Source organism: Diadema antillarum, unplaced genomic scaffold, assembly GCF_040938485.1.
Source record: "Diadema antillarum isolate AM-2024a unplaced genomic scaffold, OU_Dant_1.0 seq00001400_RagTag, whole genome shotgun sequence".
NCBI classification, from domain to species: domain Eukaryota; kingdom Metazoa; phylum Echinodermata; class Echinoidea; order Diadematoida; family Diadematidae; genus Diadema; species Diadema antillarum.
Window position 1 is genome coordinate 599,467 of NW_027272155.1, and position 235,534 is coordinate 835,000.

The window sequence follows — 235,534 nt, forward strand, 5'->3', positions numbered from 1 at the left end:
CACCCCCTCCCACCCCCTCCCCACGCCCCTCGCTCGCTTGCTCCGCTCGGGTTCAGTCGCGTCCATGATATTCAGTGAACAGAATTAATACAAGAAGTGTATTTAAAATTATACCATTTTATAGGCAAATTGTTCAACAACAATTTAATCTACACTAAAATATACTGCTACCTTAAACAAGTGGGACTGCTTCACGTCGATAAAACGCGCAAAAACATGCATCAAATTGCACCATTTGCAACATCAAAATGCAAAAAGTTCTTACCGTGGGAGGGGGACACCCTCCTCCCACACCCTCCCCTCGCCCCTCGCTCGCTCCGCTCGCTCGGGTTCAGTCGCGTTCATGGTATTCAGTGAACAGAATTAATACAAGAAGTGTATTTAAATTATACCATTTTATAGGCAAATTGTTCAATAATAATCTACACTAAAATATACTGCTACCTTAAACAAGTGGGACTGTTTCACGTCGATAAAACGCGCAAAAACATGCATCAAACTGCACCATTTGCAACATCAAAATCCAAAAAGTTCTTACTGTGGGAGGGGGGACACCCCCCTCCCATACCACGCCCTCCCCTATATCCCCCACGCTCGCTCCGCTCGCTCGGGTTCAGTCGCGTTCATAATATTCAGTAAAAAGAATTAATACAAGAAGTGTATCTAAATTATACCATTTTATAGGCAAATTATTCAATAGTAATCTACATCAAAATAAACTGCTACCATAAACAAGTGAGACTGTTTCACGTCGATAAAACGCACAAAAACATGCATCAAATTGCACCATTTACAACATCAAAATGCAAAAAGTTCTTACTGTGGGAGGGGGGACACCCCCCCTCCCACACCCTCCCCTACCCCCTCGCTCGCTCCACTCGCTCGGGTTCAGTCGCGTTCATGATATTCAGTGAACAGAATTAATACAAGAAGTGTATCTAAATTACACCATTTTATAAGCAAATTGTTCAATAATAATCTACATCAAAATAAACTGCTACCACAAACAAGTGGGACTGTTCGACGTCGATAAAACGCGCAAAAACATGCATCAAATTGCACCATTTACAACATCCAAATGCAAAAAGTTCTTACCGTGGGAGGGGGGAAACCCCCCTCCCACACCCTCCCCCCCTCGCTCGCTCCGCTCGCTCGGGCTCGGTCGCTTCGCTCCCTCGCAGACTAACCGCCCCCCCTAAGATGAAATCCTGGCTACGCCGTTGGCCTCCCCCCTCGCTTGTTCCTCTCGCTCGGGTTCAGTCGTGTTCATGATATTCAGTGAACAGAATTAATACAAGAAGTGTATTTTAATTATACCATTTTATAGGCAAATTGTTCAATAATAATCTACACTAAAATATACTGCTACCTTAAACAAGTGGGACTGTTTCACGTCGATAAAACGCGCAAAAACATGCATCAAATTGCACCATTTGCAACATCAAAATGCAAAAAGTTCTTCCCGTGGGAGGGGGACACCCCCTCCCACCCCCTCCCCTCGCCCCTCGCTCGCTTGCTCCGCTCGGGTTCAGTCGCGTCCATGATATTCAGTGAACAGAATTAATACAAGAAGTGTATTTAAATTATACCATTTTATAGGCAAATTGTTCAATAATAATCTACACTAAAATATACTGCTACCTTAAACAAGTGGGACTGTTTCACGTCGATAAAACGCGCAAAAACATGCATCAAACTGCACCATTTGCAACATCAAAATCCAAAAAGTTCTTACTGTGGGAGGGGGGACACCCCCCTCCCATACCACGCCCTCGCCCCTCGCTCGCTTGCTCCGCTCGGGTTCAGTCGCGTCCATGATATTCAGTAAAAAGAATTAATACAAGAAGTGTATCTAAATTATACCATTTTATAGGCAAATTGTTCAATAGTAATCTACATCAAAATAAACTGCTACCATAAACAAGTGAGACTGTTTCACGTCGATAAAACGCACAAAAACATGCATCAAATTGCACCATTTGCAACATCAAAATGCAAAAAGTTCTTACCGTGGGAGGGGGACACCCTCCTCCCACACCCTCCCCTCGCCCCTCGCTCGCTCCGCTCGCTCGGGTTCAGTCGCGTTCATGGTATTCAGTGAACAGAATTAATACAAGAAGTGTATTTAAATTATACCATTTTATAGGCAAATTGTTCAATAATAATCTACACTAAAATATACTGCTACCTTAAACAAGTGGGACTGTTTCACGTCGATAAAACGCGCAAAAACATGCATCAAACTGCACCATTTGCAACATCAAAATCCAAAAAGTTCTTACTGTGGGAGGGGGGACACCCCCCTCCCATACCACGCCCTCCCCTATATCCCCCACGCTCGCTCCGCTCGCTCGGGTTCAGTCGCGTTCATAATATTCAGTAAAAAGAATTAATACAAGAAGTGTATCTAAATTATACCATTTTATAGGCAAATTGTTCAATAGTAATCTACATCAAAATAAACTGCTACCATAAACAAGTGAGACTGTTTCACGTCGATAAAACGCACAAAAACATGCATCAAATTGCACCATTTACAACATCAAAATGCAAAAAGTTCTTACTGTGGGAGGGGGGACACCCCCCCTCCCACACCCTCCCCTACCCCCTCGCTCGCTCCACTCGCTCGGGTTCAGTCGCGTTCATGATATTCAGTGAACAGAATTAATACAAGAAGTGTATCTAAATTACACCATTTTATAAGCAAATTGTTCAATAATAATCTACATCAAAATAAACTGCTACCACAAACAAGTGGGACTGTTCGACGTCGATAAAACGCGCAAAAACATGCATCAAATTGCACCATTTACAACATCCAAATGCAAAAAGTTCTTACCGTGGGAGGGGGGACACCCCCCTCCCACACCCTCCCCCCCTCGCTCGCTCCGCTCGCTCGGGCTCGGTCGCTTCGCTCCCTCGCAGACTAACCGCCCCCCCTAAGATGAAATCCTGGCTACGCCGTTGGCCTCCCCCCTCGCTTGTTCCTCTCGCTCGGGTTCAGTCGTGTTCATGATATTCAGTGAACAGAATTAATACAAGAAGTGTATTTTAATTATACCATTTTATAGGCAAATTGTTCAATAACAATTTAATCTACACTAAAATATACTGCTACCTTAAACAAGTGGGACTGTTTCACGTCGATAAAACGCGCAAAAACATGCATCAAATTGCACCATTTGCAACATCAAAATGCAAAAAGTTCTTACCGTGGAAGGGGGACACCCCCTCCCACCCCCTCCCCTCGCCCCTCGCTCGCTTGCTCCGCTCGGGTTCAGTCGCGTCCATGATATTCAGTGAACAGAATTAATACCAGAAGTGTATTTAAAATTATACCATTTTATAGGCAAATTGTTCAATAACAATTTAATCTACACTAAAATATACTGCTACCTTAAACAAGTGGGACTGTTTCACGTCGATAAAACGCGCAAAAACATGCATCAAATTGCACCATTTGCAACATCAAAATGCAAAAAGTTCTTACCGTGGGAGCGGGACACCCCCTCCCACCCCCTCCCCTCGCCCCTCGCTCGCTTGCTCCGCTCGGGTTCAGTCGCGTCCATGATATTCAGTGAACAGAATTAATACAAGAAGTGTATTTAAAATTATACCATTTTATAGGCAAATTGTTCAACAACAATTTAATCTACACTAAAATATACTGCTACCTTAAACAAGTGGGACTGTTTCACGTCGATAAAACGCGCAAAAACATGCATCAAATTGCACCATTTGCAACATCAAAATGCAAAAAGTTCTTACCGTGGGAGGGGGACACCCTCCTCCCACACCCTCCCCTCGCCCCTCGCTCGCTCCGCTCGCTCGGGTTCAGTCGCGTTCATGGTATTCAGTGAACAGAATTAATACAAGAAGTGTATTTAAATTATACCATTTTATAGGCAAATTGTTCAATAATAATCTACACTAAAATATACTGCTACCTTAAACAAGTGGGACTGTTTCACGTCGATAAAACGCGCAAAAACATGCATCATCCCTGTGGGAGGGGGGACACCCCCCCTCCCACACCCTCCCCTACCCCCTCGCTCGCTCCACTCGCTCGGGTTCAGTCGCGTTCATGATATTCAGTGAACAGAATTAATACAAGAAGTGTATCTAAATTACACCATTTTATAAGCAAATTGTTCAATAATAATCTACATCAAAATAAACTGCTACCACAAACAAGTGGGACTGTTCGACGTCGATAAAACGCGCAAAAACATGCATCAAATTGCACCATTTACAACATCCAAATGCAAAAAGTTCTTACCGTGGGAGGGGGGACACCCCCCTCCCACACCCTCCCCCCCTCGCTCGCTCCGCTCGCTCGGGCTCGGTCGCTTCGCTCCCTCGCAGACTAACCGCCCCCCCTAAGATGAAATCCTGGCTACGCCGTTGGCCTCCCCCCTCGCTTGTTCCTCTCGCTCGGGTTCAGTCGTGTTCATGATATTCAGTGAACAGAATTAATACAAGAAGTGTATTTAAATTATACCATTTTATAGGTAAATTGTTCAATAATAATCTACACTAAAATATACTGCTACCTTAAACAAGTGGGACTGTTTCACGTCGATAAAACGCGCAAAAACATGCATCAAACTGCACCATTTGCAACATCAAAATCCAAAAAGTTCTTACTGTGGGAGGGGGGACACCCCCCTCCCATACCACGCCCTCCCCTATATCCCCCACGCTCGCTCCGCTCGCTCGGGTTCAGTCGCGTTCATAATATTCAGTAAAAAGAATTAATACAAGAAGTGTATCTAAATTATACCATTTTATAGGCAAATTATTCAATAGTAATCTACATCAAAATAAACTGCTACCATAAACAAGTGAGACTGTTTCACGTCGATAAAACGCACAAAAACATGCATCAAATTGCACCATTTACAACATCAAAATGCAAAAAGTTCTTACTGTGGGAGGGGGGACACCCCCCCTCCCACACCCTCCCCTACCCCCTCGCTCGCTCCACTCGCTCGGGTTCAGTCGCGTTCATGATATTCAGTGAACAGAATTAATACAAGAAGTGTATCTAAATTACACCATTTTATAAGCAAATTGTTCAATAATAATCTACATCAAAATAAACTGCTACCACAAACAAGTGGGACTGTTCGACGTCGATAAAACGCGCAAAAACATGCATCAAATTGCACCATTTACAACATCCAAATGCAAAAAGTTCTTACCGTGGGAGGGAGGACACCCCCCTCCCACACCCTCCCCCCCTCGCTCGCTCCGCTCGCTCGGGCTCGGTCGCTTCGCTCCCTCGCAGACTAACCGCCCCCCCTAAGATGAAATCCTGGCTACGCCGTTGGCCTCCCCCCTCGCTTGTTCCTCTCGCTCGGGTTCAGTCGTGTTCATGATATTCAGTGAACAGAATTAATACAAGAAGTGTATTTAAATTATACCATTTTATAGGTAAATTGTTCAATAATAATCTACACTAAAATATACTGCTACCTTAAACAAGTGGGACTGTTTCACGTCGATAAAACGCGCAAAAACATGCATCAAACTGCACCATTTGCAACATCAAAATCCAAAAAGTTCTTACTGTGGGAGGGGGGACACCCCCCTCCCATACCACGCCCTCCCCTATATCCCCCACGCTCGCTCCGCTCGCTCGGGTTCAGTCGCGTTCATAATATTCAGTAAGAAGAATTAATACAAGAAGTGTATCTAAATTATACCATTTTATAGGCAAATTATTCAATAGTAATCTACATCAAAATAAACTGCTACCATAAACAAGTGAGACTGTTTCACGTCGATAAAACGCACAAAAACATGCATCAAATTGCACCATTTACAACATCAAAATGCAAAAAGTTCTTACTGTGGGAGGGGGGACACCCCCCCTCCCACACCCTCCCCTACCCCCTCGCTCGCTCCACTCGCTCGGGTTCAGTCGCGTTCATGATATTCAGTGAACAGAATTAATACAAGAAGTGTATCTAAATTACACCATTTTATAAGCAAATTGTTCAATAATAATCTACATCAAAATAAACTGCTACCACAAACAAGTGGGACTGTTCGACGTCGATAAAACGCGCAAAAACATGCATCAAATTGCACCATTTACAACATCCAAATGCAAAAAGTTCTTACCGTGGGAGGGGGGACACCCCCCTCCCACACCCTCCCCCCCTCGCTCGCTCCGCTCGCTCGGGCTCGGTCGCTTCGCTCCCTCGCAGACTAACCGCCCCCCCTAAGATGAAATCCTGGCTACGCCGTTGGCCTCCCCCCTCGCTTGTTCCTCTCGCTCGGGTTCAGTCGTGTTCATGATATTCAGTGAACAGAATTAATACAAGAAGTGTATTTTAATTATACCATTTTATAGGCAAATTGTTCAATAATAATCTACACTAAAATATACTGCTACCTTAAACAAGTGGGACTGTTTCACGTCGATAAAACGCGCAAAAACATGCATCAAATTGCACCATTTGCAACATCAAAATGCAAAAAGTTCTTCCCGTGGGAGGGGGACACCCCCTCCCCTCGCCCCTCGCTCGCTTGCTCCGCTCGGGTTCAGTCGCGTCCATGATATTCAGTGAACAGAATTAATACCAGAAGTGTATTTAAAATTATACCATTTTATAGGCAAATTGTTCAATAACAATTTAATCTACACTAAAATATACTGCTACCTTAAACAAGTGGGACTGTTTCACGTCGATAAAACGCGCAAAAACATGCATCAAATTGCACCATTTGCAACATCAAAATGCAAAAAGTTCTTACCGTGGGAGCGGGACACCCCCTCCCACCCCCTCCCCTCGCCCCTCGCTCGCTTGCTCCGCTCGGGTTCAGTCGCGTCCATGATATTCAGTGAACAGAATTAATACAAGAAGTGTATTTAAAATTATACCATTTTATAGGCAAATTGTTCAACAACAATTTAATCTACACTAAAATATACTGCTACCTTAAACAAGTGGGACTGTTTCACGTCGATAAAACGCGCAAAAACATGCATCAAATTGCACCATTTGCAACATCAAAATGCAAAAAGTTCTTCCCGTGGGAGGGGGACACCCCCTCCCCTCGCCCCTCGCTCGCTTGCTCCGCTCGGGTTCAGTCGCGTCCATGATATTCAGTGAACAGAATTAATACAAGAAGTGTATTTAAATTATACCATTTTATAGGCAAATTGTTCAATAATAATCTACACTAAAATATACTGCTACCTTAAACAAGTGGGACTGTTTCACGTCGATAAAACGCGCAAAAACATGCATCAAACTGCACCATTTGCAACATCAAAATCCAAAAAGTTCTTACTGTGGGAGGGGGGACACCCCCCTCCCATACCACGCCCTCCCCTATATCCCCCACGCTCGCTCCGCTCGCTCGGGTTCAGTCGCGTTCATAATATTCAGTAAAAAGAATTAATACAAGAAGTGTATCTAAATTATACCATTTTATAGGCAAATTGTTCAATAGTAATCTACATCAAAATAAACTGCTACCATAAACAAGTGAGACTGTTTCACGTCGATAAAACGCACAAAAACATGCATCAAATTGCACCATTTACAACATCAAAATGCAAAAAGTTCTTACTGTGGGAGGGGGGACACCCCCCCTCCCACACCCTCCCCTACCCCCTCGCTCGCTCCACTCGCTCGGGTTCAGTCGCGTTCATGATATTCAGTGAACAGAATTAATACAAGAAGTGTATCTAAATTACACCATTTTATAAGCAAATTGTTCAATAATAATCTACATCAAAATAAACTGCTACCACAAACAAGTGGGACTGTTCGACGTCGATAAAACGCGCAAAAACATGCATCAAATTGCACCATTTACAACATCCAAATGCAAAAAGTTCTTACCGTCGGAGGGGGGACACCCCCCTCCCACACCCTCCCCCCCCCCCCCCTCGCTCGCTCCGCTCGCTCGGGCTCGGTCGCTTCGCTCCCTCGCAGACTAACCGCCCCCCTAAGATGAAATCCTGGCTACGCCGTTGGCTACGTGTCCCGTGAAACTATATTTCCCTCATTTCATTGTACATTTTTTAATGAATGTACATTTCTTTGTATCTGCTGCATGCAATTTTTATTGCTTAGAAGAATATGTATAGATATCATTTGTTTGTTTGTTTGTTTTTTTCATAATAAGATTCCCGTACTTATGTCATTGAACAATGTCATTCACCAACACTCACACACATGCATGCCGAATGTATCAAACAGATTACCGGTTCCAGGGAGGATTGGTAAAAAGACTGCAACATTTGACATTCATATAGATGCAATTCTTTTTTTTTAAATTAGTTTACATCTTTTTGCTAAATACATGCGCTTCTTGTAATGTGAAAACATCGATTCAAAATTCATATACAGATTAAACTAGGTTTTGTTTTTGTACAGATCACATATATATTCACAAGTAATACCCTTTCAGACTTTATACACGAAATATTTATGTACGGCTAATGAGAACAAAATTGCTGGAAATCTGTATGAACAATAATAAACTTGATACAATAACCGATATAAAATTACGCCTCTGTTATACTATCATTATGGGATACTTTGCAGTTGTGTTTTGATCGATGTGTTTATATATAATACAAGTTATTTACTCGTTTTAAAAATTCTGTCTGACAACTGCAAAAAAAGAAGAAATTGAAAATAAAAACGAACACGTTAACATTTCTTACTTACAAAAAAAAAAGCACGGTGCCAAAAACAATGCAGTTTCACCAATGACAAATTGACAACTAAACTAAAAGTCACCCGTCTTGAGAATGAATACAATCGAAAACACTTTTAATGATAGGTTTCCTCTTATATAGAATGTTGGATGTCTCTACATCTATTCGTCTGATGAGATACTTTGCCATTTGCATTTCCAGTGCTTTGGCTGAAGGAACGCTGCCAAGCTTGGTGCATCTCACGTATAAAAATATAAACTTTTTTGCAAATATATAGTCTGTGAATGTTGTAAAACCCTTCTCTGCTAATTCACGGCAATGAAAAATAAGTGACTATAAGTTCGTATCAACAGTCGATGCAACTACTTTGGAATAGATTTAAATCATATACTAGTATATCACGACACTGGATAGGTTGGTCTCATTGTGTTTCCCTCTAAAGCATAATGGATTGGCACATTTTTGTTTGTAGATTCTTTGGCGCACTATGCTGTTTCGAAACAAATCAAAGTAAAACACAACAACAAACGAACAAATAAAATACCAGCAAACAAACAACAATAAAAAGAGAGTAAGATATACGATAGTTTTTTTTCTTAGTTTGATCTAACGGATATCCAATACATTGTAATATCAATGAGCATAATCTTGTTCACGAGTCGAATTAGAGTTAATTTGTGTTTCTCGCATTCATTATATTTTGTCTTTTGTTTTTAGTTATATAAATCGTCATAGAATAGTTATATAAATCGTCATAGAAATGCTAGACTTTACGAAAACAGCCCCTGCTGCACATATCATTGTAAAGATGAGTGAAAATTATAGATCAGTACCTATCTCGATATCTACAGACTTGTACACGGCAAAAAGATTGTTTAATGAGTTACTTGTTTCATACAAAATCTTGTCAGTTCAAGAACAAAAAGAAAGCACAAACTTCTTAGTAGCGTAATGATCAGTACGAGACATCACACTATGCAAATAAGCGTGCTGTGACCATCCTGCATTGTTGTTTTTTTCTTACGTTGTTTCCAACTGCTCGATTTTAGCTGTTTTTGGGGTTTTTTTTTTTTTCTGGCGAGGATATCCAAGGTTAATCAAATATACAACAAGCGTCAAATAGTCGTATATACAGCGGAAGGCCTAGATTAACTCAAAATTTGTTTGCTTCCTTGTTTGTAAAAAAAAAAAAAAAAAAAAAAAAAAAAAACCCACTCAATTGTCATGTTACAAAATATAGGCCGACCTACAATTCCTTTGTATCATTTGATTGTTGATGTCAAGAACAATGCTGCGATACATTTGCTACAGTTAGCTGAGCAAATGGGCTTTTAATTATATAATAACTAATAATTAAATAATAATTAAATAATAACACATGATAAATACTGCACCCATTTTCAGGACGTCGCGAATAGCCTGACTTGATGCCAGTTATCGACGTTCCTCCACACATCGATCCTGATAGCTGCGCCGCCCAGGTGTGGTGGATTGATATCCGATACAGACGGTCGTTTGGCAGAGCTCATCAATTCTATAATTTTCATCTACCAACTTTAAACAATGATGATAATAATGCAGCAGGGCTGTTTTCGTATACTCTAGTTTAGCATTTTCTATTTTTATTCTTTAGTGCATACTACTGCCTAAAATATCTACAAAAAATGATAACCATTTGAAATTCATTGATTATCCCACAGATTGGTAGCCATTATCTTCACAGGTGTAATCAATAACTACATTTATTTTTTTTTTAATTCTAGATGATAACTTCTCCATTACCCCTTCAATAAAGTTGTTGTTTATAGTTAATAACTTCTCCATTACCCCTTCGATAAAGTTGTTGTTCATCGATCATGTACTTACTCTTTGCTTGGCTTCCTTGTTGTTCAGGTGTTCGCTTTTTGGATGCTTTTGGAAGAGTCCGGTGTTGATAGGAATCCAGATGTTTCATAAATTTCTCACGTTGGTAATATGTCCGTCCATATGTATGACACAAATAGGTATCTCTCTGGCGATGTGTTTTCACGTGTTCATCAAGATGCTTCTGTTCTACGAATTGTGCATCACACTGTAAGCAAGTTAGACGCCGGTCTTCATCATCCGTTTTCATGTTTTTCGGATTTTGGTGGGTTTTCATGTGTCGTTTGAGACTATCGGGCCGACTGAAAGCTTTTCCACACAAATCACACACATGAAATACGAATTGTGCATCACACTGTAAGCAAGTTAGACGCCGGTCTTCATCATCCGTTTTCATGTTTTTCGGATTTTGGTGGGTTTTCATGTGTCGTTTGAGACTATCGGGCCGACTGAAAGCTTTTCCACACAAATCACACACATGAAATACTCTCTGTTCTACGAATTGTGCATCACACTGTAAGCAAGTTAGACGCCGGTCTTCATCATCCGTTTTCATGTTTTTCGGATTTTGGTGGGTTTTCATGTGTCGTTTGAGACTATCGGGCCGACTGAAAGCTTTTCCACACAAATCACACACATGCAATACTCTCTGTTCTTGATGAAGTACACGATGGTGGCGTAACCAATTCTTTTTCTCCGTGAAATTTGCGCTGCAAAATTCGCAGCTAAATTTCCGACGGACGTCTTCCATGCTTGTCTCTGTAAGAATACAGGTTGGTGTAATCAACAAAGATGGCACAAAATGGGTATTATTTTATAAACACGCTTCTTTCTTGAACACTTAGAGGTCCGTGCTCCACAACTGCCAAAGGCTGAATGAACCTGAACCCGAGTAAAGGAGGGATATAACTCCCACCCATATCATGCGAAGCGGTCATTTCCTACGGTTACGTAATACTTGTCACGCTCGAATGATTCCTGGCAACTGCACACAGATCTGCCATAGCACAAAGCATATAGTTTAATATGCAATTCCAGACACTCACCTCCATTACTGCACAAGCTTGTATATATATACATGGCCAAACAAGATACACTGTAGACAGTTATGAAAAGTACTGGTAGTCTTGCTCACTTATATGATATTCATGTCCACTTAACTTGATAGCCTCATGCACACTCAAGTAAATACTGTAAGATGTGAATGCACAAAACTTTTCCACAACATACGAGCTTCAACAGTCCTGCGTTTTAAGACTATCAAATTAATGTAAAGCTTAATGTACAAAAATTATTAAAGTGAAGCACTAACAAATACTAAATTAAAAGCAGGTTCGAAAAAAAAATGTTGGTCGGTCAACAAACAAGCCTATTCTAAATTGTTAAGGCCTTATTTCTTATGTATACATGTAACAGAAGTGTATAGTTAAGTTGATTTCTTTTGTTTATGTCATTGATCTGTAATTGTGTGAATCATGTTACTACAAATGCATTTATTGTTTTATTTTGTGTATATATATATAAGGCCCCATTGTAAAGCATTTAGCAAACTGAATGTGCCTACCGTGTATTATTCTTAAAAGAAAACATGAATAATAGTAAAAAAGAATAATAATAACAAGCTCAAACTTGCTAATGAGATTAAGCGAAAAAACAAATACAACGAAAAAAATGCGAAACTGAAAAAAAAAAACAACTGAAGGATAAATGACCACAACACCACACATTTTATAACGATTTCAATAACTAAAAACAAAAAAATACGAATGAATGCGAGAAATATAAATTAACTCTAATTCGACTCGTGAACAAGATATATACTCATCGATATTTCGATGTATATAAGATATCCGTTAGATCAAAGTAAGAAAAAAAAAACTATCGTATATCTTACTCTCTTTTTATTGTTGTTTGTTTATTGGCATTTTATTTGTTCGTTACTTTAGATTGTTTCGAAACAGCATACTGCGCCAAAGAATCTACAAACATCGACCAACATCATCACTCAGCAACTATCGCAACAACAAAATGCACCAATCCAATATGCTTTATAGGGAAACACAATGAGACCGACCTATCCAGTGTCGTGATATATATTATTCAAACCTACTCCAAAGTAGAAAGTAGCGGCCATGTGCTGTCATCTACTAATTCAGCGTGCTACGATACAATGAACAATTTTTCTTTAGCTGGGATTTTTTTTTTTTTTTTTTGGATATTCAAATTCATTGGAAAATTCAATTTCATCTTCGTGTTGAAATTGTTCACCTAGAATATCTGCGGGGTAATGCAGGCGATACGCTCCACAACCACCAAAGGCCGGATAAACCTCAACCCAAGTACAGGGAGTTAAAATTCACCGCCCCACTTCAAGGAAAGCGGTCATTTATTCCTGCAATTACGTAATACCATAACGCGTAAATGATTTCTGGCCCCAACTTCTTGTGAATATCTGCGGTTAATGCAAGCTAAATGCTCCACAACCATGTAAAGGCGGAATGAGCCTGACTTGGAGTAAAGGAAGGATAAATTTCCCTCTCCACTCCATAGAGACCAGTCATTCCCTACGGGTTACATAATACCATCGACCTTTCAAGCCACTGTACCAAAGATACCCCTGCACAAGGTTGCACAAGCAAGCTCGCACAATCAAAGGTTGATCAAAACACGCATCATTATCAAAAAAATACTGGTAGTCTAGTTCACGTGGTGTTCGCGTTCAATTTAGTTATGTGATTGTCACGCATAATCGAGTGAAATACTCAAATAAAGTCATGGATTCATATTCAACAGCATATAACGAACTATGGTTGAAATAGTGTTAGTGATGCATTGACGTATTTTGAAGGGAAAAAAAAAAACCTCTGGGTCCTTTTGTATAGATACTTGATTTGTAATTTGAATAGCTATACATACTGCGTATACATATTAAATCAATTGATGCTGTAGATTTTGTCTTTCTTTCTTCCTTTTTTTTTCTTTTTTTCTCTCCATGTTTTTTTTTTTATGTATGTAGGCCGAATCGAACGCAATAGATTCGAGTCATTTAAAACTTCCTAGTATTTTTCTATTTTATTATTGAGGCTATACATCATGATCCGTTACGCCCTCAAAATGTTGTTAGGTATGCAGTATATCCTATCCGTTGCACCATATGAACGATCGATAATAAAGATCACTTTGCTTCACGATACTTCATACGAGGCTCCAGGCAAGAACTTCATGGATTGTGGGTTACATCTACTTTCACGAAAAAAACAAAAACAAAACAAAACAAGAAAACAAGGAAAAAAAAAAGATTGTCTGCAGCACATACATGTATATTCATGCATATACAGCTCCACATACGCCCACCCTTTCTCAAAAAACAACAGCAGCAACAACGACAAAATGTAGGGCTCCACATCTCATAGTCAAATCGCTTGCAAAGGCCCTACCCTCATCTTCCTGAAAAGAAAAAGATAACAGCAAATGTGCCGCTCCACATATCCGATAGCTTAATTGTAGAGGCTCCATCCACCCTCACCTGTCTACATTTAATGCAGTAACAAACGTGGCGCTCCACATCTCCCATAGCTTGTAAAGGCTCTACCCTCACCTTCCTAATAAAAGACAACAACAACAAATATAGCGCTCCACATTTATCAGAGCTTGTAAAAGCCCTTTTGCCTTACCCTCCTAAATTTAAAAAAAAAATGACAACACTAATAACAAATATAGTGCGCACATCTCATGTGATAGCCACAGCGCTTGTTAAGGCTCCACGCTCACCTTCCTAATATTAAAGGAAAGATAACAACAACAACAACCACAGATGTAACCCTCCACATCTATGGTCGCATCGCTTAACAAGGCTCCATGCCACAAGACAATTAGTATTCAGATTCGTGATACGCTAATTTGCATATTATTTACGAATACAGCATCGGCGATACTACGGTTTCATGCATATTCGTAAGGCTCCACAGCTAGATCTCTCTCCTTTCCTCTAAGAACAAAATAATCGTAACGCTCCACAGCGCATGGTCACAGCGCTAAAGGCTCCGCACTTAACTTCCTAAAATAAAGAAACAAACAAACAAAAAGTAAGTGCAGCGCTGAGTCCACATCTGATAGTCACATCACCGTCTTGTCAAGGCTCCACGAAACATGGATTGATGTTCGTGGAAAGCTAATTTGCATATTCACTGATAAATCATCACTACGACCTCATGCATATGCATCAGGCTCCACAGTTAGAACTCTCACCTTTCCTCTAAGAAACGAAAATAAATGTAGCGCTCCACATGTCATAGTCACAACACTCAAGGCTCTACGCTCAACTTCCTAAACAAGCAAATAAATAAACACACAAACAAAAGGTAAGTGTAGCGCTCCACATCGTCACCGCGCTTGTCAAGGGTCCACGAACGATGGATTTGCGTTCATGGAAAGCTACTTTGCATATTCACTGATAATCATCGGCGATATGACGGTCTCATGCATATGCATCAGGCTCCACAGCCAGAACTCTCACCTTCCCCTCTAAGAATCGAAATAGATGTTACGCTCCACATGTCGGAGTCACAACCCTGAAGGCTCCACACTCACTTTCCTTTAAAAAGTCAACAACAACAATAACAACAGCAAAGGTAGCCCTCCACATCGCATGGTCGCATCGCTTGCCGAGGCTCCACGCAACTAATTCACGTTCATGGTACGCTGATTTACATATTCGCGAATGAATCGAGATTTTTAACCTCAAGCATATTCTTTTGGCTCCACACAACGCTCACCCTTCCTAAAAAAAAAAAAAAAAAAAAAAAAAAAAAAAAAAAAAAAAAAAAAAAAAAAAAAACCCGAATAACACATCGCTTGCCATACGCAAGGCTCCACGCTTACATTCACGTTCTTGGCAAGCTGATTTACATCATCCAGAACGTATCCGGGCAATTACCCCGAGAGGGCAATTACCCCCCGGCTAAATACTGGTTAGTGGTAAGCTTAGAGTAACGATTAGGGTTAGGGTTAGGGTTAGGGTTGGGAGTTTGAGTTAGGGATAGGATTAGGTTCAGGATTAGGATTAGGATTAGGGCCAGGGGAAGGGTGCGGGGTAATTGCCCAGGGGGTAATTGCCCTAGACCCCATCCATAATTAATCATCGCGACATCATCAACATCGTACGTATTCACAGCTCCTGACCGCTCCACAACACCGTCAAGCTTTCACAATCTTGTCGGAAGGATTCCCTCACTCATTTCCCCCTTATTAACGCTATCTAATCCTACCAGGAAATAACGACATCATATAATATTCATGTCTGATGTCATCTCATGCATATTCATCGTATGACGTCGTCATCTCATGCATATCTATCGCCTTTATGACGTCAAGGTGGAGCTCCACCGGCTCTACCGGCTCCACCGGCTCCACCGGCTCCACCGGGGCCAATTATCCCGCTAATTGATGAACTAGCGCAAGATTTCTTGGGATTAGCATCGCGATGCTTATCCCGATAATTATCGGGTGCGCTGTCTGTCCACACGTGCAAAAAACTCGAGATACCGATCGCGATGCAAATCTCGAGATTTGTATCCCGCTAATTGGGGTACGTGTGAAAACCCCCCTAATAGCCGGGTTCACACGTACACCAATTAGCGGGATACAAATCTCGAGATTTGCATCGCGATCGTCATCCCGAGTTTTTTGCACGTGTGGACAGAAAAACCCGAAAATTAGTGGGATAAGCATCGCGATGCTAATCCCAAGAAATCTTGCGCTGGTTCGTCAATTAGCGGGATAATTGGCCCTGCGCTGGTACGTGTGAACGGTCGGGATTAGAATCTCGAGTTTTTATATCCCATCATGCAATGCGCACATCACAACAGCGAGGCCTCTGCGAAGGACAAAGGGAAGTGCGCGCAGGTAGTGGTAGAGAAGGGCGCTGTGTGACCCAGTTTGCAGGCTTTGCTGTTAGGCCCTATCTCTATCGGCAATTAGCGGGATAATTCGGTACGTGTGGACGCGCTCGCAAAATTAGCGGGATACCGATCGCGATCGTTATTCTGCTAATTTGGTACGTGTGGACGCTCGCAAAAAAAAAAAAAAAAACGCGATATGGAGAGCGATCGTCATCCCGCTATTTTGTACGTGTGAACCCGGCTAATATGTTAAATAATTAACATGATGGAATTTCACATACGCTTCAAAACAATATAGTAGGGCAGATATGTAGCAAAACTTGGTCGAAATGCTCACATCCGGCGGAAAGTATGAAATTTTGCATATAGGGGTATTATTGGGGGCGCTGATTTCAAATATTGCCGGATCCAAGAGATCTGACCACGGGGTCGGCCGCCATTTTGAATTCCAATACGGCCGCCATCACAAAACAAATTCAAAGATCCCTATCTTCAGTTCTGAATGACCTGTGGCACCAAAATTTGGTACACATGAGCGTTTCGACACATTGAATTTGATGACAGATTGATTTGGAGTGTCTGACAAACATCGAATGGCCGCCAATTCGAATTCCAATATGGCCGCCTCGACGAAATATTCAAAATCCCTATCTCGATGTCTATGTGGTGAGTGACCCTGAAATTAGGTGTAAACAAGTATTTTAACATACTGAGTTAAAATATTAACTGATGTAATGTGTCTGACAAACGCAATGCCTGCTATTTTGAATTCCAATGTGGCTACGAAGACAACATCATGACTAACATTCACGGGCATGTCAAAAAGTGCAGCAAAAAGGAAGCATAATGCACCTTTCACTGACGTCACAATGTAAATACAGCAGCGCGCACTCTATCAGTTACAAACGCGCGCTCAATTAGGTAGCCTAATTTACAAACCCGAGATAGAGATTTTCAACACTCCAACATGGCAAATATGTATAAAAATTCAAATTGGCTGCCGTGCAGTTTGTCAGACATATCAAATAAGTCTGTTGTTGAAGTCATCATATGACCATGCTTTTATATATCAAATTCCGATGGCTAATGTCATTCAGAACTGAAGATAGGGATCTTTGACGGCGGCCATATTGGACTTCAAAATGGCGGCCGACCCCGTGGCCAGATCTCTTGGATCCGGCAAAGTTTGAAATCAGCGCCTCAAAATACGCCTATAGGCAAAATTTTATACTTTCCGCCGGATGTGAGCATCTTTTTCACATATCTGCCCCACTATAGTTTGGAATGGTCGGCAAAAAAATAACAATCATGACCGTGACCGACTTCAACCCGACGATCGCATCAATTGGGTTATTACATCATCCCAAACTGCTGCTCCTTGCTCCTTGCCCCACCAGGCTGCCCCGCTTTCAGGAGCAGGTGGATGACTCATCGCGAAATGGGCGTGGGTCCGGCTGATTGACCAATCAGAGGCCAGGATCAGGAGCCGTCCTCTCGATTGCGCAACCTTTTTTTTCTGCTCCTGAATTCTGCCCCGCAATCCGCCCTCAAATGCAGTGTTGCCAGATGGTGATTTCGGGAACCAAAAAGGGTGAAATTTGGTGATTTTTGAAGTTGTTTGGTGACAAAATTTTAGCCTGGTAACCAAATCAAAATTTGGTGATTTTTGGTAACTTTTTGGTGATTTTTAGACCAATGAAAAATAATCAAACTAATTGAAAACGAAAATGCATTTTGCCCAAAGTTTTCCCCTTAATTCCTGCAGAAACGTACAATGTGCCCCTTTTTTGTCACTCGACACACACAAACACTCATAGTCCATCCATACCAAAGAGTATAGAAGCGCACGCGCTCTGTACTCTTTGATCCATACACATCGTACTGCACATTTTGCATTTATAGTGTGTGTGACTATACGGCGCGCCGAAAATTGCACCGAGACTAGCGCAGAATATTTCCAAATTTGGTGATTTTTGAAGGCTTTTGGTGATTTTTTACAAGCCTTTTGGTGATTTTGCGCTGTTGGGACCTGGCAACGCTGCTCAAATGTCGCATATCATACTACATGTGGGAGGATGGCAAGATACCCCTCCCGTATGCGAGGGAGCGTTTTCTTTTTATTGTTATTATTTTAGAAACGAAATTCAACTTAGGCACTTTTCTGTTGGAAATATCTGGAAAATTTTCAATTCGAGAAGTGCAAGTCTGTAGAAGAAGACATAGCTGGAGAATGTGGGAGGGGATAAGCCAGGGCTATTTCCCCACCTACATGAGGGAGATTCTATATTTTCCCATTGCAGTTAAACGTTTTGGTGCACACATTTTGCGCCTTATATTTGGAGAACTCAAAGTAAAGTCATTGTCTACTTGTATGCACAGGGCGGGGGGCAAACAGGGAGAAAGCGTTAGAGAATGCTATCCCCACCCTTCCCGTACGAGGGAGCTGTTGCCTTTTTAAAGTTGAAATTGAGATATCTCGTATAAGCATATTTGATGGAATATTCGGGAAATTATTCCCAAAAAAAATTATCGGGGGAACTGAGAGAGGTAAGGGTTGATTAAAAGGGGATATTCTCCTTGTACATGAGGGAATTATTGATTAATTTTTCGGAATGTTTATAAGTGGCGCTTAGACCGGAACTTTATGTAAGGGCGGAATCCGAAATTCAAATTTGAGTGGGCGTTGTGATCCCCCTTTTTTTTCAGGAACCAAAAGTGTTGGGGGGGGGGGGGGGCTACAGCCCCCAGCCCCCCGTTCCGCGGCCCCTGTTCCGCGGCCCCTGTTGTGTGTATGTCCCAAGGTTTATGTGCATTGGTGAGTTGTGGGTGTCTTCACTGCGTAATTTATTATCCCATTTTTGAAATAACACCATATTTTGTCACTAAATTTCATATTCAGAATTACAGTACATTGTATAATTATATGAACCTCCGAAAACAGACCTTCCTTTTTCGGAAATAAAGTGAACCACCGGAATGAAATCATAAAGCACCTTATTTCTTTTTTCGGATTAATGAACATTTGGAATAACAAACCTTTCTTTTCAATTACGGATCCAGTAAAAACAAACAAACAAACAAATCTTCGGAGTAACGATCCATAATACTTTCATTTCAGATTAACAAACCTTTGAAAATAAAGACCTCATTCTATTGTCAGATCAAACCTTCGGAATAAAGAATGTTACCCATTTTGCCAGTACATCAGCAAAATTACCCAAGCTCCTCCCCCCCCCCCAAAAAAAAAAAAAAAATAAATAAAAAATAAAAATAAAAATAATATATATATATATATACATATAATCTCAAATCATAAAAAATGTATAGGTATGTGCTCATGTAATTTTCTTTTCCCAAAACTTTTCTGTTTGTGCACAATTGTTATGGAATCGGTATTGTTTAATAGGTTTGTTTGATGTTGTAGAATAGTACAGTTGTATTTGTTTTAGTCATGTTGAAGATATCTTTTCCGTTCAAATTTAGAGCTCAAATTTAGATTTTGTCTTACAGCAAGAGTAAAGGAAAAGCAAACATCTGCAAGAACTTGTAACTAATTTTTTTTTTTCATTCGACTGCTGAGTGAAGCCCACCTTTGAGAAAAAAATACAATAATTTTCTGCCTTTATGTTAATGATAATACTACAATGTACACACACACAGACACACATACAAATACACATGCACACACTTATTACAATATCACAATTATCATTTTGTGAAGTTCCAAGTTTACCTATTCACTATACTGTATTTCACTTATCATGCAAATCTTTGTGGCGAGAAGATTCTAAAAATCCTATTTTTGCTTTTGAACGTAACCATTCAACAAAAAAAATGTTGAGAATATGAGTAATGAAAAAACGAAAACAATAACAGATAACCACGGCAAGCTTCTTGAGTCCAACATCGGCATTTCATGAGCATTGGTTTTGAAAAGATTATGTGACAAACAATTACATTAAAATGCAAACATTTTCCAGGAAACGTCTAATCATAATTATAATGCTGATTCAATACCATTGCCCCTCCCCCCCCTCCCAAAAAAAAAGGGACCAATGAGGTAACACAACTAGCCTTGCAAGCTTCCTCTTAATCATTACAAAATTTGACAAATACGTGTACTACCTTCTTTTTTGTGAATCATTTCATTTCTGATACCATAACAACACTCTGCTACCAAATATTGTATTCTGTTCAGGAAATAAAGAAAAAATTGGTGTTTTTTTTTCACAATAACAAACAATAGGTGGGCGGTATTGACAAACTCCTTAGAAAAGCGTTAAAAACATTATTTATTTGAATTCCTTTATTGTTTACAAACATACAATTTCTGTAATCTTATCAGTACTCTGAGCCTCATGTATAGATAGCAAAAATAAGTTTCTGTTCCCTTGTATCTCTTAAAATCCTAAAATTAAAATAAGGTGGGGAAACGGAATCTGAAAATACAAATTTCCTGTCGGCTCAAACTTTAAATGACATAGGAAGTAAGCCGCAAAGGTGATGAAATGAACATTTTTTTTTTTAATTTCATTCTCTTAATTCAGGAATTTAACAATCTATGAGACAAATTCAAGAACTAAATACTACAATTAATATTCTTAATTTGAAATAACATTTCAAATTTCTATGATTTTTGTTACTGTGGCTTCTTTTTTTCATTTGAATATGGATTTGACTAAAGATTTTTCATTTTCCTCCATTATTTTTTGCCCTTAATTATCTTTGGGGGCTACAAAGACATTACAGAGATAATAAGTTGAGTTTTACAAGTTAATTAGTTTTTCTTCATGTGTTAAATTTGTCTTTGTTCTCATTGTTACATGGAAGAGCACATACGCATGAATGACAACTTGCCTATTTTTGCAAGTTTTACTTTTGTGCTTTGGAAGAGGAGAAGGAATGTGTTCACTCATGCATTAAGTTTTTTTTTTTATTATTATTAACCTACCAGGTTGATAGCTAATTAAAATACCTTTAACATGGTATATAAAACATTAATGTTAACCAAATAATCTATGAGAAATATGAACTTGAAAAAGCATTTACTTTTTTATTTATGAGTAGTATTCAATTGTATTGCATTGTATTTTGTAACACCCTCATTGACATTGGAGAAAGAATGGTTTAGGATAAAAACAACAAAAGCAACCATCACCACAGTGAACCTTCAGTCATGAGAAAAGGACAACAACAAAAAAAATAATTGTTTCTTTATATGTTTATAAGATAGCATCATCAGATCAACAAATTTCAACCAAAGTCAATACAATTGTAATCTTGACTTGATCCAAAATACAAGCACATGCTTAACCTGTTGATGATGAGTCCCGAGTATACTCGGGCAAGGGTCTATTGGAAATGTGTCTTGTAGCAAAATATGCCCATCCTCAACAGGTTAATCAAATCCTAGACTAAGTTATTTCACAGCAAGAATAAACTGCGAAGTACAAATTATGAACATATTACAAGGAAAAATTATCAATAGAGTGTGACCAACAAATATTCTGATAAACAGATGATTAGTATACATTATGCAGTGCTTCGACATTCTTTGTTTTTCAAAATATGTTCTTGAGTGTTACAACTTTTCATTAAAAAAAAAATGAAGGAAGAAGCATGACGATTAGTCCAGTTAAGTCTTGATGAGTTCAGTGATGCGGACAATGTCATCTCTGCATCTGTATCAAGTGTCCTCTGAATGTTGCCATGGCAGCCAGCAGAGATAAACCAATCATCAGATAGATCATGCTTCCCCAGCCAAAAAGATCTGCCACTAAACCAATGACAGGGCCCTCGGCCACTGTGCCAAGGGTCCCTATTCCTGCAAAAACAGAAAGCACATGCACACAGATGTTACCCCATTGAGGATGATTCCCGAGAATACTTGGGCAAGTTTCTGTGGGAAATTATGGTCTTGAGACTTTCACATCTTTCCAACAATTACATTTGCCCAAAAACACAGCCGTTGCAGAAAATTCTACATGACTGAGGACTCATTGGTCATTTAAACCACTTCTAACTTTTTATCATGTTGATAGAAAAAAAAAACACATTATGTCCTCTCTGTTCCACCATTAAAAGTTGAGCAAAGTTTCTCTAATTTGATTGCAAAGTGGAATATGAAATTAAAAGAAAAATAACAAATAGAAAAAAATATGCCTGAGGGGGAAAAAATCATTGAAAAAAAATCATTGAAAAACTTGCCAATTCATGAAGTTTTGAGACTAGAAATGACAAGAAGCTCAATTATATCATAAGTTATGTGAACATGAAATGCAGGCTTCTTTCATCTGTGTTGATGCAGTGAATTGAATACCATTGAGGGTTACACAAATTCTATGGTCTAGTCTCTGACAACATTTAAATTTCTCTTTGAACTACTTTTACACCAGTATCCTATCTTTCATTTTTCTATCCCATATTACGACACAAATGTTTTGAAGAAGACAGAACAAAACATATTCTTTTTATGTACTTAATATCTCAGACATATACAGTACTCTTGCTCAGGGAGGGCTCAAATATTGTTACGTGTAATTCTTTTCTTCTGATAAACACAAACAGGTACATGAAGAGGAAAACCTTTGACTCATATGAAAACAAACAAACAAACAAACATGAATGTTTACATGCTGACTATTCCCTTGTATGGGATATGGATACCAACTGATAAATGTTTGAACACACTGCATTCCTACCATTGATGAGACCAGCCACAGAGGCTTGGGCATCCATGCCCCCAAGGGCCCCAATATGGGCCGGGATGGAGCCCGTCAGAATGGGGTCCACCCCGCAGCTGAAGGCTCCCGCCAGTGCCATGAAGAACTGATTCAACAGCACGCTTTGATGAGTCGTGATGTAGAACCCCAAGAAGCTCAGTGCGCTCATCAAGATTCCCAGGCTTAAACCTTTGAAGGTCTTGTCTCGCAAGTACCTAGATTTTATGCAAGATTTCCAGTGAAAAGACATCTTAAACATCTATAATTAGCGATGAGATTAACATGACATACAAAGTGTGCCTGAAGGGTTACCAATAAATGCACATGTTTCAGAAAAGACAAGATAAAGCATTTACATCTAAAATTATCTCAATCATTCAACGAAAGAGTGAAAACATTAAAACAGTCTTAGCTTTTTCAAATTCATGAAATTCTTCCGTCGAGATGTTTTCATTGCACCTGATTGACAACTTGCCCTACATCGACGTAAGTCTTAGCTTTGACAATTAATCTATCTAACTGATAAAAGGATTCATATTTTATGATAAATCTCAACAGAATTAAACTTTGCAATTTTTTTTTTCAGTAACAAGCCTTCAGAAGAATTCATGAAAAAAAATCCATTCGACTTTTAAATTGACTAAAATAAAACAAACAAACATGAAGTTGAAACAAAAATAAGAAAGCAAATAAAAAACAAACAACAAATTGGGAAATGATGAAAAGAAAACATTTGTCAAGTGCATTTCTTTTACACACTTATGCTTGATTCTAGTCCTCTCACATGTTAAATTTGACATGCGAGTGGGGTCTTGCTATACATCATCCCCGCCATCTTGTTACCTTGTAATCATATATCCCAGCAACGCACTTCCAAACACTCCACCAATCTCAAATATAGTGGAGAAGAGTCCTGCCTCTACCCGACTGTAGCTCAGCTGCGGATGCCAAATATTGAACATGTCAAGACTTCATCAATAACAAACATCAACATTTTGTGAAAGAAAGAGTATAAAAATTCAATAATCATATTGCCATTCAGTTCCCTGAGTACAACATATGATGGTGATGTATGTATTGGAACAAGGCAGGCAGCACCCACACACAGATACGTTTGAGCAGATACACACTGTGGACAAATCACAACTTCACACATCAGCATGCCAATGCAGCCCCCAATATCTTTTCCCCATTTCAGATAATCTGTAACCAATTTATTCCTTCATGACAGCTCGAATAACATGTCTTTTCCATAGGATATTTCAGTCACTTTACAGTTGTATTTTGACAAATATCTAGCTTGAATGCATCTCAGATGTATATTTTTTGGATTTGCAAAAATGAAGAATAGAGGTATATGTAATTCCTATATTCCTGTATAACAATCAAACAGTACAAGGAACTCCCATACATAATGATATCAACAATCATTGCTTGTATTTGAATTTCATGATGAACGTGTACAGAGTTATCAGATATTTCTACATACAAAATTACATGTAAGCTGGCAAAGACTCACCTCTTGGTGTAGGTAAAGTGGAAGCCACATGAACATGCAGTACCTCACAATTTTGACACAGAATGTTGCAAGAGCAGCCTCCTTTACCATCCTAAAATATTGGGGGCAGAGCAAACCAAATGCCCAGAGTCAGAAGTAGAACATTAGTGAGCCAGCCATAGGCTTGGTAGTACTTACATCACTTTCCGACTGATGGTAAGTCCTTGTTTCAGGTGTACTGTGCTGAGCAAAGTCTTTCATAACAGTGTATCATTATTAAAAACAAACCAACAAAGACTACATCTTAAGGATTTGGCACAATCTTTTCAAAAGGAGGTACATAATACATTTCACACAAGGTTAATCTTCAACAGGGACTGTGAAAAACTTTTACTTCATTAACATTAACTGTAGTGCGCACTGATGAGCAAACCTCAAATATGTACGGTTTGAATTCTCAAGATCATTGACCCATGTGTCAAAAGATTTAAAAAAATCCACTAATATCAATAAAATTCCTGGATTACTACCGAAATTCAATAATCTGTTCCTTGTGTCAGCATCAACTTTTTGTGTAAGTTTCATTCAAATCCATTCACAACTTTTTTTAATTATTCAGCACACAGGAAAAAAAAACACAAACAAGCAAACCAACATAGATGAAAACATAACCACCTTCCATGGTGAGGGTAATTAAAAGTAAGCTGCATTTCAGACAAACCTACGGAGTAAGCACTAGCTGGATCCAGGTTGGAGAGCTAGGGTGAGTCGCAGTACCGGTATGTGACCCAGTTGGTAATGCTTCTATGAATATTGAGAATCACACCAAAAGTAGAATACAAAGAGAAAGGTGAATCAATCCTGTGCTAATCCTGTTTGTGTAACCTATGCATCCAGCAGTAACTTGCCATGCCATTCTCATGCACTGGGTTGACTCTACTCAGTTTGGCTGTAATATATGGGTGATGCAAACCCACTCAGAAATCAGAGAGAAAAGGATCCACACAAATATATATCATTGAGAAGAATAAGATTAAAGAGAACATATGTCAGTATGAATTATTTTAGTTCATGTTTACCGACAGTTTCAAAAATTAATATTATCCATAAGGTTTAACTCTGATAACAGAAGCCACTGAAATATATAGTAAGTGCTATCATTATTGTCATTACTATCATTTTTATCACTGTTCCATCATCATTAGAGTTATTTTCAATATCTTATCATCATTTTCATCATCACTGCTATTTACTTCAAAGCTGTTGCAGAAGAGGACAAGAGAATTGATGCCATGCAGCATACAGTTTGTTTCAGCAAAGCAGATGAGAGTAGTTTCCATTCCTACTTGCTACACAAATATTCAAGTACCCTGAGACTCGCATTTCACAGGTGTGCATTGTACCGTATATGCTATTATTTTCATGTACAAATATTTTCGCAAATGAGGTCATAGACATTTTTGCAAGATGTTATTTTTGCTGACGTTAATGTTTATGCACTAATACAGGGTAGACGTTTTCGCATGCTGTTGAATTCCCAATCAAACTGTGATTTGCGATATTCGCCAAAATTAAACCCTCATGAAAATAACAACTTGTACAGTAATAGCTGCACACTTGCCTCCCCGTCTACAATGGAGACATAACTCAGAAAAGACTGGCGTGGTATCATTTCTCTCACCCTCTGCCAGGTCGGCAACCGGAAGGCCCAATGGAGGTTCCCTCAGTCTCACAAGGATGATGACACCAATCACACCCTAGGAATCAAGAGAGGGAAGTTGCTGTCGGTGACAATGCACCCATGGGGTCATACAAGACAGAATCATGGAAATATTCCCATCTTCTCTGGCTCATTCATTTTATCTTATCTTATTTTTATCTTCATTTATATGTTCTTATCTGTATGTGCAAGATATTGTACAAAGCACAATGTAAACTACTACTCTTTGTGCATGTAGACATCCTTCTCTGCATAACATATGGAAACTGATGCAAACATTCTATTATGCAATCTGGTAATAAAAATCATATATAAATACATGTGTATTTACATTAACATACTATATGAACATTACAACTTGAAGCCCTTTTAAAGCACCATAAACAAAGGTAAAAACACTTCAAGTTATCATAAAAGATTACAGGCTTCAGTTATAATCATAATATATGAACATTTTATATGAAAAAAGGATCAAATCATGATGGCAATCTTACCACAAATAGAGATGGAACAAAGAAAGCCATTTGCCAGCCATAGTTTGTCTGTACATATACCTACAGCAAGAGTGGAAAGACATGAAGAGCAGGCTTTTCTTGCATTAAAAAAAATATATGCTTGATACAAACATATGCCACTTGATGGAGGCAAACAAGCTACATCTAAGTACAATACTAATATTCAGTTTCCTACCTCGCACATACATCTATACTTCTGTGAAAGAGAGGATAGCTGAGGACAAGGTGTGTTGGTCAATGTACTCAAGTGCTGTGGTAGGGCTTGAACACTCGACCCTTCTGTCTTCAGACGGTGTAGTTGAAATCTCCCACTTTGCTAGAACATAGGAATACTGTGTTCATGGCATCTGTTTGATTTCAGCCTAGATAGCCCTTTCAAATTGGATATCATGAACTTACAACATTCATTCCCTGAAATTTTGCAAATAGCAAAAAGAATGCAAAGAAGACTGTGTACATATTGAACATTCACAAGCCTATAAAATGGGGAAAAACTGATAAAGTCACTAGAAATTTCTGACAAGGTGCAACCACAACTACAACAACAAGGTCTCATGATTTGAATTTGATTTATCACTTACTGCTAAAGCTGTTCCCATGATGCCACCAGCAAAAGTGCAAGTCCCCCAGATTCCAAAGAGACTGTCTCTTTCCCCTGGTCTTAGACACTGTCCCAGGATCTTGGTGCAGCTAGGCCAGGCCTGGGACTGGGAGAATGATGTAAGATAATGAATTTTGTTCTGACACATACCAGTAGGTCATCATAAAAATATACACCGTGACTGCTGGAAGTGGGAATGCACAAAATGTTCCATCTAACAGGTTTTCAGCACTTTTAAGGGAAATTTGCATCAACATAGTAACATTAACAGTAATATTTTGTATTTTTCTTCTCTATCTTTTTTTTTTTTTTTTTTTTGGGGGGGGGGGGGGGGCAATAAATTTGAATTGTGAGGTAAGCTCAATGAACTGAGCTTGATACAAAGACTTCAATTTCAGATCAATAAAATGATTTGCCAAACTAAGGGGGAATCACATGCAAGAGGGGCGGAAGTACATTAGATTTTCTATGTTAACATACAGAAACTGACAAACAAAAGAGTGTACATGTACTTACTTCCATAATCATAAATATCAAATCAAATCTGTTCACATTTCATCAGATTATTGAATACAAATGATTTCTCACAATTGACATATGAAAGAGGTAATGCTTAAAAATAATACTGAAATGATTGCATAAGACAGAAAAGGGTTGAAACATGATTTTGGTATCACTTCTGCATATGAGATATAAAAATGATAAATAGAAAAGTCGAAGAATGAAAGCTGCAAAGTCTGCTATTGAAAAAAAACAACAACAACTGTTTTAATAACAAAGGAACATGGCTTAGTGCAAAGGGATAATATATCACACAACCAGTCAAAACATGTTCAATAATCTCTTCTATTACCAAATGTCATGTGATGCTCATCCTGTTTGTATGATTACATATTCCCCCATCTAATACATGCTCCAAAGTGCATTTTACCTGAGCAGCACCATTGATGAATAAATGTAGGCACAGCATGTAGAAACTTGGTATGTATCCAAAACAGACCTGGAAAGCATATAACAAGAAAAGTATAAACTGGAAAAAGTTTTAATTTTCCATGACATTTTCCACATAATGTAGAATACTAAGTACTCTCCATCACATAGAACACACAAGTGTACATTCACAGACAAGAAAACTGTCTTAAAATCTTAACTTTTAACTTCTGCCTTTCAACTTTCAACAATATGATGTAAAAAGTGCAAACAAAATGATTTTCTTATTCAATTTATCTGCCTTATCTTTCAACAACAACAACAACAAAAAAGCAGTTTCGTCATGCAATATATTTATCTATGCGATGTTGATTCTTCCAGGGAATACAATTACATAATGATGTAACAGCAGCTCTGATGATGAGAGAATACACATTTCATGTGCATGAACATTTATTATTCAAGAGATTACAGAAAAAAAAGGCAAAAAACAAAACAAAACAAGAAATCATATTCTCTTCCCTGCATAAGAATAATCATAAAGAGTTGCATTTATCGTCGTGCGCATGGCAGATTGTCGTTAGCGCGCTTCCGTGCGCATGGCAGATTGTTGTTAGAGCACTTCCTTGCGCATGGCAGAATGTTGTTAACCCTATGCGCACTCCCACACCCTAACGACAATCTGCCATGCGCACTCCCACACTGTAACGACAATCTGCCAGGCGCAGGGAAGCGCGCTAACGACAATCTGCCATGCGCACGACGTTATAAGCAAATGTGGCCACATTCCCCTATAATTGCAATTCAATGATTACAGAGAAGACATTACACGAAGACATTGAAAGATTGACAATCCATTTCTGATAAGTCTCTGACATCCCCACATACCACACACTGTCAGCTTCCAGTACATGAAGGACTGTCACTTACCATTGATAAGGCTGAGAGGATAAGACAACATCCAAGAGTTCTTTGAGCACCGAATCTATCTCCGACAGACCCAAGGATAATCTGACAAGAATCAAAGAAAAAAGGGGGTGGAGAGGATTCAGTAACAATTATTTTTCTTTTCCACTCAACCTCAATGCAGTGATCATTGAAGTCTTGATTCTACAAAACAACCCCTTCATATTACAAATATTGAAATAGGCTTCATAGGTTTGCTACAACTGGAGCCATAATGGTTCATTGGATAGGAGCTCAGACAGACTCTAGATTGCAAGATTCTTGGTTCAAGTCCTCAGGAAGCAGTGGTGGTTGTAACATTGGGGAAAAACACAATCTCCTCATTGCCTAGAACTTAAGAGGAGACTTAGAGTCATTGGTCCCCTTGTAGCTTGCTCATAATAAGCAGAATGCATCTAAAACAACTACACAAAGCATGTTCCATGACACACTTTTTTGGGGTAAGAAATTTAGACCTTTGCAATTGGACTACCAGGGAAGTGAGACAAAAACCTGTCTCACCTCCCTGATTTAACTGACTGGGGTATTGATTACAAAACAAACACATGAAAGATTGTTGGTACCTTCATTTTATGTGGGGGAACACATACACAGAAATTCAATCATTGGAAAATTTATTGGTCATCATATTATGTCAAATATACCTGGCCTGTCGCATAGGGCAGCAGCAGCGCCGTATCCAGCCAACCAAGCTGTGACTTGGTGAGAGACAGGTCCACACTTAGGTCTGCCTTCACCTACAATAACAAACATGGATAGCCAAAAATACACCAAAATAACAACAATAAAAAAAAACCTACATATATAACACAAAACAAGAAACACACACACACACACACACACACAAACACATATCATAATTACAATGAATTTGTGTGGCATATTATGCAGTACCTGTCTTGTGTATTATCACTACTTCTAACGTTCTAAGGCACACTCCACACTTTGGTGGCTTTATCTTGTTTGCAAGTTATGTATTCCAGAATATGTCATTATCTGTATACCATTGCCCGTGGCATTCCATTAATTGGCATTATGTATCACTAAAAGACATGATTTTACACTTCTGGAAGTTCCAGGGTTTGTAGACTGCAGAATTTTTATGCATGTTAAATAGAGACCAATTACCATTAATTTAAATTACTACACTCCCTGACCTTTTTGTTTCAAACCACTGAAAATAGAAGAAACTTGCAGATTCCATACCTATCAATTGATTCAAATGTTGCTGTTATGGGATTTTTGCACGTGTTTTTCCCTAAAAATGATTCAGTAAAACACCACCAACGTACTCACCACTCCTAAAGGTTTGCGGAGCAGGTACGTTGAAGCGTAGGCTACCCATGTCAGAATGAAAACCACAGCTTTCTGACTGTCCCCTAGCATGGTCTTTTTCTCCTGGCCTCCTGCTCCTCTCACGCCCAGTCACACGTTTTTGTACAAGTAGATCTAAGTCTAGTTCGCATTTAGATCTTCGTTCCATCTACACTAAATTTGCACAAGGGCAAGGAGGAAGTAGTAATCTGCCCGATCCTCTTTTATAAAGCGATGCTGGCAGCTGGCTGACTGACAATAACTGGAGGTGGGCTGCCGGCCGGCTGGGCATGCAGTGGCCAGCTAGTGCCCCCGCCCCGGGCAGTATGACTATGATGAGGCGTACACGAGCTGATCAGTGCAGTCGCGATCGCGATCGCGCGCGAAGGTCTAAAAAACTCGAGAAATCATCATTTTTGCAAGAAGAGGAAATGATGATGCTGGAACATACTTGTTCTAGAAACTTTCTTCGAGATCGAACCAGTAGTGCTATCAAGATGTCGTCTAACTAGCAGAACGTAGCTGAGCTCCGGTCGCAGTGACAAGACATCTCATTGTTTCGTCGTACATAAAAGTGTACAAGTTGAAGTACAGTAGCTCTAGAGCAAAAAGCCATCTGTCACGTGATGAGTGCGATAGAAGCTATACGTATCAGGTGATCACACAACTTCTATCACATGACTGATTTTGCCTCATGAAGAGGGGGTAGTTTTTGCATTTTGCCTCTGGATGTGATTTTGGTGCAACCGGGTTGGTGCAAACAGGGGCGTCGTTTGAGGGGGGGGGGGGGGGGGGGAGGGGAGGTGACATTTGCCCCCCCCCCCGCATAATTCCCGAGATGTGGACAAAAAAGACTTTTCGAGCTTTTTTTTGACAGCAAACTGCCCACCAGCCTTCACCCAAAGTGTGTGCTACCGGATCACTAAACTTCATTCTGAAAGTGCAAATTCTTCATTGCGTTGAAGGGTGATACCCCTTCCACACTCTCCCGCGCTCAGTCCTTTCCCATAAACGTATTGCACTTTTAGATTGACAGATTTCTGTGTATTTGATCAAAAAAGTGCACCAGATCTATCACTACAGTTTCCAAAAAATTGCAAAAGTTCCCTCGTGTGAGAGGGGATATCTTCACTTAAAACTTTCCCCGCTTGGTTCCTCTCCACAGAATAATTTATGCACTTTTGGAATTGACAATTTCCCAAATATATATATATATATATATATATATATATATATATATATATATATATATATATATATATATATATATATATATACATATATATATATATAAACATTTCGAGATATCTTCATTTCAATTCTAAAAATACAAAAAAGATCCATCGTATGTTATGCAGGGGCGTCGATCATGGAGGGTGTATAATGGGAGCAGTTGCCCCCCCCCCCCATTATTATTTCAATGTTAAATTGTAAACAAATACTTCCTCGTATCAAATGATTTCCGATATCACATTTTTATTGTCGATACAAGTTCAAGGACAACAAAACGTACAATGCAATATCATCCTCCCCTACATGCATTGATTACGGCTACACTTTGGGGATTGATAATTTTCCAAATATTCCACCAAAAGTGGGCACCAGATCCTTGAATTTGAATTCTACTTTAATGCAAAAGCTCCCTCGAATAGGAGAGGCATACACCACCCCTACGACCCTCTCCTTGCTCAGTTCCCCTCCATATAGACTGAGATAGAAAATTATGCTAGCAAACAAAGCAAATCATCCAGAATTAAAGTTATCAGCAACATTTCTGTAGAAGACATTCACGACGTCTTTTACAAGACATCCTCCCGCACGTCAAAGCCTTAGTATGCATGTATTAATGATACAATTAATTCAAATCTGAATGCTTCATCCATGTCAGGCATGAACAACAGCTCGCATTTCTCTGTGTTTTTTTTTCACCTGGGATAAATAACAACATGCAAAAGTGCACGTATATCTGATTACGTCATGGCATTCCATTTATCAGCTAGTTGTTGGTAGGCGAGGTTGGCGGCCTGTAACTTTTTTTTTGGGGGGGGGGGGATGGAGTGGCCTTATCAGTATCACAGTTATGTAACTATTTCGGCGATTTTGGTATACACTCATGACTCTTCACATATCATGCATTCATGACCGTCGGTGGGAAAAACCTTCCCTGGTAAATCATTGATGCATTTGCATGTTGTCATGCCCCAGGAATCATTAGGCTGCGTTCACATAGAAGTATACTATTCGGGTATTCGGGGCTCGTTTTCGAGGGCACGCGAAAAGCTTGAATCGAACGATAGGATTTCCTCACACCGGTTCACATAAGAGGGCACTATTCGAAAGTACCGAATAGCTGCGAATAGTATAGCAAAGTGGGAATCGAGCTTGTTCGATTTTCTTGCAGCGTATACCGTCTCTCGTTTATGAAATAATAACAATTTTGGTCTGGATTTGCCCTTTAGCAAAAATAGGCATGTAGACTGACATTCTGATGCAGTTTAGAAATTGTTAATAAGATTTGCTGGGATGTAGGACTAGGAGGAAGAAATCCTCACTGCATGGGATGGTGAGTTGACGGTGCGGGTGATGGTGTACTCGGTGCTCGAATAGCGCATGGCGAATAGCGAATAGCGAATACTTCTATGTGAACGCAGCCTTACGCTATTCATCTGCTCAAATTGCAAATATCCATACATTTGAATACATTATAATATACTGACGCGATGAGGATTAAACCAGGCTCGAGTCGCGTCACCTCCTGATTGGCGTAGCGAGAGATAGGCGACGAGACTGATATTGGTTGGTGTTGCGTGGTGTGTCTGAGAAAGAGTTCTTCCTGTCAAAGCTATTCTTGGCGAATCGAATTCAAGCTGTCAAGAAAGGGGAAAAAGGTGAGAATATCTGGGTTTGTCTATCCTGTTATGCTAAAAGATAGCAACTTTTTGCAGCGCTGTTGTCATTTTCCTTTTTTTTTACAGCACGAGTGCGAGGATAGGTTACATGACTCAACTTGTTGAGTTTAGAGCGATGAAATTCTCCGTCGTCTTTGCAGGTGAATGTTACTCTTTAGGAAATGGAAGTAAAGGCTAACCATGTCTTCACGTTGGTCGCAACAATAAAGGCGGATAATTTTCTGTGATAACATGATAAAAGTAAGTTAAACGCAGCCCTCCCCCTCCCCCCCCCTCATAAAAAAAAAAAATAATAAATTCTTGCCGAATCAATGGGTTCCTCCATTTTTCTCGTTCAAGGGGAAACGTAAACTAATAAGCTCTAGGGGGCCGAGACCTCTAGACTAGTAAAAGTAACAATAATATGAAGCTGAAGGGCTATGAAGAATTGCAGGCATTTCAGTTCTCTAATATCGAGATCTAGGCTCGAATATGCTTTGTGTAAGTTTACATTGTGAAAAGAGAGTAAATTGAATGTAAATATAGCTCTAGAATTAACTTTTGCGCGCTTTTTATTTTTCTATGTTAATATTAAATAAGATTTGGATCTTGCCGGTCACAATCGGTGGCCTATAGGCGCGTCATAAGGCCTCTGGTTTTATCAGGGTTAAATTAGAGTTATAATTTAAATTTATATCCGTTCACGTAAGGTCCTAACCAATTCGGTGGTCAAATCGGAGTTTCAACCATCACGTTTTACCTGGCTAATCTGTGTACAACGTCGATGGAAAGGAAAGGGATACTTCAGAGCGTTATTTGCATCTGGAGATGCAAAGGCCGAATATTTTGTATGGCCAAGAAGTTTACCAGACATTATCGCTTTTTAAGGTGTTAATTTATATCAAACCTTGTTTGGCATGCTGGAGAAGACTCGCCGTACACGTTGCGTACATAACTCGAGTGAATGAAAGCTGGGTGTGGCACTTGGTAACCTGTGTTCACGTTTATCCGACGAGTTTATTCAAGCAAACAGAATTGCTAAAGTTTCGCTATCCATACACTCGGGTTAAAAAAAAAAAGAATATCCTTATGATTTTTTTTAATCCTGGGATCAACAACTGATCAATGAAGCGCCACTAACACATTCCTTTGTAGAATTTCGAAAACCGAAAAACGAGTTTTGTTTTTGTTTTTTCAATTTATCTCGAAACATCAAACCACTGTTTCACAGGTTGATATAAGGGTCAAAGGGGAAAATATGGCGCACAGGCTAAAATGGGCATAACCATGATAACCACATAATTATGCCTCAGAAGTACACTAATTGTAATTACAGTTTCTCATACTATTACACGGTATGGGCTCATTATGAAACTGTTGATATACCATTTTGTTCGTCTGATTTCACTGCATTTCATTAATGTTAAAGCCAAATTGAACATGGTGTTGAATTACGTGTTTTCTGATTTCAATCCTTGACCCTGCGTCATATACCTTGCAAATACACATATATTTTGTTTTTATTTAATTATTTATCTATTATTATGATCATTTTTTTTTTTAGTAAAGTTAGCTACTGACTCTCGATTGATGTCTGATCATAGTAAATCGCAGATTATCATTGCAATAATGCAGTTCGGAGGTAGGTTTCTCGTGATTATATAAGCTGCTGCCTTATTCACTTTGAAGAGACTTTTTATTTTCTGCAGTGCTCATGATGTCGAGAATCGTCATCCTGATCGTAGCGACAATGATTGCCTCTTTTGAAAGCTCAGCAGCGTCATCGCAATTTCGCAACGACGCATCTTTCAGCATCGTCGATAACGAGCTAAATGCGACAATGGATTATACTTATATGATGCCGACATCGACGGTGACGTCTGAAAGCACTTTTTCGTCCTCTTCTACATCCCCAACGACAAGTGTGTCTCCATCGACGAGCATCTCGTCTTCGACTTCAATGAGCTCTACATCAACCATGTCATCCACTACTGTATCCTCATCATCCACTGCCTCCTCATCATCCACAGCTTCATCAACGTCTACTCCCACGATCTCGTCAACGTCGGCTTCATCATCGACAACTTTTTCATCCTCCTCGACTTTTTCGACTCCAACGTCATCCCCTATGACCCCAACCACATTATCGACTACGGTCACCACTCCCTTCACCATACCAATGTGGTTCGAGTCGTTCAACCCACTATCGGGCTTCGACGAGCCTCCTCCAGTGTTGCTGAGGGGTGACGATGGTTTAAACGCGACATCGGGAATCTTCCACATAGTGGACGACGGTTTCTACGTCTTCATGATCCATCGAGGAGGCGTAAATGGAGACAACTCCTCGGTCGATTTGGTACTCCTGGATGACCACGACTTGTCCAATACAACGCTCGCCACTGTGGAGGACAACGGTGAAGGAACTGTCTTCTCCGCTCACGTTGCCGTCGAGTTGCGACGAGATGACTACCTACTCATCGCCAACCCGACATATTCCGACGTTGAGGGCGATATGGACAATCCATTCATCTATAACGCCTTTCTCCTTTATCGTAAGTATAATAGTGCGGGGTGTTGAATGATTTCAAAACGCGCATAATAGTCCTTTGCTCATTCCGAGAAAATTGAATGGCACAAAACAGTATGCTGATTTTGCTCCCTTTTCTTCCTAATCACATGACATTTTTGGTTCAGTTTTGTCTGCAGGATCTTATTACTCTCTATTTACACACAATAACCAGTCAAAATAAAATTTTAGATAACTGTGACGTGTAGAATACGTCAAGAGAAGGAAAATCAACAATTAATTATGTTAAAGGGGAATTGCACGTCATGCAATATATAAATCGACAGCTCCGTGTACGGATTTGTGGAATTATTATGGTCTTTGAGCATTGCTGAGCAGAGAAACAAATACCATGAAAAACACAAAACAAGTTAACACTTTACAAGGATAATGACATAGGAGGCTCACATATTTCAGAAATGTGGCATTGTAATTCTATTACCGCTTGCTTAACAAGTTCACTTGTGTTGTGGTGTGTAGAATTTATGCATTCTTCTTCAATGAGCGATATATGGTTGTTTTTTCGGACAACCCATAAACATATCCAAGGTTTATTAGCCCTCCTTAATGCAATGACATTTCATACCATAGCAATCTATCTGGTTAAGTGTTGACATTGAACAATTCGTTGGATTGGAATATATATATATGAAGGGTTTGTTTGCAAAAACCGATAAGTCCATTTTTGAAGATTTTGAAGTACGATCTTTGTCATAAAGTACTAAATGATACCTTTTAAATGATATATTGGTCACTACATATAAAGGTATATTTTTAAAGTTATGGTCAAAAGAAGCAAAAATGTTCTTATTATTCTCTTTATTTTTCTTGACCTTTAATCGCAAATATCTCCATTTGGCAAATATGGACTTATCGGTTTTTGCAAACAAACTCTTCATATATATATATATATATATATATATATATATATTAAACTTGTTAGAAAATGTCGATTTAATCTTTTCCCCATAATACTCGCCGTAAAGGAACTCTGTCAATGTCATGGATTTAATTAACCAGCAGTTGAATATCATGACGATTTCCAAGATAAGAATAAATGTCTTAAAAGAATATGACATGGGCGTCACGGGGGGGGGGGGGGGGGGCGTTGGTGCGAACGCACCCCCCCCCCCCCTTCAGACCCTTTAAAAAAGTTTTACTTACCGTATTACTTATGCACGCACAATTTAAATCTCCATGGTCTCGGAGGTGGGACACCCCTCATCCAGACCCTCCCCGCTCGCTCCTTATGGGCTCGGTCACTTCGCTACGTCCCATGCGCGCGGGTAAGAGGCCTTAATTCTTTTTCACTTGTTAGCTGAAGAAACCCGGAAGTGGAACCAGAAATAAAATATAAACGCATCCCCCCTCCCTTAAAAAAAGCTGGTGACGTCCCTGTATGATGACAGTCTCGTCATATCATCTAACTCGACAAGATTTATTGCGGGCAAAGACGGGGGGGGGGGGGGAAGGGATGGTCCTGGATGTTTAGGTATAATATGAATAATTTGTGATGATGTAGGGGTAGAACTAGCTTTCTGCTGAGGGGGGAGGGGGGGTGAGGGAACAACCTAAACCACAAAACAAAACCAAGAAAAACACTTTAAAAAGGGAGCTCAAGGAGGTTTAAACCACCTAACACCTACCCCCCCTCCACCCCCGTATATCCGCCACTGTGATGTAAGATACACACTAGTTGTCGATTTCATCTGTCTTTGAAGTTACTGCATGCAAAATGTTACGCCGAGAAGTGCTAATGAAAGTGACAGGCTTGATGACAAACTTTAAATTTGCAACAATGGAAGAAAGAGAAGATGGAAAAGTACATCTAGATTACTACGACTGCAATTATGCAGAGGTAGAATAACGGAAGGAAAGGAACATTAAACATTTAGTCCATGCGCCCCTGAGTACCGTTATCACTGAGTTAAGAAGAAAACGAATTGCTGAAATCTTTGGCAAATTGGACACATGCTGTCTTATCTGTTTTGCCCCCTTTTCAGTGATAACATGACGAAGATGTGTACTTTATGTCTGTTGTGCCCCCGTCATGATCTCCAGTGGTGTGTGTGCTTGGTCTTACGACAAATGCAGGGGATTGTCCCCAATTCTAACCGCCCTTTAATTCCATTGTCTTTTGTCGGCTCTTTTTTCAGACAAACCCCTCTCGTCCTTCCCGCGCGTTCGTCAAAGTGCATTCACGGTCACAGTTGCGGGAAACCTCACCTTGGCTGACGAACCCTTGACTAACTACAACTCTCCTATCGTCGATATTAACGGCGATTTCAACATCGACAGTGGCACGTTTGTGGTCCCTATGAGGGGCATCTACATCTTTCACCTCGACGTCACTTTCGTGTCGCCTTCGTTGGACGTGCGCGCAGCCTTGGCCATCACCGTCAACGACGCGATACGCGCTCGCGTGCAGGCGCGCTTCGAGAGTCCTCAGCTGCGCAAAAACGCGGCAGTGACGATTGCGCAATCTCTACAGCAGGGCAATTCGGTGCAGCTCCTGAACTTGCTGTCTACCCCGGACATAGACTGCAACGTTGTCCTGACAGGATATTTGTTGTCCTAGGATCCATCGTCCCACAGGCAAGCCTGTCCAGCGGGTTAAGTACAAAACAGTACACCTACAACAGAGATTGTTCGAGTCGTGCAAGTAATTTCAGGCTCAATATTTTGTTCTGTGTAATCTTGGTAATCTGTAGTTAAATATTTCTAATACAAAAATTATGAATCGCTGGAAATAGAAACAAACGAATGGGAAAATGTACTTAAACTGTATCACATGATTTATGCATGGGTGAATGGAAAATTCCACTTGTACAGTTGTTGTTTGAACTGCAGACGTGCATGATATGTTATGATATGATAATAGCTTGTTTATCATTAAGTATTTCTTCTCAGTAAAGCACTAAGAACGAAAAAAATGTGTTAAGTTTTAGTGAGTATTACTCTGTTTTTCAGCACATTGTAAAAGTCCCTTTATAAGAATTATCTTTGATACAATGCTGGCTGACGAAAGCCAGAGACTCCAACCCCAAGCACCTTCTGATCTGGAGATTCTCCCGCCTAAGACCCCTAGCAAGCGGAAGACGCCAACTTAATGTGCTCGAAGCGCGAAGTTCCTTGTTGCCGGGGTCCAGCTCTAGGGTTCTAGATGTTATCTCATGCTATCTGAGGCTTATTTTTCAACATACGATGACACTGTGCAAGAAATGAAATCATTTCAAGCGGGAGAAATTGACTCTCAAGCGGGAGAACAGGAGACTTTGCAAAAATGGGCTGTCGGCGGGAGATCTCCCGTCTAAAGCGGGAGGGTTGGAGTCTCTGGAAAGCGCTGTATTGTCAGGTCATGATGTATCTTTCTCTCTCTCTCTTTCTTTCTCTCTCTGATTTATAACTTTCACAGTGATTTTAAGCAAATAGGTTTATTACTCTCGGGGACCCGAAGTTTGTAAATCTTAGACTCTTATTTTTTTTTACATATATACTGTTTAAACTAGTGAATGGATGATTCGTAGTCTTATCACAATATTATAATTGCAGTGAAGATTGATAGTTGAGGAGTGCGGTTCATTTTTTTCCCTATACGTATCTACACAATACACCTCATTCCATGAAGTGGCAAACGAATCGATATGGATTTATTCAATAAAAAAGTTGAGCACAAATTCTGTAGATTACTATATATATATATATATATATATATATATATATATATATATATATATATATTAATGATAATAATGATTAAACAAATCCGAGTGTCAACTACCAAAAGTATTATGCTAATCATAATACATGCCAAAACCAAAAAAATAAAGAAATAGCAAGTTTTTCATTCTTTCCTGTTGCATGATGAATTGTATTATTCTTATTTCCTGTCAGTTATTATGTGATAGCGACCATACTTACTGGTCTTTCAAGCTTTTACTTAGGTTTCTAAGCAATTTAGGAAAATGCCTGAGTGGAGTTTTCATTGCATTGGTAATAAAATGTAGTGCTGAATACATGTACCATGGGTCGTATTTCCTGCAAAGTATTGAGAATGAGCAACAGCAATTATTCTTTGTTTGATCGAGTCGTCGTCAAATTCATGCGAGTATGGATTGTGTGTGTGCGTGCGTATGTGTGTTTATACATTATATGCATGTACCTAATGTGTATGTGTGTGTGTGTGTGTGTGTGTGTGTGTGTGTGTGCGTATGTGTCATTTGTGTCTTCTCAACTACTGTATTGCAACTGCAAATATTTTCTAATTATTTATTTTGCAGTTTCTAATTGTTATTTTGATTTTGATCATAATTTGATTGATATTTTACTATCATCATTGAAGGCACTGTTTACCATTGGGAGCAGTGAATGTTCAAGTTATCACATTTTGATGCATATGTGTAGGTCAGTTGTATCACATAACATCAGTTGAAAAATAGCCTGAAAAGGAGTAAAATTGATTGTAAACACAACAATGAAAATTTGAACAGTTAATAATACAAAATATGTGCACATAGTGAAGTGATGATTACCATTCCCTTACAAATTGTTATTACAGTTTTAAATTGAGAAATTCCAGGATGTTTCGTTCAAATGCAATTAATATGCTCCCTCTCATTCTCAAATGCTGCATGTCTGACTGATTATTATGTTGAAGTTATTCAACAAGGAAAATGTTTTACACTTTAATTATACGAAAAACCCGATTTTATTTCTTTGTACACGTTAAATTTTTTTTTGCGAGCTGATGACATCATCAGCGCATTCATTTGCATCCATACACTGATGTAGTTTAAGAAGTGTTATGAAATATAGGGCTAATAACTTCCTAGCTTACTTTATATCCGATTTTGACCACATTAGTTGTGCTTGCCATATTTTGCTCTCTCTTCTCAGTCTAACTTTAAACAATCCTAGACATTCTTCTTAAATTATTGACAACTGAACAATCCAGTCACATTACTCCTCCTACATGAGCGAAGGCAGTCGAGGAAAATGAGAAAAGGCGGTATTATTATGATGTGAATGAGATGCATGTTTCTTATTGCCTTGTTTCCTTGTATTTGCTTCATTTTCCATCCGAGAAGATGGCTGGATAGCCCATATTCAACTGCACAAGCTGGTCTTCCGTTGGGTCCAGCTGGATGTGAAGCGGGACCACTTCACCGGGTTATGCACATGTTTTGCGAAGAGTGAATGAAACGGGATGTTTTATACTTGCGTGTGAATGTGTGCATGCGTTTAATGCCACAAAGTTTGATTTTTGCGTCATTTCTTTATTGTGTGTACGTGTATTTGCATATATAGGCCTCGAAAACACCCATGACTTACACAACTTTTTACCCTTGGGAGCAGTGATCTTAAAAACTTTCAAGATATCACATTTTGATGCATACAATAATTACGTGTAGATTATCTGTATCACAATAGATCATAAGAATAAGGTTATTTTGCAATAGAACCTAAAAACAAGGACATGTCAGTATTATTTTTTCTTAATAATCCGTAACTGTTGACGGTTTACCCTTGAAATATTGTTATTATACCCATTGTTCGTATTTTGTAAATTTGACAATAGTTAAAATTAAACTAATTCAAAATTTTACATTAATTGGTTGTTTCTATCCCTAACTCACATTTAAAGGACAAGTTCACCTTCATAGAAATGTGGGTTTAGTGAATGCAGCAATATTAGTAGAATTAACACATCAGTGAGAGTTTGAGGAAAATCGGACAATCCGTTCAAAAGTTATGAATTTTTGAAGTTTCTGCTGAGTCGCGATTGGATGAGAAGGCTACTATGACTTGTGATGTCACACGAGTACAACGATAGAAAGAAAGAATAAAGAAAATTCAACGTATTTCCATTTTTCTTGCATAACGAAAGAACACTTGACTTCTCTCTTTCAGAAGGCAGGGGGAATCATTACCCTTAACATACGTCAGTAACAAGATGAAGAAATGTGAACTTTAGTCAAAAAGTAAAGTTATGTGAAATTTTCTTTTTATTTTCCTCATATCGTTGTACGCATGTGACATCATACACAGTGTAGTCTTCTCATCCAGCAGGAACTGCGCAGATAATTCAAAAATTCATAACTTCTGAACGGATTGTCCCATTTTCCTCAAACTTTCACTGATGTGTTCTAATAATATTGCTGCATTCTCTCAATCCTTATAAGTGGACTTGTCCTTTAAGATCTATTTTGAAGCATTAATGTTGGGTTTTTGTTTCATCTGGAAATGGTAAATTATGCCTTGAGAATAGAAACATGTAACATAAAAAGGGGGAAAAAGAAGAGAAGAATAAGTCTGAAAACAAAACCCCAAACACATTAAAACACCAGTCCCATGACTACCTGTGTCTTACGTGCCTGTGCATATTCATTACAACATCCCATATATCACTTATGTTAGGTTGTGTGTGTAGTTACTGTAGTATATATATATTTATATATATATATTATATATATATATATATATATATATATATATATATGCGTGTGTGTGTGTGTGTGTGTGTGTGCTCCAGATTGCATGAATATAGCACCATAAACTACAAAGTGCAAAATGCCGGAGTCATTGAAAATCTAAAATGCGTTATAGTATGCTTACACTAAACACTTATTATTATACACCAAAGAGATTATAATCTCTTTGTTATACACACACACGCACACACTATAATTAAACGGTATTTTTTTGGTGGTAACAAAATACAGCACTAATTCGCACATACGCACAGAAAAAGAAGACGAAAATAAAAGAAAAGAAATGAGACAGTCAAAAAAAAAAAAAGAAAAAAAAAAAGTGGTGTCAGGAGTGGGATTCGAACCCACGCCTCCATATGGAGACCAGAACGCCCATTATCTCTCGCACTCGAGAGAAGGTTATGAACCTTGAGTCTGGCGCCTTAGACCGCTCGGCCATCCTGACTTCATGTCGGTGGAAGGTAACAAGGCTTTATATATTGTATAATTTTTTGATGCTCATATCACAGACACAGATATCAATTATATTGCGAGATATTATTTTTAATTATTACGTAATTCATTAGTATACGACTTTTTAGTACGGAAGATACAATTTTTACCGTGAAAATAGTTAAATTGGTAATTTCCCTTGGACCCCTCCATTAGCACAAAACGGTAACAAATTTCTCTAAAAAAAATATAAAATGAAATTACATCATTATGAAGCCATATTTTTGTAATAAAATGCTTTTGATTAATAGAAATAATATCATGTATATTCGCCACTCATTCTTGATGTAAAAAAATTCATAATAATATTAATTTAATGGAATACGATGTTTGATTGCCCCTGTTTTCATATGGTGAACTCCCCTCTGCAGTTGTAAACAAGCACAACACGTGAAACTCTGAGAATGAACATGATGAATGCTGCACTGAGTGCTTGAAAGGCAAAGAGGCTGGTTTTCCTACCCGCCGATAGCTGTAGAATTCCTATAAAAAAAGGTATGCTTTTATGTGTCAATACATATTCTGTGGGATACATACCAGGGAGTTTCTGACTTAAAAAGTAAACTCTCTCTCTAGCTCTCGCTCGCTCGCTCTGTTAGTAGTCTAGCTAGTAGCTCCCCGACAGCAGCGTAGCGACCGTGTCAAGCTTGCATTTTGTGGTCCCATGTACTCTTTTCTGCGTAAGAAATTTTGCGCTGGTCACAGGATTGCCATTCATGCCATGCCTTGAGACTGAGTTGGAAATAACTGACAGTGACACTGCACTGACAGTGACTTGTATTGACACTATTGTGAGTTAACATTTAACAACAGAATGGCGAATTCAATTCTTTGAATGAGTTAGACTAAGAGAATAAAACCCCCTCTTTAGATTTAAATGCTGGCGATGTCGTAAGTCATGATCAGACAGAATTGAATATAGTCCCAATGCAATATACAGGTTGTAATCATGAGTATGACAGCTGCACAATCCACAAAATAACTTTTTTTCCCCCTCTGTCTCTGTCATTCTCTCTCCGTGTGTGTCTTTGCTAGGACCTAGGTTCTTGGAGCTGATATAAGATTGAATTTGTGTAGTACCTTTCATAAGTTCTTGCTTGTACATTAAGTGTCACATTCATTTTGTGCATCTCATAAATATCCTGTAGGCTGTAAACTAAAATAATAGAATCTAGAACCTACTAATTTTTACTGTAAAAGTGGAAATTGTTGCGGTGTTGAAATTTTTGTGCAACCAGAAACTGGCGCGAAAATATAAGCACACAAATATTTTTGCTTGCCATATGTACTTACTGTCTTGATTCTGCGGAATTAAAAACATGCAAAACTCTTCTTACTGGGCCAAGCGCGAAAAATGAGTCGCGCAAAAATATCCACTTTTACAGAAGATCTAGATGCTCTAGGAATGCAGGATCTAATCCTGTGCAAAATGTTCAAATTCCAATTGATGGTTAAAGGGACGCAGTCCTCACGAAATTTAAAAAAATATGTTGTTGTTGGTACCTCCAATGAACTACTTTAATCAAAAACAAACTTTCAAATCACCAAATAAGCTCGTACATTTCGGTTAAAAAAGTGTGACTCTGCAAATGAGCAAGTCTTGGCGGAGAGTCATATGTCATCGATGCACAACTCTTTCCAGCGGTGTTCTGCTTGTCATCCCTAGTTATTTATAAATACATGTTTACTATTTATTTTTATATTAATTGTATTTATAAATAAGCTTGAAATATTTTGTTTGAAATAATAAAACTACATATTGTCACATTTTATGAAAAAATCAGATATGATCATTTTGAACACTTAAATTGGTTTTCTGAGGCACGGCTGTCAACTTGAGAGTAGGGCATCAATGACGTTGCACCTTTTGGCAGGCTCTTACAGGATCGCTTGCAGGAATTATTTTTTAAAAATCGCGTACGGAGACAATTTTTGATGTCCACGCGTATAAATTGGTGAAAGGTTATATTTCTTACTCTTCTTAATTATCAGTACGGTGAAAATCTCAGGACTGCTTCCCTTTAATGATTATGCAGAGAAGTTTGGTGATCGATGAGTTACGTCCATAACTAAGGTTTCAGTGCCTCATTGAAAAGTTTTATAAATTAAAATTTTTCCTCAATATGCACAACAATTGCAGCAGATTGTGGCACAGAGAGTTTCTACCTCCAAGAGGATGGCGGACTCCACATTGTTTCCTGGGAAGAGGGATGTAAAACAGTTGAATGATTCTGTAGATGAAGCTACAGCCCCATCAGGCTCTCCCCTCAGCAAGAGACGGAGAGAAACTCCTCATGAGGAGTCAGGGACTGAAGTGACTGATTCAAATGCTGCAGGTATTTGCGATGATACCGAGGATGCTGCAGGCCCATGTGAAGTTCCTACAGTGACCGTGGGAGCAGATGATGTAGCGTCCTCATCACCCGGTGTAGATGCTGTAGCAGAAGAAAGCACCGGTGGGATTGAGAGGAGTGATGGGGCAGAGAAACCCCACGCAGTTCCTGATTCCTGTCTGCATTCAGAGGGTGATGTAAAAACTGAGGGAAAGAGTTCGGGTGAGCCGGATTCCCAGTCGACACCGAGGAGCAGAGATGAAGCGATAGGTGCAGACAGCAGAGATGAAGAAATGGATGAAGAGGGGGGTGTGGAAGAAAGTGGTTCCTCTGCTGGAGTCAGTTCAACCAAGAGGAAGAAACAGGTGCTCGTTGGACTGAAGGAAACAGATGTTGGTATTCTGGAGTACAGGTCACATCATCCTGGTATCGCTGGGATTTTAAAGCAGAGGTAAGTCCAAATACAGTGTGTGATACCCATTTGTCTGCATTTGAGACAGTAGGGGTGGATCCTTGTAACTTAGATCAACTGTTCTTTGTGTCAGTCTCAACCTTTCCTGTAAGTTTCATCCAAATCCGTTCTCGACCTTTTTGAGTTATTTTGCACACGGACAAACAAACAAATGCCAATGAAAACATAACCTTCTCCCTTGGCAGAAGTAATAAAAAGTTATGATGGGGGATTTTAAAGCAAGTTTTTACATTATACACTGTATCTTTTTGTAACCTCATGACTAATTGGTAGGTGCGGATTTGATTATGTACAATGCCTTCCCACTTGTAGATTTATTTTTCTTTTATCTGTTGACACTGTGCAATTTAAATATCAACTTTTATTTCAGATACCGGGATTTTATGGTGAATGAAATTGATGTCGATGGCAAGATTGTTCATCTTACTGACATGAAATGCCCAGAGAAGAAATCTATTGTAAGTATTGTGTCTCTCTCATTAGATACCAAATCTTATATATTGGTATCAAATATTTCACAAAGTTGTCGTTGTTGTTGTTTTCTTTCTTTCTTTTTTTTGTAATGAAAAGCATGGTTTAAGTGATGGCTCAGCCTTTGTATCTCCTTGTGATAATGCCTGTTTTACCATGTTAGCAAACAATTTATATCCATAATTAACCACATTCATTGTAATGCTCTTGAGTCTTGGTGAAATGTACATTACAATAATAATATTTGTAGTTTTTGCTGTATTGCATGGGGTATATTCTTGGAATACCTGAGAAATTTTGACTGCATACATAGAGAGTCTATGCCTCATTCACATTACAGCAGATTTACAGTGGGAAAAATCATAGAATGCAGATGAATGAATTGATATCAACTTATATTTTGCCATGCAGTCAAAATCTTTACTAGGTTCTATGTTTTGTGTCACTATATTTATCAGGAATGGATTGATATTATCCTGTGTTTTGTAATACAATCAGATATGATAATTTGGGCTTGTTTTAATGGTATTATCCCCCAAATCTTCTGAGCACTCTGATTAAGATTAGGCTGATCTGGGAGTTGGTCATGTAGGTTCTGCTCATCTTTGGTCTCACGGATTGAATTGCAGTTGCCATTCGATGTGAATGAAGTCTTGACCGAGGAAGACCAGGAAAGACTCTCGGTGTTGGCCAAGAGTCAGGACAAGAGTGCAGAGTGTGTCATTGAGGTAAGAGATAATGTGTATGGCATAAAACAGTGAGGCAGAATCCTGTCCATACAATATTAGGAGTCTTACAAGCCATAGTCACACTGGCAAAACTTCTTGTACTTGTAGTTGAACTTGAAAACCCTTAGATCATATCAGTGTGCTTGTGCGTTCAAACTCGCTGCCAAACTTCTCAAAGTTCAAGTTCTCAAGTTTGGTCCACTTATGGGTATGCACAAAAAAGAAGAAAACATTCGCTGTCTGACAGCTATTGATTGATATGTGATCAGTGCACACACATATGCCCCAGTGAGCGTGTGCTTCTGAGGCACCACCACAAACAAGCAGTGGACTGGTCACTTGACAAACTTTGCAGAGTTTCAGTTGCGAGCGTCGGGACTGTTCAAACTTTAGGTGGATTTGCAGGGGTTTTGGCAATTTCAATAGTTTGACTGGTAAGTTTTCTGAAAAGTTTTGCGAGAATTTTTCAGAAACTTTGCAGTTACACCAGGAAAAAAAAGAAGAAAATCTGAGAACTTCAATAAACTTCAGTAATTTTGGCCAGTATGACCTTGGCTTCAGTCTATAAAGAGAATGGACAAAGTTGCTTTATCCATTCTGTCATGATACCTAAGGAATTTTGTGCATACATTTAGCTGGGTTTTTTGATCTGGTTTCTGGTCATGTGTTGGCGCCTGCATGCAGATTGTAGATAAGTCACTTAGATGACTGTAAGAATGAGAAATACAGTAAACCTCGCTTAAGTCGACATCGCATAAGTCGACAACTCACTTAAGTCGACACGATAAAAAAGTCCCGATTTTTGCCTTTGTTATTCCTTGAAAATTTCTTCGTCTTAGTCGACATTTATAAGTCGACAACTCGCGTAAGTCGACCTGATGAGTGCCAACTGAGCTGAAATACGTGTTAATTCCCTCGTCTAAGTCGACATTATTTTTTCGCTCAAAATCTTATCGCCATTCTCTGAAAAAGAATTGTTTTCCCGCTCCAATTCGCAGCATTTTTGCTCGGTAATTCGCTAGTGTTATACTGCGCGGTAGCGTTCGCGCCATCCGTCCATTGTCTTGTACGCCGGAATAGAAAGGGCATACACTCATTTACATTGGAGAATTACATGTAGTACCCAAAGCAGTTCACTTTCCCCCTTTTCTCCTTGTCGTTATTCTCAAAACGCACAAATTTTGCACACCTATAGGCCCTAGTAGAGAGTCATTATCAGAACATGAAATAGGTGTTTCCGTTTATTCTAATATTCTAATGTTAATTATTCCGAAGCGGTATTAGAAACCTGGGCCCGTTTTTAGAAAATTAATTAAAATGCAACTACATGTAATTAAATGCAACTAAAAATCAAATGCAGGTGTATCAAATCACGAGCACACTTTGCACATAAACGTAAGTGCGTTGCTTAAAAGGTTTGCGTTTGATAATCATATGAAACTAGAAAAGAGTTGTACGAACCTGAAACTCAATTGCATTTAAACGCAACTCCTTAATATCAAATGAAGTCCATGAAATCACGCGCAACGCTGTATTCAAACGCAAGAGCGTTGCAGACGAGAAGACGCGGTTTTCGTAAGAAACTAGAAACTGCGTTTAAAAGCATCTCTTAACATCTACGGAGGTGCGTTATTGTTGAAAAGTCATGCATGATTTTTTTTTATTTCGTACGAATAATTAAAAATTGAATGCAACTCTGAAAATCAAATGCAATTGCAAGTCCGCCATATCACATGGAACGCTGAAAAAGACTTGCGTTTGATAACCATACGAAACTAGAAAATTGCAGGGAACTTTTAAAAAAAAAACTCAATTGCGTTTAAACGCAATTCTAAAAATCAAATGAAGTCCATCAAATAACGCGCAACGCTGTATTCAAACGCAAGAGCGTTGCAGAGACGGCTTGCTGTTTTCGTAGGAAACTAAACTGCGTTTAAAAGCATTTCTTAACATATCTACGGAAGTGCGTTATTATTGAAAAGACTTGCGTTATTCTTTATCTCGTACGCAAAATTACAAATTAAACGCAACCCCGAAAATCAAGTGCACGTCCATCAAATCACGCGGAACGCTGAAAAGACTTGCATTTGATAATCATCCGAAACTAGAAAACTGTAAAAAACTTAAACTCAATTGCTCTTATGTGCAGTTTGTGCAGTTTAATGTTTCCAGGTAAGCGTCCCTGGTCAGTGACGGGGCATTAATCTGCACATTACTTGAATATGAGACCGTTCTGAAGCAAATAATTTTCACACAACAGCAGATATATAATGTACTCTTAAATGAATCCCACAAGGATTGGAACAATCATCCCTCAGCATTCCCACTGATTCCCACTGATCGGTTACTAGCCATCCCCTTTAAAGGACAAGTTCGCCTTCATAGACATATGGGTTGAGTGAATGCAGCAATATTAGTAGAACACATCAGTAAGAGTTTGAGGAAAATTGGTTAATCCGTTCAAAAGTTATGAATTTTTGAAGTTTCTGCTCAGTCACGGCTGGATGAAAAGACTACTATACCTTGTGATGTCACATGTGTACAACGATATAAAGAAAGAATAAAGAAAATTCAACGTATTTCCATTTTTCTCACATAACAAAAGAATATTCGACTTCTCTCTTTCAGAAGGCAGGGGGAATAATATTACCCTTAACATACGTCAGTAGCCAGTCGAAGAAATGTGTGCTTTATTCAAAAAGTAAAGTTTTGTGAAATTCTCTTTTTATTTTTCTTTTATCGTTGTACGCATGTGACATCATACACTGTAGTAGTCTTCTCATCCAGCAGTGACTACACAGATACTTAAAAAAATCATTACTTTTGAACGGATTGTCCGATTTCCCTCAAACTTTCACTGATGTGTTCTTCTAATATTGCTGCATTCCCTTAATCCTTATGTATATGAAGGTGGACTTGTCCTTTAAAGTCTCACAGCCAGGATACAGTGATGTAGGTCCCATGTGTGTGAGAGTCACAACCAATGCACATAATAGATCCTGCTTCATTCATTACTCGCAAGAGTAGGGTGCATAAACTGGTGAAGTGGTCAGCCCAAGTACCTTGTTCTCACAACTGGGCCCCGTGAAAGACCAGTTTGTGATGCTGAATATGATCTATCCATTTTGTCAGATGAAAAATGAAAACAAATTTATTTATCATGATGCTTCATGTTTGCTGATCGTCATGTGCGTAGTATCATTTTATTATGGCTTTAGATGTATGTTGATTTTTTTTTTACCCTATGAAATGTTAGCATTCATCATTCATCACCATCTTCATTTCCATTATTGTCATCATCATTTCTTCTGATCTTATTTAAAGCTCCATTGTATTTTGTTGGATGATAGATAATGCATTCGTGTATAAGCTGTAGCATTTTAGAAAGGTACTCTTTAAGATGTCGTACTTTGCCTCTAAGCACTGTCTCCTGTGGTACCAACTCAAAGGTCACGGAGGACAAGGAGAGGCGCACCAAGGTCCACCAGGCCATCCGACATCTCTTCCCCAAGCTTGAGAGCACAACATCAGAGGATGGGGGAAAAAAGACGATCAGAGTGAGGAAAAGTGGTGGAGGTAAGCCTTGTGGGTTGATGCAATCCTTTCTAATCATTCTAAATTTTAGTGAAAAGATCTGTCATCCTGGCCCATTTTCAATCCATGTGATAGAAGGTAGATCCCCTCCCTCTCACATAACAAAAATTAAATGCATTTTCATCAGTGCAAAATGTCATATTACTCAGAGTTTTCAACAAAACAGCATTTCTAAATTTTCTTTTTTTTTCTGTAGTTGAGTTGATATCTCTATGGAGATGACCATCAAGATAATTGAGCAAAAAGTGAAACACTGCTTGCACTGTATGCAGTCAAGTAATCTGTTTTTGTGTCTTTTGATGGAGAAATTAGATCTTTAGTATGATAGAGTCAGTGTGGTGGTGTGTGGTTTCAGGATACGCCATGAACTCTTTCGTGGATATGTGATTGTGGTCCTGTCAAGCACCTGCTCAACCTCAACATTTCAGTAATCATGCTGTTATCTTTCACAGGATGGTAACAACATGGTTCCCAAAATGCCAGCCACCATGCAAGCCTTCTGAGAATATGATTGTTTTGGTTTAACCCTTACTGTGCTTTGTTGCCACTTGGCACACATGTTACAGTGCTATCTTTGTCGATTGGCATGGATGTCTGGAAACTAAATTGCCATTGAATAGAGATTAACTAATCCCCGTAATCTCCATTGTGTCGCCATGGCCCTCCTGTTGGATTGAGGCAGATTGCTACACCTGTGTGGACTTGCTACACTTTACAGCTGGGTCAGCTTTGGATGGATATGCACTGAATGCAGATGAAAATCTGGCAAGGTTTGCCAAGTGCTTGAGTTCACAAAGGGTTATATTGCAAATCATGCCCCATCAAACATAGTGTTCCTTGTAAAAAAGAAGAAGAAGAAGAACCAAGATAACCAAGATAATGATCTGTTTTGTGTTCTCAGGTACTCTTTTTTTTTCTGATGTAGCACTCTTTGAGTGGGAAGACTAAGTGCTGTGCAAGAAAAAGACTTTATGAATGAAACACAATTGATAAAAGTATAAAGACCACTGCACCGTAGCAGGGACCCAAGGAGACAAATAAATCTAACAACTAGTGACAGTTTCTTAGTACAAACTTTTCAAGTATGTAATCAATAGAGAAAGACAAAATAAATTGTTCAGCAAGTGAAATACAAACAATAAAACAATAGATGATAAGAAAGTGTGCGATCTGTTAAAGTCACTACCCATGGATCGTGCCACGGGTCCGGACAACATACCGGCCAAACTACTGAGCTGCATTGCTTCCTTGATAGCTCCCCCGCTAACTATTCTAATAAACCTGTCAATACAAAAGGGCATAGTACCTGATGAATGGAAGGAGGCTCGTGTTACACCTGTATACAAGGGAGGAAGCAGGGATGATATCGGCAATTATAGACCTATTTCCGTTACCCCAATCTTTGCCAAGATCTTAGAGAAAGTCGCTTATGACCAACTTCAGGCTTATCTGACTGAAAACCACATTCTTACAAATAAACAGTTTGGCTTTCGTCCGAAGCACTCCACCCAAGATGCATTGTTAAATATAACAGAAAAATGGTTTGATGCCATTGACTCTGGTAATATGGTCGGGGTAGTCATGGTTGATTTAAAAAAGGCTTTCGACACTGTAAATCATTGTATTTTAACTAAAAAATTAAAAATGTATGGTTTTGATGAAAATGCTGTAAGATGGTTTGAAAATTATCTGTCGAACCGGACGCAATGTACATATGTGAATGGTTTTGTTTCAGATAAGGAAAGTATAAACTGTGGTGTACCACAGGGATCCCTGATTGGACCTGTCCTCTTTTCTTTGTATGTGAATGAATTGCCATCTGTTGTCAAGCATAGTGAATTGTCGCTTTACGCAGATGATACTTGTTTATTTTGTTCTGCTAGGAAACCTGATGAAATTATTAAACAGTTAAATGAGGATCTTGCTTCGGTATCGCACTGGTTATCGGATAACAAACTATTTGTGAATAAGAAGAAGTGTGAACTTATATTTCTTGGTACGCCATCACGCTTAAAGAAAATTGAATCAAATGCCAGGTTAATGAATGTGCTTATTGATGATTGTATAATTCAAAGGAAAAATACGTGTAAATATCGGGAATAGTGATAGATGAGAATCTGCATTGGAACGCTCATGTTGATTACCTTCATAAGAAAGTTGCCAAATATATATATCTTCTGAAGAGAGTACGCAATATGATTGATTTCCGTGTTGCGTTGTTATTTTATAGATCTATAATACAGTCACATTTTGACTACTGTAATGTAGTCTGGGGGAATACAGGAAAGCGTAACTGTGATAAATTGCAGGTTCTTCAAAACCGTTCCCTAAGAATTGTTTTGCAGGTTGACTCTATGTTTCCTTCGAACGATTTGTATGACACTTTACGTCTTGATTGTTTAAACGTTCGCAGGTCTAAACAATTAACTCACTCTCTCTTTAGAGCTGTGAGGCAGATTGGCCCCCCGTGCATCAGTGAACTCTTTATTCCTCGTGACGCTAGTTACAATACACGTTCTGGACATTCTCAGCTGAAGCTTCTTAGACCCAAAACTAATTATTGTAAGCGTAGGTTCGCATATAGAGGCACTAAACTGTGGAACAAAATTGAAAGATCAGTAACTCCGTCCATGTCATTGGAGGCATTTAAGCGTTATATAAATACACTGACTAAAGATGTTTTATCGCCTTGTAACTATGTTTGATTTATGGTATCTGTGTTTTATGACTGCCCCGTTGTTAAAGTGAAATTTGCTTTTATCGTTCTCTTCTATATGGTTTTATTTTTTTAAAACTCTATTTCAGTTTAGCATTCGCTTTTGAAAGTTTGTTTTCAGTTGTGCAATTTCTGTGTGATTTTTATTTAAATTTTTACTTGATGTATTTATAATCCATTTTTCTTTAATGATGTGCAGTATATTATATATTTTATTCATCTTAGGGACTGTAATGGAATTAACAGCTTTTACTGTTTCTTTTATGATGTATTTTTAATCCATTTTTTATGATATGCAGTATATTATATATTTTATTTATCTTAGGGACTATAATGGAATTAACAGTTTTTACTGTTTCTTTCATGATGTATCTATAATCCATTTTTAATGATGTGCAGTATATTATATATTTCATTCATCTTAGGGACTGTAATGGAATTAACAGTTTTTACTGTTTTTTTATTTTTATCAAGGTGTAACTGCCAAAAATTTGTTGCTACAGTTGTGTTACATGTATTTAACTTTTGAATCTAAGCTTGTTTATGTGTTTAGTATCGTTCTGTTTGTATTGTTGCGTGTACATGATTTTTGTTTTAATTCTAGATGTATGTATTCTTCGCTTTATACCATTATGTATGTATGTATGTGGACCCCTATGGAAACCAGCTCTGCTGATCAGGGTGTTCCACCCCATGAAGAGGAAATAAATTCAATTCAATTCAATTCAAGATGAATACAAAAGAGAACACATTCAAAAGGAATATGATAAGAAAGCTTTGTATAATATATACACTGTACATAGTAAAATGAAATGCAAAGACATAAATAGAATTGAGCACTTTATCTAGTACAATGTTGTACTTGACTACTCAGGGACATATCTGAAAACAGACTATACAGCACACTGTATCTTCACCCCCACTGTGAATCTATTTGAATGAAATGATGTATAGCTTAAGTTTATTTCAGCTTCATCCCTGTGCCATACTTGTTATTTCTCTCAAACATTCACACATTTTACAAACTATATTTACCAAAAATGTGGGAATGCCATTAGTATTTTTTAACAATAATAATTATTTCTGTGGAATGCTAGAATTGTACTCAATATCTCATAACTTAATTGTGACCTTTACATCACAATACCAACAAAATGGTCATTATGGCAGACCTGTATGAACTCTTTATGTGCCATGGTGTATGCCCACTGTCTGCCACATTATTCTGAGACTGCAAGGTAGTCATGCTTTTTTTTTTTTTTTTTGGGGGGGGGGGATCTGTTCTCAAATCTCTGTAACTTTTATAGGTTTTTAATCACCCTGGACATACCATGAGCAGGGTTGTAGAGTAATGCCAAGCTTTGCTTTGATGTAAATTGTGTGACAAACCTACGATCGTTTTTCTTTCAAAGGACCAGTAGCAAATATTATTGAAGGGGCATGACTTCTACACATAGACAGTGACAGAAACTTATCATTTACCTTACAAATCCAGTAGGGAACACTGCTTGATAGTCAATCACCTCATTAAATGCAACCTACATGTGACAGGAACAGAAGTGCTCCTGCAACAGACGAGACAAAATACGGTGTATTATTGGACAGCCAGTAACAACGGTAGCCTGTGGAGAATTAATACATTGGCCTATGCATTTCATTCAATACGCTCTCATATAAATGGTAAGAATTGAGCAGACAAGAATACGCAATTTTAATGCGCCGCTAAAATGTCATATATAGATGATAGTGCAAAATATTGATCGAATGTTAGATATGAATAGAGCGTGTGCTGAGTGCTGGCAATTTTTTTTGCTATACACTAGGCCTATATACATTGTAGATATGGGTACCCGAATGGGGTCACTGAAAGTCAAAATCTAGTGAGCTCAGCCTCTATTGCTACCTACACATCTTCATACGAGTTTTCCAGCAAAACAAGCACACAAAGTACAATAGAATATCTGTTGGAAAATTCAAATTACACCCACAATTCTGAGACAGGAAAAGAAAAGCCATTGATAACAAAAACTCTGATCTTTGGATAAAAGTTTTTTTTCCTACTTGATGTGATACAAATAAACATGAATTTAGACCACACATGCAGGCACATACCAGTCAGACCGCAGCACCTGATAATTCGCTCATATTTATTCAACTCGTATGCAAGCCTGCTCGAGGCTTGCATACGTAATGAGCTGTGAAAGGGGATTTTGTCCTTGGGCTTTCGGCAACAAAAATACACCTTATATTCACAAATTTGGTATCAAATTCAAGAAAAATATGTAAGCTATCGTCACATGTTACTCAAATTATTGTTAATGGAAAATATCATAGCGTAATTTGAGCTTGAATAATGATGAAAAAAGTCATTCGTGTAGTACATGTTCAAGACGTCAAAAGAATACCAAATTCACCTTGCGTCTATAAAATGAAAATGCATTATTTGGTAGTCCATCTCTTAATCTTTGTATCTATGTAAATATCTTGACAATTTGTTGCTTAATCCGGTCAGGAACCAGTAAAATATACATCGATGTCAGTGCTGGTCAGCTTGAAACCGTGCAATCTCAAGAGTGAGCTCTCTCATTGGACAGCGCTTGCATTCAGCGCTTGCATTACGTCATTACGCTGCTACGGTTTTATGCCACGTGTGTGCATAGCGTATGCTTGCATACAGGCACGCGTGTACTTCAAGCCAAGTTCAAGCGCTGAATGCAAGCACTGTCCAATGAGAGAGCTCTTTTGCGCCACTGTACACTTTGTGTGGAGCATACTTCCGGCTTAAGAGTGAATTTTACAAACATTTCAAAATGGAAAAACTAGTATAAATCATGCTTGCGTCTCCTTGACTCAAATATATGATGAGCATCTAAGTTTCCTCTCTACGAAAAAGCCAAAATCAGAAACAACAGTTTCTTAATCCGGTCAGGAACCAAAAACGAACTTTAGACCGCAAAATTTTCCGTGAAAAGCAGGCAAATTTTACACAAATTCAACTGATTATATCGTCATGATAAGAACTGATATTATAAGCAAATGTGGTATCAAAATAAAGATCAAAGTCTGGAGAACAATTTACCGTGACTTGTAGCCATGATTAATGTATGTACATGTCGCTACACTGTGAAAACCATAGCCCTGTCAAACTCTCGCAAAATCTCACATGTACAAGACACCTTTCAAACGCCAAGATCGTCAACGAGAGTGCTGAATAAATCTTGCCGGATTGGCTCATTAGCATACGTGCTGCGGTCTGACTGATACAGTGTACATGTACATAAATTGTATGTGTACCTTTTAGGAACCTGATGTACCCAGTTCCCGCCTATGAGTGGACACTTCAGGAACAGGTTAATAAAGTATGTATTATCATCGTAGTTGTACGTTTTGCTGAGTACATTGTATATGATTATAATCAGTCTCTTGTAGATATAACAGAGGATCATTTATGACAAAGTCAACAACTTTGCTTTCAGTTCTTGATTGGCACTATCTATGATAAAGACAGAATGATGGTTATGATAATAGCTGTACTAATTTCTTCGTCTCATCTTGTAGTTAAGCTTTAACCAGGGAGTCTCATTGCAATATGCAATTGTACAATGCTCTGTAGTACAGAAATGATAATCACCCCATTACTATTCTTTGCGTGTATTGATCACCCAGATCACCAAAGACCACTAAAAAGTTGTTGTGTTCAGATTGTTTTAAATCTAAAAGTTCATTTGAAAAAGTGGCATGATTCTGTCACCAGTAACTGAAATAAATATTAGTTTTTGCTCATTTTGGAATGAATGTAGTCTCAAAATAGATCCAGTAAAAAATAATGGTGAACTTTCAGCTGCATACTTTATCCATGGCAAAGACGAGTTTGTATTTGTAGGTAGTGTAATTCAAGGTTTGTGTTTCTGAACTTCCAAGTCAATGTTTTCCGCCTCGTCGATTTGGCTGGAGGCAGCAGCACTTGTTGATTGGCCGTTGCTACTCGTGCGCCTTGTGCTGGCTGCTGATTGCTTCCTACCGGGTCTCTTGGAAGAGAGGCAGCAACAGCAGAATCTCAACACCAGGCTCTTCAGACCGTCCCTGAAGGCCTTGTGAGAGATGCTGTAGATGATGCAGTTCAGGAAGCTGTTGCTGATGCCCAAGTAGAGGGCACTGTTGTAGAATGACGGGGAGATACTGGCCAGATTCAGGAAGCGGAGGAAGCTGGCAGCGACGTAGGGCAGCCACGTCACGTAGAAGGCGCTCATCACTGCCAGCCCAATCTTTGCCATTAGTCGCTCGTGCTGGCGCTCGGCGGGGGTCCCCGCACCTGACCTGAGCCACCGTTGCCTGGCAACCAGCATGAAGATGATGCGGATGTAGCAAGTTGCTGAGATGAGAAGGTTCGGCATGATGAAGATGGCAATGACGAAGAAGCCAAAGGAAATGTTGTAGCGCCAGAAGAGGGTGCAGCTGCCGTGGATATCCCAGGCCTTGCCCCAGTTGAAGAAAGCAGGCAGGAAGACAATCCCACTGGCAACCCAGAGGGCGATGACACAAAGGCGTGACCTGGTGTATGTCACCACGGTGCGATAGTGGAGTGGATTCTGGATGGCGGCGTAGCGCTCCAGACTGATGCATGTCAAACTCATGATGCTCACCAGGACGACGACGAGCAGCAGGTAGCCGACCAGCTTGCAGGTGACCAGACCGTAGGGCCAGCCACCAGCGTACGTCACTCCAATGTTGAGGGCGCAATTCACCCCCACCCAGAGATCCGCGTATGCCAGGGACTTGAGGAACACGCTCATGGGCACCTTGAGGGCAGGGGTGAAGTGATGGACGAGGAGCACCGTGATGTTGAAGACAATGATGAGTATTGCCATGATGACAAGGAAAGACACTTGGGAGGTGGAGATGACATACTGATAAGTGGAGTTCCCGCTTGGAGTAGTTGCATTTGGCAAGCTGTCGTACAGCAACTCAGTTGTAGCAAGGGTGTCTGGTGTTGTATCCCCCATCCTGTTGGCTTGGCACAATATCCTAATTACCACTTTTTGAAGCACACGACTCTATTTTCTTGTTTTATCTGCAGAAAGAAATAGAAAATGTGTGGTAATAATTGGATAAAAGTAGACTTCATTTCTGCAGGCATATTTGGTGAGTCAAGGTTAAGATGAAAGCAACATTTTATATTTGCAGATTAACATGACAGCAGTGCCCCAAAGTCGGAACTCGTGGGGTCTCTGAAATGGGCAGTGAGTGCCATGAAACTGAAAATACCTGTAGGATAGATTTTAGGTGTTAGGGTCATTAACCCATCGAGGATGAGTCCCGAGTATACTCGGGCAAGCGTCTAAGGGAAATAAGTGTTGAAGCACTCTTGAGATCAAACCGTCCTCAACGGGGTAAGATGAATTTTGTACTATTTGTACTATTTTGTACTATTCACTGCCTTTCCATTGATCATTGTTATGACAAAAGATCATAAACAAAATATTTGCATATTTTTGCAATTGAACCAATATGACATTGTTCAAAATGCAAGAAATAAAAATAATGAATAAATTGCTCATCCAATATATTCCTTCACAAACCCTATAGCTGCAGGTTCTAACAATACATTTTCGAACAGAGAAAGAAAATTGAGAAAGTTTCATTATAATATGACAAAAATAAGGAGTTTTAAGTCTTATTAATTTTAACTGTGTGTATTCAATGCAAAAAAACAGAAAAACTTATCAATTATTTACAAAAAAAAATACAATCAAAATGAAAGAAATTACAACCAGGCAGAGCACTTTGCTCACATGAAAAGTGTTTAATTTGAAGATGGAAAATATATGAGATTGCAAATTTGTGATATGCCTGTACTGCTAAACTGTGAATCAACCTTTAGCAGTATAAGTCCTGATTTGGAAATAAAATGCTTAAAAGTTATAATGAATGATGACTGAAACAAGAAAATATCATTGGTATCAATACATAACTTCAGCATGTTACATGTATGGGCCCTGGCCACAACAATGACTGTGTGGGGTGTTCTGTTTTCTTGTAGATATTTCTGTTATCGTTTCTAATCGATTTAACCATGGTAACACTGCAGCCTGCCATGTCCAATCATGTAAATCATCCATCCATCTTCAGACAGTGGGAGAAATAGTGATTCACAGCACCCTTACACATACTGTATTTATGAAAATGTATGTATCTAAAATAATACAGGCTCAGTGCAGTGAAACGTGGAAAAAACAATGAATACTGTTTCTTCATGTACTGTAAAACCCATTCTTAACATGAAGATGTTTTCCCCAATGCAAGAGCATTATGGACAGGGTATTGAAATTAGAACACAAAGGTTGGGAGGGGGGAGGAAATACCTTTTCTCCGGAAGATTTGTCATGTGATCCGAAAAAAAAAGATAGCCATAGTTTAAAATTGTTTTAGGTATTTCTATAGGGAAAACAAATGACTTTTGTCTTCCTCATTTTTTTTTTATCCAGTTAAGTTCATAAAGTCCAAGCCTTTAAGGTGAAGGAAATTCATATGCTTTTGATCAAAACAAATACTAGTACGCCACTTTGCTATAAGCCTAGCAGGGAATTCTAACTTTAAATTTGCATTAGACCTACAATTAGTCAAGGAGGTCTAAAAAGAACTTTTTGAGCAGTCATGCTGGTCAAAATATGTACTTGACTTACACTGTAGATTAAGAATGCAACTGCTGTGTACACCTTTGTAATTAAGATAAAAAATGGGGAATTAAATATCAGAATATAGAGCATGCTGGTATTTACATTCTGTGATTGAAATTTTAATGAATGCAGAATAGTGAAAAATTGGATACTCACCACTTGTGCCTGCTAAGCTGAGTGGATGCAGTGTTGTTGCAAAAGGCCAACCTCTTAGTAATTCCTGCAAGGAAAGGGTACAGGTTCATAAATGCCAGATCAGGAAATGGTGCAGAACTATATATACCAGATCAACTGTGATGCTTTTGGCCACTACCACTCCCGCTTTGACCTCAGTGCAGTTTTCTCTGTAATCAACCCAGCCGACTTATGGATCCGTGAGAGGAGATAATGACACATTTCGGCAATTTCCTTCCTGTGTCCTGAGGTTTGATGGTAGAGGTGAAGATATGGGTATGGAAGTAAATCAAAGCTATCCGTGATATAGAGTAGTTCCTCTGTCTGATAGGAAGAGTTGTGACACACCTTATTACCAGTCGGTCAACTACACTTACCAAGGATTTTTAGCTCAGATTGCGCAATCTAGCCAAACCCACTTTTAGGGGGGGGGGGGGGGGAGAGAGATTTTTGGAGATGCAGAAATTATTTTTGCTCTCTTTCTTGCCGCTAGATGTGAAAGCCTTGAGTAGCTGGGCAGATTTTGGAAATCTTTGGTAAATCTTGTGAGCTTTCAGTAATTAGTATGCATTGAAATTATTTAAAGCAAATTGTTATTTGTTACCTGCAGTACGTCCTATTTTCCTGCCATAATTTCCCTGTCTTTCTTTCTTTGATTTTCAAAATAAATGTGAAATCTCCAGAAGGAGCCCAGCCATACAATGGCCAATGGTCTCTGTTGGCTCCTCCATATTCTCTCTTGCCCAAATTTCTTTTTTTTTCTCTGGCTCTCTCTATGTGAGGCATCTAATTTTTTTTTTAGTAGAAATATCCCACATGATGTTATGTTCTCACCTTACCTTTGTTGTTGTTGTTGTTTTTTGATTTTTTTTTGCATTTTAATGAGAATTTGTAAATAAATGAAATGGAATGAAAAAAAAAACACCCTGCTGAATGTAAAATTATAATTTTACATATTTTCCCAACTTTGGGTATAGCAAGGTAATTTCCCCCAAAAAGTCGGAAAGTGTCCTACTAGGTGATAGACCACATGATGGAACTTTTCCGCTGTTTCCTTCCTGTATTATCACTGAGCATTGTGCAAGACGAGGATGTTCAAGTCCATTCTTAAGTTACATTGCAAATCTACTATTGGGCAAGAGGAAGGATGCATTTTAACACTTTGCAGATGTTTCATTCATATTGATCCAACTACCATAAATGGGCAAATCTTATGCGCCCTCATGAATACAGGAAACAAAGTAATAACCCAAGGTCCAAATATCGTGTTAGAATGCAATGTAAGTTGTTATGAAAAGAATGGTAATGATGGAAAAGGTCTTATGAATGATCTATCCTGAAAATAATGGTTTTCAGTACAGAGCTATATCATTATCAAAGTAGTTTCAGCCATGTTGGTCAATTTGAGTTGTGCATTCTATGTCTGGATGCCATGTATGTACACTATCGATCTCCTCTTCCTTTCACGCATACCTTGCATCCTGCCATTTTGTTGATGTCGTCCATTATTAAACTATTGAAGACTTGTCCGGAATATACCTGGGCAGGTGTCTATGGGAAAAGTGCACTATTGCATAATCAGCTCGTCCTCAACTGGATAGCATTTGGTTTGAACATAGTCAGGTCTACCAGCAATGATTCATTAACACACATTACCAATGATAATTTCAGATGGTGGTCTTAACTTAGAGGACAATAAGGAAAAAGAAAGAAAGAAAAAAAAGGCAACCGGCTTGCAAGGAAAGAAGGAAGGTTGATTTGAAGAAAAAAAGGAATTAAACTGAATTTGATTCTATTTGATTATCTTAATATTTCATTTGCTTTATATACAGATGTGCTGTCAGTACATGTTTGGTACACTTGCAGGTACCAATTGTAGATTTTTTTTTTCAGTGAAAAGAGAAAGTGCATATCGTCGCTGGGGTGACAAGACCTTATATCTGCAATTTTGGTGAAAATCACTTTTTTGGATTAATGGTCAAATAATGGGTTAAGTGATGTCCTGTCCAGATCCCAACTTTCTTACTCCAAAAATGAAGCCACCACGGCATGTCAAAGGAAAGGCTATCCCATTCGCCACAGTGCGTTGGCCGCCATGTTTTTTGGCTCTCCTGAACATTTGACATTTTGTAGATACGAGGTCTTGTCGCCCTAGCGACGATATATGAAATAGACAGGGGCAGCAACTCGATAAACTCTGTATGCCAAAATCAAATTCAAGTACTCACGTTTTGAAAGCTTATCAACGTTTTGATGGGCAGTTTGGCATGAAATTCTCTTGACACGTTTAGGTTCCCTTGCTGTCAACCATGATGGGTGTGTTGGAAAGGTGTGTTAATCAGGAATGTGGTTCAAAGGGGCTTCACCTGAAGACAAGAGACTCAAATGACATCATCTTTTACACAGGGATCTAATTTTCCAAGTGAAACAGTGATAGAATAGTTCCCTGTACCCCTCTCCTTGGTACTGCAGAGACATGATTGGTGTGTCTCTTCTTCCAGAAGACGGACAAACAGCCAATCAGATTGCTTGACACATGACCCAGGATATGTGGCGGGGTTGCCCCTGCAAAGACAAAGAAAGCCAATTGAAAGTAACCTGAGATGATGCTGGCATATTAAGTCCGGTGTTTATATCACTGATACCTCATTCATACGGGGCATTTAAAGCTCTCGCCACTGAACCCCTCTGAATTCTGTATTAACAGACAGTCTGGTCTTGGAGTGCTCTAAAGTTAGGCCCCACATGACCCTAGCTCTGGAGCTCTCTGAAGAACTTTAAACTCTCTACAGATGGTCACCAATATTTAGAGTGCTCCGGAAATGGGATGTAGTGAGCATCGTGCATTCAGTTTGTATGTTAAAAGTTCCTGCGCACTTGAAGTTCACCATGACAGTTATGCCTCTCTTGCAGCCACTTTGCATGTGGTCTCAGGGAGCAATGTTTCTCTGTATGAACAGAGGCAGAGGGGCATAAGTCAAACTGCTCCAGGAGTGCTCCTGGGCCTGACTTTGTGTATGAAAGGGTATGACCTGTGTTTAGCTGCAAGTTGTCTAGCCACTATCAAATTCATATTTCTTTGTGTGCACTACTGTGAAGTTTAACCATCTACCTCATGTTGGGGGCAGATATGTATTATGTTTCAGTGCTGTGGTACCATCACATCGTAAGTAATTTGTTTTGAATACAGTACTTTTTAAACCACTGACTTTCTAATATGATATTATTGGGAGGTGTGCAGAGATTGATGTTAACTATAAATTTGTAGTTGTGAATTATATTGGGGGATTGGATTGATCACCAAGAATTTACAATGTATGATTTATGGAGAAAATGCAGTCATCTTCTTTTCCAGATAAGAAAAAACAAGCAACAAGCAGAAACATCCATAAACAAGCATGTATATCTAGAAGCTGAATAATGTCCAGTACGAATGCAATTCATGACCAAACATTGTGTAACTAGTTCAGACTTCAAAAGATTTTCTTCTACTTCTATGCTTGTACACTTATGAAAACACTTATGCAACATTCCTTTAGTTTTATTTCAACAAATGAAGGCTATAGGGAAAAAATTCACACCAGAGTATGTATCTTGTAGCATATCCCAACCCCCTTATTTTTATATTAGCTTTTGAAGGCTCAGTCAATAATCCACAGTCACCAAAGTGTATACTGTTTAGCATACACAGGTCTATAAGTTTTGAATCTAGCACATTGGAATGTTCTGGCTAAAATCCCTGGATACCAAAGTGTACGCCATGTAACATACCATTTTTTTTTTTTCAAGAGAAACTGTTAAAGGCACTGGCAAAAGTCCACAAACACCAAAATTTACACCCCAAAGCACAGCTCTCTGATGTTTAGAGGAACTAGTAAAAGCACTGGCAAAAATCCACGAACACCAGAGTTTATACTGTGTAGCATACCACTTTTTAATATTTCCAGAGGACTACAAAAAGCACTTGCAAAAATCCAGACACCAAAGTTTACACCATGTAGCATATCAACTGTGCAGAAATTAGAGGCAATGCTGTCAAACAAAACTCCTGTCTGCTACTGATATGGGTGAAATTGGAGAGGCTGGCTGGCCGTGAAATCTTTTAACTGAAATCCAACCTTTGCTTTCATCTTGCTGGTTGGGTTGAATGTTACATATTGATCAACTTTCTGAGTATCTTATGCAGTTCAGAGGAATGTCCTCTCTGACAATCCCATTTCTGGAAATCTTTCCACTCTAGTCAAGTTGTTGTTGTTTTGAAAGCACATCTTGTTTGCGTTATCAATTTAAATCAGTCTTCCACAAAAGATGAGGTCATCATATATGTTTATGCATCAGAGCTCTTAGAAACAGGACTTCTGTTATTTTTATGATACTGCCCTTTAGATCTTTCCTGTGTCCCCCACCCCATCATCTGTGCTTGCATATGAAGCAGAAATATAGTTTGATAGCCGTTATATTTATTTGATAGATAGTGACCACTGTGGTGAGGCAACAGGAGAATTACAGAAAGAAAAGCAGATGATGCGTGAGATGTGCCATATTTCTCACAAAAGATTCATCTTGTGCTCATTTTCCTGGAGCAAGAGGTTCTGTGATGTTTGCATAATTATAAGTGCATCTTGTAATATAATAAAAGCAGCAACACACAAACAGACAAATAAGAAGTGTACATGTCATGCCTGCCAACTGTTCAGTTTTAATCTGAATATTCAGATTTTTCACAGAAAGAAAATGCATTAATTTCCGTGTGCTCTGATTTTTTGGAAGTATAAAAAGTATATGAAATTTATGAAAGTTCAGATTTTTAAATAAATTTTCTTTGTTTGTTTTAGTTTTATTAAGTCTCAGGGTTGGCAGGTATGACATGTTCGTCCATGTTTTTGTAGATTGAGTTGTACATGGAAGGTGATTGATCAGCTTTTGGAGATGTGGGGTGCAAAAAGGTAAGAAAGGATTGAGATAGAGAGAGAGAGAGAGAGATAAGGAAAGCAGAAGAAAAAGTGATAGATAGATTGGAACAGATAAAGGAAAGAGGAAGTGAGGGATGCATGTAAAGCAGAAATAGAAGAAAGGCAGGAAGAGGAAAGTTATTAGAAAAAATGGAGAGGGAGTTTTTCTACATTAATTCCTGCTTGTTTTTTTTGTCCCATTCATTGCACAGTGCGCAGGTTGGTGAGATTAATCTCTTGAATACATCTTAAACTTCAAAACCTCTCTTCTCAGTAAACACTTTCCTAGAGTGTGTACTTTCTTTCCATTATTTTAAAAGATTGGTTAGGAAAGTCCATTTGTGGTTTTTGTCATGCAGGGTCTCATCATTTGGTGTCTTTTTTTTTTTTTTTTTTTTTTTTTTTTTTTTTTTTTTGTGGTGGTTGCGCGCGCCCGGTGGCTGCCCGCCAGCAGAGCTCTTAATTCTTCGCTTATTTCTCCTGTTGTAAGTTTTTCATTGAGTGTGTATTGTATTCTATCTTTGAATGTTTGTCTTCAAGCACTTGCTGGACAAATTGTAGTGATTTCTGTACTGTTTTTGCGCATTTACAGTGGATTGATTTTTCAGTACAGCTACAGTGTATACAGTGCAGACAACCACAGCCATTTTATACCTGTTATAGCATAGGCTTCACTGCACTTGATTCTGTGTGGTTCACTCTCACTGACACAATGTTACCATTGGCATTGCATTCTTTTGTATTTGTTGCCCTTCTTTTGTGTAATAGCACTCAACTATCACAGACCTATTGTCGTATGTGTGCTACCCAGCCTGGTATGTCCCATGGCTCTGCTGTACAACCAAAGGGCAAGTACATTGGGAGCCCCATACTGTACTACTCCAATACTGTATCAACTTATCGTGTAAAGTTGCTTATGTGTGGGGACATTAACCCGAATCCAGGCCCTTCTGAAGATGTGTCTGATTCTATAACTTTTGGCACACGCAATTCTAGGGTTCGATATTCTAGTGAGCTTCTTCACTCATACAACTGTAGCAGTAAATCCCCAAAATGGCGTGAAGAAAACAAGGAAGTATGGAGGAGTATTCTGTCCCTGGGTATCGGTCGGAGGTCGAAGACACATCGAGGGAAAAGAGGAGGTTTTGACAAATTTAGTGATCATCTTAGATTCTGTACAATCAATGCCCGATCCCTTTGTAATAAGTCAACAATTTTTCAAGATTTTGTTGTTGATAACAAGTTTGATGTAGTTGCAGTGACTGAGACTTGGCTGACTCCATTAGATGATGCAGCCATCACAGATCTCACTCCACCCGGTTTTGTATTTCTGCACCAACCCCGAGCCTCCAGGCGTGGTGGAGGTGTTGGGTTCTTGTACAGGGACAATCTCTCTGTAGTTCTCAATCCATCAGATCACCATTTAAGTTTTGAATCTATGTCAGCCGTGGTCTCTAACAACACTACTAGTCTTGAGATTGTAGTTATGTACAGACCACCAGGATATCGTTCTTTTTCATCTTTTATTGATGAGTTCTCGGATTTGTTAGATGAAAAGTTGTATAAGTTATCTTCTCTCGTAATCACAGGAGATCTTAATATACACTTAGATAAGCTCTCATCCCAGTACACGCAGAAGTTCAACGACCTCGTCGATGGCCATGGACTCCGCCAGTTGGTGACTACACCTACACATGATCATGGCCATATTCTCGACGTCATCTTGATACGGCAATCTGACAGACTGCTATTTTCCAACACACGAGTTATTCCCGGCATCTCCGACCATTCCGCCGTAACCTGCTTGTTTCGTTTTAACAAGCCAGAGAGGAATGATGCTACGTTCTCATCTCGCAACATAAAAGGCATCAACAGGACTGATTTCGCCAACGACGTGTCTGACAGTAACATTTCGTCCTTGTCAACAGCCGACGTTGATGATGCTGTGAACCGCTACAATTCAGAACTTAGCAGGTTACTGGACATTCACGCACCAGCCAAGACTCGGAAAGTGAAGTCTCATCAGTACAGTCCCTGGTATGACTCTGGTATCTCTGAAGCAAAGAAAGAGCGGCGGCGACTTGAGAGGAGATGGCGCAACAATGGAAAGCTGCAGACAGACAGAAAGTTGTTCTGTGATCAGAGAGACCGAGTAAACTACCTTGTGTCCAGAGCCAAACGCATCTATCACACCAGACTCATCGAAAACTGCGGAGATGATCATAAGAAGCTTTTCAACGTCGCCGATCGACTTTTGAACCGCAAACAGTCATCTCCATTGCCTAAACATGTCGATGGCTGTGCCATGGCTGAAACTTTTAGTCAGTTTTTTCATTCGAAAGTTGAAAAAATCCGAGATAATTTCAGTTGTAATGTTGTACTATCTGAATCTGAACCTGTTACCTCTTCCACACTGGAAACCTTCCAACATACAACTACTGATGAAATACTTCTCCTTCTTCGTAAATTGCCTCCTAAATCCTGTCCATTGGATCCGGTTCCAACCATTCTCTTAAAGGACTGCGCACCCACGTTTGCCCCGATTATTTCTCAAATTGTTAACCTCAGTATCGAGCAAGCTACCGTACCCTTATCTTTAAAGAAAGCTCTGATCCGTCCTTTGCTGAAAAAACCTTCATTGGATAAGGAATCATTGACAAGTTATCGTCCTGTATGCAATCTTTCATTTTTGTTCAAGATTTTAGAGAGAGTTGTGTTCTCGAGACTCTCAGACTATATGCTGGAACATGGTCTATTCGATCCTTTACAGTCGGCTTATCGCCCTCACCATAGTGTGGAGACCCTTTTGATAAATGTTTCTAGTTATATTTTAAGGGAAATGGATTCCGGATCCGTCACAGCAATGGTTTTGTTGGATCTGTCTTCGGCCTTCGACACTGTAGATCACAGAATTCTTGTCAATACACTTAGAAGTTTGGGTATCCAGGGACAAGCTCTCGAATGGTTTAAATCATACCTATCACACCATTCACAGTCTGTTCTTTTGAATGGTGTCACATCGTCTTCAAAGCCATTAGGCTGTGGTGTACCTCAAGGCTCTGTTGGCGGGCCCACCCTTTTTTCTATCTATTTGATCGGTCTGCGGAAAATATTTCAAAGGCATTCTGTTCGGTATCATCTATATGCAGACGACATACAAGTTTTTGTATCTTTTCCACCACATCAAATCCAAGCATCTCATGCACTGCGCTGTCTAGAAAATTGCATCATTGATATTGATGCTTGGATGAGGTCTAACTCATTGTTTCTAAACCACAGCAAGTGTGAATTTATCCTTTTTGGTTCTAAATCTCACTTGAATAAGTTGGATATTAATTGTATTTCGATTGTAGGTAATGATATTCCTCTGTCAAAGTCATGTCGCAATCTGGGTGTTATGTTTGACTCTCACATGGCTATGTCCGATCAAATCACCAACATTTCTAAATCAGTCCGTTATCAATTGCGCAATATTGGTTTTATTCGCAAGTATTTGACTCGCTCTGCCACGGAAAAACTTGTTCATGCACTTATTTCTTCACGCCTTGATTTCGGTAATGGTTTGTTTTTCAATCTACCAAACTCGCAAATTGCCCAATTACAAAAGCTACAAAATGCCGCTGCACGTATTGTTTCTTTGTCAAGTGAACGCAGTCATATCACACCTATCCTGAAGAGTCTTCATTGGTTGCCTGTACAGGAGCGTATTCGGTTTAAGATACTTCTTTTGGTTTATCATGTTATTGAGGGAACAGCTCCTGATTACAATGTTTGTTTGTTTCGTCAATACCAACCTTCACGAACTCTTCGATCCTCAACTTCAGGTCTCTTACATATTCCGTTTTCTAGGAAATCTTGGGGGGAACGAGCTTTCGCTCACGCTGGACCAACACTGTGGAATTCACTTCCTCGTGAGCTGAAAGACTCGAGCTCTATAACATCTTTCAGGAGTAATTTAAAATCCTATCTGTTTAGCAGTGCATTTTGAAGACCAGTGTCTTTTGAAGACAGACTTTCATGTCTTTTTTTCTGCTTCTTCATCCTTCTTCTATTACTGTGATGTACTTGTATTTTCAATCTGTTTGCTTTGATGTACAATTGTAAAGCGCCTTGAGCATTTAATCAAAGTGGAGAACGGCGCTATAGAAATTGTATGTATTATTATTATTATTGGCTCAGGGGGTGGATCCAGGAATTCCAAAAGAGAGGGCACCTTTACAAAATTAAAGGTGGGGGGCACTCCCCCCCCCCCCCCATTTCGTTCTTTTTATTTCTTTTGTTTAAAAAAAAAATAAAGGGGAGGGCGCATGCCCGATACTCCCCCCCCCCCCCCCCCCCCATCCACCACTGGAGTTCCACCAATGATGGATGTGACGTCATGTAGTCTAAACATGCTCCCACCTCACACCCTTCAAAATGCACGTACAGGCAATAAAAAGCTGACATCTCAGGGCACCCTGGTCTCCCCCGGATGGCAACAAGATACGTCACGATCTTCTTTGGTGTCATTCTTTCTTGTAATCAGGTCAAGTGCAGCTGCCTACCTGACAGGATTATCCTTGGACAGTAACTATCCGTTTTTTGTGTTTTTTTGCAGGTTCCCTTTACATGGTTCTTTTTTGTTGTTTTTTTGGTAGCATACGCTAATACCTGCACGTGTCACCATGTGTCATACTATCACTGTCTGCAAAACATGTGCAATTACTTTAATATGTGTGTGTGTGTTCGTGTTAGATGATTACTTATAAAGTTTATGATGTAAAAAAGTACATTTTCCCTGGGAAGAACATGTTCTAAATGCCAGTTCATAATCATTGCTATCAATGATGAACAAATGTATTGAAAATGACTGTTACAATAGCTTTCAGTCAGAGAAAAAAAAAATCACTGAAAGTTTTGAATAAGATATACGATATCAGGTATATCAATAAAGCCATGCCTATTTGAATTTCAGTAAATCAATTGACAAGACATCCTGGAAAAAGAAGATATTTGTCCTATTTTTTCCTAGACTTCCACCAAGATTTTTGATGTGTTTGTACTCATAGACTTCTGTGGCAATTCTATCCCACAAAGCTGGCAATTCACTGAATGTGGCAGCTATCATATTCTCTTGAAATTAGGTATTACCCGTACTGTATTTCCAGTACCACTGTACAAGTATGTGTATGTAAGCCAGCTTGCTCACTCCCCATTGAAAGGTAACTCCATTCTATGTGCAAATTAGCAGGAGATGAAAGAAAACAGAACAGTAAAGGTTTTCATGTAAAATCATGCAAAAGATGAGGAAGTTATGAAATTCGAAAGTTTCCAAATAGTATTTAAGAAAGTAATGATACAGCTGCAGTCAAATTGATGCAAAGTAAATGAAGCAATGACATCATGGCTTTACAGATGCTACTTTAAATACATGTAGATTGATTTTAGTAGAAAAATTTATGAATGTTTCTTTCCTTTGATCCTAGTATTGATTTATTGATTATTGTATTGTATTACGTATTGATTATTTCCATTGACCTATTGTTGATGAATAAATTTCAATACTTGGGATTCACCATTCACATTTAGTTGTTGCTATGCTTGGCAAACTGTGAGCAGGCTTTCTGGCTGCAGGAACGACCTTCATGTAAAAAATAGTCATAGAATTTGAATGCGTTTAATAATAAAACTGGTATATTGGTGGTTAACAAATGCTGTTCAGTCTTTATTTTGCTTTTTACTGTCTTAGCAACTCTAATTCCTTTCCCTCTTAAAGTCATGATTCTCAGAATATAATTCTATTTTGTTTCTTTCTTTTCAGTGAAAGAAATTGAGTGACCCTTTAGACAGTGTGCAGGTCAATAGGATGAAGACAAGATGATGTCATCACCTCAAATATTTTTTGCATGATGACTGTAAACAATATCAATGTTTACCAAATAGATACTGTACTTAGAAAATGCCATAATATTCCTGTTCAGTCTGACTTTAATGGAGCCTTTGCTATTCCATTTACATGATTTTTCTTCTTGTTTAAGTAGAGTAAATGTTAAAATGGAATGGAGAGTTATTTGCAGGAATGAAACTTCTTCTACTCCTCTCTGTCCTCTGTCCAGGAAAGCATGGTCGATCTCGCTGGCCCAAGGACAAACCAAACTATTGCCGTTTTGTGCTGTACAAGGAGAACATGGATGTGTACGAAGCCCTGAACATCATTGCCAAGTATTTGCAGTAGGTCAAAAGGTGTTCAAGTTATTTTGTAGTTTTTGCATATTGTGGAACAGAGAAGTTTTTAGTGAGTTAATGTTGATACCCTTTGATCCGATGCATCATTCAGCAGTTGATGTTTTGGGATGAATATCATGCACCATTATCTACTACACTATACTTTATGAAGTTATGTCTGTAATAATTTCAATATTTAGTGAATTGGCAACATCATGTAGACTTTTTTTAGTTGATTTAGTATGTTTTTATTTTCCTGATTTATTGTTTAATACAAGTTTACCTAGGAATGCTCAATGATGCTGTACATTATTAGCAAGCCAGATGGGGGAAGGTCAAAATTGAAAGACGAAGGTCACTGAACTAGTAACTAGAAAAGCACTCTGAGAGCGCAGACCTCCGCCAAGAATGCAGCTCATTTCCACCACTGATCTTGTTCTTTTATTATTTCCACCCATACGTACTGCATTGTGTGCAGAGTCGCTCAAATCCCAATATAGAAGCCTTTGTTACGTCATCAACTCTCAGCTGCACGGCGCGCCTCGCCCTAACAGAAACTAGAGCACGCACCGGCACGTACTTTAGTGCGCACATGCAAACCTCAAATGCGCGCAGCCTGAACTCGCAAGTTCATTGACCCTACCTGCTAAAATATCAAAAATCCTTCATAAATTCCCAAAAAATTCTCGGATCACTACCAAAAGTTAATTGTTTGGTACTTGTGTCATTCTAAACCTTTCCTGCAAGTTTCATCCCAATCCGTTAACTACTTTTGAGTTATTTTGCGCACGGACAAACGAACGAACGAACGAACGAACGAACGAACAAACAAACAAACAAACAAACCAACAGTAACGAAAACATAACCTCCCCCCTTGGCGGAGGTAATAAGTGGTTGCCTAGCTACAGTTTCAACTAGGAATGCCTAGTGGTGACACACATATTTTGTACAGAAGGATACAAAAGGATAGAACTTAGAAGAGCTGAAAAAGAAGAGTTGAAAACAAAAAGATATGAATTTGGAAAATTCAAAGACCATGAGCAATCCTCTTGTCAAACGTGAATGAAGAGTCATGCTTGAGGCAAGAATAAAGTGACTGCATGTGTGGGCAGACTGAGAGATATCCTATTTGACTGTAAACTGGGCATGGCAATGTATTGCTGTTGAACAGCATTTGCAACAGCTGCAGTGATGCTCTGATAGGGTAGGAAAAGAAAACCTGCTCATCAAATAACAATACCAATAAATCACGATGTGATCCCTCCATAATATACCGTGTACATGCAGGATCTAGGCAAATTTTCTTGTTGTTGCGCAGCTGCAGGAGTGATGATCTTCTCCTAAATGCAGATCTTTCTGTCAACTTTCATAAGTGATTTAAGACTTTCTCTAAGGACGAACGTGTAAGGTTCTGTGAATATTTACACTGTTGTCATGGTAACATGCAGCCCTCCTTCTCTCATTAACTGAAAGATGAAAGATGGAAGCTGAAATAAGATAATCAGATAAACAACAATGTGTGATCCTGGTCATTTAAATGATGACGAGATCTTTTAAAATGTGTTGAATCAATGAAAAAAATGGTGGAGATTAATGTAAACAACTGAAACATTACTCACTGAATTTGTGATTTTGTTGTAACATTCACAACTAAAATGTGGTCTCTTGATCTTATTTGTGTCAAAGACATCAATAGCATTCAATGGATGTGTGGGGAAAACTTCAGAATGGATACTCATTTCCTTTTGCCAAAGCACTGAGTATGATGTGTTTTCATTTGTAATTTACCACTTGGCTACTACAGTAGTTTACTTCAAATGTTGGTCCATCTATCAAACTAATGTATCAGAGTTGCAGTCTGGTAAGTTAAAGGAGTGTCATATTTACTATTGTGTGAACAGTGGCCAAAGTGGCAAGTTCTTGTTTGCAGCCAGTTAATGTCAATGTCCTAAATGGATGTCTTAAGTTACCTGTTTTTATTTCTATCTTAGATTCACATTAAAGGGAGAATTCATTTTTTAAATATTGATTGCTCTGCAAATGTCCTGATATGCTTGTTACTGCAGCATTGGGCCTCATCATTTCCAGTACGCTGGGTCAAAGGACAAGCGAGGGGTCACCGTACAGGAAGTCACCATCCACAGGTAAGACATGAAGATCAGGTTGCCATAGGTGCCTTTCAAAATGTCTGAGTCACAGTAGAGCTCTTTTTTAAAGATGGATTATGATTCATGATGAAGCTGGTTCAATCACTGCATGCAGATGTATAACCCTTGAAGACCTGGGGGGATGTTTCACAAAGCTGTTCGTGAAATTACAAACGACTTACGAGCGACTGGTGATCAGTTCTTGTGCTGAATAACTGAAATTCTGATAAGTATAGCACATCAGAACTGCACTCATCAGTCATTCTTCAGTTGTTCGTAACTTTACGAACCGCTTTTTGAAGCACCTCCCTGGTAGTGTATGGATTCCATGGAGTGCATGGAAAGGCTGGTCCGGTACAGATATTTTAGAATCCCACTAATCAAATTGTGCACAGCTTTTACTATGATATCTGTGTAAGTACACACACAGCTGAAGCGTCTGGACTGGTGTTGGCCATACCTGATGAGCCTATGCCTCAATGCACAAACTCGCGGATTGGTGCTATACTGGTTTCCAGGGAAGGGGAGGGGGAAGAGGGGTGAAGTGGGAAGGGAGGGAGAGGGAGGGGAACATGGTACCTATGACCTTGATATATAAAAAAAATCAAAAAGAAAAGAAAGAAAGCAGATTTTCCAAACAACATGAAGCCACAAAGGTTAGTGACCTATCAAGATTACATGAGTTCCTCCACATGAAACGTTGATACCACTGAAATGCGATGCATTCGGGTTTGGTACTTGTAAACAGGCTTGAGTCATCCTACTTTGTGCTTCCTTTCAGCTAATCGGACCGTCAGAATTTAATTTCAATGTTTGTTCACTGGTGTGACAGTGTGAAATCTGAGCTTGGCCTGTATTGCGCTGCATTTTTCATCCACATCCTTCCAGTACAGTTTGCCGTACCTCACCTTTGCACGTAGCTGCTCATTAAAGGAGACCTCCAGATGATTTTTAGACTTTCAGATCTGAACTTATAGAATTGGACATACTGAGTACAGAATTTAAGAATTCATAAACCCAGTCCAAAATAAAAAGAGACTTTCCAAAACAGTCTACAAAAAAGCACTCGATTTTGGGAAAAATTTGTTACAAATTGATCCATCAATGTGCAAAAAATGGCTTTTGCTACTGAAAATGATGCTCCCAGTTCGCTTCGCTAGAGCGAACCTGGCGAACCCTGCCGCCTGAACCCTGCCAGGTTCGCCAAAAAGCGAACCTGGCTGCAAGGTTTGCCAGAAAGCGAACCTGCCGCCAGGTTCGCCAAAAAGCGAACCTGGGTTCGCCAAAAAGCGAACATGACAGCGCCAAAAAGCGAACCTGGTCACCAGGTTCGCCAAAAAGCGAACCTGGCTGCGCCAAAAAGCGAACTTGGCCACCAGGTTCGCCAAAAAGCGAACCTGGCTGCTAGGTTCGCCTAAAAGCGAACTTGGCCACCAGGTTCGCCAAAAAGCGAACCTGGCTGCAAGGTTCGCCAAAAAGCGAACTTGGCCGCCAGGTTCGTCAAAAAGCGAACCTGGCCGCCAGGTTCGCCAAAAAGCGAACCTGGCTGCAAGGTTTGCCAAAAAGCGAACCTGGCCGCAAGGTTCGCCAAAAAGCGAACTTGGCCGCCAGGTTCGCCAAAAAGCGAACCTGGCTGCAAGGTTCGCCAAAAAGCGAACTTGGCCGCCAGGTTCGCCAAAAAGCGAACCTGGCCGCAAGGTTCGCCAAAAAGCGAACCTGGCTGCAAGGTTCGCCAAAAAGCGAACCTGGCCGCCAGGTTCGCCAAAAAGCGAACCTGGCTGCCAGGTTCGCCAAAAAGCGAACCTGGCTGCAAGGTTTGCCAAAAAGCGAACCTGGCCGCCAGGTTCGCCAAAAAGCGAACCTTGCTGCCAGGTTCGCCAAAAAGCGAACCTGGCTGCAAGGTTCGCCAAAAAGCGAACCTGGCCGCCAGGTTCGCCAAAAAGCGAACCTGGCCGCCAGGTTTGCCAGAAAGCGAACCTGGCCGCCAGGTTTGCCAGAAAGCGAACCTGGCTGCCAGGTTTGCCAGAAAGTAAACTTTGCTGCCAGGTTTGCCAAAAAGTGAACCTGGCAAACATCACAAAATCCTTTTCAAAGAAGAAAAAATATTAGGTGCATTTTGATGAGCCTATCTAATTGCTATCTAATTGTTTTCATTATATTTTCCTTCAGTAAATGTGAAATTACCACTCTTGGTTTTGTGTATGAAGAGTTTAGATAAAGTGCACAAACATTTGTCAGTGACAATCAATTTTACCTGTGTAATTACTCTGTACCAATTGTTAATTTCAGCCCACTGGGCCATGTATGTCCGTAACAAAACAAAAAAAAAACATGTTTTTTTTTTTTTTAAAGTTTTACAAATTAAGCACTCAGTAAAGAAGAACATACTAATTGAATGCAAAGCAAGCTCATAACCCTCTTCCGAAACACTCATAAAGAAACTTCTGCTCTGTAATAATTAAGTAGTCAATTATTGTTAAAATGTGTACATCTGTAACAGACACATAGTGTGACTGTATGTGAGCTTTATAATTTCATGAGGATTGATTTGTTGATTTTATTTTCTGATGTTTATTTGTGATTTAATTGAAAGGTAGCATGGAACATCTCGATAACTATGATTAAGTTGGAATACTTGTTAATTAAACTAATTAGCAGTGTTTGTTTGTTTGTTTTGTTTTTTGTAGATTGCATTGCACACATATATTAAAAAACGACTTTTGATAGTGGGTGTGCAAGGAAATTAAGCCTTTTTGTAATTTTGTAATTCGCATGAAGATGATAAACGCAGCCTTTAGGCCTATGCTTCTCCTACATTTTCTACATCGCACTTGAGAACTGGATTGTATTCAGCTATTAGTATTGATAGATATAGCCCTGCATGTGGTGTGTGAGTGTGTGAACATACATACATGTAATTATCCATACATGCCAGGGCTGTCAACACGGGAAACTAGTTGAGAGTGAGACTCCCATAGGCCAATGTTATAATTTAGGAGTCAAAATGCGTGAGATCAATAGAAATGCATGGAAATGAAAAAAGTTTTAGATCGAGTGAGAAAGGACCTCAATGCATGAGAGTTGGCCGCCCTGACGTGCACATGTATGCAAAGTTTGTATGTGCTAGACTTTGCATTATGCCTAACATTACTAACAAGTTTGAATATTTTGCACACTACACAGCATACACATGAAGTGGAACATTATCATTAAATGCAATTTACGTGTAATGGTAAAGCAAGAACTGTAACTACCGGTATACACAATCAATGTAATATTTTGCAACAACATTCCCGCATGCATATTGATCAGAAGAAGTTTAAGCTATAGGGCCAGTACCAGGTATCGCACAAACATTTGATGAAGTCCAAATGTCAAATTGACAAACACAAGTAAGTCAAATGCTCACAACTCATAAAAGGATATACAGTAGTTCTGGACACTCAATCGAAATGTTTATTCACAGCTCCTAATCATTGCATGATCGCCATCCAGTGCACCACTGGCCACATCCTGTGAAGTAAACAGTTTACAAGAGAATATGGGATAGACTTACAGTTGTACAAACTACTATGATATCCGTTTAACAATATTTGTGAGTCAGGACACCGCTCTCTTATCACAGTCGTCATCTTATGGCGAGTGCACTTCTTCAAATGGCCATGTTCACGGTGAGCAACATATACATGCTGGTTTCAGAGGATTTATATTGTGGGGATGGAAAGTGTGGAACGATGTCTGGCCCATGTCCATCAGTGCAGGGGTCAGAAAAGGTCAAGACCTAGCCAACTGCCAAATCCGCAGAGGGTTCAGTGAGTGGAATGTGATAATTCAGACACACTAACACAGTGCCTGCACTACACGTAGCTATACAGTTCTCATGGCAGCGTGTGTGCAAACCAAGGTTATTGATAATGTTTTGGTGGGAAGCCACTTGTATGAGATGTATTAAACTAACAATCCCACCTCATCCCTGCTTGTGAATATATCATACACATGAACATTATAAAAGGGGATGGCTAGTACAGGGCTGCCATAATTGGAAACTAGTTGAGAGTGAGACTCCCATAGGCCAATGCTGTAGTTTAGGAGTCAAAATGAGTGATATCAATAGAAATGCATGCAAATGAAATAAAGTTTTAGAGTGAGAAAGGACCAAAATGAGTGCTAGCAACTGTTCAGTGGGAATGCTGGGGGATGATTGTTCCAATCCTTGTGGGATAGAGTACTTTATATACTGGTATCTATTGTTGTGTGAAAATTATTTGCTTGAGAATTAATGGTCTCGTATTTAATTATTATTCAAGTAATGTGCAGTTCAATGTTTCCAGGTTAGCATGCCTGACAGTGACGGGGCATATACTGCACATTACTTGAATATGAGATCATTCTGAGGCAAATAATTTTCATTCAACAATAGATATATAATATACTCATAAAAGAATCCCACAAGGATTGCAACAATTACCCCTCAGCATTCCCACTGATTCCCACTGATCAGTTTGGTAATACAGGCTATCCCCTGTAAGTATGCATTTCAGTTAATTGAAACAGGTTTGTTTAGTATTTGTTTGTTCATGTGTTTGCTTGTTTTGGTGATCATGGCGAACATGGAAATTTGACAGAACTCCACAGTAACATACCCAGTTTTATGTTGATTGTGAAGTTAAGGCAATTTAGATGATTTTGATAATTTACATGTGAATGCTGGAAGCTTAATAAGAATTATAGTGAGCTGCATGGTTTCTTTATTGTCCTAGAAGCTGCCTCTAAAAACCCGCTTCTTTCGTATAGACATACAAATATCAGGATACTCTTTTTCTCAGACGTATACTTAAGCTTAACAGTTGGGCCGTGGGTGTGTCATTCATGGTGCGGCAACTGATCTCTTATAAGATCAGTGATGCAGCTTGCTTGGAGCATACATAGCCCAAAAAAGCTGTATGGTGTCTTCAAGAAAGCACATTGAAACAGCATCCATATCCATGATTAATGGTAGTGCAACGATCGTATGGCATGTAGGCCTACACAGCAATAACACTGCTTTGGCAGTACCCTGTAGGCCTATGTTTTTGGTAAGAGATGATTTAATTCATCCGTTCAAAGAATAATGAGCGGGGTATTACGTAAACAGGAGAAATCAGAAATTCAAAAAAGGAATGGTGCAAAAGTATACTAGTGCATTAAGATAAGTACTCAATTAATGAATGAAAATTCATTAGCATTTGATGAGGACTATAAGATCACAAATGAAATTGGGACCCTTGTTCAAGCAACATACAGACTCATACATTTGCTATGGAGAGCAATTACCTTCAAATTGACATATGAAAATCATTACTCAAAGTGAACAGAGGGGCTACATTTCATCTGCAGACATTGATAACAGGAGGAAACCCATAGGCCCTACTTGATATTCATAATCTGTATTTTTTGACATCCTTTTTATAGCTCACTGAGCTGAAGGCTCAATTGAGTTATTGCGTGTGCTCTTTGTCCGGTGTGTGATGTGCGTCATGCGTTAATTTTGTACTTTCATTTTCTTCTTGAAAACCCCATGACTGATAGTTCACCAAACTTGGCAGGTAGCATCCATCCCAAGGGGAATAGAATCTCAATTTATGCAAATGGGCACCTTTTAAAAAAAAAAGTTATTTATGAAGTTTTCAGGTGGAGAGGCAGTCCTATACATTGATCCAAGTGTTTTCAATTTCTTTTAAGTTTTTTTTTTTTGTGTGTGTGTGTGTGTGTGTGTTTTGCGTTTGTGTTAAGAATTATTTAAACGAAAAGTGCAAAGATGATGGGATGTACCCATGATTTTTTTTTTCTTTTTTTATGTCTAGAACGTCTGGTATTATTTTATAGAAAGCTGTTTTTTTTTAAGTCACCTTGATTTGAGGTCCTCATCCTTTTCATCCAATTTAGCTATACTGCCATGTAATTGATTAATTGTAAGCCCTAGGGATATCACTAATCTGGCTGTGGTGACAGAACAATAATGTTTGTACAGGCCTATGCCAGAATGAATGTATTTGCAAAAGTTAAGGGTCCCTTTAAGACAACCAAACTTGGTGGCACACAGAGTGTATGGTGCACACAGCAAAGTGCAGATACAGTGGGCTAATGTTACTTTACTCTCCCCTGACCATGAGTCTGGTGAATGTTTTGGCCAAGTCTTATCAAGGTGACATTCTTTTTGACCCCTGAACTGTACAGGGGCAAAAGTTAAATACTTTCCCCACAATACAGCATACACTGGACACTCACAAAGTGAGACTTGAGCATTTAGGGTCTAGCTGTCTCACGATCTCACGCATGGCACCCATTTTTCTCAGGCATCTGGTGAAGTCTGCAATTTGGGCCAAAAATAAGGAGCATACATAGCTCAAAGGATTAAAGTGATAGTTGCAATTGAAGGTATATTTCCCTTTTGCCTTTCAAAATTAGTAAAAAATAGTCACTAAAGTATGCACCAGATCGCATCATTAAGAGCTAATAATTAAAAAAAAACTCCCTACCATGGGAGTGCCGGGACACCCTCCTCGTTCGCGTGTGCATGCGCGCGAGCGCCGAGACGCCGAGTCATAAAGATCTCACTCATAAAGTTTTTTGAACTTGGCATCTCTGCACTCATTGTGAACATACAACTTCCTGCATTGAGAAAGTATAGTGTCCAGGGCCCTTTTCATGAAACTTGTTATGAGTGCCAAATTACAATTATAGCTGTTGTAATGAAATCCTTACATGATTGGATTGGCGCAGAACAAATTTGTCACAGAAATGTGGTAGTTAATGTCACGGATAACAAGTTTTGACTTAGGACCCCTGATTAAGAATATTGTTAACAGGTTCCATACTTTAGTTGCTAAAATTTTTTCAGTTACCCCTTTTTCCTTTAATAGCAGAGTTCTAAATTAACTGTTTTGGCATTGTGATATTGTTATGCCCTAAAATTGAAATCAATATTTTCTTGATTTACCCTTGACTTCAACAAACCTCAATTATAAGGCTTTACATTGTTTCATTAGGCGATCATATTCGTGTCAGGTGGTCGCGTTACCTACTTTTCGTGAATAACATGACCTAATATACAAAGGGTTGGGTAAGCAGAGACTCCATACCCTCCCGTTTTCGACTGGAGATCTCCCGCTGAAAGCCCATTTTCGCAAAATCTCCCGTTCTCCCGATTGAGATTTGATTTCTCCCGCCCTGGCTCTGTGTCTCCCGGTGGAAAGGATGTCTTACTTATTGCTATCGTATGTTGAAAAAATAAGCCTTAGATAGCACCAGAGAACATCTAAAACCCTAGGAACTTCGCGCTTCGCACACATCAACTTGGAGTCTCCCGTTTGTTAGGGGTTTCGGGCGGGAGAATCTCCAGATCAGAAGGTGCTTAGGGTTGGAGTCTCTGGGTAAGGTCATCGGTCAAAGTATGCTGCTTCCGGCCACCCAAGAAAGGGTATGTGATTGCAGTCTGATTAGTAAAACTTTTTTTCTTTTTTTTTCAATGTTTTTATTGAAGAAAACACATGACATACAAACAAGAACAAAACACTACATGCATTATAATTTGATACAAAATATCAAACAAGGCCTGACATAAATGACCTAATAAAATGGTTTGGACATTTTTTTCTTAATGATGTAATAATATATGTTAAATTCTAAGTAATTCTATGGTCGTGCGGGGTTTTTTACTGTTCTGAATTTTGTTCTACATTTGTTAACATAATGGATGCAATTTCCTCGGTTTTGGAAAACTTTCTATACTTTGGCACTATCACTTCTAAATTGTGATGACGTCTAAGAACGGAGTCATCGATATTGATTATCTGGTTGATAGCCAGCGAGCTAGCAAGGCTATGCTAGCGCAGCGCAGCGACAGCCGGCCGGCGGCTAGCGCTGGTGGGGGAGCGAGCTAGCGAGCGCATAGCAGGCGCTGCACTATTGTCATTGGCCAAGCCTTTAGACAAAAAAATATTTAATGAATTGTATCAGATTGAATACTGCCAATAATACAGATTACAACTGTGGTACGCTTGGATATCCATAATTTTCGGCAAACTCGTGAAATAGGCCCCACCACTGCGTGTCTGTACTAATACTACGGCGACTCGCCTGTTTAAATACTCGTGAATTCAGCCCCACCGTGTGGCGTTCATCGGTAGGTAAGCAAGGCGGTGGGGCTGCCTTCCATAGTCAATACTCGTGACTGCGGCGAAAATGACTTCCTAATATGTCCCTCGACTAATTTTACGGCCAATTTAACCACAAATACAACCCTACCTAACCCTAAACCCTAGGACCTACCCTTTGCTTGCTATAAACACACGGGTACGGTGCACACGCACTGCGGTGGGGCCTATTTCACGATAGCCCCACCACCACTGCGTGTCTGTACTAATACTACGGCGACTCGCCTGCTTTATAGGCCTAAACCTACTCGTGAATTCAGCCCCACCATGGCGTTCATCGGAAATGAGCATGGCGGTGGGGCTTCCTTCCACAGTATGATTGTAGCATAAAACAAAAACTACTCGACCAAAATTGACGATCATTCTTGTTATCGTTTTTCTTTGAAAATGGCGCATCTAAATTACTGATAACAAATATTGCAGAAACTGACCATGGGAAACTGGTTAGGGCTTTTTTTCTTTTTTTTTTTGAGCCACGACCCACCCTGTACGAACATATCTTTCTAGAGTGTAACCTCTGTACTTCTCGTATTCCAAACAGGCTTTTGCTAAACAAGCAGATCACAGGTGCGGTGTGGCTAGCTGGGGCAAAATTAGCCCATAAAAGCTTTATACGTGTGTCTTCAAGGGGACTCATCAAAAAGAGCCCATATCACGGGATGAAAACCGTTCAAATTGATATACAGAGAGAAATAACACTTGACAAAGAATAAGAAGAGAAGATGATGGAATCATAAAGAGGGAAAATGATGATTGACATAGGATAAAAGGGGAGGAAAGATGGAAGATGAGATGAAATAAAACAATACTGTAAATAACATAAGGGGAGGAACAGTGGGAAAATATGACAAGATAATATAAAACATAATGAGACAGAATGACATATCATAGGGAAAAGGATAAAGATTAACAAGGTATAGCTCAAGGTGTATAACTCCGTGCAGACATTGCCGTAATTACCTTGAAGATATGATTGAAAAGAAAAATGAACTCTTGTCAGTAAGATAGAAAATTGGTGTGTTTATCTGTTTTTTTGAACAATTCCATTAAATGGTACCATTGATGACTATTATGTACAAAAAAACCAACAACTTCAGTCTCCAAATTGCTTCATCGAACTGAAATCAGAATCAACCTAAGATGAGATAGGAATGGACAAAGAAAATGATGGATAAGCTAAGATAGACAGCAAGGAAAGAAAAAGAAAGAGCTACATCCACACAGATTGGAAGCTCATCGCCCGAAAATAAAAACCAAGAAGAGCTTTTCATTTACTATGATTTTTTTTTTACACTGTAGACGTTCAAATTCTTGTTAACTATCAAATAATAACAAAGAATCAAGTCATTATGATATGCTATTAAATTTCAGTATCAAGAAAAATTGAAGTTGCAACAAACGGAGATGCTATAAGGAGTACAAACACACAACTTAGGAAAGCAGAATGGTGTTCAAAAGTAAAAGAAACACACGCACACACAAAAAAGTTAAGACTGCTGGATGTCAGAAAATACAGATTACGAATAAGTATAGGCCCACACGTACTGTAGGAATCTCCTCTTGTAAACAAAGCTTTCAGAAGCAATGTCTATAATGAATATTAGCCCCTCTGTCCACTTTGAATCATGATTTTTAGGTCAGCCTGAGGGTGAAAACATTAAATGTATCTCCATAACAGTTATTAGTCATTCATGAATTCCAATACGAATTGGATCTTGGACACGACACATCTTTGCTGCATTGTTTAAACAATTGCATGGGATCCCCATTTTGAATGCTAATGCCTTCATAATATTTGTGAATTCAGCACTCATTTTGTACTTTAGTAGTGTACAATTTGCACCATTCTCATAGTTCCAATTTATTCTCCTGTTAGTTACCCAAACCATTATTTTTTGAAATATCTAAATCATTTTTCACCAAAAGCATATTGCCCAAACAATGTTTTGATACAAGGCATATGTTTATTGCAGGCCGATAATGGATATGGATGCTGTTTTCAATTTGTTTCCTTGAAGACACCATACAGTATTCTGGGACTACTAATTTCGCCACAGCAAGCCGCACTGCGCCCGCGACCTGCCTGTTCAGTGAAAGCACACTGACATATGCATAAATGCAAGAGTATCCTCGATATTTGGAATAGAGTAACATCACAAGTGGGTTTAACCAGGTTTAAAAAGGACCAATTACTGGGAATTAAAGTTATATCTGCGACAGGACAATAGCAAAACCATGTTTATCTCTATGTAAAATATCAAAATCAAAATTGCCTTTATCTTCACAGTTATCCTTAAATTGGGTATGATTATGTAGTTCTGTCAAATATCCATGAATACAGGCCATCTCCAAAAACAAGCCCACAAAAAATAAACATGTTTCAGTTGTGTTTCATGACGGGTATAAATTTCTATGATTGCCATGATCACCAAAACAAGCAAACACATGAACTAACAAATACTAAACAAACCTGTTTTAATTAACTGAAATGCATACTTACAGGGGATGGCTACTCTTACCAAACTGATCAGTGGGAATCAGTGGGAATGCTGAGGGGTGATTGTTGCAATCCTTGATCATCCCCCAGCATTCCCACTGATTCCCACTGAACAGTTACTAGCCATCCCCTTTAATGTTCAAGTGTATGATACAGAACTGTATATCCACCAGCAGGGATGAGGTGGGATTGTTAGTTTGATATATTTCATACAAGTGGCTTTGTCCCACCAAAACATTGTCTATGGCCTTGGTTTGCAGACACACTGCAATGAGAACTGTACAGCTACAATGTAGTGCAGGCACTGTGCTAGTGTGTCTGAATTATCACATTCCACTTACTGAACCCTCGGCGGATTTGGCAGTTGGCTAGGTCTTGACCTTTTCTGACCCCTGCACTGATGGACATAGGCCAGATATCGTTCCACACTTTCTATCCCCACAATATAAATGCTCTGAAACCAGCATGTATATGTTGCTCATCGTGAACATGGCCATTTGAAGAAGAGCACTCGCCATAAGATGACGACTGTGATAAGAGAGCGGTGTCCTGACTCACAAATATTGTTAAACAGATTTCAGAGTAGTTTGTACAACTGTAAGTCTATCCAATATTCTCTTGTAAACTGTTTACTTCACAGGATGAGGCCAGTGGTGCACTGGATGGCGATCATGCAATGATTAGGAGCTGTGCATAAACATTTCGATAGAGTGTCCAGAACTATATCCTTTTATGAGTTGTGAGCATTTGACTTACTTGTGTTTGTCAATGACGTTATTTGGACTGTACGTATTAAATGTTTGTACAATACCTGGTACTGGCCCTATAACTTTATATAGCTTTCTTCTGATCAATATGCATGCGGGAATGTTGTTGCGAAATATTACATTGATTGTGTACAGGTAGTTACAGTTCTTTCTTTACCATTACACGTAAATTGCATTAAATGATAATGTTCCACTTCATGTGCATGCTGTGTAGTGTGCAAAATATTCAAACTTGTTTACGCATAATGCAAAGCCTAGCACATCAATACAAACTTTGCATGTGCAAGGCCATGTATGAATAATTACATGTATGTATGTTCACACACTCACACACACACCACAAGCACGGCTATTTATCAATAGCCGAATACAATCCAGTTCTCAGGTGCGATATAGAAAATATAGAAGAAGCATAGGCCTACAGGCTGCGTTTATCATCTTTCCGCAAATTACAAAAAGGCTTTCCATGCATACCCACTATCAAAAGTCGTTTCCAAAGCCCTGTGATAAACGTCTTCCAGAAAAGTTGCGTTTATTAATTCATAGCAAATAGTATACACATTGTAGCTAGGCTCAAGAGGGTGTATACTCTCGCCATTTCGCACAAAAATGGATGTAGTACGCCATGGGGCCTCACACGGAGCCCAACGGCGGCCATTTTAGTAATGAAACCGCAAGCTTCATAACACGTGAGCCTATGGAGGGAATCCTACCTTCCTTTCATTTTCTTCATTTTAAGGAGACACATCACAGCGGTAAAACTGCGTATCAGGCTTCAAAATATCAGCAGAAGTATATTTTCTGTTGATACATTAAAAAAAATTTGAAGTAATGTCACTACTTTTCAATCTGTAGTGCATCAAAGTTTGTGTTTGAGCTGAGAAATGCCATCTATCTCTTTCTCTCTTGTTTTCATTGTCTTTTACGGGCAATTCCATAATTATAAACGTATACATTTCCTTCACTTTAAAAAGCTCTAACAACTAGACTTGATTTCATTCACAAGATTTGATACTTTTAATTTCTAACATCCATCTCGAAGGTAAAGTGATCACAAAATTATATTCAATATGTGACCGTGCACCTCAAAACGAACATAAAGTCGCACACACTGATTTTGCGTGAGGACTGAAAATAAGTGAAATGGGTCAACCTAGCCGAACTTGACTTTTTCATATTTTCTGGAAGAGCGGGTCTTCTTTTACATTATGCTAAAATTTGGTATCATAAAACGGGCAGGAAAGTGTGTTTTTTTAGCAGTTTATCTCGTACATTTTTGGTAGAATAGTGTGATTAGGAGTGTCTTTAGAATCCCTTTTTCATCTCTGAAAAACCATGTCAACACTCTTCACTTTCAACTCTAATAACTTTTGAAAGGATAGTGCTACTGCGCTTTGAAAGTTGGCATTAATTATGGACAGAATGTGTTAATGAGGCATGCCTAATTTCAGTTTAATCCGATAATCTCTTCATTGTTGTTACTCTGGTGGTTTACTTCCTGTTTTTGTCCCATTCATCGCACAGCCAGCACGGTTTGGTAAAGATTAAGTTCTTGAATAGACACTGTACTTCAGAGCCTCTTTTCTCAGTTCACACTTTTCCTGAGTTTGTGCTTTCTTTCCAATATTTAGATAGGTTAGGAGAGTCCATTTGATTTGAGTTATACATCATTTTAAAGCTTAAAGTCTGTTCTTTCAGAATATGGTCTTAAATAAAAATTCATGTCTGGCGACTTTTTGTTTGTTTTGAGGTGCAGGGTCACATATGATCGATACTTTGACCTTGATATGATGAAAATAGGGCCGTTACAGACGTACTCGCATGAGTTGAAATTTCTGACATTGGAATGTAAAGTGGAAAACTCTGTGAATTGCGGGGTACTTTCCAGCAAATTCATTCTTTTCATTTCAATTAGATGTTTACAACCCAAAAGTGCAGAAATGAAGAATTATTTTTTTTGAAAATTAGCAATTAATTGCACCCTTTTTGTGTTACGGAAGTACAGTATTTTACAGACGTACAAAATTTCCGTTACAGACGTACGTTTTGAAATCGTTATTAATTTCATTATTTTGATGGATTTATTTTAAGATCCCTTTACCAGAATTCAGTGACTTCTCATGCTGTAGGGTCTTAATCTTAATAATTTGAGATGACAATTGCATTTTTTTACTGAAATCTGCAAAAACCTTCCCCAAATCATCACCTTGCATACAGTTCATGCTTCACTGAGCAACAGGATGATTACATTATCCAAAGAAATATCCTTTCATGGTAAATTAGCTTGTCAGTTGGTCATGTTGTAGCCTATTTCATTTTGACAAACACATTATTGTCTAGAATATTAATTTGTAGAAAAGAAATTAATTCAATATTGGAATCAGATTTAATTAATGCCACCATATAACTATCTAGGGATCCATTGCTCTTGTATGCAGTACACACAAAACAGTGCAGAAATGAAAAATTGATGGTGTAGGCCAACTATATTTTGCAAGCATTTCAAACAAAATCCTTTCAAACATATCTGAATTGTAGACTCTATACCTGATCAAAGTTTTGAAATAAATAAAAAAAAAGATACATTTGTACATAAAAACAAATTGACAGTAAACTATCATGATCACCAGAATAATAATCTTAATGTGGATTTTGAAAATGTGGATTTTGAAAACACGTCATGGTGTCCCTTGCTCTATGAATTGTGAGTATTCCAAAAATCTTCTATTTCTCAGCATGTTAAAAACAAAATTATACTGGTTTGTATGGTTAAAATTGAAGTAATAATTTCACTTTTTGGGGGGTATTAAAAATAGTGTAACATAGAATGATTGAGATATTAATGGATGAAGGACATAATTTACAGAGCAAAGAGTTTGAATGCGAGTCCCAGACTCCAGCTATGTGTAAACTGACCACGATTGCCATCAACTGTTTGTAGTGTGATTTTTCTGGCAGTGTTTTTTTGTGGTTTTTTTTTTTGTTTGTTTTTTTAAAGGAAAATATTTGATCTGGTGATCTGGTGACCACTTGCAGGATGCTTGACATTGATCCTGAGATTCCTGCCCTTAGTGCCCCTATTTAAAGAACCTCACCAGGAAATGTTTCCATGTGATATTCATCTAAAACACTAGCCTTTTGTCAAGGCCCTCTCGCTGTATGGTGAAGAGAGCCCAGCTGAGTGGGGTTGCGCGAGGCTTTTGTCAAGGCCCTCTCGCTGTATGGTGAAGAGAGCCCAGCTGAGTGGGGTTGCGCGAGGCTTTTGTCAAGGCCCTCTCGCTGTATGGTGAAGAGAGCCCAGCTGAGTTGGGTTGCGCGAGGGCCTTTTGAGATCTGCTTCGCATCCTTTTGTTAGCCCTTTGAATTACCGAGTTTTGCTCCCCGATTTCGGGAGCAAAAGTCGGACCAATCAGCGTGTCTGTCTGCTCGAACCCGATTTGAATGGAGCGAATGCACGCCGCAGACCACACAGAACTCTACACACACAGAGTGTGTAGAGTTCTGTGGCAGACCTCTGCGGGTGGTCAGTGATGCATGCGAACAGACATGACAACACGTCCAAGACTGAGGATTCGGGGAGCGCGCCATTCCATTGGTTGACCGGAACCCGATAAAATGAGTATTCAGAGGGTTCACATGTCATGAATAATAATGTGTGAAGCAGATCTCAAAAGGCCCTCGCGCTGGCGCGCTCAGCTGGGCTCGCTTCGCTCGCCCATTACAGCGAGAGGGCCTTGACAAAAGGCTACTAAAACACTAAATCCCCAACATTTACATCAAGTTTATCATTCACTGACGTGTCATCTTCAGGTTTCTCATCTAGACTGACAATGGAATCATAGATCTTAAACCTGTCTAATTGGACTTTCCTGTATTCTAAAGCATTCAATGGTACTTTTGATACTCGCATTATGCTCCTTATATACTAGTAGGCCTAAAGACTGTGTGAGCATTTGGTACAGGCACAGCTATTTGCAAATAGGGGTGCCTTTGAATCCAACTTCTCTCTCAGTTGATATCATTTCCTTTAGTAATCACATCTTTTGTGAGATTCTTAGTATTTCTACCTCATAGGTTGTTTGTGGGGTTGATGTAGCTGCCCGCCCATTTTACACATATGTCATGTATCTCCAAACTGCTCTTTTTTTTTTCTCTTTTTTTTTTTTTTTTTACAGTACTCACTATCTTGTCCATCCACTGAGAACACACTTTCGTTGTACACCCTTACCATGACAAAAAGCCACTTTATCATTATCTGCATTGATAGTTTCCTTCTACTTTTGTATCAAGGAAGACTTGGCTTGAACTGGGTATGGGTACATCTGAAACCACATGGATTGTGGGTTCTTAAAGGTATTTTTTGTTTAATCCTAATCAAGATATGCTCCATAATTATATAGATCTACATGTATAGATGTTTTGCTTGTGTTGTATAGCTCATCTGACACAGTAACAATGCTCTTTGTTTTACTCTGTGTCTCCTGATACACCGTGGCCAAAAGATGAGAGATCTATGCAATTTAGCATTTCCATATACTTTAGGTCTTTCTCGGAAATTTTGAATATGTGTGCAATACGATTTACAAAACAACAACAAACAAACAAACAAACAAAACAAACAAACAAACACTGCTAATTAGTTTGATTAACAAGTATTCCAACTTAATCGTAGTTATCAAGATGTTCCATGCTACCTTTCAATTAAATCACAAATAAACATCAGAAAATAAAATCAACAAATCAATCCTCATGAAATTGTAAAGCTCACATACAGTCACACTATATGTGTCTGTTACAGATATACACTTTTTAACAATAATTGACTACTTAATTATTACAGAGCAGAAGTTTCTTTATGAGTGTTTCAGAAGAGGGTTATGACCTTGCTTTGCATTTAATTAGTGTGTTCTTCTTTACTGAGTGCTTAATTTGTAAAACTTTAAAAAAAAAAAACATGTTTTTTTTTTGTTACGGACATACATGGCCCAATGGGCTGAAATTAACAATTGGTACAGAGTAATTACACAGGTAAAATTGATTGTCACTGACAAATGTTTGTTCACTTATCTAAACTCTTCATACACAAAACCAAGAGTGATAATTTCACATTTACTGAAGGAAAATATGATGAAAACAATTAGAATAGCCTTTTGGAGATCAAAATGCACCTAACATTTTCTCTTGTTTGAAAAGGATTTTGTGATGTATGCCAGTTTCACTTTTTGGCCAACCTTGCAGCCAGGTTCGCTTTTTGGCGAACCTAGCAGCCAGGTTCGCTTTTTGGCGAACCTTGCAGCCAGGTTTGCTTTTTGGCGAACCTGGCGGCCAGGTTTGCTTTTTGGCGAACCTGGCGGCCAGGTTAGCTTTTTGGCGAACCTGGTGGCCAGGTTCGCTTTTTGGCGAACCTGGCAGCCAGGTTCGCTTTTTGGCGAACCTGGCAGCCAGGTTCGCTTTTTGGCGAACCTTGCAGCCAGGTTCGCCTTTTGGCGAACCTGGCAGCCAGGTTTGCTTTTTGGCGAACCTAGCGGCCAGGTTCGCTTTTTGGCGAACCTTGCAGCCAGGTTTGCTTTTTGGCGAACCTGGCGGCCAGGTTAGGTTTTTGGCGAACCTGGTGGCCAGGTTCGCTTTTTGGCGAACCTGGCAGCCAGGTTCGCTTTTTGGCGAACCTGGCAGCCAGGTTCGCTTTTTGGCGAACCTGGCAGCCAGGTTCGCTTTTTGGCGAACCTTGCAGCCAGGTTCGCCTTTTGGCGAACCTGGCAGCCAGGTTTGCTTTTTGGCGAACCTAGCGGCCAGGTTCGCTTTTTGGCGAACCTTGCAGCCAGATTTGCTTTTTGGCGAACCTTGCGGCCAGGTTCGCTTTTTGGCGAATCTGGCGGCCAGGTTCGCTTTTTGGCAAACCTTGCAGCCAGGTTCGCTTTTTGGCGAACCTGGCGGCCAGGTTTGCTTTTTGGCGAACCTGGTGGCCAGGTTCGCTTTTTGGCGAACCTTGCAGCCAGGTTCGCTTTTTGGCGAACCTGGCGGCCAGGTTTGCTTTTTGGCGAACCTGGTTGCCAGGTTCGCTTTTTGGCGAACCTGGCGGCCAGGTTTGCTTTTTGGCGAACCTTGCAGCCAGGTTCGCTTTTTGGCGAACCTGGCGGCCAGGTTTGCTTTTTGGCGAACCTGGTTGCCAGGTTCGCTTTTTGGCGAACCTGGCAGCCAGGTTCGCTTTTTGGCGAACCTGGCGGCCAGGTTCACTTTTTGGCGAACCTTGCAGCCAGGTTCGCTTTTTGGTTCGCTTTTTGGCGAACCTTGCAGCCAGGTTCGCTTTTTGGCGAACCTTGCAGCCAGGTTCGCTTTTTGGCGAACCTGGCGGCCAGGTTCGCTTTTTGGCGAACCTGGCAGCCAGGTTCGCTTTTTGGCGAACCTGGCAGCCAGGTTCGCCTTTTGGCGAACCTGGCAGCCAGGTTTGCTTTTTGGCGAACCTAGCGGCCAGGTTCGCTTTTTGGCGAACCTTGCAGCCAGGTTTGCTTTTTGGCGAACCTTGCGGCCAGGTTCGCTTTTTGGCGAATCTGGCGGCCAGGTTCGCTTTTTGGCAAACCTTGCAGCCAGGTTCGCTTTTTGGCGAACCTGGCGGCCAGGTTTGCTTTTTGGCGAACCTGGTGGCCAGGTTCGCTTTTTGGCGAACCTTGCAGCCAGGTTCGCTTTTTGGCGAACCTTGCAGCCAGGTTCGCTTTTTGGCGAACCTGGCGGCCAGGTTTGCTTTTTGGCGAACCTGGTTGCCAGGTTCGCTTTTTGGCGAACCTGGCAGCCAGGTTCGCTTTTTGGCGAACCTGGCGGCCAGGTTCACTTTTTGGCGAACCTTGCAGCCAGGTTCGCTTTTTGGTTCGCTTTTTGGCGAACCTTGCAGCCAGGTTCGCTTTTTGGCGAACCTTGCAGCCAGGTTCGCTTTTTGGCGAACCTGGCGGCCAGGTTTGCTTTTTGGCGAACCTGGTGGCCAGGTTTGCTTTTTGGCAAACTTGGCGGCCAGGTTCGCTTTTTGGCAAACCCGGCAGCCAGGTTCGCTTTTTGGCGAACCTGGGAGCATCATTTTCAGTAGAAAATGCCATTTTTTGCACATTGATGGATCAATTTTTAACAAATTTTTCCCAAAATCGAGTGCTTTTTTGTAGACTGTTTCGGAAAGTCTCTTTTTATTTTGGACTGGGTTCATAGTGATTGGGATGAGGAATGAGACCCGTTTACAGTGCGAGGCTCAGCCGCGGCTCGGCCCAGCCCCGCTTCGGTATAAACGCGCAAAAGGCCAAATGCGAGGCCAAAATTGGCCTCGCATTTGGCCTCGCTCTTGAGGTGGTCTCGGCCGCGGCCGAGCCGTGGCCGAGCCCAGCCTTTTCTCAGTGTAAACGTAAACTGGGCCAAATGCGCGGCCAATTTTAGTCTGGCTTCCAAACCCTCTGCCTGTACTATTTCGCTGTTCAGGATATTAACCCCCTCAACGTCGAAAACTAGTATAGTTTAAGGTGGTTTTGTCCTGCAAAGGATTTTTTCCTTCGGCAAAGGCCTTTGCCCGAACGGCGACTTCGTCACTACAGAATTAATTTGGCAAAGGGTCTGAAAACCAGACAATACCAAATTGCATTTGTTTACAAGCAGAGCGCCACTATGACAACATATAGAAAGGTTTGAATCAAAAAGCGCGGCAGTGTAAACGGACAAAATTGCGGGGCCCGGCCTCGCAATTGAGGCTGGGCTCGGCCGCGGCTCGGCCCGTTCCCGCACTGTAAACGGGGTCCGAGAATGTTGTCAAAATTTGCAGCAAATTACAAGTGAGGATGATGTGTAGCAGCTTCACCATATTCCAGAATGCATTATGGAGTTCCCAAGGAAGCAGAACAAAAGACGAAATTTTACACAGGTGAACTTGTTATAAAGTAAAAGGTATTGTAATGGAATGACTTTGCCACATTGCTGGAGTATGTGAGTCTCCCATGCCATCCTTGTTCAATGCATTAATGTTTTGTTTGTGTATTTTTTTAAAAATCAGATTAATTATCTGGAATTACCCTTTGAATTTGCCATCCGCAGCATCCCAGTGTATATGAGTGAGCTCAAGAAGCTACTCAGAGTCAGCATTTACAAAATCGTTGATCTGATAGCTTGGATGTGTTGCTGCTGGATCATTGATTTTCCTGCAAAAAAAATGAATACAGTTCGACCTCGATTATCCGGCCTCCTTTTATCCGGAAATCTCTATTATCCAGACACGTTCACGCAGTGAAGGATTTTTTTTTTCATCCAAAAATTGAGAAAAAACAGTGACTTTAGCATCTTTTCATGGATTTATTTCACTAATTTCATAAGATGTGCATGATAGGTTTCTCAATATCTAATGAGGTAAAACATGTATGATTTTCACAGAAAGATATACTTTATTTTTGTGAAGAAGGGACTACAATTTTGCGCAGGCAGCATAGATTACACCACCATTGCAGGGTATGCTACCTGCCTAGCTGCCAGTGCACTGGGACGGCAGCTTGGACGGCAGCTATATACATTAACATTCTGTCTCCCATATCCGGCCAATTCAATCCGGATGAGCGCCGGTCCTGACATGGCCGGATAATCAAGGTGGAACTGTAAAAAGTTTTAAAAAAAAATTATTTATGAAGATATTCAGTGTATTAGTTCATTAAGATTATTTTGCAAAACAACAAGAAAAGCTTGAATCTTATGTGGTACATGTATAGCCCACAGCAAATTCAGTGGAAGAATCTCCAGAAAGCCAAATGGATTTAATATTTCAGGTCATTCAGAAAAGAAAATCTATGGGCATGAAGCATTATTAGTAGATATTGTAAATGACTTAGCAATTAAATGACCCATAAAGTTCTGCCCCATTACACTGCATGCAGATTTGAACTAAAAAAAACAAACATTCTTATGAATATCAGTTAAAGATAGTGATCAGTATTATGGCCTATCTGCTAATGAGTTTCTGCTGCCATCAAGCTGTCCACACAGAAGTCACAAGAGGGCAGCATTCTAGATACTAGTAGCTGCAGATTGTATTCCCAACATACTGTAATTGTGTTCACTGGAAACATCTCGGCATCTGAAGTTACTTTTCGTGCATTTGTATGTATATTGATAGGAGATACTTGTTAATGTGTTATCTTGTGTGAAAAAAGTTGCATAAATGTCATATTTTCCAAATAGAGTAAATCCTTTTCTCAATGATAAAAGAAACATAGTAATTAAACAAGAGAAACAGGAAAATTAGGAATTTTCTCCTCTTGTGGATGGGTTGAGATTATTTCTCTATTTTTCTTTTTGTCTGTCTTTAAAATCTTAAATGTTAAGATCAACTTAGAATTATGATAGGCTGTGTGTGACTTCATTAATATTCAAACTTTCCTACAATTTTGGAGACTTTTTCATACAGGCATCAATAAACAAAATAAAGTAAGGGACCAAAAAAAATTAAATTTTGCTAACAATTTGAAGTGGATTCTAAAAAACAGTAGATAAAAGTGAAACAAAAAACCAACAGCCTTTATTTTAGGTTGATCTTAACTTTTAAGTTCAACTTAAATTCTTTTCGAAACACCCCCTGATCTTTAACCCACTGAGGATGGGTCCAAAGTATACTCGGGCAAGTGTCTATAGGAAATGCGTGCTGGAGAAAAATCAGCCCGTCAACGGATTAACACATTAAATGTAGCTGCTTGCTTTACAAACAAAGGGAAATTACTCCGCAATTCAGGAGCCGCATACATGTACCTGAACACCCTGATGCCAAGTGTAGTTTTTTATTTCCCTGTAGGATATTTCAATGATGTATGATCTTGAGAACTTCAGAGGTGAAAAAAATGTTGGGAATGATGACTCCTAATTCCTGTATGCACACTGATTCTGTACCATGCATAGCTGTATATACCATTAACAAAAGTTTAGATAAAAGTTCAGGGTTTATTGGAGTTCATCAGCTCAGTCTCCATTGTGGACCCAAATAAGGGATTTTAGTCTCCATGGCAACTGCTATGAAGGGATTATAAGATAATCCTAAAACTTGGCATACTCTTTAAGCTCAATCTGCTGATGATCATTCCACTGTGTCAATACTATTGCTATCTTCTTTCAAAGTTTGTGTCACATTTTCTTGCACACATCAATCTGCCTTTCTGAGTGGACCATGGAGATTAAAAACACGTAAGACAGAAGAAATATAGGTCTTCAAAATAATACTCTGTTGGTATGACTAATTTCACTCTCTTTATCACCCAAAACTTTAGATTTAGATTGAAAATGGAGTTATCCTAAAAAAATACAAGCACTCAAACAAGCAATACAAAAAGGGAGAAAAAAACTTCTTTATTTAAAAAAAGAGGGGGGAAAAATTGTAATATAAGGCCTGCTTGAAAATTGTCCTGCATGAGTTTGAGATGCAAGGACACAGATTTCAGTGCATGATGTTTGCTACTTTTGGATAAGCAGTTTTCAGCTCCTTTTTTTTTTCTCTTAAAGCTGGTAGTGCTTTGTGTCTAAGTACACTGTAGTGCGCAAATACACGGTATATCCATATGTATATCCATATGCAGTGTAGTTTTAATAACATCTGCATTCCATCGTAATCAAATACGAAAAGGCCTGCTCACTTTCAAAATGGTATGAATTACTTTTGGGAAATATCTTTGTATTCATTTTTTAATTTTTTGTATTAGATTAAGGTCACTATAAGAATTCTACCATCAGTACCTTTTCCGTGCAGATTTGATTGTAATTGGATATCAGGAGCACAATAGAGTTGATAACAGCCCTCTATTCCATCTCAGAGAGTGTATTCAAGGCATGCCATGTGGCTGTTCAACTTGTGTTCCTTGTGACTCAGAAAGTTAGCAGATGTGACATCTTGAATGCATAGTTGGACACTCACTGTTCATCTTTAATAGACACTACCTTGTGACTCTGAATCAAAAGCATGCTGTTGAAGTATACACCATATATGTGTTTTAGAAACAATGACATTCACTGCCTGGGATTGTAAATATGGAACTGTAATTCTTCAAGCTGCTCTGCAGCAGAATGTTAAAACAGGCCACATTTTCTTGAAAATTATGAAAAGATGGATTTCAAGATTTTTGTCTTTCAGGAACAAGAGTGTTTAAAAGCAAGAATGTTGCTCTGAAAAAAAAAAACAACCCTGATATTTTGTTCTTTCACCATTGGAGTGTTATGTTAGCACATTATTGATATTGGATTTAGGCATTTCTGTCAAATAGGATGACAACCAGATAAATGCTGAACATGCACATTCTGATGGACATGGAGTCAGTTCCTAAGATGTACTGTGCAGCTCAAAAAGGAATTGTGACCTTTAAAAGTATGGTATGAATATCCAAGAGATGAACATAGCCCCATAGCCTTATTGTGCAGCATTAGAAATACCCCGCCCCTGTCAAGGTTAAGGAAAGTGTCTATTATTTACATGTAGTACTATTAGCATAATTTTCTCTTACATACACTGAACCAAAAAAATTAAGTTCCCCCTAGCATTTTTGGAAATATCTAAAAAAATATTTTACTGATTTTCATAATTCAAACATGAATGGATAGGGACTTTTATTACTCATAACATGAATGGCATACCATTGCCACAAGATATCATTATTGGTGTGAAAAAATGCATTTTATGTCAAAATGCATGGAAAAAAAGTTGCACTTAAGGTTATATGAAGCATATTGTGTACATTTCCTATGCAAGTTAGCTAATGACCTTTTTTAATTGTCATGTAATTCTCAGGAATTTCTTCAGGTACAATGTGCTTCCCTATTAAACATAATTATGTTATGCATACTTTTTAAACAATAGGCCTTTTCAATATGAAAATGTTGGTCGAAGCCATGTGCCTTTTAATTCAAATTTGGCTTGATCACATCAATGTGCTTATGGCCATTTGCATCATGCCTTGTCTGCAAATTTGTGAAAGAGGGAGAGCTACAGCTTTCCTTGAAGCTGGAGTTCAGTTAAGGAGGTGGCCAGGAGACTAGGGGTTTCGTCCAATGCCATAAGGAAACTTAGAACAAAGTTTCAGGAAACTGGAGAGGGCAAAGATCTGATTGTTTGATTATTTGTGTAAAAGTCAATGCAAATCACTGAAGTGCAACTTTTTTTTCCATGCATTTTGACATAAAATGCATTTTTTCACACCAATAATGATATCTGGTGGCAATGATATGCCATTCATGTTATGAGTAATAAAATTCCCTGTCCATTCCTGTTTGAATTATGAAAATCGGTAAAATACTTTTTGAGATATATATCCAAAAATACTAGGGGGGAACTTTAAATACTTTTTTGGTTGAGTGTATATTGTGAGGGAGTGTTAATACTGTGTGTGAAGGGCATCAAAGTGGAGAACCACAGCTTTTAGCAACTCTGCTTGGAAGAAGGGGGGGGGGGGGGTTAACGTTGGTGGATGTTGTAGTGTAGGGGCGTCAGTGTCTTGTGTTAGTACCGGTAACCCCTAGATGATTAGCTCTTAGAAGGTGTTTCAATACGCAATCTCTGCCCTATTTACCAACTTGATGTTTTCTCTGCAAAATGTATGGAATTACAGGCCCAGCGAGGAAGCCGCCGGGTTTTATTTTTAGCACCCGCAGCTTCCAGAACCAGGATGTTGTCTGCTTATTCACATTAGGGGTTTCTTCAGCGAATGTAATGAGGTGGATGTGCCGATCCCGAGCAGTTTGCGGTTGTTCTTGATTTCTTGCTGAAGAAGGCACAAATGTCGGTGAGGAAGGTAGTCAAGGAAGTCCATTTCAGTGTCATTATGTTGCGCTTTCTTTTTATCCCCCCTGTTTAATCCATCCACCCTCTCTCACGAATGTAGCAGGGACATTGTTGCCATAAGAAACATGCCTCACGGTTTATCAGCTACGCCTCATAGAAACTTAATACAGACAGCTTTGCACCATCTGAGCTCATGTGATGGAGTCTATAAAGCAAATTCTTCAAGAAAGTCTGTGCTAGAATAATGATGATTTGATATTTGGCCTGTTAGAACTTCAGACACAAAAAAAATCTACCAGTGTATAAAGTAAAAAGAATGAGCATATTGAATTGCCCACTGTGATATCCGACATGGTTTGTGACTTGTATTTTCTTTTTACTGTGCTCAAATGTGTCTTTCAAGCTACAAAAATAAAATAATGAAAATAAGCTTGATGATGAAATACCATCCATTGTAGGCCAACTGGTCTCTTCCGCATGAGGTACAAAGCTTTCCAAGCCAGATCCAGATGTACTCTGCATTCAGAAGAAGCTATAAGTTGTAAAAGTGACATTAATCAAGATGAAACTACTATCAGTGTCTAAGTGGTGCCGTTTGCATAAATGTCTTGTTCTTTTTGGCCGCGCCCATTTTGCACATTGGTAGAAATACCATTATGAATATGCCACAGTATTTTAGTGTGTGTAGAACTTTTTTTTTTTTTGGGAGGGGTTCACATTATGAAATGATCAGGCAAGTATCACTCAGTAAATGTAATGCAAGTGTGAATGCCTCCCCCCCCCCCCCCCCAAAAAAAAAAAGAGAAAAAGTTATTGAGCTCTGAAGTTTGATTTCTGAAGTTTGTGAATGTGAACAGGGCTTGATATATCATATGTCCCCCTAAATGGGTTATGGAAATTGCTAGGATATTTCCCCAACAATTGCAAGGATATTCTCCTATTAAACCTTTGTGGGATAGATACAATGTACTTATTGTCAGCGTGTACATGGTTTTCTAACAAAGCGAAGCAAAAAACATCAACAAAACCTAACAAACAAACCACATCAGACCAACTCCCCTCCCCCACAAAGGGGGGAAAATTCCAGAGAAGATGCATGGAACCATGGAGGCATATTGGTCTGTCTCCACTCCTTTGGCTACAAGTGGAAGCATCCAATTACCTTTGATCTGGAGTATGATTTTGATGGATCTATTTATAATCACTGAACAACGCCTCTGCTGTATTTTACCAGGTATACCACTGCATCGCCAAGTGGTCTTTTTTCATGCATTTCCCTCAAAGGCCACAAAACTTACTGTATGTTTAGGATTGCAGTCTCCCTAGAAAATCACAAATGGTTGAAAATATGTCGCGAGTGTGGTTTGTGAAACTGATTAAATTTTTGATAGATTAAAAGAAAGTTTCATGGTTGGGAATCAATGATCTCTGATAGATTTACATTCTTCATGTCTGTAATGTCAACTGCGTATGTTTAGAAGTGATATGTTTCAGTAGGAAGGGTAGTAATGAGTAGAGGTATGTTTTCTCTAGTAGATACAAACAAATCCCTGGAAGATATGAGAGATTGCTAAACTGTTGCGATATATTCCCCTAGTAATCTTCGAGATTCTCTCCCTCCAAAGCTTTGAGGCAATTTCTGCTTTATTATCAGAACAGTTTGTTGTTTCAACCTTTTTCTTCTTCTTTTTATGCCACTAGAGTTGAGTTCACAGAAAGACTTGTCAAACTAGTACGATACTCTCATGTAACTTCCGCAGCATACATGTAACTATAAAACAGCTTTTGAATGATGTGTAATTGCATTGGTATTTAATTTGTAGCTGTTGTATGGTAATTGCCACTTGTTCTAACACCATGTAAATGTATTCATCTATGAAACTGAAGGAGTTTTCCTTGTAGCCTACATGTACAATGTACCATGCGAAAGGGTAACATGAATATAGAGACGATCAAGTTTAACAGACAGACGGGCTTATATTATGTAATCATTGGTCACAAATCTGAGTCAGTTGAGTTTGCCCCCAAATGTAGGTGCCTCACCATTTTCATGCCAGAGCAGTAGCAAGCTACCCAAATCACATTATTGCAAGCCTGTTTTGATGCATGTGTGTGTATGCGCCCATGTGTATGTGACTGGAAGTGTGCATTGTTATTCTCTATGAAGGTCAAGAACTGTTTCGTTTCATTTCAGCATGTGTTGTGTGCCGGCTGAGTTTGATTTTTGCAAGGGAAATCGTGGCAGATGTTGAACTTAATGAAGAGTCATGCTGCAGTATAGTCTTTTTTAGCTGCCAAATGAGTGGAAACATGAAGAGCTGATCACCAGATTGTTGAGATGGACTATCCTGTGTCACATGGCATCGTCTGAAGCTCATTGATAAGAGTGTGGAATAGACAAGGAGTGAATTTCTGGTGTCAGGCTTCAACAACAATCAAAAATTTGTAGGCAAGACATTTGAGCCATCACCCTGATGAAATCCTGATCTTATTCAGTAGTCTAAGCTTGAATACAAGACCTGGAAGGATCTGAAAGACTCAAAAGGCCAATCTTTTAAAGGACAAGTTCACCCAAATATGTGTGTGGATGGGTTAATGCTGCAATACTAGAAGGACACATCAGTAAAAATTTGAGGAAAACTCAACAATCTGTTCATAAGCTGTGTATTTATAAAGTTTCATTGTCACTATCACTGAATGAGAGGACTAAAACATTTTGTGACATCACTGCAGGATAGATAGAAAGAAAATGTAAACAGAATTTAACATATTTTCATATTTCTAGCAAAATTAAAGAGCACTTGACTTAAATTTGTGCCTTTTTCAGAAAGCAGGAGGAACAATATTACTGTTAACATGTCAGTAACAAATTGTGGGAATGCATACTTTTTATTGAAAAATATGAAATTTTCTTTATTCTTTCTTTACATAGTTGCTCTGCAGTGATGTTACAAACTGTTGTAGTCTTCTTATTTAGCGATGGTGGCACGGAAACTTTACTTAAAGTTTTGAACAGATTGTCCAATTTTCCTTAAACTTCACCGATGTGTTTTACTAAATATATTGCTGCATTCACTAAATCCCCAGATGTATTTGGGTGAACTTATCCTTTAACTATTCGAAATGTCAGTGGGTGTGGACAGTCATTACGCCCTGTGCACCTGGAATTTTAGCGGCTTTCTTCTTCTTCTTCTCCTTCTTTTTCAAGTGACTTTTCGCAACTTTGGCTGAGAATTAAAGTTTTTCCCATGGGTCTACTTTGGCCTTTAGGCACAACCCCATATTCTGATCTGGGAGCTACAAAATGTGTCCAGCCCTGATGAAAAGTTTGAAGCTGATGACGATATCAAAATAAAACCAAAATAAAAACAGCTGAACAGCAGCTGAAAAAGGTAGGAGCTAGAAAATGGAAGGTACTAAAAGACTTCTCCACAGATTAATTTTGGTAAGTTGGGAAAAAAATTCTGCCTTAGAGCTATGAAAAATAAATGATATTTGATATTTGAAAGATACTGAATAATCATCATTATTAACACACAAGTAGGTCAAGTTTGTGTGCCTAAGCATATTGTGCAATGAAATTTCCCTTGTTTCAGGGCATAATGGTACACATTTTCACTAGGAAATAATTTGCATTGTGTTTGAGTAACCTGCTGGAATGCATTTTAATGTCCTCAGATCTACACTGTATAGACAGTATGTCTAGTGAGTTTTCTTTTTCATGGATCAGATTTCCTGACAATATGGCAAGTGGTTTATTTTTGTGATCATAGGCTACAACATAATAAATGTACAGGTACACGAGAATACCACATTCATGTCAGGATCGGTGTTCAAATTTTGGCATGTTGTTAACTTTGAAAATAGCACCCAACTCGTGAAAATCTAAAAAAATGAAAGCTTCACAAAACGTATGACATATACAGTAACTGACACTTTATCTGCATTTTCAATTAATTTAAACTTTGATGCGTTGTTTTATGATTGGATAACTACTTTATTCATGTTTTCTTTTTCCCGGGGGGGGGGGGGGGGGGGGGGGGAGGGAGGGAGGGAGAGAGGAGTAGAGGGGAGGCAGTTACAAGCTCCCCTTCAGTAAGGACATGAACAATGTTCCGCTGTGGCATTTCACAACCTGCAGTGACTTCAGAATAGGGGTGTGTTGGACAGTAGAACTGGTGAGCAGAAAAATTGTCGGCAGTTTGAACAGCTGCATCATTTGGGTTTTAGGTCAAATTGGGGATTCACCTGTGAGTGGTGTAGTGACCCAATTTTTATTCCCTCTTTTATTTTTATGAACTCTAAGAGGGTAGGGGGTGGGATCTCTGTGCTGAGTAATTATACATCACAGTCCAGGGTATAGACAAATGTCTCCCATGTGTTGCATATGTTGGCATGTGACCAGATTAACACGTGATTGCAGCTGTTATTTTATCTGGGTTTGTATAATCTTAATTGTGCTTGTAGCGCTATGTACAAGTTAATTTGTGTCGTGATTCTCTCCTTTTATATATATATATATATATATATATATTTTTTTTTTTTTTTTTTTTTTTTAAGAAGAGGAAGGTGTCATTCAAAATGTAAAAAAAAAAAAAAATCATAAGATTATGTTCTTCATTATTCCACATCACAGAAAAGAGGAGTTAGGATAAAGCCCTGTCCATCTGAGGCCTTGGGAAGCTGAAGAGAGACTTCAAAAGACCAAATGGAAATCTGTCTAATTGATGCTATTAATCACATCAACTTTAACTGCCTACTTGTGGAGTGTTTACTTATGAATGGTGATTTATGTTTGGGTTGTATTGTTTTGACTGTGGTGGAAGGAGCAATAATAAGAAGAGGTAGCCCATGAAGTGCTCTTAAAGGGTTACTAATTTGAGGATTTTTTTTTTTCAAGAGGAATGTATAAGTGTAATTTATGGTGTGATAAGGATATTTCCTGATCATGGAAGTGTTAGAGAGAAGGAGTGGAATCTCTTGCAATTTGTGCAAATTGATGCAAAAGTTATATAGCATGAAAATGGATTGCTTAGCTTTTTTTTTTTTTTTTGTGCTTTGATGTTTCATGCTTCAAGCTGCTCTTTGGCACAGTTAGAATGTGGAGACTTACAAGGAGATTCTTGATTTTAGGAAGCTGTATTTCAGAGGAAATTTTAAAATCATGTATGGAACTTGCTGGCTACTGATATGCAGAAAATCCTTTTAATTTTTCTTCAAATCCTCCTGTTATCAATACCTTAGGACTGAAAAAAAAAAAGGGATGATTTGTGCCTCGCAAAAAAAAAAAATAAGAATGTTCTATTAAATATATCATGACAGCTAACATTTGCAAATCTTTCCAGATATTTTTTACCTAATTTTGGAATGTTAAATCTTTCGGATAAATTAGTTGGCTAATGCATATTTGTGTGTGTTTAGCAGCATCTTACAGATAAAGAAGCTCAATCTTTTCCTGATTTTACTAAACATGTCCTGTTCTCTACACACAAAATAGTTGCTGACAAAAATAAAGAAAGGGGCAGCAAATTGCTGCTCACTACATAAGTTAAATGTGATTGAGGAACGACAAATACTCTGTAACAGAAGTGCTGTCTTTTGTCAAAGCTATCTATTAAAGCCTACGATAGAGTGCATTTTAAGTTCTTGGCGGCACGGAGCGTGGGTACAAGGGAGAGATTCTAGTTTCCTCTCTTTCTCTAACACCCCCCTGCTCTGATCATGATTTCTGTTGGGTGAGGTTGTTAATGTCCTGATTTGCAGCACCTTTTCAAAATAGTGTAAAGCTTCTCCCTACAGTGTTAAGCAACTGGTGGTGGATAATCTCTTCCATAAAGCCTGGCAATCCAGCAGCTGTGTTAGCCTCCTTACCTTTTCCTCTTCACTGCCCCTCAAAACTGTACCCCTTCCTTCTTCTTTACCCCCCCCCCCCCCATGCTTTTGTCTATTAACATGCACTCAGCCTTTGATTGCTGTCTTCCCCTATGTGTGTTTGTGACCCAGATACAGAGTGACTTTCATACTTAAAATCTTATTTATCCTGTCTCCATAACTTCAGGAAGTGATGTCTTCTGATTTATGTGACAGACTTAAGTACATGGACAGCTATTACACCTTGTTAGCACATTTGGAATCTCTTCATTGGATGCAAAAACTAGCCATGAGTCAATTTTGTATCAGTATCAAGTCCTTTATCTCAGCTTGATTCTTCTCACAAGGAATAGTTAATTTTCTCTTATTTTATCCGTTTACAGCAATGTTAAAAGCAAAATAGAAATGAACACTGTCAAACATTCAAACAATGGTTTTGACACCATTGAAAATCTGCAAACCTACAATTTCTCTAGTATTCTCAAGCAGTCATAATTGAAGATGAAAGGTGAAAATCATCAAACAGTTTTCATATGCCATACACATGCATCCAAAAACCTTAGGAGCTACACTCTTGTATGATTATTCAATCTTGAAATTAGTCTGAAGACTATATTTAACTCGCAGCTATGTGTAGCATGGTAACCATGTGAAACTCTATTCTATTAACAGCAAAACATGGAGTGCATGTTGTACTTAGACTTTGAAATCTCCCCCCCCCCCCCCCCCCCGAAAAAAAAGAATCGGTCAGTGACAACAATGATTTCACCCCGATTTTACTGGATGAACGCTGTGCTCCAAACTTTCCAAAGGGAATTAAGGGATCAAAATAAAACAATCAAGGAAGTCAACTGTTGAGATATATTTAGCTCCTGCGAAGCTACCTACATGAAGCAGAGGCTCAAACCTTCTTGGGAAAGACTCAAGGTGCAGCAATGTGTGGATGGAGGGCTGGGTTCCAGCACTTTTTGTGTCTCTCCAGATGAAGGTCAATTTCCATCTCTGATGTGAACATGGTCCAGCACAGTTTAATGTGTGTATTGACATTGCTTCTTTCTTCTGACACTTTAACCAGTTGAGGACGAGTCCCGAGTATACTCGGGCTAGTGTCTCTGGGAAATGTGTGTTGCAGCAAAATCAGCCCATCCTCAACAGGTTAAGCAACTGTGTCTACTACGTAGAGTCCAACATATACATTAATGTTTACATGTATCTAAAAAGGGGACCGCAAAGAGAGAGACACACTAGTTGGAATCAAATGGCACTTATGCATTAGTTTCTAATTTTTTCCTTTTTTAAAGCTGTGTAGTAAAGGAAGATCTGTTTTAAGCACATCCTAAGTAGGGATGGAAAGATTTGGATGATAGATATTGTCACTCAAAGAAAATTAATAATTTTGTTAGTTTTCCCTTGGTTCAAGTATATTGCTGTTTTTGGATGTTTTGCATCACAGTCAAAATATCTAACTATTTAGCAGGTAACTGCTGGCATAGAATACAGAGGCAATAAGAGGCCTCTTCACACTAGAAAAATAGGGTGAGCCAGTTAGCCACCCAGAGTAATACATGATAACATCCTGTGTGCCTGTAACAATTACCAGTTCATTTTGTGTGTTGGTACATATGGCTCTTGCTTTTTAAAATGATCTCCAAGAACCTCATTAGGGCCCCCCACATCCAATCGCCACTGGGGCCTCACTACGATGAGTCCATCCATTGCTCAGTGTGAACAGGTACGACACCTGTTCCCCACTTATATGTGGGGATAAACCAGCTCGGGTTCGTTCATACAAGATCCTGTTCCTTCCATATCTCATAACACCTCATAATAAAGGCAAACTAGTGTTTTCAAACTGGATTCCAGTCATTGACTTTGTTAGTACATTGGAAGTCATGAATAGTATTTGAAAACTAGTGCTTCCAAACTGGATTCCAATCACTAAATTTGTTACATAGGAAGTCATGATTTGTTAAGTGAAAAGTAGTGTTTTTAATGTGGATTCCAGTAATTGAATCTTTAGGAACTCAAAGATTGATGATGAAAACTAATATGTTCAAACTTCATCCCAGTCATTGTAATTTGTTAAATAGCAACTCATGAATAGTGTGGTATAGTGGAAATTGATGTTTTCAAATTGTATCTCAACCACTCATATTTGTTTAGTAGGAACTCATAAAGGGATATTTCACTTACAGGGTATTCAGGAAAAAGTATGCCCAAATCTTTGAACACTTATAATCCACCACATTCTTGCTATAACACAGTCATAAACATCTTGATGCACCATTACTTTTGTGTCTTACGGCAAGCTATTACCAATCTTATTACTACTTTGTGTGGCAAATGTGAATTAGTTGACAAACACACATCTTTGTTGCATTTTGCATCAGGGATGGTTTATTTGCACATGCTAGTATACAATATGCGCTGTGTTATCAAAAAAAGTACACAATTTAATTTTTTCTCTGATAAAAATGTTTATACTCTCATGCAAGGACAAAATTGCAGTCATGGTATCATAATCATCACATAATGTTCTCCGATATACACTTTAAATGAATGCATATAATACACAATAAACATCTGTACCCAATATACAGTCAAGTAGAGTATGTACACAGAAATATATCACATGTCTATTTTTTTCCCCCAACACACTGTAAGACAATAACAGCATTTGTAGAAATGTCTTGCTGCTCAGGACACACACTACCATAAATCTTTTCAAAGATGCCGAATAAAAGAAACACACTGTATATGCATTGAAACAATAGATTGTGCTTTCTTTGTAGATTTAAAAATAGGATGGTGCTATATATATTGTAATTCTTGTAGCCTTCATTTTACAAAGGGCAGTGGAACCTTGGTTGAATATAACAGAACCCTGTGGTAACAAGGTAATTTTGAGGATCCCAATTCTTTTCATTTCTTTGCTTTGTTCCCTGATATAGTAAGAAACCACATAAAACAAGTTGATTGTCATGGTGTTTAGATCCTCATCAAAACTTAGTTCCCCTGTCATAGATGGGATGGAAACTTTGGACCGGTTGATCAGGCTCATGCTGAAATTTCAATTCTGGTAATAAAACCAGACAGGAATTGTCATCGAATTTCTGCAGCAAGTGTATATGAATACTGTAAAACCAGGTTTAGGTTTAGGAATGTTTAAGGAGCAGTTAGGGATGAACTCCACAAATCTTTGCAAAGCCTTTAATAACATCATGAAGCTCCTCAGCTAGTAATAACAACAATAACATGGAAAATTTATGAAGTCCTCATATGTTCAGTTCAATGACCCATCAACAGTTATCTGCAATGTTTATACATTTTTAATGAGGTCAAAAAGTAGTTATTGAGTCAGTTATAATAGTTAGGATAGTGTAGGACAGATTTTTGATCATGACTGCTTGGGGAGACCCATCTCCAACTCACATTCATAGAGACATATCTGACATTTTGTGAATAATAAACATCGAACCTATTTAAGACTAACCTTTCAAATTTCTGCTAATTTTTCATATCAGAAGTATTCCCTAAATTGCAGTAAACATCACTGACTGATGAGCAGGAATGCTGTAATTTTGAATTACATTTATTTTGACAATATTCATGGGAGTTGTGATTCAAACATGATATTGCAAGTATGCTATGGACTAGTCCATTGGACTATTCCAGAGATAATGGTAAATTCCAAAATTCTGTTTGTCTGGACGAGCACTAATCCTAAGACTTAACACCTCTTGCAAAGGGCCTTTGGTCATTCTTGGGTATTTTTTTTTCATACTCATTTTGGTGATGCCAAGAAATTTCCCATTGCCTGTCCAGCTCTGGCAAGTAAGGAAATTAACTAGTGAGATCCATAGCCGCAGCATTGTCAATGAATCTTAGTCAGTACAAGATGCACTATTCCTCCTAGCTACTTTGTAGTAAGACAAACTGAAATAAAATGATTTCCCTTTGAACAGTGTTTGTGATACAACATATTGATTCATCAAATGGGATCTATGATTTCATTTCTGCAGGAACTTGAAAATACGTACATGTAATATGCCACTCTTCCAAATCATTGTTGGTTTTATACAACAAACTGGGAATGCTTCATGACAGAGTAGAAAACAATTCGTTCATGGACATACTGGATTAAATTTGTGGCTCTACTGTATTTTCTCTTTGAGCAATCAGAAACTACCATAATCCCTCAAAATCAAAGTGCAACACCATTCCACACATATCATAATGCGATGATCAAAGAAAGATTTGACATAGTTATGACACTGGTCTTGAATGCCTGCAGCACATGGCTAACATGAGGAACTTGGTGGCACATCAACAAAGGTATCTTCTGCTGGTTATCTGTCAAATCTACCTGCATCCCTGTTATATTTATAAAATTACAATGTACTGTACCTTTACCAACCCATTCCTCCTGCCCCTCCCGGTATCTACATCCCTTGAGGACTAGTTTCTCCTCCCACAAGAAGCTGTCTTGTTCCTCCCAGGGGATTGAAGAGGATGTTACCCAGGTGTGCTCTTACATGATCAATGTCAGGTGGTGTTAATAATTGATGTTAAATTTGTGATTTTTTTTTTAAATTCTTTAACTTGCCCCTTTCAGTGGGCCCCGTCTGAGTCAGAACTTGGACTATTTCAGTAATGTCATCTGACGTTAAGGCTGTGATGTTGAGTTCACATTGGATATGATCTTGTCAGCAGTTGTTCTAATTTGGATAAGTGAGCAATGACAACTACTTTGGTGAAATAGAAGTCCTTGTATACAGCTAAAATCGTTCTCCAGAGTATCTAGCTGCACCAAAAGATTTTTCACAATTTACCATCATTGTGCAAGTGATTCAACATGCTGCCTAAAAGCTGTGTAAAATACTGTAATTAGTTTGGTGCATCCATTGGAGTGGTACTGCAGAACATTGAAACTGCTGCATACATTTTGATTTCACAACACAAGTGAGCCACAACAAGTACATGATGCACAATTATACATTTTCCAATTCATCTACCATGGTTATGGCAATAATTAATCATACAAACAACACTTTCAGTGTGAGATCACAAAGGTAAAGTACAAGTATAAAAAAGATTTAAAGATAATATCTGCCCATCCTTTTTTTTTTCGTTAAATCACAACTCCTCTTCTCAGTAGTCATAATCATTCTGCTTTTTTCCAGCTCTACAGAAAATGCCCACCTGTGCATGTTAACTGTTTTGCAGCTGGATTGGTTAAAATTTCTGTACAAACTGTTCAAATGTTGCTTATGTTTTCAGCATGATATTCAAAAAGTCAGGTGTAAAGCCTGATAGGACTGTTGTGCACATCATAACACTGTATCTTCTTGGATGCGAAGAGTTCGTCTCTGACTGGGTTTGTTGAAAAATTTGCTCGTGTTGCAGTAAGTTGTACGCCGTGTCTCTAAGTCTTGCATCATGGCAGAATGCCTGGCATCGAATGGATTCATATACATCTGCCTGTTTGGCTGTGTTGTATTCATATCTATAAGCATTAGATCATCCATATTTGAGTAATAAGATGGCATAGGCCGCCGAAGACTCCTTCGGAAGACTTCGGCTGCTGCTGAGGCAGGTCTCTGCGATGGCCTTTGCACAACAACCGCTTCATCATAGCTATCCCTCTTCTTCTTTGTGCGCAAGTAGCAGTAAGCTACGATGAGGATGACGGCAAAAACAGACACAGCCCCACTGGCAATGGCTATGAACTGCATGCTGAAAATAGGGTTGCCTGATGGAGTTTGGATGGTTTCAGCCCATATGCAATTTTCCTCACCAATGGCACTCTCACCTCCTTGATTGAAAGCTATTACACAGATCCTATATGTTGAATCTTTCTGCAACTTGCTCATAGAGAAGAGATTGACATCTGGATGTATGGGAATACTCTTGACTACTGTGCGATCCCCAACAAGACTGTAGAAGACCCTGTAACCTGCAACCTCACCAATATCACTCTGTGACCAGCTAAGTGTGATGACATCTCTTGCAGACTCTACGACTGAGACCTTTGTCGGTGTTCCTGGCTTGCGATACTGACAAAGCGGACCACCGTATACCTTTGGGCAGGTGCAACGAACCTGCTTGCTGGGTGGGACTGCACTTGGCATCATTTTCAATTCGGATTGTGGCTTTCGTGCTCTGACAACGCTATTAAATGCAGCCAGAAGCTCCTTCTCAGAGCTGACATTTTCACTCTCAGACTCCTTACTCTCAACTGGTACACTGGTGCAGGTTCCACCATTTCTGCAGGGGTTAGGATTGCACTTCAAGTGAGGTACAATAGTTCCCAGTGGGGTTTCAGTAGATCCCCCAAAGATTGGTGGTAGAGCTGTTCCCCAAGGAATTTTGCGATTTGCAACTCTTGTCGTGAACGTTGAAAATGTTGGTACCAATGTTCTGTCTGCCATCTTTGGATGACCGGTCCGTTTGTTGGCAGTGAGAGGATGTAGTGTGGTCTTGACGCTCCCTTCTCCAGTTACAACTGGACCGGCAGTGGCTGTTGCTGTAGGGATAACAGTTGTTCCATTTGTGATAGCAGGCTTTGTTGGACGTGGGGGCTTTGCTGGAGTTGCCTTGGTTGGTGGCACACCTACAGTTGGTTTTCGAGGTTTGGGAATCATGGTAGTGTTCCCCTGGGCAGTAGACTCTACAGGTGGTATTTTAGGAAGTATTCCAGGTGCAGTTGGAGCATTAGCTGCCAGGATGGACACAGTGTAGGTTATATTGTCCATACCAATAGAATTTCTAGTTTTGCAGGTGTACTGCCCTGAGTCTTCACTACTTGCATTGTAGACAACCAGTGACCCATCACTGTTAACCTTCAGGTGACCAACAGGGTCATATGTTGCCTCATTGCGATATGATGGCACTGAGAGATCCGGTCGGTTTGGAAGGTGCCAGCCAATCCTTGCTGCAGCCTGGCTGGACAGTTCACACGGCAGGGTAAAAGTTGCCCCTATAGACACAGTCTTTTGCTGCCTCTTGGGTAGAGTTGTGATGGTTGGACGAACGCAGCGAAAAGGATTACGAGGGTTGGCCACCAGTCGCAACAAAGGCCTCCGTCTAACATTGGAAGGAGATGCACAGGTAATTTCAGTCGATGCATCCACCTTGTTGCGATTCCTCTGCAACCACTTTGCAAAATCTGACATGTGGCAGTCACAGATCAGCCTTTTGCTGTCCATGGTCATGTGAGACAGAGCAGGCATTCTCGTCAGCATGGCACCATCAATTCTCTCCAGAGGATTCTCAGCCAGTTGCAAGGTTCTAATAGCCGAGTTTTCAGGCAAGGCATCTGCTCTGATCTCCCTCAGAAAGTTGGCATCAAGCCTTAGTGTTCGAAGCTCAGCCATTCCAGTAAACACACCTCGAGAGACACCAGCAATGAGATTGTCCTGCAGGAAAAGCTCCTGAAGAGCAGATAATGTTCCAAAGGTTGTTTCGTTGAGTGCAGTGATCGCATTTGCTGACATGTCTATGGTCCTCAATTTTTTCATTGAGCTAAACACTCCTGGCTGGATGATTCCAATGCCATTATCAGAGAGTAGAAGTGTCTCTAAGTTGTGCAAGTTCTGGAACAGCCTCTCTGGGAGGGTGGGCATGTCACTTTCTGTGATTTCCAGTCGAGTGAGACTTGGTACAGCATTAAGAATGGTGGCAGGTATCTCATGAACCAGGTGAAATTTGACTGTCTGTAAAGATTGTAACCCCTGGAATAAGTTTGCCGGGAGAGGCTGGAGGAGATCATTTCCAGTGAATTCAATGGTGCGAAGCTTTCCTAGGCCTCTGAACAGAGTGGCAGGCACTCTGTGAATGTGATTCCCCAGTATGTCTATCTCCTCCAGTGTCCCTACACCCTGGAAGATTCCAGCTGGCAGAGCAGTCAGCTTATTGTTGTGGAGGTCTACATGCCGGATTTTGGGCAGATTGTGAAAGATGTTGGCAGGGATTAGTTCTATGTCATTCATTCCCAGGGATACATCGGCCAAGTTGTTCAGGCCTCTGAAGAGATTTTGAGGCAGCAGTTTCAGCTTGTTTGATGCCAGGTGCAGATTTACAAGTGATGATAACCCATTGAATGTGAGAGGTGCCACTGTTTCAATCTGGTTGCTTCGCAGATTTAAGAACTGTAAACGAGCAAGATTGCTAAAAGAGCTTTCATTTATGGTGACAATTTGATTTCGAGAAAGCTCCAAAAGGACCAGAGACACAAGATTATGGACTGCTTGAGGTACTTCAGTCAGTTGATTGGATGAAAGGAGAAGTCTTGATAGAGCACTCAGGGCATCAAATGCAGTGTTTGCTACAGTCACAATCTGATTCCATCCAAGATTTAACATCCTCAGGTCAATGTTGAATTTAAAAGTGTCCGCCCCTATTTCTGTGATGTAATTGTGAGACAAGTCCAGCTTTTTGAGACGGGGAACCTGTTCAAGTTCTGTTGGGGTGATAGTGTTGATGAAATTGTTTGCCAGTAGGAGCACTTGTGTATCTGCTGGGAGCCCTTGAGGTATGCTGAACAAGTTCCCATATCGACAGTCCACTTGCTTGTAAGACCCTGGTCCGAGACTGTAAGTCTGCTGAGGGCTTGAGTCCATGGAACAGCGGCATGGCCTGGGGCATGTTGTCTGCCATGTCTGGCTCTTTGTCAGTCTGAAGATGCCGATGGCAACACATGCAAACAGCAGCGATTTGTGCATTAATCCGTTCATGTTGAGGAGGTGACAAGAGACGATTCCATGTATGATCTTCTGCTTGTGGGGCACCTGTTGCAGGCAATGTCACGTAGCGGCGCTGGCTTTTGGCACCAATCCTTAGAGGCTCCACGAGGCTCCCTAGCACTTTGGGAGACTGCTGGGAAGTTGTCAGCCGCCTCCCGCTACTGCAATGCTAACCTCAGAGTCAGTCGGCCTGTGCAAGGGAGAAGAAGTAAAACACACAAAGGAAGAGATTACTTGGGTGTGGGAGGGCCACTAACGTCATTTTAGTCGTAAAGGATACAGAGGCATCGTGTCAAGAGGGAAGTGAAACTTATTGAGGAAATTACAGACCCCAAAGCCAATGTCATTTGCTGCATTGTCTCCTCTTCAGAGCATGAGTAAGTGAGTAGGTCAACTATGTTTCTAGTGGCAAAGTGGATGACAACTTTAACCATCCAGTACATGCCTGGATAGACATCAAATGTATGTCATTTCCCCCTCCTATCCCCCTACCATGCCCTTTATCAGATTTTCATTTTCAGAGTTCATGCATGACTTATCAAATGTTCCACAATTTTTATATCGTACATTTTTTTTATTAAGGTAGGGGATACTTGTACAGTGATACATGCCTCTGCAAGCAGTTTTCTTTATATTGTTATTTTTTTTCTAAGAGTGCTTTATAGCATAGTAATCAAACTGAAGTTATGAGGTATGTCTCTTCCATCTTCCAATCTTCTCCTGAGATTAAAATGCTGCCTAGTGCTTTATGTTCTCAAAATATGACAACATTTGGCTATGGGAGACTCTTGATGGTTGGTATGTATGGGCTTCAATTAGAGAGTGATATTAAGGCATGATGCAATGATGTCATGATGTAATACAGTCAACCTTGCCTATTAGTCTATGCTATTTGGACTGAAGAAATAGCTTGGACTTAGAGAAAATTCGACCTCTGAGGAGGAATTCAAATCAGTAGAATTCAAAGAGAAGAGGACTTAAAAAGACCTTCGACTTTGAAAGGCAATCATTCAACTTAGGTGATTATTAAGTCAAATTAAGCAAAGGTTGACTGTAATACGTGGGTAAACACAAAAATAACAAACACACACACAACTTTCAGAGTAGAGATTAATGATCAGAACCTCTTTCGATGACATGCTGACATGAATCTTGAATTCAGTTGTCAGAAGGACTTAAAAGTAGAGAGAGGCATGTCGCCCATTCTGGGAGATGTCAGTGTATGTCTGATGGTCAAAACCATGCAGGACCCCCCCCCCCCCCCCCCGACACACACACACACACACATATCATGCACACACACACACACACACACACACTTTATTGGGTAAAGGACATGGAGGACATGACACACCACTTCCTGGATCGCTCTGTCAGCTGCTGGTTAATGTAGGTGCTGATTGAAGCACCAGAAATAGCCAACCCTCGTCGTCTGGGCACACAGGATGCCTCTAAACGTGGTTGCCATGGTTTTCGCACTCGTTCACGGCACTGGTTCGGTGGGTAGGATATGAATTTCATGTGGCGCGATCCTTCACGGATGCTACGCCGAAAAGAAATGTTTGTATTCGCTGACAATGTGCGCTGAGATAAGCACGCTTGAGCACGTGTCACTTTGTGTGTTTTAGTGTGCAGTCATTCGTCTTAGCTAGATATAGAGGTAGATATTTGTATGGCATTTATTTATAGATTGCCTATGATGATGTCCCATATCACATCTGATTTATTTCTGGTTGTTAATAGATTGATTGTAGTAGGAAAGTGCTGAAAGTGCAGTCATTTTTTTTTTTTATAATTGATGACTTCCACATGTTGCTGTTGGATCTTACTTGAACTAGACAAACTGAAGTTTCCACTGTCAGGTTCATTCATGGGGTGACAACTAGCGAAAGCATTACCCCCTCCTATCACGGAAGTCATATTTTAGTGCTCATTTGTACAAATAGACGTTACATTTCTTCCGTTACTCTTTCCTCCAGCATTGAACAAAATGATTGAAAGTGTTGTTTAAATAGATCAATTAACCTGATCATCCCGTCTGCATCCACATCTGCATATTTGACAAAAAGAAATTGGCCTATTAATCAAAAGTTTGTATTTTTTGTTTGTTTCAAGTGCAGACATAGCTGGATGACCACTGTGACATCACATGTTGACTATGATATAAAGTAAACCCCCCCCCCCAAAAAAAAAAAAAAAATGCTACAAAATTTCATGCTTTATGAAAAGTACATATTCTGCTGATTTGTAAACAGACATATGTTAATTGCATTATACTTCTCCCTACTTCCTGATAGAGGTAAATTAAGTGTTCTTTCACTTTGCTAGAAAAGTGGAAATGTATTGACATTTTGTACATTTTCTTTGAATTATTGCTCATACATGTACATGAATTTGCAAAATGTGGTAGTCTTCTCATCCAGAGATGGCGGCACCAAAAGTTAAAAATTTAAATTGTTCATAACTTTTGAATGGATTGCCTGAATTTTTCTCAAACTTCTGTGATGTGATCGACTGATCATATATTGCTGCATTAATTTCCTCAGTCTACATTATACATTAGCTTTCATTCTCCTTATATTATGCCTGATTAGTTTAAAGAAAAGGAGGTCTCAAGTGTCAATATTGACTCAATACTTAAGAGTCAATATTGACTCAATACTCAAGAGTACTTACAACTATTGTCTCTTACTTTAAACCCCCATGCACATTACACATATTACATTGTCATCAATGTAGCCTCATATTAACTTAGTATAAGGATGCAGTAAATAATGTGCTTTCCATAAATTTGATTATCACAAAATTGTTAGGCGTGCTTTTATTTTCCTGCAATTAGGTATTCAGTGTATGAAATGAACCTCATTGTACTTTATGCATTGAAAAGACTACCTTTAAAATGCTCTAATGAGCTGCCAACACAATTTTGAGATTTTCATGCTTTCTCATGTTTGTTGAGGACAGTCAGGAAAGTCTCTGTTGCTTGATTTGTGTAAGATTCCATGTGTATGATTCATGTATAAGATATTCACAAGATGTGACTATACTTCAATATTAGCACTTTGAAGTGGTATAATCTTCATGCAGGGCTGCAAACTAAGTTTGCACTGTTGTCCAAGGGGTTGAACTAGATGATTTCCACACTTCCTGTGTGATATGCCCAAATGATATTTAAATATTCCAGGAGAAATAAATCACAGGCATATATGCAATTTCCTCGGTTGTCTATTCCACATTTAAGGATTTCTCTTGCACAAAGTTTATGACAGTTAATATCTACAAGCTGAATCATGCAATGTTTGCAAAGTATCGGTTTCTTGCTGTCGCCAGAAGAGGAAATATCCATGCAGGGATGATCAGTCATAATCAAGGAATGTATTTTTGTCATAATCCCTGTTATTTTGTACCCATCCTTCAAACAAGTGAATTTAGATTGCCCTTGGAATGCGAAAATTCTGATAAGCAATCATTGTGAGGAATCATGGTCTTCAAATGACAAAATTTCTGGTCTCTAAATCCATTCAAATCGCTCATAAGGCCCGGTCTTCTTCTCAAATATCATGGCTTTGCGGGATGACAAACATTATACGATTGTAGATTTTGAGTTTGACTCTTTCATAGATTTTCTCAACATCATGCAAAAACAAACCAGTGAAAAACTGAAGGGATAGTGAAATAAAGTTTCCCATGTTTCAGTTGTGCCACTTGATAGCTCTTTGATATATTTAGAGGAAGCCGTTGGAGCTACATGGGTGTAGAAATAAATAAATTATGCACATCATCAGTGGAATACAAGACTTTTAGTGTGAAATCAAATTGTTCTGATTGTCTGCATTTGTTTTGAAAGCATAGAGACCAACAAAACCTGTGGTGACACAATAGGGATTAATCAGATTAGGTAATCTCTATTCAATGGCAATTAGTTTGCAGGCATTAGTGCTAATTGGGGAAGACAGAAGACCAGCATGCATGCCACTGTGTGAACAAAGCACAATAAGGATAAATGAATTGATCTGAAGTTTTTCTTTGTTGAGATGACATTTTTTATCGATGGAATGTTTTTGAGACAACATACCAAAGATTTTGCCTAAAGTAGCAAGATGAGAAGACCAAGAGAGAAACGTCTTCAGAAAATTAGCACAATAGCACAATTCTTGTACTGTATATGCCCAATATTTTGCGAGTTTTTTATTTTCACGAATTTCACAAGTCAGCTGCTATTCGCAAAATTAAAAACACGTGAAAATATTGACTCTAATGCTGATATGAATGTGACTTATGCGGATACATTTCTCTGTTCAGTACAGGACTCCACGATTGCAAATTTAACCACTCGCGAAATTATCGGGAAGTTACCGATTCGCAAAAATTTAGACTCGCGAAATATATGGCGTATATAGTAGTAGTTTCTGAGAGAAAGGTTCCTTCTTCTCTTTTTCTTGATGCCAACAGGAGAACATGAGTGTCATGTTTTGCTTAGAATGTAACATGAAAATAATTGCTTAGAGTCGGAGGGCTATTCTGAGCCATGATTTGCATTGCTCATTAATTGCTGATGAATCAACCAAAAGGGCGATGAGAGGATAAAACACAGTTGTCAAGACATTGTGTACAACCTGCTTCTGTGTGGTCAACCAGTAACCAGTAAACAAATTAAATAATATAACAGAATATCCTCAATTTCTGGTTGAGAATTGGCCAGTGACGAGTTGGGAGATTCTCGCATGAGATCTGTCATGAGTCATTTTATTACATTGGTATTACTCATGTTGACCATGTGTGACATCTCATCAGGTTCATAACTTTTAAGATTGCATTGCAGCAGGTGTCTGTTACCTTTAATGTATCTACATTATCAGCTTCAGTTTGTTTAATCAATGACTGTCAATGCCATTTGAAACAGCATTTAGCCTTTTTATGTCATGTGTGAACAAATGTGGAAGAAAGAGGAAAAATGACCAATATTGTGTCTCTTGAGTGGTATTTTAAGAGATGACAGACTTTTTACGTTGTCTGCTTTAGACCTTGTGTGCCTCAAAGTGTTAGGCAAAGGCGTCATGGCAACTACATGTAGTAGAGGGAATAGGTAAAGCAAGATGGCAAACACTTAAGTTGTTTGCATCGAGAAGACATTCTTGATAATTTAATGAGTCCTAAATATTTCCTCTAGCATTATGTGAAGCACATGAAGCAGATGTACCAGTGGCATTCATAAATAGCTTGAACTCTTCACTGAAATACTAGCAGTGAGTAAGCAATGCCGTAGAGTCATAAACCTTCATGATAACTCTGGTTTTTACTCCTTGGTGTGCAGATAGAATGGAGTAGGGGCAAGTCCAAGCTATTTGATCACACAAGACTGAAAATTCAAAATGGGTCAATCTACATAAACTTGGTATCATTTTAAAGCTAAGAAGTTAAAATACATGAATTTCAAAAAGAAAAAGTAAAAATCTTTCTGCATAACCAGCAATAAATTAATTAATTTGCATAAATTAAAATTTAGAGTAACGCGTGGGACATTCAAAAATTCTGCATTTTAATATATATCTTTTAATTTTTACAAGTTTTTATGAAAATAAGTATGATGACCTTAAGTCTGACTAACAAGTTATCATGACTGTGATTTTCAGTTTCTCAACTGATTAAATATGCAAATGAGGGATGGGCCAAAATTAGCATGTCCCACGCGTTACTTTTTTAGGTCATTATTTCTCATTTGCATAAAAGTTAATGATTTCATTCACTTGAAACTTTCAAAAGACCAAATTCACAATGGACCTAATCATATCCAAGAGATTAAAAGTTAGTCTGATAAATCTCATACTTGCAATTTTTAATTAAATTTAGTAACGCATGGGACATTTTAGTAACGCGTGGGACGATTTATATACAAGTCAATGGAAGTGTACTAAATCTTAGTCTTCTATGGGAAATGTGTACATTATTGAGGGATTTTTTGTAAGTTTTTGAATTCTGACTTGAAATTTGGTGAAAAGTTCCACTTTGGATAAATAATTCACAAAAGATCATTACATGCTATTTTCAAGGTCACATTCAAAGTCAAATGTCAAAAAATAAAGGATAACACAGGCATTTCATATTTTTTATTATATCTATTGTTCTGGTGGGTCTAAATCATTGAAATGTGCAAGAATTTTTTAGAAATACATCTATTTAGAAAATTAGCACCACATATTAAAGTTTCTCTGAGCAAATGTGCAATTCACATCACAATATTCATAGTGACAAAAATGTCCCACGCGTTACTTGTCCCACGCGTTACTATACCTATCTTTCTATAATTGACCTTGAGAGAAAACAGTTTCATAATTTTTTTCTGAAATGTTTTGTTTCAGGTACAGTTAATGTTGTAGGAAAAGATGTTTGTAGTGATTTCATAGTATACCAAGTATTTTCACAATAATTGAGATAAAAGTAAAAGAGGAAGTAAAGGACAATCTTTGTGGTCCCACGCATTACTGGAGAATAAATTTGCATAACTTAAATACTGAACGCGTGATTCTCATTATTTCTATTGTTTTGAACGAAGATACCTACTAGCTATCAAAAGCAACCCAACATATGAAGTTTCAATCTTAACAGTGCAATATAGGGCTAAATCTTATTGTGATGTCCCACGCATTACTGGTGCAAAATAGCTTGGACTTGCCCAGTAGAGATCAGTGATAGAACACTGTTTAGTATATTGCTCCCTCTCTTTTTTTTTCTTTCGCACACACATTCACGATCCCTCCTTGATATGTTTGCACCAGATGTGATGAGAGAAATGCAAGGAAATGATTGAAACATGTTTTTAATGGCTTAATTTGGGTTAATTGGCAGTAATGGTTGAGTAATCTGCAATATGTAGAGAAAGATGTTTAACATCTGTGTTAGATAGCTTGGCATATATGCTACTGTAAGTGATACAGGAACAAATTGCATTGCCCTTTTTATTCCAAAAGGGCGAAAAAAAAAGAGGCTTGAAATTTTGAAGCTGCTAGTAGATAGGTCTGTGTCAAATACTGATAGCTGTTATCTCTCAGGTCTGGCTATGATCATTAACCCCCTCAGCACTGCCATTACAATACATGCAGCTGACATTGTTGAAGAGCAGGTTGCTTAATGGAAGTGACAGGGTGCAAGAGTAGAGAAAGGTGACACTGTCCTTGTCGTCCGGGGTTACTATAAGTTCATGTAACAGCCATGTTGCCAGACACATGCGATAATTAGATTAGAGATGGTGGGATGCGTGAAAGTCGCTCGATCTGCTAACTGTTTTATCCCCCCCCCCACACCTCTCTTTTTATACTGTTATGCGATCAATGTCCTCTTGTAAAGATTATACCCCATTCGAGGTCACTTGCCGCATTCACACACAGGAGTTATTGGTTTCTGCATTGCATTGCTAAAATCAGTATGATTTACTACTGTTCACACACTGCAAAATGAAATCACTTGGCTGCAAATGAATCTTCAGACTGCACACTCCTAAACAGTGACCATTGTAGGCCGACCCCAGGCACCCTGGTCAGCTGATCTATTGTGGCGAGTTGCATTGTGGGACTTAATCCGTTAAGGATGAGTCCCAAGTATACTCGGGCAGGTGTCTATGGGAAATGTGTTTTGTAGCAAAATCAGTCCATCCTCAATGGGTTAAAGAAGCATTACTCTTGTTGCACAAATCAATTTCAGAAGCTGTTAATTTTGGATGTTCAAGATTGTGGGTAATGTTGCAGTACAGTGGTCATCACTTAACCCGTTGAGGACGAGTCCCGAGTATACTCGGGCAGGTGTCTATGGGAGATGCGTGTTGTAGCAAAATCAGTCCGTCCTCAACGGGTTAATCAGGAAGGGTTGGGAGACGAGTTTTTCTCCTGTAAATCAAGCAGTGGCTGGTATTGGTCCATGCAAACCATGCACAGATAATACACCTTGTGATAATCACAGCAACAAGTATCATAGTACAAGTATTGACACCATGGTTATGAGTACAGCTTTATTGTTTCTGAGAAATGTCTGGGGAAACCGGTATGCAGCCTCTGAGAAATAATTTGAGATGTCTCTACTCATTCACTGGTGCATTTGATACATCAATCTTATTCCGTCTCAAATGCAAATACATTAATCTAACTCTTCGTAACTGCTACCGTTCAGTGAGATATTTTAGTACTTTGTCTGTGGATGTGTGTGCTTCATATATATACAGCAGTCATTACCAGATTGTGGCCAATGTGGGTAACAGTTAGGTTAGTGTCTGATTGTATTTGAGACCCGGTGATTTGTGAAGAAGGACAAATTAAGAGTGAATCCATCATCAAAGCTAAACTGGATTATGCACAAATCTGACGTAAATTCAGAACTCATTATTGAGGTATAGGGTACAATTACATGACCCTATTTGTGCATTATAAACAGTAATGGATTTTATCCAGACTTAATGCCAAGTCTCTCTTTTCAGGGCGTCATTGACAATGACTATATGATAGTTGTCATGACAACCTCCAAGGCAATGCTACACAAAAGTACTGATGTGGCCTGTCAGGCTGCTTGGTTCCCATATTCACTTGATGACTTTGGTTCAAAATGAAAACCCTGCTGTCAGAAGTAATGGGAGCAATTTTCTTTTCTGGAAAGAATTTGGAAGTGAGAGATGTCCCAGAGACATATCAAAATAAAAGAAATTTTTGTTTGTTTGTTTGTTTGTTTGTTTTTAAAACAATCCCTTCATACCTCTGTGAAAATTTATTGTTGATATGTTAAATGACAATTTTTCATGAGTGTTGCAATCGTTATCTTTCCCACTCAATGCTCTCTCTCATGCGCCAGTTACATGTTACATGTGTACATGTGTATTTCCTACAAGTTATCTTTTTCTGCCAGAGAATTTTGATCACAAGTTGCAGGCATCATACATGTAACTCATCACAACACAAAATAAAAGAAGGTTTTAGTGAAAGTGATAGGAATGTTTCTTAACCAGCATAATGCAGCAAATCTCCACAGTTCAGAACATATTCAATTATAAGAAGAAAAAGCTGTACACATTTTGTATCTCATTGTGAACTATAGTTGTAAACACAAAGCTTAGTAATTATATCTTATCCAGAAATGAAGGTTGAATTTGATCATTCCAAACTTCAAAACCCTTCTTCATCCATCTTGCTATACTTATTTCAGAATATATAAGTCAGGAATTGCCGTGCATAGTACCTTTTGATTATAGTGTAGAAATAAGATATACAATGACTCTTGGGATTTAATTTTTTTTTTTTAATAAGGTTTATGATTTAGCTAGTGTGTTTTCAACACCTTCCAATTTTTGCCAAAATCCATAGGAAGACAGCAAGTGTGTACAGGAATCAACTACTTTGAATTGTATGTAGAAGTAGGATTACCACATCATTAGGCATCTAAATTGAGAAGATACAGTATATTACTCAATTTCATAGTTTTGTCTTTTATCTTTGAACCCATTTGATGTCATTTATTTGTGGGAAAGAGACAAGAGAGGGAGAGAAAGGAAGAAGAAGAAGAAGAAGAAGAAGAAGAAGAAGAAGAAGAAGAAGAAGAAAAGAAGAAAAGAAGAAAAGAAGAAGAAGAAGAAGAAGAAGAAGAAGAAGAAGAAGAAGAAGAAGAAGAAGAAGAAGAAGAAGATCTGCCCCAATTGGGCAGTCATAAGTTTATACCATGAGTTTTATTTGGTGTCATACCTAGAACTAAACTGATATTGTAAAACTGGTACCGGCTATCTAGAGTTATTTCTTAAATTATTTTCTATACATCTCCCCAACCCTTTTCAAAAAATATCAAATCAAACATTGCCTTTTGAAGATAGAACATCTGCTTTGTCAGGTACTTTAGGTGCTATGTCATGACCAATATGTGAATGGCTTGCCATGTTTACCACACCTCAAAATGTTATATCTGTGATACATTTCATATTTGTGATGGAGACCTCCCATGAAGATTTGTGTTCCAGGGGTTACTCAACTCTCAGATATCGAGGAAAAACTGACATGAAAGCGAAGCCCTCATGATTTCCTTGGAAGCAAGCAATCTTGAGGCTCGATCCGAAATAAATTCCAACGATTGATCCCATCTCCAGGCATGCTTTTTCTCCTCGTGCCGCAGCCGGCGCGAGACGCCGCGACTGAAGGCGAATTACTGGGAGATTAGGATGCGGAGAACGTCCATAACGAGCGCGATTTTTATCTCGCAATTCTGTCGCCGAGATGAAGGGTACACAAGAATTAACTTCTCTTTGGTCCGTACATCCCTTGCAAGACATGAAGTGGCATATTTGGTGCGTACTTGACAGCATTAAAAGATTGAGGAAGATAAGACATGGAGAGGGATGCCGTTCATCCCATGTGATGCAAATCAGAGTTGACGAAGTGGGGGAGGGGGTGCTCTTTGAGAGCAGAACGGCAAGACACATTCGTGACCCCTCTGGGCGATCTTAAGGGGGTGACAACTTTTTGTCATGTCCGCAAAGTAGAGGTTCCGCTTTAGTCATTGTTAGTCCTGGCGATCAATGTAGAATCTAAGCTCAATACTCTGATGTTATGGGGGAGAGTTGTCTGGACCAGGCTGTTTGCAAGTGCTTTGTCAGTTTAGAAATCTATAGTGGAGGAGGCAACAAATTGTGGGGGTATTGCTCTCTCCTTCTTGACTGATGATAAATGAATTTGTGTCTGTTCCCTCGTATTTAAAGTTAAGATAAGATTACATATTCAAATAAAAATGTTGAATTTGGAATTCAAGTATTTTCGATTATGTAGGGAATTGTAGCTGAAAACTTCAATAAAGGGAAAAATGCTGTTGTTATTCTACATACCAAACACTTTATATTTATCCTATAGATGATGCCAAATTTGTCTCAGTTTGTTAAACAATGAATGGCGTACCTGTATCATACTGATGAAGAGTGCATTTCTTCTTCATTACAGGTGATACGTGCAGTACCACAGACAACAGCAATATTGTAACTACTAATGTATATATTATTGCAAAGTGAAACTGTTTACTGTTGTGCTTAATAATAAACATTTGATTGTACGAGTAATGCGCTTTGATCTTAATTTTGGTTAAAATGAAAAATCTTACTTTAGATAAGAGGAGAAGATGTTTCCCGTGTATTAAAAAATAAGGTCAAACTACATTTTCTTTTGGTTAAGTGGCCTGTGGACCCAACTCGCTCAAAGTACAAAGTAAGACTGCAACACCCTTGCAGGGTTAAGTGGAAATATTGCAGATATTTAATGCAGGTAATACCAGCATTGCCTTATTTACACAGAAAATGTTTACTTTTGTATAGAGCAGTTTTCTTATATTTATGCCAAACTTCAGTGAGTTTAAACCTAAATCTGATGGGTGCTTGAAATTGAATACTTGTTAAACACAGCGACTGGTCTTCCACAAATACTTCTAAAAGAAGAAGTCATAAATCAGGCTATTGTGAGTTACAGAAAACACATACCTGTTATACCAAGTATCTGAGCATATCTGTCTTGATGCAATGAACATAATTCACTCGATTGATAAAATGCTTGTGATTGTTAGGGTACAATTTCTTTCAATAGGCCAATTTTCGTCATTGAAAAGTGCAGATAAGAAGTGAAATGTGACTTTATCTATCATGCCATCAGCATTCTGATACGTCATGAAATATTAGAACCATGATTTAAAATTCTTTATAGATAAGTTATCATAATTTTATTAAGTATCATTTGAGATGCCCCATGTGAGTGGCAGATGAGGGAAGATAGACTGCAAAAGTCTCTAACCTCAATTCTCTTTTGCACAAGCCCCACCTTTAAAGGCTCTCTGATGACGATCGCAGCAAAGAGGAGGTTTCGGAATCGAGACCTTTAATCAGCCAGGACACATATCTTGATGGCCAGGAAGACTGTAAGGGAGCCACCTTGATTCCTTGAGCCTTAGGGCAAGCCTTTCCACTTTTATTTTTTTTTAAATGTCATATTTTTTCTTAGGAGTGGTCCTTGATCGAGGACGCTCTGGGCATGCCCTTACATCAGATGTGATTAACCCATTCACAGTGATACCAATAACAGACTGGCTACCAAATGGCAGCAAGTGTCTTGCTAAGTTCAGCTTCTGGGCTGCTATTTTTTTAGGCGATAAACTACATTTTAATTAAAAAAGAACTATGATTTTCACTTCACCATCAGTTGGTAGCAAGAATTAAGAGTAGTTAAGAGTGAAAAAGGGAAACTAAATATTTTCATGCATATCCAATGCATTTCTAATAATGTTACTACTAAGAAAGGCATGACAGTAACTATCAAATATTTCCACTCTGCAGTAAATATTGCAGTAAATATACATTTTATTTTTCATGACATTACCTCAGAGTTTTATTTTCATTACAGATAACTATCAATTACTGTAAAAGTGGTTATTTTTGCTTGAATAGTTTTTCGCGCTTGGCTGGGTTAGATGAATTTCGCATGTTTTTAATTCTGTGGAAGAAAGACATTTGGAAGTTGAACATACGGTGTGCAAAAATATTCACATGTTTTTATTTTTGCGCTGGTTTCTGGTCGCGCGAAATGCGCAAAAATTTCCACTTTTACAGTACTTTGAATCTGAATTGTTATTAGCTGGAGTATTGTTTGCAGTCGTGTAACGTATGATTCAAGAATGCTTTTTCTAACTCCAAACAGGAAGTGAAGGACTGGTGCATTGTTTGACCTTTGGCAATGTCAGTGCATTGTAGAGTGTTAACAGCATGAAAATTTCACCTTGGTTCTAGGGGATTAGATTGTGGCTTGGTCATATCTTGTTTCAGTCTGCCAGAAGCTCAAAATTAGCCCAAAATAAGATGTATGACTAACACCATCAGCTATAGATGTAGAAAAGGCAAAAAGTAAAGTAGTAGCATCACCTATATATGGGCTAGATGGGACACAGCAGGAGGCTCAAGATTGGATAATAAAACTTTGTTATATGAAGTATTGTGCTGTGAAAAAAAACAAACAAATTTGAAATTCAGTTTTAGTATGCACTAAGACACAGCACATAAAGTTTATGATATACGGTCAAACCTAGTGTAGCAATGACCCGTTAGATCATGTATGCATGATGCATAGACACATATCACATATATCAAGACTCAACACTACCTTTTTTTCTCTGGTGGCCCACTTACTATCTTTAATTTTCAAATTTTGGTGGCCTGAAAGAAAAATATTGGCCCAAAATGAAAGAATTCCACACAACAATCCATTTTTTATCTTTTAGTTGCTTGACTGGGCCACTAAAAGAGTACTTGTCTCATTTTCACAGGGTGCATTTTTTTTCCAGCGTTTATGTTTGGCACTGAACCACTGAATCAACTTGTAGCAAGGAAAAGCCTGATTTGGTGGTTGACAGATCTCATTTCAGATGCGGTTTGCCACCACCGCATGCACAGATGGAACTTTCACCCAGCCATCTTGAGTACACAGCCGCTGTGAAGCAGTTGTAGCGGTCCCCCTCCCCCCCCCCCCCCCCCCCCAAAAAAAGGTGTAGAATTGAATAACCATCACTAGGAAAACCAGAAACAAAGACCACTCAAAGGAGACACAAGAGAAATGGTCATCTTTTGCAAGTGGCCTTTACAGACAGGTTCATCATTATTTTCAATAAATGCTCTAAAGAAAATCCCAGTAGGTGATCTTACTGAATATGTGGTCTCAATGAAAAAGTGGGCTCTACAGACAGGTGGTTGATAGAGCAAGTTTGTCTGTAACTGTATACTTTCACGGGACATTTGTAATCGTAAAGATTAACTCAAAGTTTCAAACTTTGTTGATAATCTTGTAGTTTAGCACAGTGTGGACACACTCAAAGGTTAGCAGTCTTTAAGAAAAGCTAATTATTAGAACCACAAGACATCTTATGATTCACAATTTTACAGTTCTATTCACAACCTGTGGAGGGTCCAAACTTATAGTTTAACTTTGTGTGGACATGATAATTGATGAACTTGAACGTTAGCATGATGTCTTTGTGACCCTATTCCCCTTTTTACTAGCTTCTGGGTCAACCCCCAGTCGGTGTTGTACTCTACTGTATTGTCAGACATATTGGGTCCATCACGAGTGCTGCTTGTGTGTAATTTTTCTTCAAATTTTTGTGGTTTTATCATTGAGTGGGACTCTGGCTTGAAAGTTTGATCTTTAAGATGTAGGTGTCATGTGGAGCCGCATCATAGTTTAAAACTACAACCTAGTCATCGAGGTATAAAACTTTGATTAAAGTCAATCTTTAGAGTTAAGAAATGTCATGTGAACATGCTGTGGTAAGTTGCATACAGAAGTTCCTGGGTCTGAGTTTGTAACCTTAGTTCTTAAGTGCAGAGTGTGCTATAGAGTTAATATAATAATTATTCATATTGAGTAATTGCACCTCATAATTCAGAAGAAGTTATCATTAAAGGGCAAGTTCACCTTCATAGACATGTGGGTTGAGTGAATGCAGCAATATTAGTAGAACACATCAATCAGAGTTTGAGGAAAATTGGACGATCTGTTAAAAAGTTATGAATTTTTGAAGTTTCTGCTCAGTCACGGCTGGATGAAAAGACTACTACAGCTTGTGATGTCACATGAGTACAATGATATAAAGAAAGAATAAAGAAAATTCAACATATTTCCATTTTTCTCGCATAACAAAAGAACACTCGACTTCTCTCTTCAGAAGGCAGGGGGAATAATATTGCCCTTAACATACGTCAGTAGCAAGTCGAAGAAATGTGCACTTTATTCAAAAAGAAAAGTTTTGTGAAATTCTCTTTTTATTTTCCTTATTATAGTTGTACGCATGTGACATCATACTCTGTAGTAGTCTTCTCTTCCAGCAGTGACTGCGCAGGTACTTAAAATGTTCGTAACTTTTGAACGGATTATCCAATTTTCCTCAAACTTTCACTGATGTGTTCTACTAATATTGCTGCATTCTCTCAATCCTTATGTATATGAAGGTGGACTTGTCCTTTAATATCTTTAGATTTTGAGAAGGGTAGTCTACCAATATCCCAAATCCTTTGATTATGTCTATGTTTCTTTTACACTACTACTGCAACAACAACAACAACAACAACAACAACAACAACAACAACAACAACAACAACTACTACTACTACTACTACTACTACTACTATACTACTACTACTACTACTACTACTGCTGCTACTACTACTACTGTCATTACTATTATCATTTTTGTTATTGTCATTACTGTCATCATCATTATCATCATCATCATCATCATCATTATCATTTTTATCATTAAGATGATTTTAAGGTGTAAGGACCAAACTGCTGATGCCACCATGCTTTCATTGAGACACACCCTCCGCTTCGTAGACAGGAAGCTAGTGAAGCCCTCAGCGTAATTTCAGCATCCCAATTGGTTTACAGCGTCGTCTTGCAAGTCATGCTGGGAGACGGCCAATCCAATTACCTTTCCCTTGCTGTAGTCACACCTTTGTGAGATATTTTCCTTGACTTTCTTTTAATGGTGGTTATTTGTTTTAGAGGAATTGCGACTAAGTATTTTGATGGTCGCTTCATATTTCTTCAGCCATTCTGAATAAATTAGCTGACCACATGTACATCTGAAAATTTTCAGCCATCTGCTCTCTGTAGATCAGCCATCTGCTCTCTGTGTTCATGTTCGTTTCCTTGTTTTGTCTGTGTTTCATGTTTCTCTGTACGCATTTCGGTTTCCTTTCTTCTTTTAGGTCTGCATACCCCCACGTAGCTGCTGAGTTAGGACCAGGTGGGAGGCCAGTTATTAATTCCCGAATGTTTTATATTCTAACCCATGGCTGACACAATAAACTTTGCTTTTAATTCTTTGAATAATGATGAATTCTATAACACAGTAAGGCACTCTGAATCTGATCATGCAAATATGATCTCCAGTTTATATGAAGATTACATATCCGATAAATACAATACCTCAGCACAAGAATTTGAATATAGATTTGACTCAAATGATCCAGTCCAGAGTCCATCGTGTGTTTATTTGACCGAAAATCAGTATAAAAATCGGATCACGAATACAGTTGATGAAACATTTTTGTTAGCTCACTTTAACATACGCAGTATCAATAAAAATTTTGATAAGTTGCGCTTACTCTTAGAAAACCCAGATCATAAATCTTGCTCCATCATAGGGCTAACAGAAACATGGTTGAACTCTAATATCAGTCATTTATTTTCTTTACCCGGATTCGAATTTGTATTTAGAAATAGAAATGAGAGAGTTGGTGGAGGAGTTGGTTTGTACATCTCGAAAAAATTTAAATATATTATACATGAGGAGATTAGTGTTATGAGCGATGTTCTCGAATCCCTTTTTATTGAATTGATAAATCCACATGGAAAAAACATTATGATTGGTGTAATTTACAGGCCCCCTCGGTCAAATTTGAATGATTTTTTGACAGTTTTGCAGGATTTAGTACAAAATCCCATGATATCTATTAAAGATACATTTCTGATGGGCGATTTTAATATCGATCTCATGAAATGTAATTCCCAAAACAGTTCAAAAGAATTTATAGAAACATTAATGTCTGCTTCGTTTTTACCATTAATTTCCAAGCCTACCCGTGTCACCAGCCAATCGGCTACCCTCATAGACAACATTTTTTGTAATGTTCTTCCACTTCCTGAGTCTGGTATCGTCCTCTCAGACATCACTGACCATTTTCCTATATTTGCTCAGGTTCCAATTAAACTGAATAAACAAAATAATTATTATAAGCGTCGTAAGATTACTGCAGATAATCTTACAAGTCTCCAAAACAGTTTAAAAGAACTCGATTGGTCTTCTGTATACAACACTACCGATGTCAATTTGTCTTATGATTATTTCATATCTACTCTTACCTCCGAAATTGATAACCATATTCCCCTGCGTAACATAAAAAATAGATATAAGCAAATTCCAAGACTCCCGTGGATAACCCAGTCTATATTACGATCTATAAATAGGAAAAATAATTTGTTTTATAAATATAGATGTAATCCCACTGAAAAAAATAAGAAAAAATATGTTTCATACAAAAACACACTCACCAAATTATTGCGTAAGCAGAAGAAACTTTTTTATGTTAATCAGATAAGCAAATATAAAAATGACATTAAAAACATATGGAAAACATTAAAGAATGCTATGAATACACCTAACAATTCATCTAATATTTCTGAAGTTCGGTGGGGCAATGCCTCCAGCAACACTCCCGCTGGCATGGCTGAAATTTTTAATGACTTCTTTTCTTCAATTGGAAAAAATCTTTCTCAAAATATTCCTCTTTCTAGTAAATCTTTTAATGATTTTTTAGATACACCTAACTCTAAAACTATATTTTTTGACCCAACATATAAAGAAGAAATAATAAAGATTGTTGCCAATTTGAAAGAAGGTAGAAGTCCTGGCCATGATGGAATTGACAACCATTTGATAAAAAACATAATTCCTCAAATAGTGGATCCCTTAGTACATATTATCAACTCATCGCTTGCAACTGGCCATGTGCCAAATAGCATGAAAATTGCGAAAGTAATTCCTATTTATAAGAAAGGGGAGAAGGATGATGTCAATAACTATAGACCCATATCTTTATTATCTTCTATTTCTAAGATTCTTGAAAGAATAGTCTACATCAGGACAGTACGTTTTCTTAAAACCTGCGACATATTTTCAAACTTTCAATTTGGATTCAGGGAAAATCACAGCACAACACACGCACTACTTGCCCTCATCGTCAAAGTCACACACGCACTCGACACAATTTCACACACAATAGGTATCTTCTTGGACTTCTCCAAGGCCTTTGACACGATTAACCACGGAATACTTCTCGCCAAACTGTCTCATTATGGAATACGTGGAAAGGCCTTGGAGTGGTTCACGAGTTACCTATCAGAAAGATCCCAATTTGTACATGTCAACGGCTTTGACTCTCAAAGTAAAACAATTGCATGTGGTGTTCCACAAGGGAGTTTATTAGGCCCATTGTTATTCATTATTTATATTAATGATTTTCATAGATCCTCGGAGAAGCTATCATTCATATTATTCGCGGATGACTCTAATCTTTTTTTTTCCCACCCTGACCCAAATATCTTAATAAGAACAGTCAATGAAGAATTGATAAAGGTTATACAATGGATATACGCAAACAAATTGTCATTAAATATTCAAAAAACAAAAGTTATGCTTTTTAGTAATTCTTTAGATAGCCTCCCAGGCAATATAACATTTGATACTACTCCCTTAGAAGAAGTTTCTTCTTTTAAATTTCTTGGTGTTTGCGTTGATAACAAGCTTTCATGGAGGAATCATATTGATAACATATGTAAAATTATTTCACGTAACATTGGCGTAATGAATAGATTGAAATATTATCTTCCTTCATCTGCATTATTAACTCTTTATTCTAGTTTGATACTCCCTTATTTAAACTACGGGATTCTTGCTTGGGGTAATACATATCAGATGTTACTTGATAAACTTCTTTTATTGCAAAAGAAAGCGCTTAGAATTGTTTTTAATTTACATACCCGAGAACATACAGATGCTTTGTTTTCTGACCATAAAATATTAAAAGTAAATGATTTGTATGTGTTTCAACTTGGTCAGTTTATGTTTAATTACAATAGTACCTTTTTACCTAAAATATTCCACGATTTATTTCATCGAAACAGTCATGTTCATAACTATCCCACGCGACGATCCGACGAATTCCATCTTCCGTTAATGAGAACCGCACATGCCCAAAATACATTTCTTTATACCGGACCCAGACTTTGGAATAATTTAGATAATAGTTTAAAAGATTCCCCCAAATTTGTCACATTTAAATATAAACTCAGAAAACATTTACTTTCTACTTATAATCTTAGATAATTTAAATTGCTATAATTTATGTTTGAGCTTTCACCTGTCCTGATGTCGCAGCACTTGGCGTGTTCTGTGTGCAGACCTCTCTTCTTTCTTCTCTCCTTTTCCTTTCCCGTCTATTGTTCTTCGTAGACTTGTATATTGTTACCGTCTTCTCTCCTCTCGGTACTGTCTCGCGTCCAACAGTGTATATGCGTGTGGGCAATTGAATGTGTGTACGAATGTATTGTCCTTGTCATATTTCCCCGGTACACGTGGTTCAATGAACAGTGTCCGGGCACTATAGCATTGGTATTCTATATTTTTTTTTCCCGACCTGTGTATCTCAATATAACTACATGTATATTGTTATAGAATAGTATATCATTCACTCATTATTTATCTAGCGATCCACGTCCGACAAGCTTTGCTTTTTAGTGGATCACTATTTTCCATGATCGAATTTATTTTCCGCTCGCCCACGTAGTATTTGTACAGTGTTCCTCTTCATTATTGTACATATATGTTGTTCTATAATTTGTCTCGTATATTACATGAATCTTTTGCAAGCGTTTGAACAATATCATTTAATGACATGTATACATTGTACTATGTTTTTGATTTTCGTTGATTGGAAATAAACTATGATTGAATTGATTGAATTGATTGAATTGATAGATATACCAACCTGTAGGTCATATAAAAGTGAGTTTCAGTACTTTTGTTTCAAAAAATAGACATCAATTTTTATAAAATATTACTCTTTTTTCACTTTAATAAATGTGCACATATATTTGGTGACAGGATTGATTATTTGTAGTAGTCACCCTGGGAATTTTTCTATTCATATAGTTCATTTTTATGAACTTGAGTACCAAATTTGAAGTTTATGCATTGTGCATCACTATGTAACCGTGGAAATTGGCATGGACTCCTTTCAAAATCACATGTTTGTTTTGAGTAAATGAGATCTGTTGGACATGTTTCAACTCCTGGAAGTTTCTTGACGTCAGAAATATCTGAGCTGCCCATGTCAGAATTTGAGCATATTTTTTGTTTTATCTCTCACTCTGGGAGGATTTGATTCATATATTTGTTTTCCCCCTCAGTATGATTTGGCAAGAAGAGAATCCTATAGATTTGCCATAGGCTAGATTGGCAGTTCTGATGGATATGTTTACACATCCTTTGACGCACGCAACAAAGTTTTGGTCTCTTCTGGCAGCTTCACTCTCACCATCAACCTTTTCCCTTCCCCTTTTTCTCTCGCACACACAAATATGCACACCCAGAAACACAAGTACAGATGACTTTTTTGGGGGGAAAAAAAAGGGAAAAGTAAGCCAGTGAGCAGCTGAGAAAACTTTCTGGATTCACAACTTGCAGAAGGCATGCAGTCGACACGGAGTGAACCCAGTTTCTTTTGGCACGGTTTTCAGCAGTGGGGGGAAATGCCCGTAATCTGTGATAAGAACAAGTGCAACTCACAGGGACAGCATATCAAATCTGTGATATTTCCACGATGCACACATTCTTAGACCTTCCTTCTTTCTCTTTTTTATTTCTCAAGTGAAACATTTGATGTAGGGGGTGGTGAGAAGGGAAGTGGGTTTAGGGACATGTTGTGCTAGGGATAAAATAGGAGATTTACTCTTTGCGTGTATCTTGTCAGAGACGTGGCAACAGTATTATATAGGAGATTTTTTAGAAAGGGGCTCCCTTGAGGTAGACTCTTTTGCTTTGTGAATGTAGCTACAGATGGGTGCAAATGTGCAGCTTAACAAGTTTGGTGTAGAAAGTAGGCTGCCCTACTGCATTGGCTTTATCTGGGGCTTGATAGAAGACTCCAGCCTTTCCCTCTACATTGCAGTCAATCATTGTAGAATGTCCGATTGTCCACATTTGAATTTTCTCGCCCTTGATAAAGAGTTCTGTCAGATATTTCATTTATATGTCCATTATCGTTCTGTAGCCACCCATTCTATGCACAAATGAATGTGTGCCGTCGTGAGCCATGGCAGTAGGAATACAGTTACTTTAGATTTGGCCAGATGTACACTTGTATGTACATCATGGTTCACTTGACTGCCCGTAATTGGTGATATAGTGCAGTACCATTGTTTTTGTGTTTATCAAATATCTTTTCAACATATTTGAAATAAGATATACTCTACTGTAGTACTAACACATTGTGAAAGATTTTCTTGTATGTGTGTGTTTGTATTTGCGGGCAGGTCTGTGTAAGTGTTAATTGACAGTATTGTGGGGTAATAAAGACACCCAAAGTAAACTATAACTTGATACTTATATACTAAAAGGTAAAGCTTTACATGAATATTGGTCTGTTGTCTTTTTTTTCAGGCTTGTAAGTAAGCATTGAATAAGTGGAGGGATAGGTGTGATATTGATACTTCTAAAGAGCTGTCATTTTAATCCATCTCAAAGAGATCCTTACTGAGATTATTCAATGCAAGGAATTGATATATGCAATGGAGCAAGTAAATCTCACTTATTCAGGGTTACCAATATCCTGGGCAACTCAGGAAATGATCATGGAAAGACGTGTGCTGGTGGGAAATGGTGCCAAAGCGTGCCGTAGAGCCATATCACTGTCATCAACGGTGTCACTCTGCTGAACTTTGTGGTCATTCCGTGGTGAAAGGGGGTTGATGGTCAAAGCGTGTATCCTCTACAAAGTGAGAACGCGTCCCCAAACTTCATACGAGTCTAAAAAAAAAAAGTCATCCCACGCTGGATGAAAGTGATAAAGTTACCATTTCCTATGCGATACTTCAGAGTTGTAGCATTTTTAGACCTGACGATGGATTCTTACCCATTTTCTTCTTTTCTCCCTTTTTTCCCCACCTAAGGCGGAGTGGTCTTGTTAAGCACCACTCAAATGCCATGGCAAATAGTGTACCTGTGATTTGCTTTATATATTTACAAAGTTCACAAGTCGTCATATTTTCATTAAATTAACTATATGCTTTAATGATGATGCAGAGGCAATGTTTATTGTCTCTAAGGTGGGAAATCTTAACTCTGTTTCTAAAAAAAAAGTTAAAATACCTATCTTCCATATTATCATTGTCATTATAGCTTCATTTCTATAGCACATTATAACAAACAGAAGTTCCCTTTCAGTCTTCACAAATGTATAGATATATTACAAATATTATAACTGAGATGTAATGCCTACTTTACAGTTGATGGTTTCATCGATGTGGCTTTCAATCACAAATTTAATACAATACATTTTTGTTCACCGGTTGCTGTTTACAAAATTTATGCTCGCGGAATATGACACTTACAGTACCATTCATCCATGTCTTGAGACCATTCAGGAATTAGGAGTCATGCACAAGAGATTAGTGTAAATTGGGTCAATCTATAGTGGCATCAATCAAATAAGATAAGATACAAAGACTGAAATAGTGGTTTTTATATGTACAGAGGTAGATCATGATACAATATTTCAGCATTTATATCAATGCAGCTACTTAGCTTCAGTTGTAGCCCCAATTCAAGACAATATTTTCATTCAGTGTGATATGAAGACAGTTACCCAAATCTTGGGGCATGAATCTAGAAAGCAAACGTTCTGTTGACACAGCTGTATATCATTACTATGTTTTTGTTCTCGTGGAGAACCATCTGATATCAGTTCAAGTTAAGTGTAAGAATTTAACCATTACAAACTATAAGGAGTAGTAATCTCACAGGTTTTTTAAAAGTAATCACTTCCATCCAACCAGCCTAACCACTGATGCTTGACAGGAGTATTACACACATGGATATTGCTCAATTGAAATGTAGATAGACACATGGATACATACATGCAGACAGACAGAGTTGAGGACAGACAGTAATACTTATATTGTGCATCGTCAAGGCTATGCTTGGTTCCATTCTGTCTACTAGAAGATATTGAACGTGGAAGTGATTGCATGTGATATGCATCAGTGATAAAGCCCAGAGACCGGAGGCCCTCGCATTTGGTTTGTTGTGGTATGATTAGATTATTGGTAAGGAGGATCAATCGCCTTCCTCTCAGGAACAGAGAGACATATCTCTTTTTAAAATCAAGGAAGGAAAAGGGAGTCAAATCCTTGAACGTTTATCAGACTAAACCCCCTTGTCTGAAGACATGATAATGATCACAGGACGTACTGGGAATTCCTTCAACATCTCACCATGATGTCATCGTGTGGATATTGTAGCATATTCTCAAGAACAAAGATACATATTAACTATTTTATCATCGAGGAAGGAAAGGGAGTCAATTCCATGACATTTACCCAGAGAGAACTTCTATTAGATGTCTTGTCTGAAGATAATGATATTGATCACGTGATATATGAGGAATACCCTTTAACATCTAATGAAGATATTATCATGTGTAGATTGTAACATAGCAACAAATGTGCGGCACAGCTGGGGCATATCAAATTATCATATTAGTTTAGAAACAGAACAAGAAGCTTCTCTCATTCTTTTTTTTTTTTTGAAAGAGAAGAGTTGTTTACTTGAGGTATTTTGAGAAAAGAACATTTCATGGTCATAATGACACTCATGTAACATATTTATCCTACATTATTTAGGGTATCCATAAGACTAAAGATTCACTCTGATTAAGAAGCCCAATGCAGTGATGATACTGTATGTTGCCAAGTAACTTTTGGCATCCCAGGTTTAACAAGGCTGATTCATCCTCATCTAGGGACTTGCCAAATTGGTTCAATTGAAAGGACAAAATGAGTTGTTGTTTGATGCTGCGGTCTAAATTCGGCCTATCTTGAATTATTTTTATAGCTGATGAGGATTCTGCAACTAATTCTAACAGACAAAAATTTGCCAGACAAGCTGAAATTGACCAATTGGCCATCACTTTCTGGCAAACCTTGTGAATAGCCTTCCAAATGAACTCTACTTCATGTTCATATTCACTTTAGGAAAAGGAGTCAGTTAAACAGAATGATGAAAGTGTTATCGAGATTGGATGAAAGTGTTATCGAGATTGGACGAAAAAGCCACAACATTATGGAATAATGTTCATTTTTTATGCACATCTGCCTGAAACAGCTCTATTTGTCACCTTAAGAAAAGGTGATAATGTTATTTCATTTCAACTCTCCCGTTTTTGCTTATAGACGAACCTCTTCTGAATATTCTCTTTTATTTTAATTGATTGGAAATGAAAAAAAAATTCCTGCATCTCAAATAGTATTCTAAGTATAGGCCTACAACCTTCTAGAGCAATCATGATGAATCTTTCAATTCAAAACAAAAACAGGGGAGTAAAAAGTACTAAAATCTAGCTCTTATAAATAGATAATACTTGTAAAGTGCATCTGTACAAATGGAAACTAGGACAGTTATCTTTATTGGAAATTATGCTAAGGGGCATTAATGAGGAAGAGGAATAGTGTCAAACCACAAACATTTGCGATTTGAGCTGACAACCATTTTTTCGCGACATGAAACCTTCGTGATTTGCAACTGGTATTCAGTGCATTGTGTACAGACAAAACCTGACGTGTGCATTAGAACTTTGCAAATTCTTGCTCCTTGAGAAATTCACCAAAATTTCATGCAAAGGAAAATTTGTAGTTGAACAGTAGGGGCAAGGATTTAATTTGGCTCTGAAGTGGTTTAAGTTTGACCCCTACCCCCCCCCCCAAAAAAAAAAGCATTGTGGGCACTGTAATGATCATTGGTGAATGAAGGTCAGGTGTAAGCTAAAAATGACAAGTTTTGCCTGTCTGGCCGGCACTAAAGCCAGCGCTGTGTTTGCTAGAGGCCTTCGGCATAATATAACAGGCTAAATTTAGGGTCTAGTCACTGGGATGAATTCCAAGATTGTTTCATTTAGAACAGACAAACATGTAGGTCACTTGGCCTCTGGGCTTTATTGTTGAGGACGAGTCCTGAGTATACTCGGGCAGGTTTCTATGGGAAATGTGTGTTGTAGCAAAATTTGCCCATCCTCAACGGGTTTAAAGGGATGGTATAGTTTAGGTTGAGATGGGGACTTGGATTTTATCTTTTTGCGAGATAATGAGAAACCACTTATAAGAAATATTAAAGATTATACAAATCTATTAAGAAAAATCAAAAGTTTATTTTTGATGAGAATCGGTTTTGAAATAGCTGAGACATCCAAACACAGAGCAAAACAGTCTTAATAGAAGATGGGTCCCATCTTTTGAGGTCCATTTCGTTGTGCTTTGTTGTCATGTATCTTGGCCATTTCAAAACTGACTCTCTTCAAATAAACCTTTTATTCCTCTTTGAATTTCATGTCTTTTGAAAATTTATATGATTGGTTTCTAATTATCACGCCAAAATTTAAAATCTGAATCCCTATCTCAACCCAAACTATACCATCCCTTAAACCTCTTTCTCTCCCCCTCTCCTCTGGGAGGATGCCTGGTGACCAGGGTAGATACTCTGTCACAAGGCTTCTTATTCTCCTCAGAAGTTGTGTTGTGTCTAACAGGGGATATTTTAGGGTCAGTGGAAACAAAGGGGAAAAAAATCATACATTGTATTTAAGTCTAGCTGAGAGGAATAGTGCTGTTTTGTAGGAAGTCTTGCCACTTCCTACTTGGCCTCTTTTGAAGAAACTTGAGGTCAAACTTGCACAGTTCGTGTGCCAGAGGTGTATAGTCTTGGGAGACACGCCCATATATGTCAATCACGTTCGCGTTCCCATCAGGGGAATACAGGTGTATGCCTGGATACAAAATGTAGGTTGCGTGATGGGTGTGTACAGTGCAAGATGTTAGAAAGTACTTATCATAACTTGAGAAGTATATAGCTGCTAAAGCTAGGAAAGTTTTCTTTCTTCTTCTTTTTTTAAAAGAAGATTGTTAATGGCATGTGCCTAGAGGTGAAAATCTTTTATCAAATATGAGTAAACTGCTTCTCACTATGCCAAAACATTATGTTCCTGTTTCTTTTGAAGTCTAAAATCTTTTACTGTTGCCTTCAAATAATGTTGCTGATTTTATAACTCGTGATCCAAAAGTACATTAATTTTGTGATTACTCTTGATTCATCATTTCAAAGTACACTGAAAGAGCTCCTTTTGAAACAGGATTGCTTCATTTTTTGTGATATTGAGCTACTGCCAGAAGAATGTTTGTAGTGCAGCATAATTTTATTACACAGTAGGGTTCAAATATGTGCTCTGAAAGGTAGGGGATACCTTTTACAGAACTCCCAAAATGCAGCAAAATATTAAATATGAACCTCAGGGGACTTGTTTAGGCCACTGCTTAGAAATTTGGAAGTCAACAGTTATCTACAATTTGAATAATGCACAAAACTCAACTACTCAGTAGTTCTGTGTGTCAGCCACGTTTAAGCCTTTTTGTTGCAGTCTTCTGTATTTTTTATCTACACACACAATCTAAAAGTATAAGAGCTGATGTAATAACATAATTATAGAGTGTGTGGCAAGAATGTATATAGAAATGTTTGTAAGTTTTGATGAAATTTATTCACAAAATATACATGATGGACACACATGCAGTGCATGGGTCTGCAAAGGTAGCCTAGTAATGTACTGGAATTTACGGTGAGCCCCGAAAAGAATTCAATTCGAGTCAGGTGTTATTCGCGAAATTAAAGACACACAAAATTAATGACTCTGATCCCGATATGAATGTGACCCACACGTATACATTTCTCCGTTCATTGCAGCACTCCATGATTGCGAATTTAACCACTTGCAAAATTGTTGGGAAGTCCCGTTTCGGGAAAATTTAGACTCGCTTAATATATGGCGTATACAGTAAACCATCACAGTGACAGTTTATTGACAGATTTAGTGATACCTCATTATATTGGCAGCTTTATTGCAAAATGTTTGTACAGTAGGGTGTTTTGTGATAGAGCTGCACTATTCATATGCATTAAATCTAATAAGCAAACATTTTCTGAATCACTGCTCCAAATATTAAATAGTGGCTATTAATGACAACTTGTTTAGGTCGAGTAGTGTGAATCAATTTTGCTTTCAGACATACAACAGTAACTTGATTAGTATGTTTACAAACAAGATCTTTTGCCAGTCTGAAAGGTCTCCATAGGGCTTTTTACACTTGTAAATTTTTGCTTAGTCCCGTACCAACAATGGGGCTAAGGGGGGGCCTTAGCCCCACCATTGGTACGGGACTATCCTTAGCCCACTTTCTGTTTACACTCGTTTTTGCCAAAGTGGGCTAGCCCTACCGATAGTCCGGTACTATCTGGCCCTGCAAAATAGCAGGGTTAGCACCGCAATTGCGGTGCCAAGCAAGCGAGTGTAAACAGAACGAAAAAATAATCCTGGGCTAAGCGAAGGAGACGAAGTCCGACCCCCACTGACCAATCAGAAATGAGGTAATCAAGTGCTAATGGAGCGTGCGTGTACGTGTACAGTGCACAGCGTAATCATGAATATTCATGTGGTTTGGAAAGTACCGGACTAAGAAATACGAGTGTAAAAAGGTCAATTTTCTCCTTAGCCCCGGACTAGAGCTTAGTACGGGACTAATCTGCGAGTGTAAAAAGCTGAAAAAATTGGTACAGGACTAACGATAGTCCTGGGTCAGAGAAAGTCCAGCGTTAAGAAACACAAGTGTAAAAAGGGCTAAAGTCGAGCCCCACTTTGTAAAACATGTGCACACACAGATGAACACAGCATGCTCTCACTCTTCACTCGACATCAGAAAACATGTCCTCAATTCAGTGATTCAGAGGCCCCTTCCTGTAACAGCCTTTTCCTCCTTGTCAGAAATTGACGTAGAAAGGAGAGACCTTTGTGCCGGCAGCGTTTGTCACGGCACATCACTCAGGCTGTTACCTGAGAAATGTGACTCCACGGATGCTTGCCCTGAGCGTGTCCCAGAGATGGGACAGTAGGGTACACCTACATGTAGGACCCTGGTTTCTCTTTCCCCCCTTTCAGACTTGAGAGTTCTTGTATGGATATACGATGTATGGATATATGACGTATGGATATAGCACATTTTTATGTGTCTGAATGCTCTTATATTGAAATGTCATATCAATATACGTCGTATATTGAATCGATGGTTTGAGCATCATTTCAAATCATTATCTTATATCCATATGACGTATATTTGTGTCTGAATGCTCTCATATCCATACGTTGTATTAGTAGGCGGGGCTTATTTGCAGCGCGCGCTGAGCTCACATATCCGTGGTGCGGACTTATAACAGGCGGCTGACAGATTGATTGTGACGTAATAATGATCTGGCGTGAACTAGCAAACTACCGAATGAATCCAAGGCAGAGTATAAGCACTATGCGCAAAGCCTGCATAAATTACTTACTGCGCATGGAAGAGAATCATGTCTACTCAAGAAATATCGCTTGTGCGCTAGGTCTGAATATTCTGATACGATTATCGTTTTACCGGGTGCTGTGTCTGAATGCTCTCATATCGAAACATCATATATCCATATGTCGTATGAATATACGATAACTCGGTGTGTCTGAAGGCGCCATTTGCCCCCTCTCTTACTTTCTTCTATTCACACATACACACACACACAAAAGGAATTCCCCTTCCCACAGATTGACCCCGAATTATTCCCCTGCCTTCAAGGCTAATTTGATTAAGCTTGACAGTCCAGCTTTGCCCGACAAGCCCCGCAGTCGCGCTTCCTGGCAGAAGAACAGCTGCATTCCGTCTGCTGCATGGGCTGCCCGTACGTCTCCCTGTCCTTTTTTTTTTCTCATTACGCTCTGAAGGAGAATCGCGCTAGAATTTGCATCTATACATTTATTCTCTAATTTTGGTCAGGTATCAACCACCCTAGGTAATATAGAATGGCAGGGTTTAGAAGCAGGTGTTTCATTTTTCTTTTGACACGTAGTAAATTGATTATTAGTGCATTCTCACTAGAATTATTCATTGGCAAAAATACCATGGTATACAAGTATAGATACCATAGTTTTTTGATCACTTGGTACTGTTCTCATACATGGAAGTATCATATTATTGTTGGTAAGAATTATGATCAGAGATATTTTGTAACACAATTTACATTCCATGTGCATACTTTCAAAGTTTGAACTACCACCCTAAATACCATGGTATTTTGCATTGTATTTTGCATTGTATTTTGTGGTGTATTTTCATTCGCATTTCGAAATACCATGATATTTGAAATACTGCAATATATCACCGTCACAGTGAAAGCAACCTATCTCTATTTGAAAACAAATTGTGGAAACAAATTACAAATGTTTATTATAGCCTCTGTCACAGCTTGTCAGCATGCATTGTTATGTTGAGATATAATTGACTCTTTCTACTAAACCTCATCTTGAAAGGATGGGTGCAAAAGAGCAAAATAAATAATAACTTGAATAGATTACTAGTAGCCATATGTGTGACGCATGATATTTTATCTATTTACAGACACTTGTACATGATGAAGAAATTCTGCTTGCCTCCTTAGGACAGTTTCATAAACCTTAATAGCTGGCATCTAAAAATAAAGAAAATCCTGGGATTTGCACTCCCCAAGTGATTGGGCATTCTAAATTGTGTGAAGGAATTATACAGTCAGGCATTATAAGCCAGAAAACGTGTCTTCAAGAATTCTGCTTGATCGATGGGGGAGTACACTGTGCATATGGTTTGAGCTTGTGCGATTTTTTCCAACTTTTTGTTCCTGTTTTTTTCTTTTCTTTTCTTTTTTTCTAGTGTGCAGATTAGGCATAAGAATCTCTACCCTTTCTCAGGCATGGACTCTGCAGATATGATCATGTAGATTGGATCTGAAATCTGCAAAGAGGCTCTAACAGAATAAAATATGTGTCTTGAGTAGTAAAAATTGTTTGTCGAATTATTCCCGCACTCAGATGATCCTCGCAGCTGTTTGAATACGGGGGATCTTTCTAAGTTTCCATGTTTGCAAATTTAAAAAAAATAAGGTAACACCTTATAGATACAGGGAGGAAAAGGAGCATAAGATACAGTTGGTGATAATACTGTCAGATTTGCTTGCTCGTCTCCCCCCCCCCCTAATCTCTTTCTCTTTTATCTTTCCCCATTTCTCTTTCTCTCATATCTTTCTCTTACTCTCTCTCTCTCTCTCCCTCGCTTCCCTCGCAATTGCAAAGGAGGAGGTGATATTCACCAAGTTAGAATCCGGCAAAATCTCGCATCTATTTCTTTCAACTCCATGCTGCTGTAATCTCGTCTGCTGGCGTGATTTCAAAGTCCTCATTTGTGGGTGTCACATTACTGACTCAATAGTCTGGAGTTAATGAGATACGCTTGAATTATGGCAGCGATTATGTTTACGGTCTAGGTCGACTGGTAGAGGCTGTGTTTTGTATGTTGATATATTTTTACATTTTGCAGACATGCCAGATAATTGTAAACGAACTTGAACTCTTAGACTACATCTGTCCCTTTTAATAGAGAGATCATTATAGGAAAACCCTAGATTTTGTCTAAATAGTGTTGTTCGTGTCTTGGTATGTTGGTATTTGGTATAGCATCAATTCACAAAGTATGTAGAATGAAAGAAACGAAACCCTACCACAAAGAGTAGATGTTCTTAGATCATGCCCATCAAAAAGGAAAATGCCTGATAGTGTGAATGGACAGCATCCATCATGATAGTAACGGACAAGGTTTCTTTGTGATATGTGTCAAATTTTATATTCTTTTCATTTTGAAGAGATTCATGAACCCCATTTTCAAAATGTGGTCATATTATAAAGATCTGCACATTGGTGTGAGTGTTGAGGTCATGGCTGAAATATATGGAATCCCCCCCCCCCCCCAATATTTAGCACAGCACAGCAGTCAGATACTTAGTGGAGTGATTCAGATCAAACTATGCACACGTTGCTGCATTGAGCCAAAATGGGAACTGTACGGATTTGCTGATTAACAGCTTGGAAAGTGGCCCATACCTTGTAGGAATATCCCTGGTACACACAAATATATATTTTTTCTATTTCCCAAAGCCTAGATGATCAAAACTCCAAGGTCCTGACTACTCCCATCTCCACTCTCCGTTCATGTAGCTTAGCTGTAAGGAGGGAATTTTGTTCTGGACATGACTTAAAAATATGCAAAGAACCACCATGTGGCAAAGAAGGTCTTCATTGGAGGGGGGGGGGGGTGTTGTGGGGGAGGGCAGCCCACTCTTTATATTGTTCTTTTTTCAAAAAAATAAATGGAAAATTAAATTGAACCACAGTGTAATGTTGTGTGGTACATCAGATCTTTTCTTTTTAATCCATTGAGAAAGTTTAGAACTATTGTCAATTGATAAAGCCCAATCTTGATCTAAATCTTTTTTGTAATCTAATGAATATCAATGCAAATTATGGAAAGTCTGAGTGGATCTAACTTCAAAGAGGAAAGACTGAGATTTAGAGTACCAAACAGATAGAAATCAACCACCACCTGCCCTTGATGATCAAGTCAGTTTTTGTCGGCAAAGTCAACTTCATGTTGCCAAGAGAACTAATTTTAACAATGCATTATCAGTTTGGGCTTACAGCCATATTTATGGAACTTGGGAGAGAGAGAGGGGATGGGGAAGGGTTCTTAGCTTGGAATAGAATGTTGATATCTATCTTGAGACTGTAGTTTTTGTGCTGTGATCACAGGACATTGATTAGGGGCTGCGATGGATCACAGAAGGTACCTCAGAATTCAGGAGGAATGAAAGAAGGGAGACAAACTACGGGGCATCATCGATTGTAAGCATGATGGAAGATCATTCTGTGTACGATCTTGCCTTTAGTGGAGTGGAAAATTAATTAGGTTTGCAAAAAGGAGATGAAGCGAAGCCGGATCCAAGTAATAGTTTAATCCTTTGTCGGTATCTCATAGCAACAAGGCTTGAGAACATTGCAGGAAGTTAAGTGAACAGACGCTTTATTCCTCCCCCCCCCCCCATCTCTAAATGGATAGGAAGAGGTTGTCAGTTCATTTTTGCCGTAATCCTCGCTTTCGTGCGTTTCCTCAGACGGAGTATTTTGGGACGATAATGAAAGATGGAAATGGGTCTTGGGGGAAGGGGTAAAAGCACTTTGATTTTGAGATGTTCACCGAGTGCCGTGATGCTGATGTGAACATTTGGTAAAGACTTTGTGTATCAACATTTGGAACATATCCAGCAGTCAGTCAAAATAATGTTTTACATAACCAACACACCTATTTATGTGTAAAGTATATATGTGTGTATGTAATGTTTATATGTGTCATTACACTGGATGAGATGATAAGATATGACACAAAACAGAGTTCAATGTGTGGAAATACAGAACTCTTTCTTTGGATATGATGACAAACTAGCCTATAATGCACTGAATGCATGTATAAACTTTAGATTTAGTCTTCATTTTCACGAAGTCCATGACCAATAGGCTCTAACTTCTAACAGCTTTAGACATGGCAGGGAAAAGACATGGGAAGTAAATGAAGTGCTTCTTGAAGACAACTTGGGCATACAGAGGTGTAGAAAATAGCAACTCACCATATGATCTGCCAAGTTTAGCCAGGCCTTGATGAACATGTTCCAAGAATATAGTCTCAAAGTATGGAAAGTGAACCTCCTCGTGCGAAGGGGAACGTACAAAGTGCCAAGTCAGTCTCGCTGACCGCAGGTACATGAATCACCCGATCCAGCGAGTAGTGGGGCAAAGCTGACTGAGTGGTCGGAACCGTGCGACCGGGGAGTGCGACAAGAACCGCGTGGGGGGAGAGAGAATTCCGGATTAGAAAAGGGAAGGGCTATCCACAATCGGCTGCAGGAAAAAAAAAAGAGAGGGAAGCGCAGACACAAGAGGTTGTGCGCTGCGCGGATCGTGCGGTGTCTAAGGACTGAGGGGGATGTAGTGACTGCGAGTCATACCGGAAAGTTTCCTGCGTGCTCGAGCATGCTCCCTTCCAGAAAGCTTACGCACATCTTGTACTCCTCGTACTACATGCTCTAACTCCCTCTATTGCTGTAGCTCTCTCTCTCCCCTCTCTCTCTCTCCCTCTTTCATATTCTTCTCTGCCTCTTTCCCCTGTTTCTCTCTATCCTATTTCTCAGGGCCTGTTGATTGTGACGCATACATGACAGCTATGTTAATCATATGGAGTAGTGAGAGAAAAACCAGAGACCTGGCGAGAGAAAGTGTCAAGAGAGGTGGGGGGGGGGGGGGAGGAATGAGGGGAGGGAAAGAGAGTGAAAGGAAAGAGATGGAGATACACACAAAGAAAAGAGTACTGTACGAGCTGAAATTTTCACGTACAGATATAGTCGCAAATTGCTAACATTTTCGCGTGTTGTTAATTTCGCGGTTGCGAGGGTCTAACTGAACTTAGCTATACGCGCGTTGTTATTTTCGCGGTCCAAAGGCGATTCGCGAAAATAAAACCACCACGAAAATTTCAGCTCGTACAGTAATCAAAAGACAGGAGAAGAGGGAGAGAGGGTGAAAGAGAGAGGTAAACATACATATAGACAGAGGAAGAGAAAGAAATACAGATAGACAGACAGACAGACAAAAAAGCCGGTACCGTGTGAGGGAGGAGTTATGTGACATTTTGACAGGGTGACAGGGTGTCAGCTTCCAGTTGTGTCAGCAAGAAGGATGACCTGAATAGATCGACCTGTAACATATTTATTCAAAGAGTAACTACCATGATACTTGTGTTCCATTGCTTTGTACCCTTTTGTTTAATGTGGTATAATTAGTATGTGTGTTTGTTTGTTTGTTTGTTTTGTAATTGTTTTTGCTCTATAGGTTAAACAGATATAAGCTCAATCCAGGTACAAAAGTACACTTTACATACTGGACTATATTGTTGTTTCTTTTCTGCAGTAAACCTCTTTTTGAACATTATGGCTGCATTTTCTCAGACATGCCCTCAAGAATAACAGTGCACAACCACTTAAGTAGTTACTCTGTCTGAATAAGACAAATGAATAAATATATAAAAAAGATAAGTGAATAGATGTATGCCGTCTTTCTGATTTTATTCTTGAATTATTTCTTGTCTAGGATGTTTTTTAGTGGGATGCATAAAGACAACTCCCATTTTGTGGGAACATGCACAACATTGCTCATATACAGATATATTAGAGTGTGACATCTTGTTTGATTCACGTCTGTCTTGTATTGCTATTGCACCCTAATCTCAAATCACTGAAATTCATGTGTAATTCATTTTGTATTGGATGGAAAGTTACCACAACGGTACCCCAAATATATGAATTGCATAGGAGCTTTTTCATCAGCATTCTGTAATATCCCTCCAACTTGAGCTGGTTGTTAAATTACAATGTAGCAAGCCCACTTGGATGTAGCGATGTTCCTCAGTCCAGCAGATAGGCAAGTGACACACTAGGGAACAGAGGGATTAAGTAATCCTTATTTTTTGACAACTCTTTTCCTGACATCTCTGCTAATTGGTGAACAAAGTGCAGTAAAGATTAAATGTAGAAACCACAGGGTGTGTTTCTATTCTGTCATGTTTTCTTTTGAAATAAAACCCAAAACAGTTGATCAATTTGTTGACTTTTTTAGCTCACCTGAGCCAAAGGCTCAAGTGAGCTATTGCGATCGCCCTTCGTCCGGCGTCCGTCGTGCGTCGTGCGTCGTCCGTCGTGCGTCGTCCGTCGTCCGTCGTGCGTAAACTTTTTACATTTTCATCTTCTTCTTGAAAACCCCAAGACCGATTTTCATCAAACTTGGCAGGTAGCATCCCTAGGGGGTTAGGAACTCAATTTGTTAAAATGGGCACCATGACCCACCCAGGGGGCCCCCAGGGGGGCCCAAACCCCCCAAAATTAAGGAATCTTTAAAAATCTTCTTCTCTAGAACCAGAAGTGATAGAGCTAAGTTAATACTATGAGTTAGTTCATTGATGACTGTAGTTTCAAGTTTGTTCATGGCAGAATCAGGGATGCCCCCCTTGGGACCCAGGGGAGGGGGGTGGGGAGGGGTTCTAATGGGGCCTAAATTGTACATTTTCATCTTCTTCTTGAGAACCCCATGACCCATTTTCACCAAACTTGGCAGGTAGCATCCCTAGGGGGTTAGGAACTCAATTTGTTAAAATGGGCACCATGCCCCACCCAGGGGGCCCCCAGGGGACCCCCAGGGGGCCCAAATCCCCCAAAATTAAGGAATCTTTAAAAATCTTCTTCTCTAGAACCAGAAGTGATGGAGCTAAGTTAATACTATGAGTTAGTACATTGATGACTGCAGTTTCAAGTTTGTTCATGGCAGAATCAGGGGTGCCCCCCTTGGGACCCAGGGGAGGGAGGTGAGGAGGGGTCCTAATGGGGCCTAAATTGTACATTTTTATCTTCTTTTTTTAGAACCCCATGACCCATTTTCACCAAACTTGGCAGGTAGCATCCCTAAGGGGTTAGGATCTCAATTTGTTAAAATGGGCACCATGTCCCACCCAGGGGGCCCCCAGGGGGGCCCAAACCCCCCAAATGAAGGAATCGTTAAAAATTTTCTCTAGAATCAGAAGTTATACAGCTAAGATAATACTATGAGTGAGTACATTAATGACTGTAGTTTCGAGTTTGTTCATAGGAGATCCAGGGGTGCCCCTCTTGGGGGCAGGGGTGGGGGGGGGGGGGGGGGGGGGTTGGTTAGGAAGGTCCAAATGGGGGCCTGAATCGTACATTGTCATCTTCTTCCTGAAAACCTCATGATAGATTTTCGTCAAACTTGGCAGGTAGCATCCTTAGGGGGTCAGGATCTCAATTTATCAAAATGGGCACCATGCCCCACCCAGAGGGCCCCAGGGGGCCCCCAATTCCCCAAATTAAGGAATCTTTAAAGATTTTGGCCCTTATTGTACATTTTCATCTTCTACTTCAGAATGCCTGGTCAAATTTTGGTAGAGGTGTGAATAATTTAGATTAGTGACTGCGTGAAAGGTGAACTTGCGATACTCAGGTGAGCGCTAGACCCGCGGGTCTCTTGTTTATTTTTTAGTACCTTCAGTTTATTAGCAAAAAAAAAAAAGAAAAAGAAAAAAGATAAGCAGTAAAAAAGAATTGGCAAAGCAGAAATTTCTGAATATGTTAGCATTGTCAAAAAGAATTACTAAAAAGTTACAATTTGAGAGAGAGAGAAAAAAAAAAAGAAGAGAGATAGAGAGAATATGATAAACAGTTGAATTATACTCAATTGTTGAATTTTTCTCATCTTTCCCTGTTGACAGTATTCACACCTATTAAAAAAGAAAATGAATTTAGCTTGAAAGAATGCAGGAGGGAAAGAGAGATATTAAATGGTAAAGAAAAAAAAAGGAAAAGGCATTTTCAGGGGAATGCAATTCCTTGATTTGACCAATCATAAACATTTCAGCCTTCAGTCTTGTGATACAGGGGTATAACATGCTAGAACAGAACCTGCAGGCCAGCATATTTGATCACCCCGCGTGGGTCCTGTAGACAAGAGCAGTCAAAATCTGGTACTTCCGTTTAAAAAAAAGAAAAAAAAGTAAAAGAGAGAAAAGTTGAAAGAAAGGTCTGAATTCTAAATGTCAGAGTGAAGTTCAAACACTACAGCAGGAGGGAGTGGGATTTTTTAAAGTACATCACACCCATGTGTGGGGAGAAAGGGAAGTGCCATAGATCACACAAAGTCCCAGGCTGTATACTACTGACGACAACCCAAAACTGTCAGATTTTTTAGTTCCACATTTTCTGTCAAGAAGAAGGGAAACCTGTGGTCAGTATCTGGACCACTTCTAGGTCAAGCTGACCCTCTGTATTGGGGCAGTTTGTGTGAATTCAATTTTTTAGCAGGCCATGAAATGACTTTGAAATGCAACAAAACAAGTTCCATGTTGCGATAAACTTTCTGTAAAATACAGGCTAATCTCATATTACAACGTTTTGGAGTGAAGATGTCCTCATAAGGTTTGCTAAAAGTTTTCTTTTATAAGTGAATCATTTATAGTGGGACATGTCACAAAATTTCAAGCACAACATAGGCGGAAGTAGTCCTCATAAAATGAAATATTCTGCATGGCCAGCTACAGAATGAATTGATTGCGTACATTTTAAATGTCAAGAACTCTCAAAGCATTTAAAAGTAAGACCCGGGTCTAACTGAACAATGTTGTGTGTAATGCATATTGTCCCCTCTAGTAAGAGGCAGAGCACTCTGTCCCTCGGATAGGACATAGAATGGAGGTCCCTCGTGACAGAGTCACAACTCATGTACATAGAAGATTCCACTTCATTCATTCTTCGCAAAGAACAGGGTATTTAACCCGCTGAAGTGGCCCTGCCTCATATCCAACTGGACCCCATGGAAGACCAGCTTCGTGTAACTGAATATGGGCTATCCAGCCATCTTCTCAGATGGAAAATCAAACAAACAAACAAATAGACAAACAAACAAACAGACAAACAATATCAAGCAACTATCAACTTTTTTTTTCTGTGTCACATTATGTGTCGTGATCAGCATAGAAACAGCAAACAAGTGGTTTATTTTCTGATTTATGAACTTTGCACTAAGTTTGCATCAATTGGTTTGTTTGCCTCTGACAGTTGTATATGTGATGTTGACAAAATGCTACAAAAACAAATATGGATTTGATTGTAGTCACAAGTGTAAGTCCGCTTATGCTGACAGCAAGACCATTGTAATGTAAATGGTTCAAAATAAAGCAGAAACAGACTTTCACCCATTTTGGTGTGAATGGGGTGTGAGACTCAGTGCATGGGGAGGGAGGTTTCTCCCAAAGGTCCAAACCGGGGACCCAGTCCATGCCAGGAGCCAGGAATCTCCCCCCACCCCCATCAAGTGAGTCAACTCTTCCCCAAGGCTTTAATGTTGGTCCATGATCACGACTGGCTCCACGTGAGGTAAGCAGAGCTCTAGTCAGGTGCAGATACTTAGTGTACCTTCAGACTCTAGCTGTCAAGTATGTGTACTGTAAAAGGTCCACCTGGGAGCTGTGGGGCACACATTCATACCATTCGTATACGGTACATTTTACAGCATATTAATTTTCATGAACTTTGTGAGTTCACTGATATTAAAGATAATCCACGACTTGTGAGAATGTTTCCTCCCATAACACACATACAACTTTCATCTCAAATGTGAAAAAATCACTTTCTTTTGATCTGAAGAGGAATAGGACTTATTTCTCATTCCGTTACCGTATGGTGGTTTCAATCATGAGTACAAACACTTGCAGAATTTTCTTTATAAAAGTCCCAATTTATGAAATTATGGCTGCATTTATCTAAAAACTTTCTGAGGCAGAATCACGATCCTAAACGCGTTTGAGGCATTTTCAGGGGTTAGATAAACGCAACTGTGTTTTCAAACGCGTTTAGAAACGCTGTTTTGAAACGCCTTTCAAAGGCCGTTTTGAAACACGTTTGAGACCTCGATCACCGTTCTGCGAGTAGATAAACGCAATGCCGTTTTGAAACGCGCTTATATCTCAAGGTCAAATCCCAGCTGTTTCCGGTTGTGCTCTCTACCCATTATTTGTGTGTGACTGAGGAGGCATGTTTGGTGGTATGCAGTTGACCTTTACTTCCCGGGTCAAACCGCGCAAAGCAGCTGCGCAGTGACACCACTCGAATCGCGATTGTATGATGGTTAGATAAACGCGGCTTCCCGAGAATCGCGTTTCAAACCACATTTGCAAACACCGTTCCAAACACGTTTTGAAATGTGATTCTCTCTCTCAAGTTAGATAAACACAGCCTTAATGACCTGTGAAATATACACCATGTGCAGCAGCTGGCTGAGCTTCACAATCACACACAAGAAGTCTATAGTGTGAATCCGGCCAAGTGCATGCATTGCTTGGGTCTCCGCATGGTTGTGGAGACATCTTGGAGGCCCCCGCATACAAAATTTGTCTCAGCTGAGGAGCCATCGCAGAGGCGTTGCAGAGACATCACAGAGATGTCTCCAAGACCAGCTAGTCTCTGTAAAAAAAAACAACAACAACAACAACAACAAAAACAATTTAACATGTTTGATTCTCATGTGACTCCAAGGAGACCAGGCTAGTCTCCAGGAGATGTTGTGGAGAAGTCTCCATAACCACGTACTCCAAGACCAGTGAGATTTGAGTCGCTACTACGTCGCTACTCAGTCTCCATCATTTCTACCGCCAGCTGATTCATGCACAATATCAGTGGCACGCTGTGATGGTGGGTACTGAAAGATGAAATTACAGATTGAAACAGGTTGGCTCTTATCATTTATTTCAAGGTGAAATCCTCCGCCAAGACAGACCAAAATGTAACAGGAGGGCCAGAGTCTATATATTGTTTGTTCTACGTGGAGAGGAGTTCAATTTCAATTTCAATTTCAACTTCAGTTTCAGTCTTTATCATCCATTTGAAAATGTCTTTTCTTTCAAGTCTTTTACATAACACATACTGTACAGCATAGTTACTCAAAGTTACTTCAATATGAATTACCCGGTACAGTAAAAAGTTAATGAGTTGTATAATTTCCCCAAAAAACTGATGACCTCTCCTCAACTAAAAACAAAACATCAGCTAAAAAAAAAATCAACAACAATCCAAAAAACCCAACTTTTCCCCCAAACTCACTTTGATTCCCCTCTCTGTCATGCTTTGTCATGCTGGCCATTGGGAAGAGCTGTCTCTTTCCCTGGCCAAATTTGGAGGGATGCTGCAATGCAATGATGCCAAATGTCTGATTTCTGTTAGTCACCGCACATATAACCTTTTGCTCCGTTTGACCCTTTTAGTTCTATGGCTTTTATTTTCCTTGTTTCTTTTTCTCTCCTTCCTGCTGAGTAGTTGTCTTTTTCAAGGACATTAATCTGAAAGTGTCAATACTCATTAAAGAAAGAAGAGAAGTGTCAGGATGTATCTTATGTGGTCGTGGAGCTGTGGTTCAAGGCCATGTCTTTTTGTGTGTTTAACCCTCAGGAATAGAGGCTGTGATTTTTGTTCTTTCAATCCTAAAACTATGATTTTAACCCGTTGAGGACGGACTGATTTTGCGACAACACATATTTCCCATAGACACCTGCCCGAGTATACTCGGGACTCGTCCTCAACGGGTTAAAAGGGTCACACAAACTTTTTGAATGACCAAGTGTATCTCATTTGCCTTTGGTCTGTAGTTCAAGGATAGCCTTTTTTTTCTTTTAACTGTGGGAGCAATAAATGATGCGTCACCTTGGCAGAAGGAAGCAAGTGCCATTCCTATGATTGTGTGAAATGCATCTGTTATACACAATTGCCATGTTATGTTTAGTGCCATCTCGTGATGCCTTCCCTTCAAATGTATCTCAGTAGGATTTCTGCCTTTGCTCCAAACTTTGGAGCCAAGCAGAATGTTCAAATTCCAATCTGGAAATATTAATTGTTCTGATTTGGACAATATGCCACTTCTGTCCTTTTGCAAATGAAAGATGGAGTGGATGTGATTCGTGCTTAAATTGTCAGCATCATAATTTTAAAATGGCATACAAACCTGTGAAATCACCAAATAGGGTTTGCCTGTCACCAGTTCTGTACAGGGTGATTCATATACATCAAGTTGATGCTTACTGCAATGGCTCGATATCTAATGATCAAGAAGCCGAATATTATTTACAAACTTTGATGTCATTTGTTCCCTTGTTGTGAAATTAGAGCAGGGCAACCATTCTTTTCCATTATTCATTTTGTTGTTTTGTTGTTTTGTTGTTTTTACCACAGCCTTAATTGGGATAGAGTTCACCATTCTCTCTTTCTTCCGTTCCTGCTCTTTATGCTTAAAGGTCTTGTTTACCTTTGGGAACAGTGATTTAAAAAAAATTCAAGATATGGCATTTAATGCATATGTGTAGGTCTGTTGTACAACAAAACATCCTATCATATACAATTTTTGCAATAAAGCCTAAAATATAAGGAGATATCTGTATTTTGGTCTGGAAACATTTTTATTATAACTATTGTTTACATTTTGTATATTTAACAACAACAGTACAAACCAACTAGATTTCTTCGTTCATCCACTGCTCACACCCTTCGAGTTCCCCGTACTCATCACTCATGGGGCAACAAAACTTTCACCAAGTCTGGCTCTTCTCTCTGGAACTCACTGCCTTTGAAACTGAGAATGGAGACCTCTTTCCCTCTGTTCAAGAGGGAACTCAAGACCTTTTTATTTCAGTAACTGTGCTTTCTTTCAATTGGGATCTCTTCCTGAATGAAGCAATGTGGGAGGAGGTCTTACCTTTCTGCACCAAGAGTGCCACTGTGTGACAGACATGGCACATTACAAGACTCCGTTATTATTATTATTATTATTACTTAACATCGATTTTACCCATTCAAATTTTACAGTGGTTGTTTCTATCCCTAACTCACATTTTAGAACTATTTTAAAGGGGCTGTACAGTATTGGTTGAGGTGGGGATTCATGGTTTTTACATTCCTAAGTGAGATAATGAGAAACATCTTATGAAATATGAAAGAGCATGTAATTCAAATTGTAAGAAGGATTCAACGTTTATTTGATGAAAATTGGTTTTCAATTGGCTGAGATATCCAAAAAAGTAATAAAAATAATAAAAGACAACATGCCCCAACTTTATTAGGATCTCTTTGTTTCACCTTGTTTTGGGATATCTCGGCCATTTCAAAACTGATTTTCATCAAATTAACCTTTGATTCCCCTTAGAATTGCATGCCCTTTGACATCTCATAGATGGTGGTTTCTGAATATCTCGCAAAATGTTAAAAGCTAAATCCTCACCTCAACCAGAACTGTACACACCCTTTAAAGCGCTAGTGCTGGGTTTCTGTTTCATCTGCAAATAAAATTTGAGAAGAAAAGACTTTAATAAAACTTTATGGATATCATTTTAACAGAAAAAAGTGTACAGACTGTGCACCTTTTGTGATGTTCTATGAAAGGTTATCTCAAAATTTGAGATAAAATCTCTGGGAGAACCTGAAAATCTTGTCACATATCACATGAGAGAGCCTAATTCTGACAGAAGCTAGGATGATTCATCAGGTAACCCTGATCCTGGACAAGAGCTAGCGTAGTATTGTGCTATTAGGAGATGAATGAATGAATGAATGAATGAATGAATGAATGAATGAATGAATGAATGAATGAATGAATGAATGAATGAATGAATGAATGAATGAATGAATGAATGAATGAATGAATGAATGAATGAATGAATGAATGAATGAATGAATGAATGAATGAATGAATGAATGAATGAATGAATGAATGAATGAATGAATGAATGAATGGATAATGCATACATACATAAATACATGCATGCATTCAAACACACACACGAAAAATGAATATCATGGATAGATAAATACATGCAGATACATATAGAGCCTCTACCCATATTTTATTTGAACAAGTGACAGAAAACTTAGCAGAGGCAAAAGGTAAGAGTTTTCAAGCAATCAAGACATTTTTCTGCAGCTGTAGTGCATTGCAATCACTATATAGTCCATGGGCCAGGCCAGATATTGGTACCATCTGAGGTGGCAATACCTTTTTGGTGTCATTTTGTTTGTCGGGCATAGATATGCTTATCAAGCTATGATAGCATTTCCAAATGAGTAGCTTAGTCATAGTAAATGAATTTTAAACCAACTTGGTCTCGTTGTTATATCCCTGTACTTCTGAATCGAGACCAACCGCTATACAAAGAAGAGCACTGTCTTCTGTATGTTCACAGGTGTTCTGTTGTAAACGCGGTGCGCTTAGTCTTTATTCAAGGCAGCAAAGGGAATTTCCAAGGGTTATGATGTCCACAGCGCTTAGTCTAATATTCAAGACTGCGAAGGGAATATCCAAAGCTTATAATACAGTGTATATCCCTTTATCTAAAAACTATAACAACAACAAAGCAATTTCTAGTGAATTCTAGCGTATTTTTCAATTATTTATCATTTTCCGCTGAAAACGCTACGGTGAAAACGCTAATACCACGCCAATGTCGCTTTATTTCCATCTAACAATGAAAGATTATGCAAAAACAATGTACCGGTACACTACAATACATTATAATTAATAATGTTGTAAATGAACAGAGTGATTTTTGTTTAAAACTGATGTATTTGTCGAGAGGGTGGTATAAAAACAATATAGATAATCCCTTTTATTAGGAACTTTAGATATGATTAACGGTGCATTGTTCTAGATAAAGACTAAGCACACCGCGTGACAGCTGTGGACATCATAACCCTTTGGATATTCCCTTCGCTGCCTTGAATAAAGACTAAGCGCACCACGTTTACAACAGAACACCTGTGGACATGCAGAAGGCAGTGCTCGTATTTATATAGCAGTTAGTTTCGATTCAGAAGTATAGGGATATAGAAACGAGCCCAAATTGGTGACAAATTCATTTATTATGACTAAGCTACTCATTTGGAAATGCTATCATAGCTTGATAAGCATATCTATGTCCGACAAACAAAATGACACCAAAAAGGTTTTGCCACCTCGGATGGTACCAACAACCCATTTTTCGGCTCTTGGCCCATGGACTAATAGTTCTGCCATCAGATTATATGTAATCGATTAAAAAATTAAGCAGATTCAATTGTTCAACTTTCTAAGAGTAGGAAATGTTGGCTGGTTTTGAAAGAAGTAGAAATAAATGAATTTAACTTGTTTGCCTTGACCTGTTTTTTTTTTTATTGGAAAGGGAGATCTAGGGGGACAATATGGCGGGTGAATTTTCTCGTCTCATTTTGAATTCTCAGAGGAAATGAAGCCCGGTTTACTCAAATTTCCTGCTGACTCAACAGCCCTTCATCAGCTTTTCAGCAGTTACACGTATAAGGATGGTTTGGGGAAAGGGGTTGGGGGGTTGGGAGAGAATGAATGGAAAGTAGCATTACCAAGTTCCCCCTGCTATGCCAGGCAGGCCGTCGTCATTCAACACACAAAGGAGAGAGACAGGAAGTGTCAAAGAAACGCAGCATGTATTTATAGGCGAGGACAGCCGAGAGTGAGATTGAGTGAAAGAACAGGAGTTTCTTCTCAACCTTGCATTGTTCTTACCAACAAGGTGTGTTTGATTATAGATCATCCTAATTTGTAAGTTAGGAAGTGCAGAGAAAAGAAAAATAAAAGGAAGCATGGAGTCGCCATATGAGTGGAAAAAACAAAACAAAACAAAAGTAGAACAAAAGCAAAACATTAACAAAAAAGTTAGTGAGTTGTATTCACAAGAATGGATGCAAGGAAGATGTGATGTGTGACTGCATCATACAATCACACTTTAGTAGTCCCACCTATTGGTATGTGTGCACACACCTTTTGTTGCTTGAAGAAACAAGAAGTTAACAGGCAGATTAGCAGTACATGCAAGTTTGTTTGTCTTTCTGTCTTCAATTCTGTAATTGATAGTATCTCCAATATCTGTGCAAGCTATCTAGGTTAATGTTTATGTCATGACCAGTATGGTCAGTTTTTTGAACAACATGATTTGTCATCATTGGCTACAACTTTAACTTAAACTGAATAATCAATGTTTAGTTTTATGTTCATGTGGGGCAATTTGCTTGTTTGTTTGTTTTATTTCCATCGGAGAAGATGGCTGGATAGCCCATATGAATGTTGTAATGATATTGAGCTAATATCAAATGTATACAAACATGCAGTAATCATGAGTTTTACCTATTCATAGTTAGTGGAAAAAGCATCCAGACTTTACCGGTATACCCATGGAAAGAGAACTAACAAATTGTGTCCCTTGTATCAATATTTCCGGAGCCTTCACAGTGACTCATTTTCTATTTATGTAGTGGCCCCCAACTCTTGTTTTAGGTCCTTCTCCTTAAATTGGTAAGAGCCCCAGACGTTGTACAATACTGATCCTCAGCCAAGAATCAGAGCGGTAAAAGTCATTTGGCAGTTTGCCTGCTAATTTTGTGTAGGGACAGAAGTAGGTAAATTGCTCTCTTTAAAGGAATCTTATTAACAAAAATATGTGGATACTGTGTTTTTGTTGTTGGGTGTTTTTTTTTTTTTTTGTTTGTTTGTTTGTTTGTTTATTTGTTTGTTTGTTTTATACTTTGCCCATCTCAAATCAATGATTGTCAAGTGTTTCTGAGAGAGTTTATATGTCAATTATGACGAGTTTAGAGAGTATTGAGATGTACGTGAAACATCAAGTGTCAGATTTCTTCTCTGTGGAGGAGTTTGCCAGTGCCATTCGCAGCAATCCCGCCGGGAACCCTGGCTGATGATAAATCAGTAATTATTGTGTGCTCATTTTTCAGTCCACTGAGAAAATGTCTCATTCTGCTGGCACTCGTGGAAGTGTTTCATCCCTTTCTAGTTCTCTCTTCTTTCAGATCCGTCAATCATTTCCACACCTTCCTGTCTTGCCCGTAACAGAACTAAGAATAGTGTCTGTCACATTTTGGGTTATTCTACAATTCCTTTGTGTGATTCAGTTCTGCTTAAATGTTGGTAGTTTATCGTTTCATAGAATAGAAAATAAAAAGTGATGGACCCAAAGTCACTCTTTCATCACTATGTGTTGGAAATAGCCCGTAGGAGATGTTGGGTAGCTGTTTTAAATCCACAAGGCAGGCTGTACTTGGAAAATATCTATTGCTGATGAGACAGTACATTTCTCTATAGACTCCTCCAACCTGTGGAGGTCTTGTGAACTTTCACATCAGGGAAGGACTAGCAATAAGGCCGACTAATCAACAAGGGACTTCAGAATTTCAATATTGTGTAGTCAACATCAGCCTTTCCAAAGTCATATATTGCTGCAACATCACTACCAGTGTTGATGAAGGGATTGCCATGCAAGTGATGCAAGTGCAGTTTTGAAAAAAAAAATGTAGAAACATTGCCATCTTTCATACATCAGTGATGTAATAATGATGTCAGTCTCGACCAGCTCCCCCCCCCCCCCCCATCCCTTTCATTGCCTTGATCGCTGTGGTGTTTATTTGTTGGTAGACAGATTCTAACAATTGTATGTTCACCTTTGCCCCAATGTTTTTGTTTTTGTTTTATGCAAACACAAATTTATAAAGATGCGATAGAAAGACTCATCATAATACACATTTTCTTTGTTGGGCTTTGATGCAGCTTTGAGTAAAGAGACAAGTGAAAAAGGAAAATATAATATGTTGGATTCTCTATGACCTGATAAGTAACAGTCATCGCAGGTTTTGTTGTCATTTCTGCAACCCACCTGATATAAAGTTATGAACTGTCCCCAATCTACATGTACCCTGCTAAAACAGAGCAAATCAGGACATCCTTTCTTGTTTGTCTGTAATTGTTAGTTTTAATAGTCTTCATGGTAAATTTGTTGGTTTGCAGCAAGAAGTCTGTTCTTATTATATTAATTCATAATTTGTGTTTTTGTTACAAATCTGCAGTCTTGTCAAAGTTTAATAATAGTTCACCTTGCCAATACTGCTTTATGAACATGCACAGTATCACTTTAAAAAGAAAAGATATTAATATGTACATATATGCATATACACACACACAAAAGACTTGGTAGACTTATCACCTCAGCAGTCTCTTTTCTCACTCTCTTATCTCTCTATCTTTCTCTTTTGCTCATCACTTTATATGATCTCTTCTCATTTTCTTACATTTTCTTATCTTTGTTATTTCCTCCCCGTCTTTGTCTCTCCAGCCTCTCTCAGTTATGAGACAGACATGGTAAAGTTGCAAGGACAAACATTAAGAAGTATTTAAACAGGATGCGATGTCTATCTGCTGTGTTGATAATGCGTAATATTGAGTGAGTCATCCAAAAAAATACCCTGAGAACCCCAAAAGTTAACTGCAATACGGCAGTTGTGTGACGTGGTTTAAGAGGATTCTGACGTTTGAGAGTTGCCAACTTAGAGGATCTTCAACGTAAGAAAAGGGGAACTCAACGTGGGAACTTCTTTCTTGACGCAGATGGGCGACAGATTGGAATTGGCTATGAAGTCCTCCAAGGGCCTCCAGATTACCAAGTGGTGCCAAGAATTGGTGTCACGTATAGCATCTTATATCTTATTTTGTTTGATGATATGGGGGCACTCTTTTTACTAGCAAGTTTTTGTGATGCATCATCACATTACCCATATAAAGTCGGAGATCTTAAAAGGAAGCAAAATGCACATAAAGCTGACTTTGGTGATATAACTTTTACAGTTTTCTAACTTTCATTTGTTTATTTTTTTTTATATTTTCCTTGCAGTGAAGTAGGCCAATTATTTATCAATTTAAAATGTATCACCTGGCAAATTCATATCTTCCAAAAACAAACAAACAAATACTTTCCTGACATTTTATACATTGTAGCTTTGTGTTGATGATGCATCACATTATCTTTTGTAGTCTGTGATGGTGTGCCTGTAATTCACTGTTCAATAAATTTGTGTAGCTGTAGATTTGTAAATATTGCAGTCCTTGTTTGGTCCAACTATCTTATTATCAAATATGAATTAAAAACCTATGAAGATTAGTATGTAAATCTGACACTGGACCAGGCACATCACTCATGTGTGTGTGTGTGTGTGTGTGTGTGTGTGTGTGTGTGTGTGTGTGTGTGTGTGTGTGTGTGTGTGTGTGTGTGTGTGTGTGTGTGTGTGTGTGTGTGTGTGTGTGTGTGTGTGTGTGTGTGTGTGTTTGTGTGTGTGCATCTGTGCATTAGTCACTGATATGACTATAATTCAATATCTTTTCACTGATATAATCAATGTATTTTTTTGCATCTAATTGCGAGGGAGAGATGGGTAATGGGTTGTACCAATTCGCCTCCTATACACCTATTATCATCCTTAGACAATGAAGGATAAATCAATCATATGTGTTATCAAATTTTCTTTTGCCACCATAGGTTGTACGCTGAGTTTCTTTGCCTCAATTTGTACATATGTTTCAGATGATTTGCAAAATTTGTTATTGCTGCATAATGATTTACACACCCTACAATTTCTAATGGAACTGCAAGTTTTTGAATTCCTTTTAATTCAATAATTCCAACAAGCTGTAAAGAAGAAGAAAAAAGAAGGACAATGACAACAACAACAACAACAACAACAACAACACCATCAGCAATGGCACTGGGCAGATAACCTACACACATGTTGGGTTGATACTTCAATATCATTTGAGGGGCATTCACAAAAATCAAATTTGGGGATCTCTCATCAAATAATCTTGTACAAATTTTCATAAAATTTAAAAACAGACAGAATGATAAGAATGTAATGCTCTGGAGGGCCTATAGTGTTAACCAGTTGAGGACGAGTCCTGAGTACACTCAGGCAGGTGTCTATGGGAAATGCGTGTCGTAGCAAAATCAGCATGTCCTCAATGGGTTAAAGTTGCTCCCTGTAAAGGGAAGAACTTTTATATTTAACTGTCATGTAGGATTTTGACATTGTTGTTCATATTCGTTGCTAACACATCACTACTCATCCGGTAGAAGTATGCTTTTGAAATATTAGTAATTCTTGTGTCATATAGCATTCTTCATAAAAGTATAATAATAATAATAAAAGGACATTTATATTGCGCAGCTACTATAATGATATACTCTACTGCGCATAAATGTATATGAGAGTTTGATCCCGTTTACAGTGCGAGGCTTGGCCACGGCCAAGCCCGCCTTCATTTCAGTGTAAACGCGCAAAAGGCCAAATGCGTGGCCAAAATTGGCCGTGCATTTGGCCATGCTCTGGAGGTGGTCTCGGCCGCGGCCGAGCCGCAGCCAAGCCTGGCCTTTTCTCAGTGTAAACGCAAACTGGGCCAAATGCGTAGCCAATTTTAGTCTGGCTTCCAAACCCTCTGCCCATAATATTTTATATTTTATATATATTCAGAATATTAACCCCCTCAATGTCGAAAACCAGTATAGTTTTAAGGATGGTTTTGTCCAGCAAAGGATTTTTCCTTCGGCAAAGGCCTTTGCCCGAACGGTGACTTCGTCGCCACAGAATCCAGTTGGCAAAGGGTGTGAAAACCAGACTATACCAAACTATACAAAAATATTGAAAGGTTTGAATTAAAAGCGCGGCCGAGCCCGGCAGCGTAAACCGACAAAATTGCAGGGCCCGCAATTGAGGCTGGGCTCGGCCGCGCCCAGCCCCGCACTGTAAACGGGTCTTTTTTAGCTTTACACAAAAGTCATCATACTTTATTCTTCCTTTTTCCTATAGAAACTTTTTTTACTTTTGTGAATGCACAATATAATAATCAGTTTCCAAACAAGTAAAGCCTTCAGTTTTGTGAATGGGCATAATGTCAATATAATCTTTACATCGATTAGAAATATTTACTCAGTATTTTTTTTCAACAGTTTGCCCTTGCATTTCAAGAGATTTTCCCTAAATTAAAACTTGTGGAAGAGACTTTGTCTTCATCTCTGACAACCTAGATGCATTGAGATGGTTAGTCTAACTGGACTATTAACAGATTTTTTTCCCTTTCTATTACTGATCATCCTCATTGCCGTCTACAGGGTTGATGGTCAGCGGCTTGCACAGCTCAACAAGGTTCTTCGCTGCATACGTCTCGGCAATTTCAGGTTAGTTGTGGAGCAAGGGCAGTGCTGATTAGTGCCATCTTCAGGTGTAAGTTTCTTCACTTTGTCTCCCTCTGCAAATGAAATTTGTTGAGATCGCAACTACCGATCTGTAAATTAACAAACACGTTGGAAAAAAGGAATCAGTGGGACTCAAACCTGTCATCTACTGTAAATGACAGAGGGAGACAAATTGAAGAAACTGACACCTGAATCTTCACCCCTCTGAATAATATCTTTCTTTCTTTTAATATGCCTTGTCCTCCTTGGACTGCTTAACATAGCAATGTCGGAATTTCGGTATTTGTTCCATGTTTATCGTGTCACTGCCAGCCATCAGGGACAGCCTGGAGGTAGTGTCACTGCCTAGAGCTATTTTAGTAACTTTTTAGTAAGATTTTTGTGTCCACACAGATAACAGTCTTGAGATTTAGATCACGTTGCAAATCTGGAGATTTGTATCATGCTAATTCGCCTTAGTGTGAATCCCCCCCCCCCCTCCAAGGGGGAAAAAAAAGAAACTCACAGGGAGTTTGCATCAAGGTCAAGTCATTCCTTTGTAAAGTTTGGTGAGCTTCAAGCTTTGTGGTTTGGAAAGCCCAAGTATTGAGATGAGCCTTGGCTGTTGATGAGTAATGTCTTACGCACAATTACACTAAAACTCCACAATCTTGCCATGCACATTGTGTGGGTTTTTTTTTTTTTTGCGATTCAAGATCTTTTTGTGTGAATGCCATATATTTTGATGAAGAGTTTTTATACAAAAACATATATCCTTTTATATCAATTTTAGATATTTGAGATTTAATGTACTGAATATAAAAGAAATTCATTGAAATGTGTGATGATTTGATATCTTCACAAATGTTTCTCCCAATTTTTAAGTGCAGTGTAATTGAAAATGTTTTATTTTTTCCTTATATGTGGTGACCTTCAAAAAATTTGAATAAAGCTTTTATCTGTATTTGCATTCAAACTTTTCATAATCACTTGCAAAATCATGTAAAGTCTTGTCTTAAGTCTTGATTTGTGATGTATGCTCATGAAAAATATGGCATAATGTATACAGTTACATGTATCTATGATTGTTATGAAATACCAAGCAGTGATAATTTACACAGCATTGCTTGCATATTACTACTTTTCACAGACATGTGCACAAACCCCTGAACCTGGGTGAACTGTCAGGCAACCACTTTGTCATCATTTTGAGGTTAGTTACCATGGCGATGGGAAAGGGGTTGGGGAGGTTTTTTTGAGGGATCATGTAACCCCGTTCTTCATGCCACAGATTGTCGCCTAATGCCGTTGTCAGCTTGTGTGTGGTCTTTTTCTCACTTCGTGGTTTCCACATGAACTGTACACTTTTAATACAGAAACACACACAAAAACGTACAATAACATTATAGTGACCTGTTCGTCTTTGTTTACTTGTACATATGTACTAAAAAAGAGAGTAGTCATTGAAATTTTGTGGATATATAGTATGATATCAATAGATATAGACATTGATAGATGGATACATAATGAATTTATGGATGGAAATGATGAATGGATGTGAAATAAGAAGAAAATATGTTCTTTGTGCAGAGAGGGTCAAAGGTTACTCTGTGGTCAGTGGTCTAACATCAGCTATTAAAAAAAAAAATGTAAAATGAAGGGTCATCTTCTTATAGAGGTGCATGTTATAATGATTGTGTAAGAAGCAAAGGCATCCCAGTCAACTGAATGTACAGTCAAAATTGCTCTCATTCTTCCCAGTTTTTTGCTTCTTGTCTTTTTTTTTTCTGGCAGTATTTCAGGCTGGGAAGAAGTCTACGAAAAATGAATCCAGGGTCGCGTCTGTTTTCCCTGACTATATCCTGGATCTATAGGGAAAACACATTACCGTATTAAAGCAAGTCGTTTTGCGGCATTAAATTTTTTGCCGATTGGAGCAAATAGCCTTTTTCGCGGCATGAAATTGTCGCGAATTGCCACCGGCATTCATTGCATATAGTGTAGACAAGAACTTTCTCATGCATTTTAATGTTGCCATTCTTGGCTCTCGCAAAATTTGCAAATTAAATTAGAATGCAGGCAAACATTTTGGGTTTTACAGGATTAGAGGCCTATTTTATCTGAAGAAAAAAATTATTGTTCATGCAAACATGAAGCCCTACTCGGTAAAGTAAAAGTGTCTGAAGACATGCACAGCACATCAGTTTTCTTTGGTATGATGTGCTTTGCATGTCATACTGTTTATTAATCATGACCAGTCACCTAGGGTCATTTTAGGGTCAACGTAGTTTCCCTGCATACCTGCGCATGCTTCATGGTGCTCTTAAATACTTAAATGGGCAGTGTGTAATCATGATTGCGACTGATTTGGTCACATGGATTCTTTAATCCATCAAGCTGGAACTCGGGGACGGAATGCCTTCCGGAGAAACTGCATGTCACTGCAACCTGTCAAGTAATGAAACAAACAAATTAGCGTGAGCAGTAATGCAAAGTCTTTTTAGCAGCCGACATGTTATCGCAATCGACAAGATCATTGTCCCACAGGATCCCGCTGCAGCAGACAGGGCTGTCCTGGGTAAACGTAGCACCAAATGAAATTTTCCTCCCTGCTCTCATTTCTTATCGTGAGATGATATTTTTGGCAGCACCTTCCATTGGATCCAGTGGTCATTGAACTCGCATGACCTGACAAATTGACAGAGTAGTAGTCTGCCAAATTCCCAAGTCATTGTTTCACGAAGACAACTGTCCTTCCCCTTCTCCCACCAATTATATTGCAAGATTCATAGTGAAATCAGGCAATAAACTGGGATATAATTCACTGTTATATGTCTTTTGTAAAAGCGAGAGACATGACTAGCTAGTCGGAACTGGACCTTCTTTCTGTACCATGCTTCCGTAGGTGTAGTGTTTCATCTGTCGCCTTTGTGGAGTGTATATTTCAAGACTAGTGGATGTTCATTCGAGTTACTTAAACCTCCCAGGGAATCTACTTTGAGCATAGAGAGGTTAATTATGCGTGAAATTGGGAATATCCACACTGGGTCAAGGGAATGATGCATGAATTAAAAGAACAATGGGCCCTGGTAGCTGCTGGATTTCCACCGAGCGTCTGAGAACAACAGGTTCGAATAATTGCTGTAAAGATGCTTTTCTAAAAGCAACATTGACTCTTTGTGTTGTTGTTGTTTTTGAAGAAACATGATGACCACTTTCAGCTGTGTTATGACACTTGTGCCTACTTCAGACCATAGTTTACCTCCATCTGATCTTGTTAGGAGTGCCATGAGTTTTGTATTTAATAACTCTCTTACAACCACCACCCTAAAATCCCATTGACTTTGTATATATAGAGATATTGCTGATGGGGCTTAAAGAGTTAACTATTGATGGTCACCTGTAAATCTCCCTAGACATCATACCCCCAAGAATTCTAGGAGCATTCCTGTGTTTTCTCTTCTCTTTATGTTTTGTTTCTTGCCCGAGTGTCTATGTGTTTACTTCACTATTTGTCATCAGCTCCCACTGCGCATGTGATCGGAAGTAATTAAGCTGTCCAGGGAGCATTTTTCTCTTCCTCCATGAAGAGCTGAGTCCGAGTTTGTGGGCCATGTAAGGGAAGAGAGAGGGAGGGGAGAGAGGTACCGTAGACCTGATCCCAGTCACGTACAATGTACGATCTGTAGCTGTTGAGCTACATGGGCACTGAGACAGCTAAGGTTTTGGGATGTCTCTATTCCTCTGATTAGAAGAAGAGGCCCTGCAGGTGGTGTAGGAGGGCTTTATTTTTTGGACAAAAATAAAGAAAAGGATGTCAGGGTTTAATAGGTGTGCCAGATCACAGAGCTGTGCAGAACTTTGGTCGAAGCGATGGAATCATCTTGTTGTAAATCCTTCGCCCGCAGTCTGTCGTAACCCAATCTCAGTCTCTTAATTCTCTTCTTTGCATTACATAGGAAATTGACATGCCATTTCTTTAAACTTGTGAATGGAATTGCTTTATGTGTTGTTGTTTTTGTTGTTGCTTTGATAAGCATTAAGACACAAGTGCTGAAAATCTGCACTTTTTTGTTAGTTTTCAACGACTCAATTCCTATCAATTTGCTGATCATTTTGTTTGCCAATCGGTGGATGTGAATTAATTATAAAATTCCTTCCCCAATTGGGAAGTAGAATTTTCTGTGACAGTTAGATGCACCATGTAAAGATGGTCTATACTGTAGTGTGTGGACCTCCTCAATGGCCCACTTCACTAGCACACAGCATCGAGGCACAGTCAATTCCATTAAGAAACAAAAAAATGATGAAATTTAGTCCCTCAAAGAAACGCCCTGCAGCCCTCGGGAATTAACCTGTCGTAAGCAATTAATGAGCTGTTCTCTTGTCTCCAGGTTTTCTGAGCGTTCCCAGACGGTACTTCCCATCCTGCCAAAATGAGTGGCGCGAGATCGTATATCTCGTTTCATGTACTGGACGCTGCATATTTGTCTGTGATATATGATGGTACACCATTGGATTTCTCTCTAAGAGGTATAGAGCTTTATCTTAAGCAATTGCTGACATGGCCACTGCATGGTTGCAAAGAGAATCAGAGTTATTAGAGTAAATTATTGTCTTCTCTTGTGCCTCAACACATATTATTTCAAAGTGATAGAGATATCAGTAAAAAAGCCGAAGAAGGAAAGAGGGAGCTGTGCTATAATAATTCTTCCTGATATAAGAACAACATAAACCTTTGGTGTGCTAATTCATATTGGATAGAATCACTAACAAATATATCCCTGAATTGGCTGATACAAGTGACAAGTTAACATTGCAACTTGAAGAGAATTTTGAAGATTTTGTTTACGTCTATTATACCCAAATCTTTGCTTCACCTGTCACATAACAGTACAGTTTTACTTTACTCAAGTATAGGAATAGAGGATTAAAATAAAATGTATGTAGTAAAGGACTGGTTGTGTAGATAATTTGATGGAAAGTGTCTGCCAGTAGCAGTTTATCAAAGTGTTTCGTGCTGTGTTAAGGTTTCAAAGATGCAACAACTTTGCTTTCATAGTAAAGTTCTGATTGGAGTCATTAGGTTTCGTTAATGTGGATGAAGGATCAACAAACAAAACATGATCTTTTGCAAGTAAATATTCTGAGTGAATATCATCATCTTCATAGCATCATGTAGATATGTAGATATTTTGACGGAAAGGGTGAAATACATAGAACAGTTGGTAAATGTGCTCTGAAGTTATGGAATTGATAGGGTGGATGGGAGTAAGAGGGTATTCATTCACACAAATCAATTTTCATTATCACATTATCAGTGAGAAAGATTAAATGATAGCTTGATATGTTTTGTTTTGTTGTATTGGTAGGGTTTTTTTAGGAAGCTTTTAGTGTAATAGATGATTTAAGAGAAAGAAGAGGAAAATTTATCAACTGTATCATTACAGTGGACTAACTTGTATACATTTCCATTGCTGGTTTTAGATCATGGTCCTAAGAAGGTTTAGTAATGGTGACCAGGAGAAAAAAAAGTGGGGGGGGGGGGGGTAGTCTCAGTTATTTGGTGTTCATTCAAAGGTCAAAGAAAGTACATGTGAACTACCTGAACATCATGCACCTGATTAAGAGATATTTATAGGGAGTGACACAGTTTGGGAAGTGTCTTTGTGATATATCTTCTTCTAATCTCTCGTGATGCATTAAAAAAAAAGTAAAATATTTTAAGCCGAGATCCAAGGTGATAAAGATCACATTGGAAAAAGAAAGAGAGAAAGTTTCAGATTCATGAAAGAAGAAAGATATGAGGGATTAGTATGGGGGCAGGGAGGGGAAAGGAAAGGTTAGTGTAAGAGGTGGAAAAAAAGGAGAGAGAAAAGGAAGAACTAAAGGTGACAGCATTGAGATCTTGAGACTAAGGTTACCAGGGCAGTGATAGAGGGCAGTGTATTTTAGCTGTGGATGAGGGAATCACACAGGTGCCACATGTTGGGGGATTGTTGAGGGAGAGAGATTGGTGTGCATGAGATTTTGATGACAGTTCCACATGCAGCAACAATGTAGTCTAATGTCTGCCAGCTACTGTAACATATTGCTTGATGATTCTTTCACCTAGTTGTCATCTTCTTAAGATGTTAATGTGGAAAATATGTCACTGTCATGATGATTTTGTCCATCTTTTTGTTCTCTTGCCTTGTTTTATGGGAAAACGTTCAGAATTGTTGTTTCAGAGTCTCTACGATATTTTGTGTGTGTGTGTGTGTGTGTGTGTGAAGTTTCTACTGCCCATTGATGTCTTTATTTAAGAAAGAATGCCAAAATGATTTCTAGTCAGACTGTAAATTAGCCTCTTTTGGCAAGCTGTTGAATATCAGGGGATAGCAAAATATGGTACATATGTACATGAAGATTATGGATTGATGCTCCTGTCACATACATGTATCTGTTTCAACCCACATAAGACACAAGATTATTCAGATGTTGCTTAATATACCCCCCCCCCCAAAAAAAAAAGAAAAAGAAAAAAAAAGATGAATAAATAAAAGAGAGAGAGAGAAAGAGGCTGAAGAAAATACAGAAGAGGAGATACCACACATACACTGCAATATGTAAAATTTATTACAAAATCAAGTATGCAAAGATTTAATGATCTATCTGTACCCAGAATGCTAAAAAGAAAAGCAAAATGTACATAGGATAGTCACATGTATGGGGATGTAGGTTTGATTTCAGGGAGGGGCTCAATGGTGGTGATGACACTGCCAAATACATGTTAAGGTATGAGTAAGTGACAATGGAAAGCCGATCTCTATAGCAAGGCAAGTCATGCCTTACTCACAGGTTTCAAAATGAGCTTCCCATAGTCCCTCTTTTGCAGTTCTTTTAAAAAAGGGAATCTGCTTTGATTTTGAGAGGTACCAGTATAAAACTGTGCCTTACTCACTGTGATTAACAATAGGGAGTTTTAACCACTGAGTCAGAGACTACACATCCTCTGTGGGAAATATTTTTGAAGTCATCACGCTTGACATTTCCTCACGAGAGAAACAATATGTTTCCTGAGTACTAAGTGTATTATCATCATTAATTCAATTTGATTCATATTCCATTACAAAAAGTGCGGTGACATCCTCCATAGGAAACCAGCATTTTTAAATGCACCGCGCAGAGCGCACAATCAGGTATAGGACATTTACACGGACTCTCGACTTTACGAACTCATACCTCCCAGAATATGTCTTTGTGCTTAAATGCACCTGGTTTTTATGAAAATCTAGATTTCAAGCTTGCTCTACATACCTCATTTGTGGAGTTTTGTGAAAATTTTTCATCGTTACCTTTCGAGTTGAAAATTAGGTGTCATTTCTCACTCAAACGCAATCAGCTCTACGACAACACGCAATTTTACATTGACGGCGCGGTGTGCCAACTGTGAGCCTGAAGGCCATTTTGGGAGGGTTATTTTACTGCCATACCTGTTGTATTTGTACAATGCACCTGCCTAGTAAGTTGCAGCAAATACTCACGTGTATTCATACTGAGTTTGGAGGAATTTCGTGAAACTTCGCCATCGGTACCTTTTCAATATTCATAAACCATGTCAGTTTAGCCCTGAGTGAATAACCCACCAATATGTTCATACACTAAAGCAATTGCGTGCTTCTCACTTGAATACGCTACGCTGATTGGCTAAATGTAATTGGCCTTACGAGGTCGCATCGGGTCAACGCATGATCGTGATGTAGCGCGTATGCAAATTCGTGACGTGACAATAGGTGCGCGCGTCTTTATTACTATTTAGATTTCATGAATACATTAGCTCAACGTAGCGTTTGAGGCGCGTGATTGCATCATGAATATGTATTATTCTTTAACGCTGAACGCACTGTGATAGGTGGTATGCAAATGACGGATCTACATCATAGCTCATTATCTGTTTGTCACCGTTCGCGTGTAGACTTTTTGTAATGCATTCATTTTATTCAATCCGATAAGACCATTCAAACATACACTGTAGGTACAGATGGATGGATTCAAACTGACAACACTAACGTAATAGAATATGGAGACAGCAAGAAAAACAAAGTTTAATGAACAACTGCCACCATAAAAAATGCATTTGTATTAAAAGTCAAGTTTAAGTCAAATTAATACATGAAATGAAAAACCAACTAAGCAAATTATCAGCAGCAGTAAGAGTAGTAGTAGTAGTAGTAGTAGTAGTACTACTACTACTACTCCTACTACTACTACTACTACTACTACTACTACTACTACTACTACTACTACTACTACTACTACTAACATTCAGGCAGTTGTACAGAGCCCATTCAAAGGTAACATAAGAACTGGACAGGAGCAATATGATCAGATAAGTTTGCCTGCATGCAGCTAGTCTGTATTAGACAAGTAAATCTTGTGCATTACACATAACAGTATTTGCAGGCAATCCATGTCAACATTGTAGGTGTGGGCCCACTGTTCACTCTCACAGACCCATCATCCATTGAAATTGTGTGCAAACTAGATGTCAGTTGAATTGCCAGTGTTAATGGGAAACAAACCGGGGATTCAAGAGGGCGCGGTTGCTTGGACCCATGTTTGTGTGTTTGCCATGCTCCGAGAACATTCAGGTAAAACTGATTGGTCCAGTGAATATGTAAAAAGTGGATTAAAAAATTTCGGTCTCAGTTCATTGTATCTTGCTTCGGTCATTGTTCCTGGCTTGTTTCGCCTACTGTACATACAGATCCTCCAAAGACAATGTTTGCTTGCTAACCAGCTGTTGAAACTTGCATGCAAATATGTGATTACTTTGTTAAGTTGCTATGCGTCGTCAATTTTCATAGTGAAGATGGCTGCCATCATCATGCTATGCAGTGCCGTATATAATGAGAGTCTGGCCAACTCGGTTTTCGGCTTATGAGTTTTGAAGCCTGTGATTGGTCAAAAGTGGTCCCGTGATCTTTGCGGAGCCATGTCGTTACTAAAGTGCGCTCATACGCAGTGCCCATTGTTCACTACCCCTTATTTGTTAGGTTTTCATTATTACATCTGAGCGTACACGCTAACCCTGTACCGCGTAATACGCTGGGCAACGACATGGCGTCCAATTTACTCTCTTTATATATGGCGCTGCATCATGCCATTCAACAGCGCCCTCTTGAGTCTCAGGTCTGTGTACCTTTAAATACACCTTTCTTTATAGGAGTTTTGAATGTTCACCTCTTTTACCCTTGTAGCCTCTCCTTCAGTTGCATCACTAGCTTTGTAACTTAGTAGTAGTCAGTCTAAAATTATCCCCTTTGCTGATTCAAATCTTCTCATGCAACATTTACCGCAACAAAGTAATTTCATCAGCAATATGTCTCCTTCCCTCCCCCCCCCCCCCCCACCACTACTCACTGTCATGTGCAAGAACATTCCTGTTCCATCAAGAAACAAAAAACAAAAACTTTTGATGAATCAAGTATAAGACTGCTTTATCATATTCATTCTGCCTTTGGAGAGGGTTAGAGACTACCAAAAAAAAAAAAGAAGAAGCTAGCTTTCCTTCAGGAAGTCATAAATTTTGGTTACATATTAGACAGTTGTGGGAACTATCACAAGATGAACCTTTCATCCTTTTTTTTTTCCTTAAAGGGGTGATATAATTTTGGTTGAGATGGGGCTTCAAGCTTCTGACTTTTTTTCTGAGATAGTGAGGAACCTCTTCTGAAATATCAAAGAACATACAATGCTATGATGAATTCAAAGTTTATTTGATGAAAATGAGTTTTTGATTGGCTGAGATATCCAAAACAAAGCAATCCTAATGAAAGCTGGGACCAACCTTTTACTAGGATCACTTTATTTTGCTTTGTTTTTGGATATCTCAGCCTTTTCCAAACCGATTTTATCTAATAAACTTTGAATTCCTCCTAGAATTGTATTCTCCTTAATGTTTTATGATTGGTTTCTAATCATCTTGCAAAAAGTGGAAAGCTGAATCTCCCTCTCAACCTAAACTATACCATCCCTTTAATCATCAGTGTGGATTGTCAAACAGGTAAAAAATCTCTGCAAGTCAGACCTGTCATCAGTACAAATTGCCAGACCACTTGTCAAACATTTCATTGTTATTTTGAGGCAGTTGGGATTTCCAGAGTGTCCTGAACTTGACATTGGTGTAATCATACCACCTGTTGTCAGGTAGCATGACTCACAGTTTCTTTCTATTCGAGTAATTTTGTATGATTTCTCTAATTAAGTCGACCTTGATTTGGTAAGTCATATTTTCTAGTTTGATACCCCATGCCAAGATGACACTGAAGATTAAGCCAAGTTTCGAGACATTCCAATGAAAACATGAATATTGCTTAGAAAAAAAAAGAAGAAAAAAAATCAGCTTAATCATGTCATTGCTGTAAAGCATATTTATGCTGTCTATTTATTTCTTTCTGTATTTCTATTTTGTTTATCTGTTTATGTATTCATTCATTCATTCATTTTCTTGTCTAGTTATTCACATAATCATTCATATATATTTACCCATCTATTTCATTCATGTATTCATTTACTTTATTTATTTGTAGTGACAGCTTTTGAGTTAGAAATTGCATGTTTTGCATTATTTTATATTGTTTTTTGTCTTCTGTGATATTACTGATTCAAAGTGTTGAAATTTTAAGTGTAAAGTGAAGTGACTGCATTGTTTTTGTTTCCTGAATTGTAGTTCAGTGGGAATAATAGTACTTGTAGCAATTATTTTTACAGCATTGTTTATTATTATTATTATTATTATTATTATCATTATTATTATTATTATTATTATTATCATTATTATTATTATTATTATTATTATTATTATTATTATTATTATTATTATTATTATCATCATTATTATTATTATTATCATCATCATCATCATCATCATCATCATCATTGTAACCACCATCATCAACAAGATTACAATTATTTGTACAAGTATCAAAATAACTATGAAATAGATTATGAGAGTGAAATGACAGAAATCGCTTAGAAATTTGTATCATATTTAACCAATCAATGAAAGAGCAGTTTGGAATAGGAAAGAACGAGATTGTAGAAAGAAAATGGGACACATCTAGATTTGATTGATTGAGAAGATTTTCAAGTCTTGTGAGTGCCATTTTGGTGTCTCGGTATCCTATATGTGATGTGTGAGTGACTAGGCCTTGTATGATCCTACATGTACTTGCAAAAGGAAAACACATTTGGTATTTTCTTCTCTTACAAAAAAGAAAAAAAGATACCTCCAGCTTCCGCTACCTTAACACAACTTGTAATACGTCAGACTTCCATGAGAGAGGTGTCTGTGATGTTGAATTAATCACACCTTCCTGGACTTTGTGGGCTTAAAGCCTCCCAAGCCATGGTTTATTCAGACTTCTTAACCCAGAGTTGGGTGCTGGAGTGAATGTTTGTGAGGGAAAGTTCAGATCCCTATGCCAGGAGTGGATAAGTGGGCTTATTTATTATGATCAGTTCTGTTGTTTTAGCCTCTGATTCACTGGGTAGGACTAGATGATAGAGAAAAAAATAAACAACACTGAGGAGGATATTATGTTTTGCTTCCAAGCATGAAGTGTAAAACAAACTTTGTTTTTCAGGTTTGTTTCCTGATGTGTTTTTAGAAGTCTTGACAGGAAATTTACCCCAAATGCAGATTTACAATTTAGTGAATGCAGAAATAACAGTGGAACACATCAGTGAAGTTTGGGGAAGACCAGACAAGCCATTGAAGAGTAAAGTTCAACTTTTTTAGTTTTCTATCCATTGTGTTTTATAGGTCTTAAAATGGGATTTACCTCATATGTGCAATTAGTGAATGCAGAAATATTAATTGTATACATCAGTGAAATTTTGGGACAATCAAACAAGCAATCAAAAACTAAGAGTAATTTACCCGTTGAGGAAGAGTCCCAAGTATACTTGGGCAAGTGTGTATGGGAAATGTGTGTTGTAGCAAAATCAGTCTGTCCTCAGCGGGTTAACAACGACTTTAAGAATTGTAACAAAGTTGAAGAGTGTGAAGGCAGTAACATATTATTACCATTCATGAATCATCTTCTCACAAGAAGGTTTAGAAATCATTCTCTATCTATTTATCTTTCCATCCATCCATTTATTTATCTATACAATTATATATAAACATAAATATACAACACTTACAAATGTATCATTTCCTCTCCAATGTATCTCTATTCATCTATCTTTATCTCACTGTTTATCACATTGATGATAGTCTCCTAAGGATTTTAAAGGGAGTTTTTCACAGTCTCATCATAGAGATTGTTTAAATGAGAGAGGGGGGGGGGGAGAAAGGAGTGGGTTCATCATGGATCAAGGATGAGCATGTCCTTTCTAATGTCTATTAACCATGTGATTTGATTTTGAGGTATACTGTTAAAATGACATAAATATTGGACAGATCTATGTAGGTTGAGATGCCTGCAAGACAGCATGTTTGAAGGTATAAAGTCAACCACGCTTACTGCTTTTGTGGATTCTTCTTTCGATTGTTGTGAATAGTGTGCTCCAAAGCTCGCTATTCTGTCTTATAGACAAAATTTGTTGAATTCAAAGTGGCTTGTCAGAAACTGCCTAATGCAAGAGGAATAAAATGGATGGGGGATGGGTTAACATGATACAGGGGGGAGGGGTTGCAAAGGGAGCCCTCTCTAGTTGAGAGTAAGACAGGAAGTCTCACTGGCAGCGAGTTCCTTCCTAGCTGTCGACTTCAATCAGGAGTTTAGACTTGACAAGTCTTGCTCCTAGCTCCCCCCCCCCCCCAACATATTTTCTTTTCTTTCGCTTTTTCATTGTGTGCCAGAAAATGTCTTTAACAGAAGTGGCCCTGGGTTATTCATAGTCTGCATCATATATATCAGAGCCTTGATTCCTAACTGATTTGTGTGCCACGATTGCCATGCATGTTCATCCCCCGGTAATCAAATTTGAGAATCAAAAGAGCCTGTAGAAAGGAATAGTCTAGAAATGTTTCCTACCCATTGATGACAATTCTTTGTATTTCATGTTAAGATGTCATCTGATAACAGCCAGATTTCTGCCACTCCATATTTTCTATGCTGGCTGTGTACATTACTGTAAATGCCCCCGCTGGTTTCCCTTCACCCAGACTCCTATATGTTGTGTGCTGTGGAGCACTTTGTTGTACTGTGGAGGTGTCATAATTTGAAATGTGCACCTTGAGTTATACGGTGTACTATGTGAAGCTGCATTAATGATCTCACACAAGATTAACCAAGATGTTACAGTTTGTACTGTTTATCATAAATGCCAGTAAATCTTGATATCTGACATTTTTTTTTTTAGTTTTAAATGGAAAGCATCATTGGGCCATTGCACATATCCAATTTTGAAAGAAAAAACAGCATTTATATTGTGCATGATTTGATAGTTAACATAGAATTTGAATATTTATCTTACAAGGTATATGCAAGCATGGCACACATGACGCATGAGAATGCTTTTGTTTGTGGATTTTCAATCTTCCAGTTCAGTTGCAAAATGTATTCAAAATTCATCTCATATGTGCAATGTGAGTAAATATCGAGTCCTACCTGAGTTTATGTAAGTATTGATTTGACTGTCAATCAACTCCTTCATCTTCCTCTCCCTCCCCCCTCCTCAAAAAGAAATAAATAGAAATCACTGAGTATATGCCCCTGTAGAGGAGTGGGCAGGGCATGAAATCACACTTTGTTATGGCAAGGAGAAAGACCACTTTAATCATCACAAACTCTTTTTAAATCAGTTTTGTTTGTGTTTGTGTGTGTTTATTTTAAAATCCAGTTTAGATGCCATTTATAGACAGCTACGTTATGTGGCTGTATAGATATGTGTGTATAATTTGAGGATTCGAACTGCGTTTGGGATGCTAGATATACATGTATGGACACTTTATACATATGAAGTATAGTATAGAATGTTACTTGCAACTGATGTACATTTGTCCATGTGGGAACATGGCTGTTCTTTCATTCAAAATATGTTTTTTCTCATTGTTTTATTTTGTTCTGTGTTGTGTTGACTCCTTTCCATATCAGAATGGTGAAGGCAAGCCAAGAGCAGATAGACACCGCCATGTCTGCTCTGAGGGACTCCGGCTTCATCAACTACTTCGGCATGCAACGTTTCGGCAACTCGCTGATCGCAACATACCTTGTCGGCAGGTAAAGTTTGCAAACATCATATTGACTGTGTCTTCATGGTGAGGTTTGGCCATAGTCGAGGTGGCTTGTCAAACACGTTTTTATGAAACAGTACTTATCCTCAATATTGAACTTACGCTTGATTCACCGCGTTACGTTCAAAAAATTGGGCGTAAGATCACTAGCAACTCTTCATGAAACAGGCTCGTGGGTAGTTAAAGACTAGCATGAATAAACATTTCATTTGCCTCAGAAGTGTTACGGGGAAAGTGTTCCAGATTTACTGACTTTTCACCTTGATAGCCAGAAGGAGACATAGGAAAAGACAAATTAAGAAAGAAAAATTAAGAAAAAGAGACAAGATAGACACCTGTCGGCTAATTAGAGTGTGGTATTTCCTGCAGTCAACAGTTGCACTAAAGAGGAATGTATATTTAGAAGGCACACGGGGTGAAGAGTACGCCACCAACTGTTGATGATGACAAAAGTTGGGAATACTTTGTCAGAAGGCTGACATAACATCCTTACAAAATGACGGGAGAATGCAACAAGTTCCTTCTCTTTATACATATTTTTGTGCTGCACTGCGCCATTGAGCTGTCTTTGAGAAGCCATGCAAGCTGTATCTATTCACATGTAAATGGCAACCATTTTTGTGCAGACTCTGATAGTTCATAGCCCGTGGTGTGGCATGTTGATTTTGATATCGTGAAGAAATATGACAAGAACTATGAATATATCTAATCAAAGTATGCCTCAAAATAGTTAAGAGCAAACTTGTAGCTTGGAACTTACAAGGGAATCAACAATAAGGTTATAATACCGTGGCACTGAACAGAAGTCCGATAAAAGCATGTTTTATGTAAGCCTTGAAACAACTTAGCTCAAGTATTAAAAATGTACACAGAGCTAGTACTCGCTGATGAGTTACAATAAACAGAGATTTTAGTAATCTCAAACTTATGAATCAGTACAAATAATAATAATAATAATAATAATAATAATAATAATAATAATAATAATAATAATAATAATAATAATAATAATAATAATAATAATAATAACAATAATGATAATAATGATAATAATAATAATGAGATAGTAGCTTCTTATAAAGCACTGAAGTCTGTCAAAAATTATGCTCACGGCACTGTTATACAAATATAACGAACATGAACTATGCACTGTACTTTTATGAAGGAAAATCAAATACATTATAACTTTAATATTAGAACAAATGAAGGACAAAAACAAAAACAAACAAGCGAATGATGTGATGTCCTCCTGTCTGTTACCTGATAAAATGATATCCACCATCTGCTCAGGTCCTCCTCATGTAATTTTTAAAAGCTTATAGGGTGCTCCCATTGCTGTTGGTCATTGTTTCAAGGAGGGGGGGGGGGGGAGATCTTATGTTCTCAGTCACTAGGAACCACAAGAATTGAAGTTAGAGTAGCTCTTTCCGGGACTGGTCTAAATGTACACTGGTACAGAATTTCACTTAAATTGTTTCATCTTAGCCAGGAGGTAATGTCAAGGACGTTGCTTGCACTTTTGCTGTCTGCGAGAGAAATCTTTCTTTTAACTCTTTCAGAGTTTGATTGACAGTATTCAACAAACGTTCATCTTTAGGTACAAAGTGTATTTGTTAAAGAGCTTTTTGTCTTATAATCGCAGTCTCGTGCATTTCTCTCTTTTTTATCAGACAAAAATCAACCATGAATGAAGTAATTGCTCAGTTCCTCTTTCAAGATTAGGACACAAATATAAATGCATTTATTCATGCTGTGTAGATTTTGCCTGATTTTTTTAATACTTTTTTTTAAAACAGTGAATCAAACTATAGTATGTATGAGTTTAGCTTACATTGTTTGCAATTTTCACAAAGAAAACAAATTCAAATCAGATCAAATTTGTTCTCACTTTTCTATTCTGATATGAAGAGAAAGTATATAACAGTAATGTTTTCCTCTCCTTAAAATTGACAGTTTTTCCCTATTTGCAGAGCAAACAGCTGATGGGCATATCAGTTTTCTTTCTAAACAAATAGCGAGGCCCTGTTACGTAAAAAGTTGCAATCAAATATAAGTCAGGTTATCAGCCAATCAGAATTGAGTATTCAGAAACTTATGTTTGATTTTCTGACTTATGTTTGATCTCAACTTTTATTCAACTGGGCACAGGCCAAATTGAGACATATTTGTATATGTACACAATAAATCAGCACAAAAGAAAGAAACAAACAAACATGACACTGAAGAAGCACAGATTTACATGAACTATGTTTATATCACACTTTGATGTGATGACACTAAATTTGAAAACTGAACAGGAATTGTCATCATTCTCAATGTTCTCATCTTCATTAGATTTCTACTGTCTTCTCCCCACCCCTTCACTGCCTTTAGAAGTAATTTGTGTGAATTGTGTTGTCTCTGTATCAGGAATTAGATCTACACATCTGATTTGTGTCATTTTTTTCTCAAAGCTCATCCTTTTCTCTGTCTAGATTTTGAATTTAAAGACGTAGAATTCAGTGTAATTATGCTTTATGGTAGCATCGATAGACTCATTCTTTCCATTTCTGGTGTGTTGTTACACTCTGTTTTCCTCACACATGGACTATGAGAAAGTGTCCATAAAACCTTTAAAGAGTAGATAACCATGCAAAAATAAATTATCAATTTAGAGTAGCTTTGCATCTTTAATGTAATCACAAATAGCGTTTACAGGCTTTAGGGCAGTGAGTTGGCTCAGTCGGTAGCGCGTCTGCCTCACGATCACGCGACCCGGGTTCGAACCCGAGTCTGGACTGAGCAATGTTGTGTGTAATCATACCGTCCCCTCTAGCAAGAGGCAAAACACTCTGTCCCTTGGATAGGACATAAAATGGAGGTCCCGTGTGTGACAGAGTCACAACTCATGTACGTAAAAGATCCCGCTTCATTTATTCATTGCAAAGAGCAGGGTGTTTAACCCAGTGTAGTGGTCCTGCCTTGCATCCAACTGTGGACCCCTTGGAAGAGCAGCTAGTGTAGCTGCATATGGGCTATCCAGCCATATTCTCAAATGGAAATTATACGAAGAAACAAAAACAAAGTAGATCCGAAAATTTGTTTGCAGAGGTTGCCGTGAAGTTTCCAATCTCTCTTCTGCTTCACGCAATCCTGCAACTTCCAATACCCTTTTCCTCAAAAGTAGTGTACTTATAATTATATTTATGTTTCAGTTTTAGTCATTTATGTTTGCTGTTTAAGAACATTCAATCTTGGTGACTTATTGTTAAGTATATTATTTTCCATTTGAGACTCTCCTCACTCAGAATTTGACATTAACTTAAACATCTTCTATGTCAACTTTCTGTTGCTTTTATGATGTAGGATGTTTTATTTTTATTTTATTTTTTTTTAATTTTTTTTTAATTTATTATTTTTTTTTTTGGGGGGGGGGGGTTGAGCTGTACCTGAAGAGGCATTTTTTTTTTCTGTTTCTCTGTGTCATTCCCCCCTCCCTCCTGTCAACATTTATGTATCTATCTATCTATGTATCTGTCTGTCTGGGGGGGGGGGTTTCATAAAGCTGTTCGTAAAGTTACGAACAACTTACGAGCGACTGGTGATCAGTTGCGATGTGCTATACTTACTAGAATTTCAATAATTCACCACAAGAACTGATCACCAGTCGCTCGTAAGTCATTCGTAAACCTTACGAACAACTTTATGAAACAGGGCCTATTTTTTCCCATCTGCCAAATGATTTACATCAATCTGTACTTGTGCTTTGGTCCTTTGTGTCTGATCAGATGAATTTCCATGTGAATGACAGTTGGTTTTCCCCAGCTGTTTCGCAAGATTTGCATGCGCACTGTAGCTGCACACAATATGCTACCATATCCATCCTCTTTGCAGACTTTTGATAGCATTCGTTCACCGCTGCTTGTCACTCAACATTGTGTGTGTTGGCTAGATGACTATCAGCGGGCCAAGGCGTTTGACTGTTTTTGTTGGCTGAGTCCTAGGTTTTCTCTTCCTACATGATCTTTGCAGTGGTATCCCCCAGCTTTTCAAACCCCTCACAAACAACATCCAATTTCTTCTAGGTGACAAGTCCCTCTAGTTCCTGTCCCATTATATTTCAAATTTCCACAAAAACTTGGTCTTGCGGATTGCCCCCATTTGTCACAGTAGCTTGTAACAGAATTTGGGTCAAGCAAATGCATCACCTAGCAGAGCGGGGTGAAGGCTTTCTTCCAATACTCTCTTTAAAAAAAAAAGTGACAGCATTCACTCATGAAGGAATGAATTTCAGAAAAAAGTGAATTTAGAGTGAATCGTAGTGAATTTGGAGTGAAATTATGGTTTTTCACTTATTTTGGAGTCACTCCAGAATTTGTGACAATAAACATTTTCACTCCAAATTCATTCCAATTTCACTCTAAACTCACTCATTTTAGCTATAAATTCACTCCTTCAAGAATTAACATTTTCACTTGTTTGTTTGTTTTTGTTTCTGTTTCTTAGAGAGAGTAAATTATCTCAGATTAGTGCCCTCTACCCACTGTGTCACAGAAGTAGTCCAGTAAATTCTCTTAGTTCTGAGATTTTTCATGTGTACATAAAAATCTTTGCAATGGATGAGGGATGTTGTGTAACTAGAGTAATCCTAGTCCTGTTCATATTCCTATTCATTTTGATGCCTCAATATCAGGCATACGGATGTGGAGTGAAATATAGCACATTTATGTTTACAAACAGCACCTCTTTCTTTTTTGCCAGCAGAAAGACTCACAAACAGAAATGCAGTCCATATATAAACTATACAGAATTTGTGCAAAATCAAAACAAAAGTGAACTAGTCCTATGGAGACAGATCATTCAGGATAGATTTCTGTGGCATCAGGTAACCAAAAGGTTGTGATTTCAAACAAATGATTAATGTTGACTGAGCTTTGTTCCTGACTGGCATACAATTGTAGTTGCTAAAATATTTTCTTAGCTGATTGTCATAGATGTCTAGAAACTAGTTGCTTTTGCATGGAGATTATCTAATCTGTCTATAAACCCCTATTGTGTCACTATGTCCTTCATGTTGGACCGAGGCACATTACTACAACAACAAATCTACAACCAGGTCATGCTTGGGTGAATTACTCAATGCTGATTAAAAAAAAAAGAAGGCAAATTAAGCTATGCACCTGGGCTCATGAAACATTAAAGCAGTGTATCTGATTGTATTTTTACATTTTTAAGAGGCTTGTAATGGCAAACTGAATCATAACTAACCCTCAATGGTGTGAAAATGAGACCTCCTGGTGTAAATGTCAAGGCTTTCTTTTTTTATTTCATATTTGTTTATATTGAACCAGCCATAATTCAGGGATACATTTAAAACAATGGCAAATACACAAAGTTTTAACCCTGCTAGTACTACGTAGGTGTATACGTCATAAGATCTTACCAGGCTGAATGAGGGTCACTCGAACATAGGCTGTTGCTAGGCAACAGATTCCTCCCTCTGTTGGGGGCTCTCCTGGCTTGCCTGGGTAACATGTGATTCACTGCATGATTCACCTAAAATACCCTGGGCTTGAGACAAGGATATGTGTTTGGTGGGGGAGGGGGATGGATGAGGTGGAAGAAGGAGGTACAAAATGTAGGACATGCTCAGATATGTATACCCAAGAAAGCACATGGCGTGCACAGGCACTAATCTTCACATACATAGCTGTTTACATACAAGTGTACATGTACACACATACACACACAGAGTCATACTCAGACAGGCAATACACACACAACAAGAACAATTGATGATAGAAAGAACTTGTAAGCATGCATATTTTGAAAAAAAAAAGGGGGTGGAAAGAGACTTGCTGTCATGATTGATTTTCGGCTAATATGATGTTGTGCTCTGTCAGGCTGTGTTCCTGCATGAAGTCTGTTTTATGGACGTCATCTGGTTTACGTACTAGGGATCTCGTTTGTGTTCTATTGCATGCCCTTTTCTTCATGTGGAGCCTCTGTTGTCTTCGCGCAACAAAGTGAAAGAAACAAGTATCTTATGTCACTCTTTTGTCTCGGGTTTCTCCATTGTTATTAACCAAATGTCAACATTTTGACTATGTGTAAGTTCTGACTAATTGACAGCTAGGCACACATATTGAAAAAAAAAGTGATAATTTGCACCCTCTCTTTCAGTGCCTAGCTACGACTGAAGTGACTTTTTGACCCTCCATATTATTACTGATGAAATTCTCAAAAATCTTTTCAGGAAAAAGCATAGTCTTGATAATACATTCATTTGTGTGTTTGCGACACACAGAAATCCCCAGCTAACAAGTTATTTGTATTCATTTCATTCATTTCGTAAACCTTGGGTGTAGAGTGAAAGCTATCATCTGCCTAAGAAATCCCTTGTCCTTGACCAGAGAAAGCTAGCAGATCATTTTGTGGTGGAGTGTTAAAGAAGAAATTCAATATCTATGAATTACACAGATAGTCATGTTGTTGTTTTTGGCACAATTCTGATCACATTCGAGATGAGACTAAGAGAACAGTTGTCAAAAGAATAGAAAAAGAAAATTAAACTAAAATGAATGGGAATAGTACTACCTGAATGGGGGTCTAGGTCAATTACCCCCTGCGCAATTCTCCATATCGCATATAGCTATAAAAGAACCAACGTTGGCGGCGCACTAATATAATCGGCGTATTTTGGAGCGATTTGCAGTCAACCCCACTTCCGGTTGCAGCTATCGCTCCGCGCGCTATTATGCATGCATGCACGCTGCATGCAGCGGCGCGGCTAGCGTCCCAGCTAGCGTCCCACACACGTATTCATCGTGTACAATTTTGCCATAGGCTTCTTGTGTGGAGAACTTACACAAATCTGTATATGTGGGACTGTAATAGAGATCGTCGCGTGCGATGAAAAGATCGTACCCATGGGTCAATTTTCAACTATTTTATCTAAGTCAAAATAGTAAAATATGAAGTGAAAACATTCAGATTAGGGATTTCAACATCTCTGAATTCTGTGAAGAGGTATAGTTTCAGTAATGTCGGCCTCATAAATGATCTGAAGAATAGATGAACACGGCACATTCAGTGCAGCAGTTGTAACTGTGTACTCAGCACTAGCAACAGTGCAATATATGGGCGTCTAGTTCGCTGGGGGCAGCGGGGCAGGTGTAGGGAGCAATAGTACTTGAATCTTTCGCGATCATCCATGATTAATAGCTTTTAGAAAGACACTCGCTGAAAAGGTAAAATTTGTGTGACCGATGTTGAGCAGACGCTACCGATGCAAGTGAAACTGTGCGTTGGCGTGCAGTGCATTGCGGTGCAGTGCATTGATTGACATGCGTACATAACGCGTTGGCGATAACCGGAAGTTAAGCTGACTGCACAAAAGCCAGGATGTTGATTGCGCAATGCATTCTGGGACGATATTTTGCTATATGTGATATGGAGAATTACCCCAGACCCTTCCCCTGACCCTAACCCTAATCCTAATCCTAAACCTAATCCAAACCCTAACCCAAACCCTAACCCTAACCCTAACTTTACTCTAACCTTATCACTAACAAGTATTTAGCTTGGGGGTAATTGCCCTGATATGCCTGAATGGCTTTTTTGTGTGTGTTTTAATGGTTAGTGTAATGATGATGATGGTGATGGTGATAGCGATGATGATGACGAGGATGATTGATGATGATGCTGCTGATGCTGATGGTGGTGATGGTGTTGATGGTGATGATGGCGATGATGGCATTGATGGCGATGATGGTGATGATTATTTATGATGATAGTGGTGATGATGATTGATGATGGTGATGATGATGATGGTGATGATGGTGATGATGGTGATGACAGTGATGATGATTATTGATGATGATGATGATGGTGATGATGATGATGGTGGTGGTGATGATGATGATTGATGATGATGATGATGATGGTGATGATGATGATGATGACGGTGATGATGATGATGATGATGGCAATGATGGCAATGATGATGATACCCTCTTCAACCCCCCCCCCCCCACCGTAATTGACTCTCTTTGTGGAATCTTGTATTAAAAGTTTGTTTCAAAGGGCTGATGGAGAGGAGATAGGGTGCAACGAATGTGAACAAAGCAGATCTCTCCCTCAAGGAACCATCAACACAGCTCGTTTATTGGTATAGACCTGACAAGAAGCCGGGGGAACAGATTGTGACTGGTTGCATGAGTTGCTCTTGAGTCACTTCCCACCTCAAGGTCCGGGCATGCCAGAAGTAGTGGCCGTCTCATTTTATCCTTTTCCCAAAGCATCGGCAGAGGACTGCGTGATAGGTGAAGACTGTATCCTGTAGCTGCGGCGGGGAACTTCTTCTTCTGATATATATATATATCAAATCCTAGGGTTTAGAACCATGACTATACAGGTTACAAGGGAAGAACAAAACAAAAATTAAAACAAACAAACAAAAACTCAAGTCTTTTGATAACTGGGTTATTGCAGGAGCACTTAGAGAGAAAGCAAAACAAAAATTCATGGTGCAATATAATTACTTATTGGAGGACCTGTTAGCATATTGATATAAACCATTCATACCAAGTACATTCCAACATTTTAGCAGACACTATTTTAAATTTTGTGGCTGGAAAGAAGACCTGCTGGAGGGGATTTATGGAACACTGTTATTGCTTAGTGGAAGACTTGTTAGTCTATTGATATGAACCATTAATACATGTACCAATTAGATCCTAAAAGTTTAACAGACAAAAGATTAAATGTTGTGGCTGAAAAGAATACTTGCTGGGGAGATTTTATGGAACACTGTTACTGCTTATTTGCTTATTTGAGGATACTCTATTGATATGAACCATTAATACCAATTAGATCCCAAAGTGTTAACAGACGAAAGATGAAATTTTGTGGCTGAAAACCAGACCAGCTGGGGACACAGGCTCTCCTTGAGTTGGGCTTGCCTGCCTAGCTGTTTGAGTTTGTTCAGGTATCATCATTACATGTTAAGCCTTAGTAAGTCTTTGAAAAATCATCAAATTATGCTAAGTCAGGTTGCTTGATTACATGTTTGGCACAACAGTAATGCTGGATTTTTTTTTAACAATTTTTTTGGAGAGGGGTCTCTTTTTCACTTTTTTTTCTTTCACCGATGTACATATACAACGTTTTTCTTCAGTCTCATTTTATAGATATATCTTTACACTTGCATTTTGAGAGAGAGGGAGAGACAGACAGACAGACAGATAGACAGACAGACAAATTGACAGTGAAATAGAGAGAGATAGAGCGTGTGAGTGGGAGATTACTGATTTTATCATCACATGAGTAGTGATTTTTTGCTTAATGAAATTTGTGAAATCATCCATCGGTGACACAACATTTTAATACTCCTTTGACAATTGCTCCTGTCATAGTTTATCCAAGGACTTATAGGGTTAGGGTTGTGATAGGGTTAAAGGTTTAGTATTATGTGAGGATAAGGGTTAAGGTTATGTTTGTTGGTAGGCTTTATGTTTGGCATTACTAGCATGCAGATATTTCACGAGAGCAATCGTCATAGAGCGATTGTCATTGAACCCATCTATCATATCAGTGAACATTGTCTGGTTGTGTAGTCGTGGAGTCCTGGTTCTGCCATCACATATACTCCAGTTAATTTTTTCTTGGGATTGAAATGGGAGATAAATTGCCAACAAGTTGGTGGCAGTAGAAATAGTAGTATTTAATAGTAATGATAAAAGACATAGTAGAATTGAGAAAAGTTATAACATGCACAAATAGACACAACCTGTCATTTTTTAAAGCATCTCTGAAATGTACATATATTTTAAAAAAATGAAATGTATCATTTTGTTTTCTTTACCTTTCATTGCTACTTGTCTCTCACTGGAGCTCCAGGCATGTGTTGTAGTAGATGCTGTGCTCACACTTTGCTTTCCACTTACATATTAGTGTCAAAAGCAATACTTTTTGGTATCTGATCAAAGGTCTGTGGATGTATGATAACATAGAGAGGTTGTAACAGACTTTCAGTGTAAAGTATGTCCAACATTGAGCTGATTGGATTTTGGGTCTTGAGGTTTTGGTTTACATAGGGACAGAGTCAGAGTTGAAATTGTCACATGTTTAGAAGCATTTGAAGAAATGTAATTTTGATATTGTTCCATGAAAATCGGTGCCAGGATTAGTGATAATCATCCAAAGACAACTATATATATCCATTGATTTTGTAATGGCACAAGTCAAATTCCGAAGTATATGTATAGCTATCATGATGGCTGAGGGAAACAAGTTTGATTTAAAATCATACTTGGTGTAATGATGCATTTTGAGACTATATCATGATTGTCAAGAGAGGAAGCCAGACTTTGTAGTTTGCTTAGAAGTGCAAGAGTGGTTGGATGCTACACATGTAATAGAAGTGCTTGAACAATAAAGAAAGAAAAGGGGGAGGGTGGAGTGGTGGAAAAAAGGAAGTTAACACCAATACTCATTATTTCACAGATCAGGTAAAGTGCAGTCTTTGGACTATGAGAAAGTTAGATTAATTGTTCATTGACCTGCTGGACACAGATTACTGGCTTTGACCCTAAGCACCTATGGATTTGTTTTTATCCATTAAACTTCATACACCTGTCACTTTGGGCCAAGGGGGATCATTCCTAAGTGTTCACCCATTTCTGCAGATTAAAATATAAACAAGTAGGATTTGGGCTAACATTTGGAAGGTGTATACCGGGTGTACATGGTCTTTTGAGTACCATGATTATTGTGGTACTGGTAGTAAATTTGAGCTGTCTCAGCAGAATACTGGATACACCCTGCTGCTTTCTTGACACATACACAAGTCATTTCTGTTACCTCAGAGGTGCCTAGCATGCTGCATGAACACATGACATTGAAACATGATGAAGTTTATGATTTTGTAGTTTGACGTAAATTGCATGCGAAGCACCGTTCAGTATCATGCCACATAAGCTGTATGTTCTACTTCGACAAAGTTGTTCGATTGCCTCAATGTGCCTCCCTCTTTTCTTTTTCTTTTTTTTTTTTTTTGCATTTTTGGCAACTTCCCAGTAGATAATAATGCCAGTCCCAAGACAAAGCTAGTTATAAAAGCTCTCTTTTTTTGTCATCCATCTGAACATGTGTGTTGTCAAATAGTCCTTGTGACTCACACGCATTTGCGTGTAAATAGGTTCGTGAGACCTCATGTGGAGAATGCTTTCCCCTTGTGAGTGTTTGTCAGAGTACTGATGCTTCCCTTTACAGTCAAGTCCACATTATTGACACACCAACAATTGTCATTGGTATTTGAAATTGAACCGCTTTGAGAGTTGATTACCAGCTTGGACCGGTCATGGCCCCGTTTCATAAAACTTGTTATCAGTTACAACTGCCACATTTCTGTGACAAATTCACTCCCAGCCAATCAGATGCAAGGATTTCAGTAGCTTGTAACAACTATTACGACTTGTCACTGACTACAAGTTTTATGAAATGGGGCCCAGGGATTTAGATTGGTGCTGCTCTTGCAATCCTTGAAGTTCCCTCATGTCTAACATTTCAAACTTTCAATCTTTTGTGGTGAGTGCGAGTTTGAAATTGAAAATAAAGTACTGAAGTCTTTTTTTTTTGGGGGGGGGGGGACGAGAGCAGGAGACTTATATTTCAAAATTCTAGTTTGCGAAGTTTCATCCCTTTTGTGTGTATGTGTGTGTGTATATGTGTTTGTGAAATTGTTTATTCCCATCAACATACATGTAACGCTTATTTAATCTAGTCTTTGAAGTTCACATGATGCGTACAAATTGATAATCTTACAACTTGTGCATTTTTGTTCTCAAAGAATATATAACATTCCATTTCCTCACCCTTTAAACTTTAAACTCCTAATGCTCAAAACAGGCTAGAAGAAAATAAAAAAATCAATGTCTTGATGAAGAAGTATTCGTAATTGCCTCTAGAAATTTTAAATCATGGCGGCCAATTGTCCAAAGTGCCACTCGTTATGACATCACTCAGTTGACATTGCACGGAAATAATCATTATCCATTCATCACAATCAAATTTACTCAGTGCCTGCTTGTTGTATCATCAGTCATCATTATTTTCTGTGTATCCCCCTCCTTTCCCCCTCCTCTCTCTCCCCCCTCTTTCCCCCTCCCCCTCCCTCCCCCTCCCCACATATCTACATCACCATCCCAGGGCACTCTTGTTGAGTCAGTGGCAGACGGCTGTTGATCTGATCCTTAAGCCCAGAGAAGAAGGTAAGTCAAGTGCATGTTAAAGAGTCTGAGTCACTAAGACAATCTACTCCATTGCACTTGTTCCTGATTTGTTGGGGGTGAGGGTAGGGAAGGGGGGGGGGGGTGGAAGATGCCCATTTGGGAAATGAGGAAACTTTGGGTCCCTACCAATGATGTTATCAATTGCAATTTTGCCTCCAAAAATGTCCATGAAATTTTTTTTTAAAGAAAATAGCTCCTGTGGCCATGTATGATGTGCAATAAAATTGAAAGGATTCTGTTATTTTTGCTTTAGTTAAAGTTATGCATGCAGAGCACTCACAAAGCATCTCTCTCTGTATATACATAACAAGCTCTTCTGTTTTAGCATGGAACATTCATTAGGCAAGCTTATCTAGAGCCATAGTTCCTGACTCGGAATAGAGCAGGCTTTTGTACCATGGAGCACTAGAGTCTTGTGTTACTTGGACTCATAAAAGCAGCAGTGCTGTCAATTGTTGTAATTGTTACAGTAACGTCTTTTGAAGTATTTATACTCATATCTCCCTGGCCAATTGATTTAGCAATGCACACCTGGTACCAATAGTTGATTCAAGAGGAGATAGTGATAGTGGATATAGAAATCTGGTGGTCTTGCTGGGATGATGATGATGATGATGATGATGATGTTGAGAACTGATGCAATGATAAGGAAGATGATGAGTGTGATGATGACAGTGATGATGCCAAGGAAGACTCAAGATTTTGCAGGAGTATCTGGTGATTCTGTTGATGATGATGTTTTGTATGTGATGAAGATACTGATGAAAGTGGTGGTATTGATCATGGTGATGATGATGATAATGATAATGATGATAATTTTTGATCATGATCAAAATCAAGCTTTGCAATGAAAGTTGCAGTATTAACCTATTGAGGACGAGTCCCGAGTGTACTCGGGCAAATGTCTATGGGAAATGCGTGTTGTATCAATATCAAACCATCCTCAATGGGTTAATGCTGGTTTGTATGATATATTGATATGAGGTAACAGCGATAATTATGATGATGATTTGATGGCATATAAAATCCCAGTTTGTGTGGATTGTACTGTCAAGACAATGATGTAATAATGATTATACTTTGATAGCGATGGAAATTGGTGGTGGAGATGATGATGCTGAAAGATTGAATACCTTGCTGAGCATATCCAGTGTTTTCTGTATATGATACATAATGTGGATGGCATTAAGATAGTTATCCTAGAGAGAATTTTTCTCTTTTTTTAAATTTCTTCATAGTTGTTGTTTTTTTTTTTAGAAGAGAGACAGGAGATGGAGGATAGCATAGACTTCAGTATTAAATTGAAAAATATTTTCTTTATGGAAATCTGTAGTTGGAGAAAGACAGAGAAAGACAGATCGGGTCAAGACAGTTAGATGCAGTATTGTGAGACATTCATTTGATTTATCTGACACAAAGGAAGGCATGTTTGATTCTGAACAAGGAAATTTTGACATGCTTGCTCCTCAAAAGTTGTTAGATCAAGTAATATGTGATTGTCCATTCTTTATTGTTTGCAGACCAGGAGGATGAGGGGTGGAGACGCCACTGGATGGAGACAAGAGATGCCCAAGCCACCCTAGCGATGCTCCCTAACCACCGGAGGAGATCGGTGGAGCAGCAGCTGCTGAGAGGGCTGCTCAAGTCCAAGAACGACTACCTGGCTGCCTTCTCTTCGGTGAGTACAGGGCCCCATTTCATAAAAGGTTGATATGATAACAACTCTTGCTGGAACGGCAATTGTCATGGCAACGACAGGAATCCAGCTTCCTGATTAGCTGTTGCTATGGGAAGTTGTCATTCCAGCAAGAGTTGCCATCCTAACATCTTTTATGAAATGGGGCCCTGGTGTCATCTTTTGATGCAGTGTATGGACTCCCACCAGTTCTGTACCTTGTGGTATCTTTGCTTGTTTCATGGTGCCTGCATGTATCATTCTAGAAGGATCTACTTAAATGCATTAGGCTTCAAAACTTGCTTAAACCAATAATATATAGTACCAAAGTGATGATGTCACAGTCTTTTGTTAAAGCAATTGGATTGGAACCAGGTGCGTTCATGGTTAGCAGCAATAATGTGAACAGGTATTTGGACTGAGTGAGGTTGTTCAGAACCAATTTCCATGGTGATGAATGGCTATGATATAATTACACTTTGATACTCCATTGTGCTATTTACCGGTAACACCTTGCTTTACACCACATTACATTTTTACTCTTCCAGTATATCTGTTTCACATTCATATGCGCATCTCCCAGGTTTGTGCTCCAGTCACCCTCTTCTAGCTTCTCCCTTTCTCATCAAATGATTCTGCTGCCAATTTGAGATCTCATATTCTTTGTTTTTGCTGTTTGTCTTTCATATATGCCTTTTATTAATGATTGATATGATAAGAGTTGACCAAATGACTAGATTTGGTTTGATCAAAATTAGGGAAATAGTCTAGAAGATAGAGAAAATATGAACAAATCTGGCTTAATGACAGAAAGATTATGCCACTACTTTTCAATCATCTGACATAGCTTCCCTTTTTTTTTTGTGCTTCTCAGTTTCTTTGTATATCTTGTCCAAATATCTTACTTTCCAAATGATTTGAAAGTGCACATCCATGCCATACTCAAGTTACCTTTCAGATAGAAGTAAATTTGCATTGACGGAACATCAGAAATTGAATAGAAGTCAGATGTAAAAAAAAGAAATAATAATAATAAGAAGAAAGTGATGTAATATTAGAGTCTTACTGAAGTGTATGCCAGTTTACAGTTACAAGGAAGGAGTGTAAGTGGTTTTGGTTGGGAGAAGGACTGCAGTGCTTGTTCGTAGAGCAGGGATTAAGCAAACTATCCCTTTCTCACTTCTAACACTAGATGGCAGCAAACAGGCTGTCAAAATACTCACCAGCTGTAGCTAATTTTGTGTGTGTGTATGTGTGTGTGCATTTGCTTCTTTCTTCTTTTTTTTTGGTCCTGGGGGGCATTTCATCAACGAGTTCGTCGGAGTTTTCACCGACAAATTTGCTATCAGCCAATCAGACCAAGGATTTCATTAGCTTTTAACAGTTGTCAGTGTAAATCCTTGCGTCTGATTGGCTGATAGCAAATTTGTCGGTGAAAACTCCGACGAACTCGTTGATGAAACGCCCCCCAGTTCTTGAAAAGACTTGCAAAGAATCAAACAATGCATGCATATTTCTCTGTCAAAAGATTCCTCGCAACACCAGGCTGATCTATGTGCACAGCTACCAGAGTTACATCTGGAACCAGATCACCTCCCGAAGGTTGAAGCAGTATGGCATGTCTCCGGTGGTCGGCGACCTTGCCTCCAAGGCCAGTATGGAAGGTGAGACTGTCTCTATTAGGTGCATTCACATTTATGATGAAATTCATAAATAATCCATAATGTGATGTCATCTGCTCTGCAAAATGCACCACAAAACATATTCGTCACTAGGGCAACAAGACCTCATACGTATCTACAAAATGTCAAACGTTCAATATACACGTGTGACTGCTATTAATCAAACAACCATGCTTATGTGATAGAGCAAGCATTTACATCTGAAGTTATTCATCTATTGCTCAGAATTATTTTTTGTGTGCTGTATCTAACCCACTACAATTCTCTTTCTTGTGCTTTCTCTCTTTCTCTTTCTCTGACAATCTGTATCTCCATCTCTCTGTGTGTCTTTGTTTGTCTGTCTGTCTGTCTGTCTATCTGTCTATCTATCTATCTCTCCAATCTAGGTGAAGATAGTGAAGTGCCGGTAGTGGAGTATGTCACAGAGGAGAATATTGGTCAGTTCACCATCTTTGATGTAATCCTGCCACTGCCGGGTTACAGTGTGAAGTACCCCCTCCATGAAGGTGAGCTCATCATGCCGTACCATTTCATGCCCTCTCTGTCACATCTTCATGATGTGTCCTCGTCTTGGTTCTGGTGTTTATGGTCTCAATCAATTACTCCCTTTAGAGGTATCACTTCTGTTTTGCTGTCTCTTCCGTCTTCCATCCCCAATCCAATAATATCCATCAAATATGTCCAAAATTATGCAATTATTTGGTAATTTTGTTGGAATGGCCTGTATCTGCTATCAGGAAAAGTTTTGGATTAGTTTTGTAGTGGGATTTGGACACATTCTTTGCACATTTTGCATTTCTTCTTCAATGCTGTGGACATTTCCCATCACTGCTAGAAAGAAAGATGTGCATTACTGGGCAAATATCCCCAAATCAAGGTGACATGCATCTGATATGTTGCTTTAATACCAAAGGAGATCTCATCATTATCATTTTTATCACTATTTTCAACCACAGTCAATTCCAGTTCCCCCCCCCCCCCCACACACACACACATATACACACACATCCCACAACTTTTCAGGTAGCGATTGCTACACCAAAGACTACAAACAGTGCACACGTATGTTTGTCTTTTTGCTTTATTTATATGTTATATCTAATTTTTCATATTGCCTTCAGGAACAGCATCTCTGTGAAAGAGAAGGGAAAAGCCTTGTTTTACTGATTCTAAATCCTAGAAGTTATTATTCACATGTACATATAATCATCCCGACATCTCAAGTGGTAAATGGTGATTTGGAGCTGATTTTGCTACCCTTGATGTATTCCTTTCTTCCAGCTGCTGAGTGGTATACAGAAAAACTGGCGCAGGATGGTCTGACCAGTGAAATGCTAAAGCATCCAGTTAGGTAAGGCACAAATCCTCATAGACGCTGTTATACAATGTTTATACAGTGTGTCCCAACAAAATTACAATCAGATTTTTGCATCGATAATATTAAATATGATCAAACCATCTAAATGCTACTTCAAGGTCTTGAAATGTACCATTTTATCTCTGTTTTGCAGGAAACCCTTTCAACTTGGTTAAGCGGTCACAGAGAAATGTGGATTGTTGTAATGCATGTCATGGGTCTGATTTTTCCAAGTTTAGCACTTGGATGCTCTTGGAACTGCATATTAAAGGTCTAGCTTACCTTTGGGAGCAGTCATTTGAAAAATGTTAAAGATATTGCCTGTCATGCATATGTGTAGGTCTGTTGTACCACAAAACACCCTCCCATATAAGAGTTTTGCAATAAAGCCTAAGATATAAAGACATGTCAGTATTTTTCTCAATAAACCGTAATGGTATACAGTTTAGTCTGGAAACATTTTTATATAACTATTGTTCACATTTTGTATATTTAACAATACTTAGCATCAATTTTACTGATTCATATTTTCACAGTGGTTGTTTCTATCCCTAACTCACATTTTAGAACTATTTTATAGCACTAATGCTGGGTTTTTGTTTCATCTGCAAATGGTAAATTATGCCTTTAATGTGTGAACACAATAGACAAAACTTGGAGGGAAGAGATTCCTGACGTGCTCTACAAAATTCCTCATTTCTCTTTGACCACTGAAGCAAATCAAATGGGGTTTTTCTGTAAGATGTTGGCAATTAGTTATAGTTTCATACCCTGAATTTGCATTTCGATTGATTCACTATTTTAAAGTTATTGTTGCGGAGGGTACCGTGTTTATTGTTTTGTTTGTTTTTTTTTTTTTGACGTACGGTATATATTTTGCATTTCATGCAACAGTTCTGTCTGTGATATCGTTTCCACCCTAATGGAGACCCCTGCATGATTTTCAGACTTTTGCATTTGAACACTAGAAATCGGTTCTACTTGGTGCATATTTTCAGAATTCATAGTGATTGGGATAAGGAGTAGAATGTTTTTCAGAATTCATAACAAATCACAGTAAACGAGGAATGTGACATACACCTTTTTGTAGTAGCTACACATAAAAATGCATGATTGGGTGCTCATGGAAGCAGAACAAAAGAAGAAGGCATACATAATTTCTACACAGGTGAACTTGTTGAGCAAGTGGTAGGCCTATATTGTTATTGAATTGCACCGTTACATTATGTACATTGTACATGACTGGAATATGTGAACCTCTTTATGTCATCACCCTGGTTCAGTGTAATATCTTTTGGGTTTTTCAGAGTATTGGTTTGTTTGCTCAAGGACCACAATAAATTCCACAAATGTACACAAGGCACTCTCAATCCATGAACTGCGTAATGTAAAGATATATAGGTCATCTGCAATGTCCCTTTAATGATGTGATACACTAGGAAAAAAAGAAAATGTATGTGTTTGTACTTGCATGAATGATAATGTGCATGAATGATAATGTGAATGAATGCTTATGTCTGTGTACCTACAGTATCTCAATCTCTAAGTAACTTGAGAATGAAATACTGAATTGAAAACACAGCCTCTGACACTTGTAGAAAATACGAAGTTTATCAAAATTTGCCCTTTGGCACCGTTAGAAGTCAATAAGAAAGGATACAATGATATTATTCCGATCATATATATTTATTAAAGATATGAAAGAATACATGTGATGCAATATGGTTTTTCACACACATTATTGCATATTAATCTTGTATATTTAGAGATTAATTCTGTGATACTTCAGTACTTTCCATACCACCACATGTGAAAGGCAAGATTAAATCCTATATTCTGTAGGTTTTGAAGAGATGCCTGAATGTATAGTTGTATGGTTATATATTTTAATGCTTATATTCATGCATGCCTATTTACTGTCAACACTTTCATGACCCATATATGCTGCAGATTTATGTTAATTGCAAAGTCAGAACTACATAATGTATACAAAATATAAGCATTTGTTCTTTTTTACTACAGTTTAAGCATTTTTGTCACCAGAAATTAAAATACTACTTACACATGCCACTACATGATTTCAACATACCTTTCAAATACTTCATTATGCATTGGTAGAATTCACCTCTTGACTATCGCATACATTACTACTAATTTCATGTTTTACATGTGTACAAACATACTCCACTGTTTGATGGTAGTTGATATAATTTTTACTGCTCTACTTGCATGCTGTTAGTTCTACTCCATCATCCACTGTGTAGGCGATGTAAACATGAAATAAAGTTTTACATGAATGTCAGACTGTGGATTCTTAAAGGCACATGGACCCAGGATTCAAAAGGATTATTGGATGGCATGATGATCGCAACCATCTTCATTAAGAGAGCATATTACACATAATTTCTTTTATTATAAAAAGTTTCAAATTCATTATATTCATGATTCCCTGTGTGTAGCATACAGTATAAAGTATAGCACTTGCATTTTGGACTGGACCTAATATATCAATTGTGTTCTAGATACTCCGTGTATGACCTGGTTTATTCCAATGTTCAAAATGTGGCAGATGCATGAACGGCAGAGGGCTTACACAACAGGCCCCTCTTGAGTCCTGGGTCTGTTTCCTTTAAGCATTCCACAGGGAGAAAGGTAGCACATGCTAGTCTTAGCTCCATACCACTGCACATTTAAAACAAAAAATCATGTCTCAAGTACTGTACGAGCTGAAATTTTCATGGTGGTTTTATTTTCGCGAATGTCGCGAATCGCCCTTGAACCGCGAAAATAAGAACAGGCGAAAATAATTACATGCGAATAAGTGAGTGCAGTTAGACCCTCGCAACCGCGAAATAACATGCGAAAATGTCCTGCAAGTAGCAATTCGCTAAAATATATGTACACTAAAATTTCAGCTCGTACAGTATTCTGGGCTGCCATTAGGGTCTACCTTGCTGTGTTTTGACAGCATATGACTTTTTGAATATTACCAAAGATGTATCAAGTGCTTTAATAGTCAAGTCATGGCTGTTTCTAGAGGCTAATGGGGATCTCACAGCCACACCTCTCAGGTTTTCTCTTCTGCTGCATGTTTTGAAGCATATTGTAAACATGCAGGATGTAGGGAAGTATAAAAAGCTGGTAAACCACAAAGCTACTAAGTGCTTGTGTTAAAATTGGCAATTCATCTTTTCCTCCATTTTCAGGATTGTCTTTGGCAGTTTTAGCAATTGGTCTACAAACTGGATGGAAGCACTGCACACACACTGTAACATAGTGCTGCTCAAAACTCCATGCATCTGTAGGGGTAGAAGGATATGATACTGGAATAACCATTCCAAATAACCATTTCCCAAGTGATATTGTTATCTATATATTATTATTATATATACTATTTACATTTCTACAATTTCAGCCCTATGTCATAAAGCTGAGCGCATGCACCCAAGTTGTGTGTAGGTCCATAGGTTGTGCGTAAAATTGTGTGTAAAGTTATGCACAACTCGGGGCAGTCAAATAAAAATCTGAGTTGTGCATGTAAGTGCCACAAGTTGTACATTGTACATAACTTTACACAAGATCTTCAAGCTGCATTTAAGATCCAATGTTGTGCGTAAAGTTGTGCATAAGTGCTTCATAGCAACAGCAATCCAAAATGACTGCAGGGTTGGGGAGGGTAGTTTTACCAAGGAGGTTTTATACATGGAGTTCCAACTGGCTGTAATTTATTCGAACAGTTGTCAGATTTCTATTGATGTACAAAAGAATTCCACAGGTGCACTTGTGCCTTTGATGATCGATGTTCCAAGCTGCCGTCTTGCTGAGCAATCTGAAGATTCATTTTGAACATTATCATAATGTTGGCCATATTTTGCTTATCTATTTATTAAATGAAATGGAATTTCACTTAATAATAAAGCATGTAAAACAAAAGTCAATTCCATTCAGAAATTTGTGCAAAAGTGTAAATCAGAGCTGTATTATGTGAAAATGTTAAAACTGTACAATATCTTCCTTTGAAAATGGCTGGTGATTATGCAATGAGACATGAGTCAATTGTCTTTCGTATCGGCGCGGCAGATCCTGTTTGGCACATGCTTCAAATATTTTTGAGCAGCGGCTTCGAACATAGATCAAAGGGAATAACTCTGTTGTTACTCCATCTCTTCAACCTCCTTGGTTTTACCTAGAGGGGACCCAATGGAGGGACTGTAAAATAATGACACAAAAAATAGAAAAGCCTATTGGGACATACATGTATACACCACAAGGGAAAGAGTGGCTGGTTCACCTACTATCTGGTGATTTACAACATGGGACAAGGTGGAGCAAAACATTATCAGCGCTCTTACAGATCTGCACAAGGTAATTGCATGTTGTGTATTGGTACAGCCATGCATTTATAATTGGGCTATATACATGTTGTATGCGCAGTTAGGGCCTACCAGTTATATGCAGCCACACACATATTGGCAACAGTGACTGGTATTATTACATATTATGCACACACTGACGGTCTGAAGCAGGACAAGAGGTTATAAATTTTTTTTTTTTTTAAGTAATGCATCCCAACTCCGTCACTGACTCAAAATTGGCTATAAAGAGTCGAGGCAATGTGTTTAAAGCACAGTTGCTGCTACATTGTGGTCATGAAGGAACTGTGCTCAATTCAATCTTGCATGTCTATTCTAAGGGGAAACTGCTCTGTGATGTGTTACTTTAATCAGTATACATTCATGATTAAATTAAAGAGTTTCTGCTGACTCATATATACACAGGTAACTACTCATACATTAAACAGCACATACAAATCTGTTTTGTATTCCAATCTCATACATGTACTGTATGAACTTCTATCAGTTTTAAAAATGTATTTGGTTTAAAGGGTGTGTACAGTTCTGGTCGAGGTGAAGATTTAGCTTTTAATATTTGCGAGATATTCAGAAACCACTCTATGAGATATCAAAGAGCATGCAGTTCTATGGGGTATCAAAAGTTTATTCGATGAAAATCGGTTTTGAAATGGCTGAGATATCCAAAAACAAGGTGAAACAAAGAGATCCTAATAAAGTTGTGGCATGTCGCCTTTTATTATTAACACTTTTTTGAATATCTCAGCCATTCGAAAACCAATTTTCATCAAATAAACGTTCAATTTTTCTTAAAATTACATGCTCTTTCAGATTTCATAAGAGGCTTTTCATTATCTCACTTAGGAATGTTCAACACATGAATCCCTACCTCAACCATTACCACTGTACAGTCCCTTTAAATAAAAAATACAAAGAGAAGATGAAGATATCAGTTAGATTTATCTGTAACAGCTGTCTTGAATCTCCTCACTCTGCGTCAATGACTAAGATTTGCAATCAGAAGTCTTCTGTGTGGGGATTTGGTTATTCCTGTATTGAGATATTCTGTGAAGGTCTCATGCGAGTTAATTTGTGAAAGAGGCCCTTGCGATGTTAGGTCTTTGTTACCATACATGCAGGGGCTGAAGGAGAAGCAGTATTTCATAATTATTGCAACCAGTTCATGAGAATGTTGTTGATATAAAGAGACATCATAATCATCATGGAGAGTGGATACACAGATAACGACAGAGGCTACAAAACACACCATAGCATGATTTTTTTTTAGTACATAGAAAATGGCATGGAAATTAATAAAAACCCAACAAAGAAATTAATCTCTCTGGGAAAACATGAAATGCAGAGATTCAAAATACGTTGCACCTATTGAGTTGCAAGTGTAACATTTCATACAAGAATTGCACTGAAAATGTAAAAAGAGAAACATAGAAAAGAGTGGGATAAAAGAAGCAAGAGAGAGAAGAGCTACACAGAGAGAAAGAGATTGAGAAAAAAAAATCATACCTTTGAGAAGAGAAAGGTATTGTCATGACAACATCATGCTGTTCTACATCACCACTTTTTAGTTTGATGCTATTCAGCTCGTATCCATGAAATATATTTACTACAGAATAGAATAGCAATACTGTAAATCATGATATATTTGCGGCATGAAAATTTGGCGAATTCGAGCCGGCGGCCTTCTCGGCGCATGAAATTTTTGCGAATTGCAACTGGCATCCAATCTATATTGTGTAGGCAAGAACTTTCATGTGCAATTTAATTTTGCGAATGTTGGAGCTCGCGAAATTGAAATGCACGCGAACATTCCTCCTTTTACAGTAGGACACAACCAATCCCAGAGAGATTGTGCTGAGTGTATAGCCAAAAATGTACCAATATGTGGTAAGCTGTAGTTTGTGGGACTACACAACAGGGTGACAATATTGCGCACAGTCTGCTTCTACTTCCACATGCACCAAAGTTTTTAATTACGTTTCTTTTGTTTCCTCTGGGCATCATATCATGTCAGTATTTGTTTGGCATTTATATTGATTGGAAAGGTATTGTGAAATGTTTTAGAGTTATATATTTCCTGGATAAGGAGTGGGTGATTTACAAGGATTTATACCAGCTACCGTTCAAGGAGGAGGTCCATTTAAACCGAAGAAAATCTCATTTCACAACCCCTCACTAAGACAAAGGGGTTGTTGTATTGCTATCCATTGCGCACCGACAATGGGTCCACTGGCTGTGTCATCTCAACTGCAACTCCCTTGGTTGTTGGGAAAAGAGGTTATGAAAATGTGCAGGGTGTTGTAACCATTGAGTTTTTATCTCATGGCTTTCCTTAAATCCAACCCCCTAGTCCATCAAATTGTAGACCTTTGATGAATGATAGACATGGATTTACAATGTGAATGAAAAGATTTCCTTAACTATTCTTTTTATTCTGTTTGTTCATTTAAGTCTCTCTTTTTTTTTTTCATTTCATCTCTGCAGAGATCTGTCCCTGACCGGAGCATACCGCAAGTGTGTTGTGAAGCCCAAAAACGTAGACTGGTGAGCATAATTTCATCTGCATATTTTTTTTTTCGTTTTTATTTCAACCCTGTCATTATTTAAATGTAGGAATCATACTGATCCGATGCCCTGAAGTAGAATTTTAAGCATTGCTAAATTTGTGGAGAAATTTGCTGGAGATATGCTATTGGTTGCAGAGTGTGGGATGTGGTGGTGCTGATGTTGCCAACCTCAGATGGGAGCATGAAGTGTGAAAATGAGAGAAGCAAACAGTGGGAAAAGGTATGTGGGATCTTTTGTGAGCCTCCAAAGATCCATCATGATAAAAATCATCACTGTTTCTTTGATACTGTTATGATGGCAGTGAAAGGATTGTCCTTGAGGAAGCAATTCAATACTTTTTGTACTTGCAAGTTATCAGTGAACTGGCAGCCTTAATTCTGCACAGGACAAGGCAGTGAGTGTGTATTGCCATGCATATACATATGGGCAGGACCACTGGTGCCAGCTAGGGACTTGAACCAGGGACCTTGCGATTGAAAGTCCATTGTATCATCCACAGAGCCACACCAGCTCCTCTGTTAATCTGCTAGTGCTGTATTTAGACAGGTGAACCTCCTTTTGGGAGTATTCATTCAATTTGAAATGAAGCACTGGTAGTCTGATAAGGCCTGCATACATTATCTTTTGGGGTCTCAGTCAGCAAAAAAATCAGCATTGCTTAGATTTAAGTTGATCTTAGAAATTGAAGAATGATGTAAATTCTTAATAAAGCACCCGCGTGGTCTGGTTACACATGTAAAGGCAGTAGCTGAATAGTCTAGTGGATGACAACTGTCTGGTAATCAGGAGATCATTGGTTCGATTCCAACCTGAGTATGCATGCCCATGATTATTTATCATGGCTACTACTTAAACACTGAATAATCTGTGCTTATTTATAGCTGTAATGGGCAATTGTTCAATCAGTTGCAAAGTTAAACTTGTTTTCTTTGAGATGTTATGGTCAACTGAGAGGACACTATGTTATACATGTACTAAACAATCAGCCCATTCAGAACAAATTTCAGGAAAATACCAGGGATATCTTGATATGCATTTCTATATACAGTACTCTCCGCATAATTGGATAGGCTCGGGCAGAGCGTTTCTTACCTGATTAAACGGAGTACCCGATTAACAGAAGAACACGTCTCTTTCACAATTGACACACACAATGTGTATTTACATGCATTGTATACTGCACCAAACACCTACACTGTTTGCTTAACACCCGTGCTTGCACAGCACATTATAAATACCATACACTTGCTCAGTCACAAGCAATATAATTTACACTCTTTTTTACGGACAAATATGTCTTCAGAACACTTTGTCGTTTGACTATAGACTCCTCGCTAACACACAGACGTTTTCAGAAATGAACACGTCTCTTTGCGTGCACAAGTCACGTAGAACGTTGGGTTACTTTTCAAGAAGTGACTTGGGAAAAAGAAAATTATATTGAACTGGCCAGATGGTGCATGGCCTGATTTTTGTTGCAAACTTCTCGTATTGTGAGTGTTGTTGCGGAGCAAGGCAGGAGCACAAGTGTGTTCAACTCCTGTCTATGTAGTTGTGAGTGCCATCTTCATTTGTAATGTTCGTTTTCGTGTGGCAAGTCGGTATGTGTACAAGTGTTTGCATGTTTAATTACTCCCAAAATGATCGGTCTTCTTTGCAAATTAAGCAGAAAATGTGATTAGCCGTGAAAGATTTGACATGCATGATTTCTTAAAGTGTTGTATCTGCGATAAAATGTGGGTAGAAATTAGATTACAAGAAATTTTTTTACCCGTTTATGCGGAGAGGCAACCCGATTATCAGGTAATCTTAATGTGCATTGGAACTGACTCTGACAATACTACCCAATTAAACGGAGTACCCGTTTAAGCGATACCCGATTACGCGGAGAGTACTGTACTACTATTTTACATCAGCTCCAAGATGTAATCATCATCATTATCATGTCAGCTCTGAGATGATTTTTTTTTTTTTTTGAGGGAGCACAGATTGTATGGAGTGATATTTTTGCTACATAAATGAAATAACTTCTCAGGATATGATTGTTCTGTTCACAAGCCCGTATAGATCCCCTTCCCCCTTGCCGAATGCACTTGATTCTTAATTCTACCACAAGGTGACAGGTGATTTGCAATGCTGCACACTGGCACTGGTCCAGCGGTCCCTGACCAGTAAAAATCACAGTTAGACCAGTAACTTTTCCAGGAATAGACCAGCAAAAGATTGAAAAACTGAGAACCTACTGGTCTGGCAGACAATTCTGACCAGTAGAAAAAAAAAATGGGGTAGTATGCAGCCCTGTGATTTGTGACTTTTTGTTTTTCACATGAAGAGATGACTAACCACTGTTCATCAGTTGCAATGCTTCCTCATCACTGGGAAGGAGAAACTTGGCCAAGTTGAACCAGTGTGGGGTTGTGAGGTCAGTCCCACAAAAGTTGAATTTCTTGAGATGGCTGATCTGATGAGGAATGCCTGTGTCCTCCAGGAGTAAGATGGCCACCTTTCTTTTGTCTTTTCCCCGGAGTGCAATCTCGATAAGATGCTGACTTCTCATGTGACCTTTTAATGCTGGAGTGAGGACAATGAGCACATGTGCAGAATCTTTGATGGCTTGCGACAAGTGTTTGAGAGGTAGTTTGCCAAGAGGTGTATCCCGCATCGCAAAGTATCCCTTCAAAGAATATAGAGAGCACTCAAGAGCTGGAAGGAGCTTGTACTGCACCCAAGGGGTGTCCGCATCAGCTGTGATGACGAAAAAGTCATATGTGTGGTCAGAATTTTTGGCTGTTTGCGGTGCATTGTGGTCGGGCAAGGGTGAGTCAGGCTGAGTCTTGTTTACTCCTCGTCTGTGCCTCCTCTGCAGTTCACAGAGTCTTTGATAGTTTGACCGCTGGTAGCGTGTTTCTTTTAGTGTCTCAAGCCCCCTTTGAATCAGGGCATCAGTATCGTGGTGTTTGGATGGTTTGTTCACCAAGTACTCCATGATATCAAGAACTTCCTTCTGATACTCCCTTTTCCGAGCCAATTTTCCTAAGATGGAAAATACTTCTGCAGCCTTGTGCTGTGATTCTGTTTCAGTGACCCAAAAGGCCATCTCTGCACAGAGGTTACTTGGAGTGCCTTGTGACTTGTATTCCTCCAGCATGTTGGGAAGGATGTATCTGGATGCCAGGTTTCTGTGGAAGTCATTGTCATAGGTGCTTGTACTAAATGCCATTTTGAATGACTGGATTGCTGACCATCTGTCCTGTTCAAGGAGGCACTTACCCTGCTTTAAGTGGGCATCACTCACTGACCGTCCATCCTGGATTTCAAAGGACTCAGCAAACATTGCCAGGGCCGTGGTGAAGGTAGAGTTCTTCTTGTCATCTGTAGTTCTTGTAGGAACGAGACTGTGATTGATCTCACCGCAGGCAGAGAGAGTCCGTGGATTTGGATTGAAGTTTCCTGCTTTGCTGGAGTCTCGTTGTGCCTTCCGCAAATATTCTTTCTTCAAATTTGGGTCATCAGTTTTTTTGGCCAGACAGTGATACACACGTGCTCTTCTGTCATAGGCAAACCAGGAATCAGAGCTGGCATTGCTCTCAATGGCCTCATTCAAGATGTTCAAGGCATCATCAAACCTTTCATATTTCATGTACAGATTCCCATAGCACCCTTTTATCCAGGGGTTGGAAGGATCAAGCTCAAGAGCTCTTTCATAACACAGAGAGGGATCCTCCCATTCTGCCAAGTAATGTGCGGCAATAAATCTTGGTACAGAGCTTGGGTGAAATCTCTTGTCGCGAGTGAGAGCATTTCCCATGACCCCCCAGGCCTCCATCTTGTGAAGCGGGTGGTCAGCAGAAGACAAACAAAAGTGTAGATGTTCCACAGCCTTGTCCATTGAGCACAGGTACCGTTGATGCTCTATTGAACCTGAACGAAAGTACATGTGGGCCATGCGCTCATAGGCTTGCCCAATACCCAAATGCCAGTCTTCTTTTTCCTCCTTTGAGATGCAGGAACCTGCGTATTGCAGGGCAGTTTCGTAAAGCTCCACTTTTTTCTTCATGTTCTGGTGACCTCTCCAGGTACTTGTGTGGATGTCCCAAAGGGCAGCATAAGCCTGCTCTGCCCAGCATCGAGCATGTACCATTTGCCTTTCACTCAGATCATCCTGTAACTTTTGTGTGACATCCTGTAAGGACTTTTCCCATTCTTTGGACTTTTTGTATTGTTTGAGAAAGCGATAGGCTGTCGCAAGATCATGGATGGCATTTAGATTGGTCGGATCTTCCCTGACTGTCTCTTCCCAACATCCTATGGCCTTGTCTTTCTTCCTCGTGCAGTAATAGAGCAAACCAATAAAGTTACGAACAGCATGCCGAATAGGACGATCTCTGTAGTCTCTCTGTAGGAGTGACAGCTTCCTGTTGAGCTTTCGCTTTGCCTGGGCATTCTGTTCTCTTGTCAAGGATGCAGAGTTAACAGTGAGATCACATTTGAGGAGGCCAGGAACCGGAGGGCTTAATGGTGGTCTACCACTGCCGTGATCTACCGTCAAGTGGGACATCCTTGAGGTTAGACTGGAGAGGAGGTCCAGATCTGTGCATGTGTTGTCTGCTTTTACGGGTGCTGCGCATGCCATGCTGCTTGTCCTGAAATCAAGAAAGACAAAGAAAGAAGCAGTGAATGATAGCAGCCCACACACTACAACCTCCTTTAGGAACAATTTATACATTGGTTTACTCATATACCAGTCTGCAGGGGGATGAACATAGTGTGACAACTGAATGAAAGGGCACAAGTCTGTCATACCTCTTTCAGCGTGCAAGGGAATTGAACACTATGTAATTTCTTATTTTTTATTATTATTGTTCCATTTACGTACCTTCATGTACATGTATGTAATGATCTTTGTATTTCATAATTCACTTTTTCTCTATGTGCCTTGAGCACATTAGTCATGTGGAATTAGTGCATTATAAGTACCCTGTATTACTATTATTGTTGTTATAAGTTGTGCAAAATTTGAGTGAAAAAAAGTGATCAAATACAAGTTCAAAATCTTTTTACATTATGTGATGGTAGTTTATGTGCAAGGTGGAACCTAAAAGGCCCCCACAAAGTCTTTTCACAGTTAAAGGAATGAAACCCAAGTACCATGTAGACTGACTAAATGCAGCAACATGACTACATCACATCAGTGAAAGTTTTAGGAAAATCAGACAATCTGTTCAAAAACAAAAAATTTTTCAAGCTTTTGAGCAGCCATTGCTGGATGAAAACACTACTTCAATTTGTGATATCACATGCATAGTACAATGATCGCAAGAAAATTCGACAAAATTTCACTTTTTATGAAAAGCACACATTCTCTTGACTTTAGCTGACATATTAAGGGTAAAATTATTTTCTGGTATGTAAAGTCAAGTGCTCTTCATTATGATAGAAAAGTGAAAATATGTTGAATTTTCTTAATATTGTTCTTCATATGTGATGTCACAAACTGCAGTACTGTAAAAGTGGATATTTTCGCGCGACTAATTTTTCGCGCTTGGCTGGGCGAGAAGAGTTTCGCGTGTTTTTAATTCCGCGGAATCAAGACATCACGCACAGGAACATATGGCAAGCAAATAATATATTCGCGTGCTTTTATTTTCGCGCTAGTTTCTGGTTGCGCGAAATGCCCGAAAATTTCAACACCGCAAAAATTTCCACTTTTACAGTATTCTTCTAATCCAGTGATGGCTGCATCAAAACTTTCTTAAAAATTCATAACTTTTGAACGGATTGTCTGATTTTCCTCAAACTTTCAATGATGTGTTCTACTATAAACATTCCTGCATTCACTTAATCTACTATATTTCGGTTTTATTCCCCTTTTGTTACCTCTGAGCTTGGTCTAACATAAAGGGCCAACCAACTCTTTGGAAAAACATATCTCAGATTCTTTTCTTCTTCTTTGTCCATGTGATGACATTATGCTGAATTTCACAAAATCTGATCTATCTTATAGACATTGGATTAAAATCCCAGGTCACTTGGAAGTGTGAAAATCAGAATGTTTTCAAATCTATTCACAATTACGTGTTTGATTCTCACCAGTCATCAAATAAATTGATACTTCACTTGTAGTGTTAAATGGATACTTGCAATACACATGAGTAAATAAAAATTGATTATGTAGTCCTGTTACTGGTAAGCATGGCTGTAATTACAAAATCTATTCTTATTTCAAATAGGATTGCAGAGGGAATTCTGGGCTAAGATATATAAGAATATTGATAACATATTAATCGTGAGAATTCATGCTCAAATTCAAAGTGAAGGAAAGACTCACCATCAGCTGTATTACTATAAAAATTTCAATCATGTACGAGTTTCCCTCATGTGTCAATGAATGTGCCAAGTGATCTCAGCAGTCTTCATGGTAGCATACAAAAATTTGCACCAGCTTTCTTTCACAAAGCAGGGGTTCATTTTGCTGTCACAGGGATCAAACTGCCGTGACATTTTAGAGATGATATTTACTCCAGCAAGTCGACTGTCTCAGAAACTCTTCCTCTGTACTCTCCAATGATGCTCACTATTCTAGTTGACAAAATCTTATGTTTTTCTTTAAATGTCAAACTAGATACGCAGCAAAACAATATCACAGGTCGAAAGATGTCAAGATTTTGTGATAGAAAATGACAACAAACAAACTTGGGGAATCCCCACAGAGTTTTTGGGAGAAAAACGACACCAAACCAGTAGGATGCCCTCTAGTGTCTAATGCACGTACACACAAAGTCCTGTGATCTCTCCTTGCTTCAAATAGGGGGACTTCAGGCATGTCCATAACAATGGTGTACTTTTGGGTGATGTTGGGTTATTTCCTTTTTCCAGTGTGCATTAGCTCCCCCCCCCTCCTCCACACACATGATTGTGTTGTTGTTTGTGTGTGTGTGTGTGTGTGTGTGTGTGTGTATGTGTGCGTGTTTAGAATATTCTTTATAATGAGAGATAGCTTTGCCTCAAAATTACTCCAAACAAGCAAGCTATTGACATTTTGGCAAAATGCAAATTTTGGGGTAAACATGCAGCTGAAATACTGGACTGACATCTCTGTACTAACTTGTGAAGGTCAAATAATGATGTTTTTTGACAATTTTTTTGTTTTGTTTTTCACCTATTATGGCCCAATATTGATTGCAAGATACAATAAAAGCCCAAAAGTTCTATTTAACTTTGCTTTTTATATCGTTTCTGTACTTAGTGGTGAACATAATATGTTATTTGGACTTACAAAAATGTGACAGTTTGTTGTTTGTTTGTTTCTGTTCGTTTTGTACCAGCAATGATTATTTGCTGGTTCTTAAACTTTTAATAGTTGGTTTGTGTCCTATCAGTATATTGATCAAATGGTTTTGTTTTGGTATCTGTGGCTCCTGTTAAACTCTTTGTTGTGCAAAGCCAAGATTATAAAGAGTATGTGGAGCATGATACTTGGTTAAAACATTTTAAAACTAAAAAAAAAAAGTTATAGTAGGAAACTTTTCACATACCATTTTACCTCCCAAGCTGTCTTTTACTGATAATCTTATAAATCTGATAAAATCTGATTTAAAAAAGGGGGAAAAAATGCTAAAAAAATCAACATTCTGACCTGTATTCTATGTGGACAAGTTAGATATTCAGTGTTTTCTTTTTCCTCGACAATCATCTTTCTTTTTTGTTTTTAGTCCTTCATATTCTGTCTAATCAGTCCTATTTGAATGCATGCATACACACACACACACACACACACACTCAAATCGAAAATAGATCAAAATTTTTATCTTTTTTTGTAGAGGTATGAACAGGGTTTTGTTTCACAAAGGTATATCTTGTGTTTCCATCAAAATATGAATGATTAAAGTATTGGAGAGACAGAGATATTCTGTCCTGTTTTCCTTACCTCCCCTTCCCCCTCCCCCCCCCCAAAAAAAAAACAACAACAAACAAAAAAACAACAAACAACAAACAACAAAAAACAAAAAACATGTTCCAGTCTGCAAGTAAATTGTTCTGGTCAATACTGTTACTCTTTCACTTCATTTAATTTGTTTGTTTGATTCTTTGTTTATATATGCATTTGGTAGCTAAAAAGAAAATGAATACAAATACATCAGTGGAATGACATACCAATTAATATTGTGAATAAGAATAGTTAAAAGCAATCATTATTTGAACTTCTTAACTTACTAACTGGATGAATTCTCAAAAGTTCATAGTGAACACTTCATATAATATCATGACAAATTCTGTGCATCTTCCAAACACACATCTATTTTGACCCTCCCCACCCCCCCCCCCAGAAAGGAAAAAAGATTTTTATAGACAAAAAAAAAGAAGATTTTTATAGACCTATCCCAGCTGTTATATTCAAATGAGTGTTCTTGTCCCTCTAAAACTTCATATCAAAGTTCATCTGAAGTCCCAAAATATGGAGTCTTGCCAAAGAATGCTTAAAAAAAAGGACTGGGTACAAACATTGTACTGCTCACTTGCACACATCATTTAAAATGGCAGTGCAGCTCCTGCTTTTGGGTTCACTGTTGGACATGGGACACAGTGTAAATGTGATATTTAAATGATTTTCTACATTTCTTTTATCTTTCCTTTTCTTTCTCCTTCTCCATACATCTCTGGTAAGATGTAAAGGAAAGAATATTAAAAGGGTGTAACTTAACCTGTTGAGGACGAGTCCTGAGTATACTCGGGCAGGTGTCTATGGGGAATGCGTGTTGTAGCAAAATCAAACCGTCCTCAACGAGTTAAGAGGGTATGATTAATAACCACATCTTGAAACAACTGTGCAACAGACGTTTAATTTGTTGTGTCCAGTTAAATACAGTAAAAAAAAAATGAATCCAACTTCGATGCAAAAAAAAATCACCCAAATGCAATGATGTTATCCTCTACTTCATTTTTTATTCAGGAATATGCAAATTTCAAAGCATAATCACAAAACTGCTATCCTCAAAAGCTTCAGGTATGTATCTGTGTAAACACATGCAGGATTTAAAAAAAAAATAAGTTTAATCTTTTAAAGCTACAAACCTAACCAGGCAATTATCATGGCCTGAATGATCTGGTGAGACTTTCAAGATCCAAGTGCATAAATGCATTCCAATCATTAAATGCTTTCCCCCACCAACTACAATGTACAGTTGTATGCAAAAAAAGAAAAAGAAAAAAAGACTACGAAATATGAACATAGACATACTCAGCAATCTACTGTGGTGCATACAACCTAACAACTACCTAAAATGTGTTACCTGCTTCCATCTACCATTGCTTCTGTTATTATTCTATTTTATTGTTTTGGAATAACATGAATAAATTGTTTATATCTTGGAAAGAACATATACAACTGCCAATTAACTTTTTACAACATTTTGAGACTGGAAATGTGTTTGTTTTCACACTTTACTCTTAATATTTCTAAGTCATGGCCAATTTGCTAGACTGTAATTCTAAGTCAATCTTCAGCATGGGGTCCTGAAATGGGCATTCATATTGTAACACCATTGTAGTTAAATGCAAGGAGTTGAAATCTTTGTTTTCACACATGAAAAGCCCCCAGGGTGTAGGTGTTTGCACAGTAAATGCTATGTGCACAAGGTTCACATGTACAATGCATTCACCGAGTATCATTTACCTACAAGGAAGTACATGGCCGCATACTGACAGAAATGCCATTTGCTAGCAGGAAACATACAGAACACGGAATGAATATGAAGTACACATGGTATCATATTGCGATACATCTATAGAGTTTCATATGCAGCAGTGAGAAATATCCCATGTAAATGAATGAATGAAATGCAAGGTGTGCATTTGGCATTTTCTGACATGAATATCTACAGTGCAACTCCTATGTATTTATACAAAGTCAGATCTACAAAGGGTAAGAATAGAGAGAGGAAGACCGAAATGTCTGTTGTCCTCTGATTGCAATAGATCACAATTTACATTGTAATGTTATTTCTACACTTATTTAAGGAGAGTAGCAGACAGTAATACCAAAAAAATTAATCAAAATGGTATATACATGTAAGACATAAAAGACATAAATGTATGTTTAGCTTGCTGACTTTAATATACAAAAAAAAAGATTGTCACCTCCTTGTTTTTGTTTATTAGTTTTCTCTGTCTTGTACATTTGTATACATACATAAATTGTACCATTTTCTGTAATTTTGCAATGTATCTACTTCACATTGACTACATAGGTGATATACAGGTAGCATGTTACAAATAACTACTAGTAGCTACTAGATATCATTAACATTAGACACAACTTAGATTTCACAGGATTTATATCCTTTATAAAAATTGCTATGAAGCAATCAACATCTTATAAAAAAAAACAATCAAAAGAAAAAACAAGTGCATTGTGATCATGATAAAAATCAGTACCGGTAGTGTAAACAGTGATTATATGAAAAATGTTATTGATAATTATGATAATGATGTTATAATATGTGAGCTTGAAGTTGTAATAACTGTATCAAGCTATTTATAGTTCGCAGTTCTGCCACTCCCCCTCTTTATTTCCCTGATATGCATATAGCTGAATACATAGTACATGATTCTGGCAGCAAAACTTCCTTTTGGTTAGTTCCTTGTTTGCCAACAGCAATCACTTTCATTTCTCTTTCTTCCCAATGCCTATACCCCCCCCCCCCTTCAACCATACATTGTATACAATCTCACAAAACACACATATATTATACCTACATACACACTAAAACAACAACAACAACAAAACAAAAGAGATATACCCAGAAGAAATAAAGTTCCTCCGTGGGATCAGTGCAGATTGGATTAAGGTAAAATGTGCTTCCTACATGTATACAACATCTGTAACCTATTTGTACAGATGTTTGTATTTGTGTTTTTTTTTTCTATTGACCAATTGTTATGTGTGAGCACAAACGTATAGAGAGAGAGAGAGAGAGAAATAAAAAGAAACATACTTACAAGTATGTAAAGATGAATGAAGATTGTGAGCAAAATTGTTCAGACTATCTTAACTCTATTTTGTTAATGCTGCATGCCTCAGAGTTTTATGGTAGTCATGCTCTATTCAGTTTCTAAATACCTATTGGCTATTAACTTCAAGGTATGTGCAATAATCAAGTAAAGATTCATAGATTCAGAAGTTGGTATGTGTTGAGACAAAGTTAGTAATTAACGACAGGAGGTAAGTTACGTTGTTTTGAATGTAAAGTTTTCATCTGTCTTCAAAATCTAGTACTGTCTAATTCAATAAAGTATGCATTTTATTAAAATAGTGCAGAAAGTTTCAAAATGCTGTGGGATATCATCTCAGGTATATATTTTAAGTAATTAGCAATACAAGAAAAAAAGAGATAAACTCATTTTCAATCGACTAAAAGAATTACTAGTACTGGGAACAATGAACATCAAATAATTCCCCACAAACAGGTAAAACAATGACTTCTGACAAAAATCAAGCTTCAATTCAGTATGTAAAGGCATCAGTCAAACACACTCTGGTTCAATTCTCATTCATAACATGTTATAATGGAGAAAATAATTATCCTCTTGTCTGTCTTAAAAGATGATAATTATCAGGATGTGTGAGTTTATTGGAAGCTGTGAGAAATAATTTTGTCTTCAAAACACTGATCGTGTTGATGAGTTCAGATATTTATATGAAGTATTGATGTAGTTTTTTGTTTTATTTCTTATGATCAACCTACTATGCGGCCAAAGACTACATCTTGGTGATGTAAAAAAGATGATTTTGCTTGATAAAATTTATACCAAAAAAAAAAAAAAGGCATTCTTACATGCCAAAAATAAGACAACATGCTGTATCAATACAGGCACTGAAATTGTAGCTGAGATCGGCTGATGTAATTCTCAAGTGAGTAAATTGTTTTTTCAAGGCATAATGTGCTGTGCCAATTTGGGAATGTTTGGCCACACACTGAAGTCAAATTTGCGATATCTGTGCAACAGACTGGGCACTTCTGCGACTTGCCGCTGGATGACAATGATATCTTTCCTCTCAAATCCTTGTGACATCTTTATCAAGTGCATACATTCAAGACTCATGTTGGGGGTGAGTACAATGAGAATATAGGCACTCTGAGTCAATGCTGATGTCCATTCCTGTAGCCTCCCTGTTCCACGTCGGAAGTCCCTCTTGTCAAAGCAACCCTTTAGGCCGTAGAAGGGGCACTCAAGACCAGATAGGAGAGAGAACTCTACCCAACCTTCCACTGTGTAGTCACCTGTATCGTAGATGATATAGAAATCATATTCCACACCCTCAGCGAGAGGGTGTTCAGGAGGTGGGTGGTGATCCCTAGGGGATGCAGCCATCGGACTCTTTGGTACCACTGGACAATTGTTGATGTTCTGTTTATTCTCTTGAATGAGGTTCTTCAGTCTTGATTCAAACTTTGTGCAGTTCTGCTTCTGTAAGCTGTATTTGAATTTGCGATTGTTCAACATGTTGCTGAAGTCCTCCAGTGCAGGTTGAATCATTTCTTCATAGAGACACATCTCATCCCTGGGCAGAGGAGTCTGGCAGACCAAGCATTCCATGACATCAAGCACTTCAGAAGCATTGTCCCAAAGAAGCATTTTGAAGTAAGAGCATGCTGGCTGACAGTGATGGTAGATATATGTGAACCAGAATGCAAGCTCCTTTAGCAGATAGCCAGGGTTTTTCTCATTTGCAAAGTTCTGAAGCATGGCACACAGGAGCTGTGAGGCTATATGGACTTTGTAACCCCCTTTTTTGTCTCGGGCTGTTTCGAAAGCAACTTTGTAAGTCTCTATCGCTGAAGGGAGATCCTGTTCATCATCCATGAGAAAGTCTGCCCATTTCAGATGAGTATATGACATGGATTGGCTGATGTTGCATGCTGAAGCTTCATAAAATCTCTGTAGGGCAGTGTTTCTGAGCGCCTTTGCATCTTTTTCCGATGTGTCTGGGTGCTTAGCTAGTAGGTGAAGCACTTCTCCATTCAAAGTGAGAAAAGCGGGGCTGAAGTTGTACTCCACTGCCCTGCTTGAGTCTTGCCTGGCCGATTGTAGTAATTTGTATGAATCTTTGGGTGGTGGTGTGCATTGTGCCTCCTTCATGTTTATCTTGGCTTTGTGATAGAGGGCATTCCAGCACGATCTTTTTATGTGGTTATCCTCCCCTGGCTTGTCAGCAGCTGCTATGGCATCATTCAGGTATTTGAGTGCTTTATCATTGCTTTTCTTTTTTGACCAGTAGATTCCTCTTTGACTTAAAATCCATATATTATCAGGGTCTAGCTTAAGAGCATTTTCGTAGCTCAGAGATGGATCATTCCATTCCCTTTTGTACTTTTCAGCTAAAATTTTTGGGAGAGTAACCTCATATTGTATGCTTCCCTCATTTCTGTCAAATGTATTGCCCATGAAATAGTACACCTCTGCCCGAAACACATCGTTTTGCTCACACTTTTGCAGGACATCATCAAGTATTTCAATGGCTTTCTCAATGGCCTTCAACTGCTTAGTGTGCTGTCCAATACGAAGGAATTCGTCAGCGAGTCTCTCGTGGGCCTTTGCTGTATAAAGGAGCCAGCTTCTGCCTTCCCGTTGGTGGCGCTCTTCATCATAGAGCTTTCCAGCCAAGTGCAGCCCTTCCTCATAGCTCTCCACCTGTTTCTTGCGCCCCTCTACCCCCATCCCGGATTCTGTGGGGAGGTCCCTGAATTGGGCATAGGCCTGCTCCAGCTGACAGCGAGCCATCATCAGCCGCCTGTCTTCGTCTGAAGCATTCTCCTGGAGTTCCTTGATTTTGCGCTCATACTCAATCGCCTCTTTGTTGTTATGAAGTTTCCTGTATGCTGTTGCCAGGTCCTGCAGGGCATTGAGATTCTGGGGGTCACACTCCACTGTTTGCAGCCATAGCTGCATTGCCTTACCTATTTTGAAGGAACGGTAGTACATCAGTCCTAGGGATGCAAAGACCATATAGTCACAAAATCATACTGGAAAAAATGTTTGATGTCATCTTAACATGATAATTTAATATCTTCTGAAACGGGTATTACTTGCATTTGCATATATCATAGGAACACAGCATCACACTGACGCTGTAAACACTTAAGCAGAATTGAGTTGGTGTGGAAAAAGTATTCACGTATCCTTTTGTTAGGCTGAACATGATCATTTTTCCTGTATCCAAATTTTTCATTATATGGGTGTGTATCTCGCATCCTCTCAATTTGAAAGGATATCTTTCTTTAATAATAGATGCCAGTAATAGAGCTGAAGGTTAACCCCAGTCTCTCATGAGGTTCATCAACAAGCACCTACATACATGTATTATCAAAGGTTCCATGACATTTGCACCATCGACAATTGCTCCCATGAAAAATTTGCATGCCACGCCAAACATAAATTCTACCTGCAAACATTATCCTAACCTTGATCCTGATCCTCACATCAAACTAAACCTATAAAAAAGTATCACAACCCTAACCCTAAGTCCTTGGAGAAAATAAGACAGATGTCCTTCAGACATTTTAACATCCCCAAACATCCCAAATCATCGCAAGAACATGGACAGATTATGCGCTCGAGTCCTCTCATATCGCATTGCCACATAAATAGGTCCATACACAGCCGTCGATATGACTAGATAGACATGCATTGTTTCGAGTCATTGGCTGAGCAACGAATGATATTGAACACTCAAAAATTGTTCACACACAGTACACACACAAAGAGAGAGAGTGTGGGGAAGAGAGCAACCCAATCGCAATGCGCTATCACTTTTTACCTTGGGCCCGGTACAGTATTAGGTAATGTAGCTGTCTGTTACTGAGTGTAACGATGAAAAGGTTGCAGTATACACATTACTACATGTGGTACTACAATGGGCTACATCAGTACTTGTGTATGTATATGTACGTGTATAAAGCATTGAGTCTCCCGTATACGGCCAAATCCCTTATCCGGATGAGCCCCAGTCCCGACTTGTCCGGATACGAGAGGTTCAACTGTACTCAGATTTGAAGTGCATGCATAACACTTGTTGAAAGGTAGTTTCTGTAGAAAGAACTCGTCTCACACCACATGAGATCTGTTTCATACTTCTTTCTCATCTTTGCTCACCTGTAACATTCCTCACTGCATTCAGGAACTGCAGACTGTGGACCTTCTTGTTCAGAATGTAGAACATGTCTGATATTGTCCGCTGTAGTTGTTTCTCCTCCACTAGGGTGATCTGGCCCTTGTTGATGGCCAGCTCCCGGAGTTTGAGAAGACCTGGGACTGGGAGTTGCTTGGTAGGTGTTGTTGGTTCTGGACCCACAGGTCCAGGGTTGGCTTCTTGGTCTTCCATGAGAAAGCTGGTTATGATAGTTCTGCAGCAGAGAATAGATCAATGTCATTTGTCTCAAGATTCATTTTTTTTTCACATACCAGTACAAGAAATCTGAGAGTCACCACCAGTGAATACATACATACACACATCACTCCCGTCACATAGGAACATGTTTATAACAAAAATCTTGTTGCAATGAAGGAAAAATTCAGGTCCCAAAATTATGACCAAGTGTAAATACATGCAGAAATTATTGTGGTACATTATTTGCTGTATTTCGCACTACTTCTGGATAGCACAAATTCTAAAACTGGTGAAAATATCTTCACAATTAACTCTGCACATTTTGAAGGGTTAACATTATTGCTTAGCACAATTTCAAGAACCTGCAAATATATATTTTTAGCTGCTCAGTATGATAATGTGCTTTGTTTGTTCAGCTATAATGAATTTTTAATGAAAAGACAAAAACTGATGGTCCCAAGAACTTCTTTATAACAGGAGTTGCCTGTACTTACATTTGTTTAATGCATATGTTACTGAATGGCTATGGGAATATATGTATTGTCATGTAATGCTTTATACTTGCTGAGGGTTACAAGCCCAGAGAATTAAGGGCCACCATGAGAGCATAATGTGCCTCATATTTCAGCCTGGTGAGTTGTGGTGAAAAGTAAGAAGGTGACAGTGTATCGTTGTCCTAAAGTGGCAGCCAATACGCCTTCATGATCTATCTATCAAGGAGTTACATAATCATGAGATTGGATGCCTTTTGACAGAAGACATATGATGAGTTGATGGCAGATGATACTTATAAAACTGCCTGATAATGTTTGATGGCATGTAATGATAAAACAGGTTATCTCCTCCCATTACAGCAAATGCAGATACGACAAGAATCCGCTTTTAACCCGTTGAGGACGGGCTAATTTTGCTACAACATGCATTTCCCATAGACCCCTGCCCGAGTATACTAGGGACTCATCCTCAACAGGTTAACAAAAAATCACCGAATGAGGGCGTGAGCGTGGTGTGACGCGAATTTGTGAGCTCTTCCCTTAGCCACAGTTTCTTCATTAAAATTTCACATTTTGTTCGCGGATGTTATATGTTTATTGCACTTATGTCTGCACTTTGCTTTCATCTGGAGTTCTTGTGAGCAAACACCTTGATTCCGTCACTGTTATATCATTTATTGAACTTTTATACTCCGTGCTTGTTGTGAGGGTGCAAGGCATCTACTGTTGTTACGCATACGGACCTCGAGACGTGCAACGTTCTACATAGGCCTACATGATTGTATGTGTCACCGTATAGACTGGTTGAATTCGGTAAGCGGAACTTACGAACCTATGATCTCATAATGTGACGCTGAGACTCTGAACAGCATGGCCTATTTGTAAGCCTTTTATGAATGCACCACATATTTAGCTGCAATGATCGGAACGCATATATTTTAACATTTTACTTTGTTTTATCAGTGTTCTGTTCTCTCTGATCACGTACACCGAATAATGAGTTAACTTTTGCCATTAATCGTGAATCAACGACTCTCTCGGAATCACCTTAATTTCATAACCTCGCCCCACCGTTTATCAACTTCATAACTTGGCATATTGAGTTATATTTTCCATCTACTCGTCCAAATATTGCGTGTGTTTGACTCTGACACAACTTGCATCGTACGTGCTTTTCTGAATATGGCGCCATCCTCCTCACGTGATTCGATTGCACCAATTGTCAACGAGGCCATTCAGCGCTACATAAAAGGATCGATGTTTATCGACACTATCCGGACAGCAGTCAAAGAAGCTGTCCATGAAGAACTGAATGACATCATTCATCGAATTGAGACCAGTGAAGCAAAAATAATGGATCTGGAATGTCGAGTTGATGCACGGGACAAGGAGATCGCCAAGTTGAAGTCAGTCATCGACAAACAGCAAAACACACTGGACACGGTTCATCGGGCAATCAACACCCAAGAGCAATACTCCCGGCGCAATTGTCTGCGGTTCCATGGTGTCAGCGAATTAGAAGGGGAGGATACAGATGCGCTGATCTGCCAAATCGCGAAAGAAAAGCTCAACATACCCCTCTCGAAAGATGACATCGAGCGATCGCACAGACTGTCTTCGAAAAAAGATCTCGATCAGCCCCAGTCAGGAAACGCAAGAGTGACCAGGAACAACAAGCCTCGCGAGAAACGTCCGCGTGTCATCATCGTTAAGTTCGTCTCCTATCGCGTACGCAAATTGGTCCTCTCCAGACGTCGCGTTCTCAAAGGGACGAAGATGGGGATCGAAGAGGACCTCACGAAGACCAACGCCGAACTACTCAAAAAAACGAAAGAGTGTTCGAAGGTTCTTGCAGCGTGGCCTTCGGACGGCAGAATCCTTGCTCTAGTCCCAGCCAGTGGGGGAAGAACAATGAAACGTTTAATCACTAGAGAGAGTGACTTAGATTTTATATGACATTCGACCTACTTCCTATAACGAATTGTTTCCAAATATGCTCACTTACATGATTTTTCCCGGTGGCATTATTGATTATAAACATGTTTCAAGTACTCTTTAAATGCAATAATGGTGCTTTCTCATGTTTTTGTGTGAGTGAATTTTCACTAGTTTCCCGTAGATTTTACTGTTCATAGTTGTTTGTTGTTTGTTCTTTTTCTTTTTCTTTCTTTTTTTTTCTTTTGTAATGGGAATAGCTTATCCTTGTGTAGGTTGTACTAAGCCTGTCAAAAGTAACCAAAGAGGTCTACAATGTACGCTTTGTAGTCATTGGGTTCATGCCTCATGTGCTGGTATTAGCATAAGGGAATACGATAATCCTAACCATAAATTTATTGATTGGATGTGTTCAAAATGTATTTTCTCCTTCCTTCCTGTAAATGTGATTGAAAAGCAAGAAGAGGAACAAATAATCAGAAATAACTTATCATTACATACGAATTTGTCCACTACTACTGGAATTTCATTTTTTTCAGAAAGTCTGGAATTTGATGAATTCAAACAAAAAGGGCTTAAATTATTGCATCTGAATGTACGAAGTTTACTCCGAAATATTTGCGAAATCAGACATCTACTTAGGCAGAATGATATTCATATACTTTCTGTAAATGAAACCTGGTTAGATGATTCTATTTTGACCAATGAAATTGACATAGATGGTTTTCAAATAGTTCGGAAAGACAGGAACAGAAATGGAGGTGGAACTGCTATATATATCAGAAACAACTTACATTTTGAATTGCTAGATCACGATTCATTAAACTACTTGGAAGCCCTACCAATTTCAATATATCCAAATAAATGTGCGAAACCGTTCATATTTTTATCATGGTATAGGCCTCCAAATAGTAAATCTGATACTCTTGATTATTATGAAGAACTGATTTCCTTCTTAGATGGCTTTAATCATAACATTATTGTTATGGGTGACCTCAACTGTGATTTAATGAAACACCCTCTTAACAGTGACACGAAGCGTCTTAATCTGATCAATGAGACATATTCCTTAATTCAATTAAACACAACCAAGTTTACAAGAGTTTGTCAAAATTCCAAGAGCCTGATTGATCATATGATTTGTAACTCAAAGGAGATGATCAAGTCGCATGGTGTTCTCTGTACAGGGATTAGTGACCACTATTTGTGTTATGTGATCTGGAAATCTAACCATGAGCATAAAACTCCTCGTATAGTTACTTACAGGAAACTAAATAATCTTTCTATAGACACATATTTGGAGGATTTAACCTCTCAAGATTGGCAATTGGTGTATGATTGCACGTGCCTAGATGATGCAGTTGAAGTTTGGCAAAATCTTTTATTAGAGGTTGTAAATCGACATATGCCCTGCCGCCAAAAACGTGTAAAAAGTAAACCGTCCCCTTGGATGACTTCCGATATTTTAAGATTAATAAAGGAACGAGATAAATTAAAAGCAAAAGCTCATAAAGCCAAATGGAATTTTGTAAATGAAGATGATTTAACAATAAAAAATGATAAACAAATTTGTTATGATAACTTATGGAAGGAATACAGAACAATGAGAAACAGTGTAACAACCAAAATCAGGAAGGCAAGGCGAAGTTTTTACAGTAACAAATTATCTGCCGCTGAAAACTCCAACCAAATTTGGAATATTTTAAAAGATGTTATGCCAAACAAAACGTCATCACAAGCTGGCCGTTCCAATTTAAATACTGTATCTCATGCAAATCAATTTAATGATTATTTTGCAAATGTTGGGTCAGAGTTAGCGTCAAAAATACCCCAAGTATCACGTGATGCCAATCAAATTTCTTGTAAGAGTACTGAATCTATTTTCGACTTTGTACCAGTAACCGAGGATGAAGTGCTTAAAACATTAATGGGCATGAAGAATAAGAAATCTGTGGGCCTAGATGGTATCTCTATGCACATATTGAAAATGTCCACCCCTGTCATAATTCCTTCGCTTACACATCTCTTCAACAAATCCTTAGCCCAAGGTGTTTTTCCCTCTCAGTGGAAAATGACCACACTCATTCCTTTATTCAAGTCTGGTGATAAATCTTGTCCTACAAATTACCGCCCCATTGCGATTTTACCCTGTGTTTCAAAAGTTCTTGAAAAAATAATACAAAAGCAGCTTACAAGTTATTTAAAAACAAACGATTTGCTATCTACAGCACAGTCAGGCTTTCGAGATAAACATTCTACCACCACTGCTTTAATAAAAGTTACGGATGACTGGTTGCTCGCCATCGACAGAGGTCTTTACACAGGGGCAATCTTCATTGATTTGAAGAAAGCGTTCGACACGGTGGATCCTTTCATTATGTTGCAAAAGCTAAAGCAAATGGGGTTTTCTGATGCTTGTCTTGCTTGGTTTAGAAGCTATTTAACAAATCGAAAAGTTGGAACACTTTTAAATTCTGTTATGTCAAATGTTTTAGATATACATCATGGTGTCCCACAGGGCTCTATCCTGGGGCCAGTTCTGTTTGTGATTTATATTAATGATATTGTCAGTCAAGTAAAGAATTGTCGCATTCACTTGTATGCAGACGATACAGTGTTATATTTTTCACATAATGACCCCAGCCATATTGAAAACGTTCTAAACAATGATCTTAAAAGACTGTATGATTGGATGTGTCTTAACAAACTTAGTTTAAATTTTCAAAAGACTGAGAGTTTTTTGATTGGCTCTCGCTCCTTATTATCACGCCGCAATGCCCTTCACATAAAGTTATGTGGGCAGGTGATCAAACACAAAGAAACAGTTAAGTACCTTGGAGTTACACTTGACCAGCAATTAAAGTGGAATGTTCACATCAATGTATTATTTGGTAAAGCTGGTAAACTTGTAAAATATTTTGGTCGACTTCGTCATATTCTTAATGAAACATGCTTAAAATTATTATATAATTCTCTTATACTTCCTCTGTTTGACTATGCCGATTTGATTTATGACTCAGCCTCGCTGAAATATACTTCGCGATTACAAAAGTTACAAAATAGGGCGGGTAGGATAATTCTTGGGATAAATCCATATAAGCATGTATCAAATCATGAAATTCATCAAATTTTAAACTGGGATTCTTTAATCGTAAGGCGCAAAAAGCATTTAAATTCCATGGTTTTCAAATGTCTCCATAACTACAGTGCCCCATATCTTAAAGAATTATTTAACTTTATGTCCCGAAATTACTCTCTCCGCTCAAATGGTACCCTTTCACTGCCAAAACCCAAGACCGAATATTGTCGAAGAATGTTTTCGTACAGAGGAGCTTCCAGTTATAATGAATTACCTTCAGAGCCCAAGTGCTGTTTAAATGTAACCAGTTTTAATAAAATGATTAATGATGTTATTCTGAAATATTTTTGATTTAAATGTGGCATAGAATAAACTGCATTTGTTATATGTATTTTTTGTAGAATGTTCATATCAAGATAAATATCAAGTTGATAAAATAGGATGGGTGGGTGGGGTGTTACTTAATTTTTGCTCATTTTTTTTTTCTTAGATATTGTTTAAAACTTAAAGTAATGTTTGTTTTTTGTTTTTCGCATTTGATGTTTTCTATTGTATTTATAATTTACTTTGTTCCTGGACCCCTCGGTAGAACAGCTGTGTCGTGTAAGCACAGCTGAGTAGGGCAATCCAGCCGTATTTTAATATCATTCTATTGACTGTACGATTATTGTTTTGTCGTTGTTTTTATACGGAAAATGAATAAAACAAAACAAAACAAACAAGATAAGTCATCATGTCCCGACTCACCTTTGCATTTTAACCTATGGGAATTTAACATTTCTTTCATTGCAAGATGGATTTTTTTTTTTTTCGGGGGGGGGGGGGGGGGGGGGGACAAACAAAGAACCACAAAGAAGAGTTTGTGTGGATGTAACAAGGAAAGGTTCCAAACCAAATAACTGGCAAAGTCATGTGCCATGTCAATCCAGCATACTACTTTTGAATAGCCATTCTCTATGCTCTTCCTTTTTCTTGTTGCATACTTTCAGTACATGACTAACCCAGTGATGAGTGTCCAGGATTGTAATAATTGCTTTTTTGATATCAAACTCCTTGCCAGAAAACACTTAGCTCTCAAGCAATGGAACTGCAGAGTTTTCTTAACCCATTCTATAACAGCCTGAGATATATGCACAATGTGAACGGCACTTACCTGCGCCTCCCTGATGCACCAAGTAGGCCCTATAGAATACGTTGTTGAAAACCGACTCAAAAAGATCAAACTGAACAATGTGCTTGAAATTACGTCTTTTTCACAGTCATTTCTTCGGCATGATGAAAATGTACATATCTGGATGCAATGATGTGCCAAAAAAATTAGTGAGTGCAAACACTCTTGTGGGAAGAGGTTTTATTGCTGGTGGTTTCACAGATGACTGGCTCTTTCGAATGCTAGTCATCACTTCTTTCTTTTCTTTTTTTTGAATATGTTAATGATGATTGAAAAGATAGTGCAAAGGTCAGCATTATCACAAGCCAAAAGTGCCACCCTTCAAATCATTATCTGCACTGGGTGAAAAACCCAAAGTGAATCTTGGTACAACATGAAAAAATATGGATCAGGGTAACAACCCAAAATTACATGAAAGATGGCCAAATATTGAGAGAAATACCTTTGCAGTCTAGGAACATAAAGAACATTTTTTTTAATGTAAAAGAACACATCTCTGCTTCGACAGGCGGGGAAACCCAATGTTAGTCTTTACACGAGATGTGATATATTAAAGGTATATGGTTCAGGATGATAATCACTGAATGCATGAAATTAGATGATCCAAATAATGGCAGAAAATACATTTGCTGCCTAGAAACATGCAGACATGCTTGAATGTAAAGGTACCAGAGAGATTCTATACAATATCTCTGAAATTTACACAACTCTGCATCTACAGGTGGGGGAACCCAAAGTTAGTCTTGGTACAAGATGTAAAGATATGTGTAGGTCAGGATAACAAACCCCAACTGCATGGGAGTAGATGGCCAAATAGTGACAGAAATTTTTTTTTGCCGTCTAGAAACATCCAGAATCCTCTTGAATGTAAAAGTTCACATCGATTCTGGATGCAGTACAACCATTCAATTTCATACACACTGCTGAAAGATTTATATTTGGAGAAAGTAATTTGTTATACATAAATTTGTGTATTTTCACGTCTCTTATACACACCCCAACAATTCAACTAAACAAAATCAGGATCTACATGGTATGTTTGACTTTAAGAGCAGGATTGATATTCAGTGAGAGATAGAAAGGAAGAGAGAGATGTTATACCAACAGGGAATGGTCATGAGTGCGAATGGTACAAGATTTCGCACAAGGCGAAAAATAGAGGTGCTTAATTCAACAAAGGGAAGCCAAGTTGAATAGTGTGCATCATCTCTCACTGAGTGCGAAAATTTGTTCCCTTGCATGAGTTAAAGGTCATATGCTATTATGTTTGACACAACACCTCAAACTTTAACAAATGTAATCCACACAGATTCTTGAATCTAGTACAGAAATATCAACTGCCTTTTTTTTTTTTTTTGTAAAGGGATTGAGTTTCACAATCAGATGTATGCAAAACTAATTGGTGGAAGTTGTTGACAATTAACTGAGTGACTGGATGTGTGTAGAGTGCTTATTACTGCTGAATGTGCATGGCAAAGGTGTGGGTATTGTGATATCAGAGCTGCGCAATGCATGAACAAGTACGTCTAGATTCTTTTTAAAAAGTTACATTTTGGATAATCTTTTATTTTTCCAAGAGAATAAGCCAAAATATGACATTTTGTATGCCGTAGATCACACAATCCACACCTAAAAGTGTAAAAGTGTTTTTTTTTTTGTTTTTTTTTTTTTTTTTACATGGGAGGAGGGACATCCCCCTTTTACACAGTCTCTCCCTTGGTTACTACTAACAGACCTCTGACTTCTGGATTTATTAGCCATTACACAATAAAATGGCCAACATGTCATAGTGATTTTGTGATAATGAGAGTTATTGACAATATAACTAGCAACACCAGCATACTAGTAATTATACTTAAATACACCTATTACAAACTACTATATTTGTGTATACATATGAAAGAACTTGCAAATACAATCTTATAACCCATTTATAGTTCTGCCACTATCCTATTTATTCCCATGATACATATAGTATGTAGCTGAATTCTCAAGAATCATGTAGATATATTATTATTGTACATAATTCTTGCAGCAAAACATATTGTGGGTTACTACCGGTATCTTGTATGGGCAACTGCAATTATTGTAAAGTCACTTTTCTTTTTTCAAATATTTATATGGTGTACTTTCCTTTCTGTGCAATTATGCATTTGTATACAGACATACATAATGCACACACACACACACACACACACACACACACACACACACACACACACACATGCATGTAAGCACAAACAACCACATCACAAAAGTCATAAGTGGGTTTCTGTAGGCGAATGAATGTGTTCAATCCAATATGTTAGATCCACACCAATAAAGATATCACAAGGCATCAGTTACAGAAAATTAGGCCTTTAATTAGACTGGATCAATCAAAAATTGCAAAAAAGCCCAAAAAGCAGAGAAGTAAAGGTAACAGAAGTGGTAATTAACTCACATACTGAACCACAAAATGTAGCAATTATCACTGTGTACACAATACTTGTATGACAATAATAAGAGTCATGTGCTATCATATCACAACTGGATGCATTTTCTTCAATGAAAAGCTGTGATAATCCAAAATTGATAATGAGTAGGTTTACTCCCTGAATACAAATATTTTATTTTCTGAATACCTGAATTACATTAATCAAACAAAATTGGCAAATGTAAGCCTTTACATATTACGTCTGTCCTTCACCATCAATATTTTTGTTTGTACACTCCCTTTCTTACTCTATTTTGATTGAATTCCTTCATCCAAAAACAAAAAAGAGTAATGCAAGTAATCAAACCACAAATATCTTTTTCCATCCATAAATGCTGTGCATGTAACTTAACATAATAATTCGAACACACGTTATCTACATAATATCCTCCCATCGACAATGTACACTTCTCAACTAGCCAACCCATAATTCATGAATGAATATGATTATGCAAGCAGTATAATAATCATGGTAATTCACATGTATACACACTGGATGGTAATACAACTGAATCTATCAAACAACAAAATGCAATGTCACTGCAGAGAATGGCCAATCACCTCCTTATGATTCTTGTCTCCTTAAAAATCAACTACTTTTCTTGGACTGAGCGATGGCCAAATGACTATCTCCACCATCATACTACTTACTTCAGCTGCCATTTCAACAATTCAGCTGTCAGTGCGTAAATATCTTAAATCAGAACAATGCAAAAGGAGGTTGCGTTATCTCCCTTCTACAATTCAGAAACAACTTGACTTGCATGGCTGAATATAATTCACTGTTATATACAATATCTATAGCATTGCTTTTTTTTTCTACACTCCCTTTCTTAGTCTATTGTGATTACATTCATTCATCCAAAAGCAAAATAAAAAAAAAGAGTAATGGCAAGTAATCAAACCACAAATAACTTGTTCCATCCATAAAGGCTATGCATGTTACTTAACATACAGTAATAATTTGAACGCATATTTTCTGCACAATACCCTCCCATCAACAGTGTACACTTCTCACCTAGCCATCCCGTAATTTATAAATGAATACGATCATACAAGTAGAATAATAATGGTGATTCACATGTACATACATTCAATATGCATGGCTGAATATAATTCACTGTTACATACAATATCTATAGCATTGCTCATTCCTGAATCCAACAGAGGAATCTCTGCTGTTTCATAGTTCTAGCTTTTCAATAAACTGGACAGAACTCATTACAAAATACAAGTACAACTACATAAACTACATTCAATAATGAGTGCGAGCAGGAGACTAAACAAAGAATGCCTCCTTCATACCAACATACAGTAAACTTCAAAATTATTCATACCCCTGAGAAATTAAATAGTTATGAGCAGATTTCTTACAAGTGAAGGATGGAGTGATAGGGATTGTGTGTTAGCTTGTTACTCTGTTTTGTCCTCTACAAATTGAAAGTAATTCCAGTTTCACCTCATTTGCATAACAATAGAAATGTTTGGATTTAACACCCAATCACCATCACCCCATCCTCTACTTGTAAAGAAATCTGCTCAAAACATGAAAATTTCCCAGGGGTATGAATAATTTTTTTGTTAACAGTAGATCATATACCTTTTGTTTCCCCTTCTTATCTACAACTTCTCAACTATGGGATGTGTAAGCATTTTTATCCACACAATGGACTACCAGCAATCTGTTGACTAATTAATGACCAAAGTCCATAACTCTGCCAGTTTGAAGGCCACTCACCAAAGTAAGGCTAATTCCCTGCCAGTGATTGGACATAAAACATTAATAGACTTTAGTGTTCCCTGCCACATAACTGTTAAACTTTTTCTTTTCTACTACCACTACCAAGTACTACTATTGAAAAGACTGACACGAGCCTGTAGTGTGCCTCTCTCATGCTCATTTCCTACTTCTCTTTTTTCTCCCTCGAGTTGCTTTTCATCGATGGTGAGAGGAAAAAGCAGAGTATAAGTCATAACCAAGATAGCAGTCTCCCAGTCCAAGCATAGTATCCATAATTGCAACTCTGAAACCCTGTCATAACTTCATGATATCAATTAGCCGACATACATAGTCTATGGACATTGAGGCATGTTATCAACAGCTTAAGAAAACAGCCTTGTTCTAAATATTGTCGGCTACAATTCAGCATGTATGAAATTCACAAAAAAGGATATAGGTAATGTCATACATGAGACTAACATGCATCAAAAAGTAGACCATAATCTCCTCAAAGTCAAATTTCTTTGCTGAAATGAATGTGGAAAGACACATTTATTCTTTGTATGATTACTACAATGTATGATATGAAATGTTTTGTTTACTTACAATTTTCAGAAAATCTCAAAGATTGTCAAAACTTTAAACTTTTCTCCACCTCATCAAGTATTATATTCTTCCTTTGGCTGTTTTTGAGATCAAATGAAAGTCATGTGTTCTCCCCAAGCCAATTACTAGGGGATGATTCTTGACCCAGTCACTCTTCTTTGGCTGAAAAATATTCAAATGCACTCCCATTAATAACAAACACTGTAATATTGTACATCAATTGTTGTAGTACAGGAAAAATTCAGGTACATGTCTTTACATACTTAATCGTTCGGCTTTTACAAAGTTGCAATGAAATGAAAGAAAACTGCCAGTCCCATGGACTTCATTATAGCGAGAGTTGCCTGTACTTTCAAAGTTTCATTTTCCCACATGGTGAAATTTAATGCGACTCAACCTTTCAAAAAGACAAATTGCAGAAAACAACTGAAATCACTAAATATCCTACCCTATGTTTTTAATTGATTTCTCAATTGTCTCTCGCAGATGTGCTTTGTTCCACACAATTTCATCACAAGCCAAACAGTTCTGTTCGAAATATTCCTCGATTAAAGCTGTTTTCCAAGTCTTGTTTTGATATAGCGGGTAGTCTGTGGCTATTCAACAATATTACAATCACTCTTGAATTCCATATATACTCTGAAGGAAAATGGTTTGATTCTGATTATTAGTATTTCACCCTATCACAATGAGATGCAAGATCAAATTAACTTTAATAAAGCCAGCTACAGTTTCAAAGTATTATTTTTCCATTTCTCAAAACAAATATACTAGAAACCAGGGCAGATTGAAAGTAGATGAAATGTGTGTCCTGGATGAAACATGTGTGGCACATAGTTAATGGTCAAAGATTAATTGTGGAGATAAATAGATATTTTCATCAAAAAATGTGTGAATAATACCTCTTGACTTTAAATAGTCATGATGAAAAGAGTATAGTCAAACACGGATGGGATCACTTTCATACATGACATACATGTATGTTACAATTGAGGAAAATTATCATCTTCTCTGTCTAAAAAGATCACATAAGGATTTAATAGGAAGTTGTGAGAAATTATTTTGCCTTCAAAAAGCAAAGTGTCTGACCCTGTTCCTTGCAGAAACCTGGTATACCAGGTTCTCAAAATGTACATGGGAGTGTCTGCATTTGTGCCCTACATATGTGTTTGTTTGTATTATACTCAGCAGAAAATACTTTTATTAAAGGATTTCAGTTTCTGATATTAACATCTGTTCCTTTCTTTTATATCTCAGAACTGCTTGTATTTTTGTTTAATTTATCTTTTCCAATGTAGTATTGTGCTTATTTTGCTGCAGAACTCACATGAAAACATCCACTGCAATTTATGCTGAGCTCAGCCAGTGCATTCTGACTTTCGCTCACCCCATTTGGGTACCCTTATAGTGTACTAGAAAAGAATTTGTGAGCCCAGTACACGCTGTATTTATACCATTTGGAAGCTCTTATAGTGGAAAACAAAGGAATTTGCAAGCCCATTACATGATGTATTCATACCATTTGGGTGCTCTAATAGTGTGTAACAAAAGAATTTGTGAGCCCAGCACATGCTGTATTAATTTATACCTAATATCCAATCAATAGTTTACATTGTTCCATGGCACATGCAGTTGACCTTGGGCAATGATCGATGAATACATGTACTGCTTGACTGCTTTCGCACAGATGGATAGCACACCAATCTGTCTGTTCTTTGTAGATGGGCAAAAAGAATCTCATTTGGAGGCTCTGACAGTTTTCAGAGAATTGCTGAAGGAACAGGTTCATGTGTTAAAGCTTTTCATATGGTTTTATATATGTATATTAATCATCAACCCATGTGGCTAGATCACATGGCTTGGTGGCGTAAAATGGTACTAATGAAAGAATTTCAATGTTAAAAACTAAAACGAAAAGACCTTTGCACCATCTGGAAGCAAGACATCATATCTTGTCAGTACAGGCACATGGAGTTGTAGTTGAGGTAGGTGATTATAGTTCTCACGTGAATAAACTCATCTTTCAGGGCATCAGGTACCTTGCCAAGTCAGGAATGTCTGGCTGCACAGTGAAGTCAAACTTGCAACATATCAATATGCGTAATGGAACAGGCAGATGGATATCACACCAATCTGCCTGTTCTTTGTAGACGGGCAAAAAGAATCTCATTTGGAGACTGTGACATTTTTCAGAGAATTGCTGAAGGCACAGGACCATGTGTTACAAAAGCTTTTCATATTGCTAATATAGTAATCATCAACCCACGTAGCTAGATACCATGTCTTGGTGGTGTGAAATGGTGCTATAAATGATAGGATTTGAATGTTAGAAACTGAAATGAAAAGACCTTTACACAATCTGGAAACAAGACATTATTTCTTGTCAGTGCAGGCACATGGAGTTGTAGATGAGGTAGGTGATTATAGTCTTCACATGAATAAAGTCATCTTTCGGGGCATCAGGTATCGTGCCAATTCCGGAATGTCAGACTGCACAGTGAAGTCAAATTTGCGACATATGCGTAATGGAATGGGCACTTCTGTGGCTTCCCGCTGGATGACAATGATATCTTTCCCCTCAATTGTTTGTGATATCTCTCTCAAGAGTGTGCTCATTGTGTTCATTTTGTGAGTAAGTATAATGAGAATATAGGCACTCTGAGTCAATGCTGATGTCCATTCCTGTAGTCTTGTTGTTCCAAGGTGGAGATCCCTCTTATAAAAGTAACCCTTCAGGCCGTAGAAGGGGCACTCGAGACCAGATAGGAGAGAGAACTCTACCCAACCTTCCACTGTGTAGTTACCTATATCATAGATGACACAGAAATCATACTCCACACCCTCAGCGAGAGGGTGTTCAGGCGGTGGGTGATGATCCCCGGGGGATGCATCCACAGGACTCTTTGGCACCATTGAGCAATTGTTGATGTTCCGTCTATTCTCTTGAATGAGGTTCTTCAGTCTTGATTCAAAATCTGTGCAGTTCTGCTGCCTTAAGCGTTCTCTTAATTTTCGATTTTTCTGCATTATGTTGAAGTCCTCCAGAGCAGGATGAATCATTTCTTCATAGAGATACATCTCATTGCTGGGCAAAGGAGCCTTGCAGACCAAGCATTCTATGACATCAAGAACTTCAGAAGCATACGACCAGAGAAGCCTGTCAAGTTCCTTTAGCAGATAGCCAGGTTTTTTCTCATTTGTGAATTTCTGAAGCATGACACGTAGGAGCTGTGAGGCTACATGGACTTTGTAACCCCCCTTTTTGTGTTGGGCTGTTTCGAAAGCAACTTTGTCAGTCTCTGTGGCTGAAGTGAGATCCTGTTCATCCATGAGACAATCTGCCCATTTTAGATGAGTATATGATCTATGTAGGTCTTCTTGGCAGACTGAAGATTCATAGAATCTCTGCAAGGCAGTGTTTCTGAACTTCTTCACATCTTCTTCTGATGTGTTAGGGTGCCTAGCTAGAAGGAGATGTACTTCTCCATTCAAAGTGAGAAAAGCGGGGCTGAAGTTGTACTCCACTGCCCTGCTTGAGTCTTTCCTGGCCGATTGTAGTAATTTGTATGACCCTTTTGGTGGTGGCATGCATTGTGTCTCCTTCATGTTTATCTTGGCTTTGTGATAGAGGGCATTCCAGCATGATCTTTTTGTGTGGTTATCCTCCCCTGGCTTGTCAGCAGCTGCTATGGCATCATTCAGGTATTTGAGTGCTTTATCATTGTTTTTCTTTTTTGACCAGCAGATTCCTATTTGGCATAGAATCCATATATTATCAGGGTCTAGCTTAAGAGCATTTTCGTAGCTCAGAGATGGGTCATTCCATTCCCTTTTGTACTTTCCAGCCAAAATTTTGGGGAGAGTAACCTCATATTGTATGCTCCCATCATTTCTGTCAAATGTATTTCCCATGAAATAGTACACCTCTGCCCGAAACACATCGTTTTGCTCACATTTTTGCAGGACATCATCAAGTATTTCAATGGCTTTCTCAATGGCCTTCAACTGCTTAGTGTGCTCTCCAATACGAAGGAATTCGTCTGCAAGTCTCTCGTGGGCCTTTGCTGTATAAAGGAGCCAGCTTCTGCCTTCCCGTTGGTGGTGCTCTTCATCATAGAGCTTTCCAGCCAAGTGCAGCCCTTCTTCATAGCTCTCCACCTGCTTCTTGCGCCCCTCTACCCCCATCCCAGATTCTGTAGGGAAGTCCCTGAATTGGGCATAGGCCTGCTCTAGCTGACAGCGAGCCATCATCAGCTGCCTGTCATCATCTGAAGCATTTTCAAGGAATTCCTTGATTTTGCGCTCGTGTTCAATCGCCTCTCTGTTGTTTCGAAGTTTCCTGTAAGCTGTGGCCAGATCCTGCAGGGCATTGAGATTCTGCGGGTCACAATCTACTGTTTGCAGCCATAGCTGCATTGCCTCGTCTATTTTGAAGGAATGGTAGTACATCAGTCCTAGGGATGAAAGACCATATAGTCACAAAATCATACTGTAACAATGATACATACTAATATCTTATGAAATGGGTATAGTAATGATGCAAACTTAGAATGAACTTGTAATGAACATCTTAGCCTGCTATGCCATGTACTCAGATTTAAAGTGTATGCATAACCATGGCTCGACACTAACTTTTTTGTTTGGTGGCCCGATGGGGCCACCAAAATCCTAAATTTCAAATTTTTGGTGGCCTGAGAGAAAAATTTGGTGTCCCGAAAAAAACCAATAAAAAACATTAAAAGTCCATTGTTTTTAATGAGTCAAATATTTAAGTTTTATGATAGTAAGAATTAGAAGTTGGACATATCTATTCACAAATAAACTTCAACAAACTTGCAACACTCACTCTCAGACACTCATTCAGTCCTTATCATCCATCCTTTAAACAAATTTAACTGCTAATTTCCGGCACAAAAAGTTACGAATTTATTGACCTACTTTTCAAAAAATTTTGGTGGCCCGAGGCGGGCCACCAAATGTGCCCTTTTTTGAAATTTGGTGGCCCGAATTTCATTTTTGGTGGCCGCGGGCCACCGGGCCACCGTTAGTGTCGAGCCCTGGCATAACACTTGTTGAAAGGTAGAGTTTCTTTAGAAAGAACGTGTCTCACACTATGTGAGATCCGTTTCATACTTCTTTCTCCTCTTCGCTCACCTCACCTGCAACATTCCTCGCTGCATTCAGGAACTGCGGACTGTGGACCTTCTTGTTCAGAATGTAGCACATGTCTGATATTGTTCGCTGTAGTTGTTTTTCCTCCACTAGGGTGATCTGGCCCTTTTTGATGGCCAGCCCCTGGAGTTTGAGGAGACCTGGGACAGGAAGCTGCTTGTGTTCTGGACCCACAGGTCCAGGGTTAGTTTCTTGATCTTCCATGAGAAAGCTGGATATGATAGTTCTGCAGCAGAGAAAAGATCAATGTCTTTGTCTCAAGATTCATTTTTTTTTTCGAGCCCACCGGAGGTGAGGGGAGACTAAGGAATCACCTGCGGCGTCTGTCCGTCCGTCGTCCGCCCGTCCGTTGTCCATCCGTCCGTCTGTCGTCTGTCCGTAACGCTACAAAAACTTCAATAACTCTTTACTCTTGGCTTCAATTGCAATCAAACTTTGTGGGAAGAGGGGTCATACAAAGTTTCACATTTTACCATAATTGAAGGCCACCTCAAGGTCAAAGGTCACAGGCAGGGGTCAATGAACTTTAGGGCCCAATGTTAAGTTTTTATGGCGCATTTCTATTATGGGTCATAACTTTTGATCCATAACTCCATTTGTGACAAAACTTGGATGGTAGATGTCCCTTTAATAGGGAGTGTATGATCACCACAAGGTCAAAGGTCACAAGCAGGGGTCAATGAACTTTTAGAGCCCAATGTTAAGTTTTTATGGCATGTTTCTATTATGGGTCATAACTTTTGATCCATAACTCCATTTGTGACAAAACTTGGATGGTAGAAGTCCCTTGGGGAGTGGATGGTCACCACAGGGTCAATGGTCACAAGCATGGGTCAACAAACCTTAAGGGCCCAATGTTAAGTTTTTATGGCATGTTCTATTATGGGTCATAACTTTTGATCCATTGGTCCGTTTGTGACCAAATTTGGATGGTAGAAGTCCCTTGGGGAGTGGATGGTAACCACAAGGTCAAAGGTCACAGGCAGGGGGGTCAATGAACTTTAAGGGCCCAATGTTAATTTTTTTATGGCATGTTTCTTTTTTGCCATAAATTTTTACCCTTTTACCTCTCTTTTTATCTGTTATATCTCTTTTTTTATCTGTTATATCCCATTTGCGTACAATGTCTTGTACGCGAATGGGCGAGACACATTTTGGCACTTGCCTTGTTTTTCACTTATCAGTACAAGAAACCTTAGAGTCACCACCAGTGAATACATATGCACTCCACTCCTGTCACATAGGAATATGTTTATAACCAAAATCTTGTTACAATGACAGAAAAATTCAGGTCTGAAAATTATGACCTAGTGTAAAAACATGCAGAAATTTTTGTGGTACATTATTTGCTGTATTTTGCACTACTTCTGGCTAGCACAAATTCTAAGACTGGTGAAAATATCTTCACAATTAATTGTACATTTTGAATTGGTTAACAATTGCTTGGCACAGTTTCAATAACCTGCAAATATGTTTTTTTTTTTCAAACTGCCCAGTCTGATAATATGTTTTGTTTGTTCAGCTATAATGACATTTTGATTAAAAGAAAAAAAACTGATGGTCCCAAGAACTTCTTTTTATCAGGAGTTGCCAGTACTCATATTTGTTTGATACATGTTACTGAATGGCCATGGGAATACAATAGTATTGTCATGTAATGTTTTATACTTGCTGAGGTTTTTGTGTTAGCCCAGAAAATTAAAGGCCACCATGAAGGCATAATGTGCTTCATATTTCAGCCTGGCAAGTTGTTGAGAAAAGTAAGAAGGTGACAGTGTATCATTGTCGTAATGTAGCAGCCAATTCGCCTTCATCATCTATCAAGGAGTTACATAATCATGAGATGGGATACCTTTTTGACACAAGACATATGATGAGATGATGGCAGATGATACTTATAAAACTGCCTGATACTTATAAAACAGCCTGATAATGCTTGGTGGCATATGATAATAACTTATGTTATCTACCCCAAATACAGCCAAGGCAGATACAAAAAGAATCAGTATCTGCTTTTAATTTTGCTACAATATGCATTTCCCAAAGACCCCTGCCCGAGTATACTCGGGCTCGTCCTCTATGGGTTATTAAATCATCATGTCCCGACTCACCTTTGCATTTTAACCTATCGGAATAAAACATTTCTTTCATTGCAAGAGGGATTTTTTTTTTTCGGGGGGGGGGGGGGGGGGAAACAAAGAACCACAAAGAAGAATTTGTGTGGATGTAGCTAGTAAAATTTTTGGTTCCAAACCAACTGTCAAAGTCATGTGCCATGTCAATCCAGCATACTACTTTTGAATAGCCATTCTCTATGATCTTCCTTTTTATTGTTGAATACTTTCAGTGAATGACTAACCCAGTGATAAGTGCCCATGATTGTAATATTTTTTTTAATTATTATTATCAAACTCCTTGCCAGAAAACACTTAGCTCTCAAGCAATGGAACTGCAGAGTTTTCATGACAATTTCTATAACACCCTGTGATATATATGCACAATGTGAACAGCACTTACCTGCACCTCCTCAATGCACCAAGTAGCCCCTATAGAATACGTTGTTGAAAGCCGACTCAAAAAGATGAAACTGAACAATGTGCTTGAAATTACGTCTTTTTCACGGTCATTTCTTCAACATGATGAAAATGTACATATCTAGATGCAATGATGTGCAAAAAAAAATGAGTGAGTGCAAACGCTCTTGTGGTAAGAGGTTTTATTGCTGGCATTTCACAGATGACTCGCTCTTTCGAATGCTAGTCATCACTTCTTTCTTTTTTTCTTTTTTTTTTGATATGTTAATGATGTTTAAAAAAATAGTGCAAAGGTCAGCATTATTACAAGCCAAAAGTGCCAACCTCCAAATCATTATCTGCACTGAGTGGAAAACCCAAAGTGAATCTTGGTACAACATGAAATAATATGGATCAGGGTAACAACCCAAAATTTCATGAAAGATGGCCAATTATTGAGAGAAATACCTTTGCAGTCTAGGAACATAAAGAACATATTTTTTTTTTTTTTAATGTAAAAGTACACATCTCTGCTTCAGCAGGCCGGGAAACCCAAAGTTAGTCTTCGCACGAGATGTGATGTATTAAAGGTATATGGTTCAGGATGATAATCACTGAATGCATGAAATTAGATGATCCAAATAATGGCAGAAAATACATTTGCTGCCTAGAAACATGCAGACATACTAGAATGTAAAGATACCAAAGGGATTCTATACAATATCTCTGAAATGTATACAACTCTGCATCTACAGGTGGGGAAACCCAAAATTAGTCTTGGTACAAGATGTAAAGATATGTGTAGGTCAGGATAACAAACCCCAACTGCATGGGAGTAGATGGCCAAATAGTGACTGAAAATTCTTTTGCCGTCTAGAAGCATCCAGAACCCT

At 38.6% G+C, this 235,534-nt stretch overlaps 7 protein-coding genes and 1 non-coding gene across 8 annotated transcripts; 2 read left to right on the forward strand and 6 right to left on the reverse strand.

The window, feature by feature from the left end:
* Positions 1–22,118: 22,118 nt before the first annotated feature.
* Positions 22,119–35,606, reverse strand: LOC139709029 (sugar phosphate exchanger 3-like). The gene is made up of 13 exons (XM_071620997.1): positions 35,593–35,606; positions 30,698–30,773; positions 30,046–30,138; positions 29,366–29,446; positions 28,437–28,505; positions 27,486–27,611; positions 26,884–26,943; positions 26,351–26,426; positions 25,395–25,473; positions 24,691–24,781; positions 24,015–24,109; positions 23,151–23,386; positions 22,119–22,273 (listed from the first exon to the last, which is right to left on the reverse strand). The coding sequence occupies exons 1-13, from the start codon at positions 35,604–35,606 to the stop codon at positions 22,119–22,121; spliced, it is 1,251 nt and encodes a 416-aa protein (XP_071477098.1).
* Positions 35,607–35,731: 125 nt separating this feature from the next.
* On the forward strand, positions 35,732–38,747 carry LOC139709030 (uncharacterized). The gene is made up of 2 exons (XM_071620998.1): positions 35,732–36,155; positions 38,326–38,747. Exons 1-2 carry the CDS (start codon positions 35,732–35,734, stop codon positions 38,745–38,747), a joined length of 846 nt encoding a protein of 281 aa, XP_071477099.1.
* Positions 38,748–42,983: 4,236 nt separating this feature from the next.
* On the reverse strand, positions 42,984–43,105 carry Trnal-caa (transfer RNA leucine (anticodon CAA)). Its single transcript has 2 exons — positions 43,068–43,105; positions 42,984–43,029 (listed from the first exon to the last, which is right to left on the reverse strand). It is a non-coding gene; the product is annotated as a tRNA-Leu (tRNA).
* Positions 43,106–45,328: 2,223 nt separating this feature from the next.
* LOC139709031 (pseudouridylate synthase 7 homolog) lies at positions 45,329–200,067 on the forward strand. Its single transcript, XM_071620999.1, has 15 exons — positions 45,329–45,936; positions 46,328–46,415; positions 47,058–47,156; positions 50,606–50,732; positions 71,365–71,479; positions 73,541–73,618; positions 161,871–161,936; positions 163,084–163,146; positions 176,024–176,149; positions 188,353–188,414; positions 189,956–190,113; positions 191,639–191,774; positions 192,179–192,298; positions 193,074–193,143; positions 200,004–200,067. Exons 1-15 carry the CDS (start codon positions 45,329–45,331, stop codon positions 200,065–200,067), a joined length of 1,980 nt encoding a protein of 659 aa, XP_071477100.1.
* Positions 57,015–58,469, reverse strand: LOC139709017 (probable G-protein coupled receptor 21). The gene has a single exon (XM_071620985.1). The coding sequence runs from the start codon at positions 58,467–58,469 to the stop codon at positions 57,360–57,362; it is 1,110 nt and encodes a 369-aa protein (XP_071477086.1). The 3' UTR covers positions 57,015–57,359.
* Positions 109,048–112,452, reverse strand: LOC139709019 (uncharacterized). The gene has a single exon (XM_071620987.1). The coding sequence runs from the start codon at positions 112,450–112,452 to the stop codon at positions 109,048–109,050; it is 3,405 nt and encodes a 1,134-aa protein (XP_071477088.1).
* A 2,358-nt stretch (positions 200,068–202,425) lies between the features above and the next one.
* Positions 202,426–204,725, reverse strand: LOC139709033 (tetratricopeptide repeat protein 22-like). Its single transcript, XM_071621000.1, has one exon. The coding sequence runs from the start codon at positions 204,718–204,720 to the stop codon at positions 202,426–202,428; it is 2,295 nt and encodes a 764-aa protein (XP_071477101.1). The 5' UTR covers positions 204,721–204,725.
* Positions 204,726–212,015: 7,290 nt separating this feature from the next.
* LOC139709034 (uncharacterized) lies at positions 212,016–222,316 on the reverse strand. The gene is made up of 3 exons (XM_071621001.1): positions 222,137–222,316; positions 215,241–215,491; positions 212,016–214,075 (listed from the first exon to the last, which is right to left on the reverse strand). Exons 2-3 carry the CDS (start codon positions 215,467–215,469, stop codon positions 212,016–212,018), a joined length of 2,289 nt encoding a protein of 762 aa, XP_071477102.1. The 5' UTR covers positions 215,470–215,491; positions 222,137–222,316.
* Between the last annotated feature and the right edge of the window lie 13,218 nt (positions 222,317–235,534).

Coding starts and splice junctions, on each gene's coding strand:
- LOC139709029 (XM_071620997.1), bottom strand. Junction 30,139..30,697: donor TCCGCAAACCTTTAGGAGTG/GTGAGTACGTTG, acceptor TTGTTATTGTAG/GTGAAGGCAGACCTAAGTGT. Junction 24,782..25,394: donor ATCCAGCTAGTGCTTACTCC/GTAGGTTTGTCT, acceptor CCAATATTTTAG/GATGGTAAAGGAGGCTGCTC.
- LOC139709030 (XM_071620998.1), top strand. CDS start 35,732: ATGACCCCAACCACATTATCGACTACGGTCACCACTCCCTTCACCATA. Junction 36,156..38,325: donor TAACGCCTTTCTCCTTTATC/GTAAGTATAATA, acceptor CTCTTTTTTCAG/ACAAACCCCTCTCGTCCTTC.
- LOC139709031 (XM_071620999.1), top strand. CDS start 45,329: ATGGCGGACTCCACATTGTTTCCTGGGAAGAGGGATGTAAAACAGTTG. Junction 50,733..71,364: donor AGTGAGGAAAAGTGGTGGAG/GTAAGCCTTGTG, acceptor TCCTCTGTCCAG/GAAAGCATGGTCGATCTCGC. Junction 192,299..193,073: donor GAAGTACCCCCTCCATGAAG/GTGAGCTCATCA, acceptor CCTTTCTTCCAG/CTGCTGAGTGGTATACAGAA.
- LOC139709017 (XM_071620985.1), bottom strand. CDS start 58,469: ATGGGGGATACAACACCAGACACCCTTGCTACAACTGAGTTGCTGTAC.
- LOC139709019 (XM_071620987.1), bottom strand. CDS start 112,452: ATGAACGGATTAATGCACAAATCGCTGCTGTTTGCATGTGTTGCCATC.
- LOC139709033 (XM_071621000.1), bottom strand. CDS start 204,720: ATGGCATGCGCAGCACCCGTAAAAGCAGACAACACATGCACAGATCTG.
- LOC139709034 (XM_071621001.1), bottom strand. CDS start 215,469: ATGGAAGACCAAGAAGCCAACCCTGGACCTGTGGGTCCAGAACCAACA. Junction 214,076..215,240: donor TGCAGTGAGGAATGTTACAG/GTGAGCAAAGAT, acceptor TTGCATCCCTAG/GACTGATGTACTACCGTTCC.